We start from the raw sequence: 268,248 nt of genomic DNA, 5'->3' as shown, positions 1-268,248 counted from the left end.
TAGATCTCCGGGCTCTTCCCATCCTTTGTCCTCAGCAAGAAGACATCCTCTGGAAATGAAAGAATGGGGTTTTTTCCTGAAATCCAGCTGACCAGCCCCAGCGAGATACAGCTCCATGCTGTACACCTTACCCAGCTCATCAAAGTAGGTGTCGATGCCACCAGGGCCGGGCACTGAGCACACCAGCCGGGCCTTGTTGAAGGTACTCCACTTGTTGACCAGCACCCTCTGGCCACCAGCATCATTCTGCAGGGACAGGGAGTATCAGGCCACTGCTGTGACTTGGTGCATCCCTGTCCCCCACGGTCCCCACCAGCATCTTACCACGCAGACACGCCCCACCCGGCTGACAATGGCGTGCTCCTTGCTGTCTGCCTCCCCCACCTTCTCCGTGAAGAAGAAATAGGCTTTGTCATTGTCCCGGTCATCATTGTCTGGGATCAAGTGGGCTGCCACAAATTTGGGGTCTGCAAGCAAGAGCTGGTCATGTCAGGTGGGAAGAGAGGGCACAGCCACCAGCCCAGACCCCCAGTCCATGCTGGGGCTGGATGCCAGCCAGGACCACCCCCAGACCTTGCTGCCCAAGTGCCTTTCCCTGCTCTTAGCTGGCATGGGGGATGCTGCACCATGGCCACAGATGCTCTGGCCACCACAAGGTTCGTGGTCCCTGGCATTAGCCCTGCTGGGGGAAATGGAGGGGCAGAGGGAGGCTGTCACCGTGGAGTAAGCGCTGGTCCACCTCTGTGCGCAGGGCGGAGCGGGTCCCCATGCTGCGGAAAACACCGGGATCGCGTCCCAGGAAATCTGCCGTGAGGCCGGCGTACAGCTCCCCACCTGTAAAAACACCCAGCTGGCTGGCACGGGGACCATCCCTGGGACACACCCCAGAGGCTCCCAGGTCCTGAGGAACACAACCCACCGATGACGGTGCTGGCGAAAGCACGGCTGGGCTCGTGCGGGCACCTGCCCCGGCCGCTCTCCACGCTGGCAGCGTCCAGGCTGAAGGTGTGCTGGGGAGGGGAGCGGGCAGGTGAGCCCTGGGCTGTGCCCGGCCATGCAGGGGCCAGCTCTGGTCCCTGCCCAACTTGCACCTCACTCAGCGCACCCAAAGGACCATCTGGAAGCAGGATCCACGCTTTTTGAGGCAAGGCTGATCCCATGAGGGTTCATGGCAGCTGAAGGGGACCCGCCAGCTCCGTTGCTTGCCTGGTCAGAGTCATCATGGTACAGACAGGGCTCCTGCTGCCCAGATAGGGCCAGGCTGTGGGGAGGCTCTGAGGGGTGTCCTGCCATTCCACCCCCGCCAACTTGATTTATGAGCAATGAGCTGGAGAGGAGACAATGCCACCCCCACCTCAACTCCTGGCAGGACACCAGCCCCTGGGGACATGTCTATAAAGGGGATCTCAGGCCAGACAGATGGGAAAGCTGGACAGGGCGTAGCAGAAGGACAAAGGGACAACAGGGAGCTGGTCCCTGACACTCCCCCCCAACCAGTATTCAGGCTAGAGCAAACTGCACATCCAGTGTCTCCATGCAGCCCCAAGGCCCCTCAGGGGAGAGGCAGGCAATGGGGACCTGCATTCCAGGGGTGTCCTGCCAGAGATGCTGCCCTACCTCGCCACGGTGCCCCACGTAGATGAAGGTGCACATGGGGTGGAAGGCGCCTGTCCCGCAGGCCAGCAAGTGTGTCCGGTTGTAGGGTTGCAGCACACGGACATAGTTGGCACAGTCAGTCTGGGGGGACAGCAGGGGAGAGGAAGGGTCACTGGCTGTTGGTGCTTTGCCCCCCCAGCTCCCTGCCTCTGCCTGGGGCCCTGCCACAGTGGGTGAGCCCCAGCCCTGGCTCTCTGGGCTCTGCCCAGGCTCCCTGCCTCCAGTCTGGTGCCAGGGATCTGGGGTGGCACTTGTGCCCACTGACAGGGCTTGTATAGACTTCATCTGGGTGGGCCCCAGCCCACTGCAAAACAACAGGGCTTTTTACTGGTCCTCCTGCTGCCAAGAGCGTCCCAGGGGAGCCACATAGGATCCAGCTGCCACCTGGGCGTCTCCTGCCCACAGGCACCTGTGCACTCACCCTGTGGCACAGTCCGCGCTGGCCAGGGGAGCAATGTCACCTGCCCTGCGAGCTGCAAGCCCTGCCCCAAGCCCTGGCGCCCAGGACGTGACCAGATGCAGGGACATCCTTCCCCGTCATGTTCCTGCTTACGCCAGGGATGAAACAAAAGGAGGAAACGGTGGAGACAGAGACAGAGACCCACAGGCATCCTGGGCTGCCTCCAGAACAGCCCTGGTCGCTGCCGTCTGGAATTGTCCCCTTCTCTGAGGGACGGCAGCAATGACATTCCCAGGGCTGGAGACCTGCCACCTCTGTGCATTTTCTCCTGGCAGTTCCTATTGGAAAAGGGCTCCCATCCCTCTCCACCATTAGCTTGGCAGCTCACCCTGGCCAGCCCGGCCCTGCCTGCCCTCCATTGTCCCCTGCACAGCGGGATGGAGGCCCCTCATCTGCTGGGAACACCGCTGCCGAGCCGCCCCGGGGGTTCCCAGCCTCCTGCTGTTTATTTTCCCTTTGCAAAGAGCCTCTAAAATAGCAAGTGAAAAAAAAAATATACGTTCAAGAAAAATAAAAAGTTGAGCCTGCCCTGGCTTGGATCTGTCGGTGAGAACTGGTAAAATAAACACAGAGAGCAGAACAAGGACTCCTGGGAGCAATTTGTCTGGGCCAGGGGAGCCTTGGGGACTTTCTCCCCGCCACAGTCCTGTTTCATATCGGGGGATGCAAAGAGGGGTAAGGTTTAGGGAACAAGGTCACCAAACCTGAGCCAGTTACAGATTTCCCACCATCGGGGACAGCCAGGATGGGCCAGGCAGTGTTGCTGGGGTCTGGAGCACAGCATGGGGGTTTGGGTCCATCCCAGAGTCCAGCTATCCCTGCCTGCTCCTGAAGCCACATTGGGACACACTGGCCACTGTGGCCACAGGGCTGAGCAGCAACTGAGACAGGATTTCCAGAGGCTGGAGCAAGCCTCTTGCATGGCCAGGACTGGCCACAGACTCCCTGCCTCTGTTTCCCTCTTGAACCAGGATTAACTGGTCCCCAGGGCCATCCCTGGCAGGTGACATGGCACAGCCCCAACATCGGGGGAGCCATCTGGCACAAGGGAACCCATCTGGCACCCCCAGCTCACAGCAGAGCACACATGGAGAGAGACTCACCCCTGGGTCCTTCCCCTTCTGAAAACACTCCTCTGTCTGCCCAGGGCGGGGCGGCCAATAAATCTGGAACACAAAGGGTCTGTTGGAGCAGGGAGGGGGGACAGCAGGCACCCAGCCATGCAAACCCACATCCCCAGGCTGCCAATGGCAAGCAGACAGAAAGAGGGACCACAGCTCCCTGGAGCCCAACCAGCCCAGGACACCCACCCCACACCCCCAAGCAGGACCCTTCCTCCAGGGGAGATGCATCCTGGCAGTCACAGCCCACAGCTGGGCTGGATTTGGGTGGTCATGCTGGGAATGGCTGGAGCTGGTCTGGAAGGGGGTGGGCTTGTGGGTGGCCTGGGGAAAGGGTGCCCAGGGGACAGCAGGAGTGATGGAGTCCATGTCCCCCACTGCCTTCAGCAGCTCTTGGACTGAGGGCAGCTTGGGTACACAAGCCCTTGACCCCAGCGCAGTGACCCAGCTCGCTGAGGGGCACTTCATTTCCTCCTCCTCTTTCTTCAGCTAGAAACAGCCCAGAGCCGTGTTTGAAAAACAAAAAGTCAAAGTGGAGAGGGTGAAAGAGGAGGGGAGCCAGCACCCAGCAGCATCATTCTGGTCCATCACCTCTCCCACCAAGGAACCAGGAAAGATTTGGGGGCTTTGCCAGGTGAACCCTGGCACAACTTCTTGCAGTGATGGATTCCTTTAGCTCCTTGTCTCTGCAGGCTTTCAGCTGAATATTTGGCCTGTGAAGGGGATGCCCAGATGGGGATGGGCATCACTTGATCTCCCAATGGCAGTTTTTTAGAAGAGTGGGGTCCAAAATAATGCTCAGTGCCCAGGAATCACTGGTGAGCTGCACCACCAGTCTCCTAGGCTGATGATTATGACTAATTGCCAGCTAATTTCCCTCCAGCCACCACAGGCAGCCTGCCCTTGCCAGGCACTACAAGTTTACAGAATAATTTTGAGGCACTTGAGATGAGGCCATCCCCAGGGCACGTCTTGTTGCAGAGTGACTTTGCCCGGCTCAGCTGGACACCAACAGGTCCACAGGGGGCCAGGGTGGGGACAGACAGCCCAGGATGCTCAGCAGCACCCAGCTCACCTCCTTGGCATCTGCAGTGGCCCCGTCCAGGAGCAGGGAGTAGAGCACATCCTTGCCCCCGATGAAGAGCCGGTCGCGGTACTCGTCCAGGTAGAGGGAGCGGAAGCCCAGGAAGCCGCGGCGACCAAAGAAGGGGACGGAGCGGTTGGTGCCTAAAAGCTCTGCCAGGAAGAGATGAAAGCATCAGCAGAAGCCATCCCAGCCCCAAGGGTTCCTCTGAGCTGCTGCTTCTGAGTGTCACAAGTTGTCCTGGAGTCAGCAGAGCTGCTCACAGCCACTCCAGACTGCAGCATGTCTCCATCCCTTCCTGGGGCATGGACATCCAGCCTCAGCCTGCCTGGGGTGCTGTTCTCCTGCCAGCCAAGGACAAACCTGCAGAGCCAACAGTCAGCAGCAGGGTCCCAGGAAAGGTTGCCACCCCCACAAGGTTTGGCTGAACCATCCCAGACTCCTCCTGCGGCCGTGCCACAGCAAGCTGGGCTGTGCCACCAGCCCCAGGCTGGGCTCAGGCACAGCTGGGATGTGTGAGACCGGACACAGGGTGGGTGCAAAGCAGGTCCTGTCCCTGCTGGTGCCAGCCAAGGACACAATAGCAGGCACCCAGCCAGTGCCATGGGGAAACTGCCACACGGAGCCCACTGCTGCCACCAGAACTCACTGACAGGGTGGCTTCCTCCATGGCACAGACAAGGCACCTGGGGAGAGGCACCTGCATGGGGGTATCCCAGGGATGGACAGGCTGCATCCCTGGGATGGACATCACATCCCAAACAACAGGGTCTGACAGCCAAAGCCCCCAGAGCAAGTCCAAGCCTGAATCTCATGCAGTGCCAAGGGGACCCTCACAGTGACGATGACACGGGGGCAGTGGCTCTACTGGTTTCCAGTGGGAAATTACTTTCAGGGTCATCAAGCCAGCACAGTGGTGCCCACAGAGCTGCCACATCTGCCAGAAGAAAAGGGCCAGAGGGAATGGCTCAGCTTCACAGGGCTCTGAGAACCCATCCCAACCCCAGGCCAGGCCACTGTGCCTGCCAGACAGAGAAGGAGGAGGACAAAGCACCATTGATGAGCACAGCTCTGTCCCCAAACACCCTCCAGCCCGGAAGACTGCCAGCCACTGCTGCTGACCCCCGGGAAAAAGCCAGCCTGACCATCTCCCACACAGGTCCCCAGAAGAGGGGAGGTGGTGCTGGGACAAATCCAGCCATCACAGGTCAAGACACTGGGCTACCAAGTCCTGCTGTTGCTGGGGGGACGTTTGTCACTTCCAGCAAGGAGGTGGCCAGTGACATAATGCCCCATTCTGGTGGGAAATGCCACTTCTAGACCCTGCAAGAGAGGCAAGGTCCATCCCCAGCAGGGGACAACAGACACCTTCCCCCCACCACACACGCTATCCCTGCTCAAGGGCAGTCCCAGTGCCCCAGCTGGTGATGCCAGTGGCACAGGGGTGCAGCCCCAGTGGCTCCATCCTCATTGGGAAGACCCCTGTGCTTGCAAGCAGAGCTGGCTCCAGGCAGTGCTGGTCCCTCCACCCAGTCTGGCACCCTCCTCCCTGTGTCCTCCCAGCACCAGGTCCTCCCACACCGCCGGGTCCAGCCCAGGAAAACGCTGTCGTCTCCTTCTATTCTTGCCCAGCAATAATATTTTCCCAGCTCTAAACAACACTGGCAAAGTCGGCAGGCTCCTTTTATTGTTTCAGGCAAGGCTTCCCCTTCTCCCCCAGACCTGGAGAATTCCTCCTGCACCTCGGGGGCGCCTTCCTCTCCAGCTCCCCAGGGAACAGCCCTTTGCCATGCCCCATCCATCCCTGGGACACCCTGACCCCAGGGTGGGGGTCCCTCGGGAGGGACAGCAAAGAGCACAGGGCAATGCTTCTGGTCCTCACAACAGCAAAATCCTCTTCCCCTCTCACATGAGCCACTGCTGGAAGTCGAAACAAAAGGAAAAGAGTGGCTGGAAGTGTGGGGGAGAGCTGGGTACACGGCCACCGCTGCACCCACAGTACAACGCCTGTCCCTGTCACCCCACAAAGTCACCTCACAGCCAGAGCCAGCAGCCACGCAGAGCCCGGGTCGAGGAGCTCTGCACAAACAGCTTCAGCTCACCACAGTTTTCATTTCAGAGACTCTAATGTCTTTAATTGAAATTTTATTTTTTTTTTTCTTCCCCCAGGGAGAAGGCGGTGGCAGAATTTGTTTCATGGGAAATTTCAGTTGCTGTTTCCAATTTGGAAGACGAATGGAATAATCAGCTTAAGGGAAAAAAAAAAAAAAAAGCTTCCAAAGGTGGCTCACTCCCCGTGGGAGGCTGAGGAGCTTCCACCCCGCCCCGGGCAGCTCCTTGCACCTGGGAAACGGCCCTGCACGGCTGGACTTTGTGCTGGAGTGGATCAGACACTGAGCCAGACACTGAGCCCCACGATTCACCCCTGCTGAGACCCCAGATCTCCTCACCCTGCTGCCAAGGCCGACCTGAGGACACCGGGTCACATCCCGGGGCAGAGCCATGAGCCATCCTGGGCTCCCAGGATGAGGGGATGGGGGCACTGTGTGCCTCAGTTTCCCGTTCAACAGAGGCAGCCCCTGGGGTCACCTGCTGTGCCCCAGGACAGAGCAGGGGATGCAGCCAAACCCGGGAACCCCTGTCCCAGGCAGCAGAGGAGCAGACTGCCCCTGGCACTGCAGCTCCCGAGGCTCTGGAAGTGCTGGGCTGCCCAGGTCTTTCTCCCTTCTGGGAAGGAAGGGGGAAGATATACATTATGCAACTGATTTTACATTGAGTTTTTTAGAGCAGGTTCATTGCTTTGAGGCCGGGAGGAGATTGGGGAGCCCCAGGCTCTGTCAAGTTTGGCTGGAGCAGCCCATGGATTAGGCTAGCAGAGCGGGGGATGCGGCGAGCCAGAGCAGGATCACAAGGAGAGTTTTAATTAAAACCAAGCACTGCCCCCGCACCCCCGAGGGGCCCCGGCACCGCAGCACCGCACCCCAGCGCGACGGGCTCGGGGCGTGCAGCCCGGGGACCCCCACCCAGCGAGGGCAGGATGCTGAGCCCCCTCCCCGCCCGGGGACCCCCAGGCACCGCAGCACCCACCCGGCACACGAGCCAAGGCGTGCCGGGGCCAGCACAGCGCCGTGCCTCAGTTTCCCTGCACGCCGCGTGGGAGACGATCCCCCATGGGGAGCAGGGGCTGGCGCGGAGCCCGGCGGCACATCCCCTGTCCCCGGCACCCGGCTCCTCTCCTCCTCCTCCTCCTCGGGGGCCCTCCGTCCCGCGTGGGGAGCGGAGGGTGCCGGGCAGCCACCCGCGAAACCCCGGCCCGAGCCCCAGCACAACTCGCCCACCACCCGCATCAAACCCCGCACCAAACCCCGCACTTGGGTGCAGCGCCCGCAGCGAGGCTCCCCAGGTCCCCACCCTGCGGACACCCCTCCGTGCCAGCCCCGGTCCCGCTCCCGCAGCAGGTGCCCCCGGCCCGGCTCACCGCGGTAGGACAGGCGGAGCCGGGGCAGGCTGTGCCCCGCCGCCCAGAGCCAGCACAGCGACAGCGACACCGCCACCGCTGCCCGCATCCCGCCGCCGCGCCCTCGGGCCTCGGTGGCACCGAGCTTTTATGGAGCCGACATCCGACCGCCCCCGGCCCGCCCCGGCCCGCCCCGGCCCGGCCCCGCCAAACCCCGGCCCTGGGCGGAGGGGATGCGCGGGGGGATGGCCCCATCTCCCGGGGGGACCCTGGGAACTCCGCACACCCCGAAGTGCCCCCTGCCAGCAATGCTTTAGACCTTACTGCAGTCCCCTTCCCCGGCAGTGACCCTGCCAGCACCTCTGGCTCATCCCTGAGGATGGGGAGCGAGGCAGGGAAGCTCTGGTCCCCCAGCCAGAGGGGGACCTGGCTGGAGGAGCAGGAGAGGGCATAGAGACCTGCCCCCCGGGAAGGATGCTCAGCGCGGTGTGATCTCCAAGCATCGGCTAGCACACAGCTGTCAGGTCCCATCTCAGTGCCAGGCAAGCTGGGGACAGCAGGCCAGCTGGGGAAGGGGACTGAGTAGGGTCAGAGGGGGCACAAGGTGCCACAGGTAGCCCTGGCACACCAACAGGGCAGGGGAGGCACCACTGTCTGCCTGCAAGGGTGCCAATACCCTGGGCAAGGATCCTGGCCAGCAAGGACCCCACGGTACCCACACCACTCCCGTGCCATCCTCCCCAGGGCTGCTGGGTCACGGGATGTGGTTGTATGAGACCTCAGAGAATCCACACTGGCTTCCCCTGGGAGCCTATCACACAGCAAGTGTGTCCCACACCCAAAAATGTTGGACTTACCCCTGCACAGGATGGAGGGGAAGGAGCAGAGGAGCTGGTGGCTTCTCCCTCAGTGCTTCATCACCACCAGCCTCACCTCTTCCCCCAGCCCAGCACGGGGTACCCTCATTATCCCCAGCCCCCCAAGGGTTCCAGCAGCTGTCTTAATTAAAACAGAGGTCAGGAGGCTGGGGAGCCCTGGCTCACCCCCATCCTTTTGTAATGGAGCCTCTCTGGAAGTCTCCTGAGCAGTGTAAAACCACCCCAATTGGCTCAGCGGGCCCTTGGTTTCCCCAAGAAGCCGCACGGCTGGGACAGATCCCACAGCCCGGGGCGCTGGGAGCCACCCAGGGCTGGGAACAGGCGAGGAGGAGGCGCAGCGATGGCAGCTCTGGCAGGTGAGCAGAGGCGCCTGCCCAGACCTGCGCGCTGCCTGCCCTCAGCAGAGGCTCTGCGGAAGCGGCAGAAGCTCTGGAGGGGGGAGCAGGATGAACCCAGCGCCCGTCCCCCGAGGCTGATCGGGAGCAGAGGCCCTCAGCCTGCCCGGGCAGGATCCTGCCCGCGCTGCTGTCATGCAGGCAATGAGCCCGGGGCAGGAGAAGTACCCCAGCAAACTGCATTGCTCCAGGAAATCCGCAGTGCCTGGGTGAGACCCCGTGGGTAGCACCAGCATGGACAGACAGACAGACTCACCCGCTCCAGGCTGTGCTTACCAAGGAGATTTATTGATAGGGAGAGTGGGCAGCACTGGCCCCAGCTCCCCCAGAAGTGGGCAGGGAGGCAGGACAAGGCATGGGGAGGCAGAGTGGGGCACTGGCCAGCCCCTCACCACCCAGCCAGTGCAGCCAGAGATGGCACAGGGAGAGGGGGAGGCACCAGCAACACCAGGAAACACTGGAGGCACCTGGGCATGAGGCTCTACTGGCACCTGACACAAGAGGGACACAACCCCATAGGTGTCACCATCAGGCCATCCCTGAACATAGCCAACAAGGCATGATGCCTCTACATCCCCAGCACCGTAGCAGGTATTTGCTGTGCCCAGCCCCTGCCCCTCCTTTTAAAGCCTTGGGTCTCTCTGCTTGGCACTCCCTGCCCCTCGCCCGGCACTCAGCCCTCGGCGGGCAGCGGGGGCACTGAGGCCAGGGCAGTCAGGAGGCGGGCGTAGATCTCGATGCCCCGCAGGAAGACTTGCTCGTTCAGGAACTCGTTGTGGTCGTGGAGCAGCACCGGGGTGCGGTTCATGGGTGAAAAGCCAATAGCAGGGTGTCCTGCCTGGAGATGGGGAGACACAGAGTGAGGTCACAGCTGGCACGGGCACCACATGCCCCCTTTCACCTGGACACAGCTCCTTCTTGGGGCTGCAGGTCTCACCGCAGGTGAGGGACCTGTGGCAGGCTGGCGTCACACTCACCGCTCGGATGTAGCGGCTGTCGGTGGCAGCCGAGAAGATCTCGAGCTTGAGCTGCAGCTTCCTGTCAAGAGAGACCCTGTGTCAGCATGGACACACAGCCAGCCAAGTCCCCTGTCCTGCTCATACCCCATGGGCAAAGAGACTGTGCCAGGACATCTCTAGCCCTGCAGGACACTCAATCCCATCCCTTTTGGGGGCAACAGGGAGATGCTTTGGCAAATACCCATCCCAACCCTAACATGACCTCAGAGACCCCCAGGGACCACCTGCCTTCCACCAGAGGATGTCCCTGCCAGGGTCCTGCCCTTCCTAGGGACACTACTTACATGTCCCTACAGACCCCACTGAAGGCCTTCCACCATGGGTCCGACTCCTCAGTGGAGGTGATGTGTTGGTCCATGCATTTCTGACAAGAGGGAGAGGGCAGATGAAGGGGCAAAGGGGTAGCATTTGACAGGGGAGGGACAGGGGAGGCCAGGTGGCTGAGATCACTCACCTGGTGGAACTCACAGGTGACACCTTCCCCAGCATCACGGCACCACGTGGCCACTTGTTTCTCAAAGGCCTGGGCAGAGATCAGAGAGGGGTGTGAGCAGGGTACCCTCATCCCAGTCCTCTCCTGGGTAGGGCTGGCATGGTGCCCACCTTCAGGTCCACGGTGGGTGGGATGCGGATGTCAAAGCTGGCAGCCATCTCGGAGGGCACCACATTGAAGGAGACACCCCCCTCCAGCATGGTCATGTTGAGAGAGGTGACATCCCCTAGGGTCAGGCTGGAGTCGGACTTGAGCCTTGGGGAATGCAAGGGACACTCACCTGGGGAGAAGCGCTTCCCTACCCTGTCATCACCCAAAGTGGGGAAACTGAGGCACAGGGCAGCAGCACCAGATCACAGCTGGGCTTGGGATCCCAAAGGCTCCCTTCATGGACTGAACTAAGCCACTGCCATCCTGCTGCCCGTCTCCTACCTCTGCTTCTCGCTCTCCCTGAAGGCCAGGAAGGAGTTGATGACTTTGTGCTGAGGAGGGAAGGGCAGTGGGTGAGCACCAGCCCTGTGGGCAGGGGCCTGGCAGCCCAGGGCAGGCATGGGGGTGCACAGGGGTACCCCTCTCTTACCATCTTCTCAGCCGCCGTGTTGCTGATGAAGCGGGACCCATGCCCGGGGCTACCCACGCACTTCACCTTTATCCCTGCAGCAGTAGGCGTAGAGGGAAGGGCTGAGCAGAAAGCCTGGCACAGCATCAGTGCCCCAGCACCCAGGAGAGCCAAGGACAGGGCAGTGGACACACAGATACTCACACCATGGGCTCCTCTCACCATAGAAGACACTGAAGGTGTCAGATGGGCTGGCCAGGCCTGTGGTGGGCACAGACAGGGGGTCAGGGGGACATGGAGGTACCATGATGTGCCACTCTGCTCTGTCCTAGCAGCATTTTCCTCCAGACTGGCACTCCCCACTGCCCAGGGGAAGGATCCCCCAAGGGGGTCCCTGGAAGCATGTGGGGTGCTGGTGCCTGGGGAGTGATGCCAAGAGAGACACGTCCCAGTGCCAGCCCTACCAATACTCACCCTCATCCATGGCAAAGCCCACGTTGAGTGCTTTAAACTCAGGGCGCTGCACAAACATCTCCATGCCCTTGTGTCCGCCCACCTCCTCATCTGTGGGCGAGAGCCTTGCATGGAGGAAGGAACATGGGGTGGTGGGCATCCCCCAGCCCACCACCCCTAGTCCTCCTTCCATGCCAGCCTGGATGCCATCAGCACACCTGATGTCCTCTCCAGCCTTGAGCTAGGGGAGGTCAAAATCTGGGGAACCTGGCTGGGGGGTGCCTGGCTGCCATGGGAGACTCCACAGCACCACCCAGCTGCCTTCTGTACCTCCTGAGAGGGGACAGCCTGGGGACTCACCAGGCACAAAGGTGAGGTGGATGGTGCGGGCAAAAGACTTCCCTTCTGTCTTCAGCCTCCGGATGGCCTCAAGGTACCTGGCAAGGGAAGGGAGTGTACGGTCATTGTGGAGGGGAGGGGCTTGTGTGCTCTGAGCCACCTCAGGGCAGAGGTGGCACCTCTGGCTCCAGAGACCCTGGGGATAGTGGCATCCTGTCCTGCATCACTCAGAGACACCACCAGCACCGTGCTCACCCAGCAGGTGCAGAGCCCTCCACTCACTGGATGGAGACGCACTTCATATCCTGGGCACCCCGGGCGTAGATGTTGCCTTGCGAGTCTTTAACTGCCTCGAAGGGTGGGTAGGTCCAGTGCTCCTGCAGGGAAGAGCATCCACAATGGCAGAAGGGCACAGAAAGCACCAGCTCCCCTCCACCCTGTCCTCCTCTCCATGCCCTTCCTGCCCCTCGCTCTGTTCCAGCACCTCGAAGACAGGCACAACATCAGTGTGGGAGTTGAGAAGGATGGAGCGCAGGCGGGGGTTCGTGCCCTGCCAGGTCAGGATCAGCACCACACGGCCCTGGCACACCTGTGGGACAAGGCAGGATGTCACCAGAGTCCAGGATAGAGACAGAAAGGCTTGGACCAGCAAGCTGGAGCCAAAAACCATCAGCTTGGGAAAAGTTTCTGTTGCCACCTGCTATCCCTTTCTCCACTGGGAGAGGACAGGCAGCAGGAGCAGGCCTGCCTGAACCCCCACAGCCAGACAGAGCCTGGCTGCAGGTGCCAAACCTGGCTGAAAATTCAGAGGAGGGAAGACAAACCCAGCATCTTGCCCTGGTGCCCAGGAGTCTCCCAGGACAGCCAGTGCCCAGCAGGAAGGATGGCCCCAGCCAGTGTGACGCTGCCAGGTCCCCTGCTAATCATAGCACAGGCAGCTGCAAAGGTCAGGAGGGAGCAGCCAGAATACTGGCTTAAGGAAGGGCTCAGGTCAGCACAGGATTACAGGCACAGGGGATTCACTCCTGTCTAGCTCTGGCTGCAGGCAGAGGAACATCTTGGTCAGTAAGGACCCAAGAACAGGTGGATAGATGGATGGATGGGTGGGTGGACAGACTGAAGGCTGCTTCTTGGCTTGCTCACCTCCACTTTTTGGCAGGCCAAGCCCAGCTCGGTGCCAACACGTTCCAGAAACTGGACAGCCGCATCTGGGGAAGAGTGGGATGCCCATGGTTACACTGGGGTCTCTCATTGCAAACCCCCAGGGACCCCAAGGCTCTGTGGGATTCCCAGACCAAGGAAAGAGGTGACAAAAAAGGACAGGTGCTGCAGGTCCTGGACACAAGAAGTGGCCATGAACAGGGACAGGAGCAGCTCATCACCATCCCTTTGGGGTGAGGACTTGGGAAATATAAAAAGAATAAAAATGGAAGGGGGTGAGTTCAGGGGGAATGTTTCCCCAGTGAAGTTTAGGGAGCTCCTCACCAATAAAATGCACTTTAGCGGGAAGACATAAATGTTAACATTAGGAGATCTAATGACACAGAAGGAGATCACCCATCCCAAGGCTGCATGGAAAGGGGAGCAAGGGGCACTGGGCTAGAAGAAGCAAACAGTAGCTCTGAGGGCACTTGAGATGTCCCTGCCCCAGCCAAAGGCACCAGCAGAGATAAGGCACAAAGGAGTTCGCTCCTTAACACCACGATCAAAACAGCCCCAGAACAGGACTTGGGCACCTGGGTCCAAAGATCAGAGCTGCAAAGCTGCATTATCCAGTCCCCACATGGCTCCCCGTCCTTTCCCCCATCCTCACCATAGTCAGGTTTAGGGTGGACAGTGTCAATCCTCAGGTACTCCCGGAAAAGCGTAACCGAGGGGTTCTCTGAGGCCCCCGTGCTCTTCCCAGGCTTCCCAGGTGCCATGTCTGGGACCAGGGCTGCAAAGCTCTGGGGAAAGAGCTGCAAGATGGTTAATCACCCACCAGCCCCTCCAAAGTCCACCTGCATGCTTGGTCGTCACAGAAACCAAAGGGAGATGGGGCAAAGGTCTCCGCCATGCGACTCCTGGGACACTGCCACCATGGGAGAAATCCCCCCCACTTGGGTACAGGGCAGGATGGGGCGTGCCCCCCACACTGTCCTGTCATTCTTCCCCCAAAACACATGTTCCTGCCCCAAACACAGTGCCAGGACAGGCTATGGTGCCCAGGCAAGGGGTGAAATCCAGGGAAGGGCTAGCTGGGAGGAAAGGGGGGCAGCTAGGTGGGGGAGTATGAAGAAGGGTAAAGGGGAAGAAGGATATGTTGGGTAGGGAAACATGGTAGTTGGAATTATCCAGGGGTTAGAGGTTTGTGGGAATGCTGGGCGATGCAGGCAGAGAAGGCAGGAAGCTGGTGAAGGGGGTGCAGGTGGGGAAGGGGGGCTACTGCCTGTCTAGGGGGTGCAGGAGAACTGCAAGGAAAGGCTCTGGGGGTGCAGGGAAATGGGAATGGTGAAGGGGGATTGAGTGTTAACAGAGAATAGAGGTACTAGGGGACCACATTAGGGTGACAGGCTGCTGTGGGAGCTGTTTGAGGGAAGCTGGGTGGCTGGAGGAGCAGGAGGATGTGGGGTGCTTAGGGGCACATGGGGGTTCAGCAGGAGGGGTGAATGGGGGTATGGGAGCAGGGGGTGCAGAGAGGCTATGAGGGGTGCAGTGGGACTGCGGTTAGGGGGGCAGGGGTGCACAGGTGGGGTACAGGGGTACGATGGCTGGGGTGCAGGCAGGCGGCACAGTGGGGTGCAGGGGTACCATGGCTGGGGTGCAGGCACACCATGGATAGGGTCGAGGGCAGCGCAGGGGGCACTGTGGAGCTGCAGGGGTACCGTGGCCAGGGGGGTACGGGGTGAAGCAGAGGGCAGGCAGGACACCATGGTTAGGGCTGCAGCAGCTGCGTTCCTGGGGTGCAGGCGTAGCATGGGCAGAAGGGCAGAGGGTGCTGGATAGTGCGGTTGGGGGTGCAGAGGGTGCAAGATACCATGGCTAGGGGTGCAGAACAGTGCGGCAAGGGAGCGCAGGACAGTAGAGGAGGGGTGCAAGGGCGGGGGTGCAGGGTACCTCGGCCCAGGTTTAAGGGGGGCGAAGGCACCGGGGCACCCACCCGCGGGCCGCCGGGCGCTGCTGGCCGGCCCCGCTGCTCGGCCCCCCGCCGCCCCGGCCCTACCTCAGCGCCGCCGCCGCTTCCCGCCCGGCCCCGCTCCGCCCGCTACGCCCCGGCAGCAGCGGGCAGGAGGCGGGCCGGGGAGGAGCGGGGCGCGCAGGAGGGGCAGGGCGCACACGAGGGGCACACGGCACACTCCTGGCCCCACACAGGCTGCAGGGAGATGGGGCTGGAGCTCGAGGAGCCCCGCGGCGCTTGGGGACACACGCAGAAAGCAGAGCAGCATCAGTTTATTGGCCTCGTGACAGACGACACCCTGTCCTGCCAGCAAGGGACACCTCCGGTCCCACCCCCCGCCATCCTGGGGATACCCCAGGAGGAAACAGCATCCCTCATGCCAGCTGTCTGTGCCTCCCAGCCCCCCGGACGCCCCAGCCCCTCGGCTTGGCAGGGAGGAGGCGGTGCTCACTTCAGCTGGTGCAGGAAGCCCAGCAGGGCCCGGTGGAAGTCCTCTGGCTTGTCCAGGTAGCAGGCATGGCCAGCACCAGACAGCACGGCCACACGGTGATTAGGGAGGTGCTGGAGGTTCTGCAGGGCCTGGGGAGCCAGGCCAGTGTCATGGTCACCATACAGGATCAGGGTGGGTGTCTTGGTAAGGGGACAGAGAAAACAAGAGCAGCTGTCAGAGGGGTAAATGGCCACCACACTCCCCTGGGGCTGTGCCCACCTCCCTCCATCACCACGGGGGGCTGCAAAGCTGAGGGGAGGCAGGTGCCAGAACCCCCACGAGCTGGGGGTCACAGGTCCCCCTCACTCATCCCAAAATAGTGCCACCCTGCACATCACCCTGCAGCCAGCTGGCCCACAAGGCTTGCCAATACCCAGGACAGTCCCCAAGAGCCCAAAGACCCACCTGGACTCCCCGGTACTGCTCAGCAGTGTAGTCCTTGGTGCCCACGGGTGCGATGGGCACAAAGCCGGCCAGCCGGTCCCCGTGCGCCAGGACGAAGGGCAGGGCAAAGCGGCCGCTCATGGAGGGGCTGATGAGGACAGGCCTCTGCATGCCCAGCTCCTGGAGAACACGGTCCAGGAAAGCCTTGCGGCCCTGTGCTGTCAGCGCCATCTCCACTGGGGGTGAATCCCCATAGCCTGGTATGGGGAAGAGGGCATGGGGTGGTCAGGGGGCATTGTGCAGCCTGCAGTGGTCTCTCCTCACCAGGGTTCAAAACGGACCCTTGATCAAGCCCCAGGGTTGTACAGTCGCAGCCATCAATGCCCCAGGACACAGACAAACCCCAGGCACACTGCCCCAGGGATCACCAGCAGCTACCCAGAGCCCTTCCTGAAGAGATCCAGAACCCAGCAGTGACTAAGGCAAGGGGCTGGAGCTGCCATAAGAGATCAGCTAAGCACAGTGCCATGCTCCTACCGGGCAGATCTATTGCGACCGCACGGTACCCTTCTCCAGCAAGCAGTGCCAGTGTGCCCAAGGCCTCCCACGTCATGGAGGTGAACGCCTGGCCGTGCAGGAACAGGACATCAGGCCTGCGGGGGAAGACAGGCGGGAAGGGGTTCAGGAAGGGTGCCGTGCCCGCAGCGACCACGGCGGCTGGTGAACACCGGCCCCAGGCCTGCCGCCCCCACTGCCGGCGGGCTGACCCACCTCCCGGAGCCCACAGCTGCTGCGGGAACCTCCCTGTAGAACACGGGGGGCTCTTCCGCAGCCATCCCCGTCCGCACCGTGCCGTTGGCCGCCCGCCAACCCCACTTCCCCTCGTCAGGCCGTGAGCGCCGGGCGGCCGGCAGCAAGAGGTACAGGAGGAAAGTGAGGAGCGCCCCGAGGAGCAGCAGCCCCAGGCGGCTGCGGGCAAGCAGCATCTCCGCTGGCGCTGGAGGAGAGCGGCAGCGCAGGGCTGCGGGACCCCAGCCCCGCTGCTGCGGGGAAACAGGTCCCGGTCCCCGCTGCTCTGCTCAGCTCCGGACCAGCCCGAGCCCCCACCCGGCCCCGGCCCCGGCCCCGGCCCCGCCGGGCCCCGCCTGGCGGCAGCCCGCGGCACTACAGCCCCGAAGGACAGAACGGGCGGGGCCCGCAGCGGAGCCCCGGCTCGGGCGATCGGCCGGGGCTCGGCCAAGCTTGGCAGAGCTCGGCAGAACTCGGCTATGTTCGGCAAGGGCTCGGCGGCTCTCGCCACAGTTCGGGCAGCGCTCGGGCTGGGCTCAGTACTGCAGGGCAAAGCTCGGGTACTGGTCGACAGCGCTCGGCCTGGCTCGGTAGAGTTCGGGTAGGGCTCGGTTTTGCTCGGCAATACTCGGCTCTGCTCGGGAAAGCTCGGCTTCGCTTGGCGGGGCAGGGGTTCCCGGGGCCGCCCCGGACCTTGCGCTCCATGACGCGGTGCCGCCGTTCTCTCGCCCGCCCCGCCGGTCTTTGGCCCCGGGGCGCGGCACCCCCAGTCCCGTGGTGCGGCGGGGAGGAGGCGAGCGGCGGCCGGCCCCGTGTGCGGAGCAGCAGGTAAGGGCTGCAGGCCCAGCGATGGACGGGGAAACTGAGGCAGGGGCGGGCCCGTCAGGCCGCCTGGCACATCAGTGACCCCGGTGGTGCCACCACAGCGAAGATGATGCCGGTGTGACCCTCATAGCCCTCTTGCCACCACCGGGCCTCGATAGGGCAGAAGGCCCATCAGCCTTCCCGTTCCCACCTCTCACCCCACTTAACAGCCCCCCGGCCCCCAGGCATGGCCACCCCGCGGGTCACCGAGAGCACCGTCACGGTGCAAGGACAGACCCTCTTCTACCGCCAAGCTGACCCAGCCCAGGCAGTGCCGAAGCTGACAGTGCTGCTGCTGCATGGCATCCGCTTCTCCTCCGAAACCTGGCTGCAGGTGGGGACACTCGCCACGCTGGCCGAGAACGGCTACCGAGCCGTGGCCATCGACCTGCCGGGTAAGGTGTGGTGAGCACAGCCCTAGAGACAGGCGGGGTAGCCACTGGTTTGTGGTGCAGGATGGCAACCCCGGTGTCCTGCTGTGTTGTGCTGTGCTGTGCTGGCTTCTCCGTGTCATTCAGGCAGCGTGGAGCCTGACAAGGCCACTTGTGTGTCACACGATTCAGGGCTGGGGCGCTCAAAGGATGCTGTGGCCCCAGCACCCGTGGGCCAGCCAGCACCGGCGGCGTTCCTGAAGGCAGTTTCAGAGGCTCTGGACCTGGGTCCAGCTGTGGTGATCAGCCCATCGCTCAGTGGCATGTACTCGCTGCCCTTCCTCTTAGAGCACAGCCAGCTCTTCAAGGCCTATGTACCTGTGGCGCCCATCTGCACTGAGAAATTCACAGCGGAGCAATATGCCCAGATCAAAGTACGGCCTGGAAGGGCACTGGGGAGGTCGGGGAACTGGGAGGGGATGGTGCAGAGGGGATCCTGGCACCGGGGTTGAGCAGGGGAAAGGCCAAACAGGCCAGAAACCCAGTTGCCATTGAAAGAGGAGAACCTGATGATGAAGGAATGTAAATGTGGGGTAATGGGACGTAAAGAAGGGACAACTGGAGACCCAGGAGTCTGAGCTTCAGTTTCCCTTTGTCATGCTGTATAGGGGAGAAGGGCAAGTGACTCCCCTCCAGGGTGTCCCTGGCAAGGAGGAGCAAGTGCCTGCGTGACACCTGCAAGCTCAGGGTGCTTTCCCCCTCTACAGACCCCCACGCTGATCGTGTATGGGGACCAGGATGCGGAGCTGGGGCAGACCAGTCTGAACAACCTGCGGCACCTCCCTGAGCACCAGGTGCTGATGCTGCAGGGTGCAGGACACGCCTGCTACCTGGACAAGCCCAATGAGTGGCACCGTGGACTCCTGGCCTTCCTGCAGCAGCTGAAGTGAGCAGGATGGGACCACAGAGCAGGAGGATGTGGCCAGCCCACCCACCCCTCTGTCTGCACATGCACCCTTGTGCCAAACCAGGTGCTTGGCTGGCACTCACACTGCACTGGCCCACACCAGCGCCCACCTCTCTTGAGACCAAATAAAACCCCAAGCTCTGCCACTGCTTTCCTGCCACCTTCATCCTGCTTCTTTTCCATCTCTCCCACCTCCTTCCCCCATCCCTTGTCCGTGGCTGCTGTCCCACACAGGTCTGGGGGGTGACAGCAGGGAAGATGGAGCGACTGAGGGATGGAACATTTGGGGATTGTGGATGGGTGAGTGCCAGCCTTGCTGGAGCCCACCCATCACTTCTGACGGGACCCCCATGAACCTCACAGGGTGCCCAGGGAGCCATGTGGCTGTGTTCTGGGACAGGTAGGTCCCCCAAGGTAGTGACATCCATGTCCCTAGCCGGCCAGCCTCCTCTTCATCCTCCTCTTCCTCCTCCTACCCCTCCTGGCATGCGCCCAAGTCCAGGGTAATCCACAGGGGCTTAAAAGGGAGCTGCCAGCCCTGGGAGGCTCCTGCCCACGGCAGCACCCTGGGGAAGTGGGGGGCGATTTACCCAAAGAGTGGCTGCCATGAACAAATGAGGGGGTGGGCAGGGAGGCCTGACAGCAGGGGACAAGACCCCTGCCTGCCACCTGCCTGCTCTGCCTTTGGTGCTGCTGCACGGGCACTCGGGGGCACAGATGGAGCCAGCAGCAGGGTGCCCCCCCCAGTGCCCCCCCTTCCCCAGGCTTGCCTGGGCTTTAGCTGCTTACGCCAGGGCCCAGGAGGATTTAGTGGGGGAGGTAAGGGGGGGAGGGCACTTTTCTGTGGGTGCAGGATGCCTGTGTGGGGGACACAAGGCAGTGCCAAGGGTGCAGGAGCTGGTCTCCGCCCTGGCAGTCTGGTAGGACCCCTGTGTGGAGCATCACTGACCCCCCAGGTGGCTCAGGTCCCCTGTTGCTCTCCCGACCCCCCCATACACGGGTGCTCCTGCCCCTCCAGGCACCACCTCTCAGCAGCAGCCCGGGGTGCCAGCGGGCCTTGGGGTGCCAGCTGCCCCATCCCTGCCCGCTCCGGTGTCCTTGAGCCCTCGAGCCCTGCCAGCTGATCGGCTTCCAGGAAAAAAACCACGCAATTACAAAGAGGGGCGATGTGTGAGCCAAAGGGAGGGGGGCCGGGGGGGCCAGGAATGTCCCCAGCGGTGGCAGATGGCCTTACCCAGGGTGCATTGTTCCTTTTAGTGTCTCTTATCCGCTGTAATAGGATCCCGGAGGGAGGGATGTGGGAGAGGGGAAGAGCAAGGGGGGCCCCGGCGTGGACCGGGGTGGGGGCCGGGGCTGCCAGCTTGGCCCTGGCCTGTCAAGCGGCTCATTGTTCCTGCCCCGGGTGTCACTGGGCGCCGCCGGGGACAATGTGGCACTGAGAGGGGCGGCCGGCGGTGGAGGGACGAGGCGCACGGAAAGGTACCCGCCAGGCCGCACTCCCGCGGGGACCAGGGGGCTCGGGGCAGCCGGGAGGGCGAGAAGAGAGAGGTTTCCCCGGGGACGGGGTGGGGGCTTCCTCCTGTCGTCCCCCCTCCCTTTGTCACCCGAAGGTGCCCCGAAGGACGGGCGGCGCCCAGCTTGGTGGCTGTGCCAGTGCCAGCCATGGCAGGTGGCCCGTGCCCATCACCGGGGCCTTTGGCGTCCCTGCCAGCCTGCCTCACCTGGGGGACAGCCCCCCTGCCCGCAGACCCCCCAGGCGTTGTCTGTGGCAGTGGGGGGACACCCGTGGCCCTGCTGCGTTCCCCCGTCCCATCGCCAGCCTCATCCCTCTTCCCCCGGCAGGGTCTTTGTCCCTGGCGGATTCCTGCTGCCATTCATCCCAGGGGGACCGGGGACCCTGGCCGGCTGCGCGTCCCTGCCGGCACCCCACACATCTCCGGATGCCGCGGGCAGGGTTCATTCCTCCCTCCCCCTCCGCCCCGCTTCAGGCTCCCCTGCACCAGGATCGGGAATATTCCCCCTCTCCAGTCTCTCCACCTTTCTCCAGCCCGCGGTAACAGGGAGGTGGAGACGGGGCGTTCACCCCCCGGGGTGGGAGGCATAGCACCTAGGGGCTGCGCCCCCGCCCCCCGTTTCCCTGATGCAGGAGATGTGCTGTGGCGGTGACGAGTCCTGCCAGCACCTAAAATAGCCGCCCCCCCCGCCATGCCCGCGGCCGCGGCCCCAGCCTCAACACGGGTGCTTTGTTTCAAAGCTGCTTGGCATCGCCCGGCTTGCCGGGAGCCAGCGGTGCCGCAGCCGCCCACCCGGGCCTGGACACACAGTAATTGTCCTGCTCCCAGGGGCCCTGCCGCCCACGGCCACCCGGGCACAGCGTCCGGGGGGCCCTGGGGTGCTCTAGGAGGGGATATGGTGCAGCGGCGTCAGTCAGCTGCATCGTGGTGTGGTTTGGTTGGGGTGGTCCCCGTCTGGGAGCTTGCCTCAGTGTCCCCTGGGGCTTTGTGCATGGGCACGGGAGGGAGGAGGAGAAATAAGGTGGCTTGCATAGCCTGTGAGACCACACAGGCCACCTCTGTTCTCCCCACTCCAGCAGGCGTTTGCAAACAGAACCCTATCCCACAGCCACGATCCACACGCCTTGCGTCCTCTCCCTGTATCCATCCAGTTCCTGGCTTTGTGCAGGACAGCCCAGAGGCAGCTCAGGCAGACACATAGCAGCGGGTCCCTTTTGGAGGTGCAGGGTGCCCGTGGGGTGCCATGGGGCCATGTGAGCCTCACCTGCCAGAGGAGGGCACAGTGCTGCCTCTGCCTCAGTTTGCCCATTTCCCAGGCACAGGATATTGAAGCTGCAGATCTGGGGGTGGGGGTTTAGCTGGGCATCCCCCCTTTCTGAAGACCACCATGTCCCACAGGCTCATCTCTCCCTCCCGCCATGGCATCACCAGACGGAGCCAGTGGCGTGGGCGGCAGTCCCGAGGAGACAGAGCTCAGCATCACCCTGACCCTCCGCATGCTCATGCACGGCAAGGTAATGGCAGGGGGCCCCTGAGGGGTCAGCAGTGCCTAGGGTGAGGGGCCATGCTGCAGCTCCAGCTCCTCACCATGCCCTGTTTTCTGTGCCCTGTTTTCTTTCCATGCTCCCAGTCTCCCCTGGGAACAGCATTCCCAGAAGGATTTCTGTCCCCATCCTAAACCAGGGAGGGGCACATTCCCATGCCCCTGTGTCACTAGTTAAGTCACTCAGTGTCCCTGGGGCAGGGTCTGTCTGTTGCCAGGCTGTGGGCAGAGGAGGGATGTGGCATGCAGGGAGCCATCTCCTGACAGTGCCACTCTTCTCTGCCTTTTCAGGAGATTGGCAGCATCATCGGCAAGGTAAGATTTGGGGTCCTCTGTGTTGCCAGCACTTGGCTCCCCTGGACCTGACCACCCACCCTGTTTCTTTACCTGCAGAAAGGAGAGACTGTTAAGAGGATACGAGAGCAGGTAAGGGCATGCTGGTGGGCTGCCAGGTCCTTCTGCCTCTCATGCCTGTACCTGGCAGCTCCCATGTGCCTGCCCCCCTAAATCCCAGGTGGAACCAGGGAAAACAAAGCAGCACCCCAGGGAAGGCTGCCTGGGGCAGGTGGGAAGGGCAAGGCTCAGGCTCGAAGGCATCAGTCTTCCCCATGAGGCTATCCCTGGGGGAAGTCATGAAGCACAGGGCTTGTGGTGTCCCTAATGGGGTGTGACACTGTCCCCAGAGCACTGCACGCATCACTATCTCGGAAGGGTCCTGCCCTGAGCGCATCACCACGATCACCGGCTCCACCGACGCTGTCTTCCGCGCTGTCTCCATGATCGCCTTCAAGCTGGAGGAGGTAGACAGCCCTCCTAAATCCCTGCCAGGTGCCCCCACACCTGCGGGATCCTGGGGGTCTGATGCTGCATCCCACGTCCCTCACAGGACCTGGGAGCAGGGGGCGATGGGGTGTCAGCAGGCAGAGCACCGGTGACCCTGCGCCTTGTCATCCCCGCCAGTCAATGCGGTTCCCTCATCGGCAAGGCAGGAGCTAAGATCCGGGAGATCCGGGAGGTGAGGCTGAGGGTAGCCTGCACGTGGGATCCCCTTTTCCCCTGGGGACACAGCCCTGGGTCTGTAGGCTGCACAGTCCCACAGGGGCTGGGGGAGGTGATGCAGGAGAGGGAGCATCACCCTGCAGGTCCTGCAATGGTCCCTGGGGGCTCAGGAGGGGGACAAGGGAGGTATGAGGTGCTGAGCCCTGGCAGGGAGTGGTTGAGGAATGCCAGCATCTCTCTCTGCTTCCTGCAGAGCACAGGGGCACAGGTGCAGGTGGCTGGTGACTTGCTGCCCAACTCCACTGAACGGGCTGTCACGGTCTCGGGGGTGCCAGACACCATCATCCAGTGCGTGAGGCAGATCTGCGCTGTCATCCTGGAGGTACCTGCCAAGCCCCTTGCCCAGCCCAGGAGGCATCTGCTACCCACCTCCCCCTCCCCAAGGCTTCCCTTGCTCATCTGGACCCAAACACCAGGGTTCCCCTGTGTGGAGACCCATAGGACCACCCTGCCTACATAGTGCTGGGGGCTGTGCTCGGCTTGCTGGGGGCATAGGGGGCAGAGGGTCCTTGGGGCTACAGGGGCTTTCAGCTTCATCTCTCATCTCCTCCACCTCCTTCCTTCTGTCTCCAGTCGCCTCCGAAGGGGGCCACCATACCCTACCACCCTGGTCTCTCCCTGGGCACCATCCTGCTCTCTGCCAATCAGGTAAGAGGCCACAGCATCTCCAAGGGCATGAGGTGGCCAGGAGGGCAGCCTCTACCAGCAAGGGGCAACTCTGGTGGGCTCAGGGTAGTCTCTCTGCCTCAGGGGGGAGTGACCTGAGACAATGGTCCCCACCTGGCTCCCCACTGATGCCCCATTTTTCTCTCCCCAGGGCTTCTCCATGCAGGGCCAGTATAGCGGGGTCTCTCCTGCAGAGGTGAGTTTGTCCACGTGGCAATGGGGTCTGTGCCCACCAGGATGGGTGCTGCTGGGAATGCCTGTCTTGGGGGGCACTGGGGCACAGCTGACCTCTGCCATCACCCCTAACACCACCTTCCTCCTGTTCGCACTGTCTGGGCAGGTGACGAAGCTGCAGCAGCTGTCAGGGCATGCGCTTCCCTTCGCCCCCCTGGGCCATGCACCCACCATGGTGCCAGGTGAGCATCTCCCACGCTCCCCCGAGGCTGGGTGTGCCCCTTCTGATCCACCCTGACACCTGGCCCTGATGAAGGGGTTTCCCTCCTCTGCACCCTTTCCAGTCCCAGTGCCCCCAGCATGTCTACCTGCCCCTCCAGCACAACCTTGTCATTGTTTTCCTGGAGTCACTGCACCCACCAGTGCTCCCCAGTCCTGCAGTGGGAGAGCTCCAGCACCAAATCATGACTTGTGTCTATGTCCTGTCCTCCCTTCCTCTCCCCAGCAATCCCTCAGGTTTGTCCCCAGAGTCACTCACCATCCCTGTACGGGGCTGGGGTAGGGGCTACTGAAGAGCTGCCCCTTCATTGCTGACATCTCTGTCTCTCTCTCCAGGTCTGGATGCCAGCTCCCAGAGCAGCTCCCAGGAGTTCCTTGTGCCCAATGACGTATGTATTGGTCTGGGAATGACGAGGGGGACCACAGCTTGTCCCCACCCATGTGGCACTTTGCAGATGCCAGCACCCACTGACCCACACAGTGGAGGCTCTGCCAGAGCTTAGGAGCAGGAAGGAGTAGCTGGGGTAGAGAAAGGGGAAATTGAAGGACAGGACAGGGGGAAGAATTTGCCAAGGAAAGGCCTTGGCATGTGACACAATGCCAGCAAGAGGGTCTTGAGTAAGACCAAAAAGCAGGGTCTGCCCAAGGAAAGCCATGCCCTGCCCTCCCAGTGCCTTCCACAGTTTCACCTCCGAGGTGTAGGTGGTGTCCAGGTGAGCCCATTGGAGCTCCCTGCTTGGCAAGGCTGCCCTGGCTGCTCCTGGCTCAGCCCGTCCCTGCCCTTTCAGCTCATCGGCTGCATCATCGGCCGGCACGGCAGCAAGATCAGCGAGATCAGGCAGATGTCGGGTGCCCACATCAAGATTGGCAACCAGACTGAGGGCTCCAGTGAGCGGCATGTGACCATCACAGGGACCCCTGTCAGCATCACCCTGGCCCAGTACCTCATCACAGCCTGGTAGGTGTCAGCCTGAGGGGGACTCATGCTGGGTGTTAGTGAGGCTCTTCTCCAGCACCTCAAGGCAGCTTTTGGAGGATCCACAGCATCCTCAGGAAGAATGAGGTGGTGCTTTCACATCCTGAGGTGGTAGGTGCAAGACCCGTGACTCACCAGATTTGAGGCCCAGTTTTTTAACCCAGGATATGCCATGGATACACGTGCCAAAAGGGATGGGGTGCACAGTTCCTGCACCCTAAGCTTGTAGTGGGACAACCACTGTCATCATGGTACTCACCATCATCCTTCTCTCTTTCTTCCCCAGCTTAGAGACTGCTAAATCTACCTCCCAGGTGCCACCAGGCCCTGGCTCCATGGACCTCGGCATGGGCTTCTCCCAGCCCCTCGCCCCAGGCTCCGGTGCGGCTCTTCCTGCCGTCGCCCCAGCCCCCCCGGCCCTGCTGGGCACCCCCTACGCCATCTCCCTCTCCAACTTCATCGGCCTGAAGCCGGTGTCCTTCCTGGCACTGTCCCCATCCTCCGTAGCAGGTCCCAATGGTGGCACCACCACCTACACGACCAAGATCTCGGCAGCCAATGGCACCAAGAAAGCTGACCGGCAGAAGTTCTCGCCCTACTGAACCCCACTGGTGGCTGGACCAGGGGGTCCAGGGTGTTACACAGTAGCAGGGACACCTTCCTGCCACCCACCCTGACCTCAGCCTCTGCCAGGTGCCCCGTGTCCCCCACCCCAGGGAAGGAAAGGGTCTTCTTGGTGGTGATGCCTGCTGGAGGAAGGGGCTGTTTTGTTGCCTGCTGTCCATCCCAGCAGCTCTGTGCCCTCCTGTCTGATTTTCTGCACAGAGACCATGTGTCCTAGTATTGGGTGGGGGGGCTGTCCCTGCTGGCCTAGGGTCCCTTCTCCCAGTGCCCTGTGCTGGTGTGGGACCCCTACTTCCTGCTCCTCACCCTGCCTCCCCTGCCATCCTGCTCATGCCCACACTCCATCTGGCACCCAAAAGCCAGGTCCCACTGGATGAGGACTGCCTGGCCTCTCCAGGAGTCCTGCTTCCACTGGCTCTGGTGGGGGCCCTCCCTGGGCCACCCTGGGGCAATCGCCTCCCAGCAACCCCATCCAAGAGCCAGTCCCTGCTGGCTTGGAAATGCTGTATATATATGAGTCTATATTTTTTCCTCCTTTGTAACTTATCAATGGTTTAATAAAAAGATAAAATTTACAAGAAAATAGCAATAATAATAATAATATTCCCCACCCTGGGTGGAGACTTGCCTCAGAGCAGGGGTAGTCTCAGCTCCTGGGTACTTGGGTGGTGGCTGGAAGGGCATCCCTGTGTCTAGGGGGGGATGCTGGCCTTCAGCCCCATCTCTCTGGGGGTCTTCCTGGAGCCCCTCCCTGCCACAGGGCAGTTAGAGAGGCCATAGGGCAGTTTTCCCTCAGGTCTTCAGTTACTGCTGGAGTAGAACATCTCCAGCCCACCATGCCAACACCATCCCTGGGGCCTTTGTGGGCAGGCAGAGAGTGATGGACCCCTGCAGCATTCCCCAAAAGGATCCAGTCCCCTTTCTAGCAGTGGGGACCCTATGAGAGTCACCAAGCCCTTCAAAAGCAATGAGACAGAAGAGGAACAGCAGGTCCTGATCCCCTCTGGCTGCTGCTGCCCTGGGGCAGCCCTCACAGCCACCCCCCACCACCCTGTGTCACCATGTCCAACCCAGCGTGCCCTTGGCTAGCAGCCCAAGTTGGCTGGCACATGGCACTGCTGACCAGGCTTCAAACAGGGCAGCTGTGTCCATAAACAGCCTGGCACAGACCCCCAGAAAGCCAGTTCCCCCCCAGGGCGGTGATCACTGCCAGCTGAGAGGGACAGAGGGCATGGCCACTGGCATTGCATGCTGCCATGCCAGCAGGACAAACAGTGACACAAAGCCAAAGCCAGCCCTGTGGGTGTGTCCCCCTGATCAGTGTCACAGGGAGCAAAAGCTCCTCCACACAGACATTAGTTTTGGGTTAAACAGCCGAGGATGGAAGTCTCCATCCTGCCATCCAGGCTCAGCAGGGGCTCGGGGCCCTGGTGTTACTGGTGTTAGTGGCATTAGCTGGAACATTGCTCCTGGATAGAGTGCAAGGGACATCGGCCCTTCCCCGCTGGCCAGGCGTGCTCCACTGGGGCAGTGGAGATGGAGGGGTCCCATCCCCTGCCCCTGCACACTCCAGGTCTTGAGGAGAGCCCATCCCTGGAACTGGGCTGTGCTGGTGGAGCCAGAGACACTTCCAACCTGCAGAAGAGAGATGTGATTTCCTCAGATCTGCTACCTTCTCCCAGCGGAGACACCATCTTTTACCGTAAACTCAGAGAAGAGGTAAAACCTGCACAAGGACTCCTCCAAATCCAAGAGATTTGGTCCAGGCAGGTCTGATGGGTCCCTGGAGGTCTCCTGCCCAGCACAGTGGGACAGAGCCTCCTTCTCAGCTGTTCTCTTCGGGAACTTGACCTGGGGTGGGGAAGCCCGTTGTGGTCTGGTCCAGCCTGTTCCTGGGGCTGGGGCTGATGCAGCTGGTGTGGGTCTCCAGTGTGCAAGTTGCTCTCTGGAGGAACTGCAAGAAGTTTTCCTGAACAGAAGCCTCTGATATGGAAAGACAGAGCTCCTGACCAAGTGGATGGTTAAGACAGCTGCGCCGGAGCCGGGCCAGCTCCTCACGGATTTGGCGGTTCAGCAACCCGTAGAAGAAAGGATTAACGGCAAATGAGGAGTAGGCAATCCAGGTGACCACCATCTCCCCATGCCCACCACCCACAGTGCCAACAGTGACAGAGGAGTGCAAGTGGAAAGCAAAGAAAGGCAGCCAGCAGCACAAGAATTGTCCCACAATGAGGACCAAGGTGAGGATGGCCTTGTTGCTTCCTAGAAGGCGATCTGGGATCAGCCTGGGCAGCATCAGGATCCTGGCAGTGAGGATGGTCACTTGGCTGGCAATGGAGTCACATCGGTGTCTGGGTGCAACTGCCTGTGCTGGCACAGGTGCCTGCTGCAGGGACGCAGTCCGGGCCACACGGTAGATGCTGGAGTAGACAGCGAGGATGATGATGGTGGGCAGAATAAAGCAGGTGATGCTGAAGAGGATCACAAAAACCTTCTTGTGGGCCCCAGGGCTCCAGTAGACTGTGCAGCGGCTGGCACTGGTGGCCCCATTGCCATGAGGCCATGCCACTAGTGCCAAGACAGTGATGAGAACAGACTTGACCCAAATGAAAACCACTCCAGCCACGGCCAGCCTGATGGTCATCTTGACCTCATACCTCAAGGGATGGACAATGTAATAGTACCGCTCAACGCTGATGATACAGATGGTGAGAATGGAGGCACTGATGAAGCAGATGTTCAGGAATATCACGGCCTTGCACTCAGCAATGCTGTAGATAACCCAGTTGAAACAGGAGGAGCTGGAGATGATCCCCAGGGGCATGAGGAAAATGGCTGAGAGGAGATTGACCACACAGAGGTGGCAGACAAAGATGAACTTCCTGAAAAGGGGCGTTTTGAGGATGATGACCATCACCACGATGTTGGCCACCAGGGCGGTGAGGGTGAGCAGGATCATGCAGAAGAGGCCCACCACCTCCTGGCCAATGGAGTGCACGGGGATGGTGAGCAGCTCTAGGCTGTCCGTGGTGTTTGACCCCGTCCAGCTCGGCATCCCCCTCCAGGCTAAGCCAGCAACTCTGGTGCCTGGGCAGCAAGGGCTCTTCTCCTGTGTCCCAGAGAGGGTAACCCCACCACAACCATGGCTGATACCTTCTCCTTGCCTGTTGGGATCAGGAGCCAGGTGTGAAGGGAACGAACCAAAATGGAGAAGAGCCACAGAGAAACACAGAGACAACTAGCACACTTCCAAGATGCTGAAGGAGGGAGAGGTAGCCAGTGAAGTCATATCACCCTGGCTCTCCCAGAACTGCCACCCAGGCTGTTCCCAGTCTGGCCAGGGATAGCATAGCTGGGTCCCGTGGGCACCCATGCCAAGCTGACACCCCATCCCCCCTCTTCAATGGCACCAGTATGTCCTGAGGTGGGACAGCACAACTTGCCTGTCCCAACCCTCTTGCTCTGGCCACAGGGGACCCCAGGGTGGGTGGGATTCAGCGCACCTTTGCTCCTGGGGAGGTGGGTGATGCTCCTCTCCTCACTGGGGTCCTGCTTGCTGGTGTTGCTCCTGCAGCAGAACCGGGGCTGCCGGCCCTGTGTGAGGCCACGCTCGCCCTTCCCCGCTCCCGTCACCCGCTCGTCATCCTGTTTGCCTGCAGCCCGCCAGCTGCGGATGGCACCAGCTGTCACTCCCGGCGCTGCCTGCACCCGTGGCAGTCCCACGGGGACAGCTGCTGGGTCCTAGCAGCCGGCGGGGGCTCAGGGAGGGGGGATCGGGGTTCCTGAGCCCTGTGCCCCCCCAGAATGGCCACCCACTGCACCAAGCCTGGTCCTTCCACAGGAACACCTCAGCCCTCAAGTTCCTTGGGTTCAAGGGACAGAGCTACAGGCAGGTCTGCAGCAAATCATCTCCACTGGCACAGGGTATCAGGGTAACTGATACCCGGGGCATCAGGGTAACACAGCTGGGAGCTGCCCTTCCCTGGCAGCCTGAGCAGCCGGACATGTGCTCAAGGGGCACATGTGAGCGCAGAGAAGGGCTTGGCATGGGTGCCAGGCTGGGGCAGGACAGCAGACATGGCATGAGGATGGCACTAGAGGGAGGGCAGGCACTTGCCCTCAGGATGGATGGATGAATTCCTTAGTGCCCAGGCATGGCAGCAGATCTTGCTTATCCTCTGTTGCTCTGATGCCACAGGGTGGGCATGAGCCGTGTGCCTTGCTAAGGTGATGAGGGCAGCTGGCTCTCAAAGACACCAGCTTTCATCTGAAGGCTTCAGCCCCTCAGGAGCCACCCATGCCATCCCTTTAGGGACCCACTGACACCCTTCCCTACAGCACACCCGCCTTGCTGGGCAGGAAAGCGAGAGCACCACCCGGTGCAAGGCACAGTGCTTTTATTCACAGTCAAAGCAAGCTCAGTCCCCATGCCAGCCTGTCCCTTGCCAAGCCCCAGGTGGGGTGGCCAGAGTCCAGATCACTGTGCTCTGGGCTGGTGGGTGTCACCTCCTGGTGCTGGGCCAGGGCCGTGGTGCTCCCAGGCACCCTCAGAAGCGGAGCTGGACAAGGTAGCGGATCCGGCACTGGCTTTCCTTGTAGATGAGGTACTCGCTCTGGCTGAAGGAGGAGTCCTTGTAGGCGGGCATGGGGATGGGCTTGCCCTGGCACACCAGCACCTTCTTGCCATCCAGCAGCACCTCCTCATCCTGTGCAGGATCTGGGCCAGAAGACACCCCAGCACCACATGACACCTGAGATCTGGCCTCTCTCCCCCCTGCCCTGTGTGCAGCACAGCCCCAGAGCTGCCACAGCCCTCCTGCCCCCAGCTCACCCGGCTCTGTCCGGCCACAGGCCAGGACACTGTCATAGCCAGCAGGTGGCTGACACAGCGTGGGGTCATCGCAGGTGATGCGGTAGGGCTTGCCCAGGGCCACCTCCGTCAGGAACATGATGCCAACATTCTTAGATGTACAGCCCACTGCCATGGGAGAAACGGATGTGAATGATAGCACCATCCCTGGTACTCCCACCTGGTTGTGCCCAGGCCATGCTGGAGCACAAGGACCAATTACCATGGCAAGGAAGGGGCTCGGCAGGCCCACAGCTGCCTGGCAGGGGGTATGCAAAGGCAGCCAGGCTCACACAGAGCCTGTGGGCATCACAAGCAGCCCAGCCCATCCCAGGACCCTCACCATAGCAGGCTGATTTGCTGTTCTCTGAGGCAAAGTAGATGCCCTTGCCCACGCGCCCGCCGGAGTGAGGCATGATGCGCAGCCCGCTCTTCAGGATGGCCGCCACCACTGCCACGTTGGTGCCGTGCCACAGCAGGCGCCGGTGCTCCAGGAGGTCATGGGCCTTGAAACGCTCATCCTGGAGAGATGCACAGCTAAAGGCTGTCCACAGAGGGACACATGGGTGCCCAGGGGTGGAGGACTGCCACCCACCTCCCCAGTCCAGCCCCAGTGCCTGGCTGGAGGGGCAGGAGACTGGGTGCCTGTTTGGCCCTGGCCAGCTGGGCTGAATCCCCTCCTGGGTGGAGAAGCCCTACAGCAATCCTGGGGTGCAACCATGGCTTCCCCAGTGTGATACGGGGAGAATCACCTCCTCCTCACCTCACCATCTCGGGCCACCTGCCAGATGTTGAGGATGTGGAGTTTGTGCCCAGTCTGTGTCACATAGGTCTGGATCAGCTGCCAAGGAGGAGGCAAAAATGCTGTCTCACTCCAGGCAGCCATCTCAGCAATGCCCACGGTCCCCCTGGGACAATAGGAACCTTTGGGGTGCCCACAGGCCTGACATAATTGTTTCCCATTATGGGACACTGTGGCACAAGCAGTACCTGGTATTCCCGGGAAGCTGGGTCAAGCAGGGAGAGCTGGCAGCACAGCAGGGCATAATCCTGATCCAATGGGTGGGCAACTTCTTTCTCCTCCTCCTTCTCTTTCTGTGCCTGCAGGCTCTGTGCAACCTCAATGTCAGCCAGCACCTGGCAGGGGCAGAGCAGGGACATCCTCAGCACCAGTGCTGGGCACTGTGCTGGGGGACCAGGGCAAGCCCAGCCTGCTGCCAGCAGCTCCTGCCCCACCAGGAGGGGATGTCACATACTACGTGCTCTGGCATCTCACCAACAGCATGTCCTTCTTGGCACGCAGCAGGTCAGGGGAGTTGATGGTGGGTGGCCGTGCCCGCCCAAAGTTGTGTGGGACGATGGTGTAGAAGCGTGAGGAGAGTTCCTCCAGGCGAGTGGCCTGGGGGGGCTGCTCCCTCAGCGCTGCCTCCAGCTCTTCCAGCGCCTCAAAGCCCCTCGCGATCTGCTGCTTGCTCAGCTTCCCCAGAGGCATCTTCTTCACATCTACCAGGGAGGACAAGGTGAACCCCTCCACCCCACTCGCCCTGCAGCTACTTCCAAGAACCTTCAGTATCAGTAGGCAAGTGTGGGCACCCATCAGGCGCCAGGATATCAGAGGGAATGCTCTAAAATCCATCAGCACCTCTGCTCTGTTCACCTCCTCACCTGCACCCCCCAGATGGAGCCCATGCCAGCCACCAACCCACCACCTCCTACCGATATTCATGGTCTGCATGGCATCCCGGAACATGTCACTGCTGAAGATGAGGGACACCAGCTCCTGTGTGGCTCTGTCCAAGGTGCAGGGCAGCACCCGCTGCTTGCAAACCCTGTCTCCATCCACGGCATCCACCTGCAGACACCCACATCAGCTGTGGGCCTGCAAGAGGCTGTGGGAGCACAGCACCAAGGCTGCCCACCTCTGTGAGGAGAGCCTGGTCCTGGGGCAGCAGAGCAATGGGCAGGTGCTGCCTCCACTTTCCATAGCCGATGCTACCCACAAGGCCATGTTTCTCATTCAGGATGCCCTCCCACTCCATTTTAACCCATTAGCCCCAAATCTCTGCCAGCAAGCTGTTTCAGCAAGCACACAGACCCCCCTCAAAACCCATCCCATCCTGCTGACCCTCTTGGTCCTGGTGTTCAGTGGGCCAGGAGTGCAATGAGGACCATCCCACCATGGTCACAATATCCCAGCACTCACCCTGAGTGCAGCCTCCACCTCTTGCCCAGCCCCTGGCTGCACCTCAATGAGCGTGTACTTCCCTGGGTGGGCAACAAAGTTCTCCCTTGTTGCCCAGCTGTTCTTGGTCTTCTCTCGAAACTTCTTCTCAAAGTCCTTCTTGGCAGCTTCCAGGGAAGCACAGGGCATGAGGTTGGACTGGCCTGTCTCTCCCTGGCAGTGGACAGCAGTGGTCAGGACCTCCCCTGCATCCCTGCTCCACCAGCCCCATGCCAGTGGAAGCAGGCAGGCAGGAACAAGGAGGGCTATGATAGCAAGGCTGTGGGGCAATGAGCAGGAATGTGCTAAGCCACCAGCTCAGGGAGACACCCCAGGACGCCTTGCTGGGCTGTCACACTCACATTCACTGCAGGGACAGGTGCCACGTGCCCCAGACAGGCTGACTATATTGTGTGGGGAAAAGTCCTTAAAGCCCCCCCATTAAAGCACTATAGCAAGACACTTGGGTGCTTGCTTTGGGACCAGGGACCCCCAGGTTCACCCTCAATTTTTGGGGCTCTGAAGGCAGGGTGGGGACAGCTGAGGTGTGGGGGATGAGCGATGCCCGGGTGGACTCACCACGCGGCCCCAGCGGCTCCAGACACTGTAGGCACTGTCATGCTCCAGGAGCTGGATGATGTAGAACTTGTTGTTGTTGGCACTGATGTTGGTCTGGTTCAGGGTGCAGTTATAGTCCTCATAGACCTGTAGTGAGTGACATGACCTGGGCTGGCACCTGGGAGCGTTCGGGGAAGGAGAGGATGCAGAAATATCCCAGCGGGAACATGCGGGGTCTGCATGGAAAACTGGGGCTGACCCTGTGTCAACAGGACAGGGGCTGGTCTGAGACTCCCCAAGCTTCCCACCCCTGCCCCTCTGAGCAGCTCAGCCCTGCTCTCACCCGGGCACCCGGTGCTGTGCTCAGGGGGCACAGCCCATCAATTGTGGCAGGCGGCTTCTCCTTGGGAGCAGTTTTCAGCGTTGCCAAGGTGGAGCTCCAGGTGTGGTCCTCCTCTTCCACTTTCGGATTCTTTTCCCTGCTGTCTGGCTGCTTTGAGGAAGAAGCTTGGCGCTTGGAAGCCATGACTGAGCCCCCCTGCTGCTGCCGGGTCAGCACAGCCTTAATCCCCCAGAAAAACCTTTGGAGACAGCAGAGGGAGAGGTGAGAGATGCCATGCTGCCCTTCCGGGAAAGGCCGGTGGGCTGTGCCTTGCTTTCCCTTCGCCTTCAGCCCACAGCAGGGCTGGAGGAGGGGGTGGGACCTCTGCCCACAAACTGTCTCAATCCTGTCCCTGTGTTCAGGGTGGGTGGAAGAGCCTCTCAGCCCCCTTCAGCTCCTGAGGGACCCCAAAGTGGAAGGAGCCCAGTGACACAGAGCTGAGGGGGAGCACAGGGGAGCTGTGCCCCCACCTCCCCTCACCAGGAACCCCCAATCCACAGGAGGGGGTCCCCAAGGCTCAGCCAGCTCTGTGCCCCCAGGGACAGTCAAGAGGGGAACCAATGCAATGACATGCCTCCAGACGCTAAATGTCATCCCCCCACCGGTTGCTGTCAAGACCGGGGAAATGCTTTGATTCGGGCAGGAGGGGGCTCGGACAGCCCCTGTGTGCTGTGGCCCCTGCCAGTCCCAGCTGAAGAGGACAGCGGTGGGGACAGAGGTGCAGGCAGCAGCCGTGTCCTACCTGCTCCCGCTGCCCAGGACTGCCTGCGAGGAGCTGCCGGGAGCCCTCAGGCAGGAGGGGCAGCCTGCCCAGAGGAGAAACTTTTTCCTTAGGCAGCACCCACGGATGACAGCGGAAACAGCTGTGACGCCTCCGGGCAGCGCATGCACCCTGTGACAGACCTGCCTGCTGCTGGACTCCACTGCCTGTCTGTCTGTCTGCACTGCCTGTCTGCCTGCCTGCACTGCCTGTTTGTCTGTACTGCCTGTACTGTCTGTCTGCACTGTCTGTCTGTACTGCCTGCACTGTCTGTCTGCACTGTCTGTCTGTACTGCCTGCACTGCCTGCAGTCTCTCTGTAGTCCCTGACTGCTCTGTGCTGCCTGCACAAGCAGTCCCTGGATGAGGTGTGACCCTGACCCCACCCTGCTCTCCAGCCAGCCCCACTCTGCCATGCTCTGAGACTAACAAAACTTCTTGAAAAAAATAAAGATTGGCACCATTTTGAGTGTTAAATATCTTTTCTTGGGTCTCAAGGAAACTCTCAGGGCTAAGGTCAGACTGCATTTGAATGTGGTTTGAAGGGTTCTCAGCAGCCTCTGCCTGCTCCTGCCAGCACTGCCGTGCTCCGAAGGGTCCAGGTCCAGGCAGGAGCAGTTGTGCAGGAGCAGAGACTGCTGCTGGTGTCATGGGAAGTGGACAGAGGTGCCCTTTGTGCTGGGAATAGGGAGAGGACAACGTTTCTGGGGCCAAAGTCTCGTTGGCTTTGCAGCTCCTGGGCTTGGCCATAAGAGCCCGAGCAGTGCAGGTGGCGGTACAGTCCCATGTCCTCCCTTGGGGACAGAAATTATTCACTTTTAACTGAGGCAGGTGCTCCCCAAAGGGACGGTAGGCTATAACAACTATTTAGCTATTGACAGGGGGGAGGAGCTGGAGTTCTTCACTCTAGAGAAGAGATGACTCCAGGGGGAACTTAAGAGCCCCTTCCGGTGCCTAAAGGGACTCCAGGTCGGCTGGAGAGGGGTTTTGGATGGGGCACAGTGATAGCACAAGGGATAACTGCTTTAAACTGAGTTTTGGATTGGATATGGGGAAGAAATGTGCTGTGGCGAGGCACTGGGACCTGCTTCACAGAGCAGTTGCGGCTGCCCCACTCCTGGCAGTGTCCAGACTCAAGCTGGACGGGGCTCTGAGCACCCCAGCCCCGTGAGGGGGGAGGCCGGACCGCAGGGCCCTTAATGGCGGCAACTCCCCAACTACATTTCCCGGCGTGCCGCGCGGCCGCTGCGCCTGCGCCCCGATTGGAAGCTTCCAGTCGGGGCGCGAGGTGTCTGCTGGGTAGAAGACGGGCGGTCCCTTAGGCGCCATTTTGTGGCGAGGCAGCGAGACGGACTGCGCGGGTGTGTTTGGTGTGTGGTGTCGGATAGAGCTGTGCCGGGTGCCTGCGGATCCTGGGCGGCGCCATGGGCTCGGACAAGCGGTAAGCGGCGGCGGGAGGGCGAGGGGAGACGGGAGGAGGCGGGCAGTGGCGGGGGTCGCGGAGGGCGCTTCACGCTCTGAGCTCGGCCCGCTGTGCCCCGCAGGGTGAGCAGGACGGAGCGGAGCGGCCGCTACGGCTCCATCGTGGAGAGGGAGGACCGCGACGAGCGGGAGTCCCGCAGCCGGCGGAGGGACGACTACAAGAGGTCCAGTGAGGAGCGCCGCGGTGACCGCTATGATGACTATCGCGACTATGATAGCCGAGACTACGACAGCCGAGACTACGACAGCCGCGATAGCCGAGACTGCCGCGACTACGACAGTCGGGACTACGATAGTCGAGACAGCCGGGTCTGCCGAGACTACGACAGTCGCGACAGCCGCGATTGCCGGGACTACGATAGCCGAGACTGCCGCGACTACGACAGCCGGGACAGCCGAGACTACGATTGCCGGGACTACGATAGTCGGGATTGCCGAGACTACGACAGTCGCGATAGCCGAGACTATGATAGAGACTACGACAGCCGCGATTACGATAGCCCCGAGGTGAGCGGGGTCGGGGGGCCGGGGCCGGCTCTGCGGGGCGGAGGGCACCGGGAGCGGGTTGGATCCTGCGGCGCTGCCCGGGCCGTGGGGAGCAGCCCCGGGCAGGCGGGCGGTGTCCGTGCCGCCGTCCGTCCGTCCGTCCGTGTGGCACTGTGGGGACACGCTGCGGGGAATCGCGGTGGCTGACCCTGGGCGCTGGCTTCCAGAGGGAGCGGGAGCGCAGGAACAGCGACAAATCGGAGGACGGATACCATTCCGATGGCGACTACGGCGAGCACGACTACAGGAACGATATTAACGATGAAAAAGAAAGCAAGACCATCATGTTGCGTGGGCTCCCCATCACGGTTACGGAGAACGATGTGAGTAGCCGGGCAGGGCTGTGCCTGCCTTGCCCCCGGCAGGGCCGTGCCGGAGCGGTTGCTGCCATTTTGTTGAGCCTGCATCATGGTGGCCCCTCTCCAGCGCTGTCGCGCTGCCATTTTGAGTCCTGAAAGCATTTAAACTCCCAGCGTTAAGTAATAGAGGTCAATTCAATGTTAATCAGTCCCTTTCAAACGGAACGAGCTGTGAATACTCGTTTTTTCGCGGATGCTTTCCTTAAGAGTGGATTTTAAACTATCTGCTCTTTGCTGCTTTTCTGTGTGGGAGGGAAGAGGCAGATTTTTTTTATGCTGCTTCGCTCCCCTGCAGGGAGGGGGGAGGGGGACAGAGACAAAGAGGTGGCAATCACCAGTTTTTCTGGTCTTATCGAGGCCAGAACTTGTGACCGATGGGGTCACACACAGTCACCGAGCTCCTTAGCCGAGCCCAGCCCCGCACAAAGCTGTTTTGTGTGGGCACAGCTGTGGGAGTCAAAATGGCTGCTCCGAGCTGAGGCAGCAAGTACTGATGAGCTTGGTGCTTGCTTGTCTGACATATTTATTAAAAAGATGTTAAAGCTTTAAGGTGTTCTTATCTATGGTAACTTTTTAGGGTTTTTTTTGCTTCTTGGGTTATTTTGGTTACCGAGACATAAGCACACAAGTGTTATTTGAGGGGTAAAAGCTGAGCTATCCCAGTTTGTTTTCAGTCAGGACTCCACCTCTGCCTCCGATGTGTACATAATGCCTTAATTGCTAGCACAGAGAATACATCTGCACCATTTCTACAATGGAGACTTTTTCCTTTGCTTTTTCGTTGGTTACTTGTTACTCTCCTGACACTGAGGGTTCCTAATCACCTTACACTGCTCTAACATTTTCATGAGTGTTTGAAATCAAGTGTAGGTTCCTGCATACAAATAGGACAGCCCAGTCAGACATTATACAGAACACTTTAGAGCAGTTCTTGTTTCTGAGGTACTGGTGTAGCTCTACAGTTGTGCAATATTTTTAGCATAATTTATATGAACGTTTAATTCTGGACTCAGTGTGTAGACAATGCATCTTGGAATGTAGAGTTGAATTCTTACATTAACGTTACTTCTGGTTGTGTGCGCAATTCTTTTTTCTTCTGCATTTTTCATAAGAAAAATTCACTTACATATCTGATATTATTTCCAGTCAGCATATAAATGGGCAGCTTTAGATAAGTTTTGATTCTGCTGAGCAGCCCTGTTGCATGTAATGTAGTTTGAATTCTGTGAAAGCTGCTGTAAAACCTTGTGTCTTCTGCTCTAGAATTAAAGAATTTGTTAGTATTTGGTTTTCCTCCAAGCCTCTGCACAGTGGCTGAAGCTGCCATCTTTGTTACACCAGAAGAACTGATATTTCTTTAGCTTTTTCTTTGATGACACGTTCTTCACAAATCTACTTTATCCTGAAAAACCAATGGGAGTCAGCTAGATGATGAGATCTTTAGCGTGAGGCTTAGGAATACATTCATCATGGAGCCTTGCAGTGCAGGCTTCTTGGTTTTCAGTGCTAGGAGCAAAGGGTTTCTAGACATGCAGGGAGAGTCCTTTTTAAAATCTTGGCCTCATGCACAGTCGTTGCCAAATCCTGACCAAATAATCTTGAGAACACACAATCATAGCCATTGGGGTTCTGGATGGTTCAGTGTCCTGAGGATTAAAGTGGGTTTAGCATGTAGCAAAAGGTTATGTGGACTTCGATGCTCATCAGTGCCCTGTTGGGTTCTCAGCAAATGTTTTCTTTGTCTGTGAGATAGTCTTGAAAACATTGTTTTGTGTATCTCTTTCATGGTGCTGCAAGGTAGGTGGTTTCTCTGACTTCTGTCTGCCAAGTAATGAAAATTTTAACTGTTGGATCAAAATCTCCTGCAGATTCGTGAGCTTATTGAGTCCTTTGAAGGTCCTCAGCCTGCAGACGTGAGGCTGATGAAAAGAAAGACAGGTGAGAGCTCTTAATCCAGTTTTTGACATCACCTTCCTCTTCCCCAGCCCAAAAGAGTATCCAGAATTGTCCCCAAACTGCAAGCACATGCAATAAAAAAAAAAAAAGGTTTGCCATGGCTAAGGAATGTGGCTTTTTGGAAGACTTAGATAGCTGGTCAACATGTTAAAAGAAGTCTGTCTACAGGGGGTTTTGTTAACAGGTATTGGTAAGTAATAATAGTGTAAACCCATTTAATAGTATGTAGTGTGTTGCATGGTTACCCTTAAACGTGGATTCAGATCGAGTGAAATGTAGCCAGTTAAGGCAGCTTGGTTCCTTGCCATGGCAAAATAACGAGCAGATCCCAGCACTTGACGTCGCATTTGTAAAGCTGCTTTGTCATGAAGTAATGAAGCAGTTGGAGAGAGATTCACCTGTTTTAAAGGAACTGACTAACACAAGTATCCCGTCTATATCTGAATGCTGTCTCTAGGTGTAAGCCGTGGTTTCGCCTTCGTGGAGTTTTATCACTTTCAAGATGCTACCAGCTGGATGGAAGCCAATCAGGTTGCTTCACTCACCAAGTCTAGATATTCCTGAAAATGGAACAAGTCTGTACAGTTTAATGAGAAAAAAAAAAGGAAAAAATAGAGGTGGAAGGAGTGGTTTGTTCCATAACAGTGATTTAAAGAATAAAAGCTTTGTATATATTAAAATTTGTAACATATAAGATAAAATTAGGAGAGAAAGTTCTACTTTGGTAACAGGTGCCATTGTATTAAATGACTTGGTTTCCATTTAATTGGCTTATGAAGATTTGGCTAGTAGTCATTAAAAAATCCTAGCTTATTTCCGCTTGATGTTTCCTTCTCTGTTGTCAGAGAAAGCACCACATCTCTGTGTTGCATTGGTATTAACCCTGAAAGAGAAGTGTCAGTTCTTGGCAATAATCTCTTACCCCAGTTAGAGGGGGAACTGGCTCTTCTAGAGAAAAAAAGCATATTTATTTCAACTAAATTAGGCAGACAGTGAGATCTCACGTCTGTTAGGCTCTGTATTTTGGCTTTTTTGTTACTGTGACTTGATAAGGAGCCAAAATGCAGTTAGAATCCTCTGGTTTGTTTTCCCATGAGATTTTCCTGTAGCACTAAAACAGTTTCACTTGCTTTTGCTACTTTTTTGAGTATTCATAACCTATTTTAAAAACAGAACTTAAAAATACTCTCAAAGCGATCACAGTGTCAAATCACGGATTTTTTTCTTACACCTGAATATTTGATGCAGTGGTCCTATGACAACATTATGACTGGTTTTCTGCTCTGTTGATGCTATAATAAAGAAATGGCACCATCATGGGATTCTTGGCAGTTCCAGCAGATGGAAGCTGTCATATGCCTTGTGCTGGAATAGTGTTTCGTATGTCCCACACTATGGGTGAGATCCCCAGCCAGGGAGCAGCTTTCAAATTCTGTTTTCCTGACATGCTGCTCAGTAGGGCAGGTGGCTACAGGGGAAGGACTAATACCAAGAAATTATTGCTGAGCATATTTTCAGAAATTGATTTTTTTAATATATACAAAGCTGTACTGATACATAATTTATTGAAATATTCTCAAATTCACTCCAGTAAGCAACCACCTTAGAAGTAGGGAAAACATAGCCCGTCCCCAGCAGCCGGGTTGCTGACTGTTAGATGACAGAACGATGTATTGCAACTATGCCAGCAGCCTTGTTTCTATGTGTGCACATCCAGTGAGTGCTGGGCCCTCCAACCCTCCCTCCTGCCGGTAGGAGCAATGGCTTTGCCCTGTTCAGTCGTGCAGAATGTGAGAGCCTTGTTCATGCTACGTGCTAGATCTGTGTCAGACCCTGTTACCAGAAAAGCCACTGGTCCTGACACTGTGGTACCTCTGCAGAAAGCCAACCTGCTATAAAAATGGTTCTGCCGTTGCAGTGTCTGGGGTGTGGCCTCTAATACGCACTTCCTCACATGTGCTTCCACCTGTTTGACCAAAATATGTTGATAGCCATATTTTGAGAGGTCATTCTGCATAACCACGCTTGGCAAAGCGTGAGGCTGAGAGTCAAGGCTTCTTAATAGCTGTAAATTCCTAACTCCTCTGAAGTCAGAGTGAGAGGACATGCTGAAAGCATTATGAACTTTTCCTACCCCTGGAGAAGCTTCACGTGCAATCTAGTTACTCATTTTGGAGAGCTCTTGCCTGAATGAAGATCACAAACCTCTTGTGCAGGCTTCCAATTGAACTGATGCAGTAGTCAAATGAAACCACTCTTGAGTTATGTTTCGGTTGATGGCACTTGTAATCCAGCCTTCAAGAAGTCTAAGCAGGGTCCCTTTGGGAGGAATTACTGTATTTTCAAGGGGACACTTCTGAAGTGTGCTTGGAAAAGCAAATCTAAATATGGTTAAAAGGTCTGGGGTGTTTGGAGTAGGGGACGAAGTGAAGCAGTCAGCTAAGGACATGTTAAAAAAGTCTCTCAGTGCTATACCAGAAGTGAATAGAAATGTGGGGGCAAAGAGACTCCTAAAAATGTGTTAATTTGAATGCAGCAGATTAGGACTCTTGTCTCCTTCGAGACACTTCCTGGTTCCATGTCAGCGTTTAGTGTTTGGCAGCTTTTTCTACACTCCCTGATTCTGTTTATCTTTGCTCCACATCCCATTCTCTTACTGCCCTCGTCCTCCTCTCTGCAGGATTGGATGGGCAGGGTGTAGGTGGCGGTGGTTGTCCTCCACATCCTCCCCATATGTTGTCCATTTAATTCAGGAGCACTGATTCCTCCGAAGGGTGCTCTGCCATGGGAAAATGGACATGTATGTCTTGATACAGGAATAATTGAAACCACTTTTTTTGCAGAAAAAGCTGGTGATTCAAGGGAAGCAGATTGCAATGCACTACAGCAACCCAAGGCCTAAATTTGAGGACTGGCTCTGCAACAAGGTACAATGCATGTTTCACTGTGAGAGTTTGTCTTGCTCTAGAGCTCACCACTTGCTCAGTGGTTTAAAGAGAGTGACACCTGAATCAAACCTGCTCCTGCTCCCCATAAAGTTAAATTATTACCCAGCATATGTTCCTTTCTAACACTGCTTTTTATAGTAGTATGCTTGGGATTGTAAGGCAAAGACTACACAGTAAAAATAACTAATTTGAGGTGACTAGGGAGAAAGTAGCTGGGATGTTCTGAAAAGCTGTGGTGCACATAAGGGTGCTTTTGATGTTCTGGATTATTCTGATGGGTTTAGCTTTGTTGTGTCACTTTGTGTGAATGTCTGGGTTTTGTTGGTGTACAGCAAATGCAGTGTTATTAGAATTACCCAAGTTCTTATTGGGCTTCTCTTGTTTGTCACAGTGCTGCCTTTACAACTTCAGAAGGAGGCTAAAATGCTTCCGCTGTGGAGCGGACAAATTTGGTACGTTACCATCATCTCTTTCATGTTTAGTTTGTGGGAAACTTTCTGGCCTATGTAGGAACCAGAGTTCCATGTAGGTTCTAGACTGGCTTATGAAATGATGAGCTTGAAGTGAATGAACCATGTCCTGACCTGAAATATTTTCTCTTCATAATGAAGATTCAGAACAGGAGGTACCACCTGGGGCAGCAGAAGCCGTTCAGTCTGTGGATTATTACTGTGATAGTAAGTGATCTTTGACTTACTCTAGAATGTGAAATGTAAACACACATACTAGAAATCCTTTCTGTACCTCAGCCTGCCAGCTGAAGGACTTGAAATGCTCTGCAAAGCCATGGCGTGCACTGCTAATGTCATCCTTTTTCTCCTCAGCCATCATTCTTCGAAACATTGCTCCTCACACAGTTGTGGAATCCATCATGACTGCCTTGTCTCCGTATGCATCTCTGGCAGTCAATAATATTCGTCTTATCAAAGACAAGCAGACTCAGCAGAACAGAGGCTTTGCGTTTGTGCAGCTGTCTTCTGCCATGGTGAGGACTTTACTGGTGTTTTGGAGAGAAGCAGCTGGTTAACATCCTTCTCTCCATTGCAGCATTTAGAGCCCTGAGCTGTCTGAAGGGCTGTCCCCCTTCAAAAAGTGTTGATGGATGCAGTGTGTCAAAGCTGATAATATGTAGCTGCAGTTTGAAAGGTGGTGGGATGTTGGGAGCACGTTGAAAATCTATTTTGGTAGTAGAGTTCTGTTCTGGATTGCAGCCTAGCTTCGTGCTCTGATTGCAGAAGTACTGGTGCAGGATCATAATTTTTTGACAGATTCTAAGATCTGGGGCATACAGTGTGGGAACAGGTGCCTAGAGTTAGGCTTCTTCCACCTTGAGAAGAGAGGAGGAAGCAGATGTTGCTCTTCTTAGCAGCATCCATTGGGAGGGTGTAAGGACAGCAGAAACATTCTCAGGGGATACATAAGGAGAGGACAATAGGGAGCAGCCATAAATCAAAACACAGGAAATGGCAGAGGTATGAGAAAAGCCTCCTAAGTTTCAGAGAGGTCATATGCTGACATGGGCTCCGTGAAGGGCAGTGAATCTCTGTTCCTGGATGTGACTCTGAGGGATGTGGCATAGTGGTGGCTGGGTTAACCATTGGATTCGATGATTTTAAAGGTCCTTTCCAACCTGAATGATTCACTGAGTCTGTACATCAAACTCGAGCAGCAGTGTGATCTCTTTAGACCTGCTTTAATCAGAGGAAAGCAGGTAGTTGGATTAAAACAGGTGCCAATCTCAGTTTTTGTCTTTGACCCATTTAGAGTAGTTTGTGTCTTGATAAAGCTAAGCTTTTGAAATATATTTAATACTTAGTGACCCAGAGAAAGGCTCAGTATTTTCACATGGGCTGTTGGGGGTCTCACTGTGCTCTTCTGCATGTGTGTAATGTGAGGAGATGGAGGTGTTTTTACATCTTTAGCTCTTCGGTGGCTCTACATGAAAAGGTGGAGTTTGGGGAACTTCTGGATCCCCCTCAGTAAACTGCCTTCATAATAATGAGTTTTTGTTTTTTTTTTGTAGGATGCTTCTCAACTGCTACAGATTTTACAAAGTCTTCAGCCGCCATTAAAAATTGATGGCAAAACAATTGGTGTTGACTTTGCAAAGAGTGCCAGAAAGTGAGTGTGACAGCAGTCATTTTTTAATTCACATACCCACCCCTTCCCTGTGTATTGGATGGTTTCTTCTTGTCACCCACGCTTTTATTAAGCTTATTCTAACTCCAAAGTTTTGCTTCCCATAAGTCACTTGTGTTGCATGCATCCTGCTCTTCGCTGTGTACCGGCAGAGTGAAAGCAGTGTTCCCCACACCCCTGCTTCCAGTCCTCTGAAGATAACACCATAACTGTTTGTGTGCACAGCACATTTGTTTCCTTGGAGACCTTCTGACTTGGTACTGACTTTACAACAATGAACTTGAAGTTCCTTTACTTGCCAAGCAATGTTTTGGCTCATTCATTACATTCTGAATGTTTTATAACTGCCGAGAAATCCATGTGTGAGGGCACATTCCTTGCGTAGGGAGACACTTCAGTAAAAAGCAGTACCTACTCAGGTGCCTGATTTTTGTGATTGCAGAGACCTGCTTCTCCCAGACGGTAACAGAGTCAGCGCCTTCTCTGTGGCAAGTACAGCCATTGCTGCAGCTCAGTGGTCATCCACTCAGGTATGATTTAGAGACTGTTACTCATAGTCCTGCTTTCCTGAAAATTAAAATGCAGACCGTGTAATTGCCCTGCTGGCCACCTGCTTTGTTCAGTTGTTTGATGGCTATGAGATTCAGCCATGACAGATCTGGTCCACACACGATCCGTTTGGAGCCTAGGCAGTGGGGTGCATGAAATTATTTAATAAATTTTTTACATTTTTGTTTACCTATCCCTGACAAATACTATTATCTTCCTGAATTTCAGCCACAGACTGGAGAGGGCAGCACCCTTGACTACAGCTATCTCCAGTCAGGACAGGATGGATACTCACAGTATGCTCAGGTTAGTAGTAAGAGATGGTGCTCTAAGGAGTAGGTTGTCATAATTTGGGTATGCAGATTATTCACCTTGTGTTGTCATTCATTTCCCTTTACAGTATTCCCAGGATTATCAGCAGTACTACCAAAATCAAGGAGGAGTGTTGGACACAGACACAGCTACCATATCAGGTAGTTCTTCCAGCATCTTAGAAGCATTGTTTGTAATGATAGTTTTGCAGTAGTATTTTGCCTATTTTTGTTGTTTTGCTGCACAGAAGAAGACTTGGCTCATTTTGCTCTTAGGATGTCTGAATGAGGATGCATTACTAGAGAACTGTAACAGATTTGTTGAAGTGGAACCTCTCATGCAAGATGAGAGAGAAGCCTTCATTTTCAGACTATTGACAAAGGCCTTGAACTTACACTAGCGGTGTAAGCAGCTCTAGCAAATGCTCAGCACTAACAGCTGTAGAGGCCAGAAATTGCTGACTTTGGGAGTAGAAGATTTCCTCCTGAAAAGGAAACTATTCCTTGTCTGGGTAGAAGATACCCACTGTGTATCTATCTCCTTTAGAACGTTTATTGCCTTGTTTGGCTGCTGGAGCTGGAATTAGTAGCTGAAACTATAAACAAAGTAATTTTAGTCCTAGGATGCAGTAGTTTTACAAATGAGTTCGTTTATGCATTGCTGCTCTCTTTTGGCAGGAGCTCCGGTCACTACAACAACAGCTGCAGTCGTGTCCCAGAGTCCTCAGCTGTATAATCAGCAGACAAACTCACCTGACTCTCCGGTAATGACAGCACTGATGAGTCCTTGCTTTCAAAGCCTGGGATATGTGGCTTAGCTGTAGCCTTTCATTTTTTAAGTGGGTGGTACAGCAAAGCTTCTGAGTGTCCGTGGGTTAGTCACAGTGCTTGTGGTCATAAGTCACCTGCCATTTCTTCTCTGGGATGGTTTTTTTCTTTGCTGAAGGTGAGTGCCAGGCATGCTGGTGAGGAGGAGTTAGCTGTCGTATGCGTGGGGTGCGCTGCTCACGCCTTGGCTCACTGTCCTTGTTTTCTTGGTGACAGATTTTCTAATTGAGGTTTGTGGTTTGGGTTTTTTTCAGACACAATCAGCACCACCTACCACTAGCACTCAGGCACAGGCAGCTCCTCCGACTGGCGTAGTGCCTGGAACCAAGTACGGTAAGTGCTCGGGAGCTGCTCTTGGGGACAGTTTCTGTCACTGTAGCAATAAAACTCAGCTTTGGCCAAGTGCTCCATCACCCTGTCATGGTGAAGCTGCCCCTGGAGAGCGTTGGCTGCACGGGTGATTAAGAGCCCTTTACAGATGTGTCTGCCGTTGCGGCTGCTATAATCTCCGAATTTTACCTGAAATGTAGAAAGATACCTGTCTGAATTCGTCTGGAACGACCATGTCCCACACTTTAATTTTTTTACAGCTGTCCCTGATACTTCCACCTACCAATATGATGAATCTTCAGGATATTATTATGATCCTATAACAGGGCTCTACTATGATCCTAATTCCCAGGTAAACACAAGTTCTTCCCACATGTCTTAACTGTTAAGGTCCATTAGTTTCCTATCTCTCATCATACGAGTGACATTTGAAGTGCACAACATACCAAATGTTGCAGATAACTCTCAGCAGTGTGTATAGGGCTGGGACTTGATTTCCTTCCCTCTGGTACAGCCCTGCATTTTTCTCTCCTTTTCCTTAATTTTCCTCCACATTTGGCCCATATAGGATTAGCACTTGTCACAGCCACTGTAACTGAGCTATTTCGTTGCGGAGTGCCCAGCAAAGTGCACCCAGCTCTGGGCTCTGGTGGGTCGTCTCTTGGGAGAAGCAAAAGATTCTCCATAGTGCTGTTGGGCAGAACCACCTGTGTTTGGGGACAGAGGCTTCAGCCATTTCCTGCCTTTCGACTCCTCTGTGGAGTCTGCAAAACTTGTTTGGACTCTACAAAACATCTTCCCGTGTGGTGCAGTAGTATGAATCAGCTTGTTTGGGTTCTCCCGTGGACACTGAGCTTGTGTGAGGTGTTTAACTGTCTGCCTCTCTTTCCCTCTGGCAGTATTACTACAATGCCTTAACCCAGCAGTACCTGTACTGGGATGGCGAAAAGGAGACCTACATGCCTGCAGCAGAAGGTGTCACGTACCAACAGACAGCTACCACAACCACCACCAAAGAAGTGAAAGAGAAGAAGGAGAAGCCTAAAAGTAAAACAGCCCAACAGGTAAAAGAGAGAATGGGATCATACCTGGGATAAAGTCTTCTCTGTGGAACAGGATATTTCTCCTTTCTCCTGAGAAAGGAAATCCTAGGTTATTCAGTGGGGTGCATGCCTTCAATTTGCAGGCACTGTAGGGGACTGAGGAGAGGTGGAGTTGGCAAGGCTTCAGTACAGAAATAAGCTCTGCATAGGAGGAGTGCTTATGGAGTCCTGCCAGGATCAGTGGGAGTATAACTGAGCCATCACATAGAGGATTAGCTTGATAAGAAGGGTTTGTACAGTAAAAGCAGCGAGCTGTGTTATCTTTGAACGCTGTTTACAGGGAAACACCTGCACTACATCCAGTGTTCTGTGGTTTAAAAATAAAAGGTAGTGGGTTGACTTGTTCTGAAACTGCATGTGAGATTGAATGGGTGTCATAAGAGATTGATAGCTTTGAGAGGAGCTGTGTGAGCAAACCACTCTGCATTTCAGATTGCTAAAGACATGGAGCGCTGGGCAAAGAGTTTGAACAAGCAGAAAGAGAACTTCAAGAATAGCTTCCAGCCACTGAGTACCAGGGAGGAGGAGCGGAAGGAGTCAGCAGCTGCAGATGCAGGCTTTGCCCTCTTTGAGAAAAAGGTGAAGGTGCTGGCAGTGGTGTGTGGTGGGGTTCCTGTGATAGAGAGCTTCGTGCTCATGGCATTCTTTTCTCATACAGGGAGCTCTCTCTGAGCGACAGCAGATCTTGCCAGAGGTGTTGAAAAATGGGGATGATGAAAATCCACTAAAGGTGAGTATGGTAGAGGAGCTCTAGCCAATACTTGCTTTCCAACCTGGATTTCCATGGCATTACCTGTAAAAAGTGGTGCTGATGATTGCAGCAGTGTGGTGCAAGTGCAGTAGGCTGGGTGACTGAGATACACTTAGTACAGCTGTGGTTCTTCTTAGACATGAGCTCAGTTGGGGTTTTGAGGTTTCTGCTGTACTTAGAAGTACTGTTTGGCTAATGGGAACTGTCTTGCAGCTGCTGTGGTATGTACTTCTTTTGAGTTGCAGTACTTCAAAGTGTGGGTCCAGTACTTAATAGAACTGGGACCCTGCAGCAGAAGTGGCAGAGAAGGCTGAAACACCTTTGTTTCAGTCTTCACTGCCAAGGCCAGCCCTTAGGAGTGACGCAGGGGAACATGAGAAAAAGAACTAGCACTGTGAGAGTGACTGAGCAGTGGAAGGTTTCCTAGAGAGACTCTGGAATCTCCTTTCCTAGAGATACTCAGAGGTCATCAGGACACAGTCCTGAGCAGTATGTGCTAGGGGGGGACCCTGCTTAAGCAGGAGGGTTGGACTGGATGACCTCCAGTGGTCCTCTCCAACCTCAGGCATTCTGTGATGTCATCCTTAGTAATGGGAGCATGCTGTTCCTCCTGTGATACACATCTACAGCCTTTGTTCCCTCTTTGTGCTCTCTGAACTGTTGCACTCTTGCACTCCCCTAATGCTGTCTTTCCTTTTCAGCGTGGCCTTGTGGCTGCCTACAGTGGTGACAGCGATAATGATGAGGACTTGCTGGAAAGAATGGAGAATGAGGAGGAGAAGCTGACTGACTGGAAGAAGATGGCTTGTCTGCTGTGTAGAAGGCAGTTCCCAAACAAAGATGCTCTGATTCGTCACCAGCAGCTGTCTGACTTGCACAAGGTGGTTACACTATGTAGTGAGGGAAATACTGGGTTGTCATAATTCAGTGTGTAAACCAAAACCATGAGGCATGTTGCTGTTTGAAAAACTGTTTTTCTTAAAGCAAAAATCTGCAGGTGGATTGTTGCTGTCCCAAAAGTCAGCTACTTCATTTAAGAACTGTTGTGCATTTCATGTTGTTAAAGTGAATCTTTCTTCTTGTTTCAGCAAAACATGGATATCTATAGGAGATCAAAGCTTTCCGAGCAGGAACTTGAAGCCTTGGAGCTACGCGAGAGAGAGGTCAGTGTTTAGATGAGCAGATGAGTAGCTAATGGAAAACCTGTGTGCAGGTGATCTGTTGAGCTCTCCTTATCCTGACACACGTCACTCGAGATAATCCTTGGAAGCCAACCCCTTTTCCAGTCAAGGTTCAGAGCTGCCCTGTTAGATGGAGAGAAGTGTCCTGTATCCCACAGATCTGGCTTAGCACAGAAGGCTCATTCCACCTCTAGCTCAGGGCTGCCATGCTGGGACTAGAGACCTGCAAGTCTCTTTGTGCCCCATTGCTGGTTCAGATGGTGCTCCAGGATCTTGGGCTCTGCTGTTAGTGGTGTTAGTGGGCTGCAGTCTGCAGCATTCTGCAGTAGCAGGCATTCATCTGACTCCCATAGCTCAGAGCTGAACAGAAGTGTCTTGAAATCCATGCTGACTGCAGTTGCTTTGTGTAGATGAAATACAGAGACAGAGCAGCTGAGAGGCGGGAAAAGTACGGCATCCCCGAGCCGCCGGAGCCCAAGCGCAAGAAGGTCTACGATGCAGGCACAGTGTACGTATCTGAAAGCTCCTCAGCAACTGCCTCAGTGCACCATGAGCAGCGTGGGTGACTTGTTAACTCTTCTTCTTCCTGCAGGAATTACGAGCAGCCCACCAAAGATGGCCTTGACAACAGTAATATAGGGAACAAGATGCTGCAGGCCATGGGCTGGAGGGAAGGTTCAGGCTTGGGAAGAAAATGCCAGGGCATCACAGCACCCATTGAGGTAAGTAAAGAGGGATGTCGCCTCTACGAGGTTTGGTGCCTTTGTTTTTTACTTGTTTGACCAGAAGCACTTGCTGCTGAAGAGCTCTGAAGGAATAAACTGCCATCCACTGCAAAGCTGCCTCTATTTATGTTGGCTCCTGCTCATGTTTGTCCCATTGGATGCTGAAGCAGAGGCATGGCTGTGCCGTCCTCCCTTTGGCATTTGACTCCTGAGGCACTGTGGCCCCAGTACACCAGGAGGGGCTGCCTTCCCTCCAGTTGTTTCCTTTCCTGGCCTTGCCTGCACTCCAGCTTGTGCTGTTAGGAAGTGCTCTGCGCAGTTGGACTGGGGCCAGCGTAGTGTGAGGTACGGGTTATTACATGTGCTCCAGTCTCTTGGTGTCCATGGTGGTATTTATGGCTATAGCCATCCCCAGGGAAGCTGGCTGGATTGATGGGATTTTTGGAGGTGCCCCCGTGGTGGTTTGGCCACTCGCTGCAGGCTGAAGTGTGTCTCTCTTCCATTGCAGGCCCAGGTACGAATGAGGGGAGCTGGCTTGGGAGCCAAGGGCAGCTCCTACGGCGTCTCCACGGCGGATTCGTACAAAGACGCAGTGCGGAAAGCCATGTTCGCTCGCTTCACGGAGATGGAGTGACCCCTCTGGCCTGCAGAGCACTTCTTGTTAGCAAGAACTGACTGTTAAACTCCGTAGCCTTGGTGACCTGGCTGTATCCTGGCTTTGGTTTAGAGTTGACCATTTCGTTCCCTTGGACCTTGTTCCCTGCTCAGCATGTAACAAACACTTCCATGAGCAGATTGTTTGAACTGACTCAACTTCATGCTGGAGAGCTCCTGGTTAGACCAAAGGGGATGGCTGATCTTTATATGGTCGTGTATATAGTGTAATGTATTCTGTGTTATAGCATGTTGTCTAGGTGCTGCTCCTGCCCCCTGGAGCAGCAGCAGGACCTGTTAGCTGTGCTTTCAAACTGTCTCTGATCTCCTTTTGTTGTATTGTCTGTCTGTGTTTTTTTGGAGAATTTTCCTGTACATTTTGTATGATACATCTTTGTATAGACTTTTTGAAGACTTTGATTCTAGTTGCCAATTTGGCTCATTTCCAAATGAAATACATCCAAAAAATATCCTATTTCTGTTTCTCGGTGGGTGAATGAAGAATTAAGTTGCCAATGCTACTTGTCCTTTCTGTCATTCTACTTTTCCTTTATGAGACTTCATCCTGGAGTCCTGTAGTCTCCGTTCCAGCCCTCCACTCACCTCCCTCCTTTCATCCCTGTGCTGTGCCTTGTTCTCAGCATCTTTCTCATAGCTCCAGCATGGATGGTGGCTGGTGGAGCATCAGATCTCTCTGCAGCCCTACTTGCCATCACTGTAGGAGCAGGAGAGGTGCAGCAGCAGTGTCTGCACTTGCCCAGGGGCCCTGGGTGTTACCTGCTGGCCCTTTGGTGGGCAGGGAGGAGAGTGACGTGTGCACCTCTGGGAGGGTTCATGTGCTCCACCTCGGCTTCTGGGCTGCCTCGATGCTGGGGGGGAGCTGTGGCAGGCTGGGTGATGGGAGGATGAGGTTCCCTAGAGGTGACCTGCAGCTGTCCCATAACTGCCTTTCTGTTCTCTGTGCTGTGCCCTGTTCACACTCCTCTTGGCAAGAGCCAGGATAATCAGAGCCCATCTCAGCCCCGAGCTCTGCTTTTGCTGATGCTGTTGGCTGTGGGTCTTGCTCAGCCTCCACACAAAGCTGAGCCAGCAGTGGGCTTTCCTGCTGTCCAGGTGGATATAGGAAATGGGTAGGATGAAGCAGGAGCAGCTTCACCGTTCATGCTTGGTGCCAAGCCCTTCTGGGGGTCAAGGCCCGCAGCCTCTGGCTGCCTTTTGGAATGGGTGAATCCTGCTTTGCCGGCTGTTGCAGCTGCACCTCTGCCCCTGTTGCATTGTCAGACCGCTGCCTGATTTTTGAGGGGCGCCTGGCTTGGGATGAGCCGAGGTGGGGAATGCCCCCAGCCTACATCAGGGCCGGGACCGCAGGGCTCGGGGTCCCTGCCAGAGTGGCCGGGCCGTTCCACCAGGTGGCAGGCGTGGCCCAGCTTGGCAGCCTTGGAGTTTCCTCTGCCGGGCTGCCGAGCATCGCTGGGGCTCCAGGGCTTCTCCCTAGTGTGTGACATTCCCTCTTCGGCTTCACAGAGGAAGGCTTGAAACAACCTGAAAGTGACAGCTCCCTGCCCCAGCGTCCCCCCCGGGCGATGACAGGGAAGGCAGCCCTGGTGCACTGCGATGGGGCCCTGTGTGCCTTTGGCAGCCTCCCCCACTCCCTGTGTGTCCCGGCTGGCGACACTGAAGTGCTTTGCTGCTCTGGGCTGTAAATGGGGGGGTTTGTTTCCCAGCAGGTGGGTTCAATGGATCGATAAAGTGCATTTGTGTAGCTCAGCTTCTTCCCAGCTCATCGATCCTTGTCCCAGTGCATCCTCCTGACGAGGGGTGATGCTGCGGGCACGGGGGGAGGGCCTGCAGTGGGCACAGCACTGTTCTATCAGATTCACTCCTTCCTTGCTGCAGCAAAGTGCTGCCCCAGTGCCAGGAGCTGAGCCAGCCCCAGCTGGTACCTCCTGCAGAACAGTTGCAGTGGGGAGCCAGGAGTATGCTGTGGGGGCACAGGGATCTGCTGACGGGGATGCCCAAAGCAGGGTCCCTTCCTGGGGCAAGGCTTTAACAGGGTCCTGGGCTTGCAGCCACCCCCTCTCGTCAGATGGGTTAAAGCCCACCTTCCTGGGCTAAGGCACTGCTGCTGGGTGCCCAGGGAACAAGAAGCTGGGGGGAAGGGGGTTTGCAGCCCCCCCACTCCCAGGCATGCCCCTGAGCCCCATGCCAGGCGCTGGAGCAGGGCAGGGAGGCACCACTGCCTGCCAGCACCCGTGCCTCCAATTTAGGCAGCACAGCGCGGCTGTTCGTGACTGAATGCACCGTGGCCCACAGCCTTCAGAGGGACATGGTGTCCCTGCCTCCCCGGGGACCGACCTCTGTGGGGGCGGGAGGAGAAGCCCTGGGATGGGGCCAGCCCCAGAAGAGTGCAGTGACAAGGCAGGGTCCCCCTCGGAGCAAGGCGGGGAGCTGCCTTGGGCATGGCTTGCAGGGCTGCCAGTGCACCGATCCCACTGGGGCTGAGCAGCTGAGCCTGAGCCAGGATGCCCCAAAAAGGTGCCAGGCCACCGTCAAAATGCTGGGGGGCTGAAGCTGGTCCCTCCAGGAGTGCAGAGGGACACAGCAGACTGGAGAGAGGCTTGCGCAGCTGCGCAGTGGCAGGAGGAGGTGCAGCTCAGTCCCTGGGTGAACAGAGCTTCACTGCACCCCTGTGCTTCGGTTTCCTATCACTGAGCAGCCACAACATCTCTCTGTGGCTGACAATGGAAAAGTAAAGGCATCAAGCCCCAGAGCAGGTGGAGAGCCCAGGCTAGGGAGGAAGGCGGCACACTCAAAGGGACCCTGTGCCCTTTGCCATGGGCAATAAGTACATGAGAGCAGGAACTGCAGCCAGGGCCTCCTTCCAGGCACAGGGCAGCTGCAGGATGACTTTTTTGGGCCTCTGCTCCAACAGGCCTGCAGCTCCTTCCAGCACCTACAATCTAAGAATCTAAGGCTCTTGTTGGAGTAGTTACAAAGTTTGGGATTTTTCTGGCTGGCTTTCAGCATTATTAATATTAAAACTCCCAAGCCTGCTATGCCCTGGCTTTCCAGGAGGCCTTTGGAGCTCCTGCATGCTAATTGAAGCGAGGAAAGCAGCCAAGTCATCAGTGTGAACAGCTTTCCTCCTGAGTATTCCTTAATCGCTGGAGTTACCAACCCGTGGCAGAGCTCAGCACTCTCCATGGCCAGCCCCAGGCCTGCCCGGTTCTCCTGCACCGTCACTGAAATTCTGCTTGCAGGCAGGAACACATCCTTGTGCCACTGTTTGGGGCTGCCAGAGGCCCCAGCACTCTGTGGATTGGGTTGGCTTTCCTGCAATCCCCCTGCCAAAAAGCCTCCTGTGCCCAGCAGGACAGGCATGGAGAGAACAGGGACCTGGGACCAAGGGCTGCGCTCATGCTGAATCAGTCAAATCCAGGCACCCACAGCTCCATGGGGTTTGTATCCTGGTGCCAAAAGGGCATCTGAACAGGGAGGTGGTGTCTGCTGCCATGGGAGAGCCTGGGGCACGGGGCACAGACGTGTGAGGTTATGCACCTCTGTGTCCATGCCTGCGCTCTGCTCCTCTCCAGGGCCTTTCCCCATCTGCCTCAGGGGATTTAACAAGGCTGCTTCCCTTTCTCTTCCCCACCATGTTGGTCCATCCTTCCCTGAGCTACTAAATGTGTCCTAGCTTCGGAATTGCCCTGGAACAGTTTTCCCTATTTTACCCAAATGCCCCACAACCAGCTGACTCTGGTTTCCGCTGTGGGGTTCTGGTGGGAGGATGGGCAGGGCCGTGGTGCAGCATCCTGCCAGCACACCATGGGCACTGCTGTGGCACCCCAGCAGCCTGCCTGTTTGGGATGCTCAAAGGGCAGGAAAAGGACAGCTGAGGGGGAGGGTACACAGATAAAGGGGGTTGGGAAGGGTGTGGGCACCCTGCTCCAGGTGCTCACTACACCAGCGCCCCTCCTGCCCCTGGGGATGGAACACCGGTGGCCCTAGACCAGTGGCCATGTCATCCTGGACACTCTTTCAGCCCCACAGCACCAGGGTGGGTGAGGGAGGGGCGGTCTGTCCCTTATCCCTTGGCTATTCAGATGCTGTTTTGACCGGTTCTGGCTCGGGAACTGCCTGGTCCAGGTTTCTCCGCTGGAGTGGAAGAAAAGGATGGTTTTAATTGACTCGCCATCTGCAGCAACGTGGACACAATTTGCAGCCCTGGGGGGTGGAGTGGGGGGGCTCTTGTTGTTGGAAAAAACTAAAAACAGATGGGGGCTGGGATCCTGGAGCCTGGGACCTGTGGCTACATGCAGCATGCTTATCCCCTATCCAGGCAGCTCACACTGTCCTGAGCCCTTGGGCATCGTCCAATGCCAGGCTCTCCCATGGGAGATGCCCCAGCCTTGCAGAAATGCTGGAATATGCAATGCTGGAAGATTTGGAGGGTAAAGAAATGGTTTTCCCAGCAGAGACTCTTCCCTGCCTCTGGCAGCGAGCCGTCGATCAGCAGCCAGACAGCCCCGGGGCGCTGGGCTGGAGCTGCGCTGAGCCCGAGGGGCTGCGGGCAGGCCAGCGTCAGCCCTGCTGCAGGCGGGCCCTGGCGACCCAGGGAGCGAGCCAGAGCCTGGCCATGGGGAAACCCTGCCCCCCGGGGCACCCACAGAGCCCGGCGGGCTGGCAGGGCTGAGCAGCTCCGGCCCCTTGCCAGGCATGGGAGCGGGTGCGGGGTGCTGCTCACCGTCTCCGCCGGGAGGGAGCTTGAATGAATGGGAGACGATTTCATGTCAAAAACGTTTTCACAGGAATTTGTCACCACCTACAAAAATCTCTTTATCTCCACCCTTTCTTTTTTCCCCTTTAGCAGTAACCAGACCTGAGGGGTGCGTACATGCAGGTGCAATTGAGAAACAGAGACTGGGCCTTTTTTGCTCCAGTTTCTAAGAAAAATTTATTTGGTGCTTGTTCCCCTCCTCCAAAGCCTGGTTTGGGGAGAGAAACTGCTTCCTGCAGCGCGAAAAAACAGGCAAGAGAGAGACTGCATTTTTCCCAGCATATCCCACTGCGGTTCTCCCAGGACCCTGTCCTGGGCACCCCAAAACATCTGTCGGCTCTGGGAGCCGCTTAAATCCCACCGCCCCCCAGCCCCATCCGTCTCCCCGGCGGGATGTGCCCGCAGCATCATTAGCGCTCGTCTAGTCGCCGCCGCGGCGGTTTGAACCTGTTTGAAATGCACTTGAAAAGGGTGGATTTGATGGGAGGAATGTGACGGGTTTTTGTTCTCCGAGCCCCCCGGTTGAAGCTCTGCGTAATGAAGAGCTGTGACTTTCACTCGGGTTATTTTGGGATGGACTACTTTTTTTTCCGAGCTGGTGGAAGACCATCAAAGCGGCGCTTTGAAAAATGTCCCAGTGTATAAATAACTCTGCTGAGAGCAGAATATCGCGGGCTCCCGCGCGCGGCGCGCCGAGGCAGACGGCATCTGCCGTGCGACGTTGCATTATAAAAAGGAATTATTCATCCCTTCCTCTAATTAACTGGGTACAGCTCCCCCGCGCAGGAGCGATGGCCCGGCATGGGGAGCACTCCCGGCCATGCCAGCAGAGCGGATGCTGCTCCCGAGGTCCCTCCATGTGTCCCCCCCGGCCCCCCACCCCTCCCAGCCCCGGCAGCGGGTGGGAGCGGCAAGCTGGTGCTGCCCTGCCATGGTGGAACAGCGAGGTGGGCGAGATGGTGTGGGAAAACCCGAGTGTCTGCGGGACTCGCTGTGGCTGGAAAACACCTGATCTGCTGCCTAGGCATCCCTCCCACCGAAATCCAAGCAAAGGGGGGCAAGTCCTTGGTACCCTGCTAGCTCACAGCCTCCAAGGCTGGGGTTTTTGGTGCCTGCATCTTGCTGGGTGTGTGTGAGTGCTACATGGGGCATCCCCCCAGAAACAGCCTGCAGCCACAGGAGCCACATAGCTGTGACAGACTCAGAGATGCACGACTCAGTCACACCCAAGGGTGGGTTTTCAGGAGATATGGGAGGGAGAGGACCAGCAAAGGGAGCCCTGTGCCCCCCACCCCAGAGGGAAGTGGCCACGGTGGCAGCAGCCAGGCAGGCTCAGCACCACGGCTGTGCCCTGGCAAGGACACAGTACTTGGGACCTCCCGGGAGGGAGACTAATTTTAGGAGTGCTCCGGAGGGGCTATTTTGGACCCTTTGCTCTGCGTGAGTCACCTGCTATTTTTCAACCCCACTGGGGCTATTTCCGTGGCAGGGTGATTTACACGGCCTGGGACAATGCTGCTGGCACTCTCCTGGGGTCTTGGAGCCCAAAGCAATGCTGGGTGCACAACCCACCCCCCAAAGAGGCTGCAGAGAGGTCCCCAGGCTGCCTGCTGGGGCTCCCAGCAACTCCTGCAGTGCCAGGGATGCCCACAGCAGGGTGGACCTACCTGGAGCCCATCCCACCATCCTGCCACCTTCTCTAAGGACTGCATGGTTGGGCTTGGAGTTCCTTGTTCCTCTTCCTCCATTGTTTCTGAGGAGAGATGGATGGGGCGAGGTTGGAAACTGTGGTGGCGTAGTGATGCAGCTGGTGGTTATGGGGAGGGAGACATCTCTGCCTTGGGTGCTTGGGGCTGAACATCGCTGCTCCCCACCACACTGGGCTCCTCCCTCCCCAAAACCTGCCGCTTCGGAGCCCGCCAGGCAAAAACCTGTCTGTTTCGGGGTTGTCAGAGCAACGTGATGCACCTTTCAGTTACCACGGCAACCTCGGAGAGAAGTTTTTAAAATTCAGGCAAGGTAATTTCTCCTCGCGCTGCGATTTCGTTATCGCTTGGCTTGCCATTCCCCAGGGAAGCAGCGTCCTGCCTCACTCCTCCGCCAGCAAGGTGGGATCTCGGAGATAAGAAAGGCAGAGCTGTGAGGAGGGGGAGTGAGCGGGTGCTCTCCCTGCACCCCGTTAACAGCTCTGGCCCCAGAGACGTAGGCTGGTAATTAATGAGCTCGGGGGGGGGGGCAGGTGATGAGCTCTCTGAGCTTAGGGAGAGCAGAGAGACGGGCGAGAGAGAGGAGGAGGAACGAAGGCAAGGGTGGATGGTGAGGCGGGTTGACAGGACAGAAGAAGGAGTGGAGGCAAGGGTGGTTGGTGTCTGGTGGATAGATAGGGGAGCAGGAGGGATGGAGACAAACATAGATGGTGGGGCAGACGCCTGGGTGAGTCATGCCAGGGTACCCTGCTAGCACCCTGCTCTGCCTGCGTGGGTGGATGGATGGATGGATGGATGGACAGATGCATGGATATCTCCAGCTACCAACCAGATAATGGACAAAGAAACCATCCTGGGGTGGGTCACCAGGCCTGTGTAACCCCAGCAGTTTGCACTGCTGTCCCATAATTTCTTCCTAGGAGGAGCAGAGCTGCTGTTCTCTGTCATGCCTTCATCTGCCAGCCCTGCACAGACTGTGGGTCTCTCTCGTGCTGCCCCACACCCTGCAGGAGTAGGAAGGGGATCCTGCAGCACTGGCAAAGCCTTGATGGCCTCGTCCAGCCCAGCCCCCTCCTGCTTACCCCAGTCCAGAGGAGAAACCCAGGACTAATATTATGGTTTGGAGGGTCAGAGAAGCCATAGCATTGAAGGTCCGTTTTGTGAAGGGGAGGGAGAGGCAGGCACAAACACAGGGCTGCTTGTTCTCTGCCTGCACTGCCCCATGGCTGCGTGGCTGCCGGAGAGCACATGGGCCTGAGGAGCACGCTGGCCCCAGCCCATATGTTGTTTATCATAAAGAGCTAACAAGCTTAATTAGGGATGTGTCTGTGATAAGGTTATCAACTCGTAAACACTCAGGTCCCCCTGACAGGAGCCCAGCAGTTACTGACTGAGCCCCTCATCAGGGAGCAGAGCAAATCTGGTCAGGGGATGCTCGCTCTGGAAGGTTTTGTTCTGCATGTGGCGCTGGTGGCTGGGGCAGGGCATGTGGGGCTGCACTGATGGGAGGGAAGAGGCAGAAGGCAGAGCTGGATTCTGCTCCACAGGATCACTTCCTGCCTGCAGGACAGGCTCTTGCCCCACCATTAAGTTTCACCCACTGGAAGGGACAGAAGGGGCATTCCCAGCCCTCCAGATGAAGATGCCCATAGGAACAGCCAGGTTCCAGGGGGGGACCTGTGGACACGTCTTGTGAGGACACGGCCCCCAGGGAGAGGCTTGGCCAGCAAGAGAGCCCAGGAGGGAGGCGCAGTGTGGGAGCTCCTGGCTACGAAGGCGGTGAAGGCTCCTTTCCAGTTCTCTGAGTTTCTTGAGCGAGAATCTGACAGCCCTGAGCAAGGCTCCCCGTCCTTGTGGGCTGTTGGCACAGTCTCACATGCTGCTGGGAGCCGGCTGTTCTGTCCCCTCTGCTGCATGTTCACTCTAGAACCTAATGGTGGGAGCTGAGGGGGCAGCTTTGACAGCCAGTGCGAGCGTGCACCAGCAGGGACGTGTTCCTACTGGAAGGTGCTGTGGACAGGACATAAACAGGGCTGTGGACAAGCCACCATCTCCAGGGCTTGGTACCCACTGTCAAGTCTGGCAGATTCATTCCTCCATGCAAGCAACAGCAATTCCCACTCCCTGGCTGCTTTTGCTAATGGAGCTGGCCCTGGGCGAGGGCTACAGCACGTGGGATGCTCATCTTCAGCCATCTTTCCTGGGGACTCAGGCTGTCACTGTCCCCTGCAGGGGCTGCCATCAGCCCGGGGGGACAAGGCAGCATCTTGTCACCGGTACCTGCTGCAGTGCCTTCCCTAATGACGAGCTCCGCTTGCCTGTCCCCTCAATTAACTCTGCTGTGCTGGCTCATTAGTCTGCACACGCTGAGAAACGCTGCAGCAGAAGGGATGCTGCAGTCTCACAGACGTGCAGTGCCCACTCAGAGATGCACAGGGAGGTCTGAGTGTGTGTGCGTGTGTGTGTGTGTGCCCACAGCTGTGCCTGCTGCTGCTCACACACATGTGCTGACACACGCGTGTGCCCGGACACGCGGGCACTGCTGACCCCGTGTGCTCCAGCAGCACCCGCAGCCCAGCGCCTGCTCCCCGGCTCTTCCCGCCGACTGCAGCAACCGAAGGCAATGGAAACTTTTGCAGGGAAAGTGCGTGGAGCTGCTGTCTGCGGGCTGGGGCTTTGCCAGGTCCCCGCAGCGCCCACCCTGAGCTGCCGTGGGCAGGATGCTGCCCCGGGCGTCTCGCTGCCCCCCCTCCGGCCGGAGGACGTGCGGGCACAGCGGCCACGTCTCGCACATCGGCCCTGCCCGCGGCCCTTGGCTCCGTCCGGGAGGGCAGCAGGTGACGGAAAGCGAGCCCCGGCCTGGAAGGGGATGAAAGGCGGCTCGCAGCTGCGGACACCCGACGCCACCTGCCCGGGCTGGCGGGAAGGATCCGGGATGTCCTTGCTCCCACGGGCAGATCGCCATCCGGCGGAGGCGTGAGGGCTCTCCGAACGCTGGGTGCCCGTCAGGCAGCAGAGGAACCGCGGGGTCCCGCCAGCTCTTGGGGCCCCAGATGAGCTGTGGCTGGGAATCCCAGAACCGCCACGTCCTAACCCATGAAACGGAGCCAGGCAACCCCTACCTTGCCTCAGTTTACCCCCTGCCAAACGCCTCCCGTCCCTGATGTCTCCTCTGGGGAGGACACGTGGATGTCTGGGCCATGGGAGCAGAGGGGAGGTCTGACCAGACAGCCCCCAGTTAGGGTTTACCCTGCTCCCTCCCTGCAGCTGAGCACCAGGATGCTTTTCTGAGAGCAGCCATGCTCCAAGCCCCCTGCTGCCCGGCGGGGCCATCTTCATCGCCACGGCGGTAAATCCGAGCTCGAGGGAAGGCTGAGGAATTTCTGTGCTGGCCACCTGGGACTCAGCCCCGTCCTGCTCCGGCAGCCCTTTCCCCTCCGTCAGCGCCTGCCATGTGAGTCCCCTGCCGCCGCCTCCTCCTGCCTAATCCCCCACTCCATAAATCACACACACCCCCCGCCCGGGCTGTCCCGCGGGTCTGGGGTCTGCCAGCTTGTTTGAAGTAGCCAAAGCATCCTCTGAATGAGCTGCCCCAGCCCTCCAAGCCACGGAGGCCCCCCCAGCTCAAGCAGCACTGTCTGGTGCACCCTGTGTCGGAGTCTCCCCGCTTCAGTAGCAGCAGCAACTCTGTCACCTCCCTGTTTCTCACACCTCCATCCCAGGGCGCCAGTAAATCCCCTGACCCACAGCTGCCCTGGAAATTTTTTCCTACTGTGTCTCCTGCCTTCTCAACGCGTTTGACTCCACAGCCTCCACTCCCAGCCCGTCTCCTGCCCGCGTCCTCCCGCTCAGCTCCCGCCCTCAGCCCTGCAGGACCCCGAGGATCGGTCCTGCCTGCGGGCCCTGGCTCCGGCATCCCGCTGCCGGGTCGCCATCTCCGGAGGGGAGCCCATGGCTGGTCATTACCCCCACGCCGAGACATCCTGCTGCAACATTCCCGTGCTTGAGGGGGCGAGGAAGGGGGGGCGGGAAGAAATAGTAAGCCAGTTTTGAAGTCTGTCACCTTCCTGCAAAGCTGGACGAGTCTTAAGATAGCAATCCTGGGAGCTGGGAAATGTGTTTTCTCTGAATTTGTGGCAGGTTTGTAGCTCAGGTGAATGCTCCCGGCTCCGGGTGATTCATCCCAATTTAATTTCCCAGCTGGCTTTGGCACAGCTCGGTGTCTCTCAGCCCCTGACAGCATCTCCCCGAGACATCGAACCCCCGGGATGTTTTTCTCCTCCATCCCTTCTTTGGTTGGAGTAGGATATTCGGTAAATCACATCCCTCCTTTGGCACGGCCGCCCACCTCCCTCCCACGCCGCAGCCCGGAGCTGCCCCCGGCTGCTTTGATCCCTGCCCCGGGGTCGTGTCCCGCCGGGGTGCCTGGACATCCCGCCCCCGCCTGATGGGCATCCCTGGGCACCTCCCAGCTCCCTGGGGAACAGCCGGGACGGATGGATCTGTACCTGCCCCCTTCACTGAACGCTGTGTCACACGAGTCCCGAGCAGGCTCTGCCTCCAAACTTCCCTGCTGCCTCCCAGGCACCCCCAGCACGCTGGGGGCAAAGCCCTGAACCCCGGCCTGAGCAAAGGGGTCCTTCTGGGCAGGACCCCTCCCAAAAGGTGGTGGGGAGCACCTGCATTTCACTCCAGTGGCTCTTCCAGCCCGGCCTGGCGCTAACCTTCGGTGTAGCAGCAGCTCCCCCCACCCACCCTCCCTGGTGGGCTGCATATTTTTAGCTGACAAAGACAAGGGAAAAAAAAAAAGAGAGAGAGAAGAGAAACAAAGAAGAAAAAGGCTCCTTTTTTGTGGGATTTTGAAAAAAATGGAAATTACCCTGCAGAGGAGGGGAGAAGGGCCAGGGGGTTTCAAAGCATCTTCTTCTCCCTGGAAGTGATATGGAGAAGATGCTCCAGGCCATGTGGCCTTTAGTGGCTTTGAAGTTCAGGCAGCAGCTGGGGAGGGATGTGGTGAAGGGCAAGGCAGGGAGACAGCTTCCCAAAGGCACGTGCCAGCATCGGCATCGGCTGCCTGAGCCTCCCTTGACCCCCAGCTGGAGCCTGACCTTGGAGAGCTGGCAGCCCCCTGGCAAGGTGGCAGCCCGGGGTGATGGAGCCCTGGGAGCACTGGGAAGTGGTCCCGGGTGCAGGGAGGGATGGGCTCAGATCCCACATCCCGCTCTCGCTGGGCCTGCCGGTTGCCACGGCGACCCGGGAGCAGAGCATCTTTTCCACGGGATGTTGCTGGGAAAGGGAGAGGCAGATTGTGTTTCTGAGAGAGGGCTGGGGAGTCAGGATGGGGCTCTCCCAATTCCTTCAGTCTCCATAGAGAACCCTTGCACCAGAATTCCCACCACAAGCCCAGTCTGGCTGGGCTGACCATCCTTCCTCCACCCCAGAGGGATGCTGGGGTTGGCTGGGCCACGCCAGGCTGTGACCATCCATCCATTTGTCCTTGCTGGAATGAGGCAGCCACCACTGGACACATCCCAGGGAAGGATCTTGGAACTGAGTGGTTGCTGAGTCACGCAGCCAAAAATCCTCTCCAACTGCCTGGTGCTCTTTTATCCCTGCGAGCTGATCCAGCTCCCGGACCAACTTCTTTGGGAGGACCCACGTGCATGGACGTGTCCCAGTTTCTTGCAGCCCTTGAGCCATTCCAGCTGCCTCTGTCCTGTCCTTTCCAGCTCCTCTGTGCACACCAATGCCCACAGCTGCACCACTGACCCACTTACGTGGCACACCAGCACGTCAGGGCTGTGCCTCAGAGCTGCTGGCCCCCACCCTCTGCCCACATTCCCTTCCCATGCCATGGACACTCCAGAAAATTGGGAAGTTATCTTAAAACTATTGAGTTATTCAGTTGTCCTTCTCACACAGACAACACTGAGCATCTCCCTGTATTTGAGGGGGCTGGAAATGGCTCCAGCAGCAGTGAAGCACAGCCCAGGCACTCTGGATGCTGACCAGGGCAGCCCTTGATGTGAGGATGATGCTCCTCCTGGCCCAGTGGCCTGGCTCCTGGTGCCACCTCCTGCATGGCCACTGCAGCCATGGGACACTGGTCCCAGTCATGTCCCCAGCCTCTCCCTAAAACAGGAAAAGAGCCTTGTAGCCCTCCAAAATAGCAGTATTCATAAATTTGGTGTGCATGGGGATGTGTTGGAGGGGACACAGCCACATTGTGACACATCCCTGCCATCCTGTGCACACCCCTGTGCTCCCGTGTCCCTCTACAGCCCCCCCAGCACAGACCACCCCATGGCAAAGTGGGGGGTGCTGGGACTGCCTCACTGGGACCCAGAGCCACCAGTCCAGGTCTGCTTTCCACTGGCACAGCTCCTGCCCATTTCCATGGCAGCCTGTGGGTGACACAGATGTGGTCCCATGCCATGCTTTGGTCCCACATGAGCCAGAGGGCACCAGGAATGCTGTCATGGCCAGGCATGGGCACCAGGATGCTCCTGCTGCTGCAGAGCCTGGGGCTATGCTTGTGGGGCCAGGCTGAAGGATGGATGAGGTGGGGCTGGCTTCACCCAAAGGCAGGGGATGGCTTCTTTCTCTGGAGCATGGAGAGCTGCAAGGATGGATGACCTCAGCACTGCCAGCCAGACTGCAGGAATGCTAGGAGCAGGCATCCCACTCGTCCCTCTGGCTTAAAAACCATCATGGGGCAGAGCAGGAGGGGTACCATGGTTAGGCTTGGTGCAGGCAGCACCAGCCACCCTCTGCCCACGGTCCTGGGAAGGGCTTGTGTGTCGGCACTGCCATCCCAGGCATCCTGGATTGCAGCTGGGAAGTGAAAAGCCTCAGTCCTGGGGGCAGTGCTTACTTCAGCAGCTCCCGTTTCGGGAGTGTCAGCCTCTCCCAGCCCCTCCCAGCCCCATGCCCATCAGTACATCACACTGCAGACACTACCAGGCACTCATCCCCCCCTCACGCTCTCCTGTTGTGCCTGGAGACCCCCAGCAGGACGTGACCCCGCCCTTCCAGGCGGCTATCGACCGCCAAGCCCTCACTGCCATCAGCAGGAGCTGCTCTTCAAACGCCTTTGCCGTGGGCGCTGGGCAGGACATCGATCGTCAGCCGCCTTTCACGTCCTCACTGCCCCTCTTTCCCGGCAGAGCCCCGGCCGGGCTGCTCCCTGCCCCAGACACGGCTTCTCCCAGTGCCTGCCATGCTCACAGCCCCTCAGCCCCCTGTCCCATGGCCCTGCTGCCAGCTGTGCTACCCTCCTGCCTCAGTTTCCCCAGCAGCAGAGCTCAGAGCTTGGTGAGCCTGCGGCAGCACCGCCTCAGCGCCCGGGCTGGGGGAGCTCCGCCAGGTGCAGGGCACACCTGGATGGCTAAACCTGCTCTGCCAGGGGATGGCAGGCTGATTGTCCCCATGTCACCATGACACACCCACTGGATGCCTCTGCTTGACCTCTCGCCTCACTGGGACCTCACTGGGACCTCACTCCTGCCCTCTGGGTCAGAGCCCCTGCTGCTGCCAGGGGTCCCACTGGGGCACCCGCTCCAGCACAGCCCCCCGTTGGTTTTCCCAGCTCGTCACGGTGCAAGGCAGAGGAGATGACATCCCTGCTCCTGCCAAGACAAACACGGCGCCTTCCAAACACGCAGGGCTTGGCAAGCCCACGCCTCGGCCATCGATCACCGAGCCCGCCGTGCTGCAGCCCACAGCAGCCCATCCGTGAGCAGGGCAGGGGAGAGGGACCAGGGGGCTTGGGGGGTCTCAACAAACCCCCCACGCCCCTCCCCTCACCGCCAGCTGATTCTCTGTGGAGAATCCACATTCACACCCTGTCTGGGGCTGGGCTGGGGGCTTGCCCTGGGCTCCTGACGCCCACAGGGTGCTGGGCAATGTCAGGGGTCCGTCCCCACCCCCCGGCACGCAGAGAGCGCCCGGGGCAGGGACAGCTCGTCCCTGGGGTGGCTGTGCCGAAGGGTGCCCTACAGCTGCTGGCTTAGCCCCAGGCAGAAAGTTGGCCAGAGGCAGCTCCAGGCTCTTACAATAATAAACCGCGCTCAGGCGAGCATTTGTCACTGGGCTGGAGCGGGAAAGGACCAGATATCCCAAACATCTGGGGGAGGGAGCGTGGGAGGCAGAGGGCAGGCAGGGAGGTCCTGGAGGGGCCGGAGAGGGTCTGTCCTCTCCACAGTGTCCTAAGATGGTGGCAGCAGAGCGTGGCATCACCACGTCAACCCTTCCAGAGGGCTCAATTCAGCCTGGAGGAGCAAATCCTGCTCCTCCCTCGCATCCCGTCCCCTGCAGCGGTTCCTGAGCTGGGAGCTGCTAAGGTTTCCGTGCGAAGCTGGTGTCTCTGAGAGCTGTAGAGGGGGGCACAGGCAGCTGGTGGGGGCTGGGGGATGGAGGCTGTTCTCGTGGCATTGCCAGGCTAAGCCAGACTGGAAGAGGAGTCTGTGACATTGCTGTCTCCGTGCACCGAGGTGTGCCCATTCCAGGAGCCATCCTGGGGGGAATCCCGGGGCCGCTGTGCCCTCCTGCCTCCTTTACTGGCCACATCTGCAGGGAACATCTGCATCTGGAGCTCTCCTGGGGGCTGGGGCACCCCCAGCATTGCCTCCTACAGTGGAGTGGGAAGGGCAGAGGGCTTCATGGGGGTGGGAAGGGCAGAGGGTGATGGCTCAGGGAAGGTCCAGCCCCTCATCTCTCACCTTCTGCCTCTCCTGCAGCCCTCTCAGCGGGCCTGCCCTGCAGCACAGCTCCTCTCTTCTCCCGTCCTGCATCCACCATTATCCCCCAGCCCCTGCATCCCCTTGCCCTTCCCAGCTCTCCTGTGCTGCCCTCAGGGTGGGTGCCCAGGATGGTGCCAGGCTGCGGGCACCCTGGGGACCTGGGTGACCACCGTGGCTGCCCAGCCGGCCCTGGGGGCGCTGGCATGCGGGGGTCGCTGCTGGGAGTCAAACCGCGGCGGGCAGCGGGGGGCAGAGGCGCTTGCTGCTGCTGCGGGACGAGGAGCGGGGCAGCAGAGGGTTAAGCAGCGCCTGGCGGCGGGAAGGGGACCGGGAGGAGGGGGGAGATGGAGGAGTTTGTTTAATAGCTGGAGACAAGCTATGCAGCTGTGCAGGTCGGACGGGCCCTGCAGCCCCCGGCCCCCGCCACCCCCTCCCCGGCCGTGCCCGGGCAGGCAGAGCAGGCAGCGGGCAGCGGGCAGGAGGGCAGGCAGGCTGGCACGGCGCTGGCAGCTGGGGAGCCTCAGCAGGGTTATAAAAAGCTGGAATGCTTCCCCCAGAGCAGCACACGGCAGGCGATGCCTGCCAGCCAGGCAGGGGATGGCGGCACCGCCCGGGAGGTGACACCGAGGGCACCCGGGGCTCTGGGGGACGCTTTGGTGCTGGGGCACGACCCAAAGGGCTGAGCGGGTCCTCAGCTCCCTGCGGGCTCCCTGGGGTGGGTGGCAGTGCGCTGGTCCCCAGGCTGGCTCAGAGGGGCCACCAAATCTGGTCCAGACATCTCTGCACTGCTGTGCCACCCGCATTGCCCAGCTCCCTGCTGGCATCAGGGGACTCCCTGGGGACACCCACTCTGGTGCTCGCTGGCATCCCCAGGCTGGGGCAGGTGACACAGGCACCCCTGGCCCCGAGGAGGAGGCGTGAGACGACGGGCAGGTGGGGGACAGATGGCCAGAGCACGGAGCTGGCACGGGCTGAGCTGAGGCATCCGAGAGCTGCCAGGGGCCTCTGCACCACCCTGCAGCAGGGCCAGGAGGGAGAGGGGACAGGCTGGGAATGGGGGGAATGGGCACAGAAACAGGGATGAGCACAAGGATAGCAAGGAGAACAGAAATTGGGACAGGAAAAGGGATGGGAATGAGGACAGGAATCATGGTGAGGACAGGAAAAGGGACAGAGATGGGAATGAGGACAGGGACAGGGATGGGAATGGGGACAGGAAAAAGGATACAAATGAGAATGGGAACAGGTATAGGGATGAGAATGGGGTGGAGATGGAGACAAAGATGGAGATAGGAATTGGGGCAGGAACAGGAATGAAGACAGGGATAGGGTACTGGGTATGTAGTGACTATCCACCCCAGGCCTGGCAGGGGCTGAGGAGGCAAAAAGCAGCTTGCAGGAGCTGGAATAGGCAGGCAGTCACCCTCAACCATGGCATGGATGTGGCCACATCAGCACTTCCCATCCCTGGTGCTGGGGGAAGAGCTCATGGAGTGGGGAAGGGTCCAAGGGTCAATGCAGGAACAGAGGATGCAGTGACCCACCCCTCAGAGAGGCTTGGAAGTGTAAAGAAGCTGGGGGCCAATTAACCTCACTGGCTAATTAGGACAGGAAGCCACAGGCTTAAACTGCAGCAGGGGAGAAGGAAGTTACGGGAAGGCTGATTTATAACTGTGGGGACTTGGGAGAGTTAATGGCTCAGTTCTGGGTTAATGATACACTGAGACATCCAGGACCCTTTCCGTGCCAGCAAGCCATGGATCATGGGGATGAGAGGGGCTGGTGGGGACACAGCTGCTCCTTTGTGGGTCTCCAGGACACCCACACCTGTTCTGGGGGCCAGGTCTCAGGAGGGTGGGCCAGGGTGGGCGCTCCCTCTCCTGCCTGGTGTCACAGCAACGCAGCTCGAGGGAGCATCCGCAGCCCCCCAGCACAGGCAGGGACTGGAGAGCAGCCTCAGGATGTGGCTGCCCAACTTTAATTCACTGCCAAATGTGTGTCACCACCCCCAGAACTGAAGCTGGAGGCTGCACCGGAGCCCAGTGGCCCTGGAGTGCCTGGGGGGGCCGGGTGACCTGCCACCACCACAGCCCGGTGTGCCGAGGCGCCGGCACAGGGGACAAGGTGCCCCAAAGCATCACCCAGCTCACCAGCTGCCAGGAGAGAAAGTGAGACTGGAAATTCAGGACAGCCTTTGTGTTTGGACCAGATCACGAGAGACTGGGGCTCCGAGGGGAAAATAAAACCTCTCCTTAGAAATTCTTTTATCCCAGGGAGCTCCCGCGTATCGAGTTTCGGGCCATTTATTTGTGCTGCTGACTGAGGCCATTGCTGCTGCCCTCCCTCACACAGAGTGGCTGGTGATGAGAATCCGGCCGCAAACTCCTCATTTTTCAGAGGAAGACAGAGCAGATGTGTGAGGGTGAAGGACGGCGCCAGCTTATTTCTGTGGAGCCATCCCTGGGAAAAGAAGAGGCAGCAGGGGGCAGATCACAGTGGGGCTGGGAGCAGACACCCTCTCTGCCTCCTTCCCAAGCACCAGCAGTGCCTGGGTGACAAGGTGACCCTGCCTGGGTGGAAACCCTGCCCTGAGAACTTTCCCCTCTTCCTGTGGGGTACTTGGGGGAATGGAGGGGCACTGGGACAGGGTCTGTGCTCAGGGGAGGAATTTTTCCAGGAGCAATGTCTGCTTGTGGGTGGCTACTGCTCTCCATTCCTTGGTCTTTGTGCCGGGATGCCTTGGCTCCCCCTGCCCTGCTCCTATCCAAGAAGCCTTGGCTCAGAGGAAATGATGGGTCTTAGATCAGGGCACCTTCTGCTCCAGCACCCCTTGTTGCAGTTTTTCAGCATCCTTAACGCCTCATTACCCAACTTGGGAACAGGTAAGCAGAAGGAGAGGCTGCAAACCTCTGGGTGGGTCCTCTTAGGCCAAGGGGGAAGGTCCTGTTGGGATTGGGGGGCATGCGGCCAAGCCCTGTGGTGCTTGCAAGGGGTTGTACCCATATCTGGGTGAGGAGGCCCTGACAGAGGCCCCCAGCTTGGCAGAAACAGAGCAAGGGAACTGAGACACATGCCTGGCACTTGGGGGACTCCAAGGTGTCCCCTTCAGGCAGGAAGGACCAGAGCAGAGCTACAGAGCTCAGCTGCACAGCACCTGCCAGTCGTTGCCTTGGGTGCGCAGGGGGACGGTGCTGGGCAGGGATCACCCAGTGCCGGCCCAGGAGAGAAGGGTCCCGGGAAGGGATAGCCAGGAACCAGCAGATCCCGGATGCCAGGCACAGGTACTGATCTGGGATCACCCAGGTGCCAGCAGGGCCGCGGATGCTGTGCAACCAGAGCGGGCAGGGGTCACCTGCCTGCCCTGGGCTGGGGCCAGGGGTCACCGGCGGGGGTACCCGGGGCGGGGGCGGCAGAATGAGCAAGGTGGGGCTAGGGACGGCGCCCCGCTCCCAGCATTTGGAGATGTCGTGTCTGCGAGACGGTTTTGGTTTCTCAGCGGAGCCGGAGCTCTCACAAAGCCGCCGACTCGCCGGGGCTCGGCTCCCCGCAGACCCCGCCGCCCCGGGCCGCCCCCCGCCGCGGCAGACAAAGGAGGGACGGCACTTATTTATCCGCCTCCTTCCCGGGACCGGCGGGAGGGTGGCGGGCTGCGGAGGTGCGACGAGCCACCGGCGGGCAGGCACGGCGCGGCGGGGCACCGCCTGCACCCCGCAACAAAGGGCCGGAGCAGGAGGTGAGCGGCGGGGCGGCGCCGGGGCTCGAACCTGCGGCCCGGGGCGGTGGGAGTGGCCGGGGGCGCGTCCATGAGCAGGACGCCCCCCGCGGCGGGCCCGCGACGGGGCCCAGTGGGGGCCGGGCCCCGCCCGGAGCCCGCCCCACGGGCCGGGGCCGCGGCGGCAGTCGCGGCCGAGAGATGGCGGGGGGCCGCGGGACCCCGGCGCGGCGCTGAGCCCCGCCGCCCTGCTCACCGCCCGGCCGCCGCCGGGACCCCCGCGGAGGTAAGAGCGGCGGCGGAGCGGATGCCCGGCGCGGGGGGCGCCCCGGGAAAACTTTCCGCCGCTCGGAACTCGCGCGTGTGGGTCCCCCCCGCCGCAACTTGCCGGTGAAGCGGGCAGGTGGGGCTTGGGCTGCTGCCGACGGTGCGGTGCTGGGACCCCATCCCCGAGCCGGCGGCGGCGGCAGCGGGTGCGCTGGGGACCCTCGCTCCCCGCCTCGCAGCGGGGTAATACCGAGCTGGGGGTACAGCCGGTGCCCCTGCTCCCGGGAGCCGCGGCTGGGCAGGCGCGCCCCGGTCCCGCTCGGGGCGGGGGGACTGTCGCAGGGGACGGGAGCTGGTGGGGAGCTCCCCGGGCATGGGGACTGCGGCAGGGCTCGGCGGCGAGCGGGTGCCCAGGGAGGGGGTGCCGGGGGAGACACACACGCCGGAGAACGCCCGGCGCCCTGCAGCAGGCTGGCGGAGCCCGCCCCGGTGGGACGCCGAGCCCGGCGGGACCCCGCGCCCCGGGGCTGCGCGGAGAACGCCCGGGCGGGGGGCGCAGGGGACAGCCGGCGCTCCCTGGGGACAGGCCGGGCGTGCCAGAGCGCAAAGTTGTGCAAAGTTATTTCCCGTGTGCTCGGGGCCGCGCTGGACATTTAGCGTTATTGTATTATGTTATGTTATTTTTTCCCCCCTATTTTTCCCCCCTTCCCACTGATGGCATCGCGCGCCGTGGCCGGAGGTGGGCCAGGCTCCCCTCCCACTGCCTGTCCTGCCTCTATTGCTTTTCCCTCCCAAAATGTTTCCTGCTCTCTCCCGGGGCCGCGGGGAGCAGGCGTGTAGGCAGCGCTACCCCTGGGTCCCCCCGGGGCTCTCCCGAGGCATCCCCTCGGCCCTCTTTGGGGGTTCGATCCCCAAAAGGAGTCCCTGTTCCAGACGAGAAAACCTTTCCCTAATTGCTGGGGCTCGGCAGCGCTGGGTTGACCAGCCTGGGGAAGGGGGAATAAAGCCGAGTGGGATTTTGATCTTCCTGCGGCAGCACAAGCAGTGGCCAAACTTTAATTGCTAAAAAACTCCTCCAAGCCCAGACAGCCCGGGGGCTGGAGGGCAGGAATGTGGCCGCTCTCCCCTGGAGTTCTCCGTTTCCCCCGAGTGCAGATGACCCTGGAAATGGACATTTCCTGGCCAAGGTGCACTCCGGTGGCCCGTTTCCCTTTTTTGCTTTCTTGGAATTTGCCTTTCCCAGCCGGGTCTGTGTGCCCCCCACTCACCGCCGGCCCTTTCCCCTCTCCTCGCCCTGCGCTTGCTGCGCTCCCCTCCTCTCCCTCTTTTCCTTTGTTTGCCATCTCGCTCCCTGTCTCTGACGCGTACGCCGCTCCATCCAAATGCAATAGTAGGATTTGCCAGAATTATTTCCTAAAGCTGCCGGGGAGAGGGGGGAGGTTTGGATGGAGGGGGGTTATTTAACTGCAACCAACTGGAGTTTTGGCTGGTGGAGGAATTGGGGGTGCAGGCTGTCCCGGCCTGGCGCTGGTGGGAAGGGCAGAGCCTGGGAATGGGTGGGAGAAGGGGGAAGGCAGCCTGAAAACGGACCGAATACCAGTACAATGGAGCAGAGCTGGGTGTGCTCAGGGACAGAGGAGCAAATTGAAATATTTACTGACCCCAAAGGCGAGAAGGAGGAAAAAAATACACATCCCCGGGGAGCAGCAGTGCCACCACACTCGGGGTCCTGCCCTGCTGCTGGTGACAGTGCTGCTGCCCTTGCCCTGCTTGGGGCTGGCGGTGTGGGTGCTGTGCACTGCAGGAGAGGCCAGCCAGACCACCCGGGTGGGGTGCAGGATTGCCCCCCTTGCAGCTCAGCATCTCTCTCCGGGGTGTCCCAAAGGGTTCCCAGCCATCCGTCCAGCTTCTTTGGGTGTGCCTGTCCCCCGTGGGGCTGTGTGGTGGCAGCTGGCAGAGCCCTGGAGGGCATGGCTTGACTGGGGTGTCACGGTGGGGACCCCTGTTCCCACGGGGCTGGCTGGATGCTCCCCACATGCCTGAGCCCACCCGGGTACTGTGGCACAGTGCGTCCCACCCAGGCGCGCAGCTCCCTGGGGACACCAGGGGCTTCCCACTGCGGGCCTCCTCCCAAATCCTGCCTCAGTGCCCTGCAGACCCCCAGGAGGGTGCTGCCTCGGGAGAGGGGCCTGACCCAGGGGCGGTGTGTCCAGGAGGGGCAGTGGGGGGCGTGGGGGGCACCGTGCACCGTGCCGTGCCGGGGTGCGTGTGTGGCTTGCTGGAGGCAGCTTGGCGGACTCCGCTCAGTGCCGGAGCCCCAGGGAGTCCAGCTGCCTGGCACACAGGCAGGGCTTTTTTTTTTTTCCCTCTTCTTTTTCTTCCTCTTTTATTTATGAAAAAAAAAATCCTTTTTTTTTTTTTTTTTTTGTACGTTCTTGGAATAATGAAGTCCAGATTTCCTTCATGTTGGAAAGATTTGATCCCAGCTCTGCTTGCTGTGGCTTTGCTGGGGGCTGGGAGGAGAAGTGGGGAGGCAAGGGCTGGGAGTGGGACCCCTTTGGGTGCCAGGGGAGGGAAAGCCAGCCCAGTGGGGGGCTGGGGATGCTGCAGCTGAGGGGGGCGGTGAGGAGGGATGGAGGGATGCTCCTCACCTGGCCGAGGCTCGCCAGCTGGGCTGGAGGAGGGTGCTGCAGCGGCTCTTGCCGCGCTTGCCTCGCCCTGCGTGCTCACTGGGAGGTGAGGCTGTGGCCCCCCGATTTGTGCCCCCCACCCCCCAGTCTGCAGAGCAGAGTTCAGCCTCCCGGGGCTGGCTTCCAGTCCTTCCCGGAGGATGCTGCGTGCCAGCGGGTGATGGAGAGCGCGATGTGGGCTCGTACCCCTCGGGGGGTGGTGGGTGCAGTGAACTGACATCCCTCCCACGTGTGCCCTCCTTGGCAGGCTCGGCTCCCCCAGACTGCCCTCGCTCTCGGCGCCCAGGCGCGTGCCCACCATGCCCGTGGTCGGTGTCCTGCTCTGGGCCACCCTGCTGACTCTGGGCTGGCGGGCTGCCCACCCCAAAGACCACGGCTTCGCTACCCCCAGGGTTCAGCTCTCCTTCAAAGGTAAGAGTCTGGTTGTTGGAGTGGGGGGCAGGGTGGGCCCCCAAGATGGAGGAAACCATGAGCACCCCGGTACAGGCTCCTTCTCCTCTTCCTCCTCCTTGTTTGGGGGGCATCAGCGATCTGCACCCTCAGAAATCTCCACGGGGATCTGTATTCAGGTGTGGCTGAGCTCCCGATCTGCACCAGCACACGCAGCCTTGGGGGGCTGGTAGCCTGCCTAGTCCCCCCAGTGTGCTTCCTGTTGTGGGTGGGTGGCTCCCTCCATCTGGCAGAGCTGGGTGCTGAGGTGCAGGAAGCCCCCCCGGCAGCACCCCGATTCCAGACAGCAGCTTGACGCCGCCCCGACCCCCCCAGCTGGTATTAACGCCTGGGAGCTGGCAGGGAGCCGGGAGAGGCAGGAGGGGAGGGTGCTGGGTGGGGGGAAGGGGCTTAACCCTTTCGTACCGGGGCTGCTTAGCCCACCCAGCCACTCCAGGAGCTGTGGGGGGACCTCTGGGTCAGCTTTGGGGTGCTCATTGGTGGAGGGGTTTGTCTTGAGCTCGTGTTTTGAGGTTGCTGAGCAGAGCAGGCTGAGGCTGATGAGGCAGCTCCCAGGGCTGCAAACCTTGAGGAGCAGAACGGAAATTGTTCCTGCTGGGGGCTTGCCTGCTTGGATGTGTGTCAGGAGGTGACAGACACGAGGAGTCTCATGTCTGCCTGCCCTTGGGGTCTGTGGGAGAGCTGGGGCTGTGCTGTCTGTGCCCCTCCTTTGCTGTCCCAATGTGCCTTTGCCCTCTGGTCACCTGCTGAACCTGTGAGCCCAAGGATGTGGTGGCAGAACTGATGGTGAGCACAGCAGAGCCAGGCAGGAGGGGCCGGGGGGGCTGACAGCAAACATGGGGAAGCAGCAATAGCCATGGGTGTTACAGGCTGGTCTTGACAGAAAAAATGGCTGGTATGAAGAGTCTGGGGACAAGTCCAGGCTGGAAAGCAGTGAGCAAGTTCCTCCCCAGAGGCAGGCGCCACTTTCCTCTCCAAACAGCGTTTTTGGAGGGTTTGGGGGCTGCTGGGGCACTTTAGCTGCTGTACAGATGCTTCTCCACCTTGGCTTAAAACACCTCTTCCTCAGAGCTGTGGGGAGGGGAGGCTCCAGCAAAGTCCCAGCTGGACCTGGTGCCAACCACCACGGTGTACTCCTGGACTGAGATTAATTCTGGATAGGCATGGTTAAGCTTGCTGTGCCACAAGCTAGGGGCTGGTTTGGGGTTGGTTTTTTTTGGCCCCAGCTGGTTGGAGCAATGGTTCCTGGCTGTGCTCAGGATCTGCAGTCCTTCTCCCTCCTGCCTGAGGTAGTTTGGCAGGGCTCCCCCTGCCCTTGCTGCCTAGAGGGAGGATTTGTGGTGGGAGAAGGGCTGATTTGCACTGGCACATGGAGAAGAAATGCCAGCAGTGTGCTGGTTCCAAGCACACTGGGGCTGGGAAGGGATGCCACTCGCCTCTTTCCTGCCTGTACTCTGACATGGGCGGCAGTGGTGGAGAATTCTCCCAGGGTCTTCCTCGAGGGCCAGCTGGGAGCCACACACCAAACTGGTGGTGAGCAGCTTCCTGGGCTGATCATCTGCATGCAGCCTCCCTGAAGCCAGAGAACCATGAGATATGGGGTGACAGTGGCATGTCGTGGATGGTCCAGCCCCTTCTCTTGCCTGGAGAGGCAGGGATGAAACCCAAATGCCCGGCCCCAAACCTCCCAGTGCAGCTGCAGACAGTGGGCTTGGGCGTGATGGGTCTGGGCTGGGGGACATTGGTGTGATGAGTTTGGCTGGGCTCTGCTGTCGGGAATGGCTGTGGTGCCACAGGGGACCAGGTGGCTGTGCAGTCACAGCTGCTGGGTTGGGGTGTGGGTCTCTAGCACAGCATCCCTCTGGCTAAAGCATCCCAGTGCCAGGGTGGGATCGAGGTGGCCTCGTGGCCAGGCTGCTGGGGAAGAAGCTGCCGTGTCCCCAAGCGTGTCCCCAAGTGTGTCCCCCGGCGCCTTGCCCGGGTGGCCGCGCTGCCTGGAGCCCTGCCAGCTGCGGGAGCGTCTCCGGGTTTGTTTGCCTTTGCTTGTTATCGCGCGCCAGAGGTTTGTCGCAGCTCCCCGGGGCCTGCGTCATCCTCCACGGAGCCCCGGCGTCTGAGTGCATGAAAAAAATACATCTATAAAATACTGAAGTGATAGGAAAGGGGTGGGAACTGAGCTGCTGTGCCCCGGTGCGGGGTGATGGGCTGGGCAGGGTCAGTCCTCCCCCCATCCCGTCACTCCCGTGGTCTCTTTACGTCTGTCCTCCTCTCAAGGCTTTCCTGTCCGTGTGTCGGCAGGAGGAAGGTGACCAGCATGGAAAGAACAGTGCTGGGAGCGGCTCGGCACAGCTCCCTTTTGCCAACAGCTCTTCCCAGATCCCAGCCCAGTGCTGGCCAGAAATAGGGTGGATATTTTTAATCATCTCCGTGCTAACAATTCACTCACTCCCCATACTGCTGTACACATCCTGCGGTCCCCTCTCCTCCGGGCCGGGGGCTCGGGCACCAGAGAGGCTGGCCCATTCCCCACAAGGATGCAGGAGGTGATGGTGATGATGGTGATTCATCCCTCCGTGTCCTGCTCCCTGTCCAGCGTGGGAAAAGCGTGCGGGAAGGAAGGGTGGGCTCTCGCCCCGCATCACGGCGGGAAGCCCTCGAGGTCAGGGCTCTCCGTGGGGCTTCCAAACGGGAGCCACTCCCCCCAGCGAGGGGAACAGCCGTGCTGGCACCTCTGGAAGAGCTGTGGCTGAGGTCCAGCTGGGGGCAGCCCTGGCGGGGAGGGGCAGGGTGAGAGGCAGGGCAGTTCCTGCAGGGGAAAAAAACTACTTTAAAAAGAATGAATTGAGCATGGAGTCTCCTCTGGGCTCTGCTTCCAGCCCCCTGCGTGGCCTCGCTCCTGCCTGCCTCGTGCCTCAGTTTCCCCTCCCACCCCGCTGGCATCTCCACCGGTGGCCAGGAGATCCCGGCACGCTTGATCCGGGCCAGGGGATGGCAGATGGCTGGAGAGGAGCCCGGACAGGGGACCATGTCCTGGGGGCCACCCAGGCGCCCTCCTAAGCTGCTGCAGCTGTGGGCACTGCTTGGCGACAGCAGGATGGGATAAACAGGGGGGTGCGAGCAGGGCCAAGGGCTTAGGGACAGCCAGGGCTGGGAGTGTGCTGGGAGCACTGGCACTGTTGGTCCCCACCCTGGCCTGAGTGCCCCATGCTGCTCCTCAGAGCCCGTAAAGGTCAGGGGGATGCCGCAGTCCCCTTTCCCGTGCCCTAAGGGGCGGGGCCGTGGGGCTGAACCCTGTGACCCCTAAGAGGATTTCCTTGGCTGGGACAGTGGGGGGCTGCGGCAGAGCCCCTCCACCCGCTGGGACCGGCTGCTGCTGGGACTGAGCTCCCTGGCTCCGGCTGCGAAGCTCCATAAGCTCCTTAAACCCTCCCTCCCCCAAAAACCCTGTGCAATTTCAGCCCCCCCAAGCCTATATCTAATAAGCTAGTTATCCCTCAAATTAACAATGCTCCTTATGGAACAGCGTGGCCCTTGCCGAGGTCCTGGCAGGGGTGTTCTCCCCACCCCAGTGCTGCTCGGGCACAGAGCAAAGGGCCTGGAGCAGCCTCAGTTTCCAGCCGGCACCGTGCCCTCCCCTCAGGGGCTGTGGAAAGAAATCATGTCCAAACATTAAACAAAAGAGCCCAAAGAGCAGTGGGTTGGGGCACCTCAGCTCAGCACTTTGCTTTTGGGGGTGATTAAACTATTTTTTTTCCTGAAGCCAGGCTCTTTCCTGAAGGGGATTTCATGCTGCTGGAGCATCCCCCGACGCAGCCAAGAGCCTGGTCTGCACTGCACAGTGATGCTTGCTGGGGACGGGGTTCCCCCCGCAGCGCTGCTCGCTGGGGCACACGCACACGCCAGCGCTCGGGGCAGGCTGGCCCGGGGATGAATCAGCGGTTTCCGCTGAAAAAAATGTGGGTTTTCTTTTTATTTTTTTAATTGTTTTTTGGCTTGTGCCCAACCGGCCGGGCTGCGAGGGCTGCGGGGAGCGCCCGGCCGGCACCTCTTTCATCCCGAGGGATTTGACCCGGGCGGCTGCAGCACCTGTCCTGTGCCGCGGTGCCGGCATGGGATGATGCTCCAGGGGGCAGGAGATGGTCGGGGCTGGAAGGCGGCAAGCGGGAACAGGAGTTATTTCATCTCCCAAGCCCCTGCAAGGCAGCTTCGGTTTCCTCCCACCTGTGAATCGGTTAAATGGGAAAAGAGCTTGGCTGGGGGCCACGGAAACTCTCTTATTACATGTAATTAGCTTAATTACATCATAAATAACCCATCAAGGGGTAGCGGAGTGACGCTCAAACAAATAAGCAATTCTGCTTTCATCGGACGACCCACCCAGCTCTTTGATCAGCCCCAATACCAACAAATGCTTTAACCACGAGAGGGGCACATCCAGCCCCCTATCCATCTCCTGGCATTGCTCCCCATCCTGCCCCTCTGACGCGTACCCAAAAAGCTGCATCTCAAATTCCGAGCAGGGAAAAAAATTAGTAGGGAACATAATCAAAATTTGGGGCACGCTTTTAAATTTGTGGGATAAAACGCTGCAGGATAGAGATGGGATTTATCCCTGCTGTGCCAGGCTCCCTTGGGATCAGTGCTGGGCTTCTCCATCGGCATTTAAAGTGAATTCATTCTTCCCCACGCAAAGAAAGGGCTCCCGAAAGGCGCTGGCTCCGCCAGCCGGGGTGGGGGGGGTGGTAGGGGGGGCGGGAGTGCGGTTATTGAATATAAACACGTCGTGTAATTTACATGCTAATTATGTTGAATGCGCTACAAGCCCATAATTAGAATCTAATTAGGTGAGAGCGCCTGTAATTGGTTTTGGGGAATGCAGTGATGGTGCACCTGGGGAGGTGACCCGCTCGGGTCGTAATGGCATTAACTCTTCATGCGGGTGCCCTGGTGATGTTTGGGGGAGTCGGGAGGATTTGGGGACTGGGGTGGGGTGAGGAATCCCACGGGGTGCGCGGTTTATCGAGAACCCCCAAAATCTCCCTTTTCCTTTGGAGATCAGCACTGGTCTCCGTGCCAGTGGGTGATGAATAGGGACCAGTCACCCCTGCCCGATGGGGGCCAGCGGTGACAGTCAGCAATGGTGGACAGCTGCCGGAGCTGGGAATGCAGCCCGAAACTGGCATTGCGGGAGGAATTTGGCTTTGCAGAGCACGCAGTCGGGCGGTGGTGCCGCGGGCAAAGCAGAGCATCGCGCCTTGTTGCCATCCCTCGGGCTCCTGGCCGCCGGCATCACTCGAGGGCGCAGGGTAATTACAGCTCGGCGCCCAAGGACACAGAGCGATTGCGGGCAGGCGGGTCCCGGGGGGCTCGGTGGGGGCTCCGCGGAATGTTGTGAGGGGACGGTCCCCACGGAGGCCACCCTGGCTGTGATGCCGAGCGGCTCCTGGCTCCGGTGCTCGGCAATTAAAATAGGATTAGGCTCCCGGCCAGCCGGGGAAGCTCTGCCGGTGCTGGGATTGGCAATGGCAAAGCAGGAGGGAATTTGCTCGTTGGGGCGCATCGGCTGGTGAGCGGGCTTCTCCAGCCCGGCCGGGGCCCCTGCCCCACTCCATCCCCAGGGACACCCATAGCTGCTGGGGGCGGGTTTGGGCGCACTGGGGGATTGGGCAGCGCGATGGAGGTTTGGGAGGTCAGAGGTTGCGGCAGGCTCTTTGCAGAGGGCGTTACGGGGCAGCGGGTCCGGCACCGCCCTGCTTTGGGAGAGCCCCCTCTGATCGCTGGCCCGTGGGGGTTGAATGGAGCCACCGCTGGGGCGCCAAGGCCCTTTGTGCTACTGGCCCTGGCCCCGCCAAGCCCTGGAGACGCCCGTCCTAATGGATGTGGGATATTTGGGGCCATCAATGGAGCCCTCCACCACCCAGTGCCCCGGCAATCCAGGATCCCAGGGCTGTTGGTGCTGGTGTTCCCAGGCTTGGCAGGCATGACGGATGAGGGGCTGTCCGGGCACGGGGGCTCCTGTACAGTTTAATTGCCATCCCTGTCTCTGCCTGCTCCAGGTGTCTGTCCTGAGTGGGAAGCCTGGGCGTGCAGTTCCATCATTGGCAGCTGGGGACGAGCTCTTCTGCTCTGCCTGTGTCACTGACTGCCAGAGCCACCCTGCCCTTTCCTGGCTCCCGAGCTCTGGTCCGCACTGGCACCAGCATGGCACTGGGGGAGGCACCAGCACACACACAGAGTGTGGGGCACACACCTGTGCACACACAGTGTATGGTTGGTGGGGCAGCTTCAGGACATAGGACAGGTAGGGAGCAGACCCAGTGGGCCATGGCACAGTCAGGGACCGCTGCAGGACAGGCTGGGGACGCCATGGGTGGCATGTGAGCCAGCGCCAGCAACAGGGAGCATCTGGAGCCCAGATGGGCCAGGCAGGAGGAGGAGCCTGCCGTGGGTGGGTGGGTGAGCAGCTGCCTGGCTCCCCATCCTTGGCCCTGTTCCACTGCACCTCTGCCATGGCCCCCTCGCCTGCAGCCCAAATTCCAGCCCTTGCACGTGCCCACCGTGCTCATCCCGCCATCCAGGCTGGCAGACAGGCAGGCCCCAAGCCCCCAAGCCGGCAGAGGTTCATGTCCCATCCCGTGACGCCGTTTCCCGCAGCCGGCTCCGACGGCTCCCACGCTGTGTGTGTGCTCCGGCCTCGCTGCCGTGGCCCGGCGGGTCCAGCAGCCGCGGGACTGGGGACCATCAACCGCTGCCAGCCGTGGGACAGAGGGGCTGCCCTGCAAGGGAAGGGACCCTGGGGGCACCTGTGGGACATTCCAGTCCCTTGTGCAGCTGGGAGGTGGGAGGTCAGGGGATCTGCAGGCACTTGGCCTCCCGCTGGGAATGGAAGCTGGCTGCTGGAGCCCTGCCCAGTGCTGCCTGGAAGTCGGTGTGATGCTTCCTGACCTGCAGGACCCTGCTCTGCTCCTCCCCAGGAAGGGTCCTCAGAGCTGCTCCTGGTGCCTGCACAGGGCACCCCTCTGCATGGAGGGACACACTCCACAGGGTGAGGGTGCTCACTGGATCAGTGTATCATGGATGTGGCATTCGATGGCTGTTGGTGGCATCCAAAGAGGATGACAACGCCAAAGAGTATGGCATCTGGGGCAGATGGCATCCCACGAGTGTGACATGCAATGGCTGAGGATGGCATCTGATTGTTGTTTGTGGCATCCAAAGAGGGTGACACCTTTTAAAAGCATGGCATCTCCAAAGGGGTTGGCTTCAGAGGCTGATGGCATCACGTGGAGATGGCATCCAATGGCTGTTGATGGCATCCTAAGAGAGCAGCACCTCCAAAAGGAAGCATATGGGGAAGATGACATCCCATGGGGATGGCATCTGATGGCTTGGAGTGGTATCCAAAGGGGTGGCATCCAGGGCAGATGTCATCCCATGGAGGTGGCGTCTGATATTTGGGGGTGGTATCCAAAGGGGGTGACACCTCCAAGGGGAGTGACACCTCCAAAGAGCGGCATCTCCAAAGAGGTGGCCTCCAGGACAGATTGTATCCTGTTGGGGCAGGGTGCTCTGTCTTACTCGTGCCCTGGCCCCTGCCGCGTGGTTCTTGGCACTGGCCCACATCATCTGCAGCACTTCTGCCTTCCATCTGGCTGCCTCGTTGCACTTGTGAATATTCATGACCCTCATTATCCTCTTTCACTCCTTGCTCCCACACTTAGACTAAAAATAACTTTCCAAGGGGGGATGGGGTGTGCGGGGCGGGGGAGAGGCTCATCACCTCCCCTGGAGCTGGTTCCTTGGGGTCCCAGCTCTCCCATCCTACGAGCCAGAGGCTTGGCTGGAGCACGGGGTCACAGTGCAGGAGGGGGATGATGATGGAAATTTTGAGAGCTGTGGTCTCTGGGCTGAGGTGGCAGAGAGCTCCAGCCTCCTGCCCCATCTCAACAGCAACCTCCGCTCCCTGCTGTGGGGTGCTGGAACTCCTGAGCCCAGGTTCTGGTGAGTTCTCTTCTGGCCACTCTTGGTTGTCCCAGCTGGCCATGAGCATCTCTGTCATTGTCCCTTGTCCTGCACAGAGGCGGCAGTATCATGGTGCTCATGGAGTGGAAAGTGGGCACCTCTTCTCACAGGGTGTCCTCCAGCTGGGCCCAGGCTTGGACTCAGGGATGACACTGGTGAAGATCGGGGTCCCTGGGGTACTGACACCTTCCCTTTCCCCCTGTAGAGCTGAAGGCCACGGGCACAGCACACTTCTTCAACTTCCTCCTCAACTCCAGTGACTACCGCATCCTGCTGAAGGATGAGGACCACGACCGCATGTACGTGGGCAGCAAGGACTACGTCCTCTCGCTGGACCTCCACGACATCAACCGCGAGCCCCTCATCGTAAGCTGGGGGTTGGGGGGAGCAGGTGGAAGGGGATAATTGGGCACTCTGGGGACCTTTTTGATGCCAGAGCAAGAGCTCGATGGGCATAATGGTGCTGGTGGGGCCAGGTGGGAGTCCTGGTCTCCCCTGGGTTGCTGTTTCCACAGATCCATTGGCCTGCGTCCCAGCAGAGGATCGAGGAGTGCATCCTATCAGGCAAGAACAGTAATGTGAGTAACCACCATGAACCCCCTTCTGGTAGTGGAGTGGGGCTGGTGCCGGGCACTGGAGTGGGATTCATGTCCCTGTATCCTACTCTGGAAAAGCCACCCCCTAGCATGTATAGCTATGTGGAGATGGGGTGGCACTCCAGGGTGTTGCAGTGTCCTGTCACCCATTCTGTTCCAGCCAGGCAGGTCCTGGAGAGCTTTCTGGGCAAGTGGGAGGCCAAACTCCCCATGCTGCTCTCTCCTACCAGCCAGGGCTGGGCCCTCCGTCTTGCCAGCTCATGGCCCATGCCAGCCCCTGACCCATGCTGTCCCATGCTGTCCCATGCCACATGCCATCCAGTGACCTGTTCCATCCCGTGCCCACACCAACACAGCCCCACAGCAATCTATATCCCCCGTGCTTGGTTTGACGTGTTCTCCTCTGCTTCCCAGGGGGAGTGCGGCAACTTCATCCGCCTGATCCAGCCCTGGAACCGGACACACCTCTACGTGTGCGGCACTGGCGCCTACAACCCCATCTGTGCCTTCGTCAACCGCGGGCGCAAAGCCCAGGTGAGGGGCGGGAGGGATGGCGGTGCTGAGCTGGCGTCTGGCACGGTGCTGCTGGCACAGCCCCCAGGACACTGCAGCGGGGTGGGTGCTTGGCTCAGCTCTGCTGGCTGGTGGGGGAGGTTGGGGCTGAAGGTTGGGGGCAAGGGCGGCTGGGGGTGACCATGGCTAACAGTGTTGTGCTGCTGAGAGGGGCCAAGCCATCTCCACAGACCAAGGACTTCTCTTCACGCTGGAACGTGGCTGTACTCTGATGGCAGCTTCCACACAACGTGCCCTCCCACCCTGCTGGCTGCAGCCACTGCTGGATCTCCACTGGGACAAGGGACATGTCAACCCAGCTTACCACCTGCTGCCAGGCTGCTGAGCCCCTCAAAGTAGATTCCAAGGATGCCAGCACCGGTGCTGCACAGGGAGAACCATGCAGGGATTGTGCCAGCTCCTGTGGCATGTCAGGAACATCCCCGGATGGATGCCACCCAGACCAAGGACCACAACATGCAGTGACAGGGTGGCAACAAAGCTGCATGCTGCCAGGCAGGAGGTGTGGCAGACAGAGGAACATTTTCAGGACGGCCTTGGGAGGGAGCTGGTCTCTGCAAGTAGCAGCATGAGTATCCCAGGGGTCCCAGGCCCTGTGAGGTGTCTGTCCCCTCTGCGCTGGAGTGACAGGTCCCAGGCTGTGTCTTCTCCTGAGGCTGGAGAGGGAGTCACCAGCCCAAACTGATGGAGGATCACGGCGCTGGATATGAAAGATGGGCGTCTGCCTCGGAGCCCCCAAACCTGGCATGGGCACTGAAAGAGGTGGATGCTGCTCAGACCATTCCAAATTGGGATTGGATTGGGACTGAACTGGGGAGTGGCAGCATCTGAGGAGGACCTAGGGTGCTAGTGCAGACGAGGACAGCACTAGCTGGCCGGCAGGGTCAATGGCAGTGTGGAAGTGTTCCATGGGCAGTGTGAGCCCATGATGCTAATAGCTTTGATGCTGAGGCATTGCTCACCCACACAGGAAGAACAAGGCAGGTGCCATTTTGGAGCCACCAGGTGTGAGCCCAGACTGGCAGGCTGTGTGCAACCATGTCTTCACTCTCTCCAACTCCATGCTAAGGGCACCCCAGTTCTGTGGGAGAGAGCAGGATCCATCCTGGAGAAGCTCCTGCTGGAGGCCAGCCCAGCCTGGAGCATGAAGGAACGCAGGGGGACAGCAGTGCTGCTGCTCAATGGGCATCCATCACCGCAGCTCTCGGGGTCCCCTGCTCACCCCTGTCCTGGGGGGTCCTTCCCTGCCGGCGCTAACTCTCTGCCCTGCTCCTTTTCCCCAGGGGTTCCCGCCGAGCCAGCCGGGAGGCCGGGGAAGCAGATCCACCGACAGCCCCCTCAGCCCGAGACCAGCACAAAGCAAGGTGGGAACCGGTCTGGGAGCCCGCCGCAGCCGTGCCCGCCTGGCGCAGGGGCACACCAGAGCCGCGGGCTCCTGCATCCCACTGGCATGCTTCGACCCCTGGGCCGGGCGCCGTCCCCTTTCCTCCCAGCACAGCGTCTCCCGGCCACCGGCCTGGCGTCGGCTTTCCTTCTCTCACTAACTCCTTCCTCCTAGTCCATGTAGGATCCCCCCCGTGGGGGACACTGTCAGGGATGGTGGCTCTCCACCCACCGCTGACTTTGCCTGACTCCAGGCTTGCTGTGTCCCTTGGAAGTGGGGCCATGTGCTGGCAGAGCCACAGGGCTTGGAATGATTCGGGGGAGGATGCCCGAGTAATGTGCAGAAGGTGTTTGGGTAGGGCCTACAGAAGCATTACTGACAAGCTGCTTTACCTTGCCCCAAGAGGGGCTTATGTCATCCTGGCAGTCAAGTGCACTCAGGGAGGTGACAGCATCCCCGGCTTCTGGGAACACCCCAGTGTGCAGCCCACCCTGACAGTGTCACCCCCGAGCCTCTCCCCTCCGGACTAACATGGGTCAGTGCATGGGCTGGGGAGCATGGCGGACATGGGCACCCTGGTGCAGCCTGGGGCTCGCCCAGCTCCTTGGGTGGTTGGGGACAAAGGGTGATGCTTGGCAGTGAGCATCTCCCAGACTGTGGGCAGCTCCTGCTGCCAAGTCCCCAGTGCCAGCTGGGAAAACGCCGTTGCCATTTCAGCCCCCTGAGGTCACCCCTGCTGGGGAGAGGGTGTGTGTCCCAGCAGGAGCTCCCTGGGGGCTGCCAGCACGTGCTTCCTGGCAGCTCTGATGCATTTCAAGGTGCATTAGCTGATGAGCAGTGCCAGCACCACAGTGGCTCCTGTGTTGCCTGACAAGGAGAGTGAGATGGTGCAGCCAGTGCCAGGGCTGTGCTGGAGACAGAGAGGTTGTCCATGTGAGGTGTTTGCCCACTTCAGGAGCAGGGCCAGCGTTGGGCAAAGGTGTTTGTGATGGTGATGGTGGCACGGACAGCACAGTGCAGTGATGAGGATGGTGAAACATGGCTGTGCCCATCTCTGGGCATGGGTGCTGCTGGAGGAGCTGGTGTGAGCAAACCCTCTAGTGGGAGATGCCCACAGTGACATCCCAGCCCCTCACCCTCTCTTGTTCTTCCTAGAGCCTAGGTGCCACCAGGACCCTGCTGGCCTCTCAATGGAGGGTGGCTGTCACCGTTTCTATCACCCATGTGCCCAAGCCAGGGCACAGGGCCAGTGGGCATCTGCCCAGTTTGGTTGCTTAAGGTCCCCCCATGCCCAGGCTCCCCATGGATGCTCTGTGCTGCTGCTGTGTCTCAGCTGAAGGTGGTTGCTATGCCAGGGTGAGGAGTGACCTGGCTGGGCCAGCCTGTCCCTATGTGCCCCCAGCCAGCACTGGCAGAGGATTTTGAATGTGCCTCCAGAGGCAGTGTGGGTCTCGCTCCTGGCTGGGAATGTGTGACGGTGCCAGGGATGGCCACGGGAAGGCAGAAGCGACAGTAGGGAGGCATCCCACGGAGCAGACACAGCATCTCACTGTGTGAAGAAAAGCACTGGAAAATGGCCCCTGGCAAGAGAAGTGCAGTGGGTCCAGCAGCCAAGCTGTGCTGCAGGCCAGACCCTGCCTGCTGAAGCTGCTGGAACTGTGTGACCTTGCTGGGCAAGCAGCAATTTGCAGCGGAGCCAGCTGCAGTGAAGAGGCAGTCAGAGGAAAATGTTTTTCCAGACCTGGGAGATGGATGCCCCACTTCAGCCTGATGGCTCAGCCAAGTCTCCAAGTGGTGGAGGGCATGGAGAAGAACCCAGCATCTTTGGAGGAGACGCTCACAGGAGCTTCAGCTTCTCAGGGGACCTGCAGACCCCTTCCACATCTGTCCTCACTGCTGTGCACCATCCTAGAGGAGGCTGCCTCTCCTGGTGGGTTTTGGGAGTCACATAAATGGAGGAGTGAAAGTCTAATCACCTGCTCCATCTGTTTCCTTCTCCAGGATTATATCTTCTACCTGGAGCCAGACAAGCTGGAGTCGGGCAAGGGGAAGTGTTCCTATGACCCCAAAGTAGACACTGTCTCTGCATTAATAAGTGAGTCCTGTGGCTCCCTGGTGCCAGTACTTCCTGCTCTGGGCAGAGGGAATATGCAGGCGGGATGGAACAACTGCTCCCACCAGGAGCAGGGTTCCTGCTCCACCACCCCTGCCTGCTTCAGCTGGCCAGGCACCTGGCCCAGCAGAGGAGGGGATCGTGGTTACAGACCAGTGCCAACCTCCAGAACTCTCTGGCATGGTCACAGGCAGTGGCTCCTGGCTGCCTGGTGGCTACTGGCCTGGTCTGGGGCTGGGATTTGAAGGAGGTGGGTGGATGGGATGAGGTGGGGATTCCTGGCTGACCTCTGCCCTCTGTAGATGAAGAGCTTTATGCTGGCGTCTACATCGACTTCATGGGCACGGACGCAGCCATCTTCCGCACCATGGGCAAGCAGACAGCCATGAGGACAGACCAGTACAATTCCCGCTGGCTCAACGGTGAGTTCAGGTGTCACTGGCCAGGTGCCCTGGGGACCTCATGGCTCCAGCCCTAGAGATGAGACCTGTCAAGTGGTACTGCCTCCTTCTTCCAGAACAGAGACAGCAGCTAGGGGGGTGAGCCCTTGGGTGGGTGGGTGAATGGGGTGGATGGATGGATTGATGGACAGAAAATGTGTGGGTGGATGATGGATGGATGGATGGATGGATGGAGTGATCATGGATGGGTAGATTGATGATGGATAGCTGGATTGATGATGGATGGATGGATGGATGGATGAATTGATCAGAGATGGATGGATGGATGGATGGATGGATGGATGGATGGGAAGGCACAAGAGCAGGGACAGCTGTGTGGGGCAGTGACAGACACGCCTGGAGCTTTGCTGGGCGGCGGGAGCAGGCTGGTGAGAGATGGGCTGGCTCTGTCGGTGTCAGTGTGTGGGTTTCTGCAGCGCTGAGATGTCAGCCGTGTCGCCTGCAGTCGGTGACCCCAAACATTCATTCTGCCCCCCTCGGAGCACCCCTGCCTGCGGGGCAGCAGCTGAGTAAACAGAGCAGAGCAGATGGGATGATCCTGCCGGGCTGGGGAGCCAGCGGGGTGGTAACCCGAAGAGGGGGAGCTGTCAGCGCAGGCTGGACACTGGCTGATGGATGGCAGGGAGAAGCTTCCTGAGAAGCTTCCATGCTGTGTGGTTCCTTCCTGGGGGGAAGACTGGTTCCCACCACCTTGCTCATAGAGCTGATGTATCTCCAACCTGTGGACCTCAGGAATGCTCCCAGGGACCCCAGAGATGCTTCAAGCCTCTCCTGGTGCATTAGAGATCACAAGAGACACTCAGAGATGTAGCTCTCACTCTGTGACAGTGCTTTTCCAGGAGTGAAGTGATGCTTCAGCAAAACGGGGCTGAGCATCCTGCTATGGCATGGAGCAGCAGTGCCACTGGGCTGATGGTGCCATGCTGTGCTGTGCCATTCCAGACCCAGCCTTTGTCCGTGCCCAGCTCATCCCTGACAGCAGCGAGAGGAATGATGACAAGCTCTACTTCTTCTTCCGAGAGAAGTCGGCGGATGCCCCACTGAGTCCTGGGGTCTATTCCCGCATCGGGCGCATCTGCCTGGTAGGTGTAGCAGAGGACAGGGAAGCCGGCAACGAAGTGTGCAGGGGGAGGGACAGGGCTGAGCACAGGGTTCTCACTGTTGCAGAATGACGATGGGGGCCACTGCTGCCTTGTGAACAAGTGGAGCACCTTCCTGAAGGCCCGGCTCGTCTGCTCTGTGCCGGGACCCGATGGAATTGAAACGCACTTCGATGAGCTCCGTGAGTGTGCGAGGAAAGGGAGGGGAGCCTTCTCTACCCCTGCAGGCTTGGGGGGCACCCTGGGCAGAGCTGGGGACATCCCTGCTGCCCCCTGCCTCTTGCTCTTCCATGGGTAGCTGCTCTGCCTGTACCCTGGTGTCCCTGCCTACCTTCCCTATGGTGACGCCTCCATCTTTCTGTCCCAAGAGGACGTCTTCATCCAGCAGACTCAGGACACCAAGAACCCTGTTATCTACGCTGTGTTCTCCGCTTCAGGGTGAGTGCTGACCCTCCTGGCACAGTGCAGGAGAGGAAGGGGTCTCAGCTGGGTGGGTGTCCTGGCAATGCCATGACAAAGGGTGGCAGCAGGTCCTTGTCCCCAGGTCGGTCTTCAAGGGCTCTGCTGTGTGCGTCTACTCGATGGCTGACATCCGCATGGTCTTCAATGGGCCCTTTGCCCACAAGGAGGGACCCAACTACCAGTGGATGCCCTACACAGGAAAAATGCCCTACCCCCGTCCAGGCACCGTAAGTACCCCAGGGCACCACGGGTAGGTGAGCCAGTGCCTGCCAGGCAGCCAGCACCCTCAGACCTGTGCTCGGGTACCAACTCGCCAAGCTCTGATGGTGTTTGTGCCACAGTGCCCTGGGGGGACCTTCACCCCATCCATGAAGTCGACCAAGGACTACCCTGACGAAGTGATCAACTTCATGCGCGCGCACCCGCTGATGTACCACGCCGTGTACCCCACGCACCGCCAGCCGCTGGTGGTCCGCACCAACGTCAACTACCGCTTCACCACCGTGGCCGTGGACCAGGTGGACGCGGCAGACGGGCGCTATGAGGTGCTTTTCCTGGGCACAGGTACCCACGCCGCGCACCGCGGGGAACGCAGCATGCTCCGGCGCGGCCCCGGAGGGCACGGGCACCACCAGGGCTGGCCAGAGCACGGTGCCCTCCACCGCTAGAGCGGGGTGAGGGGCTGAGAATGCCCCCCTGAGATCCCTGCCCCTCCTCAAGGCTCCAGACTGTTCTTTCCCTGTCCCGATGCCATCCCACAGACCCTGCTGTCCTGCCTGGTCCTTCCCTTAGCTCAGCTCCTATCCCTGAAGCCAGGGATCCAGCATGATACTTCCCATCCTAGGGATTCTGCCATGCAGCCTGGTCCTCCCCTTGTCCTGGTGCCTGTTCCAGGGGCCTCATCATCCAGCCTTATCTTTTCCTGACCCTAGCACCCATCCAATGTGCTTCCTACTGCCTGTCATCATCCAGCCTTGTGCCTTTCTTGCCCAGTTGCCCATCCCAGAGGCCCTGTCCTTCCCAGATCTCAGTGCCCATCCTGGGCGCACTACCATCCAGGCCAGTGCTTCCCTTGCTCTTAATGTGCATCCCAGAACCCCTGTGATCCATCCTGGTCCTTCTCTTGCCCTGGTGCATGTCTGCATGCTGCTTTGGGCACTCTCTGGCACTCTGGTGGCACTCTAGACACAGCTGGTTACCTGAGCTGGCACACTCCACCCAGACATAGCTAGCTGCCACAGCAGGAGAGAGAGATGGGGATGGGCCTTGGGGATCCTTCCTTTCCACAGGCCCAGCAGGGACCCCCTTCACAGACAGGGAGGGCATGGGTGCCCAGGGTAGCACTGAGCACCTGGGCACTATGGTGTCTTGCAGATCGGGGCACCGTGCAGAAGGTCATTGTGCTCCCCAGGGATGACATGGAGACAGAGGAGCTCATGCTGGAGGAGATTGAAGTGTTCAAGGTAAGGGCTGGCATGTCCTCCACCCTCTGCTGAGTGTTCTGGACCCAGCCAACCAACCCCTTGGGGCACCAGCTAGCCCCTTGAGTTACCAGTCACTCCCTGGGACAGCAGCCAGCCCCTTGAGACATCAGCCAGTCCCTTGGGACACTAGCTACCTCTTGGCCAGCTCTGGAGGGACTCCAGGCTTTGGTCCTCCAGCTCGCTTCCCACTCACATCTCCCGCTGCCTGCTCTGCCTGCTCCAGCTGCCTGTAGGGTTTCTGGGGTGCCACCCCAGACCTGGGGTGTAGCATCAGTCCAAGCAGTCATCCCTCCATCTTCTTCACTCCTGCTCTCATCCAGGTGCCAGCACCCATCAAGACGATGACCATCTCCTCCAAGAGGGTGAGTCATAGCAGAGACCTGGGTGGGCAGATCTCATCCTGGTCCCAGCGGTGGCATTGCCCAGCGCCACCACAGCACCCGAACAGGATATTTGCAGGGACCCTAATGTAGTGGGGATGAGGTAGCAGCTCACCCTGTCCTCCTTGTTCCCAACAGCAACAGCTGTATGTGTCCTCGGCCGTAGGCGTGACCCACCTGGCCCTGCACCGCTGTGACGTGTACGGGGAGGCCTGTGCTGACTGCTGCCTGGCCCGGGACCCCTACTGCGCCTGGGATGGCAGCGCCTGCACCCGCTACTCCGCCTCCTCCAAGAGGTACAGCGGGGGCCAGGACCAGGGGCAGGGGCAGGGAGGGACCCCCAGCCACAGGCTCCCCTCTCACCTCCCACTTCCCGCAGGCGGAGCCGGCGGCAGGACGTCCGGCACGGCAACCCCATCCGGCAGTGCCGCGGCTACAACTCCAACGGTGAGAGGGGCCTGGGCAAGGCCTTGTAGCATGGGGCAGCTGGGAGGGGAGGCTGAGGGCACGGGGCTGCAGCTGGGCATGCAGGGATTCCTTGGCGGGTGGATGTATGGGAAGATGTATGGATGAATAGGTGGGTGGGTGGGTGGTTGTAGGGAGGAAGATGAACAAAGATGAGTGGAAACATTGGGGATGAGAACAAGCACAGATGAATGGGTTGGTTCGTGGATGGATGGATGGATGGATGGATGGATGGATGGATGGATGGATACATTGGGGAATAGGATGAACATGGATGGATAGATGGGTACATTGGGGATGGATGGATAGATGGATATGTTGGGGAGAGATTGAACAAATTTGGATGGATGGATGGATGGATGGACACCCACCCTTGGAGACAGAGGGGGCAAGGGAGAAGTGCAGTGGGCTGGGGGTGACCTGGCTGCCCACGGCCCCCCTGCAGCTAACAAGAACACGGTGGAGGCCGTGCAGTACGGGGTGGAGGGCAGCACAGCCTTCCTGGAGTGCCAGCCCCGCTCGCCCCAGGCCAGCGTCAAGTGGCTGCTGCAGAAGGACAACAGCGACCGGCGGAAAGAGGTAGGGCAGGGCACTGCTGGGGTGTGGGGGTGCTGGCTGCCAGCGGGCTGAGCCGTGCTCCCTGTCCCCCCAGCTGCGGGTGGAGGGCCGGGTGCTGCGCACGGAGCAGGGCTTGCTGCTGCGCGCCCTCCAGCTCGGCGACAGCGGCCTCTACTCCTGCACCGCCACCGAGAACAACTTCAAGCACACGGTGACCAAGGTGCAGCTCCGCGTCCTCAGCAGCCGCGCCGTCCACACCGTGCTGGTGCAGGCGGAGACCCCCCCCGGCCTGCCGGGCGCCCCCACTCCCCGCTACCAGGACCTGCTGCAGCTCCTCAGCCAGCCTGAAATGGGACTCCTGGACCAGTACTGCCAGGGCTACTGGCGCCACACGGCCGCCAGCCCCCCGCAGCCGCTGGCTGGCCTCAAAGCCAAGGAGCAGCAGGACCAGAAGAAGCCTCGAAACCGCCGGAATCACCAGCCAGAGACCTATGGGCATACATGAAACCATCATCAGGGACTTTGCTAGCACAGTGGTCTATTTTTCCCCCCTTTTAATATTAAAAATATCTATAAATAAATAAATATATATATATATATACATCCATGCACACACACACACGCAGACACATGCGCTCCCCCCTCCCACGGGAGGTGGTATTTATTTGTAGCCTGTACATAGTCACTGGGGTGGTGCCACCCCCACCTCCCAGCTCCGGGGAGGAGCAGGGACCCCTGGGGAGGAGCAGGGACTCCTGAGGTGGCTGCAGCCACCATCGCTGTCTTCCCCCCTGCCCAGGACCCCCAGATGCCGTGGTGCAGGGACCATGGGTCACCGCAGCCCCTCTCCCACGCAGCGGGGCATGGCACCGTGCAGGGGATGGGTGCCCTTGTGTGGGAGGGGATGATGTCCTGGGGCAGGCACGGGGGAGGCAGTGCTAGACAAGGGCTGCCCACTGCAAGCTGGGCATGGCCATCGTAGTTTTGTGCCTCAGTTTCCCCCCAGGGTTGTGGAGGAGCAAGTGCTTTCTGTGGGGAAGCTGTAGGCCAGCAGGCAAGCTGAGGAGGAGGGGTGAGGGTACACGGCTCTGTCCCCTCCCTGGGGACATGGCAGGGGTGAGATGGGACCTCGAGGTAGGACCGAGGTGTTCGGCCAGTAGTGGGGGCTTGGCCCCAGGGTGGTTGGATGGAGAAGGGAAGGAGAAGGGGCCATGCTGGTGTAAAACCTCGAGCTGCTGCTGGGGCTTGGTGGCAGTGGCACCCAGAGGTGTTTGGGACCCCCAGCCCATCAGCCACCCTCTTTGGGCACCCCGGTGGGTGTGCAGGGTTGTAAATAGTTGTACATGGGGACCACAGGGGTGAGCAGGGCTGAGTGTGCCCTGCTGAGCTCGGGGCACTCCCGAATAAACTCTGGCTTTGGGACAGACGCGGGGCCTGCGTGTGCTCTGTAGGGACGGGCCTGGCCCCACCACGCGATCCCTGAGCGCTGCAGGGCACGCGGGGCTGTCCCTGGTGCTGGGTCACTGGTGCTGGGGCACACAGGGCTCTGGGGAGGTGGCAGCAGTGGGCGGCACTGCGGGTGTCGGGGCGCACTGGGCTGGGCGGGTGGCCGGTGCCACCACTGGGTGTTGCTGAAGGCACTGGGAGCACTCGGAGTCACTGCTGGGGGCACGGGAAAGTGCTGGTGGCCCTGAGGAAAGTTCTGGAACACTGGGATATGGTACTGGGAGCTGGCACTTGGCGGTACTGGCGGCACGGAGCGGGGCAGACACTTAACAGAGGGCACTGAGGGTGGCAGTGGATGGGACTGGGAGCGCTTTGATTGATACTGGGGTGGCACCAAGCTCCTCTGAGTAGTTCCAGGAGGCACTGGGGTCAGCTCTGAAAGGTCCTGGGCTGTACTGGGGGTAGTACTGAGCACAACTGGGAGGGCTTGGAGAAGTGCGAGGCATGAGGGCAGCAGGAGCTGGTACTGGGGCAGTGCTGGTGGTTCTCGGGCTGGCTGGGGCTGTAGTGGCAGCTCTGGGCTGTGGCAGGGCCCTGTTCAGCACAGGGGGATGGGTGGCACTGTGCTCCTCTGGCAGCCGTGGGAGGCGCTGCTGTGGGGACTGCGGGTGCTGGGGCTGTGCTGGGCTGTACTGGGCATACTGGGGTGCAGAGCTGTACTGGGGGTGCTGCAGCGCTGCGCTGGGAGCGCTGGGCTGTGCTGGGAGTGCTGGGCTGTACTGGGAGCTGCACTGGGCTGTACTGGGAGCCCTGGGCTGTACTGGGAGCTGCACTGGGCTGTACTGGGAGCACTGGGCTGTACTGGGAGCTGCACTGGGCTGTACTGGGAGCACTGGGCTGTACTGGGAGCACTGGGCTGTGCTGGGAGCACTGGGCTGTGCTGGGAGCTGCGCTGGGCGCTGCCGCCCTCTGGCGGCCGAGCGAGGCGCTGCAGGAGAGCCGCGGCGCGGGGACAAGGGAGCGCTGGGGACAAATGGGGACACCGGGGAACTGGGCTGTACTGGGGGCACTGGGGCAGTCCTGGCAAGGCCTGGAGTCACAGGGGGTGGGGGACACCGGGGAGTCACTGCAGTGCTCCTTGGGATACTCCGTTTTGCTGCGGTGGCCACATGGTGGTGGCAAGGGGGGACACTGGGGACATAAGAAGGGGGCGCTTGAAGGCACACTGAGGGACCCAGAGACATTGGGGGCTCACTGCCGCTGGGATGGTAACACAGAGGTGGCGGTGCAGTGCCCCTGGACGTTGGACAGGGCTTTTGGGGTTGGGGGGGTGTATGGTCCCCACACAGGAGCTGGAATTGCTTGGGAACACTGGGATTTCCTCCGTAGTCACTGGGGATGTTACTGGAGAGGGCTTTGGAAACGCTGTGGAGGGTGTGCGGGTATCCCTGAGGACATCGTGCAGGTGTTGCTGGAGGGCCTGGGGACGCTGTGGAGGTGACACTGAGCTGGCCTGGTGGCACTGGGAGTGTACTGGTGGGTGGCTGGGCAGGCACACTAAGAAATGCACCCGGGGCATGGGGACATTAGTGGGGGCTTCTGGAAGGACCCCTGGGGACACAGGGTGTGGTGACTGAGGCTGACATTCTGTCACTGTGGGGAGTGCCCGTGGGGACACTGGCATGGCTTACCGGAGTGGGACAGTGGGCACTGATCCAGAGCAGGGGTTTGCCCAGGTGAGATGGGGACAGTGGGGACATTTGCTCCCGCTCTGACCAGATCCCAGAGGACACACCATCCCCACCCCGCAATTCCAAACCCCTGGGGTCCACAGCAGAGCTGGAGATGGGTAGGGGTCCCACTTCCCGCAGGGTGGCCGGGTCACTGCCCCAGCCCCGGGTGGCGGCAAAGCTGGGCGCTGGTGGGGCCGGGGCACCCCCCCGGCAGAAGTGCTGACACCGGGAGCCGCGGGATTGCTGAGCTCAGCCCGCTGCAGATTGAAGGGGGTTTATCGGGGGGGCCCAGCTTAAGCCCCGGGTGCTGAGCGCAGCCCCCCGGCAGGCGGCCCCGCGGGACCTTGGCCCCGTCCTTGTCGCACATCGGGCGGGCGGACGGTGGCGGCGGCGGCGGCACCGGGAGCGGGCGCTGGAGGCGGCGGGAGGCTGGAGCTCGTTGCCCATCTTGGTGCTGACCTCCAAGCAGCGGCTGGTGAACAGCAGGGCTGCGGGGCTGAGCATGGGAGCCGGGGCCAGTGCCGAGGAGAAGCACTCCCGAGAGCTGGAGAAGAAGCTCAAGGAAGACGCTGAGAAAGATGCCAGGACCGTCAAGCTGCTGCTGCTGGGTAAGGGGGAGACAACACCCCGGGGGACATACCCATCCTTTTGCATCTCACCCTAACAGCCCACCCAAGGTGCCCCTCATCCCAACCAGCACCCCTCAACCCAACCAGCACGCCCCACAACTGCCCCCAAACCCAACCAGCCAATCCGACATTCCCCTGGCCCCCAGATGGACCTCCAAACCCAAGCAGCCCACCCTCACAGTTCATTGAACATTCTCCTGATTCACCCAGGACCCTTAAAACCAAGCAGCCACCCCAACATCAGCCCCATTCCCAGCAGCCCTAAACCAAGCCTCCCCTTCTCAAGAGCCCACCCAGTGTTTCCCTGATGCCTCCAGCGCCTTTAAACCAAACCAGCACAACCCAGGAGTGCACCCAACAGCCTCCCACTCCCAGGAATCTCTAAAACCAACCAACCCCTTCCCAGTAAAACACCCAGTTTCCCTGACCCCACTCTAAACCCAATCAGTTCAACAGTCCCCAGGCCCCTGCTCCTAAGCACCCCTAAACCCAGTCAGCCCACTGTAGCAGTCCTCTGACCCCCACAGCACCCCTAAAGCCAATCAGCCAACCTAAAAAGCCCACCCGGTGTTTCCTCTCTCCCTCAGCACCCTAAACCCAACCAGCCACCCCAACAGTTCCTCATTCCCAGGACCCTCTAAACCAGCTCATCACAACTTGGTCAGCACCCCTTACCAGGCACCCCAAACACAACAGACCATCTCAACATGAAGATAAGATCCTGAGATCCTAAGGTCCTAAGATCAACCCCCAAGATCCCCTGGTTTCTATATATCCCTCAACCCAACCAGCCCACCTAACATCCCCCCACTCCCAGGTCCCCCAACCCCAAGCAACCCATCTTAAGAGCCTACACCAACACTAGATATCACCACCCCAGCCTGTAAGCACCCCTGCCCCAAACTCCTAGGGACCCCCATGCAGCCCATACCACCCCCCCATGTGTGTCCCTGGAGCCCCCTTGTGCTATGTGTCCCTCCCAGTCCTTCCCAGTCCCCCAGTGGTGCCTGAGGATTGGGGTGCTGTGTATGTGGTGGGGCCATGGGTGGCATCACTGTCCTCACAGCCTGGCCCAGGAGGCATCTGCCTGCACAGCCACAAGTTTGGGGCATTGGGTGGTGGGTGGCAGGGTTGCAATGCCACCATGTCCCCAACCTCTCCCTTGGGTCCCTGAGAGTGTCCCTGGCTGAGCCGCTTCAGATCCCATTAGATGCAGCAGCTCAGGCTAACCTTAATGCCCCTGGCACCAGGTTAATCCCCCTGCACATCCTGAGCCATGGAGCCAGCCAACAGTGCCCGCAGCCACGTCAGGCACCAAGGTTCTCAGTGAGCCGGCACGGGGCTCAGCTGGGAGTGCCCGTGATGTGGGCACCACCGTGACCCATGTTTTGTCCCCTTAGGAGCAGGGGAGTCGGGGAAGAGCACCATTGTCAAGCAGATGAAGTAAGTGCCAAGGGGGGGTCACTTGATTGTGCCCACCATGCACAGTGTCTGTCCCACAGGGCAGCCACGGGGTGCCCTATCCCACTGTGCCTGACTCTGCCCCAGGCCACTGCCATGGGGTGCATCCACCGTGTGGCTCAGCTCCACGGCACCCAGCTCAGCCCCATGCCTGTGATCTTCCCCGGCCAGGATCATCCACCAGGACGGTTACTCGCTGGAGGAATGCCTGGAGTTCATTGCTATCATTTACAGCAACACGCTCCAGTCCATGCTGGCCATCGTGCGGGCCATGACCACCCTCAACATCCAGTACGGGGACACGGCTCGCCAGGTGAGGAGCATTCCATGTTGGGCAGGGGTTCCCTGCGGTCCCCAGGCCCCACTGAACCCCTCTCCCTCACAGGATGATGCCCGTAAGCTGCTGCACCTCTCGGACACCATCGAGGAGGGGACCATGCCTAAGGAGATGTCAGAAATCATCGGACGGCTCTGGAAGGACTCGGGCATCCAAGCCTGCTTTGACCGCGCCTCCGAGTACCAGCTCAATGACTCTGCCGGCTAGTATGTGTGCTCAGGGAGTGTGGGTGGGGGAGGCATCAGGGGATTCCAACCCGTGTCTCATGCCACCGCGTGCCTGGCCAGCTACCTGTCAGACTTGGAGCGCCTGGTGACCCCCGGCTACGTCCCCACAGAGCAGGACGTGCTGCGTTCCCGCGTCAAGACAACCGGCATCATCGAGACCCAGTTCTCCTTCAAAGACCTCAACTTCAGGTGGGGGCCAGGCCCCCAGTGAGGGCTGGTGCCAGGGGGTGGGCAGGGAGTGGGGGTGCTGACCTTCCTTTGTCCTGCCCAGGATGTTTGATGTGGGCGGACAGCGCTCAGAGAGGAAGAAGTGGATCCACTGCTTTGAGGGTGTGACCTGCATCATCTTCATCGCGGCTCTCAGTGCCTACGACATGGTCCTGGTGGAGGATGATGAAGTGGTGAGGAACGCTCACCACCTCACACCCTCTCTGCTTTGCCCTGATCATGACCTGGGTGTCACCACGGGGCTGTGTCCCTCCGCAGAACCGCATGCATGAGAGCCTGCACCTCTTCAACAGCATCTGCAACCACCGCTACTTTGCCACCACCTCCATCGTCCTCTTCCTCAACAAGAAGGACGTTTTCCTGGAGAAGATCAAGAAGGCCCATCTCAGCATCTGCTTCCCCGACTATGACGGTGAGTGGCAGCGGGGTGCTGGAGGGTTGGGTGCCACCACTCCCGCAGGAGTCCCCCACCAGGTGTCCTCAGCACCCCATGCAAGTGCTGCTGCATGAGCCTTGTTGAGGGAGGGTGCAAGATTTACCCACCCGAGGGAGCACTGGCTAATCCCGGGCCGGCGTTTTGGCGGGGGACACCAGCCCAGGAAGGGATCCTACTCACTGCCACACCACCAGGTCCCAACACCTACGACGATGCGGGCAACTACATCAAGCTGCAGTTCCTGGAGCTGAACATGCGGCGGGATGTGAAGGAGATCTACTCCCACATGACCTGCGCCACCGATACCGAGAACGTCAAGTTCGTCTTTGACGCCGTCACTGACATCATCATCAAGGAGAACCTCAAGGACTGCGGGCTGTTCTGAGCCCCAGCCGAGCACCCCCTCCCCTCGGGACCAGCCCCACTGCTGACCCCATTCCACCTCCACAACCATCACCACTTGCCCCAGACCCCTGGGATTTGACCTGCTCAGCTCCAAAGCCACCCCTGGTGAAGCGGGGAGGGGGAGGGGGGGTGCAGGTCACAATCTCACTCCCCCTCCCCACCAATTCTCCCACTGTAGGGCCCCCAGTTCTGCTAGGTCCTAGGGGTACCTGGATGACCCTGGATACTACAGAGTGCTGGATACTGCAGGGTGCTGCAGGTCCCTGGCTAACCCTCAGAGCTGTGGGGTATGGGGGTTCCCTTGGGTGCTGAGGGTCCTTCAGTACCCCTTGGAGCAGAGGGGTGTTTGGGGTCCTGGGTGTCCCTGGGTGTATTTGAGCGATCCTGGGGTGTCCCTGGATTCCCTTTAGAGCTGACAGGTGCTAGGGTTCCCAGATGACCCTTGGCACTGGGGAGACTGGGGGCTTTGGGTGCCCCTTGGTGCTGGGAGTCCCTAGTACCCCTTGGAAATGAGGGGTGTTAGGGGTTCCCTTGGGTGCTGGGCGGTCCAGGTGCCCTCTGAAGCTCTGGGTGCTGGGGTGGTCCCTTGGGTGCTGCTGGGTGTCCATGGGTGTCCCCCTGGAGCTGGGGGTGCTGGGAGTCTCCAAAAACCCCTCGGAGCTGGGGGTCCTTTGGGTGTGGGGTGTCCATGGGTGCTCCCTGGGGCTGGGGGTTCCTGTGGGCTGCTGGGTGCAAGGGGTGCTACATCTCCCTCTGGGCTACAGATCATTGGGTGTTCCTGGGTACTGGGTGTCCCCAGGGACTGTGTGATACTCGGCTCCCTTGGTGCCACCATGTCACCGCTGCAGAGCCAGGGGGTGGTCATGTGTTTGCTCCCCTCCACCCCACAGCCCCTCGGGGTAGGGCTCAGCCCTGCAGTAGCATCCCAGCTACACCTCCAAGGGTCCCACCATTGCCCTCACCTCCCATGACCAGGGGCTGCTCCTGATCCCAGGGGGATGCCAACCCACCTTGAGTCCCTCTCCCATACCCTGGGGACCACCCCAGCCCTCCCACGGATGTGAAGTCCCCCTGCCCACTCCCACGTCATACAGGGCGTTTCAGTATATATAATGTTTCTCTCTTTTTTTTTTCCTTTCTACATTTTATTATTTCAAACCATGTGAACAATTCGGTAAAACATCCTGTGGGAAAAGCGAGGCCGCAGGCACCGGCTGAAGGGTCCCCCTGGGCTGGGGGACAGCGGGGGCCGCTCTGTACAGCGGGCTCTCCTCGCCCAACGCAACAGCTAGCCCTAAAAACTAGGCTTAGAAAGAGGGGGGGGGGATAGAGGCAGTGGGCAGCACCCCCTGCCCACCCTGCTGCCTGAGCTGCCCATGGCATGGGGGCAGCGAGGCGGGGTGGGGTGCAGACCCTCCCCCCCAAAGGCACACGGTTGGGGGGTGGGCTGGCCACAGAGGATGCCACCACCATGTAGCACTTGATGCTTTTAAATAGTTTGGTAAAAAGGTTTCTTTAAAAAGTAACCTGTGCCCAACCGGTGTGGTGTGGGTTTTTTTGCATGGTTTTGGGTTTGGTTTTGTTGTTTTTTCCTTTTTTTTTTTTTTTTTCCTCCTTTTTTTCTTACTTCTTTCTTTTCTGGTTTACTAAAAGGAATGTCATCGGTCGTGTTTGTGGCTGGGTGGGCATCCCCGAGGGGACCCTGTGCCCCCCGTGCCAGCAACACTTGCAATGTAAACAGTGAGAGCGCCAGGGCTCGGAGTGAATGAAACGGGGGCTGGAACGGTTGAGGGGGTACAAGCCAAGATTAAAACCTTGTCTTCCCTGGAAGGGCAATGCCGGCGAGGAGGAGGACAATGGTGGGGGGCAAACACGGCCAGCAGGGGGTACATGGCCCCTGCCACCATGCTGACACTCAAAAAGTCTCTTTACGTGGTGGGCGGAGGAATGAATCTGAAGAGAAGCAGGAGTGGGAGATGGTGTGGTCCTTCCTTTGCAGCTCCTAGGAGAGAGAGGTCGTGAGCAGGGGAGGGTCTGGGGACAGGGCAGCCTGCAGCTGAAGGATGGTCCGTGACCACCCCATTTGAGGAGCCACTAGTGAGACCACCACCCACCTGGGCAGCGCTGCCCTCAGAAGAGGCCACAGTCCTTCAGGTTGTTTTTGATGATGACGTCGGTGACGGCATCGAAGACAAACTGCACGTTCTTGGTGTCCGTGGCACAGGTGAAGTGGGTGTAGATCTCCTTGGTGTCCTTTCGCTTGTTCAGGTCCTCGAACTTGCTCTGGATGTAGCTGGCTGCCTCGTCATACTTGTTGGCCCCTGGGGAAGAAGAGACACTGGGCTGCCCCATAGTTGCCCACAGCCACCAAAGGGTTTGCGCTTGGCTTGGCCCTCCACAGCCACTGTCCTGCTGCCAAACTGAGGCTCCAGAGGCACAATGAGCCTCAGATAACACCCCTTTAGGACAGCTGCCCCTTGTGTTGGGTCCCTCCACATCTCCCATCTCCTGGGGCAACCCAAACACCGATCACACCCCACTTGCTGCCCCAACCCACTGCTCCTGCCAGAAAGGAAGGGGGCACAGAGGGTCCCAGTGGTACCTGTGTACTCGGGGAAGCAGATAGTGAGGGAGCTGTGCACGATCTTCTCCTCAAAGAGGTCCTTCTTGTTGAGGAAGAGGATGATGGATGTGTCTGTGAACCACTTGTTATTGCAGATGCTGTCAAACAGCTTCATGCTCTCATGCATCCGGTTCTGGCAGGGATGACAGCAACATGAGCCAGGCAGAGACCCCCAGGCAGCACCCACCCCACTGCTCCCCAAAGTGCGACCCCCCATGCTCCTGGGCAGGGGATGCCAATGGCCCTGCAAAGCTTGGGCCACACTGGCCAGGGCACTGGTGGCCACCAGAGGAGGGGCTGCTCCCCCAGCCCCCCATGGAGGGGACAGCTCATGGCACTGGCTCCATACCCGTGACTCACCATCTCCTCATCTTCAGCCAGCACCAGGTCATAGGCACTCAGGGCCACACAGAAAATGATGGCTGTCACCCCCTCGAAGCAGTGGATCCACTTCTTCCGTTCCGAGCGCTGGCCACCCACATCAAACATCCTGCAGCAGGGGGTGACACGGGATGGATGGCAGCTGCCAGCCCCACCACCCTCACCCCATGCCCTGTCTCAGTGTTCCCAGCTGCCTGGAGCAGGAACAGCACTGGTGCAGGCAGAGTACAGTGCCTCTGCCCCAGGGATTTTGCCAGTACTGAGGATCTGCCCCGGGTCACGCTGCCAGGACAGTGTCCAGGGTCATTTCCTAGCCAAAGCAAATCCCTGACAAGAGCTGAGGCAGGATCAGGTCACCTTTCCCAGGGTGTGTCAGTGTCATGCTCCCCAGAGACCTGCTCCAGAGCAGGCACAAGCAGGGCTTTGCCAGAGACCTTGGACCAAGGGGAGCCAAGTCACTGTGGGCTCAGCAGGATTGTGGCAGCAGCAGGGCTCAGGGATGATCCTGATGCACCATGTGCCTCTCCCTCCACGGGCAGCAGAGGAAGCCCTGTCTCCATGGAGGAGAGCCCAGCAGTAGCATTCCACATCCACTGCCATGCCCATTCCCAACTGTTTGGCTGGCGGGAAGGCTTCCCCATGGGACACACTGCATTCCCCCCAGACCACCCCCACTGCCACCCCCAAAGTGCTGCCCTGGCAATGCACAACCAAGTGCATCCATTCAACCAGGGTGGCATGGGACACCTGCAAGCCCCCTGCATTCAGAGAGGACCCCAGCAGATCTTCCTGACATCAGCTCTGTTGCCATGGGACTAAATCCCCCGGGGATGTGCACAATGGCAGCTTTTTGCCTCCAAAACTGGAGCCCTTATTATTTCCCATGGGTTTTCAGTGGAAAGCAACCATGGGATGCCAGCAGGCAGCGCTGCCACTGCCTGACCCCGAGACCCCAGCTCCTGCCCAGTGCCCTTCCTGCAGCGGAAGCAGCGTCACAGCAGCGGGAGGAGGGACGCCTTCCCCCTCCCCTCCTCGCCAGAGCCTGGATCCGCCCCCAGGCTGAGTTCTGTGAAGTGTTTTTGAGGCTGTTCCAGCTATTTCAGCGGTTTCCGCTCTCTGAGGCAGCAGTTCCCGCCATGAGCAAACCAGGAGGTGGGGAGAACTGAGTGCACGCAGTGTGCACCCATGGTCCATCCCAGCATGGGGAGGAAGGGATTTTTTTGCTTCCAAAAAGGCAAAAGGAAAAGAGGTCAGACATACTTGAAGTGCAGGTCCTTAAAGGTGAAGTGAGTCTCCACGATGCCCGTGGTCTTCACCCTGGTGCGCAGCACGTCCTGCTGGGTGGGGATGTAGTCGGCACGGGCTATCCTCTCCAGGTCGTTCAGGTAGCTGGGGACAAAGAGGAAAGGTGCTGTGGGAGCTGGAACATGGGGCAGAACCCACCCAGACCCCATGGGACATCCCCACACTGGCCCAGAGTCTCCTGTCCATCTCGCAGCATTGCTCAGTTGGGGTGGGCAGTGCCAAGCTGGGACACACAGCAGAGGCTCCATGTGCATCCTGGGGTAACCCTGTGTCCCTGCCAGACACAGGCAAGGCAGGACACCAGTGGCCAGGGTGACATGAGACACACAGGACCGAGGGACTGAGGGCAGTGTGCTGGCACTGGGAGCCCAGCAGAGGATACAGGGGGGGCTGAGGGGCTCACCCCATTTCCCTGGCTGTTTGCACAGCGGGGAAATGGCAAAAGGCAAATATTCAGTGCTATGGCAACCAGCCGCAGTGCCGGCGGAAACAATTGATGGCGCCATGCCATTTATAGTCAAAAACACAAAGGGACGGCGTCCTGGGAGGAAGCAGGAGGCGGGAGGCCAGAGAGACAGGGAGCAGCGCCGGGGGGGCTGCAGGCGTCCCCAGCCCCCCGGGGAGCATCGCCTGCCCTGCTGCCCGCAGGGTCCCGGCAGAGGTGGTGGCCGGGTCCCCAGTGGGCAACACCCACCAGGACTGATGAGGGCTGCCAGGGGGATCAAGGCAGGTTTTGATTTCTCCAGCTCACATTGCTTTAATTGGGTTACTACAAACGGGCTCCTTTAAGCAAATTAGGCTTGTCTTAATTAAGGCATTTGTAGCCCTGTAATCTGGTGAAAGCCAGATTACAGCCCGCGAGGCCATAGGGATCCTTGGCTCCGACTGCAGCACGGCCACTCGCCAGCTCCTGGGAAACCCTGCAGCATGTCAGGGCAAGGCCAGAGCTGGAGGTGCCCCAGGAGCCTGCTGTGGGTGTGAGGGTGGGGGACCTGCACGTTACTGCTGCAGAGCAGCTCAAAAACAGCCGGAAACACACATGGCCTCTGGCTACGAAAAACAGGAAACGCCACAGCAGGGCCCTGCGCAGCGCCACAGGCTCTTGGACATTGCCTCAAGCCCCAGGGTGCTGGTGAGCACCACCCTGGCACCCCAAACTCCTGGAACCCCAAGAGGCAGAGGAGGAACAGGATGGGAGCTGCTGTGCTGCAGGCAGAAGGCTGGGGCACGTGTGCTGGGCACAGCATGGGGCTCCTCATTCCCACAATGTCCTGTTCCAGTAGCACTGTGGGCACATCATCCCTGTGAGATGGGCAAGGGATTGGCCACTGCGCAGGCATCTCCACAGGGCTGGAAAAAGGCTGGAGCAACAGCTTGAAGGTGCTCCTAATTAATGGTTGTCCAACTCCCACCACGTGCTAAACGCTCCATAATGGCACTGACAGCGACAGGCACTTGGCAGACACTGTGCAGATACACCTGCTCCAAGTGTGTGTGCGAGCTCCCTGGCACCTGCTGGGTGTTCTGTGCTTCCAAACCAGCACTGCTGCCAGGGAAATGCCGGTGCTGGCTGGGGAGTGATGGGGCTGAGCAGACAGGGGCTGGGGAAGGTGGGTGTGTGCTCGGCAGGAGGAAGTGAAAGCTGCGGGTGCTGGGGGAAAGAGCTGACAGGAGCTTCTCCAGGTTTGGTGCTTGCCAGGAGTGTTCCTGCAGTCTCTTCCCCACAGTGACCTCAGTGCAAAAGAGGGACCTGACACTGCCATGCATGAGGGGACAGCTGGGGAAACCACTTGCCCTGGGATGGCAGTGAGTCCCAAGTGTGCAGAATCCCAGGTGAGGCCAGGCTTGGTGGGGTGTTCCTGGCACACCATGAGCTCCCCCCACACTGCTTTACCATAAGGGGTCTGGGTGGAGAGGGAAGGAGGGCACTGTGCAAGCTGAACACAGACTCAGCTGTGTTGCTCTCTCCAGCAATGGTACATTAGGCAGATTAACTTTTTTCATTAATCTCTTCAAGAATATACCCAAACAGCTGCAGCAATCTACCTAAACACCAATTTGTTGGGTAATGCACAAGTGCAATGCCAAGTCCTTCTGCACAAAAACAGTTAAAAGAGAAGCCTCTTGAGCATCCTACTTATCCTCTTCAGACCTGAGTGTCCCCAGGACTTTCCTTGGGAATTTTTCCTGCCCTGACGGCCCATGAAGGGTGATGAGCATGGGCTGTGCTCATGAGTGCACAGCTAGTGGAGAGCATCTCCTGGGGAAGGGCAGCGGGAACAGAGCAGTGGCAGGAGGGGGATGCCCCAGTGCCCCCCCCCCACCCAGGGTACACAGCACCCTGCCAGAGAAGGAAACAGCTTTCGAAACATCCGCCTTCCCAGTTCTGCTCCGGCTCAGCCCCAGCACCATGTGGGAAGTGGCAGCACCAGCTCCTAAGCCTGGTGACGGTGATCAGCAGCCCCTGGGGGGATTTTCTGCTGCTTGATAGAAGCACTGTGGCTCACAGGGCTCAGCTGAGCTGGGGCAGAGGAGGGGGCACTCACTAGGCAGCAGAGTCGTTCAGCTGGTACTCTCGGGAGCGGTTGAAACAAGCCTGGACCCCGTTGTCTGCCCACAGTCTGCGGATGACGTTGGCCAGGTCCTCAGGCATGATGCCCTGCTCCTCAGCAGTGGAGGAGAGGGCAAACAGCTGCCGAGCATCATCCTGCAGGGATAAAACAGTTTGAGAATTGGCACAGACCTACTGAAGCTCTCTCACTCAAAGGACCTGATGGGGGCCCACCAGACAACAGCAGGGCTTGGGCTGAGCCACCCTTAATCCTAGTCCAGTTTTGGGCGCATCTGTTGTAGCCACCAAGAACCCCTATCCCTGCCAGGCACAGTGGGAGACGGAGGGCACCCACCGCTCTGGAGGAGTCTCCAAAGTCAATCTGCAGGTTCCCCATCGCCTTGATGATAGCCATAATGGACTGGATGGTGTTGCTGTAGACCACAGCTTTGTACTGCCGGCACTCCTCCTCTGAATAGCCATCCTCATGGATGATCCTGGGACAGGGAAGAGACATAGGTAAGGTCAGCCCTCTGTGGGGTACCCCAGGATGCTGCTCCCCACCCATGCTCTGTGGCAACACCGATGGGGAGCTTTCCCTGTCAGCCACTGGTTTTGGAGCTTGTGACCAAGGCCTGAGCAGTGTCAGCCACAGTGACAGGGTAGGGACCACTCACTTCATCTGTTTGACGATGGTGCTCTTCCCAGATTCACCAGCACCTGTGGAGAAATGAGAAGGGATGAGGTCCTGTGCAAAGCCAGGAACCCTTCCCCTACTGGGACACCCGCCCAGCCCAGGGAGGGAATGCAGCAGGTGCTTCAGCCATTGGAGAAGCAGCACTAACCAGAGCAGATGACTGGATGTGCACTGGAAACGTCAGGACCAAGAAAGAGGGAACAAAAGGAGAGCCTGGGGGGCCCTCACAATAGGTCCCAGGGGAAGAAATGACACCTGCTCTGGGCCAGGAAAATGGCATCAACACACTAACATTTTCCCCACAATCCTAGCATGTCACAGCTGACAGGCAATTGTGGTTTTGGCTGAACCTGGGGACTCCCTGTGACAAGGGGGCCAAGCTGTGTCTATCACCTGCCATCCCATCTCCAGGCAGAACCTGAGATGCCACATCCCACATCCCCTCTGTGCTGAGGAACAATGGAGCACCAGCCCCAGTACATATCCACAGCTGGAGGCAGCAGCAGCCAGGATGCAGGGATGCTTGTGCCACAAGGTACAGGCAGGGAACTCGGGAACAAGTTGCCACCTCCACCAGCCAGCTCAAGTGATCCCAGCGGGCTCAGCCGCCCCCGGGCTGGTTCTTAAATAGCAAGCACTTCCCAGCCTGCCGGGTCCTGTGCCCCAGCCCACTGCAGAGGCAGCTGCCAGCAGGGAAAGCCGATGGCTTTTGGGGTCGTTTGTTTTTTCATCATCCAAAAGCAGGGTTCTGTGAGTTCAGCGAGACAGCCAGGGTGCCTAAGGTTTCCTTCCCCCACCCTGTCCCCCCTAGGGACGTCACCCCACGCAGGCGATGTGCAGCTCGGCCCAGCCCTCCCTCCACAGGCTGAGAGCAGGGAAGAAGCAAAGTCACCCTGGCTTCCCCAAGAAAGGGGAAGCCAAAAGGGGAAGCTGAAAGAGGCATGTCCCTTGTCCCCTCTCTGTGCAGGGAGTGTCACGAGATGGATGAGTGCCCGCCTCATCTTGCCCCAGGACCCCCAGCAGGATGAGGCCCCTTTGGCTGGGGACAAGTGTGGTCCCTGCCTCCAGGTGCAAATCCCAGAGGATCTCCCAAGCAAAGTCCATCCCGGTGTCCTCTCACAGCCCTTTTTGCAGGTCCCCCCAGTGCTGCCCTTGGCCATGGAGCTGCCCTTACAGGGGGCCCCAAGCAGGATGGTGCCAGCACGGCCGCAGAGAGGGCAGAGATTACAGAGGAGGTTAAAAAAAATTAGAAAAAAAGAAGCAGATTATGCTAAAATTAACTGGGAAAAACAGGGCCCATCATGCCAGCTGAGACACGGTGGCAGGGAACAAACTCCTTCTACGCTTGTCACTGGCCTGAACACCTCCAGGTGATGGGCATGCACCCCAGGGACATCAGGGTGGGCAGCGCTCAGGGCATGGAGCACCCTGATGCTGGGGCCATACTGAGGCTATAGAGACCCTGTATTTATGGAGCACCTTGCTCCATGGTTCCCATGCTGTATGTGCCAAGGGAGGGGCTCTGCTCAGCTCAGAGGTCACTGCTCAGCACAGCAGGGGCTCTCTGCACTGCTGACCCATCCTCCCCCAGGATGCTGATGCGGCACCCGGCGCAGCCCGGCCAGTGCTCGTGGTCAGTGCTGGCAACTCCTGCCTGGAGCTGGGAGCAGGGGGGAAGGACTTGGTGTAGCCCTTCATTTTTTCCATTAAATACCTCTAGTTTCTAACACTATCCCATACCGCTGGGTCCGGTGGCCAGTGGCATTCACCCAGTCCTTTCTCAGCGGGTGCCTGGACAGGGAAACTGAGGCACGTGGCAAGCAAGAACCTGGCTTATCAGCATCTCTGAGGTGAGGTGCCAGACAGCCATCCCCAGCTCCTCCTCTCTCTGACCCTGCCTGACATTTTCTCCCCGCCAGGAGGGAACAACCCTGCTGGGGCCTCATGCTTTCTCCCGGCTGGGTGACAGTCAGTCACAGGGTGACCGTCACCGAGGCTGGCTATTTCCTTGCAAACTTCCTCCATATCTCCCGGCTCCTTTCCAGCCCCCTGAGGAAGGCAGCCATGTTCCAAGCCAGCACCGCTGCCTCCCATCAGACGCTTGCCCAGCACAAGAGACTGTATACTTGCAGTGAGCAGGAATGTGGATGTGAATTAACAGCCCCCATCCCCACGCACGGGACCCTCCCCAGCCCCCCTCAATGAGCGCAGCGGAGGGGAAGGATTTCCAATCCCCGGAAAACCCCAGCTGCCGCCCATTCAGCCCCAAAACAATTCCTGGGCTGGATGCCAACTGCCAGTTTCCACCCTCCAGCCCAGCCCAGGCAGGACGAGGCAGTGTCAGAGGAGCTCTGGACTCCTGTGCCGGCATATCAGGGACGGGGTGGGGGTGGAGACCCCCCACTACCACGGGCCGACCCCACGGCTGTGCTTCCTCCAGCCCTGCCTCTCCGCAGGCAGTGCTTGTTCCCAGGGCAGCGCCTGGCAAAAACAGGACGAGAGCTCTCTCCTGGGCTCATTTCCTCCTTTCTTTGTTAAAAATAATCTTCAAAAATTTAAAATAAGCAAGCAGCTGCCTGGCTCCAGAACTCCCTGCTAATCCACTGGCAAAAACTTTATTGAGCCAACATATATATTTTACAGCCCATGATTTATGACGCTTTCTGGGCAGCAGATATTTAGTGCAATATATGCACATAGTTCTGGGCAGCACCTACGTAATCCCTGTATTTTAGGAGCTGGCCACAGGTTTCAGGATTCACCTCACCCCGCATCACTGACAGGGGATTTTCCATTTTTCTGCACGGCACCATCCTTTCAAATATTCAGGCATAGATGGAAGCAATGCATAGCTGGAAAATTCTCATTATGGGGGAAAAGCTGGAATTCAATCTGCCAGCAGATCCAGAGCCATCCCCATTCCCAGCACCCAGAGGCCCATTCCCTGCTGCTGTCCCGGCAAGCTTTCCCAACCTGGCAAACAGCAGCTATTCATTGAGCATGGATTTACAGATGGGTTTTAGCTCTGGACAAACCCACCAATCCACGTCCCTGCAGGACAGATAGACGGCTGCAAAGCCCACTCCCCTTGGCACCTGCGGGGTCCCCACCACCAAATGGGACGGACTAAGGGGTGTGTTAAAAGCAGACTTACCCCAAAGACTCTAATAACAAAAAGAGATTCCCCTCGACATTTTCCTTCCTACCCAAAATAGATGGAAAATTGCTGTAAAAATAATCACATTTTTTTAAAACCCCACAGTGACACAGGGCGTTTTTCCCAAGGGCCATCCCATTCCAGCACAGGGCTGGCTGCTTCCCAGAAGGAGCCGTGCATCGTTGGCTGGTGGAATGCCACGTCCCCAGGCAGGACCTCAAAAAATTGGGGGGTGCAGAACCTCTGTCCAAGGCAGCTGATGGAGATGCAAAAAAAAAAAACCCACAACACAAAAATAAATAAAATAGAAATAAATTGGCAGCACAAAGGATGCTCAGGGCACACAGGGAGGAGGTGGGCTAGGGATGGTTTCCCAGGGGGAGCACGGAAAACGCACCCCCGTGCCAACAAGGGCTGCTGGTGTCCACAAGCTGGACAAAACTATCCTTGTGCTGGGCTTTTTCCAGGAATTCTGAAACTTTGCTGCTCTGTTTCTGCTTCTGCCATGGCCAGAGTGGTCCCTCTCCCCTCGCACCACTGCTACCATGTGCCCCAGGCCTGGGTGCCATTATCCTGTCCATCCTGCCCTGACAGGATGGGGCCTCACCCTCTGGCACAGCCGGGATGCTGCCGGCACCCGAATCCCCCCGGCTGGGTTTTCCACCAGCGGGATGGAGAATTACTCAGCTCCCCTAGCTCCGGTGATTCAACCGGTCTCCGGGCCGGAAACGCGCGCTCCGGCCTGCAGCAGGAAACCCGCTGGCTGCGGAAAGGCCAGGCCAGCCCTGGCTGCAGAACAGCGCCTGGGGACACCGTGACCCAGCCCTGGTAGGCTCACACCAGGGGACACCCTAAAGCTACACATATATACAGGTGGGAAAAAAAAATAAAATATATATTTATATGTGCTTTTTGATACATATAAATCAATGTATATGCTGCTCTATAAAAAAAAAAGATGTTAAAATATTTTAAAAAAGTTAAAATATAAAATGCATTTCTAATGTACATCTGTAAAAATATATGTTAAACATATACATATAAGACTGCTCCTTCCCCTGGGCAAAGTCTAAGTGCTCATCTTGGAGCAGAGGGCAGCTGCCAGCCCCCAGGACATCACCAGTGGGGGCACTGTAGAGACCCATCCCAACCTATTCCAAGCCCAAACACCAGCTCCAGGGCGTTGGAGGTCAGATCCCTCTGGATCTAACAGCACTGAGTTCTTCCCTGGTCCCCCTCACTGTGACACCTCCTAGCCCATCACAAAAAACAGCACTGGGACTCCCAGTGTCCCCACTGAAGGGAGGGCCCAACCCCTCCAACAGCCAGGACTGAAGAAGGAGTGGGGACAAAAACAACTCCAAGACAGGACCAAGCACAGCAAAGGAGGCTGCAAGGAGGCTTACACAGAACCCAGGGCAATTCTGGAGCCACAGAGCCTCTGAAAGTCACAGCTGGTCCCTCCCTTCCTCTATTTTTATGCAAGCCAAAAAAAAAAAAAAAAAAAAAAAAAAAAAAAAAAAACTCCTCTCCCGGACCCCCCCCCAAAAAAAAGCTGCTTCCGAGCCCTGCCCAGCCACTGTCTGTCCCAGGCAGGATCTGGTACAGGCAGTTCCTACATGACGTACCCTGGTGCCACCACGCCAGCAAGGGCACTGTCCTCATCCCAGGGTCTGCACCTAGAGCAAACCCCTGGGGATTAACATCATCAACCAACCCACCAGCGCCTTCTCCACCTCTGACACAGCTGAGAAATCCTTCACTTTCCTAATCCTCCAAAGACAAGAGGGCTTGGAGCACAGCAAGGGGCTTTGAGCACAGCAATCACTTGCCTGCTGCCAACCCTGAATTCCCCTGGAGCACCCCAGCTCCCACAGGCAAGGAGGAGGGTTGGCCAGAACATTGCTGCCCAGCAGAAACAGCCACTGACTGCAGGGCTTTGTGTGCTAGCAATGGTGAGGAGCTGATAGGGGCACCAGGAGGTGTTGGAAGTATGGGGCAGATGTTCCAGGTGCTTTTAGATGTCAGTGATGGCTCCTAGCCCCTCCCAGCACCAAAACCGTGGGGGACTGCTGGTTTCCAGTAGCAGGAAGGGACACATTCTTTGTTTGGGGGGAATTGCTTTGCCTGGGGGATATTGCTTCATCTGGGTCTTCCCCCCATCAGAGACTGGAGCTTCAAACTGTCTGGCACACACTCACTTTGCCAGAGCAAACAGCAGAGGGAAACCTGAAGGCACGGACAGGTGCCACAGCAGGAGCAGCGCTGTGCCCACACCTGCGGAGCCGTGTGCCACTGGGGGGTCCTGGCTGTCCCCACTGCACTGACAGCGTGTCCATTCCTCTCCAGCTCACCCACCATGGCCCAGGAAAGGCAGCACGTGGCTCATGGCCACATACAGAGCACAGCACGAATCTGAGGCACCTGCAGCAGTCAGCCCCAAGCCTTCTCTGCTCCTACACTCCTGATACCATCACCACACACCGAGACTGGTGCCTTCCACTCACACTGTGCCCTGTCTGGCTGCAGTGCCCCAGCTCCAAAGCTCGGCTGCGGGACACCATGAGTTGACACCAAAAAATGTGCCACGCTTGGAAGAGACATTTCCTCTTCATGCCGCAGGTTGATACAGCACAAAGGGTGAAACTGTTTTTCTCTTTAGTTTTTCCCTCCCTTTTTCTGGAGGAGGCAGGAGGGCTGCAGCCCCCATGGAGAACCCTGGAGCTCTGCCTTGCTGAGAGTGATGAGCTCACCAAAAATCACATGAGGCCTCAGGTCTCCTCAAAGCTTCCCCTGACCATGGGGAAAAAAATAAGGGTGAGCAGCAGGGAGGTGGGAGCATCCCCCCAGCACTGCAGTCCCACCTCACAGAGGGGACATGTCACAAGCAGCAGCCCCCAGGGGGGCAGTGCTGGCCACACCTGCCCAGCCGATCCCTGCCGGCTTGGGAGGATTTTCCGGCCAAGGCTCAGCTCGGAAATGGGCAGTGCTGACCCAAGGCTCTAGTGCTATTGACACCTGAACAGCTGCAAGGGGAAGAAAAAACTATTTTTTTAAATGTACAAAAAGAGCCATTTTGCTCTATTTTTGGCTTTAGAAAGCAGCTGAGATCAGAAATGTTGCTCGTAAACACCGGCCACAGCAGAAGGGAGTGCGGACGTCCTCTTCTTCCTCCTGCCCCCACTTCAGGACAGAGCAAGACCCAGGAAAGGGACGTCAGCCAGCCAGCCTACAGCATAATCCTCGTCACCCAGCGAGCCCCCAGCTGCTCCTCGGTGATGCTCAGCACCAACAGGATGGGCCCTCCCTACCGGGGCACCCAGAGCTCACAGCACCAGGGTGACACTGCCTGGACAGCCCCAGGAGCCTCCCGAGGCTGGAAGTGCCAAAGCCCCTGGCCAGCTACCTCCCCATTACTTCCCACCAGCACTGGGCTGAGAGGAGCAGACCTGGCAGCAAAGCCAGCTCGAGAGCAGCTCACAGCGAAGAGCCACCATGTGCTCCTCCACTATCCCACATATCCCACGGGGTTCCACTCCCTTCCACAGAAAAAAAATGGGGAAGCGAGTGTGCCCAAGCATCGAGCCCCGCAGACAGCACAGACCCCCTCCCAATATCCCCAGGATGGCTTTTGCTGCCAGCACTGCTTGTGCCGAGGCAAAAAGAATCAAAATCAAATAAAACAAAGAAGAGACACGCTCTGATAAAGGAGCATTTTAAGGCGTTAATTACGTATTTCTCAAGCAGGCAGGGGTTGAGCAAATAAAGGCCTGCCGGATTTCAGCGTGACTTCCTGCTGCTGGCAGCTTCCTCTGCAGACAGCAGATGAGTCCAAAGACATTTTCTGTCAGGGCTCCCTCTGTCCCGCTGCCCCACGGGAGCCTCGCCCGCTCCCAGCTCGCACCTGGAGGGAGGCCCTCCCTGGGAATTTCACAAAGGGAATAAAAAGCCCAACTGGGAGTCATTAAGAGAAATAATGAATTAAAATAACGAAGTGCTGCCTTGCCCGCAGGCACAGGGCAGGGCTGTGAACGCCCATGGGAGCATCACCAGGGTGCTTTGAAGAGCGCAAGCGGCCCGTTATCAGTTATCAGTACCAAAATCGAGTGTCCATGAGGCAGAGAGCCCCTGGGCTGTGCAATGGCCCAAGGCCCCCGAACCCCCACGGAGAGGGCAGGGTGATGGAGAGGCTCGGGCCTGTCCCAGGGCGCCGGTGGGAAAGGCACGGGGCACTGGTGCCTGTCAGCCCCGTTACCTGCACCACAGCCAGAGGCCAGGGAAGAGCAGCCCATGGAGGAGTGCAGCGATCCTGGGCAGGTGAGACAGGGTGCCCGAGCTTGCACGACCTTCGCTGGGGTGGGGACATCCAACAGGAGAGAGGGGATGCCCCCACCTTTGTCCCAAAGCGATATGCCCAGACTGGACACTGACCGGTTGGGGGGACAGTACCATAGTGGGGTGGCAGCTACTTCTGGGGGGATCCCCACAGCCCAGGGTGGGGTGGCAGCCTCTCTGAGGGGCATTTAAGGCTTGCTGTAGGGCCAGCACCCTACTGCCAGGGGGAACCCCAAAGCCTGAAACGGGGCTGGCATCCTGCTCACAGAGATGTGGGGAAAGAACCCCAGTGTGGAAGGGATCCCCAGAGTTTGCTGTGGGTACAGGGCTCCAATCCTGTGGGAAAACCCTGAGAGCTGGGATGGGGTCAACACCCCACTCCTGGGGGGAATCGGATGGGATCAACATCCCAATCCTGCGGGGAGACACTGGGAGCTGGGATGGGGCCAACATCCCATGCTTGGGGAGGGGGGGGATCCGTGGGAACTGGGATAAGATCAATAACCCCCTCCTGGAGGGAATCCCTAGGATTTCAGATTGGATCAACATCTCACTCCTGGGGGGGATGCCTGGGATGGGATCAACACCCGACTCTTGGGGGACATCCCTGGGACCTGGGATGGGATCAACAGCCCACTCCTGGGGGGATCCCTGGGACGGGACCAACACCCGACTCCTGGGGGAGATCCTGCGGCCTGCTGCTCCATCCGTGGGGGGGAACCCGGAAGCCCGGGGCGGGGCAGGCCCCGTTCCGGGGGACATCCCCGCGGCCCGAGATGGAGCCACAGCTCACCGTGGGGAGAACCCGAAGCCTGGGCTGGGGCCAGCATCCCACTCGCAGGGGATCCCCGGGCCGGGGCGGAGCACTCCCGGCGCTGGTACCCAGGATGGCCCCGGGGCAGCGGGGGGCGGAGGCGGCGAGGCCGCCCGGTTCCGGCAGGGCCGGGCCGAGCCGGGCGAAGAAGCCAAGATGGGGGGCCCGGGGGTGGGGCCCGGGGGGTCTTACCCAGCAGCAGCAATTTCACCTCCCGCGCCGCCTTCTCGCCGTCCTCCCGCAGGTTCTTGTCGATCATGCGAGAACGCTCGGCGGCCGCCTTGTCCTCGGCGCTCACGGTGCAGCCCATGGCGGCGGCGGCGGCGGCTGCTGCGCGCCCGCGGCTCTGCCGGCCCGGCCCGCCCCGACAGGCCCCGCCCCGACAGGCCCCGCCCCGCGCTCCGAGGGCGGGGCCAATGGCCGGGGCGGGACGCTGCCGGGGCGGGGCTGGTGGGCGGGGCTAGTGGGCGGGGCTTGCGGGGAGCGGCCGCTCGCTGTCGGCGCGCGGGCCCTCAGGCGGCAGCGGCGGGGAACGGCGGGGGGGGGGGGGGGGGCTTGTCGATCATGCGAGAACGCTCGGCGGCCGCCTTGTCCTCGGCGCTCACGGTGCAGCCCATGGCGGCGGCGGCGGCGGCTGCTGCGCGCCCGCGGCTCTGCCGGCCCGGCCCGCCCCGACAGGCCCCGCCCCGACAGGCCCCGCCCCGCGCTCCGAGGGCGGGGCCAATGGCCGGGGCGGGGCGCTGCCGGGGGCGCGCGGGCCCTCAGGCGGCAGCGGCGGGTAACGGCGGGGGAGGGGCTGCGGGACACGCGGGCCGTGAGGGACAGGGAGGAAGAGGGACGCGGTGTGTCCGGGATAGGCGTGAGCGTGGGATACGGAGGGAGATGGAGTCTGGGTGTTGCGTTTTGGGGTCCTTTGGGTGCAGAGCAGTGCGTGCAGCCCTGGGAACAGTGGTTTGGGTGATGCTGTGTTTCAGGGCTATCGTTTGTGAGGAACACGGTGTCACAGGGTGGAGGCTCAGAGCTTGGACATCTTTCAGCGCTCCGTGTCACCTGCCGCAGGTGCCGGGGCGGGGGGTGCCTGTGGCAGGGAATGGGTCAGGATGGGACTGGGCAGCCTGGAGCATCTCCAGGTTTCTCCCAGAACAGGGGCTCCCTCAGGCACTTGCCCATCCCACATCTCCCAGCGCTGCTCCCTTAGGAACTAGAGCCCCCCACACTTCCTGAGGAGGGGGCCAGGTGTGCCCACTGACCCAGGGGGCTGGCCCGTGCCCAGGTAGCCACCCTCAATCCATGCTAGCCCTACAGCAGTGCCTCATGCCTGCCCAGGCCCTGCAGCCCCTCCACACACCTCCACCTGCACCAACGGAGCAGGACAAGGGCAGCCAGGGATGCTTTCAACTCAGAATGCCAGGGGAGGGCATACGGCGTCCCCCGTGGGGTCTGCAGGCCCGTGCCCGTGGGCCCGGTGTGGGGGAGCAGGGCTGTTCCCGTGGGAGCGGGCTGCCGTGCTAATAAGGCTTTGCTAACGAGCTGGCACTGAGCCCAGACCTGCGGCTGGCGGAGGAGAGCGAGGGGCCAGGGCCGGGGGGGCTCACCCTCACTCCACACTGTGCCATGGGTGAGGGCTGGGGGCTGGCCCTGAGCGCACTGGGGGCACCCACTGCCCTGGCACCAGGCACAAGATGCCCCAGCACCGCTGCCCTGGAGCCCTGCTTCCAGAGCAGCCCCACTCTCCAGGGATACTATTGCCATGGCACTTGCTGGGGTTCCTGCTCCCATGTATCCCACTCCTCAGGAGTCCCACTCCCCAGGGCCGTGCTTCCACACGTGTCCCATTGTCCTGGGGATCCTGCTCTCACAGGTGTCCTGCTTCCTAGGGATCCCACTCCCTTGGGGTCCACTTTCCCCAGGGTCTAACTCCCACAGGGGCCCTGCTCCCATGGGGGTCCTTGCACATCCATGTCTGTGTGTCTGTGCTGTCCTGTTTTATGTCCATGCTGTCTGTCATGCTGTTCATCCGTGTGCACTGACCCTGCACATCCGTGTCCACATATCCCAGATGTCTCCACGCACGTTTGTGCACCCATGTGGCTGGTGTCCGTCTGTCCGTGCCGCCTCAGGATGCCGTGTGTGAGGTGCCAGCCTGCGTGCCAACACCTCACCCGTCCCAGTGATGCCCGAGACCTGGGCACATTCACATCTTTATTCTCACCTCTGGCTTCCTGCCACCGCCAGCATCACCCCCACCAATAATTTACAAGTGTCAGGGGTGGCCCTGGGGCAGCCAGGCTGGTGACAGGAACAGCAGGGCCATACTGTAATTGGCAGACCCAGGGTGATGGTGAGAGTCCACGGTGGTGCCCCCCCATATGATATGTACATTATACAGAGCTACCCAGAGCAACACAAGACGTTAAAAAAGATCTACTCTTATGTACAGTATTTATAAAAAGCATCCCAGCCTCCACCACCTCATAAAAAAATACATCTCTTATGTACTTTGCCGCAGGACAGACCCCCCCAACCCTGTGCTGCCCACCCTGCCGGGCTGCCCTCCGTACTGGGAGGGGAGGTGGGGGGTGGGAGAGCCGCTCTCCGGGTTTTGGCATGGTTTGGGCATCCCAGCGGCACGGATCGATGGATGGGTGAGGGCTGTAGGGGTCTGAGTGCTGGCCCAGGGTGCAAGGCGAGCAGGGACAGCTTGGGTTGCTGGGGTGCCCATCACCCTGTCATCTGGGCATGCAGACAAGGGTGTCTCCAGAGCCCTGAGCTTGCCCCCAGTGAGGGCGGCCCCCAGCCCCCACAAAATCCCCTTCATGCCCCTTGGGTGCACCAGGCCCCCAGCAGCCGGGCTGCAGCATGGGCAGGATGCCAGTGGATGCAAAGCCCATGGCGTGCATGCCACCTCCCTGGAGCAATGCAGCTGGTCCCCCCGTGCACGGCCTAGGGGTCAGCAGGGTCCCGTCCGCAGGCACCAGGAGCCAACAGTTCCCCTGGCAGGCTCAGGAGCAGCAGGCTGAGTGCCACCAGCCACAGCATGAGGGCCACGCTTGTCCACAGGGACTGGGGTGCCCCCGTGATGCCGGGGCAGTGGGTGGCATCTCTTTGGGGACAGGGGGATGGCAGGGGAGAGGGCGGGTGGTTTGGGCACAGGTGCTGTCTCAGGTCTGAGCGCCCTGCTGGATTCCAGCCCCTACGGACACTGTTCATCAGGCTCTCGATGCTGTCTGGGGGAGGCCAGGGAGGTGCCCGGTCCTCAGTCCCCACGGCAGGCAGTGCCCTGCGCCCCTGGCAGTGCCTGCTGCTGGTGGCTCTTGGGGTGCAGAAGTGCTCCACCTGACAGCCAGCTCCGGGTGAGGTAGGGCAGTATTATTCTCCCCATTTTACAGATGGGGAAACTGAGGCGCAGAGCAGGGAGGGTGCCCGCTGGAGTGGCTGGGGGGCACAGGACCTGCCCCGGGCTCACTGCCCCATCCCGGACACAGGTCGAGGAGTCTCCATGCCTGCCATGGCTCATGCCCTCTCACCATCACCACAGGTGATGGGCAGCAACAGCGAAGTCCCCAGGGAATCCTGGTGGGGCTGCAGCATGGGGGCTGAGCCCAGGGTCGGCTCTCCCTGGGGCGCCGGGTGGGTGGGGGGGAGGTTGGCTTGGGCACCCGGTAGTGGCTAGTGGCTGCCACCGCTCTTCCCCCCACCCGTGGCCCAGTCGATGATGATGAAGCTCAAGCTCATGATCATGAAGACCACGCCGAGGAGGGCAAAGCAGGCAGCCTGTGGGGACAAGGAAAGGACTCAGGGATGGCCAGGGCAGCAAGGTTCCCAGCCAGCCTCAGAACCCCATGCCTGTCCCCATCCTTGTACCCCTACCCATGCTTACCAATATTTTGGGGGTGGAGCGCAGTGGCTCCTTGTCCTTGGGCATGATGCGGATGTAGAAGATGGCAGGGAAGATGAAGATGAGGCAGGGAGCAGAGGTGGCACCTGGAGAAGACAGGGACAGAGTGGGCAGGGGCCTCCCACCCTGCAGCTCAGCCCTGCCAGGACAGGTCCTGTCCATCCCCACCCCCTCCTTTCTCCCCCCAGTCCTGGCAAAGCCTTCCAGGAACCCAGGGACGCAGTGTGCTGGCACTGTCCCCACACCCCTCCCGCAGCCCGGGCCCTGGCACCGAGCTGAGTGCTGAGCGGGGGGAGCCTGGCTGGGGGGATCAAGGGAAACACGCAGGGGAAGAGCAATGCCGGCACTGCGCTGTGGGAACAGCCTGCCAGGACAGCGATGGGATGGGCGAGCCACGCAACCACCTGCTCCTGGCATGGGGACAAGGGGAAACTGAGGCACGGGAGGGTCAGTCACAGTTGAGCACCAGTCAGGACAGGGGCTGGCATGCTGCTGCAACGACCCATGATCAAGGAGGGACAGGAGCAGGGTGCTGCCACCCACCAATCAAGCCGAAGATGCCAAGAATGGAAGGGGCAAAGATGACGAGGAGGTTGATGAAGGTCAGCAGGATCACAGCAATGGCGATGTGGCGGATCCAGCTGAAGTCTTTCCCTTGGAACAGCATCTGCTGGATGGCCCGACGCACCTGGGGACAGGGACAGGGTATCACACTCCATCCTTGGAACCAGGACGTGTACCCTGTCACTGCAGTCCTACTGGTCCCCATTGCCCCTACTCTAGCCCTACCCCTAAGGCCCTGCAGGTCACCATAACCCCTTTCCCTTCCCAGACTCTGACCCTGATGTCCCACAGGTTCCTGTCACCCCTTCACAGCCTTGTCCCTGTGGCCCTGACTCTGCCCCATCACCCCTGCCTCTGCCCCAGCCCTGTTTGTGGCACCCAGAATGTCCTGTTCCCCAATCCCTGTTTTCATCACTGACACAGTTTCCCTTCTCAAAACCTGGTGCTAAAGCCACCTGGCATTCCTTTGGGGCCACTCACCGGGAAGAGGACGATGGGGACGGTGAGGGTGACAGCCGTCAGCACAGCCACACGCACACACAGGATGAGCACATCAAAGGGGTCCACCTTGTTGTACGTGTGCAGCAGCTCTGACTCCACACGGTCTGTGAACACCATCAAGGAGCCCCTGGGTGAGCCCCAGCACCATCACCCCCCTGGCACAGGTGAGCCAGCCCCAGTCCCCTCCCCGAGGACTCACCGTAAAACGTGAGGTAGCCAAAGAGGGCAGCCAAGAAGTACATGAGGTACATGACCATGATGGAGATGTTGGAGATGCACTGCATCTTCTTTTTGGAGGGGCTGCAGGACACGGTGGGCTCAGCATGGCCCCGCGGCACCCGCTGACACCAAGCACCCACCCAGTGAGGAGGGGTGATGCCAAAACACTCTGGGGTGTGTGGGGGATGTGCAGAGAGGGGCTGCATCCCTCTTCCTGGGCTGGGTGGCTCCAACCAGCCACCCACCCTCTCTGGGTCACAGCACCCACATCCCAGGGGTCACACCACCACCCCTGGATCATGGTACCCACCTCCCAGGGGTCATACCATCCCTGCACCCATTCTGAGTCATATCACACACCTCCCAGGGGTGATAGCACCTACCCAGGCTTAGATCACCAATCTCCCAGGGGCAATATTGCCAACCACCCACCTGCCCACCTACCCCAGGTTGTATCACCCACCTCCCCACGATGCCCCGGCGCAGGTCCCACACATGGATGGCACTGCCTTTGGGTGGGCACCGGGTGAAGCCCACCCCTCCCCGTGGGTGCCCCCACCCAGGACTCACTCCTTCAGCTCGGTGTAGATGGGCAGGACCTCGGGGTGGCAGACGAAGGCGAAGGCCATGATGGGGATGGTGTACGCTGTCTGTGCAAAAGGAGGATGACTGACTGCTGGGGGCCCAGTGGCGGGTGCTGCCAGCACCAGGAACACCCATCTTCATTGGGTGCACGGGGTGGGGGCTCACCCAGAGCCTCGGGGGTGCATCCCAGGTCCTTACCTGTGAGTTCAGGGTAAAAAAGCTGGGTGTGCAAGTGTCCTGCTCAGGGGCCTGGAGGACTGTGTAGCCATTCTGGTAGTCACTAGTGCTGACAGTGGTGACGTTGAGGATGCCCGTGATGTTCCCCTCCTGCTCCGGAAGTGGGCAGGGGATCTGGAATTTCTTGTAGATGACCTGGAGGTGGGGGGACATGTGGCCAGTCAGTTCTTGGTGCCCCCAACTCCCAGCACACATTGCCCACATGCCTAGCAGGAGACTGACCCTGCCAGGACTCCTCCTAGGGACACCTTTACTAGTGCTGCCCTGTGGCCATACTGCTTGCCCAACCTGTCCGTGTGGGGGTGGGCAGCGGAACAGAGTGAGGCAGCAGCACGTGGAGGGGCCACATGTGCAGATGCCCCTCCAGCACCTTCCCCCTCTCCCTTTCCACAACATTCGGTTCCTTCAGCCGAAAATAACCCAGCAGCTTGACAGCCCTGCCAGAGCGTCTCTGCAGCCCCGAGCATCCGCTGTCCCTGCTGCCTCCGCTGTCCCCACAGCAACCAGCCCAGCCTCACACCCCGGCAGGAGGGATGCTTGGCACCCCAAGGCACCGGCACGTGCCCGCGGCTGCTCACCGAGATGAGGAAGAAGACCATACAGCTGAGGGAGAAGCCGCTGGCGTAGCCAAGGTAGCCTGGGGAGGGAGGAGAGTGGCTGGTGGGTGCGGGCAGGACCCTTGCACTGGCTTAGTGTCCCCTCCTTGCCCAGCACATCCAGGCTGGCACCATCGCCCCGTGGGAGACCCAGGGTGCCAGACCCCCATGCCATGGGTAGCATCTCCCTGACTTACCCAGCTGCTTCATGAGGGCCAGGGGCAGGATAATGGTGATAGAAACCAGGATCACCAGGTAGTTCCCATTCATGTACCAGTCCCTGGAAGCAGAGGGCCTGCTCACCACTCCGCTCCGCTGGGGCACAGCGGGCAGAGGCAGCCACTGTGGGGGCTGTCCGACATTCCTAGGGACCCTTAAGCTGGCAAATCCCAGGGGCACTGGCATCCCCTGAGGCTGGCATTCCTGCTCTGTTAATATCCCTGGGGACTTCTGAGACAGCATCCTTGGGGACCCTTGAGCCCAGCATCCCTGGGGGCCCTTGAGTTAGGATTCTGCCTACCCCCACAGTGGTGCACCCACAAGGGCTAGAGTTGCTAGTGGGGATGTGGGCATGGGGTGGGGGGACCTTTACCCAACCAGACCCCCACCCTGCAGCCCCAGGTTCTGCTCAAGGAGGAAAGCCTGATCCCAAGGGGATGTGAGGAGCAGGGATTGGAAGTTCAGCTCGGTTTAATCTCACCCAGGGGCTTATTCAGCACTGACAGTTATCAAAAATAGTAGTGGCTTAATGATAGTAAATCCCTGCCATGGGCTGCACAGCTGGAGCCAGAGCCCCGGCGCCTGCCCGGGGAAGGCACGCAGGCAGCGTGGGCAGGAGGCACTCACGTGGTCTTCTCCTCCAGGTTCAGGAAGGTCTGGATGACCAGAGGCACTTCAGATTTGACAATGTACAGGTAGCTGGACATGGCTGCAGGGCAGAACGAGGTCTTGCTGCACTGGTGCTCTCTGGTCCCATCCCCTGTCCCCAGCCCTGACGGTCCCCCCAGCACCACCCTCACCTCCGATGTTCTGCAGCGTGATGGCGATGGCTGCGGCCAGCTTCCCCGGCGTGCCGAAGGCGCGGTAGCCCAGCTGCTCATAGGCACGGATGCCTGTGGGACGGGCAGCAGTGGCGGGTGAGAGTCAGGATGGGACCCCCAGCACAGCCCTGCTGAGGACTTGGAACTCACCCACAATGCCTGAGGACTTGAGCAGCAGGTGGATGGAATAGCTGGAGAGCAGGGCCACTGCTGTGAGCAGGAAGCTGCAGGAGGACAGCACAGTTACCAGTGGGTCACAGCACAGGGCTCAGACATGGCTGTGGGGCAAACCCCATGCAGATGTGCTCTGCCTGTGGGCAGCTGTCCTGGCAGGATACCACCCCCTTGCCTCAGCACCCGCTGTGTGTTCATGGGGCAGATTCAGTCCATGTCTCCGCACCCAAAAGGAGCCATCACTCATGTCCTTCAAGCTACTTTTGAAAATCTGACCTTGTAGTAAGAAAGGCAAACCTTCACCCTCCTCCTCCCCGCAAGTGGGGCACAGCACTCAGCAGAGCAGGCAGACTTTTGCCAGCAATGGGCATTGCTCAGCCAGCAGGACACTGGTTCCTGCATCACCCCAAGCCAGAGATTTCTTTCTTGCCTGCACCCACCGATCCCCCTGGAGGAGACCCCCACACCTGGACACCTCCCAATACCCCCATGGCACTCACAGGAAGAGGATGATGCCGGTGTTGGCCATGGCATAGGCCAGCCCCAGGATGCCGCTGCCCATGATGGCATTGCTCAGATTGAAGACGGACATCCCAAAAGACGTCTTCCCTTCAAACTGTTCACAGGACACAACAGGGAGGGGATGCACCAGTCACACTGGCAGCTTGCCCCATCCCACCCCCACCACTGTGCCCATGCTGCTACTCACATCAGTGAAGTGTGTCTGCTTCTTCTCGGCACCGTGGGGCAGGAACTCCTCCATCTCTGCCACGCCAGTCTGGTTCTCTTCAAACCTGTCCATGGAGGGAGAGGAGTGAAGCCAAAGCAGAGACAGGGACCAGCACTGCCTGGTACCTCAAGGGCAGGGAGCAGCTCAGAGGACCCCCCAAGTCCCTGGTGCCACCACTTGCCCTGAGGCCCCTACCTGTCACCTGCCAGTGAGGGGACAGTGGAGGTGGTGAGTGCGGCCGTGTGCTTCCCATTGGGCACCAGCTCCACCATCTCGGCCTGGAGGGGCACGTCCGTGGTATCCATGGCTGGGAGACAGCTGGGCTTGCTGTGGGCTCTACTCAGGCTCTGCAAGAGGGAGGCAACAGAGATCCAGCTCTGGGCAGGAGCACCGGAGGGGCTGGCCTGGAGTCTCACAAGTCCTGCCTCCACCAGGGACACTGGAGCTGGGCTCAGCACCAGTGCTGGTGGCACGGCAGGGACAGACGCCCGGGGATGGGAGGGTCACCGAGCCAGGCATCACGGTGGTGTGCTTCTCCCTTCTGCCCGCTCAGCACACAGTGTCCCATGGAGCTCAGCCCCAGCTCCAGTACCCCACCAGAGTCCCAACGTGGGATCGCCCCCTCACCCAGCCAGACATCCCACAGCCCGCCCCGTTCCCTTGCTCACGGCACAGCACTGCCTAGCCCCAGAGTCCCCGTCCACACCGCCTGCCCACCTGCACTCCCCTGCCCGCAGCTCTCGGCTCCATGACTCAGTTTCCCCTCCTGGATGCGGGTGCCAGCAGGCGAGTGGGGGTGTTTGGGAGGGCGGCTGAGGACGGGGTAGGGAGCTCAGGGACTCCCCAGCCGCCGTTATGTAAAGCCCGTGGTGCTGCCCGGCGCGAAGGGCTCACCCACGTCCCGCCGCTGCCGGGGTGCCAAGGTGGGGGGCTCGGGGGCACGTCAGGGCTGGACAAACGGAGCAGGAAAGAGCGCGGGGCCGGGAGACAGCTCCTTGGCAGGGGAAGGCGGCCGGGCTGCCGAGCGCGGGACGCCTTGGCACGCTGCACAAAGCCGCCTCTGTGCGAGCCCCGGCCCTCCCCGCCCCGCTGGGAAACGGCACAGGGTGGCTTTCTGGGGCAGGCTGGCAGCCGGGGCAGGGTCCCGCCACCCCCCACTGCCCCCAGGGGCTGGGGTCTTGTCCGGCTGGCCAGGGGCTCCACACTGGGGCTATGTCCTGCCAAGGGCCGGTGCCACCCAGCTGGAGGTTAGCCTGGCTGGGATGCAGTGTGGTCCCCAATCCCGGGAGGATGCTGCTGCCCCACCACCCCATTGCCTGGGGTTTCCATGGGGTGAGCAGGGGATATGCCCATCTTTATGCTCCCGGGGGATTGGTGTCCCCAGAAATCTGAGGAGCCTTCCCACAGCACAGTCGGGTCCAGCAGTCCTTCTGGCATGCAAGGGAAGGATGACACGGCAGGGTGTGGGCGCCAGCACCTCCGGTCTCCTGAGCTGCTGCCCTGCTTGTCCCTGCCTATCCAGGCCACAAAGACCTGGCAGGGTCATCCCAGGCCACTGGCTGCTGGCACTGCCAGGGGGGCCGAGCCCCTGTGGTTGGCCCAGGGTGGTGGGCACATATTTGGGCCACCCTACCTGCAGCACCCAGCCAGGTGGGGAAGCTGAGGCAGGACACAGGCCAGCAGGGACCAAAATGAGAAGGTTCAGCCATGCGGGGGATGAGAGGGAAGCTCAGGGCGGGTTCTGGGTGATGATTTATCCCCTCCACTAGGCCTCCGCTTGGGATGGATCCAAGCATGAACAAGGCTGCCAGCACGTCCAAAAGCCACCGTTAACTCTGCGCCTTCCCACCACCATGAGCAGGCATCACTGAACCCACCACTCACCCAGTATGGGATTGAGGGGGGGCACCAGATCTGTGATGTTCCAACACCTCCCTAAGCCCCCCAGTGCTGCTGGGCTGCCTGCGGGCAGGGCTTCACCGCATCCCGCTGGTGGCAGGCAGGATCTGCCCACTCCCCTGCCCGCTCCCCCACGGGCGCCAGGAAGGCTGGGCACTCTCGTCTGCAGCCCCTTTCTTCTCCCAGGTTATAATTACACCTCTCTGGGCAGCTCAGGAAATACCAACTTCTTCCCCCAAGCGTCTCTCGGAATAGCAAGCGGCACAGCCGAACTCATTCAGCATGCACCGGGCTTCGTGCTGCCACCCAGACGCTTCCTCCCGCCGGGCAGCCCTGGCACAGCCTTGGCACAGCCCTGGCAAAGGCCCAGCACCACTCACTGCCACTTCCCCAGCTGGCCCTGGCCTTTGCCCCTCGGCCAGGCTCTCCTGGTGGCAGTAGCCAGGGCAAGGGGGGAGATGAAAGAGGAGGGAGCATGAGACGATTCGATCGGGCAGTGTGAGCCCTGCCTGCTGCTGTTTGCCTTGCGATAAGGCAGAACAGCAAATACAGAGTGACGGGTGGCCCTGAAGGGGTGGCTTGGTTCCCCTCCAGGTGGGGTTGGTGGGTTCACTGCCTCACTGTGTGCCCACCTTAGTTGGGAGCCCTCTGCTCTGGGCAAAGAGCATCCCCTCAGGGATCTCTTCCCTCAGGGTGCCACCACACAGATGGGATGCTGCCATCTTCACTGCCATGTTGGGTAGCGCACATGCTGCCTGGCATCATCCCACTCCTGACCAGCAACCCCAGCGTTCACTCGCCCGGCCTGGTGGTGTGGACCTGGCCACATGTGTGGGCACAGAACCCCCCGCTGTGGCACCTAGGGCCACCTTCTGGGGGTGCTGGGCAAGTTGCATCAATTTCCCGGCACACGCCTCTCCGCTGCCTGCCGGGCTCTGGGACACAAGGATAGCGACAGCCCTGCTGCAGCCAGACCTCCCACCTCTCCCAGGCTGCTCCGGCTGTCCCAGTGCTTGGTGACACCCCACCAAAACTGCGCTGTGGCCAGGCAGCCTGAGCTGGGCCCTGGTGCTGTCCCGCAGCCCCGGCAGATGGAACACGGAGCCGGATGCGTGGGACGGCACATACCGTCCCGCGGCCACGTCTGCGTTTCAGGGGAGGCTGCGCTCGGTCTCGCACGCTGCCTCCCGGCCAGCACAGCGCCTGCCCGCCCTCGCTGCGATGGGGACACGTGTGTGGGGCGGCAGGGCTCCCAAATCCCTGCCCTGCTCTGGCAGACGGGCAGTCCTGGGCTCACCTCGGCCCCCGGCCAGCCTTCCTCGGGGACCAGGGCACCGTGGTGAGGGTTTCAGTCCTGGAAGGGACTGCATCCCTCTCTCTGCCTCACAGCTCGCTTCCACGTACTTCATTTAAAAGGTGGAAAATCCCAGCGGGAGGCAGGCACGGGCGGGCGCGGGGGGCTGGCCAGGGGAGCTCTGTCGGCAGTGCCAGCAGATATGCTGGGTGGGAGGTTCATCGCATCTGGCAACGTGGCCAGCACGATGTGTATTACCCTGGGCAAGCCTGGCTCCTGCGCTGTGCCAGTTCCCTCGGTCAAGCCCCGGCCCGGCACAGTCCCCAGCAGCGCACACGGTGCCGGTGGCAGTGCAGCACACGTGGGGACAGGCGGCCGGCGCCTGCCAGCCGTGCCAGTGCCACACAGAGCCAGCCCGGGGGGCCGTGTCCCCACAGCCCCAACACCCATCTGTGAGCTCCCACTGCTCCCACCTGTGCGGAGCGAAGGCACAGGATCTCCCTGGCAGCAGGGGAGTGCTCCCCCAGGCCGGGGACCCCAAAGGGCAGAGACTCCCTCCCCATCTCCTCTCCCTTGCAGATGAATCCTTGTTAATCCGGCCCAGCTGGAGCCGTGGGACTATTCCGGGTGGTAATCCGGCTTTAGCGCCAAGCCTGCCGCAGCTGCCGGTCTGCGTGCTGGCAGCCAGGTATCCCGCGGCTGCGGTGTGTGCCAGGGGGATGGCAGCCCCCCCGCCCCTGCCCGCCTGCCCAGGTGGCTGTTCGGGTTTCAGCAGAGCTGGGCACACAGGTCTCATATTCCCTGAGGCTGTGCTGATGACCGAGCCCTGCCAGAGAGACGGGCAGCAAGGGCAAGTGGGCAGGGGTGCCAGTCGTGTTCCCCCAGTGCCACCAGCCCCAGCCCTGGGGTTACCCCCAGCACTGCTGCTGGGCCCAGGGTGACCCCTGCCTGGGGTCCCTGCTCAGCCTCTGGCACTGCTGTGGGCACAGGGCTGTGTGGGCACACAGGCACAGCTGGGCAACAGCCCAAACCTGGGTGGTTCCTGGACAACTCCTACCCAGGGGAATTGACCCCAGCAGGGCACACAGCAGAGAAACCCGCCTCTCCTTGCCTTCCACTGAGAACCACTCTCCACAGCTGCCCTGGGAAGAGGGTCTGCCCTTCCCCTGAAGCATGCACAGGCAAAGCTTTCCTCCCAGCCTGTCTTCCTAAAATTAGCAACCCAAACCTGGTTTTAACCTGTGGTGCTCCACCCCCCACCTCCCAGCTAAACAAAGGCAGTGTCAGGGTGCCACCTCCCCCAGAGGAAAGGGGCACCCAAAGGGGCAAATCCAGCCATTCAGGGAATGGCCAGGCACCTCACCTTTGGGGCAAAGGTTCTGGGGGTGCCCACATGGGCATGGGAACCCCAGTAGCTGTGGGAAAGGACAGCTGGAGGCAATCTGCCTGGTGCATGGCTGGAGAACCTCTCTGGGTAGCCCTGCTGTAGACCTTCCCCAAACAGATCTGCAGAGATTCTCCTGAGATCCTCTGGAGATGACAGCCCCACCAGCTGATCGTGCCAGCCAGCCCCAACACCAGGTGGGTAGAGTAGTCACTGCTCCTGGGCTCACCTCACCTCTTTCAGCCCCAAATACCACACCATGGCTCAGCCTCGGGTCAGGCAATTCCCCTAGTGCTCCAGCCAGGGCAGGATTGGCAGTAGCAAGTAGGAACAAGTGGCTCTGAAAGCTGCTGTCCTGGCTAGCAGGGCTCTGGCAGCACCAACACCTGCCTGGGCACTTCTGGCCATCTCTGGTACACTGTGTGGACAGCGGTGTCCAGCCAGGGTCTTACCTCTAAGAGCACAAGTGGCACCCCTGTCCTGGGGGACAGCTGTACCTGAGCCTGGGAATGGGGTCTGGGACACACCAGGGAGGGGAAAGGCAGTTCAGGGAAGGGAGTGGTGGAGCCAAACATCATGGTGGGGCCATGGAGAGGGTTTTCAGTGCCAGAGCCATGGTGCAGCTCAGCCACAGCATCACCTGCCAGGCACACAACCCAGGATGGCTGCAGGTATCAGCCATCACCATCCTGCCACATCCAAGCACTAGTACCAAGACAAGGTGGGAAAAGCAGTGAGGAAGCTGAGGCCAGGCAAGGGGAGTCATGTCCAGCACTGGGACAGCCCAGGCTGTTGCTGTCACCTGCCAGCTTGAGTCCATGTGGTACAAGGTCAGGTGGCAGATAGAGCTGGCAGCATGGGGATGGGGACAGGGTGGGCACAGCACGAGGCCAATGGCACTCAGTGTGGTTCCTGGGGAGACACCAGCTTGAGCCCAAAGCATCTCAGGTAGTGCTAGGCTGTATGATGAATTTTGCTTTAAACTTCAAACACTGTCCTCCGGGAACACAGGGCCACCCAGGGAAGGTGGTGGCACAGGTAGCGGCACTGCAGAGACCGATGGACAGACAGTGCCTGGAAAAGGACATGTCGGGTTTTCTACCACACCTCTGGAGTTTTGTTTTGCTTGGAAGCAAGATGCTTTCCAGGAGTTCACACTCCCCAAAACACAACTGGCCTTAGTGGGATGACTCGGAGGGGTCAACAGCAAAAACCCCAAGGTGCCATTTACTGCTGGCAGTGCTGGGGACATCAGGAGGGACTGGCCTCAGCCACAGTGCCTCCAGCATCCCCAGCACAGCCTCCTGTAGCAATCAGGAGCCATGATTCACCCAAGCCCCGTGGCACCACCATTGTGCCTGGCCATGGCAGTCTCACCATTGGACCAGCCTGACATTTGCTCCACGGGGACAGCAGGACCGGGCTGGCTGTGCCCCGCTGGCATGGGGGACCCAGCCAGTCCCAGACCTGCGTCAGCAGCTGGGGAGGCACGCGGCGGCTGAGACCCACGCGGCGAGGAGAGCCAGGGGCACGGGGGTCCATTCTGTCCCCGACCCGCCTCTGTTTTCTCAAGGGTTGCACTTCCAAAGGAGCCCGTGGGATTCCGCTCCTTCCCCCCATCCCCACGTGCCAAGGAAAATAGGCTCTGCCGGTGCTTGTTTGTTTGCGTGGCCGCGGCCCCGGCGTGTGATTACAGCTGCAGCACGGCCGGGTGCTGTGGGGCCCTCTGCGCCTCAGCCAGGGTCCCCACAGTGCCAGCACCCCCGTGCCACCCCCCAGTGGAATGGAGTGTCCCACTGCTCCTCAGCAGCCCTGGCCACCAGAGCCAAGGCACACCGGCACTCTGTTCTGGGAGACAGGGCAGTGTTGTGAGGCACAAACGCCTTTCTCTGGGGTACCCCCTTGAAGCCACAGGGACCAGGCAGGTCTAACACCTCATCTTGGGCCTGGTCCAAACACCAGTGGAAAATTACCCATCTCCTGCGCATCAGCCCAGCACAGCCGTGCCCTCCGCAGTCAGTCAGGGTTCTGCTTCCCTGCCATCCCACCTGTTGGGGACTTGCCAGGTCCCTGGTCTCACCCGTGCCACCGCACGGCTTGGGGGCCCCAAGTCCAGCAACTGAAACTGCTGTGGTTCAGTTTCCCTTGGGGAAGATTTCTCTCCAGTGGGACTTTCACAGCTGACACGGCGGAGAGGGCCACCACGCCGGCTGGCACAGGACACGCGTGGCCGACAGGAACGCAATGTGCTGCCCGGCTTTTCACACTGCTGTCCCGGGCAGCCAGGCTCTATTAATACCGCAGCCTGTGGAATCGCCGCCCGCAGGTCCCGGCCAGCCCCGTGCCCATGACGGCCGGCATCGCTCTCCCTGCCCGTGCCCCCCGCCCCGGCACCCCGGCACCCTGACACCCGATCCTGGCCACAGCCGCTTCCAGCCTTCAGAAACATATGTCATTCCCACGGGCGATTAAAAATTAAAGCAGAAAAAAGGGAAAGTAAAGGGAGTTTGGCGGCTGGTGTCACTGTGAGTATCAGTGGAACGATGCACGCCGAAGCCCCCAGCGCCGCGACCCGGGCAGGGGCAGTGCCGGGGCGTTGGGGTACCCAGCGGTACGGCAGGGCTCTGCCTCCCCCTGCACCCCGGGATCTGTCACCCACTCGTGGGAAGGTGCCAGCCGCTGGGAAGTGGCAGGAGTACAGCAAACAAACAGCCCCGGGGCGCTAGCACCTGCCAGAGCTGCCGGGCCCCGGAGCCTTCCCGGTGCTGCCCGGCGCCGGGAGGAGGAGAAGGAAACGGGGGAGGAGAGAGCGCCGGGCTGTGAGAGGAAAGCGGGGCCGGCGAAAGATGGGTCGGAAAGGACTGGATGGGGTGCCGAGGAGAATAAGGGGAGGTGAGGGGTCCGAGCGCAGGCAGCCTCCAACCACGGAGCTTCACGGAGGAGCGAGCCCGGGAGAGCGAGCAGCAGGGGAGATCGGAGAGACCTACCTGCCCCTCTCGGCGGTGCCTCTGCTGCGGGCTGGGGCAAGCAGCCCCCGATGGCCGGTGCCGCGGATTAGAGACTATCCTGCGACCGTAATCCGGCGGAGCCCGAGATTAAACCGGACCCGAGCCCGCCCCCAGTGCGAAGGCTCCCAATCTGCTCTCCGCCGGGGCACGGGAGGAGCGCTGGGGAGCGGGTGGAGCGACCGCCCTGCATCGACCGACCCCCGCCCCGCCCCGCCCCGCCCCGCTCCGGCGGGACCCCCGCTGCTCGGGCACGGCCGCCCCGCGGGCATCGCCGCCCCAGCGGGCATCACCTCCCGCAAGAGAATCACCCCCCAGCAGGCATCATCCCCCTCTGGGCATCGGGCTCCAGGCAGCGCTGCCCTGTCTGGAATAGGTCACCAAGCATCCCAACGCACCGCACATGGCACCAGGAATCGGTGCCCCTCACGGCATGGTCACTGTATGGCATCCCTATCCTGCCAGGTATTGGCACCCCACCGGGCATCCCTGCCTGCAGCAGCTGAGGCTCCTGCAGGAGGCCGGTGGCTGCTTCCAAAGAAGCAGGGCTGGGGCAGTCGCTCTAATCTATCTGAAGGGCTAAATCCAGTGTGTGCTGAGTGTGGGCACAGCGTTTCCCCCTCTCTTGGACAGGGACAGGTCACCCAGCAGCACTCCTTAGTCAGATTCTCTCCCTGGCCTGGGAAGCTCAGGCTGCTCCCACGTTAAGCCAGCCCGGCTGGCTGCCCTGCTCATGGTGCCCGCTGCCCTCCCAGTACTCACCCCAGCATCTCAGCACATGGGAGTAAATGACTCGTGTGGAATCATCCCAAGACCCAGAGTAACTGGGACAGGCCAGCCTCCTCCTCCAGTCTCCATCAAACCTCCCCACTTGAGCTGAAAGATGTCTATTTTCATGAAGACACAAATCCCCATAAAAGTTCCCCAAAGCAGAGATTTGTCCCAAGGGCATCCCATATGCTTTAGGGAGAGCCACGAGCTCTGGGGAGTCACCAGTTGTGTCCCCAAAGATTCCCTGCACCTTTACAAGGTCTGCCACCCCTAAACTATCTCCTGCTCCTCTGTCCTGCCCAGCTTTTACTTCTGAGGAAAATTTTGGGGGTCCATGCTTGTGAGTCCCCCCAGCTCCCATGCTGAGCTGCAAACCCTGCCCAGCCGCTGTGCACTGGCAGAATGGCTCCGCACGCTGCTGGAAGGTTTTATTTGTGTTATGCATATCTTTCATAAATCCTCGCGAAGCCTCGGGCAGCCTGCGATGGAAACGGCTTTGCCAGCCAGCAGTGAGCGTCGCCATCGGGAGAACAGGCACCCTCTCTCTCGCCTGGACATCGAGGGATGTTAAATATTCAGTGGCAGCTCTGCCCTCACGCTCCCGGCAATCCCGCGGCTCCTGTTACTGCCTGCCGCTCTCCTTTGGCTGCAGACGTACATCCATTAACTAATTTCTAATAACAGCAGCATGCGTAAGTGCTGAACCAGCGCTGGCTGGCACGCCGGGAGACTGGAGGCAGCCAGGTTTGGCAGTGTGACGGGGGAGCCAGAGGCACCCAGAGGATGGGCATGGCTGGCCTCAAGCCATCAGTTTAACCCTTTCCCTGCTCTGGTGCAGGCGGGTGCAGCCACGTGGCACCTGTGGAGAAACGTCCCGGGATGGGCGGCAACGCGTCTCACCAGGGTTGGAAAAGGCGGCCAAGAGCTTCCACCCTGTAAGCAAACACAGCACAGGTGCTGGGCATGGGGACAGCACTGTGGCCCCGTGGCACAGGGTGCAGCGACTGTCCTGGGGTGGATTGCTGCTGCAGGCTTGACCTGTGGAAAGTGATTTGGAGGCTGTCTGCTCCTTCCCAGCCTCCAAATACCCTTCCCCTGCTGTTGGCACAAATGCAGCCATGTCTACTTTGCACTGTCCCCTCTCTTGTCCAGCATGTGACAGCCTCACCGGTGTTTTCACTTTCCTGGTGGGCAGAGGACAAGGGCTCCACCGTGTCCAGCTGAAGCTTTGTGGAAAACCAAAGCAGTGAGGAGAGGAGGAAAAGAGAGTGAAGATGTCCCCAGAACCTCCCAAAGCCTGTCCCAGCAGCTGGCACACAGTGGCTGCAGGCTCCTGCAGCTGGGCTGGCAACACCGAGAGGAGCACGAGAGGGATGGGCTAGGACCCTGCTCTCGACCCTGAGCCCTCTGGCCAACAGTGCTTCCCCAGTGCAGCTCTGGCCAGTCTCACCAATGGCTCTGATGGTGTCAGGGTTCCAGTGGATTGCAAAATTGCAGTCGTGCGGTTTTCTCCAGCTGGCTGGAAAGTTTGACGCCGGATTCCCGTATGTGAGGAGCCTTCAGGGGAGCCCGGCACAGCACGGCTCATCTCTCCAGCAGCCTCACCAATGGCAGGGAGCCGAGTGCTGTGCCAGCCCTTGCCCTCAGCACAACCCCGTGGGGTTTGCCTTCTCACCGTTTCCCCCAGCCAAAAGCTGCCCTATTTCTTATCCTTCAGCCGTGCTTCAAGATCAAAGATTAAAGTGAACCCATAAAACCCTCGGCCTCAAATGTCACAGCACGGACAAGGCCGGCCCAGGACCCAGGCACAAAGCAGTGGGTGCCATGTATGGCCAGGACACGCTCTCCTTGTCACGCTCGGCTTCCTCCCCTGGCCCCTGAGCCCGCTGCCTGCTGCTGCCTGCCACTGCCCGCTGCTCCCGGAGCCCAGATGGCAGGAAGATACGGCAGAGACAGTGGTGAGATTTGCAGCCCAAGCAGCGTTCCCCTCGCCACCACTGTGACCTCTCGAGCAAGAATTGCCCTTTCCAGGAACATTCCAGTGGGTGCCTCTGGTCCCCATCCCTGGGCATCCCACAGACACAGCGCCAGCACACACTGGGGCTCCAAGACCCCCACTGCTCTCTTGACCCCATAACCATGAAGCTGGGGCACAAAAGGAATGCTGATTGTAAGAGGAGAGGGATGCCTGTGGCCAGCAGCATGGGCTGGGTGGACTCAGAGTGACACCTGCCCGAGGCCATGTCCAGGGCTGGAGCCTTCCTCCCCCAGCCCTGCCTCCCCAGAAGCAGCCCGGTGCTGGCAGCCTGTGCCTGCACAGAGGTGGTGGGAGCAGCTGGTGGCCCCCTCCCTCGCCCTTGACCGCCTCCCTCGCGGCACATGCTGTCATGTGGCAGGGCACAACAACAACACGGGCTAATTGGTTAATGTGATTTCAAAACATGATTTGCAATTATAACTCACCAGAGAGCATTCAATGATCCCGCACATCGGAGAGTGGGTTTTTCTCCTTCGTTTGTTCCTGGAACCTCGAAACCAATTAACTTTACAGAAGCCAGAAGCAAAGCACTGCTCAGCAGACCTGAAGGGTGGGTTATCTCTGTGCTAATCGCCTCCCTGCCAAGCCACAATCTGGGAACCAAGGGCTGCAGGACAAGCCCCGGGGTAACCCCAATGCTTCTCCCTGCACCGCTGAGGGGTTTGGAAGGACCTACACAGGCTGCCCCAGCTCCAACCCATCAAGCACCATGGCTGCTTGGGAGCACTCACGGACAGGAGGATGCCCTGAGCCATAAGATGTGAGAATAAACTGTACCTGTTGGCACAGCGAGACTGTCCCTTCAGTTTCCTCCAGAGGTGCTGGCACCTGCTGGCTGCTTGCCTGACTCTGCCACCCACACTGGACAGCCATGTCCCCACCGTCCCCACTGGCAGCACCCACAGCTCCACCAGGGCCAGGGGCTTTGTTTCTGTGGCTTGACAATCCTGCAGCAAAGGCTTAAATGCTGTTAAGGTAATTAAGCAAGGATTTAGCAAGGACTTGAATGCCTTTAAATGCAACTCAAATGCCTTTCAAGCCAAACAAACCCAAGCAGCCATGATGCTCCTGAAACATCCAGCACGAAGTGCTCAGCTCCCCTGAGCCTTGGCTTGTTTCCCCAGTGACCCCAGTTCTGCGCTCTGTTGCTCCCCACACCCCACTGGAAAGGCAGAAATGGGGCCAGCAGTATTTTCTCTTGGGTGGGCAAAGAGATGTTGGGTGCCATCAGCCGCTGGAGGGATGATCTGGCAATTATCCCTCAGGATGGTGACATGGCTCCACTCTGCAGGGGGACCCCTGCTCACAGGGGAACCCTCCCATGTGCACAGGGCCTGAGTCTCTCCGGGCTGGGAGCTGCCTTCCATCAGCTCCCCAAGCCTCAGGGTCCTCCACACCTCAGGGAGCCCAGCATTCCACACTGCAGCCACCCAGGCTTCCTGAGGACAGGGAGGGAGCTCAGGCAGCTGCCAGAACCTCTGAGGAGGCACAAGGCAACGCCAGCAGTGCAGAATGGGGCAGTGGAAGGAAATGTGGGGCAGTGTTGGGGGGTCTCCAGTCCCCGGGGAGGGGCTCTCCTGCTCATCTCCAAGCTTCCTGCAAGCTGTCAGGGAGTGTGGAGCCGGCTGGGAGGCCCCCGGGGGATGCCAGGCACACTGCCCAGGGCTGGGCAGCAGGGTGGCAGATGGCTGGGGAGCTGGGGACCGGGGAGCAGGGGAGGACCGGGAACACCTTTCAGCCCAGACAACTGTAGCATCCTTGTTTAGAGTTATTTATAAGTGGGCCAAAAATGGAGACGTGGCCACAGCCGGGTCCCTCCTCTCCCCAGGGTGCTGTGGTCAGTCCAGAGCCGACCAAGGAGCAGAGATGGTCCCTGCAGTCCCAGTGAAAGGGCAGTCTGCTCTGGCTCCCTACAGAGGCACCCACAGGACTGTCCTGAACCCCCTCACCAGCTGGGGTGACTGTCAGTCCCAGGGCTAGACAGTCCACCACAGGCTCCTGACGGGTGTGATCAGGAGGAGAGGGGATAAAGGCCCTTTCATGGCCCATCAGGGGAAAGGATTCAGCGAGAGAAGCACAAAAGGAGGTGCTGGCACCCAGAACCGAGGCTGCCATGTCCCGCAGCAGCGAGGCCCCTGAGCTGCCCCAGTGGTGGGATGTGGGGTGCCTGCCCCATCGGGGGGCAGCTGGGGAGCGCTGGCTGCTGGGCCTAGGCAGGCACCGCCGGGTCCCTGCTGGCACCACCCAGCCTTGTGCTTGGGTGGGCCAGACCTGCTGCTCTTTCAGGCTGGGCAGTGCTGGCATGGTGGCCCTCTCCAGGGTTGGGAAAGCCCAGGGGCAGCTGCCCCTCTCCCTCCCCTCTGAGCTGGACAACAATTGGCTGCCCGAAGGACGCCGGCCTTGATCCGCATTGCTGGCCGTCCCCAGGGCCGAGCAAACAGAGAGGAAAACAGCCCCGGCCGGCTCCTACCACCGCCGGCATGCAGCCAGCCCCCGGCACCCAGTCAGTGCTCCTGTCCCCGGAGCTCTGGCACCCGGCAGAGCTGGCAGCACCAGGGCTGGCGCTGCCAGGGGGCTAATGGTACTGACCCACCTGCCCACAGCCGGGAGTGAGCCCGGGGCTGCAGGGGCTGAGCCAGGAGGAGGAAACAGAAACCGGGATAAGCACCCACCGTGCTGGCAGAGGGGCTGTCCCAACGGGAGCAGGGAGGCACAGCTGTGACCACTGGCCCTGCTGCGGGGTCGGCCCTCCTTGCACAGTCCAAGGGTCAGCTCGCCCAATTCAGCCCTGTTTGCCATGGGGCTGGGCCAGTCCCTGGGACTGCAGGCTGCCTGGGGCCAGCTGGTTGGTGGCAGAGGGCCAGCACAAGCCCAGGGCACGTGCCATGGCCTTGCCTAGCCACCTCACATGTTTCCCCCACAGCCCGATTCCCTGAAACCTTTTCCCACTCACAGAGCATGGTGCTTCACAGAAGTCCCCCTGGCACCCTTCCCAGAGCTCCCCTGTTGGAGAGCCACCCCCGTCCCACCAGATGCCAGGGGGATACCTGAGGCCAGCTCCAGTCCCATTCCCCCTGGGCACATCCCACACCACCCAACGTCCCACCACCCGCTCTGTGGCACTCCTGGGACCCCCACCCTGCCTGTGAGCAGCAGGACCCACGCTCCACCAGCACTTGGCCTGGTGGGTGGCAGGAAGCACAGATGAGGGCTGGGATGGGTATGGGGAATGCCATCACCCGCAGGAGCAGTCACCGTGGCACAATGGTGACACAACGGTGACACAACGGTGACACCGTACCGGGGTGGGGATGGGGATACGGGCCCCAGCTGGCCTCTCGGCACTACACTGTCCCTGGGAAGGTCAGGCCATAGGTGCCAGGCCACGGGCGGCTGCTCCAGCTCCGCCGGTTCTGCCTAGAGCGCTGCTCCCGCTCTGCCGCCGGCAAGGTCAGCGCGGAGCTACGGCAGCACCGGCCCCCGCCATCCACCGCCGCCGGCCAGCCGCTCCCGGTTCCCACCGGCTGGAGGGACGGGCATGGCGCTGGTGACCCCACACCACGCACGCGGGACACGGCGGTCCCGTGACTCCGGGCTGGCGATGGCCCTGCCCGGGAGCGCCGGGAGCGCCGGGAGCGCGGGGGGCGGCGGCAGCGAGCGGGGGCGGAGCGGCCCGGCCCGCACCGCTGCGCCACCGCCCTCTGGCCTGCCCCCTGTACACTGCCCCCTGCCCCCTGCCCCCTGCCCCCTGCCCACACCCTGCCCACTGCCCCCTGATCACTGCCCGCTGCACACTGCCTCCTGCTCCCTGCCCACCCACTGCCCCCTGCCCGCTCACAGCCCCCTGCACACTGCCCTCCGCCCACTGCCCACCCACTGCTCGCTCCCCACCCCCTGCCCGCCCACTCCCCGCCCAGTCCCGACACCCTGTCTGCCAACTGCCCGCTCACTGCCCGACCACTGCCCGAACCCTGCCCACTGCCCACTGCCCACCCACTGCCCACTCACTGCCCGACCACTGCCCATACCCTGCCCACTGCCCACTGCCCGCTCACTGCCCGTACCCTGCCCACTGCCCGTACCCTGCCCGCTCCCCACGCCCTGGCTGCCCTCTGCCTGCTCACTGCCCACTCTCTACCTGCAGCCTGCCCGCCCCACTGCCCACACCCTGCCCACTGCCCGTGCCCTGCCTGCCCACCCACTGCCTGTCCCCTCCCACCCCCTGCTTGCCCACTGCCCACACCCTGCCCACATCTGCCTGCTCTGTGCCTACAACCAGCCTGGCGCCACTGGGGCTTTCCCAGCACCCCCTGCCTTGTCACACCCGTGTGACACCAGCCCACGTTTCCCCAGATGTGTGTCCCAGCAAGCCCTCTCCCCCCACTTGCACCCCAGAAATCTGCCACTCCCTCTGTGGGACAGCCCCAGTCCCCCAGTCTGTCCCATGGGCAGTGGTGGCAGTGCTGCCTCGCACATCTCCAGTGGGTGTCATCTGTTTCCTGAGGCCTCTGGCCACCCTGGTGCTTTCCATGGAGCTCAACACTGTGAGGTGCCCTGGGGCTTCACCTGGTACCACATGACACAGCACAGTGATCCACTGTCAGTTCTGGGACAACATGCTAAGAGCCCAGCCCTGTGGTGGCACTGACATCCCAGGATCATGTGCTCCAGCCCTCTCCACCTGCATGGTCACAGCTGCCAGGAGGGAGGCTGGGGCCTGGCACAGTGTTGGCAGAGTCCCTGGCTGCCCTAAGCCCACCCCATGGCAGGAGTGGCTCAGCTGGTGCCAGCTGCTTGGGCACAGATTCTCGTGGCTGGAGGCTCTGCAGCCTCTGGCACAACCGTGTCAGCACCTGGCCACTGTCACAGAATAAAAACACATTCCCTTGCCTCCAGATGGAATTTCCTGTTTTGTTTTTTTTTTTATTAAAATGGTGCCCATTGCCTCCCACGCTGGCAGGCACTGCTGAACAAAGCCTTGCTTGCTCTCTTGCTCTCTCACCTCTTGGAGGGCAGATGGGCTGAGATCATCCTCTCCCTCCAGCCATGGGCTTGTGCCCAGCTCAGGGCAGCGCTGCCCACTCTGTTCCACCCCGCCAGCCCTGGACACCCCAGCATGTCCAGCCACAACACGGACTTTCCTCCTCCCTCCTGCCCTGGCTGAGTGGCTCTTACTGCGATAGAGCCACTAAATCCCTGTTCCCAGGATGCCGGAAGGCAGGAGAAGTCATGCGGCTCAAACCGCCCCAGCCCAGCCGAGAGCTTGTTACACATTTACCCCACATTAATGAGGCGTCACCGGCTGCTCGGCCTTCGGACTGCGGGGTGCTTCACCCGGCCCCGCGGCAGCCATGGGGTACCGTGGTGTGGGTCCCCCCAGAACGGGCACCATGGCAGCAGCCACATCCCCTTCCTCCCCCTCCGGCTCTGCTGGGTTGGACTTTGCGGGAGCAGACGAGGTACTGGGACCGTGATGAGTGCCTTCAGCCCGGCACTCCTCCAAGGCAGGAACAGGACCGAGCAGGCAGGGACGGGTGCTTGGGGACACCGGGAAGTACCGCGGCTGTGATCGGGATTCCCAGGCTTGCTCGCACCTCTCTTCCAGCTCCTGTGCAGGCAGAGGGGGTGGCAGCACCCCGAAAGCCCTGGGGTCCCGAGGGGCTGTTCCCAAGCGGCCAAGCAGGTCGTTGGGTGCAGAGGGAGGACACACGACACAGTTGCCTTTTGTTGGTGCCGGCCCGGGAGCAGGGACCGGGGCTTTGCATCCCTCCCTCCACCCCCGCCGCTGGCGGGACTGGCGCCCAGCACCGGGATTTGGGGTTTAAAGAGCCGGCGGCAGCCAGAGCCCCAGCTCACCCGCCGGGCGAGGAGGCAGGCGAGCTCCGGCAGAGCCTTCGCACTACAGCAGGTGAGATGGTGGGTTTGGGGCGCCGGGCTGGCCCATTGAGGGGGGCTGTGGCGTTGGGGACCTGGGACAATGGGGCTCCCTGGGAAGCAGTGAGGTCCCTGCCTCCCCACAGTGGGTACCGGGTGCCAGCAGGCTCGGACGTGGTCCTGAGTGGGAAGTGAAGGCATCGTTGGGCATGTGCCACCTCCTTGTTCCTGTCACCCCACAGCCGAGCAGGAACCCCCGAGCCCTCTACCAGCAGGGGTGGCAAGGGTGGGCACCTTGGAAGTTTCCCAAGCAGTGCTCCTTCCCTGGGCACCGGTTTATGGGAAGGGGAGCTCACCTGGTGGCCTCCCACCTGCTGCTCCTTCGCAGTACTCACTGGCTCGGTCAAGGCAGGGTGTGCCCTGGCTGGCACCTGGGTGAGCTCCGGGGCCATCGGCAAAGGGGGTGTCCTGGGCACGGGGCTGGGCAGAGCGGGAGCTGGGCCAGCAGACAAGGCCCCATTGTGCCGTGCCGGGCCGCTGGCTCGGCCATCAATAGCCCCATTATGCTTGGTGGCGGCCCCCGCAGCCTTCCCAGCCGGCACAGCCCCCCGGGAGCACCGTGGGAGGCAAGCTGAAGTGGCTGTTGTATTGGAGGGCCAGGGTGAGAGGAGAAGGGTGAGAGGAGAGGGCAGGGTGCCGGGACTGCTCCACTGCTGCCTGTCTGGGTGCTGCTGGGTGCCACGGAATGCTGTGCTCCCCGGTGCCACCAGCTTTGGGGGCGAGATGCCCAAGATAGGAAGCAGGCAGGCTTGGGGAGCAGCTGAACACCCCTGTCCTCACTTCCCCAGCCTCACCATCCCACCAGGCACTGCCTGTGCCCAAGGTGGCCGTGGCTGTACTGCTTTGCCCCGGGGCAAGGAAGAGCAAGTGGGCAGTGAGGGGCTGACATCAGCCCTGTGCGGGGATGCAGCCGGGCCAGCAGGAGAAGATGAATGGATCCGCGTGCTGCCCAACAAGACACACCCTGGCTAAAATTACTGACCCCATGGCAGGGACACCAGCCTATTTTTAAAGCCTCAGGAGCTGGATGCCGCTGGTTGGTGTGGCTCAGGGCAGGGCCAGAGTGACATGGGCAGGACAGCAGGAAGGGGGCTCAGCCAGCACCTCCCACTGCCCTCCTGCTGGCGTGGGGAGAGTGCTTGGATGGGGGCAGAAAGCCTGGGTATCCAGCTCCTCCCACCTATGGTTTTGAGGAGCTTTGGTGGTTTTCAGTGCAAGGCACATGACCCCTCTGCCTGTCCCAGAGCCTGGCTGCTGGCAGACACGAAGCCAAGGGCAAATGGTCACTTTGGGTTAGGAGGACAGGATCCTATAAGACCAGGACCCCTCCCTTTCTCTTTCCAAAAAACCACTGTCCTGGAGGATGGACATCTCCTTCTGCATCACTACCCCAGAGGTTCACTATGTACCCTGTGGCCTGGTCCCACAGAAGGGACACACAATGGCAGCACCTCACAGGTGCTCAGGCACTGGGGTGCACACAACACCCCCATTCCCTGGGCAGCCCAGATCAGTCCAGCAGAGGGCTGGGACAATTAAAAAGGGATTAGCTGGGCTACACCAGCATGGCACTGCCGGGAGCCGGTACCTAATCCCAGCAGGAATGCACTGGGGCCGCTGGGGTCCCTGATGCTGGGGTCTCACCAGCATGCTATGATGGGGGTGGACATAAGGTCAGGGTGTAGCCACAGACGGGGTGTGAACCCAGAGCTGGTGTCGCCCTGGGACACTGCCTCCATGTTGTGCTACAAGGATGCAGCTGTCTCAGGCACATTTGCTTGCTGCCAGCCAAGCCCTCACACTGCCCCCCCTTGATGAGATGGGATGCCATGAGCTCTGTCCCCTGCCTAGCACATCCTTCCCCTGTACCAGAAATGTGGCAGCCACACAAGGCCCAATGCCATCTCATGGCCCAACGTTATGGGTGTGAACCACCACAGATGGACTCCCAAAGAACTCCTAAAGCCATATCTTTAGTGTCATCACAAACTACCAGCAGTTTTTTGGGGTGTCTAGACCAAGGGGAGACTAGTTCAAGCAGTGTATCCCTATGCCTGGGTCATGGGTGTAGGCTGGGGTAAGAATGCCACACTCCTCCCCTGCTGATAAGCTGGCAGGGTCACTGGCAGTGCTGGCAAAGGCCACCCTGCTGCACAAGCACATCTCTTGGCTGGGGAGCAGCGCCGTGCCAAGCCCATGTGTCACAGGGATGCCGATGGCACCAGCTGTCATGACACAGCTCACCTTGACCCTTGGATTTTCCATGTCCTCAGCCATGATGGCTCCACCAGGGCAGAGGGAAGCTCTCTAGGCCCCAGGGACATGGGGGACCACCCCGTAGCTCCCTTGGGGGAGTCACCCCGCAGAATCACGAGGGTTCTTTGGTGAGGTACCATTCCCATTTGGGATGCAGCATTCGTACCCATCCTGAGGGCTTGTGGATGCCAGTCCCAGCCCTCCTCCCTGCCTGCAGGGTGTCCAGCAGCCGGTGGTCCTGCTCGGTGGTTCGATGGCACGGTTGCCTCCCGTGCCCTGCTGGCTCAGCCCCGGCGCAGCAGATGCCGCAGCCTTGGCCGTTGCCTGCCGCGGTGCCGCCCTCGGGGCCTGCGGAGGTGGAGCGGAGCCGTTTCCTACCGCTGACACCGCTGGGGGCTCGGGCGCTGCCGGCGGAGCTACAGATGTGCTCGCCGGAGCCGGAACCGCCGGCAGAGATTTGGCCGAGGCAGCGATCCCCGGGTGCGGATCTGCCAGCGGCAGGGACGGGATCAAAGAGCGAGGGCGCCCGCACCTGCTGGTGCCGCCGGCAGTGACACCCCCGCGCTGGCGGGGAGCCAGGCCCCGGCACCTGGCTGTGAAACCTTCCGCGGGCTGGCAGAGAGCGGGGGTGAGGCGGGATGCCAGTGGCGATGCCCATTCCAGATGGCACCGTCACCATGCCAGCGCCCAGCGGCTCCGGTGCTGGCCAGGAGCACCCCGTGGGGCGGGAAGGGGTGGCCGGCGGGCGACGTGGCGCATCCCTCCCGCGCCGTTTTTTCCGGGATGGAAGCCCGGCCCTTCTGACGCTTGATGGTTTCTCCAGGCGGAGCCGCTGCCAGCAAGGTCCCCTCAGGGCTCCAGGGCTGGGGTGATGGTGACGTCACCTGGTCACCTCGCCACGCTTGCCAGGAGTGGCGGTAGTTGGAAAAGTCCCAACTGGGTGAAGGGAAACTGAGGCATGGTGCTGGAACAGCACAGGAAGGTGCCCACTGTGCAAGACTGGGCACGATATCCTTGTCCCCACCATCTCAGCGCCATCCTGTAACAGTAGGCACAGGGACGCCATGCCCGTGTGGGGGCCACTCAGACCAAAGTCCTGCTGGTGCCTGGTCAAAGTCTTACAGCAGAGTAACCCCTGCCGTACCGGTGCCAGCTCCTCTGCTGCCCCACCCATCCCCTCGCTGTCTCTGTCCTCCTTGCTGCCCATAAAGCTGGGCTGGGCTGGGCTGAATGCCACTCACCACTGTGGCACAGCCAGGAGAAGAACAAGTTGTGGCGCTGGAACAGAGCCTGCCAGCATGCCAGAGTACCAGGGCTGGCAGCACGAGGGTTACTGGCAGTGGGACAGAAGGGCATTTCCCGGGCACCCTGCCTGGCACAGCTTCTGCCTACTGCTGGCCTGCCTGCACGGCTCCGGCTTCCTGCTGAACTCACTGCCTGCCTGTGCCAGCTGCCTGCCCGCACCTGCACCTGACCTGCCTGCAGCCGCTGCCGGCCCGCCTGCGCTCGCTGCCAGCCCACCTGCGCTCGCTGCCCGCTGGCACCCGCTGCCTGCACCTGCCCGCACCCGCTCCTGCCCGCGCTCCTGCCTCCCCGCTCCCCCTGCACCTGCCTGCACAGCCTGCAGCCCGCACCCCTGCCTGCCTGCAGCTCTGCCTCCCCACTCATCCCGGACCTGCCTTCCTGGACTCCTGCACCCGCAGGTAGGGACAGTCCGGGGCACGGGGAGCACGGGGCAGGTGTGGCCCCCAAGGCAGCTCGTGTTCCCCCGCCCCGAGCCCTGCCCGCCGAGGCACGCGTGGCCCCGCTGCCGGCACCACTCGGCACTTGCTATTCTTGGCAGCGGCAGCTGGAAAATGGGAGGCAGCGGAGGAATTTTGTTTGCTCCGGGCTGGGCTCGGGCCAGACATCTGGGCTGCAGCTGAGCGGGGCGCGGGACCGGCTCCCCGTACCCCCGGTACGGCCCCGGCACCCCGCGGCACGGCCCCCACGCTCGGGCAAGCAAGAGCCTGTCCCGGCCAGGAGGGAGCCCCGCCACCGCTCGTGTGCTGAGCCACACGAGTGCTGAGCTTGGCATCCTCAGCTCTGCCCCGGGGGCAGCGGGTGTCATCACCGTGGGGATCCCCGTGAGTGTCACCCCGGGCCACTGGGGTGGCAGCGCGGGTGTGTGCGTGTGCGAGGGGCCGTGGGTGTTCGCCTGTGTGCGTGTGTGTGTGTGCACACGTGGGGTGCCGAGGGCCGGGGGCCGGCAGGGTACGGGGGTGGCCAGGGAGGTCCCGGGACGGGGTCTCTGCGCTGCCGTCGGGGGGGCTGCCCGTGCTGGTACTGGGGGGCTCGCGGCCGGGTTCGTGTCCCCTCCGCCACCGGAGGGCTGGCATTGGGCTGGAATGGGGAGTTTCTCGGGCTGGATCTGCCAGGGTTGACACCGAGGGTCTGTGGTGCTGCCGCTGCTGCCCGCCCCCCGCCCGCCCCCCATGGCAGCCGAGTCAGAGCCGCGCGGGTCCGCGCCCGGGGGTCTGCCCCGGCCGCTCGGCGAGGGAGGGCAGGCGGGAGCCCCCCGTGCTCGCACGGCCCTGGCTGGCAGCAGCCGTCGGGGCTGCCAGAGCCCGGCGGGTCCCGCGCCTCATCCCGGCGCCTCTGTAAATGCCATTAGCGCCGACCGCCTCCGTGCCGGGACACCGGGCAGCCGTACCCGGCACTGCGCCCAGGCGGGCCCTGCCCGCTGCCCGCTGCCCGCTGCCTGCCCCGGGCTCAGCTCCACCGGCCAGCCTGGAGGGGGCTGCCCTGCCCGCAGGAGCCCCTTCCATGCCGTGTATATGTGACCCTCCAGGCCAGCACCCACCAGCTCCAGGGTGCCGGCGTGTCTGCCCGTGAGCGTGTGTTCGCACACTCGTGTGCGCGTCCCTGTGCGCGCCCCCGGCCCCGCCCCGCCCCTGCCCCGGGCTCAGCTCCACCGGCCAGCCTGGAGGGGGCTGCCCTGCCCGCAGGAGCCCCTTCCATGCCGTGTATATGTGACCCTCCAGGCCAGCACCCACCAGCTCCCAGCTCCGGCAGGGTAGCAGAGCCTGGGGTGATTGCACCGAACCCCGGGGGTGTGGTGGGGCTTTGGTTGTCACTGGTGTCCTGGTGAGGCCCCAGTGGCTGTGCCACGGGTGAAACCCACAGGGGCTGATGATCGGCATGGCTCAGTTTGTGCCTTGCACAAGGCACTGCAGCATGGCACTGCAGGGGGCAAGGTGGGATCTGTGTTCTGGCACAGTGCCCTGATAACCATCACCTCCCACTCCTGAGGGGAGAGCATGGTGCTGCTAGAGCCAGAGGAGGACTTTCTTACCTCGTGGTGGGCACCCATCAAAATGGCAGACACACCTGCATGGGCCCCTCTGGGTATTGTGGGCACCTGCTTAGCCAGAGCCCCCAAATCCTGCTCCAATTTCCATGGTGGTACAAGAAGGGCCAAGGGCTAATGGTGGGGCTGTAGCAGTGGGGGAAACTGAGGCATGGGACTTCATGACTACCATCATGGACAGCTTGCCCCGTGCTCAGGAGCCCACTGACTGCCCAGGGTGCCCTATCTGGTTGTCGCCACTTTGGTGCTTGCTCCCTCCTTGTCCCCACTCCTATAGGACCACTCTGTGCTTGCAGGCAGGAATGGGCAGAGCCCGGCACACTCCTGCTGATGGGCTCAGACAGGCATGGGCAGGGCTGGATGCTGCTTGGCTGGGCTGCCTCTGTTTCCCCACGGGCAGGAGCAGGAGGGGTGTTTCTGAAGCCCATTATGTTTGGGATTAGATTAATGAGGACTTAAAAATAGGGAGGGATGTGGCTGGCTCACATCCCCTCCAACTACCAGTGCGAGCCCAGTGTGGTATCCCCTTTTGCCGTGCCTGGAGTTGCCCTGTGCTGATGCTCAGGGCTCTCCAGACACTCGGCAGCATCGGGGAGGGATCGTGGTCTGGGGGCTGTGGGGAGGGGGCTGTAACCCGAGCTGAGGTCTTGTTTCTCTGCCCCAGCCGCGGCGCCACCAGCCAGACCCCGGCCATGAGCCGCACGCTGCTCCTGCTCCTGCTCCTGCTGCGCGGCCTCGCCGCTGGCCGCCCCCCGAGCGCTGCCACCCCCCGCCTCAAGCTGTCCTTCCCCGGTGAGCATGGGACACGGGCGGGGTGGGGGGCGTGGGGTCAGGTCTGGGTGCACTGGCTCCGTGTCAGCAGCAGCCAGCAGCATCCCGAGGGACGGGAGTATCCTGGGGGGCAGCACGGTGGGGTGGGTGCAAACCCCCGCACTGGCACGTCCCTAGCACTGCTGCCGCCCTCCCCGCGGGACATCAGGTGTTGGCACTGGCTGCCACGTTCCTTACCTGATGCCAGCCCCTCCAGGGCCACCTGCCTGTCCTTGGGGCCATGCCTGTGCTTGGGACCTCGCTCCCAGCCCCCGGCACGTGCAGGCGCAGGTGCTCCTATCCCTGTGTGCAGCATGGTGGCACTCTCTGGCCACAGCTGTGCCATACCTGTTGGCAATGCTGTGCCAGCTGGAGAGCCTGTGTGTGTCCCGGATGGCCACTCCACGGGCTCCAGCACGGCGCAGGGGGCTTTGTCCAGCGGCGGGTCTCAGCAAGAGCTCTCCTCCCAGCCTGACAAAGGGCTGTTTGTTCCCGCCACGGTGGGATTAGCTCCGCGGGGCAGGGAATGGCCCCTTCTCCCCTGCTGCCGGCTGAGCGGTGCAGAGATGGGTGCCGAGGGCATGGGAATCACTGCTGAGTGGTTTGGGGATGTCTCGGGGGACACCGGGCTGGGTGTGGGGCTGGCATGGGGATGAATGCCGGGCAGGCAAGGGCTTGGTGAACCTAGTCAAGCCAGTGGGACAGGTTTGGGGGAGGGGATGGCATGGCAGGGGGCCGTGGCCTGACCCAGGCTGCCTCGGAGCGTGTCCGGGGCAGTGGAGATGGACAGGCAGTGGCGGGGCCGGGCTGAGCAGTGCCGGTGGGTCCCGGCAGAGCTGCGGGCTCGCCATGGGCTGCGCCTCTTCTCGCTGGAGCACTCCTGCTGCTACGAGGCCCTGCTGCTGGACGAGGAGCGCGGCCGTCTCTTCGTGGGCGCCCAGAACCACCTCCTCTCCTTGGCCCTGGATGACATCAGCCAGCGGGACAGGAAGGTAACGGGGCGGGGGGAACATGCTGGCAGGGCAGTGCTGGGTGCTCCAGGCACGGTGAGCAGCCCCTTCTCCACCCGCAGATCTACTGGCCGGCTCCCGTGGAGTGGAGGGAAGAATGCAACTGGGCCGGCAAGGACATCACTGTGAGTGATGGGGAGTATTGTGGGATGCCAGGACTGTACCAGGGATCTGCCCCAGCACTTCCTCACCCTTCATTCCCTCCATCCCCAGGCTGAGTGCATGAACTTTGTGAAGATCCTGCACCCCTACAACCGGACCCACCTGTATGCCTGTGGCACTGGTGCCTTCCACCCAGTCTGTGCCTTCATCGAGGCTGGCCAGCATGCAGAAGTGAGCCTCCCCTGGCACCACCACAGCCTCCAGCTGCTGCCACCTGCCCACCTCCCATCCTTACCCCTCTCCAGGAGCCTGTTTTCAAGCTGGACCCCCACCACACTGAGGATGGCAAGGGGAAGAGCCCGTATGACCCCCGGCATACAGCCGCCTCTGTCCTTGTGGGTAAGGGCATTCTGAGCCTGGTGCTGGGTGCAGCATGGCACAGGGGTGCCAGGGGGGCCCCTATAACACTTCCCTCGGTGCCTGCCAGGCGAGGAGCTCTACTCTGGGGTGGCCACCGATCTGATGGGCCGTGACTTTACCATCTTCCGCAGCCTGGGCCGACGTCCCTCCATCCGCACGGAGCAGCACGACTCTCGCTGGCTCAATGGTCAGTGCTGGGGACTGGGAGAGTGGGAGGCAGGGGGCACCACTGGCACCCTGGCACAGCAGTGCTGCTGCCTAGAAGGCATCAGGGTAATGACTCCTTCAGGCTCAGGTGTACACTGTCCTTCACTGCCTCCTGAGGGCGATTTCAGGGGTTCGTGTGTCGCCTCCAGACCCCCAGTGTCTGGTGGAGTCCCATCCTCACCCTGCCTCTGCTCTGCAGCTGGGCAGAGTTGGTTCTGCACCCTCCCCTGGGACCCCAACAGGTACTCCAGGGTCCCTGGGGAGCAGAACTAGTGGAGTCATTGGAAGCACCACCCCTCTGTCCCCAGAGCCCAAGTTCGTGGCCGTTTTTTGGGTGCCAGAGAGCGAGGACCCCGACGACGACAAGATCTACTTCTTCTTCCGTGAGACGGCGGTGGAACGGCAGCAGGGGCTGGGCAAGACCAGCTTCGCCCGCATCGGCCAAATCTGCCGGGTGAGAGCACCCACAGGCAGGTGGCCTGGGGGCCAGGGTGCCCAGGGGTGCCACCTGCTGCTGCTGACACCGGTGTCCTCCTTTCCCTGGCAGAATGACATGGGCGGGCAGCGCAGCCTGGTGAACAAGTGGACGACATTCCTGAAGGCTCGGCTGGTGTGCGCCGTACCAGGACCTGACGGGGCAGACACCCACTTTGATGAGCTCCGTGAGTAAACGGGGATGTGACCCCACCAGTGTAGCTGTGGGCAACACTGGCAGCGCTGATGCCTTCCCTGCTTGCAGGGGATGTTTTCCTGTTGCAGACAAGAGACAAGCGCAACCCTCTGATCTACGCCATCTTCTCCACCTCCAGGTCAAGCCCCCTCCCCAGGACCCTGCACATACCCAGTGGTGTCCCCCTTGCCCCCTGACATCTTTCCCCTCTCTCTCACCAGCTCTGTTTTCCAAGGCTCAGCTGTCTGTGTCTACACCATGGCTGACATTCGCCGTGCTTTCCTGGGCCCCTTTGCACACAAGGAAGGTCCCAACTACCAGTGGGTGTCATACCAGGGCCGTGTGCCATACCCCCGCCCAGGCATGGTACGTGGTGTAGGGGTGTCCCAGCTGGTGCCCCCAGTGGGATGCCACTACGTGGGGTGGGGACAGTGGGGTGTGAGACCCTGCTTAGCGTGTGCTGTCTCCCTGCAGTGCCCCAGCAAAACCTTCGGCACCTTCGGCTCCACCAAGGACTTTCCAGACGAGGTGATCCAGTTTGCCCGTCACCACCCACTGATGTATAACCCTGTCTTGCCCCATGGCCAGCGCCCCCTCTTCCTGCAAGCCACCATGCCCTACACTTTCACCCGCATAGCTGTGGACCGTGTCACTGCTGCTGATGGCCACTACGATGTCCTCTTCATTGGCACAGGCATGTAGTGACCCTAGGGATGGGGCAGTGAGGGAGAACGGGGAGATGTTGGGGCTGGGACCCGTGGCTTCACGCCTCCCTGCCTGCAGATGTGGGCACAGTGCTTAAGGTGGTCTCAGTGCCCAAGGAGAGCTGGCACCGCATGGAGCCGCTGCTGCTGGAGGAGCTGCAGGTCTTCCAGGTGAGGGTCAGGGTTCCCATCCCACCAGTCAGACTTCCCCACAGCATCCCCATGTGCTGTCTGTGCTCTGGGTTGTGCCAGGGCACTCCAGCTGCCAGGATGTGGGAGCCAGCGTGCTGCATCCCTAGGTTGCCCCATGCACCCTTAACTCCTGCCCATGCTCTGCCCACAGGATGCCTCCCCCATCATCAGCCTGCAGCTCTCCTCCAAGCGGGTAAGGGGGGACCCCTGTGCATTCCCAGGTCCACCACGGCTCTGCCTAGCCCTATGCCACAGCAGGGGGGTGCTCAGCTCTGCTCTTCCCCCAGCATCAGCTCTACGCTGGCTCAACCACAGCGCTGGCCCAGCTGCCCCTGCACCGCTGCGGTGCCTATGGCAAAGCCTGTGCCGAGTGCTGCCTGGCCCGGGACCCGTATTGCGCCTGGGATGGCAACACCTGCACCCGCTACGTGCCCAACACCAAGAGGTAGGCGACACGGCGGGGTGCAGTGCTGGGGCGGCCAGCCTGCCCCGAGGCCACGGTGAGGAGCGCAGGTCACGCTGCTGCAGCCCCTGCTCCTCCCTCGCCTTCCCACAGGCGTTTCCGCCGGCAGGACGTCCGCAACGGAGACCCCAACGTGCTGTGCTCTGAAGGTGAGCTGGGAGCCAGCCGGGCTCTGGGGCTACCCTGCCGTGCTGGGGGGCTGACAGCCAGGCTGTGTCCCTGCAGATCCCAGGCGGGACACCGTGCCCCAGAAGCAGCTCTATGGGGTGGAGGGAAGCACCGTCTTTCTGGAGTGCATCCCCAAATCCCTGCAAGCCCGCATCCTCTGGACATACCAGCGCACCCTGAATGATCCCCAGCGAGAGGTAGGCTCTCCCTGGCCGGGTACCGCCGGTGGGGCTGTGCCGTGCCGTGCCGTGCCGTGCCGTGCCGAGCTGACCGCCCATCCCCACGGGTACTGCAGGTGCAGATGGACGAGCGGGTGGTGCGGACCGAGAGGGGTGTCCTGCTGCGCAGCGTGCAGCGCTCCGACGCCGGCCTCTACCTCTGCCACGCCACCGAGCACGGCTTCACCCAGCCCCTGCTGCGGCTCTCCCTGGAGGTGATCGGCGCCTGGCAGGCCACGGGTGTGGCATCTGCCGGAGAGCCCCAGCTCGCCGCCGGGATCCCCGGCCGCAAGGTCTGGTACCGGGACTTCCTCCAGCTGGTGGAGCGCCCACCGCTGGGAGCCACGGACAAGGTCTGCCAGAGGCTGTGGAGCCGGGGCAGGCCCCCGCCACCGCCCCGCGCTCCCGCCGGGCCCCCCGGCCGCGGGCAGGGCGAGGAGCCGCGCAGAGCCCGCCGCCGGCGCACCCACGAGGGGCCGCGGGCCGAGCGGGGTCCCCGCAGCGCATCCCCCTGGTGACCCGGGGGTCGGCCCCGGGCGCCGGGCTCTGCCTAGGAGCGGGGCCGCAGGTGGGGCACAGCCTCGGCCGCCCTGCCCGCAGCGCTGCGCGGGCGGTGGCGGGGGGCTGCGGCTCCGGGGCCGAGGAGGGCAGCCGGGCTGAGCAGTCCCCCGAGGGGCTGCCGACTGCCCTTGCCACCGGCTCCAACAGCGGTGGGGACCCAGCCGGCTGCCGGCGTCGCAGTCACCGAAATATTTATTAACGACTGTTACTATGAATGTAAACCTGCGGGGCCAGGCGGTGCCCCCTCCAGCATGGCACTGCGGGAGGACGGCACAGCAGGGTCACGCTCGGGTCCCAAAAGGGCTACAGGCAGCAGTGGGAGCACGGTACAGCAGGGCAGGCACTGGTGGGATGCAGGAGGAGGGGGGGCATAAAGGGGAGATGTTGGGGAGGCATAAAGGTGGCACCCACCGCTCTGGGTGTGGAACAGTGGCGCAGGGGACCTTGTACTAATTGAGCACAATAAAGCAGATTCAGCCGCCCAGGGTCCCGTGTCTGACCCAGAGCCCCAGGAAGCGCGCGGGGGCAGCCCAGTGTCCCACAGCACTGACCCACTCTGGCACCCAACAGGAGGGGTGGGATGCTCGCCAGCTCTGGAGGGCTGAGGGGAGACAAGACCTGCAGGGACACTGCAAGGTTGATGGGTTTCCCCCAGACTTCTGGCTCCCCGTGCTTTCAGCTCCACTCTGATTTCTGGAAGATGAAAACCAAACTTCCCCGGTGCCAGCAGGCAGCAATTAAGGCAGTGACCGTGGGTGACCTCGGAGTCTGCTGCCTCCTGCTGTCTGCGCTGGCATCAGGACCCCTGGTGGCACTGGCCACATCCCACGGCCTGTGGTGACACCATGCTACCAGCACAAACCATGTCCCAGCACTGGCTGCACCCCAGCCTGGACACTTGAGCTCCCAGCATGAGCACAGGAAGGCAGTGGTGCAGGCAGGAGCAGGGAGATAAAGGAGCTGTTTTTTTCTCCTGAGGTCCAGCTGGCAGCAGATTGGCATCCTTGACCCCACCAAGCACCCTGGGGTCAGGGAGCACTGCTTTATTGCACCTCTGTGTCCCTGTGCCATCCCAGCAGCTTGTGGCATTGAGGCCCCCACTCATCCGGAAAGGTTGGTGACCCCAACCTCTTTGACTACCCCATGCGACACCGGTCACTGTCCCCAACAGAGCAAGAAGCACAAGGATCTACTAAGTATTTATTTCCAGCATGACAGGAGGGTACACAGGGGCATGGGCTGGTGCTGAGGGCAATGCTCAGGAGGACAAGCAGGCAGGGAGCTAGGGGAGCTGGGGGCCTGTACCCCCCCGGAGCCGCAGGAGCATGTAGATTGTGCCCATGGGCCTGACATTGTAGTGTGCCAGTGTGTACTGGTCCTCCAGCTCCTTGGACTCATAGGTCAGGCGCTGCTCGTTGGCAGAGGGCCCTTGCCGGGCCTGGATCCGCTCCTTCAGCTGCCGGACGGTGTCGGTGGGCAGCACCGTGTAGGTCGTGGTCCGATTCTTATCATCCTTGACCAAGACGTCCATCTGCCGGGGCTCAGTCTGCAGCAGCACCAGCGTGGTGTTGTAGAAGATGCCGTGCGTGGCCAGGGTATCGCAGTCCTGTAGGATGATGTTGTTCCTGCCCGGCTCCTGCTGTGCCAGGCGCTGTCTGTATGGCGAGATGTCCCAGTTCTGGTGGATCACCTCCTCCAGCTCCCTGATGGTGGTGTAGGGGCTGACACGCTGTGTCAGTGTGGTGCCTGACAGCTGCCTCACCTCAATGGTCACGGGCCGGGCTGGCTGCAGGGACAGGAGAGTGGGTGGGCAAAGACAGCAGGGACAGGGGTGGGGAACATGATGCTCACAGGCTGAAGCAGCCTTACCTGCACACCCCAGGGCTGGACGTTTGCAAGGCAGGGCAGCGAGCGGCAGTAGCTGGCAGCTGCCTGTGCCATCAAGTCCCAGTTCTTGTCTTGGCCCAGGATCCCCGTGGGGTCAGCAGGGTCCAGGATGACAGGGCTGCAAACACAGTGAGCGTTGCTGTCAGCCCTGGGCAGTACCATGGGGCCAGCAGGCACAATCCTACTGAGCATGGTCCTCACCGGGGACTGCACAGCAAGCCCTTGACATGGGCACCAATCTCTCTGTGCTGGAGCGAGTAGTACTTCTCCCAGTAGATGCAGATGTCCCGGTGCCGGCCCAGCAGTTCCAGCACTGTGCGGAAGCCCTGAGCCATGTCAAAGTTGCAGGAGGAGCCCGTGCCCTCCTCCCAGGCATAGATGGTCAGCAGCTCCAGGGCATACTTAGGGGGCAGGTGAGCATTGGGGTACTGTGAATTCAGCATCTGGGGAGAAGACACAGATGGAGGTGAGAGCTGGCTGGGATGGGTGTCTATTGGGAACTGGGAAAGCTGGGCAGCCCCTCACCTCCTTGTACCAGTACTTGACCAGGCGCAGGAGGTCCTTCAGCTTGGCAGGGCAGCGCTTCACAAACTTCTTCTGCAGCTCAGTGAAGCAGGGGGAAAACTCCCCGGGGTGGCTGCAGGCATGCAGGAGACTCACATACACTTCTGGGTTTGGGGGGGCATCCTGGGTCACCTGCCCTGTGGGGCGAGAAGGAGGGTGAGAAGGAGGGTAAGAGCCATCCCAGCACTGACACCATTGCCTGTCCCTGTGCCAGCCTGCAGCCCTTACCCAAAGCATCATAGGCAGGCAGGATGTCCACATCAATGGACTCTCTAGTCTCCCTGGAGGACAGAGTAAGGCTGAGGGAGCGCGGTGTGCTGTCAGGACCTTTGTACCTGGGCTCACCAATGTGCACATCGAACTGCAGGCTCTCCCTGCAGTCCTGCAGCCTCATCATGATCGAATCCAGGATATCCTTTCTGTTGTTCTTCTGGTCCTGGTAGCTGGGTAAGCAGGTGAGGAAGAGCACCACATCAGCATCAGAGTTGTTCTTCAGAGCTGTGCCCTTTCCTGCTGATCCACCCTGCAGAGAGAGACCCTGCCTGCTCAGCACCACTGTCAGCACCAGGATCGGCTGCCACCACTCCTGGAGCTGTCAAGGGAACTGAGGCAGGGCAGGAACTGGAGCATGGGACAGTGGGAAGCGTGGCAGCAGGGGTGGCAGCTGGCCCCCAAGCCGGGCAGCACTCACCTTGACGGTCTTTTGGACATGGATATTATCCTCAAAGCACTTCCTCTTCAGGAATTCACAGATTTGCCACACTGTCTCCTTCACCTGCATGGTGAAAGCTGTGCTGGGCTGCAGGGTTTTGGCAATCCAGCCATCCAGCTCCTTGGTGGTTACTGATCTCAGTCCGTTCGTGGATGCCACCAGGTCCACATCCATGCTGACAGGTGTATCGCTCCCTTTGCTTTCTTCTCACTTGCTGCCTCCTGCGTCTCCTCCTGCCCGCAGCACTCCACCCCCGACGGGCTGCCGCTGTCTGCAGCAGCTTTTAAACCTTCCCGGGTCACCGCCCCGATGCGTCACGCTGGGAACTTAAGGTGGCCCCAGGCCGTTTCCACGGGATGCTCCGGGTGTCTCCGTGCCACCACTGCGGGGGCTGGGAGGGGGCAGGAGCGGCTGGATGTCACCCTGACATGCAGCTCGGGTGGCGGTGGCAGCTCCTGCAGGCTGGCTCCGGGGTGCTGTGGGACCTCGTAGCCCCGGTGCCTTCGGTGACACAGGTCTCCCCCGAAAGGCAGAGCCCCACCGCAGGCACCAGTCCCCCGCTGGGGGCTCAAGTGTCCGGGCTGGAGCTCAGCCAGTGCTGGGACACGGCTCACGCTGTGCCATGGGGTCAGCAGGGGCAATGGATGTGGCCAGCGCCACCAGCTACCTTGGTGTCACCACGGGCAATGGAATGAGGCTGTCACCAGTGTCAGCAGATGCCCTGGCATCGCTGTAGGCAATGAGATGCAGACGTAGCCAGTTTCACCGAGGTGCCAACAGCGTCAGTGGGACACGGCTGATGCCAGCACCCCAGGGAGGCTGGTGCCATCCCTTGCAGTGGCATGCGGCCGGTGCAGCATCGCCAGAGCCCCCGGTGCCCCTCGGTCCGGGCGCAGGAGGGGGCAGGCAGTACGCGTAGGGTGTTTGTTTGCAGTACCCGTAGGGTGTTTGCAGCCCGTGCTGCCTTAAGCTGGGAGATTGGGAGTTTCGGTTTCAGTTCCCGACGCAATTTCAGTTTCTGGCTCTGCCGAGCTGGAAACGAAAGTGCGAAGGAGCCCGCCTGGCCCAGATGAAGCGGGAAGAGCCCAATGACAGAAACTCACACCTGGGAACTCGGCCAGGGTCGGGCAGGGCCAGGCGGATGGGCGGGGGCGGTAGGCAGAGGGGAGTGTGCTCCTGGGAGCAGGGGCTGGCAGGAATGGGAATTGGGGCAGGATGGGGAATAGGGGCAGGGAGTCAGGCCGTGGGCAGGGGACAGGCAGAGGCTGGGGAGAGGGAGAGAGGGAGGGAGGGGAAGGGATAGGGACAAGGATGGGGCGGGGAAAGGTCAGCAGCAGGGGCAGGGATGTGAATAAGAGGAAGATAGGGTCCGTTTGGGGTCAGGGACAGGGGTACAGATAGAACAGAGAAGAGATGGACAGGGCTACAGGGATACAGTCAGGAGCAGGGACAAGGACAGAAGTAGAGATATTGGATATTAGGAAAAAGGTTTTTTTACGGAAAGAGTGATAAAGTACTGGGGAGGTGTCACCACCCCTGGATGTGTTTTAATAAAGACTCGATGTGGCACTCAGTGCCAGGGTTTAGTTGAGGTGTTAGGGCTGGGTTGGACTCGATGATCTTAAAGGTCTCTTCCAACCCAGGGATTCTGTGATTTTGTGATTGGCAGCAGCAGTAAATGGCCAGGGATGCAGGCAGGAGCAGGGATAGATGTCCCCTGAGTATTGGGTGACAACAAGGCAGGAATACAGGCAGGGACAGGAATATTAGGAGGAGAGGCAGGGAGAGGACCAGCACTGGGGACAGGGTTACAGGCAGGGGCAGAGCTGTGGGCAGGGGCAGGTGTCATGCACATTTCACACCTGAGGAGCAGGGCCAGGACACCAAGATGAGCATGACAAGAGACATTCTTTATTGACACCCAGGGGTTGTCCCAGCCAAACTGAGGCACTCCGCATGTGGTTCACATGTGGGTCTCGCACCATTCAAATGTTGGGGTACAACAAGGCTCCACAAATTCCCTGCTGTCCCCATGGCTTTGTAAGGCCAGTGCAATTGTGTGGCTTTGGCATCCTTCCTTCCTCATTCTGGAGTCAGTCTCACTACGTCAGGGGGTATTTATCTGTCAGGCCCCAGGAGGTGTTGGAGGGCCCAGGCTGTGGGCCTTATCTGCCTGCCCACACAACCACAGCTATGCAGTGTACAGCATAACAGGGGGTATATGGATCTCAGTAAAGGCCAAACCATTTCATACTAGAAAGACTAATTGGTACTTTACTCAGGGAATGAGATTTTCCTAATGAGATGCAGGCAAGGCAGGGACAGAAGAAGGGATACGGGCAGCGATAGTGAGTGGCCAGGGATGAAGATAGAGCCAGGACAGAGACAGGGGCAGAGATGTGCAGAAAATCATGTAAGGAGAAGCCAAGTGTCCATAAAGGAGACAGAGGAGTCCTGCAACTTTATTCGAATAAAGGGAGAGACTCCACTGGGCCATATCCCCACGGAACTTCTCTCCCAACATTCAGATGATGCAGCCTCCTTTCATCCTAACTCCTGGCTGCATGTTGCCCTTTTCCTTTCCCCATTGGCTGAGGTCTGGGAAGGTACAGCCTTCCCGAGCCGCCTACCACATGTTCCGCCCTTAAGCCTGTCATTTGCCCCTGAAGTTCAGAAGTTCAGGCTGAGCTCTGCAATAGACTGTGCTGACCCATTTGTCTATTGCCCTAAAGTTCAGGAATTCAAGCTGTAGTCAAGCTGTCTGGGTTCTGTACCAAACCTGTGTGGCCTGAGGTCAGTAGAGACACTAAGACCCATTTCAAAGACCTGAACACCCATTTCTCCTAAAGACCCTGACCCACTGAATTTTTTGTAAAGAAATCAGTAGGCATATTTCCTATCAAGAACCAGGGACGAAGATAGCGTCAGGACAGGGAGAGGGGCAGCGATACGGGCAGGGTTACTGAGGGAGCAGGGATGAACATAGCGCCTGGACAGGGAGAAGGGCAGGGAGAGGGTCAGAGCAAGGGGCAGGGAGGCGAGCAAGGACGGGGACAGGGACGGGGACGGGGACGCGGGCTCGGGCAGGTCCCGCGGCGCATGCGCAGAGGGCGGGGGGCGCTCCCAGGGGGCGGGGCGCGGGGTCCGCGCGCGCCGGCCATGCCGCGCTCCCGCCGCGCCGCGCGCCGTGAGTTGGGGGGGCCCGGGCGAGGGGACCGGGGGGTCGGGACCGCGTGTGACATGGCCGGGCTGGCAGCGCCGGGCTCACACGAGTCTGCTCCGAACCCCCGCAGGCGGCACCGGCAGCGCCCGGGCGAGCTCGCCCGGCAGCGAGGAGGAGGCCGGCAGCGAGGTGCTGAGCCACTGCAGCAGTGCCAGCGAGAGCGCCAGCCCCGCTGACGAGGGACCAGGTGAGCCACGCGGACCCCACGGTGACCCCCACGTGGGTCGCGGTGTGCCCCGCCCTCGGGCTTCCCGGCTTCACGTGGTGCCGCCCGGGCAGGGAGCGAGGCGGCGAATGAGCCAGGCCAGGAGGAGGAGGTAGAGGACAGGCTGAAAGAGCACATGGACACCCTCCTGGACAAGAGGTGAGCAGCGGCTGTCACCCCCGCGGGCGCTCCGGGCACGCTGCCAGCGCTGCCGGCCGGGGCAGGACGTGCCCCGTGCCGGGTACCCCAGCCCGTGACGTGCCGCGGTGTCTCGCAGCGCCAAGGCGCGGCAGGCGGCACTGCAGGGCCTGCGCCTGGCCCTGTCCTCCAAAACCCTGCCCGAGTTCCTGCTGGAGCGCCGCCTCACGCTCACCGACTCCCTGGAGAAGTGCCTCAAGAAAGGTCAGGGGCGGGCGGGCGGCGGCGGGGTCGGTGACCCGTGTCTGAGGGAGTCTCTCGTGCTGCCCACAGGTAAAGGGGAAGAACAGGCGCTGGCGGGCACCGTGCTCACCCTCCTCTGCCTCCAGATGGGCTCTGGCCCGGAGGGAGAAGAGGTGTTCCGCAGCCTGAAGCCCCTGCTCGTCAGCGTCCTGACAGACAGCACGGCCAGCCCCAGCGCCCGGCAGAGCGTAAGGCCCGGTCCCTTTCCTCCTGGGGACGCCTCCGTGGTGGGGAGAGCCCAGGCAATGCCTTTGGGAGCCCCTGCAGTCCCGAGAGGGTGACAGGATTGGGTGCTATGGAGTGCACTGTGGCAAAGCAGGGGCACCCCGACCCGGCTGCCCCTTGGCTGGGTGCTGGATCAGGCCTGGCATGATCCACCTGGCCTGATCGTGTTTCCCTAACTTCTCTTGCCAGTGTGCCACAGCCCTGGGCATGTGCTGCTACATTGCTGCTGCTGACCTCGAGGTAACTGTGCCTGGGTGTCGTCTGTACCCCTGCAAGAGGGCACCCAGGGGCTGCCATGACACCTGCCCTCAGCCCACAGTGCCAGAGCAGCCTGGAGCTGAGCTGGAATAGGGGTACGGGGACATGAGTGACAGCCCAGCCCCCTTCCCTGGGCAGCCTGGAGCTGAGCTGGAGTAGGGGTATGGGGACATGAGTCACAGCCCAGCCCCCTTCCCTGGGCAGCGTGGAGCTGAGCTGGGGGCAGCCAGCAGATGGGGTGTTGTGGGTGGAATAACCTCTCCTGGCACCCCTTGGTATGGTGGGTCCCCTTTGGTCCCCAGTGCACAGCTCTGTGGCTTCTCCACAGCAGCTGTGGTCTGACAGGCAAAGTTTTTCTCCTCCAGGACCTGGTTTCATGTCTGTCCTGCTTGGAGGGCATCTTCAGTCCCCCCAGCACAGGTGAAGGGGGCTCAGCACCTGCCCAGCACGGGCCTCTGCACTGCAGCGCGCTCCAGTCATGGTCCCTGCTCCTCACCATCTGCCCCCCCTCCCACCTCAGGAGCATTTTGGACAAGTGAGTGGGATGTGAAGTGAGTGGAGGCTGGTGTGGGGCAGTCAGCAGTGGAGCATGGAGCCCTTGGGGCAGTGCTTGGTCTCTCTGACTGCCCTTTTGCCTCCGTGTCCCAGTCGCTGGCTGCAGCTGCCCCCACTGCTGACCAGCAGCAGCGTTGCCCTGCGCATCCTGGCCGGGGAAACCATAGCGCTGCTCTTTGAGCTGGCCCAGGACCTGGAGGTAAGGCATGGGCTGTGGAAGTGGGAGCAGTGGGTGGCACTAAGCAGGCAGCAGGGAGGGAGCTGCTGTGACACCCTGACATTCCAAGCTGGAATTGACCAGCAGGCACCCAGGCAGAGGGGCTGGCCCCAGTGATCCCCCAGCCCTGTCCTGGCCATGGCAGTGGGCAGTGCCTGGAGCTCATCCCTCTAAATCCCCTGCTTTTTGGCAGGAGGACTTGTGCCAGCAAGATACAGAATTCCTGTGTACCCAACTCAAGGTCCTGGCTACTGAGAGCAACAAGTACCGAGCCAAGACAGACCGACGGAGGCAGCGATCCATCTTCCGGGACATCCTGCGTTTCATTGAGGTACCGTGGCCTGGTGCTGCCCTGCCCTGCCACTGCGTGGCTGCTTCCCAGCTGCATGATGATTCCTCTCTGGAGAGCCAGGGGACACACAGGCCTGGTGCCCAGGTTGTTGCTGATGCCCCTCTCTCTGCTCAGAGTGGGGAGTACCAGGAGGAGACCATCCGATTTGGCCTGGAGTGCATGTACCTGGACAGCTGGGCACGCCAGCGCACCTACCAAGCCTTTAAGGAGGTGCTGGGCTCCGGCATCCACCACCACCTCCAGGTATGGGCTGGGCAGATGCACCAGGGAGTGCTGGGCTGGTGCTGGTGGGTGTTGACAGACCCCTGCTTTCACAGAACAATGAGCTGCTACGGGAGATCTTCGGCCTCGGGCCCCCCTTGGTGCTGGATGCGGCTGCCCTGAAAGCCAGCAAGGTCTCCCGCTTCGAGAAGGTGGTGCCACCTCCCAGATTTGTGCCCACAGTCCCCTCCTCTGCCACCTGGGGCTCCAGCTGAGTGCTTGAGTGTGGTGGGTGCTGTGGGGAGGTGGCCAGAGGGGCACCCCAAACCCTAATCTCTCCTTTCCTCTCCTTCCAGCACCTCTACAACTCAGCTGCCTTCAAAGCGCGCACGAAAGCCCGGAGCCGCGTGCGGGACAAGCGGGCGGATGTGCTGTGATGGGCAGAGGGGGCAGAGCCCCCAGCCCACCTGGACTGCAGACCCAGCACTGTGAGGGGCAGGTGCCCCCAGCCCTCGGGCTTTTATTCATGTACAGCAGAGTATTTAATACCTGGAGCTGCCCCAAGGGGGGGCTGCCCCCTCTTTTATTTTTTTAACCAAAAAATAGGAAGCATAAAAGAAGAGCAGGGGGAGGTGGTGGCGTGCTGCCGTGTGCCTGCTCTGTGGCTGCGGATCCATGTGACACAGTGGGGAGGGGGGGGGTCTCACTCAGACTCTTGCAGCCACTTTTGGTGGCAGGGCTCGTGTACACCGTCCCCAGTCCTGCAGGAGCACCAGAGTGGCCTGGCACAGCCTGAAGGGTGGGTGGGAGGGCAGAGCTGTGCAGAGCTGTGCAGCTGTGCAGAGCAGCTGGCCCTGGTGTCTGTGCCTGTGGCAGGAGCGTTCTCCCCACCCTGCCATGCTGGGTACAGCCCCTGCCTCTCCAGCCAGCCTGGCGTCAGCGATGGTGGCAGAGCACTGTGGAGTGGGAAGCTCTGCCCAGTCCTGCCAACTTCCCACTCTTAATCCTTTTCCAGCCAAACGCTTTATATGAAATAGTAATCTTGTGGGAAATTAATTACAGGGGGGGCACTGCCCAGGCGGGCATGGGGCCATGCCAGTTGGCAGTGCCTGCCACCCTGGGAATGTATCTATCATGGTGATTTTTCTAAGACTTTGATTGTAAGAGGTAATTAAAAGGCTAAATAAAGTATGCCTTCTGCCTTGTTAAGAGGAGGGGCTGTCACTGGGCTGGATGCAGGTCCTTACAGCCCAGTTTCTTTCTCTCACAGCCTGGGACAGGGTCCGGATTGCCCCTGTGCCCCAAGGGGCAATGCTGCCAGGTCTCAGTGGGTAAGGCTGCCCACTCCCCCCTCCTGCCCTTCGTTGCCCCTTCCCGTGGCATCCCAGAGCCCATGGTGGCGTGAGGGGCAGCTCAGCGGTGCCCGCCAGGCTGGGCACTGGCATTGAGGCGAGCCCAGAGCTGCCTGCTGGCTGCCCGCAGCTGGTGCACGGCGTCCTCCTGGCTCTCCAGCCACTGGGCCAGCGCCCGCACCGACTGGCTCTGCAGGACTGCGGGGAGAGGATGGGAACGTGCTGAGGGCAGGCAGTTCAGCCCCCCACAGTTCCCCAGCTCCCACCCTGCCAGTGCCACGTACCACTCAGGTAGATGGCCAGTGTGGCCAGGACCAGGCTCGACAGTGCCAGGAGTGCCAGCAGGGCCAGCAGCAGGGGGTGGCCAGGGCCGAGGCAGGGGCAGAGGCTGGCAGGGGGCACGGGGCGCAGGGTGGGCAGGAGCGGCGGCGGCACGGGGGACACGGGCCGAGGCGGGGGCCGGTGCAGGCTGCTGGAGGGAGCCGGGCCATTGCCTGCAGGCAGGGGAGAGAAGGGGTCAGAGCCTGGCCACGGGCACAGCCGGGTCTTGCACAGCCCCCCTGCCCCCCTCTCACCCTCTGTGCCCTTGTGCCCGCCCGAGGCCCAGTACAGGTCGCTGATGGACTCCACGGGGCGCAGGCTGATGGCTCCGGACTCACTGCTGTCGGGGTCCCCAGGCTCTGCTGGTGCAGCACCCTCAGCCCTTCCCATGCTGTCTGCTGGAACAGAGGCAAAGGGTCAGCCTGTGCCCTGCCCACAGCCCCTGCCTGCCCTGGGCACCCCTGTGGGACCAGAGCCCTGCTGGGGGATCCAGCCTTGGCAGCCCGGTGCTGCACCAGGGCAGGCAGCCAAGGCTGGTGCTCCTTTGGCCCAGCCCTGCAGCCACAGTGGGCAAGCAGTGGCTGTGCCCCCCCGGCCCCACCGCTGTCATCGCAGCAGTTAGCCGTGCCTGGTGGCCACGATCCCAGAGCCTTGTTAGTGGGGCTGGAATCTGGCCCTGGCTTGGGGGCAGGAATGTGCCACCCCCCAGCCAGGATAGCCCAGGCACTGTGGGACTGGCTGGGGCTCCAAGGGCCAGCTGGAAACTGGTGGGCAGGTGCAGGGCAGTGCCAGTCTGTGGTGTGGCCCAGCTTGCCCTGTAAGTACTGTGGTGCTTGGGGGTGCACAGATGGAGATGTGGGGTGTATGCTGTGCCAGGGGGCCCTGGTGCCTATTGCTCTAAAGCCCTACTGAGAGGGCTTTTTAGAAGTAGGCATTGTTCCTGTTTTGGGAAATAACCATGCCTGCATTGGGGTAGAGGGAAAAGATTATTTTCTAGGTGTTTGTGTATTTTTGAGCAGTGAGTGGGTAGGGCCCACGCACTGTGCCCTTGGCAGAGCATGGCAGGCTGGCAGCATGCCCACTCCCAATCCCTCCCGGGGTCAGTGGCGTGGCGCAGGGCAGCGTGGCGCCGTGCTGCTGCTGTCCAGACTGTGTGTCACCCGCAGGGCTGGCAGGCATCAGGGCTGGGGGGCCTGAGCCGGTACCCAGGGTCCGCTCAGAGCCTCCCCACAGCCCTACCCTTGGCCAGGGACTGCTCCACAGATACCCACATCACCCCTGCACCCACTTGCCCCCGGGTGGGGCACAGCTGGTAATGTAGGTTTGCTGCAGGGGGCTGTGCACGCCAGCTGCTTGCACCCTCCCCAGACCCTGCTGCCCAACTCCTGCAGCCCTCCAGGACCCCCTTCTTCCCTGCGCAGGCATCTCTGCCCACAGCCCCCATGGCAGAGGGCACCATCTATCAACTGCTTCCATCCCGACCCCACAGCCTTGCATCGCCCGGTATCCCCTGGGGTGCCAGAGCCCCCGCCAGCCCCAAGCCCACTCCCCAGTGTACCTTCTGCAGCCTCCCTGGGCATGGCTCCCTACGCCCGGGCAGCGTGAGCGGGCAGTGAGGTGCTGCAGGGCCCCCAGGAGCTGGGCACTGGGTTCCCAGTGCGCCAACTGCGCCGCTTAAAATAGGACAGTGAGAAACACGGTTGGGGGCCGATAAAAATAGCTGTGGGGAGGGGGGCCTGGTGACGTGGTCAGGGCTGCTGGCAGCACAGTGCCAGTGGCAAAGGGACAGCAGGTTGTGGCAGTGCCCCATGGCCCCTTTCCCAGGGTAAAGGGGCTGCCAGCTCATGGGATCAGGGCAGAGCCCATGCAGGAAAACTGATGCACTGCTGGACCCATCCAGAGCCAAACTGGGGTCTGTGCTGCCTCTCAGCAGCAATGGCAATTGTGCCCAGCATGAGGACACCACAGAGTCGCCCAGCTTTGCCCACAAAAACCATGCCAGCTGTGCAAGGAGAATTTATTTAGATTAATGAGACCACAGGAAGTGCCAGCAGCAGCACTGCTGGGGTAGGGGACCGTAGCGGTCCCTGGCCTTTGTCACCAGCCCCACGTGCCCTGTGGCAGGCAGGTGTCAGAGGATGTGACATCCTTGTGCCCATAGAGGCTGTGAGCATGGTCGGGCACCTGGCAGGAGGTGGCAGGGCTGAGCCATACCCGCTGGGCACAGCCTTCACCTGCCCAACCACGGTAGCAGTGGCAGCGGAAAGCAGCCCAAGGGCTGGCACCGGGGCCGAGGTGCAGGAGGCTGCCCAGGTCGTGGGGCTGCCGGCGCACACAGCGCCCGTGCCCATGGCACTGCCCATAGCTGCATTCTCGGGCTGCTGCCGTCACGTTGGCCACGTAAGGACCCAGGGTGGACACGAGGTAGTGGCGCAGGTTGGCACAGCTTTCCTGGGGAGGAACCACCAGTGACAACCCGCCCCAGCAACAGAGACCTGGCCAGCCCTCCCTGGTGGGCACGGGGGATGTGGCCACTCCGTACATCCCACACATCTGCTGCTGCCCACTGCCTCGAGTGCTGCGGGGGCCATACTCACGGCCGAGTGGGAGTACGACATGTCTCCCCAGAGCACGAGCCCAGCCGCTCCCAGCGCCGCGCTCTCCCCGATGGTGTGCACCAGGTCAGCCTGCCAGGAACAGAGACGTGACCCCTCTGGGGGACACAGCCTCTGTCCCTGTGCCAACCAGAACCCTGCATCACACCCGTGGCCAGCTCCGGCCCCACACTGCTTACCAGAGGCAGGAACCGTGAGGAGCGGCGGAAGGAGAGGCGGGAGTAGGCGATCACGGGCAGGAGGCCGTGGGCCCCGAAGGCGGCCACGCGCAGGGCCTCGCGCAGCCGGTGGTGCACGTAGCGGCGGCGCAGGGCGGGCGGCAGCGCCAGCGGCAGGTAGATGCTGGGGTAGAGGGCAGACGAGGCGGCCCAGAGCCAGCCCAGACGGTTGTTGCGCTGCACCTCCGCCGGCTGGCACTGCCCGGTGTAGTTTGCCTCCTTGGCCCAGTTGCTGTTGAGGCAGTCGGGAAAGCGGTAGAAACCCCAGAGCCCCCCAGGGCGCAGGGCTCGGCCCACCAGAAGTGTCTCCTCCATTAGAGCCTGTGCCGCCTGCTCGAACTCCAGCTGGGCCAGTCGGAGCTGCTGCCATTCCGGCAGGACACCGTGCTGGTCCCGCACCCACTGCTCTGAGGCTGTCCGGTACATCTTTTTGGCTCCCCAGTTTTGGGCCCACAGGGGCCTCCACTCCTCCCAGTCCACCACGGCCAAGCCATGGAAAGCAGGTCGCAGGAGGAGGTGGATGTCCTCGGCCACCCTGTTGATGTGGGCGTGGAGGGAGACACGCTGGGGGAGGCCCCCGTTATGGGGGACACCATGCTGTGACAGGTAGGGGTACAGACCAAACTTGTTCTTGTAGAAGATGGTGATGTTCTGGCCAGCAAAGTGGCCACCCTGGTTCTCCACGATGCCGTAGTCGCTGAGGGGCAGCCCTATGCCAAAGCGGTGCTGGCAACGCCCGGAGGGGACGTTCCACACCACGGCAAAGGGCTGGCCACCTGCCAGGGGCGCGGGTGCCGGGCTCTCCTCACGGGCTGTGCCCAGTGCCAGGCAGGCCCACAGTGCCAGCACCAGCACCATCCCGCCTCACCAGCTGCTTGCGGGGCCGGCACCCTGCGAGGAAAGGAGAGCCATGGGTGTGAGGCTGTGGGATGCAGTGGGCATTCCAGCAATGCAGGCACTGTCCCCCTGGCACATGGTGGACTAGGATTGGCAACAGGGGCCGGGCTGTCCTGCAAGCACATGCTGCCCATCCCAAAACCTGACAGGACCTGGTACACTTGGAGGTTTGAGACCTCTCCTGCCCTCAGCACTGCCAGTGTTACCTCTGCCTGCTGCTCTCTGGTGCTGAGATCCTGCTTGCACCACCACAGCCATGGCACAGCTCTGGAGTGGCAGTGCAAGCCACTGACCCTGGTGCCTCAATTTCCCTGCTCACTCCCCATCCTGCCTGTAGTAGAGGCACCAAGGCTCCCTGGTCCCCATTTCAGCACAGTGCTGAGCCAGGCTGGGTGACCTTCTGAAGGACTGAGTCTCCCCAGGAGGCATGGTGGGACCAAAGGGGCAGCACTGTCCCTCACAGCCCAGACAGAGCCAGAGGGGTCTGGTGCCCCTGCCTGATACTGGCCAGCTGCCCAGAATGAGGGGATTAGGCGGGGAATGGGCCCAGGGCCGCGTGACACAGCAAGGACAGTGCTAATCCCTCGCTGCAAGGCCGGACGCTCTCTCTGACCTTCCCGCTCCCATGCCGCAGGCCCTCACTGACACCGGCTGCCTCAGGGGGGTTTGGCCACCTGCACCTCTTGCTGTGCAGTGCAGGGGACCTGATTCTGCAGCCCCACTAACTACCATGCCCTACTCCCAAAGTGCCCCCCCAGCCATCCTGTGCCTCAGTTTCCCCAGACTGCTCAGGGGGGACAGCTGTGGCCATGCTGGAGGCCGCCACTTTCCGTCAGCCCCAGCTGCCCCACAGCAAATCCTGAGCGGAGGAGACAGCTGGTGGGGCTGGGCAGTGCTCCTGGGCACTAGTGCCAGCCCCACAGCCTGGGGTGGGCCTGTCTCCCCACCATGCTGGTGGTTCCAGAGCCCCAGCCAGGCGAGTGGGGGGCCAGGCAGGAATGGAGACAGTGTGCCCAGGTAGGGCATGGTACGGAACTCTGCCCATTCCCTGCCAGCACCCCTCCAGGGTGAGCCATGGAGGCTGGGGGAGCTGGTGCCAGCCCTGAAGAATGGCAGGCAGTCAGGCAGCGCTGCGGCGGGCAGCTCCCACCCGCACTGCTTTTAATCACTGGCTCGGGCCCCAGCCCCTCAGATGTCCTTCTTCATCCAGAAGATGGGGAGCCCTTTGGCATCGCGGTGCCGGGATTCCAGGAGGCTCTGCTCGCTGCTCTCAGCCAGGACACCCCTTGCCCAGATCACTGTCGGTGGGGGAGGTGGTGGGGGGACAGTCAGGGGCGGCAGAGGAGGCGGGGGGGCAGCGGGTACCCATGGCCTGGTGGTGATGGCAGTGGCAGCCCCAGAAGGGGCGGAGAAGAGCCGCAGCACCTCAGAGGATATAGCCGGGCTGAGAAAGGCCACGCTCTGCACCGGCTCGCCCAGGACAAAGCCCAGGTGGGCATAGAAGTGCTGCTTGTCATGGGTGGTGAGGTGCAGGCAGCGAAAGCCCCGGGCCCGGGCCCACTGCTCAGTGCCCTCCATCAGCCGGCGCCCATAGCCCTGGCCCCGCAGCGCCCGGGCCACCACCACGCTCTCCACGAAGAGGTCATGGGGACGGCTGACCACGCGCGAGAGTCGGACATGGCCCACGAGCTCGCAGGGCCCCTCCCGGGCGGCGGGGGTCTCGCTGGGGCCCCGGCTCCGCAGCAGCAGCAGGCAGGTGGGAAAGGCGTCCGAGGAGCGCTGGAGCGTGTGGAGCCGCGACGCCCGGCTCTTCCCCCACTCCTCGCCCAGCAGCTTGGCACAGGCTTCCAGCAGCTCCGGCCTCTGGTGCAAGGGGACCAAGCTGAGCTCCTCGGACACAGAACCCATTCTTCTCACTGACGGGAAACCAAGCAGGTCACAGCTTAGAGGCAGTAAGGCACAGACCGTGCGTGAGTTCCCCCCAGCCCGCCACTGGCCCCAGTACAGGCACGGTTCCCCAGTGGCACAGCCAGATGAATTCATGGAGGTTTGGCGAGTCCAAGGTCAAACAAGAGACTCGTGGCAGGGAAGTGGCACATGGTGCCAGCTCCAGGAACTCATGCCATGAGACCTGCAGAAAGGTTTAGCACTGTCAAATTAGCTGACAGGCAGGAGGCACAGTGCTTCCTTGCCAGCCCCTGCCACTAGCTCCTGCCACCTTGGCACCCATCAGACTAGCTATCCCATCACACATGTCCTCAGAGTTGGGGTTCTGAGCAGCCCAAACAGCCTCTGAGGGGTCAGAAAACCCCTATCCTACAGCATGCTGTGGGGTCCCCTCTCAGCCTGACAGTTCTCTTTGCAAAGAAGCCACAGGCAGAAGACAGGAGGAACCACCATGCCAGTTGATTAACTAGGATTGAGCAAACTGCCCCACTTCCCCTCTGGGGGTTGGGGAGGGCCTGACTCTGCCCTCCCACACCCTAGGTGCCCCCAGGAGGCCTGGTGGGGACACCCCCCAGCTCCAAAACTCCTGACCCACAGTGCAGCCTGCACTGTCCCCTTCAGAGGTCAGACCCCACCAGCACTCCTGAGTGGGTGATGGTTTCCTTCCACCTGCCCAGCAAAGCCACGCCAGGACTCCAACAGCATCTGCCTGCCACCCACCAGCCTGCACTCACCCTGCCTTCACCCACCCTCCCTGTCTGCACTCACCCTGCTCAGTCACCCTGCTCACACTGTCCCTGCTCACGCTCACCGTGCTCACACTCACCCTGCCCGCCGCTGCTGGCTCCTTTGCCCCGGGTGCCAGCGCAGCAGGAAGCAGCCCAGGCTCATGACCAACCACAGCGCCTGGTTCTGCTTCCCCGGTGTGAATGACACGTCTGTCCAGGGCCCCACACAGCACACCACTTCCCACGCTGCACCCCCACACGGGCACTCAGGCTGCCTGCACGCCGATTGCCCCAAACCACACAGCACTCACACACAGACACTGAAATGGCATCACCCAGCTGATCACTGCTCCCACCTCATGGCTGCACTTGCTGAACACAGATCCCCACCCCACCACTGACCCTCACCGACCACCACTGACCCAACACTCACCTCATTACTGACCTGTCCTTTGACCTGCCATTGACCCCATCTCTGACCCCACTGCTGACCCCACCACTGACCCCACCGCTCACCTATCACTGACCCCATCACTGACCCCACCGCTCACCCATCACTGACCCCATCACTGACCCCACTGCTCACCCACCACTGACCCCACCGCTCACCCATCACTGACCCCATTGCTGACCCCATTGCTGACCCTCTCACTGGCCCGTCACTGATCCCCCCACCAACCCGTCATTGACCCTGACAGTGACCCCAGCATTGACCCACCACTGACCCATCACCGGCCCATTACTGGGCCACCACCGAGCCCCTCTCCGGGCCCTTCTCCCCGCTCTCTCCCCTGCCCCAGCCCGGTCCCGCCCGTACCGTGCTTCGGCCCCGCCGCCGCCGTCACTTCCTCGGGCCGGCCGGGCCCGCCCGCGCCCTCTGCCGGCCGGAGGGCGCACGGCCCGCACGGCTCCGGCCGCTCCCAAATCCCCGCGCACCGGACACCCAGCCGGGCCGGGGCAGGACGGCGGCACACCCTACCCTGGCCTGCCCGGACCTCCGCAGGGCCTCCAGGCCCAGGGACAGCACGCCCCGCTGGGCAGAGGTGCGGTGCTGCAGCTCCGCTCCCTTCTGGGGCTGCGCTGCCCGAGGCTGTTTTGGGGGTGTCCATCTTCACGCCCTCCCCTCCTCCCCAAGGAGCGATACACTGTGCGGGAGCTCTCCATCCGAATCCTTCAAGTCGTGATGGGGCTTACCAAGAAGATGATGAAGCAGGAGGTGCAGGACAGCTCCTTCACTTACATGACCAGACACAGACGAGGCCAAGGTGGGATTCCCACCCTGGCCAGCCTTTTGGGCACTGCAGTTTGGGCCCTTCAGACGTGTCCCGTGAGTTCTAGCTTACTCAGTTCCTAGGCAGAGCTCCCCTCCATGACCACAGCTGACCACAGCTGCCTTTCTGCTCCGGCTGCCCGGATGGATGGCGAGGTGGGTTCCTTGTCCACCCAGCTCCTTCCACACTGCCCCTGGCATGGGTTCCTGCAGCCTCAAAGCCTGAGCAGCAGCTCCACAGCAGCCTCAGGCCACCAAGACCAAAACTTCGTAGCCTCGACAGGCTTCCAGGCAAGAGGCTCCTCTTGTCATGCCCTGGGGTGCTGAACCTGAGGGCAGCATCCCTCCCCACCTGGTGCATCCACTTGCACAGGCTGGGAAAGGCTCTCCCTAGGCCTGTTGCCTTGCAGAGACCAGTGCAGGGCATTCCCACTGTCCTTCCCTGACTCCCCCTGTGCCAAAGAGAAAAGAGATTGTTTGCACATAATAAAATTTCTGCACAAAAGCGGTTTTTAGCTCTTCAGAGCATCACCCGTCCCAGACAGACAGCCACTACCGCTTCATGGCCCAGGATGGGGCCCTGGAGCTCCACAAAGGACAGGGAACGGAGCAGAGGCCATGCCCGACAGTGGAGGCTGGTTAAGGGTCCCTGAGGGGCAGAAGGAGTTGTCATGGTTTCAGAAGTGCCAGCCCGCTGTCGCTGTCACCGCGGGGTCTGCCAGCTGCAGGACTGGGCCCGAAGGGCCATGGGGGGCAGAGGAGGCAGCGCTGGGGGCCCTGGGGCTCTGACAACCGGTCCCGGGCAGCGGGTCCCCGGTACGAGCGGCCGGTCCCGGCCGAAGGGACCCCGCCACCGGGACCGGAGGGGCGTGGCCAGCGGCAGGGGCGTGACCAAACGATGGAGGCGGGACTACGGGGCGGGGCGGGCACGTGACGTCACACCCGAGTGACAGCGCGGCCGGCGGACGAGGCGGGGCAGGGCGCGCTTCCGGCACCGGTAGGCGGTGCCGCGGGGCCAATAGGAGGCGGGATCCTGCCGGCCACAGCCAATAGACGCTGTCGGGGGCGTGGCCCGAGCCCCGCTGGCGGCCGGCGTGCCCACGTGCGGCGGCAGCATGGCGGCGGCGGCGGCGGGCGCGCGGGGCGGCGGCGCGGCGGCGGCCGCGGCCGGCGGTAAGGGCCGGGCCGGAGGGACACAGGGAGGCGGGCGAGGAAGGGCTGCCTCGCCGGGGTCTCCGCCGTGAGGCTTTGCTGCGCTCGTCCCCATTCCCGTCCCGTCCCGTCCCGTCGATCGCCCCATTTTGTTCCGCAGGCACCGGGCGCCGATGGGAGACCGCGGGCGACGGCCGGTCGGCCCGCCGACGAGGAAGTGTCCAGCGACTCGGAGACAGAGAGGTAAGGGCTGCGCCTGGGGAGTGCCGCTACCGTAGCGGGGCGCCGGTACCGAGAGATGCCTGTACCGGAGGGGTGTCGGACCGGGGGATGCCTGTACCGGAGAGATGCCGGTACCTGTGGGGTGCCTGTACCGGAGGGGTGTCGGACCGGGGGATGCCTGTACCGGAGAGATGCCGGTACCTGTGGCGTGCCGGTACCGATGCTCACGCACGCGTGTCCCTGCAGCCCGTTGCTGGGGCGGCGGCGGCGAGAGGCAGCGGAGGAGGAGGTGGAGGAGACGCCGCAGGAGAAGAAGCTGCGCTTGGCCAAGCAGTACCTGGAGGAGCTCCGCCAGCTCGGTGAGTCCCGCCCGCCGCCGGTGCCCCGCGGGGCGGCCCCGGGCGCTGAGCCCGACCCTCACACGCTGTCCCGCCGCAGAGGAGGAGCGGGCGGAGGAGGAGGAGGAACTCGAGCCGGCGGATCTCATCGGCGACCGGCTGAAGGAGGACGTGGTGAGCGGGGAGGCGGGCGCGGCCCCTCGGTCCCCTTGGCGGCAGCGGGCTCTGTCCCCTTCCCGCGGGACCGGGACCGAGGCCACCTCTGCTGAACGTGCCCCTTCTTCCCCAGCTGGAGCAGAGAGGCCGGCTGCAGCGCCTGGTGGCCAAAGATGTAAGTGCCCGCTGCTGGGGGTGCCGGTGCCAGCTCAGGGGACACTAAGGCACGGCCAGCACGCTACAGCCTTTCTCCCTGGAGAAGTCAGGGGGCTGTGCTGGGGTACTCCTGTGCCTGGGGAAGGGTCCTGGGCAGCCCAGCTCACATCCTGCTCTTCCTGCAGGTACAGCCTCCAGATCCAGCCAGGATCCGTGTGCTGCGGGGACACCAGCTGCCCGTTACCTGCCTCGTCATCTCTCCTGATGACAGATTCATTTTTTCTGCTTCCAAGGACGGCTCCCTCATCAAATGCAAGTGTTCACCTGGGGCTGTGACTGGCTGTTCCCAAGCCCAACCCCTGCAAGGACCCAGGTGTCCTCTGAGATGGCTTGGCCCTTGGCTGTTCTTGGATTGTGCATAATTCCAGGCTCTGTGAAAGGCTCATTGACGCTTTTGGGAGTGGTGGGAGGCTCCCAGAGGGTGATTGTGATGCTTTTCCTGCAGGGGAGGTGGACAGTGGGAAGAGGCTGTGCGTGGTGCCCGGGGGGAAGAAGGGCACGGAGGAGCGGCACATGGGGCACGCGTCCCAAGTCCTTTGCATGGCCATTTCTTCGGATGGCAAGTACCTGGTAAGGGGACAGGGGTGGAGAGAGGGCATGGGGAGTGTTCTCCCTGGGTCCTTGGGGTGCAGTCTCACGCCCAGATGTGCCTTGCTGGGTTAAAGCAGCCCCTGTCCCCTGCTGGGTCAAGAATGGGTCCCTGGGACAGCCAAAGCCCACGGAGTGGGAGTGGAGGCAGGGGTGGGCTGTGGGTGTCCAGTGTGCAGGTCTCAGGTGTCCCCTGCTGTCTGCCAGGCTACAGGAGACAGGAACAAGCTGATCATGATCTGGGATGCAGCCACCTGCAAGCGCCTGCACATCTTCACAGGGCACCGCGACGCCGTCTCGGTGAGCTGGGGGCGTTGGGCACAGCGCCTGTGGGGCCAGGCAGCTGTGTCCTGCTCGGCATCCCTCACTGCTGTGCCGTGCCTGTCCGTCTGTCCCCAGGGCCTGTCCTTCCGAAAGGGCACACACCAGCTGTACAGCGCTTCTCACGACCGCTGCGTCAAGGTCTGGGATGTGGCTGAGAACGCCTACGTGGAGACCCTGTAAGAGCTGGGGAAATCCCACTGACCCTTCCAAGGGGGGCCCAGCAGTCCTGAGGAGGTGAGGGGGCAGAGGGCCCTACTTGCCACAGCTGTTTGTCATTTCCTGCAGGTTCGGACACCAGGACATCATCACGGGGCTGGACAGCCTGAGCCGGGAGTGCTGTGTGACAGCGGGGGGACGGGACGGCACCGTGCGGCTCTGGAAGATCCCTGAGGAATCACAGCTCGTGTTTTCTGGGCACCAGTAGGTCTGGGGTGGAAGAAGGGGCTGCGGGCAGGTGTGTCCAGCTGGGGCAGTGCTGTGTAGGTGCCAGGAGCATCCTGGGGCTGCTGATGCCCTGCAGGATCCCAAAGCACACTCTTCTCTTTGCAGGGGCTCCATCGACTGTATCCAGCTCATCAACGAGGAGCACATGGTGTCTGGTGCTGATGATGGGTGAGCACGGGGCCAGGATGATGCCTGGGGGGTGGGCAGGGTGCCCCCTCAGCCCCCTCACCCCTCACATCCCCCGCAGGTCCTTAGCCCTGTGGGGGCTGACGAAGAAGAAGCCGCTGGCGCTGGCTCGGCAGGCGCACGGTGAGCAGGAGGCCCAGGGCCTGCAGCAGCCCTTGTGGATCTCAGCCGTGGCTGCCCTGCGCAACACTGACCTCCTGGCCACAGGTGTGTGGGGTGGTAGCCTGTGGGGGATGTGTCCTGCTCCATCCCTGGGCTGGGGTGCGTGACAGGCTCCTCTCTGTGCCCCAGGGTCCCACAGCGGCAGTGTGAAGCTCTGGAAGTGCGGTGAAGGATTTCGGAAGCTGGAGCACCTCTTGGACATCCCCTTGGTATGGATGGATGGGCAGGTTGGGAATTCTGGAGCTGGGCTGGAGGGTCTCTCAGCAGGGGCTCCCCTTCTTGGGCAGCAGGAGAAGCTGTGGGAGCCCTCACCCTGCTCTGTCCCCTCCAGGTGGGTTTTGTCAACAGCCTCAAGTTCTCAGCAGCTGGTGACTTCCTGGTGGCTGGCATCGGGCAGGAGCACCGGTACTGTCCCCCCTCCGTGGTGTAGCTGCCTGGGCGTGCAGCTTCCCTCCCCTCTGGGTCTTGATGGAGGGTGACTCCCCCATCTCTCTCACCCACAGGCTGGGACGGTGGTGGAGAATCAAAGAAGCCAAAAACAGCATCTGCATCATCCCCCTGAAGCAGAAGACCACAGCCTCTAGCCCTGAAGAGGGCTCCCCTGGCAGCTCCTAGCTCTCTGTCCCTGGAGCCACTGGAGCAGGTCATTCTGTCCCTGGAGCTGTGCCTCCCACCCTTGGTGCAGCCACCACCGTGCTCGGCAGGATGTGAGTGGGGATTGCCACATGGCCCCTGATTCTGCTGGCCCCCATATCTTGATGTGGCTCTGCCCTCTGCGAGGGTCTGTTCCCTTTTCTCAGGTTTGGCTGTACCTGAGCTCTGGAACAATCCATTTTGTAAAAAAAGAAACAACACCAAAACCACTTTATTTACATAAATTACAAAAAAAAAAAAAAAAATCACACTTTTGTTCACAGAAAAAGTCTACTCTTAAAAACTTGGTTGGGCTCAAATACCTGGGTCCTGTTGCTTGCCCTGAGCCTCCAGCGCCCCCCTGGGCTCTGCAGGGGCTGGGGTCAGCAGGAATTTGTCTGTCCCCCACTCCTGCCCTGTCTCCCAGTAGGGGATGAGAAGCGCCACACCCAGTGAGGGAAGCGATGGGGGGGAGGCTTAGGCCCAGCCCAGCCACGCTCGGTGGCTCTCCTGAGGCCAAAACCAGGAGGAAAACATGAAAATGCAAAGCACTGGGGAAAGGGTGATGTGGTCCAAGGCTTGGCACAGGGGGTGTTGGGAAAGGCATGGAACTGGGAAGCTGGGGTGGCTTTGGGGCGAGGGCAGTGTGTGGCACCACAGTGGGAGGTGCAGCGTGGATTGGTGCAAGCCGAAAGCAGGAGCGGAGATGTGTGCTGGAGATGTGGGGACAAGGGGCAGGGGATGTGCCCCCAGGCGGGGCTGCACCAGGGCTCAGTGCAAGGGACAAGGACAGGCTATTTGTGCCACAGCTCAGTGCGAGGTCCGTGCGATGTGCACTACGGCTCAGTGCAGGGCTGGGGGGACATTCACCATGGCTCAGTGCAGGGGGTGTGGGGGCACGATGGCTCAGTGCAGGTGACCAGAGGGACGTGCCACGGCTCGGTGCGAGGGCTGGGGACGTGTGCAGTGGCTCAGCTCAGGGAGGGGGATGTTCACCATGGCTCAGTGCAGGGTGTGGGGGACAGGGTACATGTAACGTGGCTCAGTGCAAGGGAAGGGTGACACGTACCATGACCCGACGTGTGGGATGTGTAGCTCGTGCTGGGGCAGGGACTGAGCCTCCTGGCTGCACCTGGCACCTCAGCAGCCCGTGCTGCGGGCACTGCTCTCCCTGGGGAAGCAGCGGGGGTGCTGTGTGGCAGCACCATAGCCTGGCCCCCCGTCCTTCACAAGGATGACGTCGTGGAATCCACCACCTCACGGCCATTGCACACCGTGGGCACGTATGGCGAGGCTGAGCCTGGACAGGAAGGCAGCAGTCAGGGCTAGGTTGGGGCCTGGCAGGAGCACTGCCCAGCATCCCATGGCGGTGGTGCCCAGGGAGTTGGGGTGGAGGGTGCCCAGGATGGCCATGTCCCCCTGGGTGCCCAGGGTGGTCATATTCCCTGGAGCTAAAGGGGAGAGTGCCTCGTGTAGTGACAGGCACCTGGGGGCAGCTGAATCCCCTGTGTTGGGGTGGAGAGTGTCCCCTCAGAGCAATGAGGGCCCCCAGGAGCAGTACCCCTCTGGCAGCTGTGCTGTGCTGGGAGATGAGGCATTGGGACAGAGGACAGGAAAGAGCCACTGGGGACACATCCACCATTCCTCCCCATTTCCCACTTTGCCCTACCCCACACCCTGCTTTTCTTCAGGAGCCCATGCTAGGGTGCCCACACACACCCCCCACCAGGAAAGGGGTGCTGTCCCCCAGCCCTTCCCCAGCCCCAGCGTGCTCACCGTGGGACTGGCTGGAGCTGGCTGCTGCCACGCTGAACCGAGCGGTGCCCACGCGGTGGCTGGCCACGTTCTTCTGCGGCTGGAAGAGTATGATGTGGAGCTTGGGGGTGAAGAGGCAGCCGAGGACCACGGTGCCGCTGAGGCTCACCGAGATGCACATGGTGGTGGTCTGGACCTGGAGACAGGGGTGGGCATCAGGTGCTCCACCCGTCAGCCCTCTGCCCCAAGCGGGGCAGGATGAAGGCCATGCTGTGGCACTGGCCAGCCCCACAGGGCACAGGCTGCACCCTGCAGGGACATTCCACCCCACACCACATCCCTCTGTCAGGGTGGTGCTGCAGGAGACCCATGGGCAGAGTATGGACACTGCCCTGGTGGGGACAAGTTTCCCCTGCAAAGCAGGTACACCCTGAGCAGCACCCCCAGCCCTGCCAACATGCTGCTTTGTGGCACTGCACGGGGCCAGAGCCTGCACTCCCCACCCCAGTGCTCACTCTCTCTGGAAGTGCAGGTCCTTTCTGTTTGCCCCTGACTAACTGTCCCCACCAACTCCTCAAGACCCATCAAGAATGTGTTTGGTTGTCTGTGCCAGGATGCACCCCGTGCTATCCAGTTCCTGGCACTGCTCAGCAGCCCAGGGACCAGGCTGGCCCTGGGGCTAGCATTCATGCCCTGGGGTGTGGTGTCTGGCAGAGCCAGCAGCTGTCTCAAGCTTTTGTGCCACCAGGCTGAAGGATGACTATTATTGCTCCATGATAGTCATGGCTGTGGGGGATCTCTGGAGGTCTCAGCGCCATTTCCCATCCTCATCCTAGCAAAGGAGGGAAGGGGGCAGATCCTCTCTCCAGGACTCATTGGCCCATCAGCCACAGTCCTTCGGGACCCTTCACCTGGTCCTGAATTACCCAGTGTAAAGGTGGCCATCACAAGTGTGTGGATGCAGACCCTTCCCCAGGCCCATACATCTCCTAAGCATGGACCCTGCATGGCCCAGATCTCCAGGACCACTTAGATCAAGCCCTGTCAGAGCCCCCTCAGAGCTCCAGCTCTTACACGGTAGTCGCTGGAGGTCACGTAGAAGATGGGCAGGAAGGCCAGCCAGATGATGCAGGTCGTGTACATGGTGAACCCAATGAACTTGGCCTCGTTGAAGTTTTCGGGACATTTCCGTGTCTTGAAGGCGTAGACCGTGCAGAGGACAATCAAGAGGACATTATAGGTGAGCGAAATGAGCATGTTGGAGTCACGGTTGTTGCACTTGAGGGTGACAATGTACCTCTTGTCAGGCTCAGTCTCCTTGCCTGTGCCGGGGGTCTCCACCAGCAGCCAGATGATGACGATGATCAGCTGGCAAGAGATGAGGGCCATGCAGATGACCACCTGTGATGTTGGGCTTATGAAGCGGGGGCGCTGGACCCCCTCCTTCACCCCACTGAAGATCCTGGCAATGCGATTCGTCTTGGTCAAGAGGGCCGAGTAGCAGACGGCGAAGGACGTGCCCAGCCCCAGGCGCCGCAGCGTGCACACCCCGGTGGAGGGCTTTGCGATGAAGATGAAGGTCATGCTGTAGCACATGAGGACCCCAGTCAGCAGAATGTAGCACAGCTCTCGTCCAGAGGCCTTCACGATGGGAGTGTCGTTGTTCTTCACAAAGACTCCAATAACGAAGAGGGTGGAGATAAAGCCCAGGCAAGAGATAGTGACGGGACCAATGGCCCAGACATCTTTCCAGCGGATGTACTCTTGGGGCAGCTCGTAGCAGCCATTCAGGGTCTCGTTGGGCCAGTAGCCAAGACCGCAGTCCATGCAGGTGAACTCATCCAGCAGGTACTCGTAGGGCTGGCAGGGGATGCAGATCCAGCAGCAAATGTCTCCGGGCTGCATGCTCTTGATCTCATTTTTCTTGCAGGGGTCACTGCACTGGGACACGGGAATGGAGGTCTCAGCCCAGGGGATGAGGCTGGTGTCGAGCACGAGCCCCTCTGCCCAGTAGCCCACTTTCTGGTACCGATACCGCCCGTCCACGTAGTGGTAGTTGAAGATGTTGTAGCGCCCGATCCCATCGCCGTAGCGGTCAAAGCGAACGACGCTCTCGGTGTCCGCTGGCCTGAACGGAGCTGCAGGGAGGACAAGAGGAGACAGTCACTGCCTCAGGGCAGGAGAACACTCACTCCAGGCCTCGAGGCAGGGCCCATCCAAAGGGTCACATCCCACCATGGCCACACAAAATGCCCGACCTGTTTCCTGCCTTCACTCGCATCCTTGCTGCCTATGCACATGTTAGGAGCAGGAAAGCAAAGGTGGAGAACTACCCACCTGCCTGAGAGCCTGTGAGACCAGGCAGCTCTGCAGGGGCAGAGGGCGGCTGTGCAGCCTCCATGGCTCTCAGTGACTCCTAGTAGCCAAGACACCCTCAGCCCAAGTCACAGAGGACATGCTTCTAATTCACCCCAAACTACATGGGTCCCTGATGAAGGGTATCCCTCGAGTTTAATCCCTGAAATGTGAATAAATCATGATGCTTGCAAGGACCCCTGTTCTTGAGGATCCCTGGGGCTGGGTGGGGCTGGTCCCACCCAGCTGTAGCAGGATGGAGTTGGTGGCCAGCTTCTCCACATGTTTCCACTGGGGACAGAAGGCCTGGATTGCCTCCCAAGGATGATGGTGAGCCGGCTATTGGCACCTCAGGACAACCACAGCCCTGGGAGTGGACAGGCTGGAGGAACTGGAGGGTTTTGGGTCAAATTTGAGCCTCCTTGTTTCCTATCTTCCACCCATCCCTTTCCAGTTTGGCAGCCAAACCCCATATCCACTTTGGACTCACCATCAAAATTAACATTGAGTATAAAGTCCTTGTAAAACCTCTTGCCATTGACAGGCTTCATGGCATCACAGAGCTTGGTGGAGTTGGGGCACAATGTCCGGTGCATGTTGTGAAGAGAATGAGCCATGGCATAGACTGCATTGACCACGAACGTGATCTTGGACTCTGGCTCAAACTTGCCTGTCTTGAGGGAGTACCGGCTACAGTCCTGCGTGTGGAAGCTGCACCTAAACTTCTGCTCCCAAAACTCCCGAAACCAGGGATTTCGGCTGTTATTGTAGGGGTGGAGGTTACGGAAGTAGGAAGCAAACTCCTTAATGGGGTAGGCTGCCAGTTCGATGGTGATGGCTCCCTCTGCCACCGCTTCGCTCCCGGCCACCACGCTCTCCAGGGCTCCCCACCCATCACTGGCCACCCACATGAAGGACACATTGGCTCTCTGGGCAGCTGCCAGCAGCTCCCGGGCATCTTCACTTCGGGTGAATAGCACGACCACTCTGGCATTGGGCTTCTGCAGCAGAGCCCGGACCACTCCATCGTAGGTCTTCTTGTTCATGGAGCGCCCCACCTTCTCCGAGGTGGCGATGCAGATGTTGCGCATGCGGGCTTCTTGCTCGAAGGCCTCGATCCCCGTCTCCCCGTAGTCTCCCTCTGAGGCCACAGTGGAGACGTAGGTCCAGTTGAAGAAGCGGAGGATCTCTGCCATGGCTTTGGCTTGGTAGAAGTCTGGAGGGACAGTGCGGGCGAAGTAGTCATAGCGGGACTTGTCACTGAGCTTGGCACTGGTGGAGGCATAGCTGATCTGTGGGATCTGGAAGAGCCGCAGCAGGTTGGCCACCTGCATGGAGGAGGAGATGTGAGTGCCTGAAGGGGTGTCAGCAAGGGACATTCCTATGGGGGGACCCTGCCCTGTACCCAGTGTTGCACAATGCTCCCAAACACAACCACTGTGCTGAGGAGCAACCCATCCCAACCCAGAGCATCCTGATCTGTGGAGGGGCTGGAGAAGAATGGATGGCACATTCACAGAGTGCCTGAGACCTCAGACATGCTCATTTATCTTTTTTTTTTTTTTTTTTTTTAATGTTTCAAGCACTCTGCTTCAAAATTCGGGAGATTCTCAATGGCAAGGAGAAAGCCAGGATGCCTGGCAGCCCTACAGCATGGGGGAAAGGATTCTAGGGGCTGGAAGCCAGGGCAGAGTCCCCCACCAGGCTGGGGGATGCTGCAGAACTGGGTCAGAGGACAGGCGCCTGCGCATCCCACACCAGGGGCTCAGTGGGACTGGCACCTTCCAGCCACTCAGCAGAATCCCTTGTTAGCTTCAAAGGGGAAAAAAGCCCCACTAATGAGGCTGTTAAAACCCAGGCTCTAGGGGCAGCAAGGGGACCTCGGGTGTGCCAGCGGGGCTGCCAAGCCTGCCCACATCTGACTGCTCCCCAGGCAGGAGACGTGGCTTAATTAATGTGGACAAATGATCTTGACGACAAATTCCCCTAATGGCAAGAATGTCTCCAAGCACAGTGAGGCTGCTGCCTGTCCTCACCGTGCATGGGAGCTGCCAGCCTGCCCGGGGTTGGGACATGGGGACATGCTGGGTTCCCAGCAGGTGAAGGGACAAGTGCCCAGGTGGGCTGGGATGCTGCCTCCATCACACAGTCCCAGCTTCTTCTACCCCATACCTGGGGGATGCAGGGATCCCAGGGACCAGGACACACAGTCTGGCACATGCTGGGGACTCATTAAATCTCAGCAAGCATGTGGCCCACCGGCCACCCCTGTGACTCAGCTGGTCCTGCTGAGTCCTGCATCCTCAGGGGACGCCCTTCTACCTGCTGGAACCAGCCTCCAGGTCCACAGAGACAAGGTTTTGGGGACTGAGATGCACCCCACCCAGGGTCACAGCCAGGTCTGAAGCTTGAGGTGCCTGTTTGTGTGGGATCACTGGGGACACAGGGGCACTTGTCCTCTGAGCACACCCTGCCTTAGCCAGGCAGCCATGGCTGACCCCCTCAGAAGGGCATGTCCCTTGCAGCACCTCATGGCCTGCCCTTTGTGGGGGAAAAAGGGACAGAGCCCCCTCACACTGGTCTGCTCTGTCTGGCACAGTCCAGAGATGAGCTGGGCTGAGGAGCTGCACTTGCTACCTTGAACCCAGGAGAGGAATAAACACCTGTCCCCTTGTGAGGCTTGGCTCCTAATGGAGTGTTGGGGGACTCCTGCCAGCCCCCAAGGGGACCCCGGGCACATCCCCCACAATCACAGAGAGACGGCTCATTCAGGTGCCCGCCTAGCACTCCCTCCCTGCTGGAGAAAGGGGCAGAGCATCACCGTGAGGGATGAGCACACTTCTCTGTGCCACACTGGCAGTGGCATCACTGCACTGCTGCCAAGCTTTTATCCGCCTCCCCCACTTCAAACCCCCAGCCCCATCTGAGCCCCTCTTGCCTGGGAGGTACCTGGATGGACACATCACTGTAGGAGCCCCCGATGACGCCGGTGATGGCAGTGGGAACGTCGTCGTGGACGGCGTAGGAGCCATCGGGGCAGATGTGCTCAGAACCATCCACCCTGGTAAGGGAGGCACGGACGAAGTCAAGGGACTGCTCTAGGGCATAGGTGTCCTTGGAACAGGTGTCGAGGATGTGAGCACCCAGCTTCACCCCCGGCAGGATGCTCCCGTCCTTGTTGATCTCGTCCAGGGCGAAGAGCATGGCCTCCAGGCGCTGGATGCCCCGGTGCTCGTTTATCTTGCCGCAGTCTTCACTCCCCACTCCTTTCTCATGGACGGGGAAGAGGCCCCCAATCACCAGGTCCCCATCCATGCTGATCTCCTTCTTGCCAGCCATGCCGTGTCCAGCAGCCAGACAAGTGGCCAGGTGCATCAGCCCCAGCCAGGCGGCCAAGGGGACCGCCATGGGGTGTGCTGGTGCTGGCTGGGGGACCCACACCACCCCGTGTCACCCGCTGCCACCCGTCAAGGTGAGGGCAGGCAGTCCCCAGGCATTGGGTGGTGGGGGGTGGCACGGCGTGGTGTTGGTGGGAGAGAGGTCGTGTCACCCCAGCAGAGCCCTTGGCACCTGGAAAAGCAAAGGGAAAAGCTGCTGGGTCTGCTGGATGCAAGGCATGACAGGGACAGTCAGTGCTGCATGGGAGAGCCAGGCCATGAGCCTGCCTGTGCCCCCCACCCGGGATGCCCTTAGGAAGAAATCCCCTGCAGAAAGGCAAGATGAACAGATGCAATAGCTCCCACGGTGACCCAGAACCCCCAGGACACACACAAGTGACACAGATCCCAGGGCACATGGAGGGGCACAGGGACCAGCCCCCCACAGCGCTCCCAGGGACACACTGGCACAGGGGTGGGCACAGAGCTGGCCCCTCTGGCAGCATCGGGCAGAACAGCCTGCAGGGGGACAGCTTGAGAGCCCGAGAAGATCATGGAGGGGGAAAGAGCCAGGGATGTCACCTGGCACAGGGAGATCAGGCTGGGCAGATAGAGCCAAGGCTGGCTCCAAGCTGAGCCCCCGACCCATGCAGCAGCATCAGGGGTGCTGACAGATCCCACCCTCCAGCCGAGAGCACTGCCAAAAGCAGCCAGCCACGAGCCCACTGTGCCCACAGCACCCAGTGCCCACAGTATTTTAATCTCCATCCCATAGCCAGGGAGCTGCTGCTGCCCCCAGGGCTGTCCGTGGCACCGGGCTGGAGCAGGGACTCGCCTCTGGCTTCACCCTCACACAGCAACACGCAGGGTTCTGGCAGTCGCGGTGCTTCAGAGTCTGTTCTCTCACCACCGCCCCTTCCTTCCCTGTATACTAAATTCAGAGATTTCAGTAAAAGTAAGAGCCAGGTTTGCTGACTCCCTCTGCAGAAAGCACGGAGGCGCGGGGGAATCAAAGGCTTTTGCAGCAGGCAGGCCTTGTTTTGGCAGAAGATGCAGTCCCCTCCGAGATTGGTTGTCTTTTCCCAAATCACAGGAGAGATTTGTTTCCCATTTGAAGCTGACTGCTGAAATCCCACGGGGCTGGCATTTCAGGGACCATGGGAGAAGGAGACCCCTTGGCAGTCCAGGAGCCTCAGGCTGCTCTGGAGCGGGAAGCTCCTGATGCTGTGACTGGACCATGGCCTCTTCCACAGCCCGGCAGTGCTTGTGGGGGCACTGAGGGGGGCAATGCCAGAGAGTGCTGGTCCCCCTGCAGCTCCCTGCAGCCCATACTGAGGCTGCTCTCCCTGAGCAGGAGGAGGGGACCCCGTGATGCTCCCATGCTGCTCCCAGAGAGGTGATGGCTGTGCTGGAGGAGCCCTCCAGCAAGCAGCCAGAGCTGGCAGTGATGCCCAGGAGTATGCAGGCAGCAGTGTGGCACAGAGCATAATGGGGTGGGGTGGGGTGACACATGCCGACCTCCTCCTCTTCCTCCATGCCCCTAAATGCCTGTTCTCAGGTACTGTCTGCTGCTGCTGAATCCCCATCTGTTTCAGGGCATCTCCTACCTGACCCCCCCGGTGTGAAGGACTTTGGAGATGAGAGAAGGAAAGAGTCCCTGCCTTATTTCAGGAATAAATGCTTCTAAGGGACCCGGGGTTTCCTCAAGCAGGGAAGAGGCCACAGGCACATGGATTATTCATGGAGCTCATCAGTGGCAGGCTGAGCCTGGCACAGGGGTCTGGTGACACTGGGAATCCGGGTCCCTGTGGTCCAGGTCTTTTGGGGCAGGTGACAGGACCCACCAGATGAAAGGCACTTCAGGCCAAGCTCCTCTGAAGGGCAAACCACCACCCACCCGGCAGCGAGCCACGATGGACAGCGAGCAGGGCTCCCGCCATTCCCGCAGCTGCTCAGCTCGATTGGTTCAGTGCCGGGGGTTTGACAGCCCGCGGGAACCTCTGGAGAATGTCCGGGGAAGTGAAGCACCGGGCAGGGCAGGGCCAAGTCCAGCCCGACAGCCACGGGAAGCTCCTGGAGCCGCGGGCAGCCTCTCCTCGCACCCCGAATGGGGTGAGTGAGAAGGGGCCGTGACTCCTCCGTGCTCGGAGCGCTTCCCACGCCGTGCCAGGAGCGCTGAGCCCTGCGACACCAGCATCCCAGGGATTGTGCGACACCTGGGCCGTGTGCGAGAGCGGCACTGCTGCGGGGGCGCAGGGACAGTGCCACCTCCCGCGGAGGTCCCAGAGGTCCCACCGCCACCGAGCTCTGCCAGGAGCCCCCAGCTCTCCCCTGCAGGGGGGCTGCCAGCCCCGATACCCCGCGGGGCCGAGGCCTCCCCGGGGCGCTCCCCGGCGCCCCCGCGGCCGCCCCACCTCCCGTCCCGAACGCGCCCCAGATCCGGCTGTCCCGGCACACTCACTGCCCCCTCAAAGCCCCGGCTCTCTCCGGCCCGGGCAGCCGGACCGGAGGCCGGGGGGAACGGCGGGGACCGGGGTCTGTCCCGCCGGGCCGGGCGCTGACCCCGCGTCCCTGCCCCGGTGCCGGGGGCTGCGGCGGCGGGTCCTGCCGAGTGCCACCGCGGGGCTCGGGGCTGCCGGATCACCGGGGGGACGAGAACCCCCCAGGCTGTTCTCCCGAAGCTCCGCGTCTTGCGCCGGGCAAGGGTGAGCGGCGGGAGCAGCCCCGGTGCCACCCTGACCGCCCGCATCCCCGGCGGCTCCTGTGCCCGTGCCCGTGCCCGTGCTCTGCTCTCGTCCCGCAGCTCCGGGAGCCCCGGCACCGGGCACCGGTCTCCGAGCCCCGCCGTGGCGCGGCCCCGACGGCAGCGGGGTACCGCCGGTCTCCGTGCCGCTCCACCGCCGGCACCGGGGCTCTGGAGACGGCGACGCGCCGCCGGGGCAGGGCGCGAACCGAGGGCACGGCGATGGGAGCGCCGGGGTGGGACCGCAGCCCTTACCTGGGCCCGGCGGACTGTGCCGGGAGCCGGTGCCAGCGCCGGTGCCGCGGCTGTCTCGGAGCTGCGGCTGCCACCGCCTCCCGCCGCCGCCTCTGACACTCCGCCAGCCCCAGCAGAGCGGAGCCGCTCCGCCCCCCGCCCGGCCCGGCCCGGCCCCCGCCCCGGTCCGGCCCGGCCCGGTGGGCAGCGGCACCCCCGGGGCCGCCCCGACTGCCCCCCGCTCGCCCCGGCACCGGCTGAGCCGGGCAGGCAGTGCCGGGGCTGGGGCAAAGCCGGGGGCAGATGGCCAGGTCCAGGCGGAGCTCGGTCAGGACACGGGCAGGACACGGACAGAGAAGGTAGAACACAGGCAAGACACAGCCAGGTCCAGGCAAGGGATGGTCAGACTGAGCCGAGCACTGTCAGGATGCGAGAAGGACATGGCCAGAGCAGGCAGGAGCGGCTCTGCACCCTGGCAGGGCACAGCTCGGCACCTGCTCCCCTGACCCCAGAGCCCCCAGCTCATTCCCAGACAGTGAGAGGGGACCCAGCCCCAGATCAAGCTCCACAGCTACAGGCTGGTGCCCCAGGGTTTGTTCCCCCTTGCCTGGCCTGCCTCCCACTCCCCAAGGCCCTGGGAGGAGTTCAGGCACCCGGCATCACCCACTGCCCACCCGCATTCCCCGCAGCCCCAGCACTCACCCGCAGCTCACACACCTGGCTGGGGAAGGCTTTGGGCCATACAAACAGAGGCACGGGCAGGGTTGTGTCCCACATCTCTACAAATTGCTCAAACTTCCTAGAGCCATTCGGCTGCCCAGGATCCTGCGGCGTTGCATCCCCAGAGCTCCATCCCTCAGAGACGAGAACTGGACAGGGGATGACACAGGGGACAAGGTGCTTCTGGGGCACTGCCCTGAGTAATCACCTCACCACTGTGTGCCTCAGTTTCCCCTCTGCAAGCTTCTGCACTCGCAGGCTGCGAGTTAAGGGCTCTGTAGTGTGTCAGACACTCTGCTGGACTCCCTTCCCCCCGGCAATCCTGGTTTGGGGAGGGATAACTGGGAACGTCCCTGGCAAGGTCCCCCCTGGAGCCCCACAGCAGCAGCACCTCAGACCCCACCGGCCTCTCCTGTCAAGACTGTTGGCACAGAGTGGGACACTGGGGAGAGGAGGGAGCCTGGGCTGGGGGACCTCACCACTGCAGGCTGGGGTGGACAGGGGTGAGGAGGACTGGAGGTGTGTTGTGCCAAGGGATGTGGCACTGCCGTGGTCCTGCTTCCCCCAGCAGAGGGGTCCTGGCTCCAGCCTCACACACACCTCGGCACTGGCTGCATCGTCCCGGCTGCTGCTCCAGTGCCCATGGCAGCAGGATGATGGCAAAGCCCCTGCTGCCCAGCTTCAGTGGGGTTAGGGGACAAGCACCATCAGTATCCACTGCCTGGCTCCAATCCCTAGGGAGCCTCAGCCAAGCATAAATATTTCAGGGGGCTTGGCAGTTTTGTAATAACCAGCAACAAAGATAAACACCGGGAAGAGCAATATTTTTCCATGTGGGCTGGAGGAGTTTAATATTTTATCACTCAGAGCACAAAATATTTATGAACAATCTCATGTCAATCACTGGCTGAGGACTAATCATGACCTTTCCAAGCCAGGGAGGACACATTCCCACCATGGAGAGACAGTCAGACCTGCCCTGGCCCTGACACCCTCACCCCAGTTTTGGGCTGCCGCGTTTGACCACCAGGAAACAATCCCTGGGCTGCTGGGGCACCAAGGGCACTCAGCAGGTACTCTGGCACCTGGCATTGCCCTGTGGCACCGTGACCATGACGTCCAGGCTGCTCCCTTGTCCCAAGCTGAGAGACAGGGAACAGGGACCACCTCAGGCAGCCCTCCCTGCCTGCATTCCACAGCAGCAGGACAGACAGATGGGATGTCAGGAAGGCACAGTGCAGGCAGCCTGGTGTCACCTGCCACAGCAGGAGGCCCAGCAGCAGCTTTATATCTGGCTTTATACTGGTTTTACTCTGCACAGGTTCCCAGGAGGAGTGGGGATGCCACGAACTCCAGCTCTGCCCAGCTCAGCATGGCAGCTGGGACCCTTCCTTCCCCACTTCCCCTGCAGCTTACACAAGCTGGGAACAGACCCTGTGCCCAGGCAGGGAGAAAGCCTGAGCAGCAGGGATGCAGAGCCCCTGGGCAGCTCTTTGGCTCAGTTGAGGGCCATGGGGACAGCTCCCAGCCACAGCCCACTCCCCACCATGGGACAGGATGGCACAATCAGCCAAAGGACAAGTCAGCAATGTACCAGCCACCAGTGAGGAAAAGCATCCACTTTATTACAGACCCCAAAGCGCTCATGGCAGTGCCAGGAGGACCACATTTACACAGGATGTTTCCATTGTTCAGCAAGGGGAAGAGAAGAGGGGAACAAACCCAACTGACCCAACTCACAGCTCTTTGGTGCTAGAAAACGTGGTGGTGTGGCAGAGAGAAGCTGTGGGTGAGAGGGGCACCAGCAGAGACGAGGGAGGACATCTCTGACATCACCACCAACTCCCAGACACCTGCAAAGAATCTGCCATGGGCCTGGACACACACACGGCAAATGCATTTCACTGTCCTCCCAACCTGACCTAACCCTGCACCACCAAGCACCACAGAAATCCCCCCCACCTCCCAGCACCCCCAACAATGGTCAAACACCCTTTCTGCAAAGAGGGAGAGCAGGTCCTGGGGGGAATCAGCTACCAAAATCTCTTGGCTGGAGAGGAAGGAGGTGGGAAAGGCAACTGGTTCCCAGTAACTCAGACCCCGGTGGGAGGTGAGGCAGCCAGGTCTCTCTTCACTCCTCTCCTCTCTCAGCAGCAATGGGCTCCTTGGTCCACTTGTCTGTGACCTCCTGGCTGCCTGCATAGCCCGCATCAGGCAGCAGGCCCGGGGCTCCCTCCCCGTCCCCGGCAGCCTCCAGGTCCAGCTCCTCGAAGGAGGAGCCGCTGGCTCCCGACTCGCTGTAGCTGTGCTCGCTGCGGTTGTCCGCCTCCTCCCGGCCACGGCTGCCTGGGAAGGGCAGCAGGATGGAGGTGGCCACCGAGGTGTCTCTGCTGTCAGTTGTGGCCTCCATGCTGATGGAGCTCGTCTCACTCATGGTGTCGACCCCTGGGATGGAGAGAGAATGGGAAAGAGTGAATGCTGTGGGAAGGAGGCAATGGGGATGGGGGCCACAGCCTTTGAAGCCTCCAAGATATCAGGCCACAGTGGAGACCAGCTCCTACCTCTTGTCACCTCCTATGCCTTTGAGACGTGATCAGGTCAAGAATGGGCTGAGCCCAAACTGCCCCCTGAAATCAGGAACCCCCAAGTCAGCACAAACAAGCACCAGCTTCCAGCCATACCCTGACCTGGCCACACCATGGTCCCACAACTGCTCCTCGTGCACATAACAAGGACCCGCCAAGCCCTTCCTGAGGGAGAATGCATGCCTGTCTCTGGCATGGCACCAGGAATGAGACAAAGAACAGGAAGGACTCTGCCCTGTGAGGGTCATGTGGAGCTGCAGAATTGTTTAAGCACCTAAGGGGGTGACGGTACAAGTGCAAATCCTCAGATGCTCTGCTGTCAGAAGCAGGTATGTATGTCCAGCCTCATGCCAGAGCATCCTGGTGCCTTCACGGCATGGCACCAGGAATGAGACAAAGAGCAGGAAGGACTCTGCCCTGTGAGGGCAGAATTGTTTAAGCACCTAAGGGGGTGATGGTACAAGTGCAAATCCTCAGATGCTCTGCTGTCAGAAGCAGGTATGTATGTCCAGCCTCATGCCAGAGCATCCTGGTGCCTTCAGCACCTGACAGGCTGCTCCCACTCCCTCCATGGCTCCCCCACAGCCAGCAGCTCTGGCAGCAGTGTGAAGACAGGCAGGGCAGCAGCAGGCAGGTGTCAGGGTGCCAGAGGATAGCGGGAGCCTTCCCAGCTCGTTCTGTGCTTCTCCACATGACCTGGCTGCCAGCCACACCCCATCTCATGACCAGGCCCCCCGGGGCTGCCCCTGCCTGCCCAGGTGGAGCCCTCGGCCCACCTCCTCCTCCCCAGATCCCTGCCTCATTAGCTCCATCGACAATACAATTAAGGAGCTGACAAGAAGAGGAACGTGTCAGATTAAGACCAGCAGCTCGGTGCTGTTGCCAGAGCAACCAGCCAGGAGACCAAACCCTCCTGTTAAACATTAATTATTGTTAATTATGACATCACAGATCCACGTGGTTTATTATGACATCACAGATCCTCATTGTTAATTATGATATGTCTGCAAACACTGGACAGGCTCTTCCATCATGGCCCTCCCTGCTCTATCTCCTCCCTGCCTGCCTTGCAGCAGTGGGAAGTGAGTGCCAGGCTCTGTCATTTCCCAGCACCTCCATCCATGCTGGACTGAACACCCCTGCTGAGGATCATGCCCCACACCAGGAGCGAAACCAGGAGGAGCCACACTCAGCAGCAGCACTCGTGGAGGACTGGGGCTTGCCACCAACGGGGCTGGGAAGTGGCAAATGGGAACCTCTTTGAGGTCATCACCAGGTGGGAGAGGAGAGCCCTCTTCTCCACAGCCTGCTGCTGGTGCAGCTCCATCCTCAGCTGCTGGCATGGGGCTCCCACAGGCACTTCCAGCCGCCTACAGCTCCTGCAGCCAGGGTTCCCAAGGCTGGGCTGCTTGCTCTCCTGCAGTTGTGTGGCAGCCACTGATCTCCTGAAGGAGATTCACCAAGGAGGGAACTTTCCTTCCAAACATCCTTAAATCCTTTTTCTATGCTGTTTTTCTTCCCAGCCTGGGCAGCTGCCAGCAGAACTGCTTGTAAATGGCAGTCCTCTGCCTCCTGAGCAGCATCATCCCACGGTCCTGCCGCTGAGTGACGGCTGTTCTGAGAGGACCCAGCAGTGGCAGCAGGATGAGGGGTAGCCAGAAAAGCTCCACAGACACAGTGCACCCACTGCTTCATCCCACCTGGATGGCATACTGGCTTCATCCTGGAAAGGAACCTGAACCTCCACCCTCTCACCTTGGCAACCCTTTGGGCAGCTGGCACAAACCAAGCCCTCGGCCCCTCCTCAGGCAATGCCAGGTGACCCCTCCCAGGGAAAGGAGTTAAAAACCACTGCCCACTAACACACACTGCCTTTGCTGCAGCATCAGGGAGCACCTCGACATGGAAACTACATTTACTCTAAGTTAAAAAGGATGTTCTGCACACTGCAGCAAGGCACTCGTTGCAGGGGACAGCAGCCACTGAGTGGGCAGCAGAAAGGTGGGAGATGCTGTCCCACCTGACAGGACCTCAGCAGGGCACTGGGTCAGCAGGGAGCCTCTGGGAAGATCAAGAGCTGCAGGGGATGAAGGGGAGTGTGCAGACCCTGAGCCTTGAAGACAAATTAGGGTTTGCAAGGTCTTTAGTGGTGATCTGAAAAGATGAAATAATCTGATTTGGCCAAATTGGTGGTCTGAGGTGACATGGACATGTTCCCACCCTGGCTTCATGACAGCTCATGTCATGTGTGGTCGTCTTGCATCCCTCTAAGATCCCAGGGGACAGGAGTGACACCAACCCCCCAAGCAGTGCCCTTCCTGCTCAGCACCTCTCCCCTGGCACCCCAGGGAACATTTGGGCTCAGAAGCTGTCATGTAACCTCATGACACAAAGCAAAGAATCTCCTGAGGAGAGGAGCAGCAGCTCAGGAAGAGGAAGAAGAAGACAGGGATGAAGCTGACCTACACACCGCTCCAAGCCACCACTGTGTGAAAGCACTGCTGTCCTCGTTCTCATAGCCACCTTCCTCTCCCTTGCTCCAAGGGTGACAATAAATCGAGTCCTGTTTCCCTTCAGCCAGGCACTTTGTCACTGCTCTGTCACTTCTGATCATGTTCGAGCAGCCTCAGCTGGCGAATTTGCCCATTTCAGCAGCCTCGCTCTCCCCTGCACAGGAAAAGGCTGGCTCTGGCATGGCCACTCAGCCTGGCCAGGATCAATGTCTGGCGTGGCCAGGGCAACAGAGCTGCTGCTGCCAGGGACCATGTGGGGTCAGCTCTGACAGGGGAACGTGGCAGGAGCACCCAGCTGTCCTAACAGGGAGGCCAGGAAGGCAGAGCAAGGGGCTCTGAGAGGGCAACCAAAGCCCTGTGGGAGGGCAAGCAGGGATTCAGGCCTCATCTCACAGGCACACACTTCCAGCAGCTGTTACAGCCACTTGTCCATCCTTCCCCACACACCTTGTTTGGTCCTCCCATGACCCACTGCCCATTCCTTGCATCCACCTTCCCAAGGCTGGTCCTTACACCAGGAACCAGTCCAACACCCTGATCCAGCATGGCTTTTTCCTCTGGCACATTGTGAGGCAGCAGCCATCCTCTATTGAAACTCGCCCTTGACCTTGCTCCCTCAAGCATGGCACAGCCATCCCACTGCACTACCACTCAGCAGGAACATGGAACCCAGGAGTTTTCACTTGGGAAACAGAGGCACAGCCTGGGGTGAAGCCATGACAAGGTGTTAAGGAGTCTCCCAAAAGCCAGGAAGAAGGGATATCAAGCAGCCAGCTCCAAGAGACCAGCCAGGGATGGGTGCAATGGGAACCACTCACCCCACACTGCCAATGAGCCCGGGGGGCAGCTGGCTCCCCAGACAGTTCAGCCCTGTGCCACACCAGGTATTGACATTCCCAAATCCAGAATGAGGGCAGGCTCTCCCCCTGCACCACCCCTGTGCCACACTGATGCCTGAGCAGTGCTCCACTCCTGGTGCTCCTGGGCCCTTTCCTTCCCCTCATTCCATCAAATATTCATCACCCCTAAATACAGTGTGCTGCCAGGGGTACAGCTCGTCCATGACTGCTGAAGCTCACACACAAGCCACCAGGAAGGGGACTGGGGCACTTCCCACGATGTAAAAGCAGGCAGGAACAGGCAGGGCTCTTTGAAGGATGGAAGCAAGCAAGGATGAGGCAGAACACACCAGGAAAGTTGCTCCTCTGTGGCACTGGAGCTCAGCGTGTGATGCCATCAGCTGTACCTGAATGCTGTGGGTCGGACTCTGCTCCAGGAAAATGAGCACCTGAGATTCTGGGCAGAGCCACAAGCTTGGGAACCATCTGTGTTCATGCCAGCAAGCCCTTGTGGAGAGGCTGCTTTTGTTTGCTTTCACCTTGCACAAAGAGCAGCGGGGTCACACTGCAGAGCGCTGCTGGGAGGGAGCCGGGAGCGGGGACCCGCCGAGCCAAAGCCCCAGAAAACAATTAAGTACAAAACAACTCATCCTGATTGACACTGGCCCCCTGCAGACCCATCAGCCGCCTTCCTAAAACGCTTCCTGTCTTTCCAATGACCCTGAGGATGGCGAAGAAGGGACGGAATTGGTGCAGAGGCAGCCACAGCCCCCGGCGCCTTCCTTGTGTGCTGAGTGAGTCCATCCTCAGCAGAGCTGCAGCACCCTGCTCTGTGCACAGCAGCACAGAAAGCAGAGACCCTGCACCAGTCCCACAGCCTTTGTGGCCACTGGCTTCACTCACAGCCACGGCACCCAGCACCTCACGGGGGGGCTCAGGAGCAAGGACAGCAGATGACAGCCTAAATGCAGAGAGGTGCTCCGAGGTCAGGAGGCTCGAGAAAACAAATCCAAGCTTTTCTTACACTTTCAAGTCGCTTGGTACCGTCTGGCACCAGCCACAATGACAGGTGAGGAGAAATGGCAACACCTTCCACTTGGAACTTCTCACGTCTTTAACTCAAAGGAAGCATAATCCAGCTGCTGGTGGGGAGTTTCTTGAGCTGTGACTGACCAGTGGTGTGCTCACACAGAGCATTACTCAACATGATGTCCATGCTGAAATCACACTCAATGCTCTTATCTCAGTATTTTGGGAGGAGGAAAGAGGAGGCTTCTTTTGCTACCACGTGAGGACACACAACCTAAAGCTTCTGTGCACAGAGCAGCCTCAGCTGCCTTTGGGAGAGGAAACGGGGCTCAGAACCTTCCCAGTCTCCACTTATCCATTGAGGCACAACTGAGTTTCAAAGCCCTACACCTGGATTTGTGCAGCTCAGGCACAGCCAGAGGAACTGACAGCCACTATCAGGGTCTACCACCTACCCCCACTGTCCCAGGAGCCCTTTCTGAGCCTCCAGCAGAGCAGGACCATTTGAAACATCCACTCAAACCTGAGAAGGACCAAGAAATAACCCAAATATAAGCAACTGGGGGCTGAGCAGAGATCATGCTGACAGGCAGATGGGGACACTGCTGTGCCCACCTTCCAGCTGGCAGAGGAAAGCTTGAAAACTGTCACAGACATCCTGGATCTCCTGGGTCATCAAGACCTCATGTCCATCATGCCTGTTGAAGGGGCTGTGACTAACTGGAGCCACTTCTAGAGGGACTGCCCAGGGAAGAAGGCTAAAAAGGATGGGAAAAGAGGTTTCTCTTTCTCCAACTCAGAGGTGGTTGCACAGATCCTACCACATAAAATTGTCAGGAATGGAGGATCAGTCTCATTCCATAAGGTGTAATCTTCATGGGACCACCAAAGCCTCAGGCAGGAGCTGCTCAAGCCACCCATAGGCTTGCTACATCCTCAGCCAGAGCAAGGATGTGACACCCATCAGATGTGGTTCTGCCACTGTGCCCAGCAGTGACAATCACAGTGCAACATCCAAGACCAACTCTTTAGTCTCACGCCAACCAAAATAATAACAGGTATTATTATTTTAAGGTGGTTTTGTGCAGACTCAGCAGATGGCACTGCATCAGATTGCACTGACAAAAGTTCATCTATGTGCCTGGAGGGGAAGGGGTGGTGGAGGAGCTGGCCCAGAGCTGCTGCTGGAGAGCCCGGCCCAGCGTCAGAAAGTCCAATGTCATTTTCCTTCTAAAACTGGGAAGACCTTCCTAGCCCTTCTTCCAGCAGGGCAGAGGACTCCCCACTGTGGGCACGGTGGCAGTGGCACCCAGGGAAAGCACCGAGACAGGCAGGGCACAGGGCAGTGGCTGCTGCGAGCACCCCTGGCTGTGCTGTGGGATCATGGCCCCTGAGCAGGGCACACGGGAGCACACACAGCTCTGAAGGCACCACCCTCGAGCTGCCCTTCCTCCCAGGGATCCTGAAGCTGTCAGAGCGAGTGGGCTCTGGGGCACCTCTGGCCAAGCAGGGCTGGTGCTGCCCCAACACAAGGCACACAAAGAGCAGAGCCAAGTGAGCGCCGTGCTAACACGGGCCCTGGAAGTGCTGGGAAACAGCTCCAATTAGGCTCCTCATTCCAATGCTAAATGGACAGAGCTCCCAGAAAGCAATTCCCAGGCTTGCTTTTATGTGATTAAGAATTAAAGCGACCCAAACCTGAAGATGTGTTGAAGCAAATGACCCAACTGCCCGCGAGGCGAGCACAGCCCTCATGGTTTTTTCATGCCCATTACACAAGCGTGGGGCAGGGGGAGGCCCCTGCCAGCAGCCAGCTCAGATGTGCTGTCCAGTGCCTGGGAATGCTTGGACAGCCAGCTCCTACATCTCACAGGCACGGGAGCATGTGGGCTGCTGAAGGCAACTAGCATTTCGGGTTACTATAGCACTGCTGTTCTGCGCCTACAGCCATTGTGGTCCCTTCCTGTATGAATACATCCAGGCTCCAACAAATCTTGCTGAGCAGATGCTCTCAGGCAACTCCACCACGAGCTACAGCAACCTGGTATTTAAGCTCTTTGCAATCCCAATATGTAGCAGATGAACATAAGATCAAGGAAGATGTATATGACAAAGAGAAAAACAAGCCCAGCTGCAAGTAAAAGCTGTGAGATCCAGCTCTGCGCTGACAACAGTGGGCCAGTGGCTTAACCCAAAACTGCAAGGGTTCCTGGGTGCTCCCTGAGGCACACCATGACTTCTCAGGGGATGTCATCTGAGATCTCTGGGGATCAGCCCAGGGTGAGGGGAAGAGGTGTGCTGAGACTCGGTGGTTGGGTACCAGGTGGGCACAGGCCAGTCCCTCTCTGCTCAGGCAGCAGGACTGGGATACCAGGACCCCACCTCTGTGAGGGCTGATGAAGATGGAGCTTGTGCACAAGCCACAAATACCTGTGATGTCTGTCTGGGCGTCCTCAGCCACAGCTGCAGCAGCCCTGCTCTTCCTCTCCAGCTCTTTCATTTCAGGCACATAGAAGTCCCCCTGGCGGGCAAGGGGACACACGAAGTAGATGCGGTCCTGCTTGTAGATCTCGATCCGGGGGTGGGCACACAGCTTCCTCTCCTGCAAGACACAAAGCAGCCATGGGCAGGGATGTCCTCACACCCCAGCCCAGCAGCTCCCACACCACACTGACCTGCCAGCCCGGCCAGGTCAGCCTGGTCCTCTTTGCCCACAGGAGTGGAGGCCTAGTGAGGAGCAGAGGGTGCCATCCCAAAACCATGGTGCTGCTTTCCCTACCACACCAGCCCCAGATACCAAGGCAGGCAGGTTTGGCCCAGAAGGTAAGCAACCAGCTGGGCTCCAGGAGGAGATGCTGAAGACCTCCAGCTCAGCCTTGGTTTTGATGAGGTTATTTTGGGCTGGAATGAGAGGTTTTGGGGAGCCAGGCAGCTGCTTCACACAGACTTGCAGATCTCCAGTTCCTGCTGGCAGCACAGCCCCACAAAGAGCACAGCCCCATGAGCAGCACAGCCCCATGAGCAGGCACAGCACTTCTCTGCTAATTAATATAATCCAGAGCCGACAGCTCAAGCAGCTCCTTTAAGAACGGCGAGGGCAGGGGGAGTAGGAGATGAATCCCCGGCATTTCAGACAAGTCCCCCTCCTCCTTTTCCCCACCCCACCTCCCCCTGGCAGTGCTCTTCAGGACCTCAGACCCCAGCCTGTCAGGGACCCACGACAGGGGCAGGTCCTGGGCCGTGCAGCCCGTGCTGAGCTGGGGCTGAGGGGACTCCTGGGGTGCCGAGGCCGGGCCGAGGAGCAGCTGGACCCCTCCTGCCACCCCCTCCTCGCCCGCCCGCCCGCCAGCTGCTCGCTGGCAGAGGGGGCGGCTGATTACAAGCCGGGTGAGAAAGGAGAGTGTCTCTTTAGCGGGTTTTCTTTTTCTTTCTTTCCCCTTTTCAAATCACTGACAGCTTTTATTTAACCCTGCAACCACCTTGATTATCATCCTCCTCCTTCTTCCTCCTCCTCCCTGCCCCAGCTATTCTCTTCCTCCCTCTTGCCCTGATTCTCTTCTTCTTCTCTGACCCAGTGATTTTCCTCCCTGCCTCAACTATTCTCCTCTGTCATGGCCTGCTGGTGTGGCTTGTTTGCACATCCTCCAGCAGGGTCCACATGCCTCTGGGGCTCTCTGTTGCCAGAGCTGGCCCCACACCAAGAATGATGAGCTCTATGGACACATCAATCATGACCTTACAAAAGCCTGACTCCCTTAAGCCCTGGGGATGAACCAATGTGATTTAAGAATCATTTATTTCCCAGACTAATGCTGGCACCAGGCAGGATCCACAAGAGACATGAGCCAACACTGACCCTCTCCTGGTGCAGGCAGTTGTACCACCTGAAGAGCCACCTCCATGCTGCCAGGATGCTGTACAACAAATACAGGCAGAAATCCCACGGGAGCAGTTTTTGGGTCCATTTTCTTGGGAAAGCCTGCAGGATCTGGCAATGCAAAGGCCCAGTTTACCCAGAAACACCTCAGTAGCAGAAACATGACCCCAACAGAAGCTTCACCTGTCCCATCCCAATGCCTTCCAGCCTGAATTTCAGCAGTCCCTCCTCCAGCCAAGGAGGAACCACATTTCCCATCCCGGTGCTGCAGGGACACGCAGGGACGCAGGCGGGCTTCCAAGGCGCTTGGGGTTTGGAGTTCCCACTTGCAGGCAGGTGAAACACTGGGGCCTGCAGCTCAAAACTGCATTAAATAAAAACAAGCTGGGTTGTTTTTAGCAGCAGAGCAGAGGCGGCTCATATCACTCCTGCTTTTTCAGCAACAACACAGACAAGAGCCCTCCCCGCCGCTCTGCCCCTTGCTGTACCAACCACAAGCCCATCCACCAACCTCCAGCTCAGCTCCTTATTTTAGGTTACTGCAACACACACCAGAGATAGGTATCTCCAGGATTTCAGGGCTTTTTGGAGAAATCCAGCTGGCCCTCCATCACTTCATGCAGACAAGGACAACTCAAAGGATCTTAGAGCAAAGAGACCTTCATAACTTCATATGAGGTTTCCAACCAGTCCAAATCCTCAGTGCACCAGTCTGGCCATCAAGACATCCCAAGATGACTTTCCAAAGTCCCTCCTAAGGTTCAAAAAGAGTGGATCTGGGACATACCCTCTCCCTACAATCTACTCTAGACTGCTACAACTTCCAATTACACAGGCACAGAAGTGGCACCCACAAAACACAAACACCCCCTCTGCCCATACAAAATGTGGCAATCTTGGCTTTTTAAGGAATAAAAATGTACACCTGAATGAAGAGCAGGACTGGCTCTTGAGCTAAATGCTGCTTCACACTCAAGATTATCCTATAAGAGAGACAAGGATGTTCCACCCTGTCAGGAGCAGCTCTGTGTCCCTGAAGCCAGAAGAGACCAAAGCCCATAGCTGGGGACCATGGTGGGACCACACCAAAGTGGCTGGACACTCACTGTCAATACCCATGCCTGCCTCACTAGGGACAGCTACAATACTTGATTTCTTCCCATTTCATCCAGGGTTTTCCCCAAAATGAAATGGAGGGAAACCAGAGCCTGGGGGTGCTAGTTTATGTCTGCACAAATTAAGCTGGAAGCCAGGCTAGTGAGCTGGCCTCTGCTTCTATGCTTCTTCCCAGAGGAATCCAGCCTCTGGCAGGGCTGCTGCAGAGCTCAGCACTGACAGGTGGACTCAGGAGAGGACAATGTCCCCAAGAAGGAGCAGGGATGCTGCAGCTGGAAATGCTGTCCTGTCCAGCCTGAGACAAAGGGATGAGGCTGCATAAAGACTTGAGAAATGGGCAGAGGCAATGAGGTGGGGAGCCATGACAATGGAAATGGATAAGGGGATCATCTAAAGGGGGTGGGAGATCAGCCTTGTGATCATATCAAAGGAGATTAGGAAGCAGGCAGAGGCCAGGCAAGAATAGTGCAGCAAAGTGCAAAAGAGGCTGGTGACACAGTGAGTTTGGATTATCCCCATGGAGAGAAACACTGCAGTGAAAAGAAACAACCCAGAGAGACTGGAGAGCAGAGCCCAAAGGCAAAGGTGTGGGAAGAGAGCGAATTAGCAAAGGCTCAACAACATGGCAAAACAACAGAAAGGCTCAACAGGCAGCATTGCACTGCCACTGAGAAGGGAGCCCCTGGCTGGCTGTGCCACCAGGCCAACAGATGGAGCAGCAAGAGGAACGTGGAGTTTGCAAGGCAGAGCCCTCCAGTCAAACCCAATGCAGTCTCACACGGGTGGAGGAGCTCAGCGAGAGCTGAACAGTGGGACACTGTCAGTGTCAGGCTGCTGGCTGTGACAACAGGGCCAGTAAGTGGGGCAGGGAAGAAGACTTGTCCCTTTGCAAGGTCGTGCAGTGCCACCTCCCTCCTCAGCCTCTGCCAGGAGCTCTCCCTTCCTATGGCCAGCAAAGACAGAGGCAGCAGGGCAGCATTCAGGGCTGATTTCTATCCAGGACCCTCCCCATGGCACCTGAAACAGGGGATTCATTGCACATAATCCATACAGCCCATCTACACACAAAAATACATCCAGAGTCCACAAGTTCAGTTCTGACAGAAGAGCAGCTCCAGCACACTCCTGCCAGATCAGACCCATGCTTCCCATGAAGCCAGCTCCTTCTCAGCCCATCTGAGGAACGTGGTGGGGTGCTTCTCACCACCTTCTCAGGAGCAAGGCGTTACGTAAGGGAAGACTCTTGCACTCCTCTTTCCCAGATGGAACAGCACCCCACCCAATCTTTAACCTCGGGTTCCATACCACCTCCCACCACGTACTGACTGTAGGATTTCCTCCAGGTCACTCTCATCCTGCTAGGAATGGAGCATCCCCTACCCTCACACATCAGAAAGGACAGGATTATGCAATGACCAGCATTTTGGGAGACCTTCCCCAGCAGCACGAGGTGCCAGCTACTCATCAGCACAAATCTTCCTCCCCCTACTTGTCCATAAGGTCACAATGTGTGCTCATGTTATGGCTTGGGCACAGCCTCCCAGGAGGAAGATGCCCTCCCTTTCCTGGGTGAGCACAAGAGCAGTCCCAGGGTGACAGAGGACAGGACAAGGTGTCCAAGACATGACCTGCAGTCATTAAAATCCCAGCAGAATTGTGCAAAGGCAGAAGGAGGTGGCAGGGTGCTCATGTCACACCGTGGCCCTCAGCACCTGCTGGGAAGCAGAAGATGAGCTGGGGCACTGTGGGGACTATCTTTGTCATTCTGCCAGGCTCAACTGCTCAGGAATTCAAATGTCACCAACTGGATTTGCTTCATCTCCCACTGCTGCAAGAATTCATCCTGTTAGGAGACCACAAACAAGCCTTGAGGATGCTCTCTGGATCCTTGCCATGCATGGGCATGCTGGCAATCAGGCTCCAGCTGAACCCAGAACACTTCCAGTGTTGCCAGGAAAGCAGTGGGGAGGCAGCTGCTGTCCTCACCCCACTTCACCCCACAAGCTCCCTGTCACCCTTGACTCCTTCCTGTGACCTCCTGGAATGACTTACAAGGTGATGGTTAAGTCACACCAGCCCACTGAGTCCCTGTTTCAGGACTGAAGCTGTAGGAGCAGTAGAGGAGAGGTTTTTCATGCCACCACTAAGCTTCCTGCTGGAGCAGAGCTGGAGGCTGAGCTGTTCATGCTGCCCAGCAGCTCTTGGCTCCACTGCAGAGATGTCCACTTCATGCTCCAGCCACCTGTGTGCCATAGGAACACAGCCACTGCTTGTGCCTGTCACCCAACCCTGCCAGAGCACCTTCTGCCTGTAATACATGAAAAACGTGCCTGTTAAACCCCAGCCAGGACTGGAAAAAAACATGGGGAGCAAGCAACTAGCAGATAAAAACCCTCTTCTCCCTTAGGGGAACCAGGCAGCCCCAAGCTGCCCTCCTGGCCACCTGGCCAGAGCCACTGGGAAAGCCAACAGTGCAGGGTCCAGCATCAGCATCGACTGCTCTCTGCATAGTCGAGACAACAACTTCCCAGAGGGGCCAATGGACACATGGCCAGGAGGGCCAGACTCAAGGAGAAGCTGTGGGTTGTTCTCAAGGATTGTCTAAACATAATTTTGCCACATTGTGCCTGGAACTGCTGCTCACCCTTGCTCTTATTGCAGCAGGCTGTGCTGCTGCCATTGCAGGGAAGCAGAAGGGCACATGGAGCTGCTGTGACACGGGAGCAACACCAACCACATGAGGAGCTTTTCCATAGGCAGCTGGGCTCAGTCCCTTCTGTTTATTATGCTGCCACACCTGAAGAAGGAATAGATGGAGGGTGCAAACACACAGGGAGCTTGTGACCATTGCTGGGGATTGCTGCCTGTTGGGGGCTCACCAGCATCCCCCCAGCCAGCCAGGGCACCACCACAGCCTCACTGCCACAAGCCTCCCCTTGCCTGTGCTGCCAGCACAGGGGCTGCTCTGGGCAGTGCCAGTAAGTCAGCTGGCACCTGGGAGAGTGTGGGGAGACCCCCGGGAGACCCACCAGCCCTGTCCTCACACGCCAGACAACACAACTCCCCCACACCTTCCTTCCAGCTGGAGGCATCCATCCTCTCCATCTCCCAGTGATGGAGTCGGACGCTTCAGTCCCAGGGATTTTAAAGGAACAACAAAACTGCGTGGAGCTGAACGGCCCTAAATCAGTTGCTAAAATTAAAAGCTGAAACTGAGCCACCAGCTAGGACTGGGGGGGGAGCATGCTGTGTGCCACATCCTCCTCGCTTCCTCACACGCTCCATGCTCGGTGTGTCATCCCTGCTTATCTTAGAACACGGGTGCTAGGTAGTCCTGAGAGGCTTTGCAATCCATTTGCACAGCACTCAGCACCCTTTGGTGTTCTCCCTGTTCAGGCAGGAGACAGCCTTCTTGCTGGGCCATCCCTCTGTCCCAGGCTGGGAATGTCCCTGTTTCCATTCCTCTTTGCTCAGACAGCAGCTTGAGGTTAGACACTGCTTCAAGTCACCCATGTGAGCTGATGAAAGCATAAAAACAGAGGCACCCCTTCCTCCCAGGGCCAAGCATCTCCTGGGCTGCATGGACAGCAGCCTGGGGGGATGTTTCCCCTCAGTCCTGCTCTTGTAAGACCCCAACTGGAATACTGCCTCCAGCTCTGGGGACTCCTGCATGGACATGCCAGGGCAGGTCCAGAGGAGACCTCGGAAACAGTCCAAGAGTTGGAACAACTCTGCTGTGGAGACAGGCTGAGAGAGTTATGGTTGTTCAGCCTAGAAACAGTCCAAGAGTTGGAACAACCCTGCTATGGAGACAGGCTGGTTGTTCAGCCTGGAGAGGAGAAGCCTTTGAGGAGCCCTAAAGTGTGCTTGTAGGAGATGTGGATTTTTCACCAGGGCCTGTAGTGACAGGGCAAGGGGCAGTGGTTTTTAAAGCAAAAGCTAGCAGGTTAGACCAGACATAAAATGCCTTGTGCTGAAGGACATTAGGCACTGAACAGGTTGTCCAGAGAAGTTGTGGATGCCCCATCCCTGGACACAGCCAGGTATTCCATGCCAGGCTTTAAGCAAACTTCCCTAGTGAAAGACATCCCTGCCCAATGCCAGGCTGGATGGGGCTTTAAGCAAACTTCCCTAGTGAAAGACATCCCTGCCCACAGCAGGTGGGCTGGACTGGATCACCCTTAAATATCCCTTCCAAAACCAACCCAGATTCTGGTCCTCTCTGCTGGGCCACCGCCTAACAATGGGAGACAGGGATGAAGCCTGGGTGCTCAGGGCTGTTCAAGAAAGGGCAGAAATCAGCCAGATGCTGGGGAAGAGCCATTGGCCAAAGAGACAGCTGGGCAGAAGGAAAGACAAATTGCTGGACGGAGAAGCAGGCAGACATGCTTTACATCAGTAATACCTCAAACATCCCAGCTAGCAGCTCCAGCAGAGTGCACGTGGAGCCGGGCAGGCCCTGCCTCCCAGGGCGATGGCACCCGGAGCCAGCTCCAGCACACGGCACAGCCGCCAGCACCAGGCTGCCAAGGGCTGCGGAACAGCTGCTGCTTCCCAGCCTGGAGAAACTCACACTTCAGAGGTGGTGAGACTGCTCCCACGCACGTGCACTTTACTTTCAAATCCTCTGGGCTGTGAGGTGTTTCAGAAACAGAAGGTGATATTATTGCAATCAAGAAAAGGCCGTTTCCATCAGCCAGCAGGAAAAACGAGTGCCACCACCCGCACTATGGCAGCGGAAAACAAAGTCTCGCCAAAGGATAACAAATCCTCCAGGTAGCAGAACACAGAGCCTGGCAATTAGCACCTCCCACACCATCAGCATCCTTGTCTGCCCTCAGCACACTTCCCCCTTCCCACGGCAGGCCCCCGTCCTGCCTTCAACCAGGACACACCGCCCTGCTGATGTGGCAGTGCCATGGCTCCAGGACAGGCAGGAGAAAACCAGCCCCCGAGATCCTCCCCGCAGCAGTGAGAGGGAGTGGGAGTGCATTTGGACCGTGGGAGCCGTGAAACGCTGGGCTTGATAGCTTGGGAGAGTTTTTCATTTTCACCTCAGTGAAGGCAGCCCGCCATGCAATTTACACCTTGCCCGCCCGCGCTTCCCAGGGCCAAACCACCCAGCTGCTCCCATGGCTCCTCCAGGGCGGCAACTGCAGAGTGGCAGCTGCCAGGCACCGACAAACAGAGGTAAGGAACGAGCCCGGGGCAGTTGGTGGGTTCAGGAGATCCCAGCACCCCGAGAGGGCTGGCAGGGACCAGGCACAGGCTCCCAGGTCTTGCTGGCAGCTACTGTGAGAGTCATGAACACTGCTCTCTTTCCTGGGATGGAGATTCCATCCTGTTCTCCAGCAAAAGGGAAAAAACTCCAGCCCTATCTCACTAGAGGCCCTGACACACTCTGGACCTTTTCCTCTTCCACCACCCACTTGAGCTGCAAGAGAAATCCTGCAGCACACAAAGAGGCATCCATCATCTTCAGAGATGAGCCAGGTAGCAAGTCCCAGCGAGATAAAACCTCTTAGAAAGTAGCCACAGGCAGTCAGAGCCCCCAGAGAGAGGGTAGGACAAGCCTCGGACAAAATGCCAGCCCAGACACGTTCAGGTACATTAGTCCGTGTGCTTCCGGGGATGGATCGTGCTGCCCCCAACTACGGGAATGTCACCTGCAGAATAAAGAGCAGATGGTGCAAACTAACACAATTCATGGGGCTTGGGTCCCCCCTGGTGTTACGGTTATTTGTTAGTAATTAGTCCTGGAGCAGAGAGTTGCAGAAGTAAACTTTTGCATTAAAAAAAATTAGTTTTCCTAAAGACTCAGTGCTTTTCACTTTCCCAAGTTCTGCCTTGCTCCTGTACCCACAATGGACAAAATGCCAGCTGGGGAGATGGTACTCACCAGCTTCCCAGAGCTCCATAATAATGTTCTCACATTCTTCCTCCTGCCCAACCCCACCACTTCCCATTTTCTTCTCCTCCTTCCCCACCACAGCCACACACAAGCTCTCTGAAGGGGCCTTTGATTTTAACCATTCTGAAAGCTCAAACACCGGATTTTCATCACAAAGAAGGAATCTGTGTAAATCCACATTATCTCTCCTCTCCTGAGGAACCAGTCCTGGGTTCCTGTCCCAGTTCCTAGGAACTCCATCACTATGGGAGCACACGGGTCAACAGCTGCACATGAAAGGAGGCGGATGAGACTGTGGGAGAGGAGGACCACAGCTGGAGAGGGCTGCCTCTGCTTCAGAGAGCGGATCTCCAGGGACCAACACACTCCTCCCAGCCCTCACGGGATGCTTCTTCAGCATTAATCACAATGCTGAAGGGGTTGATGCAATGATCTCTGCCATCACGGATGACTGCAGCAATGCTAAATCGCTTTGCCTGCTCTGTTGCCTTGGCAAGGCTGCCAGGAGCAGCAGCTGTGGCAATTTCTCTGTCTCCTGTCAAGGCAGGACCTTTCAGGAAAGGGATCATCATCCAAGATCATCTCTTGTTGTTCTGCCTCAGCCAGGCAGCCCACTGCACTGCAGCCTCCCACCCTGCATGGGACACCACACAGGTTAAAAGAGCCTCTCCAAAACTTGTGTCGATGTCATGTTGCTCACAGGGAGAGTAAGTCCTAACCTAGAGTGACCTGCTCTGCCCTGCCATGAGACTCTTGTGGTGACAGATCTTCTTCCATGGATAGCTTGGAGAGCTCCTCATCCAGGTGGACATTCCCAGCTCACCTTGATGGCTTTCTCTCCTGGGCCTCCATTCACCTGAGTACTTGCCCTCCTGCAACAAGAATGTCCAGACAAGCTGGAGGCTTGTGGTTTGCAGCCTTCTCACACACATCCTCACCCACAACGAGTCCTGTCTGAAATCCTCTTGCAGCAAAGCCAAAGCAACAGCCATGGAGCAGGAGCAGCAGAGCCTGGTGCCCACAGCACATGGGGGCTCTCAGTCTCCTGAGACAAGGTCTGAGCTGCCTCTTCCAAATCTCAACCCTTGCCTCTCACTCTTTGGATTGCAGGCATCTCTAGTTGTTCTTCCACAGCCTCCATCACCAGGACAAACTCAGGTGTCACATCAATGGTCCCAGGAGGAAAATGGATGAGTGTAATAAATACCCTCCCTGTCCCTTCCTACCTCCTTGAACAACCTTGTCTTTCTGCAACGCCCCCAGCTCCCAGGCTTCATGGAATATATTTCACGATGAGCTAAGCTCAGCCTCACACCATCCCTTCACAGCTGAGAAAGCCAAAAAGGGAAGCTGAAGAACTTAACCTTGCTGAACTTGCACAGATAAAGCCACCAGCAGCCCAGGGCAAAGCCACGATGCAACCGCCTGATTCCCAGACAAAATAGTCCTCCCTCCCCACCCACGGGGACTTGCTGTCAGGCTTATTGGCCTCATTTGGAAGGCAAGGAAGATCCAGAGGAAGAGATCAAGTGGGTTTCAGCCTGGTTTGCTGAGGAGGAATAGGCAGGCTGATCACGACATCCCTAAGCACATCTGAAGTACAACACGTTGGCAAATCTGATGTCAGAAAGCAAGTTTCCAGGACAGGAGAATCTTCAAAGCTGTCAGTTAAGTGCGGCTAACAGTGCAGAAAGATTGTTTGAGCTCTTGCTCAGGGAAACCCTGCACTCACAGGCCTGTCTGGGATGACAGGGATCCCAACCAGGCTCTCTGTAGGGCAGACACCCATGGGCCACTGGTTACCTTTGGTTCACTGCTCCTCCTGCTCCTCCTTCCCTTGCCCCAGGGACAGTTATCTCCATGTTTTAAATGCACGCCAGGGCTCGGGACAAATTCCTTCCTGAATGCTTATAAATGAACAAGAGGCATTTCCCTGCAGGCTTTCAACAAAGCCGCCTTCAAACCCTCCACATCCAAGAGCTTGCACCTCTCTTCCCCAAAAACCCGGCAAAGGGCAAAGAGACAGCGACTCTGGCGGGCTCCTGTGTGCTGACAATCCCCGCGGAGAGCTCGGCTAATGAAGCCCCCAGAGCCCGCAGCCGCTGCAGCCGCCGGCGGGAGCGACTCGCCCGAGGAAATCCCAGCGCATCCCCAGCGCCCGCGGCACGGAGCGAACGGCGCGGCCGGGCAGGCTGCCTGCAATGCGGGGGGAGCTGGCAACGCAGCCCAGGCGAGCAGGGCGGTAAGGGAGGCGAACCAGCGGCACCAGGCAGATCCGTCAGGGACAGCTCCAGGTGTCCTCGAGCCCGGACACGCCATTTCAGCGGCCACACAGAAGTGCTGGCCGCACTTCTCCATCGGCCCTGCTGCTGGCAAGGCGAGGTGAGGCTGCCTTTCCTCCGCAGCTTTCACCTCCTCCTCCCCGGCCCTCCAGGGACCCGGCACAGGTCCCAGGGGGCTCATTACCTTGGTCTGGAGAGCAGAGCACCCGCTGAGCAGCCGCGGTGTGCCCGGCGTGCGCGGAGCCGGCGGCTGGCGGTGACAGCAGGGACACAAGCTGAGCGCCTCCAAAGCCGGGCTCTTCTGCCGGCAACAGAGGCAGCAGGGGAGGGGAGCAGCTGCTTTCAGCGACCTTTGCAGTCTGGCAACTGCTCCTCTGCCAGCACAAGATCGTGAGTTTGACTGTGCAGATCAATCAGGAGGAGAAATCAAAGCAGTTAGGCAAGGACAGAGCCCAGCCGGACTCTGCCCTTCCACAAGGATCCCATTTGTTCCCAGATGTGCTCCATGAGCTGGTAATGCTCTGGAGATGCACCACACCATGCAGCTTTCCAGATCTTTCCCTCCTGGGGAGCCAACTCTGCATCTGTACCGCTGCTCTGCCCTGCCAGGTACCCCAAACCACACACAGCCCTGTGGAACATCACAGACAGCAGCACAGCAGACAAACCTGCAGCCACCAGAGCTGCCCCAGATGCTCATTCCTGCCCTGAGACCTGGAGGACATCCCTCCCCTTCCCAGTGCTGATGCCCCCTCCTCAAACTCTGGGTACCTGGAGGATGGGGAGGACTTTGGGGAAGCATTATCTACACCTCTGTACCATTCTGCCCTTCCCCAAGCAGCCACAGCTTGCCATGGGCAGGAAGTGTACTCTGCCTGCTGCAGCTCTGTCCCAGGACATTGGTACTGTGCCCCAGGGCACAGCAGAAACCAGAGCTGAGCCAATGCTATGGGTCCCAAAGTAGCTCCCACCAGGAGACACAGCTTTGAAGGGGAGCTGCTGGGAGATGAAGGCAGTGGCTTCTTGGGGTGACAGGACCTGGGTGGGACAAGTGAACTTGGCACCTAGAGATGCACGTGAGAGAGGAGAAGATGCAAGAACAGAGAGGAGCTGATGGCTGTGTTCTTCCACTGTGAGCCCACAACATCTGGCAGCTCCTGCAGCCACAGCAGCCATTCTGCTTTGCTCACTCCTGTACTGCTCAGCCGAGAAGTACTGAGCAACTCTTTCTCCACACTGACCTCTTGATAAGCTTCTGCCAACTCACAGGCTGGTTACTGAATCACTGGGAGGACCTTACCCCAAGCTGTGAATCTGCACAGCGTGAAGAGCAGAGCAGCTGGCCCCAGCAGATGATAGATATCTACCTTCCTGCATGTCAAGGACCTGCCATCAGCTCCAGGCAGAAATAAACCCCTGAGTTAATGAGAGTAACTGGCCATCCAGTAGCAGGGAAAAAACGTGGGTGTCCACAATGGGAATGAGGCCGTTGTTCCCTCCCTGCAGCCTTCCCAGAGTGTTGTTATGTTACAGCCTTACAGAGCGGGAACAGAGCCTGTCAGCAAATGCATGAAGCCAACAGGCAGCTGCAGATTGGCTGATCACAGAGTGGCCCTTTCTCTTCATCCCCAGGGCCAGGACACCCCTTCAGGTTTCATTTGAAAGGCAACAGCCCCCAATGCCATGCTGGGACTGGGGCTCCCAGACCAACCACTCTCCCAGCTGCCTTAGAGCTCCATTTTTGACCTTCAAGCAGCACCTTTGCTGAGTCCATCCCTGAGAAGATAAGGGAAAGAGACACAATAGCAACTTAAATGTACTAGGAGATTTTCTGGTTGGTGGTGTGTGGAATGGGGGAACAGAAGCAGAAATTTCCAGGGGTTGTGTGATGCAAATGTGCCCATCCACAAATTACCACTGTGATAAGCAGCAGAGCCAGTAGCAGAGCAGCTGCCAGTAGCAGAGCAGCTACTAACTTGCTGTCTCCACTGTACTCAGCTCTGTCACCCCTCTTCATCCCTGCAGGGTTGTTATAATTCCTCACATTAGCAGAAGATGCAGGTAAAACCATCTGTCTGTGGAGCAAGCACCCGGTGGTCATTGTACAAGCCGCCAAAATAAAAAAAAAATCATTCCAATTACTCCATAGTGACAGAAAGTCCCAGGCATCCTTCTGCTCTGAGCCTTTGAAATGTAAAGCCACGCTGTTTGGTGTCATTTAATTTGGAGTTCAGCCTCAGATCAGCAGAGCCTTGCTGAGCTTTAGGAAGAGGCAGCCATGCAAAACATACATGTGCAAAATTCAGATGTCAGTGGCCTGGAAGACAAGCATACTCCAAGCTTCACCAGTAACTCCATTTCATGGCCCCAGCATCTCTCTTTTGCCATCCCAGTGCCAGAGGAGGCTGATTCTGTCCCAGAGCTGTATTGAGCCTTTGCACCAAATCAGTACTAGTTTCTCTCTGGTACCTAGGAAAGGTGACTTCCCATCATCATCTCCCCTCTTAGGAAGGTTTGTTCCTCTCCTCCATACTGGAAGCACATCCTTTTTTGTATTACACTCCCAGCCTAGCAGAGGTGGCAGGGCAGAGGCAGCCTACCTAAGGGAGGGCTTGTCTCTGACAAACCCAGCAGAAATGCATCTGCTCAAGCCAGGCGTGAGCCTCTGCCTCCTCACCCTCATCACAGCACTGAGGAGCCCAAGAAGGTGAATGTTGGGTGGGCTGGGGACAAAGAAATGGGTTGGACTAAAGGCACCATCAGGTGCTGATGCACTCTTGAGGGTAACGGGCACCTTCCATCTCTTACCAACTCTGGGCACTGACTGCACCAGATCCTGAGAGAAATCGGCTCAAGGGTGACAGAGAACAAGCACTGGCTTGTGCTCCCCAAGTAGACTGATCCCTCTGCCCCCTGTGGTCTGACAGCAGGGGAAAAAATACCTTTCCTTGTTCCCATGCAATTGGAGAGGTGCCAGGTGACCCACCCAGCACAACGGCCACGAAGGTGAAGACAACTGCTGTGACTTGTTGCTCGCTTGGGATGGAGCAGGGGAAGCAGCTCAGGAAGCTTGGACATCCTGCCCTGCTGCAGACCTCTATCAGCTGCCTCAGGGCAGTTCTGAGCTGGAGTAATCCCTTCCAGCCCCAGGCATGAGTGGTGGCGTTAGAAACTGCCAACATTTCTATTACAGGCTCTGATTTTCCCTGGTATGGCTGAAATAAACTGCCACATGCTGGAAAAGAAAAGACACAAAAGGAGTCCTAGCGCTGAGGGCTCACAGGCACTCTCCAAAAGCCTGCAAGCCAATAATTAAGCATAGCTCAACCTTCCTCTTTCAAGGAGCTCACAGACCAGTCTGCAAGCTGCCCTGGAGCCCTCAACCGCTGAGGCAGCTGGATACCATGAAGATGAACCAGTCCTGGCAAATCCTGAAGAGTTCAGAGGGCCAGGATTTGGGAGCCTATCGGGACAATCCAAGTTGTTCTGACAATAAACAGGCAGTGGGTGTTTGCTCCTCAAAGCAGGATGGGATATACCGGCTGTGTGTAGGTCTGCACTGAACCATTGCACCCCTCCACACCCTGCATCCACTCCCCAAGGGCTGTGAGTCCCTGTGGGTCCAGGCAGAGTGACAGCCATGAGGCAACAGCACAGAGAGAGGAAAAGCACATCCTGAGCCCATGAAGGCCTCCCCAAGATGTGAGCAGCTCCACGGAACACCACACCTGTCACTGTCATGAGGAGTGGCCACTCTGGACACCTCCAGCCTGCTGCCTCTGCCCAGGGCCACCAGCACACAGCAGCATCAATTCACACAGCATCCACAGGGCAGCAGCTGCTGCAGGCAGGCAGAGCTGACAGAGTTGTGTGTGTGTGTATATCTCCCTGTCAAACAAAGAGACCCTGAGGGATTTCCAGTGTGGCCCTTTGCTTCAGAGCAAACAGCTGGGCTCGGCCACCTCACTGGTGTCCACCAGTGCAGCCCCAGTGCAGCCCCAAAGCTGTGCCTTGCCTGTGGCACACATGCTCTAGGCAGGAGGAGGAGGAAGAACTGATTTTGTTCTTTCATCCCTGTGATCTCAACCACCCAACCTCACAACTCATCCATCCATATTTTGACTCAATGCAGAAGAGAAATGTTTTCACTCTCCTGCCCTCCCCAAAGCGGGGCCTTTCCTACCGTTTTATACCTAACTAGAATTGAAAAAGTGCAAGTTAGTCATAGCACAATGGTCCCTTTTCTGGAGGTAAAAATGCCACTGCTTTCAAGTGTATTATCTGCCTGCTCCACAGGTTTCAAAGTGGGAGCTTCACAGCCACGGAAACTGGGCCAACAGCATTTGTTGGAAAAGAGCAATATTTCTATGAAGCTGTTTCACATTTGATCGGGTTCATTTTGCTATTTCTTAAGCCTGGCACAGCTGGCAAGGTCTGGCTCAAAGGGCTATGGAGAAGAACCTGTCCAGACAAAACTCATTAGCACTCAGCTAAAATAATTGCAGAGAGGCAGATCAATCTCATCCTTGAATTAATTGACTAGCTGTCAAGAAGGGAAGACCCCAAGGTTCAGGACACTGTCGCTGCTGGAAAGAGCTGGACATGTCTCCAATGTCTGACAAAGAAAACCTTTTGAACCCACTGCATCCTCTGGGATTCTCTATAAATACATCTGGGGAGAGCATACATACAGATCAAGTCGATAAAGAGATCTGACAGAAAAGCACTGTAGTATTTTGCTGTCCCCCCTTGCCCAAGGCAAACCATTTCAATTCTTTCTCTTCCTTGGACAGCCGTATGAAATATCTCCAGCCTCTCCCGTGATCATTAATCCTCACTGCAGAGGGGAAGCAAATCTTTTGTCTGAGAAGATTCACCTCTGCGAGAATTTTGCAAGGTTGAGCAAGTCATTACAAGGCTGCTCTCCCAACTTCCCAAAGCAGCTGCTCAGGAAGGTGAGGTGGCTTCCTACTCCCCCCGGGACCAAAATGCCTCCAAACAGGACCACTGACTGACAGCCAGCACCGGTCCAAGCTTTTGGCTGTCAGGCCATCAGGGATGCCCACACAGTTTGGCATGCATGGGAGGGCAGGCAGTTGAAGTTCACTCTTCTTCCAGGAGCTGCCTTGGGAAATGTTCCTGAAAAGGAGATGCGATAGCAATAGGGTCAAAATGCTGGATGTCACACGAAAGCACCCATTGTGGCAGAGACCTGGGGCTGATCTGACAGCAGGAAAAGCCTCCACAGGAATTTGGTGAAGGCCCCATAGCCAGAGGCTTTCAAGATTCAGTTGTGTGCTACACAACCACACTCCCATAAAAGGCTGTACCAGACTCTCTTTGCAGGCCCCTTCCAACCTGGTCTGCTCCCATTCTGTGATCATGGCAGGAGCCTGCATCCCACACCAGTTGCTTCCCTAGAATTAGGACTCCCCTGCCTGGTGCTAGGGGGGAGACTGGTGCTAGGCTCTTGCACAGAGTCAACAAAAAGTTGAGGAAAACCTGGGTGCTTTCACACATGCCACAAGCTGCAGAAGCAGGGAAGGAGTCTGTAACCACCAAAACTCAAAGCTGGTCAGCAAACCTTTCCTGCTCAAAGCAGCAATGCTGTCAGAGCTGCAGCTTCCCACCTGCTCCTGGGCAAGAGCTGAATAGCAGAGCCAAAACAGAAGCTGCACAGTTTGCTTGCAAGAGGAAAGGTGTGTGCAGGCACAGGCAGAAGAGCAGCAGGAATGGCACCAGCACAGGCTGGGAAACCAGCACACACTGACTGGTGCACTCCGACGCGCCTGGCACAGGCAGCACTGAACATGAAACATGGCTAGTGTTAATTCACAGCCTGCCCGCAAGGACCAGGAGAAGGTGACAGCAGATGAGCAGTGGCCTGGTGCTGCCACATTCCTCTGGGGAAAGGGACAGTGGGGCTGCCTGCTGCGAGTGGCAGGAGCCGTGACGCAGAGCCCCGGGTCCCCATATGTTCCATTAGCGGCGCAGGAGGAGCGCGTTCCCTGCAGACACAGGTTAAACAGACCTGTTCCACTGCACAACCCACCCCGGCAAAGGCCCCTACACAACACTGCCCACCAATTCCCCTTCCACCTGGCTCAGCCCCCAGCCTGACCTCGTGGGCATCCTGCCCTCCCCTGCCCGCTCCACGCTGAAGGCGAGGTCACTCACGCTCGCAGGACTGAAACATCTTTGGATGGTTTTGTCGCTAAAAATATTTAATAGCTACAAGTCTGCGAACGCACAAAGTGATGTGATGTGACATGCAGCTGGGGGGTGCCAACCAGCAGAGAGCAGGCAGCCTTGCTGCAGAGAGCCCACTGAAAACCAGCTGTCAGTGCAGGTCAGCGAGAGATGAACGTGCCCACAAAGGCACAGACACCCCGGGGCCCCTCTCTGCTCCCTGCCGTTGCATGTCACCTTTTGCACAGCCTCTAGCATCACAGTGCTCAGCCCTCACCTGCTCCTCCTGCCCAGCCTGAGATCCAGAGCTTCACTGGCTCCTGGCAGAGAGCACACACCAGCCAAGGGCGTTCTCCAGCACTGCCCACCAAGCCACTCTGGTCCTTGTCTCAACATAATCAGGCTGGTGGACAACCAAGAATGGTCCATGAATAGTACACAAGCCACATGTGACATGACCTACAGCCCAGCTTAGGACCATGCAAGGCTCCCAAAACAGTTTCCCTGGAGCCTGTAACCTTACTCCAAACATCTGACAGCCCATGGCCAAGCAGCCTGTCACACTGTCAGCTTTAGTCTCATTCCTGACATCAACAGAAGATGGACACATCAAATCCTCTATGACTCTCTAGGATTTTTCCCCCATTATTATTTGATGTGTGAGGATCACTTCCCAGCAGTGTCAGGTAACCTCCTGTCTTCCTGGGAACCCTAAAGACCTACACCCATGAGCACACGGTCTTAAACTGAAGGTTATCCCACCCAGCCACGCAGCTGAGCCACCATCCCTAACCCCAGGACCCTCTTTAAGCAAATAGATTCCCACAGTCACACTGGGGCATGGGAAAAAGGCAGGAGAAGGATCGAGGGCTCCATTTCCCAGAAAGCCACTGGCATATTCTGCAGGGTAACTCACTGATGCAAAGAGGAACAACAACTGGATGAGTCTTCCCAAACCCACATGATGAGACACTGAGGGCAGCAAAGTCACAGATTAGAGGTGATAAGTTCTGGATGAAGGTATCCTGCTCCTCCTTCTCTCTAGAGAGATGGATATATGGCTTTGAGTGGGCCTGGCTCAGCAAGGGCTCCACCTTGGGCAGTAGTCTTCAGCCTCTGGTCCCCAGGGCTTGCAGGAGAAGCCAAGGAGTTCATGAGGACAAATGAAGCTGTGGTTGAAGAACACAGGACTGAGCATCTGTTAGTAATTCCTAGACCTCTGGAGGAAAATTCAGGCAGCAGTTGATTGGCTGAAGCTGCCACTGTGATCAGCTCCCATGCACATGCAGACCGAAGCCGGAGCTGCTCACACACGACAAGCTGGCATTTAAAAATGCTTCATGCACAGAGACCGAAATAAATAAACTAAATCATCCAGGGGAAAGAATTTAAGTGGAAAAACATCCCAATAATTGAGCCCTTTTTGTAAATGTTTTATCAGTTCCCAACCCCCAACTCCAGCCTCCCAACACAGCCAAGCAAAAGGATGGCCTTTAAAGCACAAACCACCCTGGGAACACAGCTCCACAGACCTTCCTTTAAAACAGCTGGGAGAAAAGGATTTTCAACAGATCTGAGCAAAGGCTCAGCAGTGTGGTCAGGTGAGCCAGAGGGGAAAGATGAGGTGCAGCCTCACAAGGGTGCTGAGGCTCAGCTGCCATAAAGGACCACTTAGGCTCCCAGCTCCCCCCAGACAGAAGCATCCATGTTATGGAGCTGTTTGGGGCACTAGGTAGGGGCGAAGAGTCTGAAGGATGGCACAGATCCTGCACAGGTCAGCCAGGGGAAACCTCAGCAGCACTAGTGAGAAGGGAGGAGTGTTCACTGAGTATTTCTGCAATGAAATTAGGACAAAGTCAGACGACATGGGCAGAGGATGTGGGTGAAATGTTTGTTCTTCCATGACAAGATAAAACACATGGCTCGCAGGCCCAGATAACACACATTTCAACATGCTGAAGTCCCCGCTGACAAGCTGTCCACATGTCAAAGGGTGATCTCTGGCCAGCCAGAGATGCTAAAAAGACCCAGGAGACACAGCAGCCTGTACCTGCCAACATTCAATGGGTAAATAACTGACTTGAACAAGCACAGACTGCCCAGGCAAAGACAGCCAAGACAAAATACACGGATGGCTGCAACTGGGCCAGATCACCAGGAAGCAAAGGAGATCAGCATAATTAATGCCAACCAACATTCGTTTACAGCTGTCAGATCCTGTTGGCAAACAGGATTTGTTTTAGTGGGGAGGGCGGGCTTGACTGGTAAACAAACCAACACTGGTGCCATTCAATCAAGCTCAGAAGAGACACAGGACTTGGCATTGTTTCCCATCTTTAGCTGAGAAACTACAACTCCATCAAAGGGCAGGGGCACGTGTTTGAAATTGCTATTTGCTGGCTCAGATCAAACCCAGGACTGGGGGTCTGTGGCAGGGGACAAGATCTCCACCAGAGATTCATGTGCTACAGCAACAGGACCATTGCTGAAATAAAGCATCTGTTTGAGCTACTGACAAGTCACAGAACTTTCTAAGCTGAAAATAGGTCCAAAAAAGAAACCAGAAATTAAGGTCAGAAAATACGGAAAACATTAGAAAATGTGGGAACTTTAAAAGCTTTTTGTATTTAGCTTAGCAAAGAGAGAGGCAAGAGGTGACTGCATCCTAAACTGTCATAGCTGACAAGGGGAGCAAAGCTTGCTCCAAGCTAATGGTCCAAGGAATAACACATTTCCCTGGCTGTAAACAGGAACAAGCCACGTATTTCCAGCACCTCGTGGAGCTCCTTTTATGGGGAGCTGAGGTGTGGAGGAACACGACAGCCTCTGTCAGACAGGAGCCAACCTGACAGCTCCCAAATATTTCCTGCCATCACAGAGTCCATGCCAACCATTCTTGCCTGAGATCTGCATTGTAAAGGAGTGATTCACAAGCCCATGGATGTGGGAAACTTGTGATTACAGAGTCCAGGGGAAGCAAAAAAAGCTGTGAGTTTACTGAAGTTTGAGGATACCTTTATAAGACCATCTAAAGAGATGAAACCCCAGTTTTCCAAGTTAGGCAGAATCAGAGTTTGAGGTCAGTCAATGGTGCTCTGGAGGGTGCAAGGCAGTCAGGATGATACTGGCATTCACTTCCACATCTGCCTTGGTTGAAGACCACAAAACTGACCCAAAAAAAAACCACAAAAAGAGGCCATGTTGAAGCAGGCACTTCTAGGGTTGTGCTAGGGGTAGTGGGAGACACCTGCCAGCTCTGCCTTGGATGCAGTTAGCCACCTCTCCAGCTGCCAGAGGAGACCAACAGCCAGGAGGTCCAAGCCCACCCACCCGGCAGTGCCCACTAGGTGCCAGAATGGATGCAGAGAAATGCAGTGACACAGCCCACCACAGAGAGCTCATTATACCTAAAGCAGAAGAAACACTCCTTGAAATGGCAGGAGGTTACAGGGGAATAACCTGCTCCCAGAGCTGCCAGAAAGGGTCCCCACCAGAGAAGAGCTTTCTCCTTTGCTCCCAGGAGTTGGGAGTGCCTGGTTTGACAGGCAGCTGTGTTGTGGGCCAGGAGTGCACATCCCAGGAAAGCAGGGCATACCTGCCTGGAGGGAGAGAGAAGCAACATCAGAGGTTATTAGGGAGGAAATGCTTTTAAGGGACATTAAATAACCCCAGCCTATGCCTTAAATAACCCATGTTCAGAGTAATGAGCCAGCAGCCCCTCCTGGGCTCCTCAGAAAGCGATTCTAGCCAGTAAGTCACTGCCATCCTAGAGGAAGGATGTCCTCTTACCTGTCAAGGATGGCTGCACCCATCTCCCCACAGCTCCCAAAAGCCAGGCCTGCACCAAAAGTCTCAGAGAAATACCAGCTCCTGTGCTCACAAGAGCCAGGGGGACAAAGATGCACGCTGCAAAGACAGCCTGGACATAAGACCTCCTGCTCCATGCCAGCTCACCTCCCTTCCACCCTGAATGAAAGGAGACTGTCACCCTACTGCTCTTTTTTAATTGCTGTTATAAATTTGTTTTAAACTTTTCCTGTCCCTCCAAAGCCAGAGCAGACTGGGAAACACAAAGTTCAGACTGCCAAATGCCAGCACTACTGCACCCCCACTGCTTGGGAAACACAAGCCACAAACATTCCTGGTAACTTCTGCACAGCACCAGCAAGCCCATAGGGAGCCACACATCTCATTCACCAGCCTTTGGGACTAGATGTCAAGTTAACCTCAGGGGATGCCATGGGAAGGCTGAGTGCCATCTGTGGAAAGGCTTCTTTCAACTCTGGCCCAGACTTCCCCCCCACCTCTCACTGCCCTGTTCCCTCAGCTGGACCCCAAACCCTCAGCTCCTTTGCCCTACATACCTCCAGTCCCCTTCTCCTCCCATTCCTCTTTCTATTTTTTAGCATCTCCAAAGCTTTCTCCACCCTCCCTTCCCACCTTGCAACTTTCTTCCTGCCTCCTTCAGCTCCCTCTCCATCCCCAGCTCTCCCACACCTTCTTTCTAGGACTAGGCAGCCATGTCATCCTCCCTCCACTTCAGCTAAATCCCTCTCTCCATGGGAGCCAGCATTTCATCCCTGCCACTGAGTCCGCTTTCATGCCTCATGGCTTTTGCTTTCTGACCTCCTGAGATGGGAGAGCCGTGGGCAACCTGCTCTTGGCAGGCCTGACCCCTAGCTCTCATTAACAGCACCTTTCCCAAAGCAGGCACACAGGAAATAAATAAACAAATAAAGCAAATCTGTCTCGCTGCTCTCTCGGGTTGCTTAAGGGAGTTGGGCTCTGGGTGTGGGATGAAGGATGCTATTTGGAGAAGCTGTCTCCATGGCAACCCCCATTCCCACCACCAAGCGGGCACAGGTCACCTGTTTCCACGAAAGTTTCCCCCTTCCCTCCCCATCCCAGGAAGTGCCAGCACAGCCCCAGGGGTGCAGACAGTCCAGGCCGAGGCAAAAGTGGCAATGACACAGAAGCAGCAGGGATGCTGCTGGCATGCCTGCCAAAGGTCTCCCGAGTCCCCTGTGCCACACTGGAGAAAGGCAGGGCATCCCCACGGTGCAGTGTGCAGGGAGCAGCAGCACCCACTCCCCTCTGCCCCTCCCGGCATGGCAAACCCACCCTCTTCCTGCCTGTGTCCCCACGGCCAGTGCCAGATGGGCAGGGGTCCCGTTCTCCTGCAGGACATTCGACAGACACAGGCACCCTGGCCCACGTGCTGCTGGGACTGGGGCAAGATCAAAATGTGTCCCCTCCCTCTGCAAGTGCCTGTGGGTGTCTGTTTCCATATGACTTCAGTTATTGTAAATCGAAATCGACCGCTCCCGTTAAACACTACAGGTGCTCCCAGAACAGCCCGTGGTTCCCTTTTCAGCTCTAACAGCTCCATCTCGCATGTGACAGATGCGCTGCCAGGACCTTTCCCCAGCTCAGGCAGCGTCAGCCCGGTGTCTCCGAGCACTCCCGCGGCCAACCTGACGCTCCCGCCCGCGCCAGCCTCCTCCCTGCACGCCCGCGCGTCCGCCACAGGGCTGGCAGCACTGCCTGATCCCCCACAACGAAACGGGCACAGCTCCAGGAGGAGATGGAGAGAGAGGATGAGAACAGGGGACTGGTTCTGCTTTCCAGAATCGAGGCAAGGAGCAGTGGTGGTGTCACCTACTGCCAGCACTAATGCATCTTCCACCAGCAACAGTGGGCAGCTCCTTGTGGCTGGGGTGGACAAGAGGGTCGGCAAAGAGCCCCCAGCTGAAGTTCCAGGACTGGCACCCAGGCAGCCATCCTGCAGCTCAGCGCAGGCTGGAGGGATTCACACGGTTCCCCCACAAGGCTGGGAGTTTCGCCAGGAAAAGCAAGTTTATAAATAGTGTGTTTCAACACGAACAAACGAAAGCGTCAGAACTCGACAGTCAGATAAGCCAAGGGCTGAGCACTGGCCCCTCCACAGCATCCTCCCCCACTGGGAAGGACAGTCCCTTCCCTCCATCATCCAGCTAGCCAGGACCTTCCTTGCTCTGGAAAGCTGCATCTGGAGGCGTCTGTGTCAGATGTGCTGCTTGGGAACACCCTTGCCAGAGCTGCTCTGGCAGCCAGAGCAAGGCAGCAGAGCTGGCTTCAAAAGGACCACAAGCAGCAGGGATGGCCACTTGGGGCAAGGACAAACACAGCCTACAGCAGCCAGCTGCCCAGCCAGGGCCAAGACCCACAAATTTCAATGTATTGCCTGAAAGAAAGTTTTCATAAGCCCACAGGCCAGAAAGTTTCTAACTTTTCCTCCTGTTCCAGAAGAAGACAGCTGCCCTACCAGTGAGGCTGGCACTCAAAACAGAAGTTCAATCGCAGGAAGCATTACACCGAAAGGCACATACCTGCCAGATCCTAACAACAAGAAAGAGACTCAAGGGGAAAATCAACTTTTATCTCTGTGTCAAGAAGAAAACCAGCAAGTTATTAGATGAGAACTTGTTTCTCATAAACACAAAACAGCAGAAAAGACACTCCTGTGCCTACCGAGGGAATGGAAGGACATCCCTCCTGGGGAACTACCTGCCAGATTGCAAAAGGAGGAGATCTTGATGGTAGTGCCCAAGGGAAACTATCAAGACATGGCACGTCAGAGCAGCCCCATCAGCTGTCAGGAAGAGAAGCCTCTGACAGCCCACGGAGCTCATCCAACGCTCCTCACGCCACACTCGCTTACCTTGATGTAAGTGTCAAGGGCCGGGTGGACACGGTTGACTGCCAGATGGATGGACAATGGTGTGGTGAACGGGAAGGTCGCCATGACCACGTGGCTGGGAGCAGGGAAGCTGAAGATCTTAAAGCCATACTTCTGGAACCGTTTGATCTGCTCTTCCGACGGCTTCGCGTCTCCCTCGCTCAGGATGCGGCCTATGGCGAAGCGGCACTTCTCTGGAGACACCTGATAGAAGGGGACAGACAGACAGTGTCAGAAGACGACAGAGACTTGAAACTGGCCAAAACCTCAGCTTGCTGAGGTTGGAGGCAGGAGATGACCATACACCAGTAAAAGCAATGGCCCAGCCTGATCAGGCACACCAAAGCAGGTGCCCAGTCCTAACACAGGCTGATCCAGGCCTAAATCATCTACACTCCTCCCAGCCTAAATGCACAGCCCAGTGGGGAAGGTGCTGCTCCTCTCCTTGGAGGGCAGAGGGACTTGCAGCAGAGAAGAGCTAAACCCCACCAAGCTGCTCACTCAAACCTGTCCCAGGTGACAGTCACTGCAGGAAGTGTCTGTCCTGATCCTACATCAGACACCTTTCTGTCAACAACTGGTCACAGCCATCCCCTTCCGCAGGACACCCCTGCAGCTCAGGGAGGGCGCTTAGAGATGCGATCACAGCTTGCCCACTTTACCTCCACCCCACTCCTGAGGAAGTCCCCTGGCAGCCATGTGCACATGCCACCAACCACCATGGGCCACGGGCACTAAGCTGGAGAGAAATCCAGAGGCTCCCAGGTCCTTCCAAAGTAGGCACACTCAGTATGGCAGTTTTGGGGTGGGGAAACTGCATGCAGTCACCCAGCTGTTTGTAGTAACACTAAGAGAAACATACTCACTTCTATCCTGTACCCCAACAACATACAAAACCTAAAGCATGCTCTCTTTACAGATTTGAAGATGCCTCCCATTAAGACAGGGGGTGCAGGGCTCTCAACCCAGCAAGGGCGGTGCTCAAAGCCCTGCCACCAGCACAGTGATGGCCCACAGGACTGCAGCCATCTCCACAGCAAAGCTGACCCAGGCCACAACTTTCATTTCTAGTTTTCAACAGAATCCCACCACTTGAGTTCAAGCTTACTCACAGCCCTGGGTGGGAACGTGGGAGGGGGCTGGACAACCTAGCCACTTTCCCTGATATAACCTAAGGGCACAAAGGTGTCACAAAACTCTCACAGGGACGACGTGAAGCAGAGAGAGGATGCACCAAGGTCAGCGTTTTACCGGTTCCCATCCCCATGCAACACCATAAGGGGATCTGTGCTCCCTGCTCTCATCCCTTTGCTATACTAAAGCCACCAACGCTTCCTCCTGCAGTGTAATCACTCTCTCTGCACTCCTTGCACTGCCTTTCCCTTAAACACCTTCTGATGTCGCAGGACAGGACCATTCCAGAGAGGGAACACAACCAGGTGTAAATGGAAGGAGGAAAGCAGCCTGTGGAGCAGCATCCATCAGGCTGGGGACACGTCTCACGGCTCGCTCTTGCCCTCCTGCGCTGCAAGAGGGAGCTGCAGACAGGGCTGTGCCCAGCATCCATCACCACTCCGGGCAGGAAAGGAGAAGCAGATCCACCCCAAAGACAGCAAGAGGCAGCCATAAATGGCATCCCTGGGAAAAGAGCCAGATGAAACAAGTAGATATGGAAATCTAGATTAAATTCCTTTAAACATTCAATCTCCATTTATGTCCTGGGCAAAGACAGCTCAATCCCAGCCCTGGAGCAACTGTTGGAGGGACCAGAGCTGCTGGAGTGGGCAGCAATGCACGGCCAGGCATGTTTGCTTCCTCCCTCCTCCTTTTACCTTTCCTTTTCTCAGCACGTAGCTCCACAGACATCTTTCCACGGGTAGATTTGCCGGAGAGGAGAGGAGAGGGGGGAAAGGGAAAGGAAAGGGAAAGGGAAAGGGAAAGGGAAAGGGAAAGGGAAAGGGAAAGGGAAAGGGAAAGGGAAGGAAACGAAAGGCTCCACTTAAAACCAGACTTCCCCTAACAGATTTGTCTATTCCGGTAGACAGGTGCTGATCAAAGCCTCTGGTCCCTCAAGCATCCTGACAGAGAAGTTCTGGAAATTAGTGCTTAACCTATCCATCAGCTTTGCCAGTTGGAACAAAACCTATTTCTGCATTCACAGAGCATTTTGGTCTTATCCATCCAACACTTGGGCACGGGCTTGTGGCTGAGCACATGGACTGCAGGCAAAAGTCCCTGGCATGTGCCCACAGCTATATGTGAGCAGGAGCTTGGCTGGAGCTGAGCACAAACCCACCCGCCACATCCAGATCTTGCTGAGGAGTTATTTCTGTTCCTGACAGGGGTGGGAAAAGGAGGGAGAAGTCCTCTGGGCTGCTAAATATTAAATAAAAAGAAAAAAGAAGTTGAAATTAATATTAATCTCGTCCATTAAAACACAAAAAACATTGCTGGCAGGGTTTTGGCAGCACTCAGGGAGCATCCTTGTGTGAATGTTGGGAGAGCCAGGAGTCAGCAGGGAGCCCCAGGGACACTGGTGGCAGTGGCTGCCCTGAGGACTGGCATGACCCTGAGGCAGCCCACATGCTCCAGGCCAGGGGGCTCCCCCAGCCCCACTCCCAGCCAAGAGCAGCATATGGCTGCTGCTCTCCAGCTCAGCATTCCCATCCTTTCTCCTAGCCAGAGATTCCTTTGACCATGAGTCCACCAGCACAGTAATCACCACATGGCACTTGCTGGCCACCAGCCCCTCCCTGTGCCAGTGTCAGGGGCACTAAACTCCCCAGGAGCCATGGCTGGGGGTGGCTGTCTGGCCAGAGTCCTCCAGTGCTCCACCCCCAACACAGCAGGACGCAGGATTTAGCCAGCACATTCTGCTGCCTGATGACAAAGGTCTATTTTTAGAGACAAGTCAACATCCGTGGCAAGTGGCCAACTCTGGGCGGGCCAGCTCTGCCAGAGGGTGCTTCACCGAGGTCAGGAGAGCACTGAGAAGGAGGAGGAAGAGGAGGAAATCATCTCTTCCTCCCAGGGGAAAGGCAGCCTGGGTGACCAATCCCACCCCGTGGAACCTCCAGGAATGAGGAGCCAGCAGTGCACACCACCTCCCAGGCCATCAAGGCTCAGTGGATACAAGCACACAGGGAGCCCCATGGGACACTGGGGTGCTCTGCACCTGAGCCAGCACATCAGGTACAAGCACTGCAGTCTCCAGCCAAGAGACCAAGCCACAGCTGGCCTTTTCTTCACCTGCCCAGAGGCAAGAGAACCGTGTGCCCAAACACATTCTCACTCCTAGCACCCTGCCTGGCCTGACATGTCTCTTGGTGAGATGTGAATCTCTGTGGGGACTGCTTCAGGAGCCAAAGATCAGCACGTGGAAGGTCCCCCAGCTGCTCCAGCAGACCAGGTCTGACATTGTGCTCATGGATGGCAGGCAAGGCTCCTGTCACTATGCAGAGCTGCAGGCACTGCAGCTATATCCTGCACAGCCCCCTGTGCCCCAGCCACCACAGTGGCTACAGAGACAGGAGGCTCAGGCCAGTGTCACCTGCTCAGTGTCAGGAGCAAAGGCAGCTGTTCCAGAGAAGGGCAAGGTCCGTGGGGCTGCCTGCCAAGCCTTGCAGGGCAGGTTGGACTCTTGCACAAGGAAAAACAGTTGGCTTCCAAAAACCTGGATGGCCACCAGAGACTGGGCCTGCAGCCCCACTGCCTTCTCCAGCCACAGGGTGAAGGCAGAGATGCAGCACGTGCAGGAAGAGGAGAAAAGAAAGACAAGACCTGGAAGGGGAGGCAGTTTGACCGTGCATTGGCAGCCCAAATTTTCAGGGTCAGGTCAGAGTTACTCCTTCCTAGTCTCACCTGGTGCTACCAGGGAAAGAAAGCATTCCCTGTGCCAGCCAAGGCAGGAGTTACCACAAATATCCTTATCAGTATCCATGAGCCTCAGCAGTACAGGCTTTTGCTAGCCCAGACTTTTGCAAACAAAGAGCCAAGGCCCTTGATACAATGTCAGCTGAAAGGCTACAGGGCAGACACAGGCATGTGCACATCATATTCCTGGAGCAGGACAGCACTGGGAATGGACACTGAGCCCTTCCCACAGCACTGACTGCTAGCTCTGTTCCAGAGACCACGGCAGAACAAGCAGAACCATCAGGATTCTCAGCTCCAGGTGAGGCCCTCAACACAAGGATACAAATGAGTGGCCATGAAATGGCCACTCTGACCATATGGGCACCATGGCTCCAGCTCCAAACATGACATTTCCTCCAGACAAAAGTGTCCAAGCATGCCTATTCAAACCCTGCCTCTGCCCAGCTCATCCTAAGGAGAGAAGTCATCCTTGCCATCATCCCTCCCAGGCCAGGAAAAGGCACCACAGTGTCTTCTCTGCCTCCCATGATCCAGGTAGGTAGAGACAAGTCAGGGCACCACAGGATACAAGGACACAAGGTGGCTGAACACACCAGGCTCCTCTGTGCACAGCCAAGCTCAGTGCTTTCTCACCTCCAGTATCTTCCTGTCACAGCTCACTCAGCACTATGTTTTCATGGGCAAGTTCTTCCCTCAAAGCAGGTCCAATCCTTGGGAAAACCATCTTGCAAGTAACAAAACAAGGTTTCTAAAACAGGACCAGACAGCCCCAGAGCAGAAGCACTGGGTGAGAGCTATCAGCCCAAGCACTTTGCCCTGCACCAGGCCCCAACACACAAGCCCAAGCACACATGCACAGCCGCTGGCCACTCTTTTGTCCCTCCTCCCCACGGATTCCTCCACGGTCACACTAGCTACAGCAGAATTACCAGGGAGCCAGGCTGTCTGCCCCAGACAAATGCCCACATGCCATTATTTGGAAACCCCAGAGTCATTCAGCATCAGCAGCCAGGTTCCACCACCCCCAGCAAGTTCTGATGCACTTTTGTTTGTTCCTTGTCTTTAACTGTTCCCATGGAGTACTGGGCTCTGGCTGGCAGCCATCAGGCAGCATGCTTTCTGCTCACCTCTCAGCCCAGGAGCATCATGGAGCAACTGTTTCATCAGACAGGAGCTCTCAGCACACAGAACCTGAGGTTTCAGTAAGAACTCTCAGGGGATGGAAGAACAGGGAAGCTCAGAAACACATGAGAACATTAGAAACGAGAGAAGGAGTATGGATGAGAACAGACCAAGCTTTTGAGAAGCGGCCATCTGCTTTCAACCACAGAGCTGCAAGTCCAGAAGGAGCCCGGGCTGCACTTCCAAGGAACATGCCAAGGAATGCCTCACCTTGGGGTCATGAACACTGGTTTCTGTTCCATAACCAGCTCTGTTACCCTGCTCAGCAGAGGCTATCAGAAGATACCAAGCTTTGCTCGCCCAATGCCTTTCAATCAGGATTATGCAAAACCCCATCTGCTTTCAGGTGCTTTTCCCCACACAGGGTCCTCTGTAGACCTGGGAGACCCTGCAAACGCCAGTGCTCACCTACAGATGATGAGCTGCACGTGGCTGAAACACATTTAGGGAGCATCCCGAGCTGGGAAGCACGAGAGCGTGCTGGGCTCGCCGGGCACACCTTACCGTGTGAGGGTTGTCATAGTAGACACCGATGGAGCAGAGCTTCGAGGAGATGCTGCAGCCATCCGTGAAGAGCTGCCCCGATTCTCCATAGGGGCCCACCCTGAACTTGTAGGCCAGTGTCATGCTGCCGACAGGGGGGGAGCCAGCACTCACAACCACCTCGGTGAAGAGCCCCGAGTAGACGACGAAAGCGAAGACGGTGAGCAGCAGCAGCACGACCAGCGCGGCGATCAGCCCCAGCAGCACCCAGTCGGTCATGATGGACACCTGGTGCGCCACGGCTCCTGAGGCACTGGCAGCAAGAGCACAGAAGAAAAGGAAGGGCAGTCAAGCTACCACCTGGGCGAAGAACTGCTTTCTAAAATTATTAATTTGCAGCAAAATGCGCTCTCTTGCAATTCTTATGTGTGAAGTTTAACAGAGTAGAACACGCCCCCCCCCCCCCAGAAGCCTCCTGTATATTAGTGCCACATTGCATCAGCCTGCTCCAATTGGTCACCAGGTACAAATTATATTGCTTCAGTGTCACTTGGGAATGAGGTGGTTTTGAAGGGAGGACAGAGAGGCATCATCTTCATCTCCTCAAAACTGTCCAAATCCAGTTTTGCATCCAGGGGAGACCAAAAAACCACCCCAGGAGCCTGAATCATGCAACAGATAACACATACACAGCACTGGGCTAAAAACCAGGGAACCATAATAAAATAATTTATCATTTATGGGTATGAGGCCCACTCTAAGCAGGGCAGCCCGTTCATCAATACATCCAGAAGCCCAGACCTTCCTGCCATGATCCAAACGAGGACCATACCAGTTCAGATCCAGATTCAAGCACCCAGGCTCAGAAGAAGCTGAAAATCCAGCTAGAAAAAACATTTCCAACATACTCAGGTACAATGAATTACTGGTATTCCTTTTAGACAGCTTTTTTTAAACTAAAAGAGTTTTTATAACTTCAACAAAGGCTTCCTGTTTTGTTTGGCATCTTTTCTCTTGTGCTGACTGTGGGATACAGCAGCCTGGTGAATGCCTCCTGCTTGTTTTCACCCACCAAGTGCAACCACTCTGGGGAGTTGCAATCCAACCATTCCAGAAGAGTTGTTTGTGTTTTATACTCCCTTGAGACACAGCTCTGGTCACACAGGGAACGGTTGCGATGCTCCCCTGGGACTTTCACAGAAGGTCGGTTTGGAAGTGAGCGCTGAAGTAAACAATCCACCTTTACCTCTGTGTGTTATAAACACACTTTGTCCACAAAGTGTCGTTCACCGAGGCTGCTGCTTGTTCACTCAGCTTTACAAGAGAAAAGCCACATCCTGGTAGGAAGCGCAGGCGGCTCCGCTCTGCTTTGGCCCGGCAAGCAGATACACGGCAAAACCAAGCCCTGCTGAGCCCAAACTGGGGCCAGGCACCAGCTCACACCATGACCCCACTCACCTGAAAAACCAGCTCAGCCCAGAAATGCTTCAAGACATCTGATCCACTGGGGTGCAGGATGTGTGGCACTGCAGCAGGAAAAAATAAGTATCATTGCTTCCTCTCCAACTCACGGGACCAAAGGCAAAACAGCTGTGGCAGTGCAGCCAACAGGCGCCCGGTCACCTCGGACCTGCTCCCCACAGGAGGGGTGTCCCGAGGAGAACCTCCTCCTGCAGGACCACGCAGGCCGAGATTTCTTCCCAAAACTCTGCAGCTGAACGCACGGGCACCAAGAAACAAGGAAATGGGAAAGGAGCGGTGAAAGAGAACGATGTCCTGCCTCTGCCGGGGTGTCCCAGCCCGGCCGTCCCCGGGGACACCTGAGCCGCAGCCGGAGCCGCTCCGGGTGCCCTGGCAGCAGAGAGCTCCCGGAGGGATGCACCCGCTCCCGCAGCGCCTCAGCTCCTCCCGGTAACCAACACAGACCTGCACTTCCAATCACGGCTCCGGTGATTCCCCCGAGCGGCCAGCCCCACGCCCAGCCCCAGGGCCCTGATGGCAGCCGCCCCAGAGGAGAGCAGGGTATTTTTGGCTGTTCTTCCCGGTTCCCGTGGCTCGTTCCCTGCCGGCACTGGCAGGCACTGCCGGTTCCCCCCAGCCCTCCTCACGGGCCGGGGATGTCACCTCTCCTTTCCGCCCGGGATGTCGACCCTCCCGGTGCCCGAGCCCGGCGCAGGGTGCGGGTCTGCCCCGAGCGGCCCCGCAGTCCGGCCTGCCTGCCGGGAGCCGCAGCCCTGGGCCCCGCCTGCCCGCAGGCAGCGCCCCTCGCACCGGCACCGGTGCAGCCCCCGCCACGGGCGTGCCCACCGCCGGAGCGCTGCGGGACCCGGCCGGCGCCCTCCGGCTCCCCGCAGGCCGCAGCCTGGGGGGACCGGACCGGATCGGCGCGGCGCTGCCTGTCGGGCCCCGCGGATCCCCGCAGAGCCGCCCCCGCCGCGGTGCCGGGCGGGTTCCCCGGGCACCCCCCCGCTCTCACCGGGGCTCCCGGTGCGGCCGGCCCGGAGCGATCCCGGCGCCGCCCCGCCCCGCCGCCAGGGGGCGGCTGCGCGCGGGGCCTGGGGGCGGGGCCGGCGGGATGGGCGGGGTGTAGAGCCGCGATACCAGAGCGGGAGGCGGAGCTTCCAGCGTGGGCGGGGCTTGGGCGGGGCAGCCCGAGGGTTTGCGTGTCCCTGCGGGGCCGCGGCAGCGCCCCGCGGGGAGTGCGCCCTCTGGCGGACGGGCGGCGGCACGGCCCGGCCTCAGGGTGGGCACGGGTTCGAGCCCCCCCCCGAGCTCCACACAGCTCCCGGCTACTCCCCCACCCCTCCCAGCGCCTCCCCGGCTGCCCAACTCTCCAGCCTGGGAGCGCCTCCCTGCGCCGAGCAGCAGGGTTGTGCATGTAGGGCTCCCAGACCCCTGCAGCAAGGCGGAGGGCTCTCCCCTCCCAGCCCGTGCGCCCTGCAGGGCACTGCTGAACGCCAAACGCCGTGTCCTACAGCCTGCTGGGGCTGCGGCATCCCGCGGCACATCCCTGCTGGCTGCGCCGAGCCTCAGGCTCCCTCGCGGCCGCAGCCTCCGGTGAATGGCCCCTTCCTTCCCTCGGGCCCCGGACAAGCAGGTGCCAGCCGAGTGTCACGGCCCTGAGCACACGGCCTGGCCTGGCGGTCGGGGCAGTGGGCAGCGCTGTCTGCAGCACCCCAGCCCTTCCCAGCAAACCCAGAGAGGGTTTTCAACAGCTGCTCGCAGGTTCCATCGCTGGGGCTGTTGCAACCGGGCAGAAACATCTTGGTTTCTGCCTGTGTTTGGGATTTCCCACTGCCCAGCTGGAAGGAAAATCAGCCAGACATCTCAGACAGCACTGCCCACCACGGGGAGCACCAGGAGGGCTAAGAAGAACCTTCACACTTCTCTGAACTTTCTTCAGCCTCTTCAACCCTCTTAGCAGGGAACGTTTGCTCTATGTTGGTCCATGAGCCACCTCCAGATGGAACAGTGGAGTTTGCTGTGGCCTCTCCTGCTGTGGTTTCACATCCATTTCCCTGCATCCCAACCCCCTTCACTGGGGTTGTTGGGTTTGGTTTTTTTTGTTTGCAGAGGATTCCCTGCATCCCAACCTGGGGGTTCACTGGGGTTGTTGGGTTTGGTTTTTTTTGTTTGCAGAGGGAGCCCAGCCACTGCTTTCCACCTCTGTGCTCATTTATGGCCAGCAGTGTGAAATACGGCAGCACTTCAATACTTGCCTTTCTCCAGCAGCTTCCTTGTGAGGACCTCAAGGCTTTCCATAAACTGAAATTAGTTAAACCTCAGAGGCCCTCCTTGTATTTGGCATTATAACTCTTTTGCAGCTGTAAGAAAATATTCCAGCTTGGTTACGTGTCTCGCCTGGAGCCATGCAGTGAATCATTGGCAAGAAGAGGAACAGAACTCAAAAGCCCTGTAGCTGCCAGCTCTGGCCATCAGACACCTCTCCTTCCTCCAGCCTTAAAGTTCTTCAAATCTGCACACATTTAGTACATAACACATACCTTTCCCCATTACAATAGCAAACACTAAAATTTGGGTCTCATTTAACAGCTTCATGCCTTCACTCTGAACCAGTATGTTGGGGAGAGGTGAGGAAGGTAAAATGTGCTCTCCAGCAGAGCCCTGTGTGCCAGGGTATGGCAGGCACTTGGTCTCAGCAGATTTGTTTGAGCCCTAACATCTCTAACAGGGGATGCAAATCAGCCCATTCTCATTTGAATTCTAAGTGGCAGTCAGAAGTGGAGGTGGGTTGTGAGCAGAAGCAGATGTGGGTGAGCAGCCCCACCCCTCATACTCCAGCCAACATTTCTACATCTCCTGCAGCCTCTCTATGGAGGGACTCCATCCCAGCATTAGCAGGCAGAAATGATGCTCAGTAGGGCAGTGACCTCATCTCACTCCTCCAATAGTCCACATTGTCTCAGCAGGGTACCTGTGCTGGGATATTCAGCTCAGCCTTGGCCCAGTCCTTGGCTTTCTGCTCACATCTGCTGGACCTCTGCTCCAGGACAAGATACTTCCTTGTCCTTCCTCTCTCAGTGCCTTCAGCTGCTGGACAAGGTGAGCTGAGTTTGCAAAGGTCACTTCAGGTGCACAGTAAGCAAATAGATGTGATAAGGATACTGATCACCTTGGGAACATGGCAAAACACAAATGGCTCTGACTAACTGTGCATGGAAATACCCTCCCTAGAGGGGCAGGCAAGAGGCCAGAACAGATCACACAGCCCTGAGGAATTTCCATCAGCACAGACACAGATGGGCTCCACTCCCAAGTCCTTCCTGGAGGCCCATAACAGCAACTCTGCATTACTGTTGATGAACCAAGACTGGCACTTTGTTCCCTGCAACGAAAGGAGACCATCAGTTGTGGAAAAAACTGGAAGGCAGGCAGCACAGGCACGTGGAAATGCTCACCTGGTAGGTCCTCTTCAGAGGAAAGACATTGTAGAGGGCAGGGACTGTGGTGGCAGAGGGCAGGACTGGGCTGTGTGACAGAGTGAGGGCACAGAGGGCTGTTTGAGTGCTGCTTGGTCCTGTGTGCCAGGACCAGGGCGTGGCTCACTTAAGTCAGTAAGGTTTTGGCCACTGGCCTCCCTAAACACAGGGTTAGTGGTGCTGGGAGCAGGAAGCTCCCTGGGAATCATTCACAAAGGCTGCACAAGAGACGACAGGTTTACCCCTCTGCATAACGGATTCCACCTCTAAGCACCCAGTACTGACACAAACTTTTAATATTTGCCAGTGCGGAGCTTCTTGTACGATTGATACATTTTGTAAAAGATCATTCATTTGTTGAAATGCAGCTGCTATTGATGGGAATACTTCAAGGTGAGACCAGGAAGGGCTCACATACAACCTGGCATCCCATAAGGGCCAGACCTGTGAAAGGCAAACAGTGTGAAGAGCTCAGCAGCACTTCAGCCCCTGACCTTTTGGTGCCTCTCCTAAGACAAAAGAGGAGATGCATGGAAGGATTTACTGTTGGTCCATGGGCTTGCCCTCAGATTTACATTCATTTCCCACTGCAGGACAGCACTGTTTCTTCCTCATGACAGGAATAAAAATTTCAGCGTTACAGAGTAAGAAAAGGCACACACATTTTCTGACAAACTTAAAAAGTGTTAAGAAATATGCAAATTATTCTTATGGCTGTCTATTTAGGTCACAAATGCTAAACAGCAAACTATCCCCTCCCCTCCCCCCCAGGATCTATTAGCAAAAATGATCCCATAATTAAATGCAGTTTTTAAGTTATGAAGGAACTTTTCAGACAGACACATAACCTTTCCTACCTCCTGCCTTTGGAAACCAGAAGGGTCAAGTTCAGATTCTCACCTTGTGTTCAGATCCCAGTCCTGAACCACACAAACGTGGGTGTTGTAGGATCCAGTGGCTAAAACAAAACTAGCCATCAAACCAAACAGAATGGACAGCAGTGACAGGCAAAACACTCAGTAATGCCATGACACAGAGTGGCAGGACAAGTAATTCTGTCATGGGGAATTTCCATGGATACTACAAGTAAACTTCCATAAAGTTATGGAAGAAAAACATCTGTAGGTTGTAGCCTATGAGCTCCTCTTTTTGCTATCAAAGCCCTAAACAGCAGATTGGAATTCTGCATCTCTGATTATCATCTGTTTAGCAAGATACTGAGGTGGTTTTTATTTAACAAATTGCAATGGAGCTTTCATCTCTTCCTTTCAGATGTCACATCACCTCTGGTAGCTACTGTGAATGACAAGGAGTCATTCAGACTCCTGTCCCCAAGGCCAGCAACTACCTTTGTACATTGCTTTGATTTTTTTTGTGAATAAAAGATCACTTACAAGCCTGAAGAGATGCATTATTCATCTTTGAACTCCCCTGAAAATCATTTTCAGCTGTTTATAGCTCCAGTCACTTGGAACTTGGAAGCACAACTTTGACTCACGACCAAACAGGTCTGGCCAAATTCCTCCCGAGGTGCCAGGCAGGGGCCAGTGCTCAGGAGGATCTGTTCCTACATTGGTAGCAATGCTCCTCACAGACACCTGTGTTTGATCCAGAGGACAGCACCTCCCTTTGCCCATGCTGGGAATACTGCTACCTCCTACTGCAGTGTGTCACACACACACACAAAGCACTATGTGGGGCTATCCACACCTTTTCCTGGTGAAAAATGTATTTTATAGGGACATTTGCATTGAAATATTCTCTTGTTTCTCCTCCTGTGGCATGCTGTCAACTTGCATTGCCTTAGCAACAACTGTGTACTTCCTTCTTTACCCTGAGGATTGTCCTCCACTGGCTTTGAGCTACCAAAGAATACACATTAACAAAGCCGGCCAACCAGGCCCTTCCTTCCTCCTTTTTCATAGCCTCCTCTCTTGTACATGAAGTCTAGATTAAGTTTAGGGTGTTTTTCTTGCTGAAAACATAAGATAGTTTACTCAGAGTGTTTTTCCATTTTCCACACAGACAGAACCAAGAAGGGAATCAGGAACACACCACACTTTGTCTCTCTGGGTTTGCAAAGTGTGCTCACAAAAGTGCTGGGTTTAATGTGGACTTGTCAACAAGCTCATTCTCTACAGCAAGTGACAATTTAGACTGTCTTCCAGAATTTTTAATGAGGGATCCCCTAACAGGATTCAGGGATCTCAGCAGGATTTTAAGAGCCTTGCACAATGTCATTGTAACCAGAGTCTGGCACTCCACAAAGCAAAGCAGCCCAGCGGTAATGGCACCAACAGAGCTTTCATGTCAATGGCTCTCCTTTAGTTTTACAAGAGTGACTGCAGAAGGAACAACAAGCAGGAACATTTGTTCCAACCTTAATTGCTAGCTTCAAAACCAGAAAGTTAATTTCTTATAGCCATGTTGTACTCCTGTTTTTAATGCACATGTATAAATAGCACTTTTAAAAACCTCTCTGGCAGCTCTCTAAAGAATTACATTGCGACAACAGCTCCAATTTTAAAGTCAAAAGACATTTTTGGTATAAGATTTTCAACTTCTTTCTGGCAAAAAAAAAAAAAAAAGTCTTGCAAAAATACATCTGAGACTCCTCCAATGACAGAACATCTGTGGAGAGCTGCTGTAAATCTGAGGAGGGAGAAGGCTTCCAAAAGGACTTTCAGAAACCCTGATTATTTATACTTTCATATTTCCCTTTCTTTTCCTACTACCTCATGTTGTAGTGGACACACCATTCATAATAAAAGCTATTAAACACAGAGGATTTCTGACATTATTCCACCTCAATGTGACCCCCCTTTCTCTCCTCCAAGTGTCACAGCCACAGGTACAACTTTGCATGTTTTGATTTTTTTTGTTGTTTTTGCAGGTAAATCAATTTCCCAAGATTTTCGAAGTTTATGAGGTGGTTCTGGTCCTGCTACCAGTCAAGGATCAGTAAGCCACACCTGAGCAACCCTTACAGAATCACTTTGAAAGAGCAGGAGGGTCTCCAGCCTTGGGATATGGCCTTCCTAAGTAAATTAAAAGGAGGTACTGCTGCAGCAGTTACCTCAGAGCCATCCACCACATGTCACACCCAGTTTGCTCCTCCTTTCCCGGTGCATTTCCCCTACATTTTCCTCTGTTTACTCCAGTACCAGCAAAGGTCCTATTTTTGAAAAGAAATGCAACACTGTGCAGAGGCTGGGGAGGGCCAGTCACACAGATCCCACAGGAGCTTCTGCCAAAACTCAGAAGCCCAAAAGCAAGTCTTTTTTTCCATTTAATTATGAAACCTCTGCTCCTTTCATACAAGAGAGGAAGTTTTATGTTTGTGCAGTGTTTGCTCTTGTAACTTTTTCCTCTTGCCCAAAAAAAAAAAAGAAAAAAAAAATAGCCAGCATGAAAGGACCACATCAAGTCTGTCACTGAGAAAAGCAGTATTTTCCAGATAGATACAGCCCTTTCCTAGGTTACTGAGGCTAAAATATTGCTTTAAAATCTCTCCATGAAATTGAAATTAAATCCCAAGATTTAATTGATATTAAATCCCAAGTTTATACCTTGGTTTTTCCTTGGGAGGTTTTTGTGCAACTCTACATTAGTCTGAGATGAGTCTAGGTTCTACTACCTAGAACAAAGGCTCCTATTGGTTCAAGTGATCAATTTTAAACTCTTCTCAAACTGAAGAGTCTGTCAAGATTCTTTGTACAATCCTCACGTTTCAGTATGAATGATTTTAGAGGAAAATGTCCAGAAATTGTCATTCTGAGTTGCAAAAGCTTTGAATTCACAAATATTTCAGTGTGTCAGGGACAGTTCTCTGGCAAACTTGAGTGTTATTTTTCCTGGAAAAAGTGATCAAGTGAGCTGATGTGAGTCAGTCTCTGCTGTACACAACACACAAGGTTTGCCATTAATCCAGACCAGATCAGAACATTAAGACTAAGCCGATGCTGGTACATTAACTGGGGCAGAGGAAAGGCTGCTGGTTTCTAGCACCAGTTCCTGGGGGAAAGAAGAATTTGGGATTGGAGGGCTCAGTGGGGCTGGGAAGAGATTCCATTTCCTACAGCGTTTGGTATTACCTCCACATTTAGCCTTGGCTGAGTAACAATCTATCTTTCTTGGGCACAAAGCAACACACCAAACCCAGAACCACAACAAAGAGAGTGTGTGCTCCTAAATCATCAGTTCAGGGTCTCACTGCAATTTAAAATGGAGTCATCTGACAGGGATTATCTCTGTGGCTTGAGAAATAAAGGACAATACCCTGGGTGGGAAGACATGCTTTCAATCTTTGTCACCTAACTGCTGCCACAGGACAAGCATGGTGGAAGCCAGTCCCCAGACATGTAACACAGACACCACATTTTCTCACTCTCCTTTCTCCAACGGCCAGCAAATGAATGCTTGTGACTCGCAGAAACTGGGGCTGAGCCACATTTCTGAAGGCAAAAAGACTGCAGAAAGACAGCTCCAGCAGAAGGAGAAAAAGATCTTTGTGGCAAACTGAATTTAGCAACGTCACTGGGAGCTTCTGACTTAACCCTGCTCTGCCTAGCTGCACGCTCCAACCACCACCATTCCACATACCTGCCAAACCAGCCCCATTCATCCCACTTGGAGCTCTGCCACCAGCAGCTGGACAGAAGATGACTGATGCAGTTGTAAAGCAACATCTAATGAAGAAATTCTTTTTATTCCAGGGCTGTAATTAAGCCATACCTCACAACACTGCCACTGGCTGAGGCAGGAAGGCTGCTGGCGGGTTGTAGCAGGAGAAACACGAGATAGAATCAGGTTGTTATTCCACTTCAGACCAGTCCACGTTGGCTTGAGTCAACCTCAGACCAGTTTAGTGTAGCTGTTTCCTTGCCTGTTTCTGCTGCCTGGCAGGTCTCCCAGATAAAAGGGCTGCTTGCATTGCTGTGGCACAGAGGAGGGTGCTCTGGCTCTGGACAGGAAGGTGCTGTCCAGGTTTCTGGGGACTCTTGGTACAACAGACGGGGACACTGCTACAGCAACAAAAACTGCAGGATTCTACTGCCAAATGTTCTACCTCCAAACAGCTTCTCAAGCCCACTGCTCCCACTGTCCCTGCAGGCTCATTACTCTGGTTTTCATTGTACAGGGACACAAACACTCCATACATGCACTTAAAGCAGAAGATTTAAGCACTTCCAAATTAGCTCCATCTCCTGCACATCAAGCTGAACGTGTCCCTTCAGTGGGCTGCCCAGACAGCTCCCGGTGGGCATCTCTGCCTGCTGAAAAGCTCAATGCTGAGCTGACAGCTCCCTCCTCTGTCAGAAAGTAATAAAAGCGACCTAAAAGTCTGTCCAAGCGTCCCTTGGAGCAGGGGACTCGAATAACTGAGGATATTATACATTTTCTCACATTTTTTGAATGCAGGCAGGGGGAGTCTCCAGAACAGCTTCCCAGTGGTACAGGACTCCCTAGCCAAACACAACCAGCGCTATTAAAACTTCAGCTCTCACCCTGCCCTGTTGCAGCTGATCAGGGGGAATCTTACACAGCAGCAGGGCAGGACTGCCAGCTGTGTCAACACATGCCAGGTGTCCCGCTGGGCTCCTTCTGTGCTTTGGCTTCTCCAGGATGCAGCAGGAGACAGCAGGAAGGCAGCGGAGCACAGGCAGCATCCTGCTCAGGCAAGACTGCAGGCTCCTGTAGGTCACTGGCAGGTCTGTCTGTCCCTCCCACTCAGTTCCACACTGAGGGGGTACCCACTGGTCCTTTGCTTCTGACTGTGAGGAAAGTACTTGAGTTAGTGAGCATTTAATGGCAGGATGAAATCACATATGAAAACTTAGCTGTTATCCCTGATGTGTTCCCTCTGCTAGCAAGACAGCCTACGATTAAGTGAAGTGTTGCACGTGCTGAATGTTTGTGCCCCACACTTAAGGCCAAGGTGTTTTTTGCTGGTTCTTGAAACAAAACTGGAAAAGGGGAGCATGGGCACTTCACAGAAAAAAAACAGTTTTGCCACTGTAAAAATGTTGTAGAAATTTAATTATTTCAGGATCAAGTTGCATCATTATGCTCTCTTCTGTTTGCCCTTTAAAACTAAAAGGGAAAGGGGTTTTACTTCACTTTTATTTCTAGCAAAATTTACTAGAGCTCTTCCAAGTATTTCTAAATTTAGAAAAGAGGAAGAAAACAAATTATCTCAAAGTGCACAGGAAGATTTTAATATTAAATGCCCTACTGTACAATTGAAATATTCTATTCCCTTTCTATTCTATATTATTTTGTTTTACAAAGCATTAATATTTGTCTAATAGAGTTATTGCTGGAGTCTACTAAACATCTCTGAATTTTCTCTGTTCTGCTCCATTTATGAACTCAAAGTTCTGGAATTATTTTGGGTTTGAACATAAACTGAACTTCACTGGTCTTGTTTGCTGCCTGTTAGTCAAACTACATTTCTCTGATAGGGTTTTTAATTCAATTAAGTTTCTCTGAACACACCACAAAGTAAACTTGTTGCCATTTCATGTTCTTGCCACAGCAGCTACTGCTCACTTAAAGACAGCAAAATGCCATGTACAAGCTTAAAGCAAAGCTGCTGTGTTGGTGCAGCTAAATAATTCAGCTTTCAACTGAGACACAAGCTGAAAGAATTGTGTAGAAAAATAAATTACTTGCAACAAGAGGATAGTGGAATATAGGAAAGGTTTTCAGAACTGCAGGAGGAGCTTGTGCCCTATTTGTAGAACACAGGAAGGTGGGTCACACTAGGATTAAGGGATGAGCTTGTCCAAGTCACTGCAGTCTGGAGCTGTTGTGCCCAAGAGCCAGCCAGGGTCTCCAAGAGGTGCAGCCTGCTGGATACATACCCCAGGTAAGGATGCAAAATAAACTTCCAGTTCAGGCAGTAAATCACCTTCTCATGAGGAGACCTAGAGGAATCCACACTTGGACAGGGAGCACAGACCACAGCGTGCTCTGATGGCTTTGCTGCAGGATTTTAGAGTGCTTGCTGCACCCATGGAGGCAGAGGATAGGCTTGGAGACACACAGTTCTTGGAAGGCTGGTGCTCCTTGAGCCTCAAGGCCTTCCAACCAGGATTCTCTCAGCAGGAACACAGGGCTGCTTTCTCCTGCTGCAGTAGTCCTGCAACAGGGGAGCCTGACCAATGCCACCTTGGAGGTGCCTGTGCCAGACACTTCAGCAGCACTGGTCTGGGGCTCGTGGGCATCCTTTCTTCAACCACTGCTAGAGGCCAGCATATTTTGGAGCTTCCACTCCCCCTCTGCATATCAAAGGCTTTGAATTTTCTATCTTTGTGAACACTAAGTTCTCTCTTCTGTGAAAATCCTATCCAGAGCACAGGAATTCTCCCTTCATCAGGGCTCTCATGACAGCAACTCATCACAGCACCCATGGGCTCAACTGCAAACTACCACCCATGGACAGACAGACGTGAGCTAATTGCTACAGCAAGAGGGAAGGAGGAGGCTAAAGGACTAGCTTTTAAGGTGGCCACTTCCTTTAGGACTTCAGACAGGTGACTTGTCCTTCAGGATTCTTTATCTGTGAGGCAGATCAAAACCCAAATTCATCAAGGCCTGCACTTGGCCTAAATGTGGTGTAGACTATGCAGAGAGGAAGACTGATGTCCTACATGGAAGAAATAGATCTCCTTTTGGTTTGGACTCTGCTGGTTTTACATTTTTTTTTAATTGGCACCATTGGGAGAGTTCCCATTTGCTTAATTAGGCCACATATGAGGAAACAGGAAAGTCTCTTGGCATATTTGGCTTGACCTGCTAATTTTCATTGTTTATTAATCTGAGCCACCTGGGTTCAGATAAAGGTTCTTGACATTAGGAGCTGGATATCCAAATCAGCTGGGAAGGATAGGTTGTTGAGGATTTTTTGATTGGTTTTGTTTTTTCTACAGCACACACAAACCCACGTTTTTGTGGTGGACAGGTACTTTACACTGCTCAGCTTATAGCCCTAGAGCAAAGCAACACTGATATACCATCATGTTTGATGCACTTCTGTAGCTTTTCTACAACTTTCTCACCCCTGACACAAAAAACTTACTGGGGTCCTGGCCATCATGAAAGTCATTGTTTTGAACAACAGCACACACAAGACAAGAGAAGATGGCAAGTTCACACTACAGACTCCTTCAGAAGGTGTGGTTTACAGAGAGTTAAGCTGAGGATCCTCATTGCTGGCAGTAGAGCTTGTTGGCTACCTTGATTAAAATCAGTTTTGAATCCATTAAAAGATACCTATTCACCAAATCAGGAAAAGTCAGCTCCTGAAGTACTTTCATTAACATCATGCCCAAACAGTACCCACCTGAGAGAGCAGGACCTGGGGCCACAGACCCATCCAAATTCAATGAGTGCTCTCCCTTGGGCAAGGAGCTACTGCTAGGAAAAGGAAGCACACACACTGTGATCAAAACACCTGACAGTGTTTTGTAAACAAAGCCAAATTTCCCAATGGATCATGAAAAATAACCAGCAGGCCACAAGGATCTCTATCAAACAGTAATAAAAAACAATTATGAAAAGAGCCTCTGGCCTAGAAATAACTGATTTCTGGTTCAAGCCCCACCAACCCAGTGTCCAAATCACAGGTAATTTCCCTATGGACTTCAGGCAAATGAACTTCTGTCTCAGCATCAGAGGTGGAGGTGTACTGGTCAGCCACAGAATAAACCATCATGGGCCTCTGACTGTGCACAGTCAGTCATTCATCAAGACCTGGTACCAAGCTGTAAAAACCATTTACCACGTGGAATCAAATGTCTGCTTGGTAAGAAAAAGTCACCTTCCTTGCAGTGCTTTACAGAACAAGCCAGTCCCAGGGAGCTGCTTACTGAGAGGAGCTAAGCAACATCTTTCCTCTACATGCACCAGAGCAGTCCATAAAAAGATCTGGCAATGCAAATGTTGTCAAATGAGGGAATGGGGAGAAACACTGCAGATCATGCATCAGAAGCAGCACAGCACCAGTTTCTCTCAGTGCCCAGGTTAAACAGGCTGTCCCCAAGTGCCAGCTGAAGGCTGCTGTGCCTGTTTGCAAGGGAGCCCTGAGATATGGCAGAGGCTGTTTGTCATCAACCCTCTCCATGCACACATTCCCTTTGCAGTGATGCCCCCACCCTGGGTCCCCTGAGGCCAGTTCCACATGTTGAAGCTTCTCAGGTGGGCAAGAAAGGAAAAAATGAAGTAGTACTCCTCCTCCAGTGCATCAGCCACAGGGCTCTACACCCTGGGATAAGGGCAATCTTGCCATTAAGCTCACCACAGACATGCTCAGGAGATGCTGTCAGTGAGTCCAACCCTTCCAGCCCCTGCTTTGTGCTGCCTGTGAGCCCCTCAGCTTTCTCCATCCCTAAAAGCACAGCCCACTGCCTGCTAGGAGCACAACTCATCTGCTCCACTAGAATAAACAGGCCCACAGACAAACAGGGCACATTGATACCACTGCCCCCACCCACCTTTAACTGAATCCATTAGGTTGTAAAAGACCTGAGGTAATCAAATCCAATCTATGACCAAACTCCTGGATGTCAGCCAGACCATGGCACCGAGTGCCACAGCCAGCCATTCCCTAAACACCCCCAGGGACAGTGACCCCACATCTCCCTGAGCAGCCTGTTCCAAGGTCTAATCACCCCTGCTATGAAGAAATTCTTCCTGATGTCCAGCACAGCGCAGTTTAAGACCCATCACAAGTTCCCAGGCAGGGGAGGCCAATTCCCACCTGGCTACAGCTTTCTGTCAGGAGCTGTGCAGAGTGGCAAAGTCATCCCTGAGCCTCCTTTTCTGCAGGCTAAACACCCCCAGCTGCTCCTCACAGGGCTTGTGCTCCAGACCCCTCACCAGCTTCACTGCCCTTCTCTGGACCCACTCCAGCTCTCCAAGGTCCTTCTGAACTGAGGGCCCAGAACTACACACGGGACCCAAGGTGTGACTCCACCAGAAGAAAGGGGGAAACAAACCACCCACAGGCAAACCGGGCACCGCGCTTCAGATCCCCTCCACAGCCGCCTTTCCCGCAGTAGGTGCGGAGGGGCCGTACCCAGCATGGACGGCTCCTCACGGGGCAGGCAGGGACAAGGCCGCAGAGAGGCGGGCAGCTCCCCCAGAGGCAGCACAGACACCAGCCAATACCACCTCGGCTCCACCGCCCCAACTGGCGCGGCGTAAATAGCACCGGCGTTTTTATAGCGCCCCTTCCCGGCAGCCCCCGCGCGCGGCCGCGCCGATTGGCCGCGAGGCGGGCGGCCGCGCGCGGCAGGGCGGGGCGGCTCGGGGGCTCTCGGCCGACCGGGGGACGCGGGAGGGGGGACGGATCGCCGGCTTCTCTTCTCCCCTCCCCCCTTCCCGCCGCCGTCGCCGGGTGGGGCCCGCCCGCCCCCGCCGGGACTCCGCGGCCTGCGGGCGGGGGCGGCCGGGCCCGGCCGGGCCTCTCACCGCCACCGCCGCGCACAAAAGGGGAGGGCTGGCGGGAGAGGCTCCTCCGCGAGTTCCCGGGGCCGGTAACGGGGCCTTTTCCGGGCCGCGGGAGCGGGGGAGGGGAGGAAGGGGCGCGGCCCCGGGGCTCTCCCGCGGGAGCCGCCCGCGCCCCGCCCGGGACACGGTACCGCCGCCCGGCCGTGGGCGGCGCGGAGGGAGGCGGCGGCGGCGCTGCCCCCGGCCCCGCGGGGTGACACGGGCGGCACCGGGGGTGCCCCGGTGAGTGGCAGCTTGTTGTGTGACGTCACCAGCGCCGGGGCCGCGCCCCGCCCGCACCGGGGGTCGCAGTCGGGGCTCGTCCCGGGCCCCCCGCCGCACATGGGGCCGCGCCGGGGTGCCTGCGGAAGGGTTGCCGGGGATTTGTGCGCCGTTGAACTTTTATCTTGGGGAGGAATCGGCCTTTGGAGCGAAACTGGAAAGTTTGGGCGGTGTTTTTTTGGTGGGGCGGCTGCAGCAGACCGGGGAAACGCCGGGGGTGGTTTGACACGACCGGAGCCCCGACAGCCTCACCTGGGCTGGGAACTGCCCGGTGTTAAACGACACCCTGCATAAACCTTTTCTGCCAGGAAACCCATTCCTTCGAGGGCGAGAGGAACCTCGAGACTACTGTTTGGGTTTTAAAAATAAGACCCAAAACTTCTGCCAGAGGTCCGGAGAGTTACTTGTTACAGATCCTCAGATGAAGTATTGTTCCCAGTCCAATGATCCCACATCTACTTTGATATCCCTTTAAGAGGTGTCTGGAACAGGGGTTTGTTTGTTTTTAGTTGCTGCCTCATATCCAGCTTTTGTTTCTCTCCTGGTACAGTTCACCTGTTTGTTGCAGGGAACCCTTCAGGAGCAGTGGTTCCCACCACCCTTTCTCTGTGTGATACAGTATTTGGAGAAAATTAAACATTAAGACCTCCCTAGGTAATGTTAAGTTTGTTGTTGCCTTTTTCCCCCCCTCCAGAGTTTAGCCTAAGTGTCAATTCTGCCATCTGTGTGACTTTGAAATGGTGAACTTCTTCCAGAAGCAGACTTCTGTTGATCTTCTTTTTGTCTCAGAAATCTCAAAAGTTAATTTTATGTGCCCTAAATGTTGTTTGTGACTCAAAGTATTAGGTTCTCTGATGGCTTTATTTGGGGACTTTTTCCCAGTATGGAAATATTAAGTCTTTCCTTCCCTGAAAAGATTGTGAAAATATTTGCTTGCTGTTGAAGGCTCTTCTGATACATGTGTGCTTTCTTCCTGCCCTGTTCTGGTCTTATTCAGGTCTCCAGCCACACAGCACTGGCATTTCTCGTTCAAATATACGGAGTCTAATTCTGGCACTGATTTGGACCAAGGCTGCATGTTTAAAAAAAGAAAAATGTTAGCCTTATTTCACTTTAATTAGTTCATTGGAGTGTTTAACAGCATATTCAGCATAAATGTTTGACATAAATTTGGGTGATTTGTATCATTTAACACTAAAATACGTGGCTTTTTCAAAAATAATTTTTCAAGACATGAATGCACTGTCACACAAGGGGCAAAATAAATTCAGTCACAGCAGAACTGAGCTGAGCAGCTCTCATGTTATCCCTCCTCGTTCACCAGGCTCAGGCTCTGGCCGAGTGCCACAGCAGCCAAGCGCCAGAGGCGGGGAGTTCTCTGAGCCAGGAATTGACAGTAAAAACATCCTAAATGATCTTAACTGCCACCAGGATGTAGGACTGGGGATGGCTCTTGAGATAAGCAAATTCCAAATGAAAACGTTTTGGAGGGGTCTTTTAAGTATCATAATCTTTCCTCATTTTTCTGATAGTAACTCTTGGTTTTTCTGGTTTTTACACTTAATCTTTTTCTCTCACTGTATTTAAGTTGCCCAGAACCTTGTGGGCTCCTCTTCACACCATGTTTGTGGTCTGCTCTGTGCTAGGTATTTCTGACCTTGGCTACCTTTTCATTAGCCAAGTGTACCTTCTCAGTTTCTGTAACATTTTACTCCCTGCTGCTGTGGTATCATCAAGTTCTTTCCAAGTCTCCACTCAGTCACCATCTTTTACCTTTAATGCTAAATCTCATCTCTCTCTTGTTCTGCTCTGTTGCCTTACAACATGTCTTCAAATGCAGTTTGAACTAACGTGGAGGAGAAGTGTAATTGGGTGAATTTGAGGAAGTTAGCATGTTGATAAAGTACAGCAAGTGTGCCCTTGAAATCTTAAATTAATCCACGATGAGCTTGTCCTAGTAAAACACCTAATAAGGGTGAAACTGTAATAGAGAATGGTGCAATGCAAAATAAATGCACCAAATGACAGCTGACTTTCATTCCATCCCCAGGGTACAGCTATGCACCTGCACACACCTGAATGCATGATGAAAATTCTCTGCTCCTTGCCTTTTGGTATAATTCCTCTCCTGCTATAAATAGTGGGTAGCTAAATAAAAAGAGGTAGTTGCTTATTACTTTTTGGTAAATCTCAAAAATAGGCAGAAATATCCCAAAATACTGTCTGTGGTACACTGCTTAAGTTACTACTACTTTTACACTACTGTTTGGTGTCTGGGTGCCTTCTGGTGTTGGTGGGATCTGTTACCACTCATTCTGAACAGTGAATGAAGTAACAAAAGCTAATTGGAGTTGGTAGAGTGGCAGTGCCCTGTCCCTCCTCACTTCTGTCCTTTTCCTATCACCATATTTTCATTTGCAAAGGACATTAGAGGCTATAAAAGTTGAACTAAAATATCTATAGACCACCTTTTAATTAAGATATTTGCCATCCACAACTAACAGCCAGTCCTTCCTAAGTGAATCATCTAATTAAACTAATCAGAAGAAGGTTTGCTGTCTTTCTCTGACCACTTTTCATGACCAAGGTCCCTTGTAAAACAAACAGATGGAGAGTTACAAGTATACCCAGTAAAATTGGGCAGTACACCAAATATGAGGTTTTGCTTTCCTCAGGCTCTGACAGTTGTGGGTTTTCTGCTTGCTTTTTTATTGTTGTTTTTTAATCAGAAACAGAGCTCAAATCAGTCTCTTTGCTCAGTTAATTAGCAGTGTTTTGCAACCATAAATAATTCTGTCTCACCTGGCCTGAACTGTCACATTTGGAGCAGGTTGCTTGTGTGGATGTGTACAAAGGGATTCCTCTTCCTCATCTTCACAGTTTTAAGGAAGATTACCTTTGTGTCAGTGATTTGAAAGAACTAGCAGCTGTCCAAGTACCAGTTATCTCTGTTTGCATTCTTTGCTAGCATGTCATTTTTCTTATATTTTACACCTGGAGGCTCTTTATTCTTCACCTCCCGTCTGCTCTGTTGAAATTGTGTGAAGTGAGAAGGTTGTCTCACAGCGGGATCTTGACTGGGTGCTGACCAAGTGAATTGGCTCATTTTTTGAACCTCAGTCCAAGAGCTGTTTGGAAAGGCTGGGTTCCATGTAAACCACAGCAGAACTAGGCTTCTGCACTTGAAATTGAAAATGTTGTTGGGAGGATTTTAAATTATACTGTGGAATGTTGACAGATGAGAATGAACATGCAGTTTGGGATAAAGAAAGTATTAGAAATAAGAATACAGCCTTCAGAAAGTTTAAGTCAAGAAGTTGACCAGAAAAGTAAATAAGAACGTGAAGTCTGGCAAGTCAAATGAAAAATACAAGGACCTGCCAGAGAGTCTCTGAGAAGCATCATACTAAAAAAAAAAAAAAAAAAAAAATCCAAGTTAATCAGAGACAAGAAGGGTTCAGCATTCCGGAGGGCCAGTAGATGGAAAAGTGAAAGAAATATTTGATGATGAAGCGATGAGTAGGAAATGACTTATTCCTGTTTCCCGTGGAGGAGTCCAGGAGTCCGAAGAGGTTCCCTGTGCCACATATTCTCTTTATGGAGAGCAGGACTCATTGGAAGATCTGTCTCTGCTTGAATTGTCAGCAAAGTAGTTTATAGAGCAAAGTAATAAATACAGTTACAAGATGCCAAGACCAGATGGTGCTTGCCCAAGGGTTCCAAAGGAAACTTGGGCCTGAAATGACCGAATTACTAATTACACTGTGTAACTTCTCAATACCTTGAAGCCACAGAAATGGAAGAGGATTTATGTGGTAGCAGTTCTTAAAGATAGTTCAGCAGGATATCACAGTTCAGTGCCTTTTTAAAAAGTAGAAGACAAAAACAGCTAACCAGATGGACCAACAACTTAGCGTAGCAGAAAGCCAGTGTGGCTTTTGCAAAGGAAATGGTGCAGCTCATAGCTGCTGGAGGTTTTGAATGACTCCAGAAGCACAGAGAAGGGAAGTTTGGGACAAGTGAAGAAGAAGGATCTACATTAAATCTCTCCTGTTCAGCATATTCATAAATGATCTGGTGAGAAAAGTATTGAAGGAGAAGGGAAGAAAACACCAGAGCTAATTAGGAGGAATTGTAGCTTGTCCTTCTAACACTGAATTACAGGCAGCAAAATGCCAAATTAAATTTGTTCCAGATAAATACAAAACAGGGGGGTAATCTTAATTTGTTTATGCACTGATGGGGTGAAAGTTAATTATTGCCACTTAAAAGGAAGAGCTTGCCCTATTTCTGTGAAAATGGAAGTTTAGTGTTCAATAGTGATCATATGAGTTTGTTGGAGGGGTTTTGGGAAAGGAACAAAAAAAGGAAAACAGGGATATCATCATGGCTTTTAGTCCTCAACACACTGATTACAGCAGGGTGGTACAAAGAAAGATGTGCTTTGAGATACATTGCAGCTGGAAAAGCAAAGATGAGGCTGAAAATAGTGATCAGAGATAAGAAATGGATTCCATACAAGGGATGCTTAAAAAGATTTGGACTCCTCAGCTTGGCAAAGACATGACCAAGCAGTCTGGTCTAGATCAAAACTGATGGAGCCTCTCCCTCAGTCTGCACTGAGACCACAGAATGCAGGGCCACAGAGTGCTTTGAATGACAACGATTTACATGGCTTCAGAACCAAACAGGTGGAATGAGAGGAGAAAACACTGTCAAATGTTGGGCTGTTGAGCATAAAGAATAAAAAGAAATAATTACTCCCAAGCTGTCAACTGAGAAAATACACTTGTGGTGGTATCAGTGCATTTGCTCCTTGTTTTACTCTGTCTGAGATACCTGCATGTGTTAGGCAGTGTTGGGCTTGCTGGGCGTTTGATCTGAACCAGGGCAGTTTCAACAGATGTGGTGGGAGAAGAGGAGGAAGGAACACAGGTGAGTGTCAGTTGTGGTACAAGTAGATGGCTGTCTGGAGAAGTTAGTGTTAGTTTTTCTTGTCCATATGTGCTTTACTGCTGGCACCTGAAGACAGAGCCGCCACACCCAAGCAGAAGCCTGCCTTGCTCAGTGTGAGGTGCCCCACGTCCCATCTGACATGCAGGAGGTGTCAGAGAGGAGAGGACACCAAGAAAAAACTGGCTGAAATGCAAAGCGTTTTGCAGATTACACACACATGGAAATCCACAGATCTACTATAATTACCTCAATATTAAGCCCTAATCTCATTTTGTGCAAAGTAATCTTGGGACTCAGTATTGCATAAGAGAAGTGCTCTCGTAAGTCGTTGTGCCTGCAGATAGCAAAGATGGAGTCAGTGGGGGCAAATGAGCAAGAATGTTCTGTTGGGGGGGCAAGGACAGCAACAGCAGCCACAGATCCTGAGGACAGAATCCTTCTTTCTGCCCCCAAAGTCCAAACTTTGCCTTCAGCCTTGGAGAGGGACTTGTCATGGTAGAGGAAGACAAGGGAGAAATGCTCAAATTAGTCTTCTTCCCTGGGTTCTGAAATAGTGTTAATTTACTTATTATGTACCAATAGGGAGGTGAACAGTAGGAGTGAACTTTGCAGGCAATTGATCAGGAGCACCCTGCTGAGTTTGGTGTTAACAAAACAGGATGCACATTGATAATGTTAAGACAGAGTTTTGTTTTCACATTTTGCTGGTTTAGTTTAAAAAAAAAATTGACTTAAACATGCTTAAAAAAGGTCTTTCAGGAACCTTCTTTTGCAGTGTTTTTCTCCTACCAAGTGCTGAATGTGAATTAAATAACCTGGCTTGGAAAGGAAATGAAGGCATCTGTTTTGTTCACGCTTAAAAAACAGTGCGAGAAAGCCCTACAGATGAAATAAGAGAAAAGTAGTAACTGAACATAGAAAACAGAAGCTCAAAACTGTGGAAAGTAACTGGGAGGAAAAAGGAGCTCAAATAGCTTTGAAATTATGGATCTAAAAAGTTGAAGTGTGGTGAGGCCTTGCCATGTGTCCTGCTGGGAGGCCTGCCTGCCTTTGCTTTCATGCTGGCTTGTCCCGTTTGCTCTTGTCCTTGTTTCAGGCCCCAGCTTTGCTCACCGCTCTTTAGGGTCTGAGAGAAGCATCCAGTTGTTTTCTTTGTGGTTGTGTCTCTTCCAGACTGTCCTTTTTCCAGTTCTGCTGCAGTTGTTCCTCATATGGTCACTGCTGTGTAGTTTAATCATCCGTGTGCACTGCTCTGAGTCATTTCCAGTTCATTTATAGCCTTTTGACATGGAGGATCACAGCTGCACACATCAGAAGATGCAGTCATGCGATGGATTCCGACATCATCTTAATGGTTTCTGGTTTGTTCCTTTTCTCCTAGTTCTTAATACTGGGATCTTTAAAATTGTGGCACTTTGCAGTATTGAGCTTTTATTTTAAAGGAATTAACTATATAACCTTTGGATACTGTCCTTGAGTAGCAGCGATCAGCTCTCACTCCATCACTTCGTACAGAAAGTTGAATCTAGTTTTTACATTGCATATCACTTCACATTTCTCTCTTTCAAATTTTATTGCCAAGGCACAGAGTCTGTTAAAGTTCTGAAATCCATCACAGTTAGCCCTTGCCTTTATTACCTCTACATCTTGACATCACTGGTAAATTTTGTTGTATAGCTATTTTTCTTCGCTTTTTCAGGTCATTTATGAACGTTGAGCTGTGCAGGTTGCACGGGTGTTTTTCTGAGAGCGCTGAGCATTTCCTTCTGCCTGGTTTCCTATCTTTTGGCAGTTATTTATCTATACACAGAGAACTTCCGTGTAATCAGGTATTCTGATTATCTCATTAAGTTTAAAAAAAAAAGGTTGAATGATATTGCACACCTAATCTGACCAGACTTGGTAATTGACACCTCTGTTTTGATATATATCTTAGCTCTGAAAATCTCTGGCCTGAAAATCGAGGGGGGCAATGTATTTTTTTTTCCAGAAAGCTCTTTCCATACTGCAGCAGTTTGAGTTTGAAAGAATACTAATATGCAGTAATAATAAAGAGAAGTAGAACAATCTTAATGATTGTAATCCCATCAGACTATGACATCAATCCCAGGTACAATAATGGAATAAGTAACAAAGTGTTCAGAAAAGAATTAAGGCAGTGTTACTGATCCTGGGCTGGGGGAAATAGAAACGAGAGGTGTTAATTGTTGTAGTTTGGTTCTTAAGTGCAAGTGTTCATCTTGGCCTTCAGTTAGTACTTGACAGTAATTGCTTGTCATTTTCAGTGAGAAAAGAATCCAGAACAAAATCAATATGGTTCATATTAAATTTAGTAGAAAGAGGGCAACTGTGAAAGGCAAGTAGAGGCTCAAGTGAGTCTATGTGTAGTGAGAACATGAAGGAGACTCTTGGGCTGTGTTTTTGAGTGGTCACCTCGAAGAAATGCAAAATGTCAGTAATGGGAAATCTGCAGAGGCTGAAGAAGTGAGGAAGTGACAAGGAAAACCTCATGATAATGCAGAAAATGTAATTGACTGCTGGAGTGAGAAGCATGGTATGGAATTCTCTGTTACTGCTAGTTTGAAGTCAAGATGATCTGCACTTGAATTAATGCACGGGGTGAAATGTACTGGGGAATGACCAAGCAGTGGCTTGTTTGCACTTGAAACGCATCTCAGGGTGTGGTTCTGTGATACTCAGTGAATGGGTTTAAGGCTCCTCTCCTGGAGCTGTGCTGCAGCAGCCCTGGGGCACTTGGAGCTGGGATGGACAATGTGGGATGGGAAGATGACACCTCTACCAGGGTTTATGCCAGGAATAGACAGTCACTACTGTCAAAGGTGTAAAGGTAATTAAAAAAAAACAAAACAAAACAAAAAAAAAACCCAAAAAAACAACTCTCTCTGTGTTAGAGTGCTCCAGTCTGGAAAGGCTGTTATGTGAGCAGCAGGAAGAGAGTGAGCGGAGGCAAATTGTTCACTCCCTTTCCATTTCGGAATTAGGAGGCAGTAAAAGAAACTAATAGGGACAATCTTGAATTTGAAGGAAGTGGCTTTAGACAATGTGTAATTAAGTTGTGGGAACTCCCTCCACAGGATGTTGTGTGTACTGGAAGTTTACATGGGTTCAAAGGGAGTCTGGACAAGCTCATGGAGGAGAGATCTGTTTGAGGTTACCAAATTCATGGGAACTACATCTGACCCAAGAAACTCCTGAGCTGAAGGCTGGCAAGCATGCAGGGAGAAGCTTCTTTCCCATTTTTCCTCTTCTTTAGTGCATGAATCTAGTCCTGAGTTTATCTGAAATGCCAGGCACTGAGGTGGAGAGACCTAACTCCTAAGTCAATGTCCCTATTTCCATGTGTGTAGACCTGCAGTAACAGATGGTCTGTGAGTCTCTAAGTGTAAGTTTAGGTCCAGAAACAAGTTGGTCTAGTGGTCAGTGTCCATGTTGGAGCTGCTTGTGGGACACAGTGCTGGGTGTAGAGGGTTGCACAGGTCGTGCTTTGGGTGTTTTAACAGAAGATAGTTTGTGTGTTCCTGGGAGCACTTGGCAGTGCTGAGGCTCGTTCCTGTAAAGCACGGGCAGGGGCTCAGTACAGGGAAGGAGAGCAAAGCAAAATGTTTTCAAGCAAATTTATTAGAATCCAAAACAATTTTCTTCTCTGAGAGGAAGATGAATTGTGTGTTGTCACACAGGATTTTTCCTGAAGAGGAAGGCAAGGGCAAAGGCTGTAATTTGATAGGATGAATCCTACTTTGAGACTTCACATGATATCTCAGATTAGACGTGCTGTGTCCACATGACACTCAGCACGGATCTAGTGCTGACAGCTGATTCAGGTTTCCTCCAAAACATTGCACTGGCAGGATTTATACTGCATGAGGAATCTCCTGCCCCATCACAGCCATTGCAGAGGCAGCACGAACAACACTCTGTGTCCTTAATGAAGATGCACTGTATGCCCGTGCCTATTAAACACCTGTTGTGTCCTTTTGGATAACTCTCAATGACTGTATAAAATTAATCAGTCATTAAGGGTTCACTGGGGCTGGCAACCAGTGTTGCTAAGACCTAATGCAGTTAAGCTGACCCTGTTCCCAGTTCTGGTGATGTAGTACAAAGAGGCTTGAGCTGGTTATTTGTGGAGTTAGCTGAGACCTGGGGAGGTTTATTAGCTGGGGGTGAACACAGCTATGCTGCTCCTGATTTAAAGCTGGCTCTGGAAAAGTACAGCTCTATTTGCAAGGCACTTTTTCCAAGCTAGTAAAACATGCCAGACTTGAGCCTGGTTGATGTAGGCTGAATGAACTGTTATCAGAAAGCTGAACATGCAGCTTGCCTTGTCCAAAGACCTTCCCAAAGGACCTGTGTTCAGTTTAATCCCGTTGGATACTGTGCTGACCTTCTGTGTCAGTTTTTCAATTGTACTTCAGTCCTACAAGAGAAAAATTCTGTTTCTCTGTGGGTTAAATTTAATGTGCAATATCAGTCGCCTGCCCTATTCTTTGCCACCTTTGGAACTTTTTTCAAGTGTTAGATTTCATATGTAACCCTCCCAAAAAGCCCCAGCAGATAGCTTTTTCTCACCAACTGCTCCCACATAGTGCTGTAGTTAGAAATAGGTCTATTTTGCAGTACTGTCAAACTGCTTTATGTACTGGCTGCAGTAAGGAATATAAATATAGCTATTTCTCAAAAGCCTTGTTAGCAAGAATAATTCTTAATTCTGTTGCACAGAATTAAGAAAATCTCAACCATTACAATGAAGGCCTTGTTAGCAACCCTTTAAATAATGTGGCTTTTTGGTTTATGAGTGGAAGTGTCCACAGGCAAACTTGCACAGAATTAAGAAAATCTCAACCATTACAATGAAATGTATTGACTACCCCCTTGATAGAGGTGACCGTATTCATGTTTTTAGTGTTTTGATTGTGGTGGCTTGGAGTTGAACTGAGGTTCCATCCCAGTAATGCTTGATTTCAGGTTGTTCATGGTGTCAAAAGAGCAGATCACTCTGAGTTCAGTGTGTCTGCCTTGACTGTCAGTGTGGCTGTACAGATCTGTTCAGACAATAAGTGGTCACTTGCCACATGTTTTGGGGTATGTATGGATTCCAGGATCTTTTAGGAACTCTGGAGCAGAAACATGGGTTCTATCTGACTCCTTTATGTGACTGAGTCATGTTTTTCCATAATTTTTTTTCTTAGTTTTATTTCACTCCCAAGGCTGTTGACTTCCCAGTTTGCAGATTCTCTAAGAGGTGGATTGGGGTCACAGTTTCTTTTACTTCCTAACTATTGCTATGAAAGAGCAGGGCCATCCTGTGTTGGTTACATGGGGAAAAATGGCAAGATAGCACACATAGGCCTACATATGCTGAAGGAAGCTGATTTAAGGTAGCAGGATTAGCATTTCAGCAGCAAGCTGCAGTATTTCTGGTATTTGTTTATATGTGCTTTCACTAATGAGAAGTGAGCAGCAAAAAAGGATTATAGCTGCTGGCATTCTCCATTGGGACTTTAGTGGAGGAGAAGATTGAGATGCTTGAGATTGCCTGCTGTTGGAGATGTGGGAGTCCTGAATTCTGTTGCAGAGGAGTGGTTACATCCTTCTGCTGTTCTCCTCCTGGCCTGTTTGCCTGACCCCTTCCCTGGTCATAGTCTTCAGCCCACTTCACCCACTCAGATGCTCTTTGTTCAGTCTCTTTCTTCACTGTACACAGCTACTCTAAAATCAGACCTGTTTGCTTCGGGGCTGTTCTGCTTTGGACTCCAAACTGCTTTGCTCAGTGTTAATGGCCGACCTTGCTAAATGGCCAGAAGAAAACTGAGAAAAGCCTGCTCATCCCCTCTTGATCCCTGGAGTCTTCGGGGAAAACTCTTTCTTCCTCCACCTCACACTTGAACAAAAGTGAGTATATTTTAAGAGTAAATATAGGTACTGGGGCAGAAGGAGTTGAGGGACTGGGACAGAGTCAGTTCTTCCATGTGGTAGGTAGAGGGCAGGGCCTCACTGGTCAGGGTGGGAGACACTTGAGCAGGGTTTCTTCTTCTGGCTCTTGTTCCTCCTGCTGCCCAGGGCAGGGCTGACTGACCGAAGGGAAATAAAACAAGTGAGAAGAGAACCAGGCTGTAATTCACTCAGCAGCAAACTGCTTCAGTACTGTGTAGAGGAGTCAGCAGCAAGGCAGTCTTTCTAAGATTTCAAAACCTTTACCTTCCAACATTTTGGTTTTAAGGACTTCAGCAAGATCAGGTGGAAAGAATTTAAAGGATGTTCTCCCCCGTCCCCTGCAGCATCCTTACTGCATGTTGAACTGCTTCTGAACTGCTTCTGCTGAGTTCTTGCTGACATGCAATTTTATTTATTTTTCAAAGTTCTGCATTGTGCAAAGGATCTGCCTGTGTAGCATAGCAGGCAACATAAAGTTACTAATAGTTAATTGGTAATTGAAATTAAATATAGTTTTGATACCTATGTGATGGTAAAGGGCTGTTTCTTCCATCAGTTACCTTCTCCAGGATGAGATCCAGAGTGAGACAGACCAACCTGGCATGTTTGTTGTCAGCCTATCCAACTTCATAATGTCAACAGCCTGTCCACAATCCTCACTCATGCTGTGTGGCCTTGGGACCTGCCAGAGAGGTGGCTCTAGAAAAGTTGTTCCTTGGAAAAATAAATAGCATGCTGAAGAGGCAAATTCCCTTGCAGTAAAGAGTAATGCTTGGGGGGAGTAGGTTTAAAACATGGAAAAAAATATTTTCCCCATTTCTAATTCTTCTGGAGTATTTGGTGGATTCCCTTAACAAGCAGGGCTTTATGCTGCAGGAGTCTTGGAGCCTCACTGCACTTAGAAACAGCGGCCTCCTGTAACAAGAATATTAGTGTGGCAACTCTGCAAACAGGAGCTCCTTGTGTTGTAACCTCCTGTGATGTTAGTGGGATTGAGCAAATGATGTCTACAGCTCCTGTAATACCTGTGAAAGACACTGGCTGAGGCTGGAGAAATGTCATAATTGAATATCTTCCATTCAGATGAGTCACTTGAGTCATGCTGTGAGAGTTTCCACTTCGAATCTAGCAGACTAGCTGGTTTTGAGAATCCTATAAATGCAAAGGTGGGAAGAGTGGTTCATTTAAAAGTAGGAAAAATTGCAGATCTCTTGCCTTGCTGCAGAAGACAGCACAGGTTCTCCTAGAAGATCACTGCAGCCATTCTGCTACACTAATTGGGATAAATTATTTCTTGCTCAGCGTTCTGTGTGCATCATCAGTGATGCACTTCCAGCAGCTTTCTGTGTTTATTGGACTCTCCCTGCTCTCTGTGTTGTGTAAAAGGATGAATGTACTTCTGTTCAGTTACAGTGAGGCAGTAGTAGTTGGGTTTGGTCTGTTTGTTACACCCTCTCAGGTAGTTCATAGAGGTTTTTTAGCTCTAAATGTAGGCACTGGTGAAAAGCTGTGCTGCCACAAATAGTAAATTGTATGTAATATGCATCTTAAGTGAAACTCTTTAGGCCAACAAAGTGCTTTGATTCCCATATACTGCTGATACAAATTTGATGTATTTCCATGTTTTAGAATACTTGATGAAGAAAACCAGAGCATGTCAGAATGCACCAGAAAGACCCTGCTGTGAATGCTGTTAGTGTTGTCCTTGCGACATGCACCACTAAGATGCAGCTTCATTCTAACAATCCATTTTTTTCTCTATTGTGCTACCAAGATGTTGTTTTTCTGAATCTTTGCCAGACCTGACAACCTCTTACAGCTGCCCACTGGAGAGGAATGTATTTATTTTAGCTAAAAATAACTAGCTGAAATACGCTGATCTGTGCACTGAATCCTCTAAATTAGGAAATTCAAGGAATTCATAAATTAGAAAGTGTTCAAGGTTGGATGAGGCTTTGAGCAACCTGGTCTAGTGAAAGGTGTCCCTGCCCATGACAGGGGGTTGGAATTATATGATCTTGGAGGTTCCTTCCAACCCAAACCATTCTGTGGCTCATTGATAATGATAAGTAGAAAGAAGTGGTTGTGATGTTTGGTGACTTCCTTCCGAGGTGGGTGGAGGTGTCTGTCTCTGATCAGAGCTGACATCCTGAGGTGTTTATATATACCCAGCATTTATAATCTAAGCTGCTTCTAAAAATTGGAGATTTTAAGTGGTGATCTTTGCCTCCTGAATTGAATTTTATACAACACACTTGTTCTAGAAGAAATTGTTTTGTGGTAATGCTGTGGAAGGTGAAACTAAAGTAAAAAATACTAGGATGCCATGGGTCACCAAAAAATGATAATGTGGTTGAGGCTTTTTGTGATGGTCCAGAAGGATCCTCTAGAAGCTGATGTTGAAGGAATTTTAATTCCCTAGATTTTGAATGTACTAGATGGAGGGGACTGTTGGGCAGGTTTGATCTGTCCTGGTGACAGTCCTGCACAGAAATGTGAGCAGGAGAGCCTCATGGGGCGGGTCCTGAGCAGTGGGAAGGAAGTGGTTGAGCACACACTGCTGAAGGGCATCTTGGGTCCAAATAATGTCAGCACATCTCAGGAAGCATTCAGGCAGACAGTTTCATAACAGGCTTTTCTCAGGAAAAAGATACTGAGGAGATAAAATAAAGCTCCTGAAATAATTTTGATATATATATATCCATAAATTTTTCAAGCTTTTTTGGGGAAGGATTTGTAGAAAGATCTACATTAAATAATGGGTTTGTGGAGTTGTTTTTTTTTTTACATAATGGTAGCTTCCTTGTAGACCTTAGGCATAGGTATGTAGAAGGCCAGAGCATAAAATGTAACTGGCAAGGAACACTTAAAAAGTAATCTGAGTGATGGAAGTATTTAGAAGAAGATAGAGTTGATCTTATACTCCATTGAAAAATACAGTTATCCGTAGGTGATGCCAAAAGGTCACCTACCCTGGTGATACTGCAGGGAACTCAAGGCATCATAGACCAGTCCCAGCCACCAGCACAGAAGGGAGAAGGAGGGAGGATGGCAGGGAAGGACAGGTTATGTCAGCCACCCACTGTGTCTCCAGGGTGGTTTCATCAATGGCCTAGATAATTATCTGGGAATCACTACTATTAAACTTGCATCCAACAGACCATGATTAAACTGAAGGACAGAGCTAGAACCTGAAGGTGGAATAAACCATCAGTCACTGTAAGGATAAATAAAAGTGTGGCAGTGGATACTCAGCTGTGTGAAGAGAGAACTACTCACTGCAGAGACATCCGAATGAAAAAGTCTGAGCTATCAGGAATTAAAAGCTGACTGTATCAATAGTGTTGTCTTTAGGGAGGGGGAAGAAGAAAGAAAAAGAAACATAATTCCAGATTGGTGTTTAAGCAGGGTGTCCCAGAAGATCAATGAAATGAATCCTTCAGCTTTGGGCACTCTTCACAGAGCCCTAGGAGAAATACTGGATTCAGCTTTTGGGCTCCACACTTCAGTAAATTTGTGCCAATTGGGCTCTGCCCAGAAGGGAGCAATGGGAAAGTATAGGAAAAATGATTTACAGAGAAGGCTTGAATAAATTGGCATTGTTTTGCCTGAAGAGAAGACTAAATGAAGGCAAGTATTCTCAGCTGCACTGGGGAAAGGGAATAATCCTGTTCTTTATGGCCACAAAAAACAGCATAAACAGTAATGGGCTTATATTACATCAGAGAAGGGCGAGGGTACACATTGAGGGAAATTTTCTCATTGTAAATGTTGTGGAGCACATGAGTAAATGACTTCAGAGGTTGTGTAGGACTTGAAGGGCAGATTAGCCAAAACTGACATTAAATAGAAGTTACAAGTAGTTGATCTTGAGTTTGTACAGAGGACAGATAATTTCCCGTTCTGTAAAATTCAAGTAGTACCATTGCTAGAAAGTATTCAAAATCATCTAAAACAACGGAAAGAAAAATTCTGTAGGACTTGGATCATTTAAAATCTTCCACAAATGTAAAAATAACCCCTAGTCCCTAAGATAAATAACTTTAACTTGTGTACATATATATTTACAAGGTGAGAGAAACTCACTTTAGACATGGATTTGGATCACTTGAGCAGTGGTGTCTGACAAGGCTGTCCTTGACCTTGCTGCTTGGTGGGTTGAAATGGTACCTGGAACATTCTCTGTACCTGGAGCAGAAGTACAGAATCTCTCAGTAATATCCACTGCTGCTTCACTACCTAACAGTACCAAAGTGTGCTTTTAGATGGTAGTTTTACCTTTTTACTTGATTTCGTGAGGCAAGAAAAGAGGTGAAAAGGATAAAATGTTTTTGGTGTGTCCGTTAAATCTCTCTTGTGCTTCTTTGAGGCCTTCTCCCCTTGCCAGCAGCCCTGGTCATCCTCACAGAACTTTGTTCTGGGTTTGTCATGGCAAAAGTTAACTCACAGGGTGCTCCCTCTGTGCTATTTTGGTCACACAGTCATAGGTATTGTGGTGGCGTTGCCGTTTGCTCCATTTCCAGGAAGTTTCATGGGATGACTAAGCAGCTACCCCTGGAGTGCCTTGATGTTGTGGAGAAGAAAGTCGTTGTGGGTCTGTCCTCACTGCACTCTGGAGTAGGCAGGTCACTCCCTAAATCTCTGGCTTGTCCCTGCATTGGTCACAAACAAAAGCCTGGAGAAAAGAGAGAGCAGGCACATACGTGGTGCTGGTTTTGTTTGCTTTGCCAGATCCAAAACAACTATCTCCTTTGGCCCCACCCCGACTCCAGGCTTTCCTTAAAGCTTTTGGAGCTTTTATACTGTCTTTTTGAGGCCAGAGTTGCTCACGAGCAGGTCATGGATTTGTGTGGTCCTGATACAGACCAATCATTGTTCATCACTGATCAATTCATTCCACAGCAGAGATCTGCATGGAGCACCGTGGGATGGGGGTCTCCACTTCTGAGTACCCCTTCTCTTACTGCAAGCTGACAGCAGGCTCTGTTAACCTGGGAGCAGGTTAATGCCCAGGAAAGTGGGTTGAGGAGTGAGATGTGTCCTGCCAAAATCCTTCACAGAGTGGTGGTTGTAATCTGAGGAACTGGTTGAGATCTCTCTGTTGGTGCTCTGATGTGGCAGCAGGTGCTCCTCAGTCCAGCTGACTGGCAAATTGTAGTTAAGACACCTCAGTGTGATAAGAAAATGTTACTGCCCTTCAATTGAAGCATCTTGTATATGATTACCTGGAATACACTTCTGAGAGGGTAACCTGGGACAGGGCTGCTCACTCACTCCTGTCTCTGGGTGCTGCTGTCTCAGCCTTTAGGACAGATCAATAAATGCAAAACCAGGACCATCTCCTCTCCTTTCCATTATTCTTGCACCTAGTGGGTTCACCAGTATGTTGATAAGTGCTGGGGAGTGTTTTTTCTTAAAAGAATGGGAATCTGAACTTACCCAAGTCCAGATGTGTCTGTCTCCTAATGGACATGTATAATCAATTTAAAAGGTCTTACTAATTGAAGACTTGGTGTTTATTAATTATTAGCATCTCAGTTAAAAGCTGTAACACTTGAATTAACAAGTCATTGTTCTGTTTTTCAGCTATGGCAGCCATTCGAAAAAAGCTGGTTATAGTGGGAGATGGTGCCTGTGGAAAGACCTGTCTGCTGATTGTATTTAGCAAAGACCAGTTCCCTGAAGTGTATGTTCCCACTGTCTTTGAAAATTACGTAGCAGATATTGAAGTGGATGGAAAGCAGGTATGTGAACCCTTCTCTAAGAGCCAGAATAAACTGGTGTTTGTTCAGAATAGCATGGACATCTCTACACTTAATTGATATTTTTAAATATATTTACAATATAAGCACTAACCACATATTAAGGATGTTCCTGTGGAAAAACATCCTTAAAAATGTAATATTTTAAAATGTATTTAGAATATAAGCACTAACCACGTATTAAGGATGTTCCTGTGGAAAACAATACCAGCCTTACTAGAACGTGCTCATATCCAGTGTCTGTCTAACAAGGTGCTTCTAACTGTACACAAGCTGAGGTTCTAAAAGCCATGCAGTCAGTCTGAGTAGAGTGTTGCAGCAGGTGGGAGGAGATGGAGCAATGCAGAGATGCTGAGGGCACTGGGGCTACTGGCCTTTGAAACAGAGTCCCTGTTTTAATAGGGACCTGGTATTGTAATTAACAAAGACTAATTCCTGGAGAGAATTTTTTTCATACCTACTCCCTGGCAACATGCAGCATCCTGCTGAGAAAAGATGACAGGTTGATTAAAGGGGATGATTTTTGTAGTGTACATCAGCATCACCTGTCCTGCTTGTCTGAAGGAACCCAATTCTTAGCACCCAAGTGTAGCCACAGTTCACTGAGTTTCACCTTTAGTTTGTACTTCAGTAAACTAATTATTAAAATATTTCATTTTTGTTTAAAATATTTTGAAAATCAGTTTTTAATCAGTGGAACCTCTTGAGTCCTTTTGTTTACCATACAGGCAGACATGTCAGACACCTGCTCCAGGGGTCAGCTGTAGGTGCTATTCCTGGGTAGGTTGCCTTCTGCAGTTCTGTCAGCAGGGTGCTGGGTGATGTGCAAAATTGTCACTTTCCAGGATACCCCAGAAGCACACAAAGCAGGAGCTTTGCACCTTGAAAGCTCAGCTATTTACAAAGCCTCTCAGGCAGGCAGAGCCTGTGTCTGTTTGGGTGCTGTAACCACATGGAGCTGACTCTGCCATGGGACTGCAGGTCTTGGTGCTGATGGTGCTGAGCTTCCCTGTTTTGTCCCTGTGTGACATTGCCTTTGCTCTGGGCTCAGGTACAGCCAGGACATTTTTCAGTCCATTCTAGTTCAGATGCAGTGACTGATGGATTGAAATCTCTCACTGTCAATCCTGACTGGAGAAAAAGAGGTTTTTGAGCTGGTTTTGGAGTTTATGTTAAATTTGATTTCCTAGTGTTGCAGGGATTGATTATTTATGGATTTAGTCATGATAGTTCATGCTATTTGAGTCTAAAAAGAGCTTTCCTCTCCCATAATCAGTGAATCAGTAAAAGAAAATTTACTTTTAGACTAATATTAGGACATGTTTTTTCCCCAAGTGACAGATTCTACACTTTCTATATTGTATTTTATACTCTAAGGACTATTGTTTGAAATATGTATGATATCCATTTCTCCCTCTTATCACCAAGTCTAACTTCCTCATTCCTTTCTGTCTGAATCTCTGCATCTCTGAATGAGTGAATAGGGAGTCATGCCCTGTCAGCTAGATGCAGCCAGTAGCTAAAGGAAAATAGCATGAGCAGCTTGAGCAGTATCAGCTGATTTTATTTTTGTAACTAGAGGATGTATTTTACCTAAGCTTTTGGTCTTCAGAAAATTTGATTACAGAAGTTTGTAGGAGAGAATTGCTTAAGCCTTTTCTGTTTGACAGCCATTTATCTCTGACTTCCTAGAAAAGCATTACCAGAAGTCATATGAAGGCAAAGAGGTGATGGTAGGAAATGTGGTGTTTTAGGAGCTGATTCCAGTGTCATGTGGGAGCTGTCAACAGGAATCTTTTTAAAAATATGAACATTTGCCACAGAATTCACATTTGCGGTTGCAGAGGTGACTGTGAGAGGAGGAATGTTTCTGACTGAAATACTGAAATCTGAAGATTATTTTTATATATGTGTGCAACTCAAGGCTTTGTCTCGTCACAATTCAAACAGACAGTTGCATTGCACATGCAGGCTCATGTTTGGGTTCCAGTTCTGCCCATCAATCTTTATGTGAGCTGCTGTGGACTTCTTTCCTGGAATTTTTGAATGCAAGGGTTTGGAGAAGGCACCCACTCCATTGTGAAGGAGAATCTCATCAGAGAATCTTTAGCAAGAGTATATGTACCTAAAGAGCTTGATTAGAGTTTTTCAAGTCCTTTGCTTTAAATGTTGGCTATTCCTTCTACAGTTTTGAACAATCTTATTGGGGTGTCTTATTACTTAGCTCCAGCAAAAGCAGAAGAATAGAGAACATTAGGTACTTTACTTCTTAGTAACAAGAAGCTTTACACACAAATCAGTTTTGTTAAATTTGTGCACAAATAAGTATGATCTTGACATTTCTAGTCACTACAGGTTCCAGCTGTAAACCCATTGAAAATGTGCATAATCCTGAAAAGCATATATTTAGTCCACTTTCACTGAAAACTGCTATTTCTGGGATGCTTGTCAGAGTTGCCCAGCCCTTTGGAGCTAATTTCCTTCGATTCTTCTGTCTTGCTTTCCTGCTGGTAGCATTATTTATGTCCTTTTAGAGAATTGACAGTGGTCATAGGTATAAAGAAAAGACTCTAAAGCAGCAATAAGTTGATTTTTGGAGTTATAGAATGTAAAATTCCTCATAGTTCTCCTGTCAAAGGAGAACTTGTAGTCTCCTCCTTTTGAGTGAATTGACTGAAATATTTTAGTCAGTTTTGTTAAGTTCCTGGCTTCTGAATCAGAACTTTCCTGGTGATCTGACTAACCCTTACCTTAATTTTGCAGGTTGAGTTGGCTTTGTGGGATACAGCAGGACAGGAAGACTACGATCGACTTAGACCGCTTTCTTATCCAGATACTGATGTTATACTTATGTGTTTTTCAATTGATAGTCCTGATAGTTTAGGTAAGTAGGTCTCTAACTGAATCAGAACCACTTCTCTATATCAATATATTCCCCTTGGAAATTGCACTGTAGAATGTATTTTCCCTTGGGAGCTTTTCTAGTTTCAGAATTGGTGCTGGTTTGAGTGTGTAGTTTTCAGACATTAGGGAATTCTCCAGAATCACGAGAGCTGCAGCAGCACTCTGTGTTTGCCCAGGTTGTAAAAATTCTCTTCCCTTTCCTCCCTTCCTGCTCACCAGTAACTGGGTGCCAGGGTCCCTGGGAGCAGTGAACTGCCAGGCAGTTTTTCAGGTGTACAGCACACCTGAGCACTCCAGGTGCAGCTGCAGAATTGGTATTTTGGCTGTAGTGCAAAAACTGGCTTCAAAACCCTTGTCTGAGTTGTTCCTTCAAGCAAGAAGATATGCCATATTACATAATAGTGAATGTCTCTTCAAAAGCTGAATGGAATTTTACGAAGATAAAAAGTGGTTATGCAGCCTGCAGGTACATCCACTGTGAATCTCAACTGTCTAAGAGCTTATGAAAGCACAGCCAGATGTTTTAGGCTGTTCAGCACTTCCTGCTATACAGAATTTGTCAAGGTTTTGCTTTCAAAAGCCCCCAAGTCCTCCTTTCACTAAAAAACTAAAGTCATGTAGGGATGTGAGGAGGAGGTTGCAAATTCATTTGCTGCATGTAGGGAGAAGTGGCAGATTGAAAATTACTTACCCCAAGCCTTTGTTTCTGTATATCTGTAATTAGTGTGTTGAACAGTTCTGCTGCAGTAAGGGGGAGAGCTGAGAGGGCTTGTTTTGTGTTGCTTTAGGAACAGAAGTGAGGTTAAAACTTAGCTTCATTATTGTGCCCATCTCTAGCTTCTGGAGATAAATAAAATGTTTTTCTTGAAGCAAAATGTTCCATTACTTTCCAGTCCAAAATTCTGCATGCTGTTCTTCAAAGTCTCTTGTGCTAATCCTTGTCATGTAGCTGCTGAGAGAAGCCAAAATGTTAACATGTCCTTCAGCCTTCAAATTACCACAGACAGGATTGTCTTTTTTGGTAATACCAGAACAGGTCTATTGCTTCCTTATGAAGAGTAGAAAAAAGGGCATCAGTGTGGATTATCAAGTTACGACGACTCAAGCAGCGTGTAAAAGCTTTAAAATAAAACTCTCCCCAGAAGTGGGGCTTTGTACAGTCATGCCTCTATTTATTTTCTTCAGAAAACATCCCAGAGAAGTGGACCCCAGAGGTGAAGCATTTCTGCCCCAACGTGCCTATCATCTTGGTAGGAAACAAGAAGGACCTGAGGAATGACGAGCACACACGACGAGAGCTGGCCAAAATGAAGCAGGCAGGTTCCTTTCAGAGTCTTACAATAAATGGCAGAAGTGTGTGGTGATTGTAGCAGAGCATTAAACAGGCACCCACAGCTGGCTGCTGGTTTCTGTGGGCTGTCTGATCAACATGACTCTTTATAAAGACTGAGGCATTGATTTGGGGATTTGTTCATAAGCTTTTTTGCAGTGGCAGGAAATAATTACATAAATGCTTCATCAGAAATAGGCAGTCACTTGCTCATTTCAAAAAGTCTTGCAGCTTTCAAGCTCAGAGATATCAGAAAACTGATCGTGTCCTCTGGCATTGCATTTTTAACTAACCAATTAATTACGTGTACTTAATCCAGAAATCCTTTGCATTTGTTGGGAAGCTGGGTGGGAAGGGGAAGAGCAGTGTGGGTTTGGGCTGTTCTCATCTGCTGCTTCTGTGCTGTTGCAGGAGCCTGTCAAACCCGAGGAAGGCCGGGATATGGCAAACCGCATTGGTGCATTCGGGTACATGGAGTGTTCGGCAAAGACCAAAGACGGTGTGAGGGAGGTGTTTGAAATGGCCACTAGAGCTGCTTTGCAAGCCCGGCGTGGCAAGAAAAAGTCCGGGTGCCTTCTCTTATAAAGCGTGGCCAGAGGAAGATGGCCAAAGCAGCACCCTGCACTTGAGTAATTTTGAAGTGCTGTTTATTAATCTTAGTGTATGATTACTGGCCTTTTTCATTATCTATAATTTACTTAAGAGATTTAAAAATCGAGTCATCTTGCTACCAGTATTTAGAAGCCAACCATGATTTTTATAACAATCTGCATCAAATTCATCTGTGCACCCAAGGTTAACCTCAACATTCCTCTAACAAACCTTTTCTGCACTCACAGGATATGCCAGGCGCTAATTGAAGACAATTCTCTATCTCCTTTCTTGTCTCTATAAAGAGAAAAAGCTGTCAACACAGAGGATTGGTCTGTAACTACTTTATAACTAACGTCCTATTCTAATTGAGTACAACCGTTACATGGCTGTATGGAATCGACAGTAGCTTAAGTGCTATCACATTTAGGAAGATCTGATTTTCGTGGCTTGGTGTAAAACATTAATTTGAAAACGTGATCACTCTGAAATGACCAAGTCCCATTCAGCTAAGGAAAAGTGAGGGTTCTGTGGTTTCATGTTAGTTACCTTTTAGTTACTGTGTAATTAGTGCCAGTTTAAATGTATGTTACCAAAAATAAATCTATTTACCCCAGCTTAGATGTAGTATTTTTTGTATAATTGGATTTCCTAATACTGTTACTTGTAACCTCTGCGTTAAGGTGTTCTGGGTTTTTTAAGAAACTGTATTTGAAAATAAAGTCCGGTGGAAAGCAGCTGATCCTCTTCCCCTGTTCATTTGTAAGAGTCTGACCCATTTGAATTATATGAATGGTCTGCACACCCAGGAGGAGTTTTTTCCATAACGTGCTGTAGGGATGAGAAAAGACAGCCTGCTCACACTCAAAGCTTCTGAACTGTTCAGTTGCCTTAAATTCATTGCTGGACCCAGTTTCAAAACTTTAAAAAAAAAAAAAAATAAACTTTTTGTGTAAGTTTGGTTACCATGTAGTGATCAGACTCCTAACCTGTGAACTTCTTGCTGTTCTGCAGCCAACTAAACTCTTTCTGTATTTTCATTTTTCCAAGAACTAATAGAATAAAGGCAGTTTTCTAAGCTCCCTGTATCCTGGTGTCTGTATTCCTCACTCTGGGTTTTTGTCCCAGCATCTGAGAGCCTGAATTAGAAATAGCATTTTTGATAAAGCTGAGAGAGAATTCACTGAGCAGTTGCAAGTACTTTAATACTTATTTTTATTTCATACCCATCTGCTGCTCATGGTGCTTTCCAAACGCTGCAGCAGAGCTGAGTTGCAGTATCTCACCTGGCCCTCACAGTGAGCAGCAAAGCTTCCCAGCAGCTTTTGATACTCAGTGAGATGGGAGTGCATCACTGGAGTTGGATTTGTCAGTCCTGGGCATGGGACTAGAGGAGCAGGAGGAGGCTGTGTAGGAGGAAGGGAGGAGCAGATGCAGTGTTGCTGTGGGAGCATGTGAGGGTTTGCAGCAGCTGGGCTGCGCTGGAGCAGTGGCAGAGGTTGCACAAGGCAGGGTGTTTGCCTTGCATGAGGGAGGCCTTCAAGCCCTGCAGCACGGGCTGCGCTCAGGGTGTGGACCCTGTGCTGCACCCGTGCTGGAGAGTGGGTTGTGCTGCTCCCGGGGAGGAAGGGCCAGGGAACACAGTGGGCATCTCCATGCTCACACTGGTATTTACAGCAGCTGCTGCTGAGCTGAGAGCCTCCTTGCTGGGTTGGGTAGGAGGGAGTCCAGCTGCTGATGACACTCCATGTCTGAGCACCTGGCTGCATCCCATAATGGCATACAAAACACCTGTGTCACTTTTTTTTTTCTTTTTGTGGACAATTCCTGATTGCTTTTCCTGCAGCAAAGGAGAAGCAGACCCAGCCATAGGAATGCCCTGTACCTCTGGTCCTTGTCCTTCCTCTTCAGCCACAGACACCCAGAGTGAATTGTCTGACAAGCCCAGTGGTCTCACCCACCCCACCCTTCCCTCCTTCCTCTCCTGGGTGTTTGTCCTCCCCCTGCAGGGTGACTGGGTGAACAGAGCAGGAAGTTCTCAACTGTGGCTGTGGGGCTGCCAGGGAGGATTTAATTTGCTGGCTTGTTGACAAGTTTAGTTGCTCATTTGCAGTTCCCTTTTTCGGGGGGCTGTTGCAGTTGAGCAAATCTGAGGGTTTTGAGTCTTGCAGGGATGTGGGGTTGCAGTCTGCTGTGGCCACAGTTACAGAACAGCTCTTACAGGGGTTTGGAGTCAGGCTGCCTCTCAAAGCCTGTGGCTGTGTATCTGCTGCTCTTCTTCAAGCCAGCAGTGACTGTTAGCCCAGTGTGACTAAGCTTTTGCTGACCTACACCATCATCTCAGTTATCAGTCAGCTTTCCTGCCTTTGAGGGCTGGCAGCCTGGCTCCCTCTGGGCTCCTCCCACATCTGTCATCTCTGGACAAATGTGAAGCCACATTTGCTCTCAATAAAACCGAGCTGAGGACACAGATGGCCAGACATGACCTGGGAAATGAGAGTTCAGCACTAATGGAGAGCGATCCAGGCAAGGAAGGAGCTGTGGAAGAGGCAGGGGAAAAGCGAGGAGCCAAGTGCCAGCCCCTGGGGCAGGGGAGGGAGTTCAGTACCAGGAGTGGGGACATGATGTAAGCAGGAGGCCAGAAGGTGTGGTTTGGTGGCCTTGTCATTACTCACCACGGTTGCTGTTAAACAACAATTTTTTTGACCTTTTAGGACAATTGTCATTTGTCACACAGCCCAAAAGGGGTCCCCTGAACCCGTCTGGTCCCCTTGGAGCTTCTGGCACTCCTCTGGATCCCAGCTGAGTAGGCTGCACAGAATGTGTCCAGGCACAGGCCATAGCTCTGAGCCAACAAGGAAGTTCATTCTGTACCCTTAAAACTTGCTCATCAAGGAAGGGAAAGCCCTAACCTGAGCTTCTCTGGAAAGGGCAAGGCCCCAGAAGTAAACTCCCCTACTTCAGAGTAATTCCCTGGGACCAGACAGAAGAGTGAAGGTGCCAGTCTGAGGTCAAAAGTGGCAGCAGAGATGTGGCCCCACCCTAGAGGTCACCCTGAAGGGAAATTCCTCTTCAGGAGCTGTGGCTCGCTGTGCCCACGGGTGGGTGAGGAGGAGTCTGTGTTGACTGTAACTGTCAATTTTTTCAAGAGCAAACATGGATCATGTGCCTCTGCTCATCAGCTGTTTTCCAGCACTGATCTCTCTCAGGACACTTGACATGGCTCCTGCCATCTCTGCTGCAATACACTGCAGGTCCCCAAAGATGCAAGATAATCAGGAAAGTCCCCAAAACTTACCACAGCTGGGAACTGGAACTATTCCAGTTCCCAGTCATTGGGGCAGGTGCCAAGAGTGGCTCAAAGCAACCCCCCCAGATCCTGCAGTCAGTCACCTGGGCACCCAGAGCAGAGAGGCAGCATTATGTGGTGCCTGTTAGTGACAGCTGGCATTTCGTGACAAGTCCCTGCTCCCAAGCACGAAAGTGAGCAGACAGCACGGGGGGGCTGAGCACATCCCCCCGTGCCGGGCCCAGGCTGCCTTGGCTGGTGGCCAGGGCTGATAAGCAGCTGTCTGACCTTGGGCTGTTGTGAAAGGAGCTCACTTGGCGCAGATGCTGGCAGGAGCCTCAGTAGGGGCTCCCTGCTTCCCCTGGGAGCTGCACCGGAGCTGAGGCCCTGGCTGTTTGTTCCTGCAGGGCTGTGCTGCTCCACAGACCCTGCTGGTCCAACCCATGGACATGGACACAAGGCCTGACCCCCACCTGCCTCTTCACAGGGTGCTCTGGGGGAGGACAGTGGTTCACAAAGACCTGTGGAGGGACAGCCCGGTCACTCGCTTGGTGTGAGCACAAGAAAAAGCCCAGTTCACTTAAGGCTGCCTTCAGTCTGTGGGGAGCAGAGCAGTCAATACTGCAAGATCATGCAGACTGAAGCAGTTAGGCAAGAAATGGAAAAGCCAAGGATGGGGGAAAACAACCCCTGAAGTTGAAAAAGAAGCCTAATTCTCTTTATCTAGTGAGGATATACCAAGTTGTAACCCTGTGTGTAGACTTCACCAGCCTCAATGAGGTGGAAAAAATATAGGACTGAAGAAGAGAATTTGTTGGCCCTCTTTCTTGTGCCACTCCTGTTCCTCTTCCTGAAGCACAAACTGAAGGGGTTTCTCTCCCCAAAGCCATGCTCGGTGGCAGCGGTGTCCTCGGAGAATGCTGCAGCCTTGGTGCCGCACTGTGCCACCCCTGGACGCGTGTGGCCGCGTCACTACGAAGGCTGCAACTCCTGGGACCACTGTGTTTTACTGCTTTTCCACAGCGTTTCCGAGGATCCGTGATACCTCCCTGTTAGCTGTGGGTTGTAAAAACACCCCGCTCTGCGCATTTCACTGATCAAAGCCCCCCGAGCCCTTCAGAGCAGGCCCGGGCGCCAAGCCCGTGAGGCGCGGGCGGACCTCGCGGGGGGCGATGCCCGCGCGGGGCAGCGCTCGGGAGCGGCTCGGGGCGGGCCGGGGCGGGGTCGGAGGCGGCTCGGGGCGGGCCGAGCGAGGCAGCGGCGGGAGCGGAGTCGCTCCCCCGGCATTGCGCACCATGGCGGCGACAGGAGCGGGCGGGAGTGCGGCGGGGCTGGAGGGGCTGTCGGCGAAGCCCCTGGGCGCGGCGAAGCCGCTGTCCCTGGGCTCGCTGCGGGGCAAGGTGCTGCTGGTGGCCAATGTGGCGTCGCTCTGAGGCACGACCACGCGCGACTTCCTGCAGCTCAACGAGCTGCAGCAGCGCTACGGCCCCCGCGGGCTCCAGGTCCTCGGCTTCCCCTGCAACCAATTCGGTCACCAGGTAAGGCGGGTGGCGGGGCCGGGGAGCGGGGCCGGGGAGCGGGGCCGGGGAGCGGGGTGGAGCCGCCCCTCCCGGCCGGGCTCTCACAGGCCGCGCTCGGGGCGGGTTTACCTTTGCTTTCTTAGGAAAACTGCACCAACGATGAGATCCTTCCCATGCTCGAGCACGTTCGTCCTGGCAACGGCTTCAAGCCGAATTTCATGATGTTCGAGAAGTGCGAGGTGAATGGGAAGGACGCGCACCCTCTCTTCACCTTCCTGAAAGAGGCGCTGCCCTTCCCGCACGACGACCCCTCCTCGCTGATGACCAACCCGCAGTACATCATCTGGTCCCCGGTCTGCCGCAATGACATCGCCTGGAACTTCGAGAAGTTCCTCATTGGCCCCGACGGCGTGCCCTTCAAACGCTACAGCCGGAGTTTCGAAACCATCAAGATCCAGGATGACATTGAGTTGCTTCTGCAGAAGGTTGCCTAGAAAGTTCTCTGCCCTTTGCCCTTGCTGTTGGCTGTTTTTCTTGCAGGGAGCCGCTACCTTGGCAGTAATCCCAATGTCTCGTGCAGATTTTGCTTGTGATGGTGCATCTTCCAAATCCTTGAAGTGTACTTGATGTTTTCAAAAGTTGCACGGGAATGTTTGGGAAGGTATGCCAGGGCAAGCAGCTGTGAGTTTCAGTAGTTCACTGTGATTCTCTGAATAAAAATTGTGTCGTTTCTTTAAGGCTGTGGCTTGATAAATCTGGGAGAGTTGGGTAAAACGTGGTGGGTGTGTTACCTGTTCATGAGCCCATGTGGGTGCTCACAGGGGCAGACTTGGAGCACGCGAGCACGGCCGTGCAGTCAGGCTGAACTAAACCGAGGGCGGGAGCTCTGCAAGCTGTGAATCAGTACCATGTCCTGCCTCATGTGTAACGAGCCTGGCAGAACGGGAGGGCGGCGGGGAACAAACAGACCTTGCTCACTGGACCTCCCTTAAGGCTTCTGTGCAGAGGGAACACACCGGCACATGGCCAGGGGATGATTTTACACTGGCTGAATTCCCAGTGGCTACCAGCAACAAGCCACCACAGGCTAATAACTGCTGGGGCAGGGAGATGAGTGATTCTGCAGCCTGGGGGGACCCAGACCAGGAGCAGCACCCACTGTCCCTCCTCTTGTCCCAGAGCCATTGCCCCCTCACTGGCTCTACCCCATTTTGCATCAGTGGTGGCCTAACACAGATCCTCACATGCTTGCCCAGTCCTCCATGAGACCCGAAGAACCTTTGTGCATCCCCAGGACCTCACGATGCAGGGAATCATGTGACAAACCAGTTTGCTCATGTTCCCAGTGCAAACCACCCCATTCAACCACTTGGCCCATGGGAACTGAGCCTTGCCTCAGAATGTCCTTGTTTCCCTTTGAGCACATGAATTGTATATGACACTCCCAAGTGCAGATCTGCCAGGAAATATTTATTTTTTCTTTTCACTTCTTCCATAACAGTTTTTTGACTCCTGCCAACCACGGAACTGAGAAGTACTTAATGAGAAGTTGCTACAATTGTACCCAATGATCTTGGAGGTCTTTCCTCATCTTAATGATTCTGCGATTCAGTAATAATTCTGACATAGTGGCCCTGCTCAGCAATCCTGGTTTTACAGGCTGCTGCTAAACGACTAGAATTATGATTGGTTTCCCATGGGAACTCATAAGCCTATGCCAAATTTCACCTGCCATCCTTCTGCCCAGTAGCTCAACTCCTACAGGAAAATTTTCACTCCTTCAATTGCTCTATGAGCACGTTTTCATTGCAAGCCACTCCTCACAAGGCCTTGTAGCACTGCATATAAACTTGGTGTGAGACTGAGGAATTCTTACCCAGACAAAAAACTTGGGCTCTCCAAGGGAAGGCATAACACTTTCAATTATTCATGCACTGTTTTCATAATAAAAACACAGGATTTGAGAGTTTGGTAGGGTTTTTCTCCTTGTTTGTAGCTTTTCACTTCACAAATTCACAGTTGCTTTGTTATTGTACCTATATCCAAGGATCCCTCAAGTCTGAGGAGAGACTGGGTTAACCTTCCAACCAGCACCACCCTGCTTGCTGCTACCCCTGAGTCATCGAGCTTTGAACGCAGATTGCGCAATCCTCACCGGGGGATTTCTTAAATCCCAGAACAGCTTCATAGAAAAAAACAGGATGTTTTCAGCAGCTATTGAAGCTTTGCAGCAGATGATGCATGGTGTAGGGGATTATTTTTTCAGTTAGCTCCACTTCCCTCATTAATGCAGGATGTTGAAATAGGTGGAGAGTACAGGGGATCATGAGCAGCAGAAACCTAGGGCACTGAAAATCTTTCTCAATGTGAGCTGTGGCACTTCCTCATTCCTGAGTCACCAAACTCGAGCGTTTGAGTGGGGCCTCCTCTGTTCCTAACCAGCCTCTGGCTCTGACCAAGGCCCACAGCTACAGGGAGCAGAGCCCAACACCTGCTGCAGCTCCATCATGCCAAAAAAGGTCTCTCACCGAGCCTGCTGCTCAGAAAAGCACCTTGCACTGTGTTTATTCTGTGCCTATGTCCAAGGGATTTATTTACCTTCTGACTGCTGGGGCTGTGCTAGCAGAAAAACAAAGCAACAGCTCCAGCTGTGCCAGAAGCAGTACAGTGACACGATTCCAGGACAAAAATGAGCCATGCCAGCAGGAAAACGATCAATCCCAGTGTAAGCACACCAGCAAGAACTCTGAAGCGTGGCTGAAAGCTGCCCAGCCTTGTTATTCCCAGTCTCATTTCAGTATTCCCTGGAGCAGCTGGCTCCGGGGTCCAGCAGCACAGACAGCACTGGCTGGAGCTCCCTGGCAGTGACAGGGACAGTGGAACATGGTCCCCACACAGATCTCACACCCAAACCTTGGCTGGTGTTGTGATGACAGCAGGTGAACGTTTCACCACAGGCAGCAGCTCTGTGCTGAGGGGAGGCATGAAGAATCTCAGGCAATTCCTCAGGGATTATAAATCAGCCTAGTTCTATTTTTATAATTCCAGAGAGAAACAGACTGACTCAGAGGGCAACCTTAAAATAAATACTACTTTAGCACAATTGGCTGCTTCTGTGGCTTGAGGATGTTGTCCCTTCACATCTCCTGTCTGTCACATATTCACTCCTACACTACACTTTAATTGCAAACACTTAATCCCTCTGTTAGTGTTCCTGCTTTTCCATCCTTCTGCACATCAAAGTTTCATATTTTCTCTCCTTCCTAGAAAGTGTTTGTCCCCTACTTGTCCCCCCTCCCAGTGATTCTTCCCCCCTTTAGCTGCTGATAGTTGCCGCCAACTTCTTAAATACTTAAACAAGTTCAAATATTTGAAGTTGTCAGGAGTCTTAACTAGTTCCAAGAAAAATTATCCTTCCTGGCCCTTTCTCCCTCTCCCAGATTCCCTAGTGTTCTGCCCACCAAACCCTGGGCTATCTGCTGAAATCCTGGCTGATGAGATGTGGTGTTCAGAAGTGTCTACTCAACAGAAGTGCCACCAGCCTGAGTCTGACACTTTTCTTACTCAGCCTTTTCAAGGTTCTTTCAGCTATTTAAATTCCCTTTCTCCTTGGCAGCTTTCAGTCACGGTGTTCATCATTGCCATCGTAAGGCAGGCTGGGAACACCTGCCTCCAGTCCTGTGGTACTTGAGGGGGCTTTGCTGCTGTCAGTGCCACTTTCACACCCATTGGGATGAGGTGGAGATCAGGGCAGAAGTCCATGGCTGAAAGGAAAGTGCTTGAGGAGCCAGGAGAACACAGACACCTCTGTCTACAGTGAAACTGGAACAATGTAATTTTCTTGCACTGAATCAGAAAGGCCTGAATTAAACAATTTAATTGTTTACCACACTTTCTATGAGGAGTCAGTAATTCATTAGCAGAGTGAGGTCAGCCACACAAGCACTATCTCAGAATAGCTGACTCATTTTAAAAACACATCCAGCCTTGCCATAATAGGGTGTGTTAGAGCCCCAAGGGGCCCTGCCCTCTGAGAAAAACTGAAGTAACAACACTCGACTCTTACTGGAAGGAGAAAATGGTTCTTTCAGTGTTAACTGAATGGACTTGCCCTGCTGTCAGGAAGATAAAAGGCTTTTATCACGTTTCCCTGGTTGCTGCAGCAGTGCCAGGCTGGCAGAGCCCACCTGCCCATGGTGCTGCCAGAACGCTCCTGGCACAGGCAGTCACAGCACCCCCACATCACCCCTGCCTTTCTCACATAAGGTAAAGGGATTTCTTTGGTGCATCTGTTTAAAGCAGATTTTTTGAATTCTTCCCAAGGGCCCTCCTTCTCAAGGACAGGATATGCTACTGGAGGGATCAGTGCCTGACTCTCCTCTCCTCTCTCCTGAGGCAGTGCCCAAGCTCCCGAGCACTCCCCAGTCGGTCACACACACCCGTTCCTTCTCCCGTTTATTCCCCCAACAATTTGAAGTCCAACGCCCTCACCAGTGTGCTCCACGTGAGAAAATGGAGCGTCTAGAACTGAAACCACAGTCCAACCAAATGGTTCTGCCACCAGTTTTGCCAGAGAGAGAGAAAAAGAAAATCTTTATGAAGAAGTAAAGGTTTCAGCTTGGGTTCGACCTTCACTGAGCCATAATTCAGGGATGAGATTCTTGCTGAGAAAGTGAAGTAAGTACACGGTGTCTGGAGCCCAGAGCAGCGGGCTGGCAGCAGCCA

General features: G+C 57.3%; 23 protein-coding genes and 1 long non-coding RNA gene across 41 annotated transcripts in view; 10 read left to right on the top strand and 14 right to left on the bottom strand.

Annotated features, from left to right (window-relative positions):
• Positions 1–7,897, bottom strand: part of SEMA3G (semaphorin 3G) — an 11,801-nt gene extending 3,904 nt beyond the window's left edge. The window contains exons 1-9 of the mRNA XM_041462872.1: positions 7,800–7,897; positions 4,313–4,473; positions 3,220–3,282; positions 1,618–1,737; positions 920–1,010; positions 718–834; positions 325–467; positions 132–246; positions 1–49 (exon numbers count right to left, since the gene is read on the bottom strand). The exon at positions 1–49 is cut by the window's left edge and continues 21 nt beyond it. Coding sequence (XP_041318806.1) covers positions 1–49; positions 132–246; positions 325–467; positions 718–834; positions 920–1,010; positions 1,618–1,737; positions 3,220–3,282; positions 4,313–4,473; positions 7,800–7,887 — 947 coding nt within the window. The 5' untranslated portion in view covers positions 7,888–7,897. The remainder of the gene's footprint in view (positions 50–131; positions 247–324; positions 468–717; positions 835–919; positions 1,011–1,617; positions 1,738–3,219; positions 3,283–4,312; positions 4,474–7,799) is intronic.
• Positions 7,898–9,318: 1,421 nt separating this feature from the next.
• LOC121351117 (aminoacylase-1-like) lies at positions 9,319–15,185 on the bottom strand. Of its 6 annotated transcripts, none has more exons than XM_041463017.1 (15): positions 15,117–15,185; positions 13,728–13,872; positions 13,058–13,122; positions 12,399–12,503; positions 12,197–12,291; positions 11,936–12,012; positions 11,597–11,686; positions 11,327–11,383; positions 11,144–11,217; positions 10,996–11,045; positions 10,674–10,818; positions 10,525–10,593; positions 10,355–10,434; positions 10,029–10,089; positions 9,319–9,889 (listed from the first exon to the last, which is right to left on the bottom strand). In XM_041463017.1, the coding sequence occupies exons 2-15, from the start codon at positions 13,834–13,836 to the stop codon at positions 9,725–9,727; spliced, it is 1,242 nt and encodes a 413-aa protein (XP_041318951.1). In that variant the 5' UTR covers positions 13,837–13,872; positions 15,117–15,185; the 3' UTR covers positions 9,319–9,724. The 6 variants fall into 6 exon arrangements, with proteins under 6 accessions (XP_041318951.1, XP_041318969.1, XP_041318943.1 ...); XM_041463035.1 differs by having other exon boundaries at positions 13,728–13,860; positions 15,117–15,165; XM_041463009.1 differs by having other exon boundaries at positions 15,011–15,149.
• Positions 15,186–15,333: 148 nt separating this feature from the next.
• On the bottom strand, positions 15,334–17,072 carry ABHD14A (abhydrolase domain containing 14A). The gene is made up of 4 exons (XM_041463117.1): positions 16,717–17,072; positions 16,483–16,598; positions 15,967–16,202; positions 15,334–15,701 (listed from the first exon to the last, which is right to left on the bottom strand). Exons 1-4 carry the CDS (start codon positions 16,929–16,931, stop codon positions 15,519–15,521), a joined length of 750 nt encoding a protein of 249 aa, XP_041319051.1. The 5' UTR covers positions 16,932–17,072; the 3' UTR covers positions 15,334–15,518.
• A 75-nt stretch (positions 17,073–17,147) lies between these two features.
• Positions 17,148–19,079, top strand: ABHD14B (abhydrolase domain containing 14B). Of its 3 annotated transcripts, none has more exons than XM_041463145.1 (4): positions 17,148–17,562; positions 17,784–17,993; positions 18,162–18,403; positions 18,737–19,079. In XM_041463145.1, exons 2-4 carry the CDS (start codon positions 17,786–17,788, stop codon positions 18,917–18,919), a joined length of 633 nt encoding a protein of 210 aa, XP_041319079.1. In that variant the 5' UTR covers positions 17,148–17,562; positions 17,784–17,785; the 3' UTR covers positions 18,920–19,079. The 3 variants fall into 3 exon arrangements, with proteins under 3 accessions (XP_041319079.1, XP_041319063.1, XP_041319071.1); XM_041463129.1 differs by having other exon boundaries at positions 17,769–17,993; XM_041463137.1 differs by having other exon boundaries at positions 17,148–17,993.
• Positions 19,080–20,249: 1,170 nt separating this feature from the next.
• PCBP4 (poly(rC) binding protein 4) lies at positions 20,250–26,336 on the top strand. Its single transcript, XM_041463058.1, has 13 exons — positions 20,250–20,415; positions 21,849–21,964; positions 22,285–22,308; positions 22,387–22,419; positions 22,677–22,793; positions 22,880–23,008; positions 23,246–23,374; positions 23,626–23,700; positions 23,870–23,914; positions 24,059–24,134; positions 24,508–24,560; positions 24,960–25,129; positions 25,434–26,336. Exons 2-13 carry the CDS (start codon positions 21,869–21,871, stop codon positions 25,747–25,749), a joined length of 1,263 nt encoding a protein of 420 aa, XP_041318992.1. The 5' UTR covers positions 20,250–20,415; positions 21,849–21,868; the 3' UTR covers positions 25,750–26,336.
• A 1,001-nt stretch (positions 26,337–27,337) lies between these two features.
• Positions 27,338–28,826, bottom strand: LOC121351156 (probable G-protein coupled receptor). Its single transcript, XM_041463069.1, has 2 exons — positions 27,498–28,826; positions 27,338–27,406 (listed from the first exon to the last, which is right to left on the bottom strand). The coding sequence occupies exon 1, from the start codon at positions 28,824–28,826 to the stop codon at positions 27,597–27,599; it is 1,230 nt and encodes a 409-aa protein (XP_041319003.1). The 3' UTR covers positions 27,338–27,406; positions 27,498–27,596.
• Positions 28,827–30,153: 1,327 nt separating this feature from the next.
• On the bottom strand, positions 30,154–34,957 carry PARP3 (poly(ADP-ribose) polymerase family member 3). 3 transcript variants are annotated; one of them, XM_041462907.1, is made up of 11 exons: positions 34,524–34,957; positions 33,743–33,980; positions 33,421–33,546; positions 32,824–33,015; positions 32,337–32,472; positions 31,897–32,123; positions 31,611–31,757; positions 31,384–31,461; positions 31,012–31,141; positions 30,603–30,749; positions 30,154–30,488 (listed from the first exon to the last, which is right to left on the bottom strand). In XM_041462907.1, the coding sequence occupies exons 2-11, from the start codon at positions 33,923–33,925 to the stop codon at positions 30,319–30,321; spliced, it is 1,536 nt and encodes a 511-aa protein (XP_041318841.1). In that variant the 5' UTR covers positions 33,926–33,980; positions 34,524–34,957; the 3' UTR covers positions 30,154–30,318. The 3 variants fall into 3 exon arrangements, with proteins under 3 accessions (XP_041318841.1, XP_041318832.1, XP_041318849.1); XM_041462898.1 differs by having other exon boundaries at positions 30,964–31,141; positions 34,524–34,754; XM_041462915.1 differs by lacking the exon at positions 31,384–31,461 and having other exon boundaries at positions 30,964–31,141.
• An 878-nt stretch (positions 34,958–35,835) lies between these two features.
• On the top strand, positions 35,836–50,877 carry RBM5 (RNA binding motif protein 5). 2 transcript variants are annotated; one of them, XM_041462838.1, is made up of 24 exons: positions 35,836–35,981; positions 36,085–36,529; positions 36,736–36,891; positions 38,796–38,865; positions 39,341–39,414; positions 41,727–41,810; positions 42,223–42,283; positions 42,443–42,508; positions 42,656–42,816; positions 43,855–43,952; positions 44,413–44,500; positions 44,748–44,825; positions 44,920–44,992; positions 45,509–45,594; positions 45,913–45,991; positions 46,249–46,340; positions 46,888–47,052; positions 47,524–47,670; positions 47,750–47,821; positions 48,544–48,723; positions 48,931–49,005; positions 49,434–49,531; positions 49,616–49,745; positions 50,257–50,877. In XM_041462838.1, the coding sequence occupies exons 1-24, from the start codon at positions 35,965–35,967 to the stop codon at positions 50,380–50,382; spliced, it is 2,721 nt and encodes a 906-aa protein (XP_041318772.1). In that variant the 5' UTR covers positions 35,836–35,964; the 3' UTR covers positions 50,383–50,877. The 2 variants fall into 2 exon arrangements, with proteins under 2 accessions (XP_041318772.1, XP_041318780.1); XM_041462846.1 differs by lacking the exons at positions 38,796–38,865; positions 39,341–39,414.
• Positions 50,878–69,488: 18,611 nt separating this feature from the next.
• On the top strand, positions 69,489–90,920 carry SEMA3F (semaphorin 3F). 2 transcript variants are annotated; one of them, XM_041462859.1, is made up of 19 exons: positions 69,489–69,624; positions 72,543–72,706; positions 80,973–81,133; positions 81,283–81,345; positions 81,778–81,897; positions 83,220–83,300; positions 85,322–85,415; positions 85,736–85,855; positions 86,837–86,976; positions 87,062–87,176; positions 87,363–87,432; positions 87,539–87,683; positions 87,798–88,020; positions 88,831–88,919; positions 89,261–89,302; positions 89,459–89,616; positions 89,700–89,767; positions 90,231–90,364; positions 90,438–90,920. In XM_041462859.1, exons 2-19 carry the CDS (start codon positions 72,595–72,597, stop codon positions 90,846–90,848), a joined length of 2,346 nt encoding a protein of 781 aa, XP_041318793.1. In that variant the 5' UTR covers positions 69,489–69,624; positions 72,543–72,594; the 3' UTR covers positions 90,849–90,920. The 2 variants fall into 2 exon arrangements, with proteins under 2 accessions (XP_041318793.1, XP_041318798.1); XM_041462864.1 differs by lacking the exon at positions 83,220–83,300.
• Positions 90,921–93,917: 2,997 nt separating this feature from the next.
• GNAT1 (G protein subunit alpha transducin 1) lies at positions 93,918–97,283 on the top strand. The gene is made up of 8 exons (XM_041463106.1): positions 93,918–94,130; positions 95,552–95,594; positions 95,784–95,925; positions 95,998–96,155; positions 96,237–96,365; positions 96,448–96,577; positions 96,663–96,816; positions 97,035–97,283. The coding sequence occupies exons 1-8, from the start codon at positions 94,025–94,027 to the stop codon at positions 97,223–97,225; spliced, it is 1,053 nt and encodes a 350-aa protein (XP_041319040.1). The 5' UTR covers positions 93,918–94,024; the 3' UTR covers positions 97,226–97,283.
• A 1,085-nt stretch (positions 97,284–98,368) lies between these two features.
• Positions 98,369–113,482, bottom strand: GNAI2 (G protein subunit alpha i2). The gene is made up of 9 exons (XM_041463093.1): positions 113,301–113,482; positions 104,783–104,825; positions 104,461–104,602; positions 104,101–104,261; positions 101,510–101,638; positions 100,229–100,358; positions 99,848–100,001; positions 99,360–99,566; positions 98,369–99,247 (listed from the first exon to the last, which is right to left on the bottom strand). Exons 1-8 carry the CDS (start codon positions 113,416–113,418, stop codon positions 99,376–99,378), a joined length of 1,068 nt encoding a protein of 355 aa, XP_041319027.1. The 5' UTR covers positions 113,419–113,482; the 3' UTR covers positions 98,369–99,247; positions 99,360–99,375.
• Positions 113,483–115,431: 1,949 nt separating this feature from the next.
• On the bottom strand, positions 115,432–129,363 carry SLC38A3 (solute carrier family 38 member 3). Its single transcript, XM_041462938.1, has 16 exons — positions 129,217–129,363; positions 121,848–121,999; positions 121,632–121,716; positions 121,423–121,538; positions 120,899–120,972; positions 120,728–120,820; positions 120,555–120,636; positions 119,906–119,988; positions 119,691–119,749; positions 119,074–119,247; positions 118,861–118,940; positions 118,271–118,371; positions 118,051–118,175; positions 117,550–117,694; positions 116,989–117,092; positions 115,432–116,882 (listed from the first exon to the last, which is right to left on the bottom strand). Exons 2-16 carry the CDS (start codon positions 121,955–121,957, stop codon positions 116,778–116,780), a joined length of 1,536 nt encoding a protein of 511 aa, XP_041318872.1. The 5' UTR covers positions 121,958–121,999; positions 129,217–129,363; the 3' UTR covers positions 115,432–116,777.
• Positions 129,364–137,868: 8,505 nt separating this feature from the next.
• SEMA3B (semaphorin 3B) lies at positions 137,869–149,565 on the top strand. Its single transcript, XM_041462884.1, has 18 exons — positions 137,869–137,951; positions 144,247–144,374; positions 145,227–145,384; positions 145,465–145,527; positions 145,616–145,735; positions 145,810–145,903; positions 145,992–146,111; positions 146,440–146,585; positions 146,679–146,793; positions 146,871–146,940; positions 147,023–147,167; positions 147,276–147,495; positions 147,585–147,676; positions 147,849–147,890; positions 147,985–148,142; positions 148,254–148,309; positions 148,386–148,525; positions 148,624–149,565. The coding sequence occupies exons 2-18, from the start codon at positions 144,275–144,277 to the stop codon at positions 149,062–149,064; spliced, it is 2,280 nt and encodes a 759-aa protein (XP_041318818.1). The 5' UTR covers positions 137,869–137,951; positions 144,247–144,274; the 3' UTR covers positions 149,065–149,565.
• A 751-nt stretch (positions 149,566–150,316) lies between these two features.
• Positions 150,317–152,538, bottom strand: LOC121351065 (2'-5'-oligoadenylate synthase 1-like). Its single transcript, XM_041462927.1, has 6 exons — positions 152,250–152,538; positions 151,787–152,081; positions 151,520–151,695; positions 151,196–151,437; positions 150,977–151,112; positions 150,317–150,893 (listed from the first exon to the last, which is right to left on the bottom strand). The coding sequence occupies exons 1-6, from the start codon at positions 152,442–152,444 to the stop codon at positions 150,390–150,392; spliced, it is 1,548 nt and encodes a 515-aa protein (XP_041318861.1). The 5' UTR covers positions 152,445–152,538; the 3' UTR covers positions 150,317–150,389.
• Positions 152,539–153,308: 770 nt separating this feature from the next.
• Positions 153,309–159,138, top strand: IFRD2 (interferon related developmental regulator 2). Of its 4 annotated transcripts, none has more exons than XM_041462959.1 (12): positions 153,309–153,424; positions 155,564–155,680; positions 155,773–155,857; positions 155,976–156,100; positions 156,170–156,327; positions 156,554–156,604; positions 156,988–157,157; positions 157,271–157,376; positions 157,636–157,725; positions 157,861–157,989; positions 158,064–158,159; positions 158,304–159,138. In XM_041462959.1, the coding sequence occupies exons 1-12, from the start codon at positions 153,340–153,342 to the stop codon at positions 158,382–158,384; spliced, it is 1,293 nt and encodes a 430-aa protein (XP_041318893.1). In that variant the 5' UTR covers positions 153,309–153,339; the 3' UTR covers positions 158,385–159,138. The 4 variants fall into 4 exon arrangements, with proteins under 4 accessions (XP_041318893.1, XP_041318885.1, XP_041318902.1 ...); XM_041462951.1 differs by having other exon boundaries at positions 157,588–157,725; XM_041462968.1 differs by having other exon boundaries at positions 153,344–153,392; positions 157,588–157,725.
• Positions 159,139–159,270: 132 nt separating this feature from the next.
• On the bottom strand, positions 159,271–161,263 carry LSMEM2 (leucine rich single-pass membrane protein 2). 2 transcript variants are annotated; one of them, XM_041463159.1, is made up of 4 exons: positions 161,179–161,263; positions 159,875–160,018; positions 159,584–159,793; positions 159,271–159,497 (listed from the first exon to the last, which is right to left on the bottom strand). In XM_041463159.1, the coding sequence occupies exons 1-4, from the start codon at positions 161,198–161,200 to the stop codon at positions 159,361–159,363; spliced, it is 513 nt and encodes a 170-aa protein (XP_041319093.1). In that variant the 5' UTR covers positions 161,201–161,263; the 3' UTR covers positions 159,271–159,360. The 2 variants fall into 2 exon arrangements, with proteins under 2 accessions (XP_041319093.1, XP_041319102.1); XM_041463168.1 differs by having other exon boundaries at positions 159,875–160,015.
• Positions 161,264–161,623: 360 nt separating this feature from the next.
• Positions 161,624–163,311, bottom strand: HYAL3 (hyaluronidase 3). Its single transcript, XM_041462988.1, has 3 exons — positions 162,415–163,311; positions 162,218–162,307; positions 161,624–162,071 (listed from the first exon to the last, which is right to left on the bottom strand). Exons 1-3 carry the CDS (start codon positions 163,309–163,311, stop codon positions 161,718–161,720), a joined length of 1,341 nt encoding a protein of 446 aa, XP_041318922.1. The 3' UTR covers positions 161,624–161,717.
• Positions 163,312–164,538: 1,227 nt separating this feature from the next.
• Positions 164,539–167,189, bottom strand: NAA80 (N-alpha-acetyltransferase 80, NatH catalytic subunit). Its single transcript, XM_041463082.1, is given in 3 exon segments — positions 164,539–165,266; positions 166,843–166,922; positions 166,924–167,189. Coding segments are annotated over 3 exon segments (1,074 nt in total).
• Positions 167,190–168,041: 852 nt separating this feature from the next.
• RRP9 (ribosomal RNA processing 9, U3 small nucleolar RNA binding protein) lies at positions 168,042–171,979 on the top strand. Its single transcript, XM_041462532.1, has 15 exons — positions 168,042–168,225; positions 168,495–168,690; positions 168,916–169,028; positions 169,108–169,181; positions 169,297–169,338; positions 169,505–169,631; positions 169,825–169,949; positions 170,175–170,267; positions 170,367–170,467; positions 170,577–170,711; positions 170,841–170,903; positions 170,983–171,128; positions 171,213–171,292; positions 171,415–171,488; positions 171,587–171,979. Exons 1-15 carry the CDS (start codon positions 168,042–168,044, stop codon positions 171,696–171,698), a joined length of 1,665 nt encoding a protein of 554 aa, XP_041318466.1. The 3' UTR covers positions 171,699–171,979.
• A 963-nt stretch (positions 171,980–172,942) lies between these two features.
• Positions 172,943–179,252, bottom strand: GRM2 (glutamate metabotropic receptor 2). The gene is made up of 5 exons (XM_041463428.1): positions 178,776–179,252; positions 176,317–177,154; positions 174,546–175,609; positions 173,493–173,667; positions 172,943–173,016 (listed from the first exon to the last, which is right to left on the bottom strand). Exons 1-5 carry the CDS (start codon positions 179,232–179,234, stop codon positions 172,943–172,945), a joined length of 2,610 nt encoding a protein of 869 aa, XP_041319362.1. The 5' UTR covers positions 179,235–179,252.
• A 5,252-nt stretch (positions 179,253–184,504) lies between these two features.
• TEX264 (testis expressed 264, ER-phagy receptor) lies at positions 184,505–224,052 on the bottom strand. Of its 2 annotated transcripts, none has more exons than XM_041463475.1 (6): positions 223,977–224,052; positions 222,959–223,026; positions 221,522–221,813; positions 215,942–216,163; positions 192,297–192,468; positions 184,505–185,345 (listed from the first exon to the last, which is right to left on the bottom strand). In XM_041463475.1, exons 3-6 carry the CDS (start codon positions 221,777–221,779, stop codon positions 185,032–185,034), a joined length of 966 nt encoding a protein of 321 aa, XP_041319409.1. In that variant the 5' UTR covers positions 221,780–221,813; positions 222,959–223,026; positions 223,977–224,052; the 3' UTR covers positions 184,505–185,031. The 2 variants fall into 2 exon arrangements, with proteins under 2 accessions (XP_041319409.1, XP_041319418.1); XM_041463484.1 differs by lacking the exon at positions 223,977–224,052 and adding an exon at positions 223,427–223,929.
• A 6,940-nt stretch (positions 224,053–230,992) lies between these two features.
• On the bottom strand, positions 230,993–236,614 carry LOC121351383. Its single transcript, XR_005954789.1, has 3 exons — positions 236,449–236,614; positions 234,788–234,858; positions 230,993–232,214 (listed from the first exon to the last, which is right to left on the bottom strand). It is a non-coding gene; the product is annotated as an uncharacterized LOC121351383 (long non-coding RNA).
• Positions 236,615–237,785: 1,171 nt separating this feature from the next.
• RHOA (ras homolog family member A) lies at positions 237,786–259,802 on the top strand. 2 transcript variants are annotated; one of them, XM_041460182.1, is made up of 5 exons: positions 237,786–237,870; positions 253,714–253,871; positions 256,653–256,773; positions 257,979–258,109; positions 258,535–259,802. In XM_041460182.1, exons 2-5 carry the CDS (start codon positions 253,716–253,718, stop codon positions 258,706–258,708), a joined length of 582 nt encoding a protein of 193 aa, XP_041316116.1. In that variant the 5' UTR covers positions 237,786–237,870; positions 253,714–253,715; the 3' UTR covers positions 258,709–259,802. The 2 variants fall into 2 exon arrangements, with proteins under 2 accessions (XP_041316116.1, XP_041316124.1); XM_041460190.1 differs by lacking the exon at positions 237,786–237,870 and adding an exon at positions 243,869–244,001.
• Positions 259,803–263,160: 3,358 nt separating this feature from the next.
• LOC121349581 (glutathione peroxidase 1-like) lies at positions 263,161–264,260 on the top strand. The gene is made up of 2 exons (XM_041460170.1): positions 263,161–263,541; positions 263,667–264,260. The coding sequence occupies exons 1-2, from the start codon at positions 263,176–263,178 to the stop codon at positions 264,015–264,017; spliced, it is 717 nt and encodes a 238-aa protein (XP_041316104.1). The 5' UTR covers positions 263,161–263,175; the 3' UTR covers positions 264,018–264,260.
• Positions 264,261–268,248: the final 3,988 nt, after the last annotated feature.

Source organism: Pyrgilauda ruficollis, unplaced genomic scaffold (genome assembly GCF_017590135.1).
Source record: "Pyrgilauda ruficollis isolate IOZ18807 unplaced genomic scaffold, ASM1759013v1 scaffold10, whole genome shotgun sequence".
In the NCBI taxonomy this organism is placed as follows: domain Eukaryota; kingdom Metazoa; phylum Chordata; class Aves; order Passeriformes; family Passeridae; genus Pyrgilauda; species Pyrgilauda ruficollis.
Note: the sequence above shows the minus strand (reverse complement) of the source record. Positions and strands in the feature narration are given on the sequence as shown.

Coding starts and splice junctions, on each gene's coding strand:
- GNAT1 (XM_041463106.1), top strand. CDS start 94,025: ATGGGAGCCGGGGCCAGTGCCGAGGAGAAGCACTCCCGAGAGCTGGAG. Junction 95,926..95,997: donor ACGGGGACACGGCTCGCCAG/GTGAGGAGCATT, acceptor TCTCCCTCACAG/GATGATGCCCGTAAGCTGCT. Junction 96,156..96,236: donor CTCAATGACTCTGCCGGCTA/GTATGTGTGCTC, acceptor GTGCCTGGCCAG/CTACCTGTCAGACTTGGAGC.
- SLC38A3 (XM_041462938.1), bottom strand. CDS start 121,957: ATGGATACCACGGACGTGCCCCTCCAGGCCGAGATGGTGGAGCTGGTG. Junction 119,248..119,690: donor TGGTCTTCTTCCTCATCTCG/GTGAGCAGCCGC, acceptor CCCCACCTCCAG/GTCATCTACAAGAAATTCCA. Junction 118,941..119,073: donor TTTTTACCCTGAACTCACAG/GTAAGGACCTGG, acceptor CCTTTTGCACAG/ACAGCGTACACCATCCCCAT.
- RHOA (XM_041460182.1), top strand. CDS start 253,716: ATGGCAGCCATTCGAAAAAAGCTGGTTATAGTGGGAGATGGTGCCTGT. Junction 253,872..256,652: donor TTGAAGTGGATGGAAAGCAG/GTATGTGAACCC, acceptor TTAATTTTGCAG/GTTGAGTTGGCTTTGTGGGA. Junction 256,774..257,978: donor TGATAGTCCTGATAGTTTAG/GTAAGTAGGTCT, acceptor TATTTTCTTCAG/AAAACATCCCAGAGAAGTGG.
- GNAI2 (XM_041463093.1), bottom strand. CDS start 113,418: ATGGGCTGCACCGTGAGCGCCGAGGACAAGGCGGCCGCCGAGCGTTCT. Junction 104,826..113,300: donor GGTGAAATTGCTGCTGCTGG/GTAAGACCCCCC, acceptor ATTTCTCCACAG/GTGCTGGTGAATCTGGGAAG. Junction 104,262..104,460: donor TTGGAGACTCCTCCAGAGCG/GTGGGTGCCCTC, acceptor TTATCCCTGCAG/GATGATGCTCGGCAGCTGTT.
- SEMA3B (XM_041462884.1), top strand. CDS start 144,275: ATGAGCCGCACGCTGCTCCTGCTCCTGCTCCTGCTGCGCGGCCTCGCC. Junction 146,112..146,439: donor CGACTCTCGCTGGCTCAATG/GTCAGTGCTGGG, acceptor CTCTGTCCCCAG/AGCCCAAGTTCGTGGCCGTT. Junction 147,891..147,984: donor TGCAGCTCTCCTCCAAGCGG/GTAAGGGGGGAC, acceptor CTCTTCCCCCAG/CATCAGCTCTACGCTGGCTC.
- IFRD2 (XM_041462951.1), top strand. CDS start 153,340: ATGAAGCGGGAAGAGCCCAATGACAGAAACTCACACCTGGGAACTCGG. Junction 156,328..156,553: donor GCCCCAGCGCCCGGCAGAGC/GTAAGGCCCGGT, acceptor TTCTCTTGCCAG/TGTGCCACAGCCCTGGGCAT. Junction 157,990..158,063: donor GCATCCACCACCACCTCCAG/GTATGGGCTGGG, acceptor CTGCTTTCACAG/AACAATGAGCTGCTACGGGA.
- GRM2 (XM_041463428.1), bottom strand. CDS start 179,234: ATGGCGGTCCCCTTGGCCGCCTGGCTGGGGCTGATGCACCTGGCCACT. Junction 177,155..178,775: donor ACAGTGATGTGTCCATCCAG/GTACCTCCCAGG, acceptor TCCTCCATGCAG/GTGGCCAACCTGCTGCGGCT. Junction 175,610..176,316: donor ACTCAATGTTAATTTTGATG/GTGAGTCCAAAG, acceptor TCCTCCCTGCAG/CTCCGTTCAGGCCAGCGGAC.
- PARP3 (XM_041462898.1), bottom strand. CDS start 33,925: ATGGCTTCCAAGCGCCAAGCTTCTTCCTCAAAGCAGCCAGACAGCAGG. Junction 33,016..33,420: donor GGAGCCGCTGGGGCCGCGTG/GTGAGTCCACCC, acceptor GTCCACTGCCAG/GGAGAGACAGGCCAGTCCAA. Junction 31,142..31,383: donor AGGTGGCCCGAGATGGTGAG/GTGAGGAGGAGG, acceptor GCATCTCTCCAG/GATGAGCGTTTCAAGGCCCA.
- RRP9 (XM_041462532.1), top strand. CDS start 168,042: ATGGGGGGCAGAGGAGGCAGCGCTGGGGGCCCTGGGGCTCTGACAACC. Junction 169,950..170,174: donor CTTCGGATGGCAAGTACCTG/GTAAGGGGACAG, acceptor GCTGTCTGCCAG/GCTACAGGAGACAGGAACAA. Junction 171,489..171,586: donor GGCATCGGGCAGGAGCACCG/GTACTGTCCCCC, acceptor TCTCACCCACAG/GCTGGGACGGTGGTGGAGAA.
- LOC121351065 (XM_041462927.1), bottom strand. CDS start 152,444: ATGGATGTGGACCTGGTGGCATCCACGAACGGACTGAGATCAGTAACC. Junction 152,082..152,249: donor ATGTCCAAAAGACCGTCAAG/GTGAGTGCTGCC, acceptor CTCTCTCTGCAG/GGTGGATCAGCAGGAAAGGG. Junction 151,113..151,195: donor GGCTTGCTGTGCAGTCCCCG/GTGAGGACCATG, acceptor CTGTGTTTGCAG/CCCTGTCATCCTGGACCCTG.
- HYAL3 (XM_041462988.1), bottom strand. CDS start 163,311: ATGGTGCTGGTGCTGGCACTGTGGGCCTGCCTGGCACTGGGCACAGCC. Junction 162,308..162,414: donor CCTCACGGTTCCTGCCTCTG/GTAAGCAGTGTG, acceptor TGTTCCTGGCAG/GCTGACCTGGTGCACACCAT. Junction 162,072..162,217: donor TGTCGTACTCCCACTCGGCC/GTGAGTATGGCC, acceptor GTTCCTCCCCAG/GAAAGCTGTGCCAACCTGCG.
- LOC121351156 (XM_041463069.1), bottom strand. CDS start 28,826: ATGCCGAGCTGGACGGGGTCAAACACCACGGACAGCCTAGAGCTGCTC.
- LOC121351117 (XM_041463001.1), bottom strand. Junction 11,384..11,596: donor GGGCTTTGCCATGGATGAGG/GTGAGTATTGGT, acceptor TGCCCACCACAG/GCCTGGCCAGCCCATCTGAC. Junction 9,890..10,028: donor ACAGCCGCTACATCCGAGCG/GTGAGTGTGACG, acceptor CCCCATCTCCAG/GCAGGACACCCTGCTATTGG.
- SEMA3F (XM_041462859.1), top strand. CDS start 72,595: ATGCCCGTGGTCGGTGTCCTGCTCTGGGCCACCCTGCTGACTCTGGGC. Junction 88,920..89,260: donor AGGAGATTGAAGTGTTCAAG/GTAAGGGCTGGC, acceptor GCTCTCATCCAG/GTGCCAGCACCCATCAAGAC. Junction 89,617..89,699: donor TACTCCGCCTCCTCCAAGAG/GTACAGCGGGGG, acceptor CACTTCCCGCAG/GCGGAGCCGGCGGCAGGACG.
- RBM5 (XM_041462838.1), top strand. Junction 43,953..44,412: donor TTTGCAAAGAGTGCCAGAAA/GTGAGTGTGACA, acceptor TTGTGATTGCAG/AGACCTGCTTCTCCCAGACG. Junction 48,724..48,930: donor AGCTGTCTGACTTGCACAAG/GTGGTTACACTA, acceptor TTCTTGTTTCAG/CAAAACATGGATATCTATAG.
- PCBP4 (XM_041463058.1), top strand. CDS start 21,869: ATGGCATCACCAGACGGAGCCAGTGGCGTGGGCGGCAGTCCCGAGGAG. Junction 21,965..22,284: donor GCATGCTCATGCACGGCAAG/GTAATGGCAGGG, acceptor CTGCCTTTTCAG/GAGATTGGCAGCATCATCGG. Junction 22,420..22,676: donor TTAAGAGGATACGAGAGCAG/GTAAGGGCATGC, acceptor CACTGTCCCCAG/AGCACTGCACGCATCACTAT.
- LSMEM2 (XM_041463159.1), bottom strand. CDS start 161,200: ATGCCCAGGGAGGCTGCAGAAG. Junction 159,794..159,874: donor CGGGCACAAGGGCACAGAGG/GTGAGAGGGGGG, acceptor CCCTGCCTGCAG/GCAATGGCCCGGCTCCCTCC. Junction 159,498..159,583: donor ACTGGCCATCTACCTGAGTG/GTACGTGGCACT, acceptor CTCTCCCCGCAG/TCCTGCAGAGCCAGTCGGTG.
- ABHD14A (XM_041463117.1), bottom strand. CDS start 16,931: ATGCTGCTTGCCCGCAGCCGCCTGGGGCTGCTGCTCCTCGGGGCGCTC. Junction 16,599..16,716: donor GCAGCTGTGGGCTCCGGGAG/GTGGGTCAGCCC, acceptor CTTCCCCCGCAG/GCCTGATGTCCTGTTCCTGC. Junction 16,203..16,482: donor GGTCGCAATAGATCTGCCCG/GTAGGAGCATGG, acceptor TCCCCATACCAG/GCTATGGGGATTCACCCCCA.
- ABHD14B (XM_041463145.1), top strand. CDS start 17,786: ATGGCCACCCCGCGGGTCACCGAGAGCACCGTCACGGTGCAAGGACAG. Junction 17,994..18,161: donor CGTGGCCATCGACCTGCCGG/GTAAGGTGTGGT, acceptor CACACGATTCAG/GGCTGGGGCGCTCAAAGGAT. Junction 18,404..18,736: donor AGCAATATGCCCAGATCAAA/GTACGGCCTGGA, acceptor CCCCCTCTACAG/ACCCCCACGCTGATCGTGTA.
- TEX264 (XM_041463475.1), bottom strand. CDS start 221,779: ATGACCGACTGGGTGCTGCTGGGGCTGATCGCCGCGCTGGTCGTGCTG. Junction 192,469..215,941: donor CCCTTGACACTTACATCAAG/GTAAGCGAGTGT, acceptor TGTGTCTTGCAG/GAGAGGAAGCTGTGTGCCCA. Junction 185,346..192,296: donor CGCCCAGACAGACATCACAG/GTATTTGTGGCT, acceptor TCTCCATCCCAG/GGGTCGACACCATGAGTGAG.